The following is a 288,358-nucleotide window of genomic DNA, read 5'->3' as shown; positions in this document are numbered from 1 at the left end:
CTGGACCCTGTCAGTCCTTCCCATCCTCAAAATTTGACCAGGATCTTCAGTGGAGCATATGGACACACAGAGAAGAGACGATTGAGAGGTTATCAGATAGCCATCTTCAAATATCTGAAGGGCTGCCACATGAAAGATGGAGCAAGATTGTCTCCTGCTGTCCCAGAGCGTAGGACCCAAACCAATGGATTAGAATTACAAGAAAGAAGTCTTGCGGTTTCCTGCCGATTGGAAATGGTGGTACAGAGCTGATTGCTTTGATTGGACCAAGTTTGCAGGGGTAAGAGGGGAGAGTGTCTGGGCTAGGCACCCCCCCCCCCCAAAGTCCCACGAGGGTCTGTGGGACGTCGAGGGGTCCAGCAGAAACGCCAATCTCCCACCCCCCTGATAAACACTGCCAAAAGACAAGTGGAGAGAGTGGTCGAGGGGGCTCACAGTGGCGGCCCGACCCTGCGAGCCAAAGCCACAAGCCACCACCGAAAACAGGGAATTTCCCTAACAATTCCAACTGAACAATAGGAAGAATGTCCTGACAGTAACGGCTTATCCACACTTACATTTTCCAGGAAGAGGTCGGTGCTTTAATGTTCTGTGTCTGAATCGAAGCAAACATCAATTTGGCTTTTCCAAATTGAGCTTTAAAGAGCAGTTTCCACAGGGAAAGCTTTGAGCGGGGGGAGAAGGCACTTGGAAATAGAGTTTTAAATCATGGAGTATGCCTGGAACAAATGAAGGAAAAGTAAGTGTGGATCGGTCCAGAGATTTGTTTGACTGTGCAATGGACTTCCTTGAAAAGTGGTGGACTCTCCTTCATTTGAAGTTTTTAAACAGAGGTTGCATGGCCATGTGTCATCTGAATTTTCCTTGTAATTTGGTAGCAGATTTTTCCATATAATTTTTTAATGCTAAAGATGAGACTTTGTTTATTTGTCATTTGTGTTTTATAGACTGTGGAAATTTTCTGGGTTTTCTTCCTTTTTTCTTAAGATGTTTTAATTTATGCTGCAAACTGCCTGGCTACTTTTTAAAATGTGCTGTATAATAATATTCAGCATGTCTTCTAAGCATTTATGGCCAAGCATTCTCCAGTTCAGGGGCTGATTAGATCTAGATCTGCTTAACTTCCACAATAATGCAGAATCATTTGCCTTCAGACTCGGGATGCAAGAAGACATTATTTTTCATTGCATCCTTCATTTGTCCCATGCAGCACTGTTTCCATACCGCTACAGTTCATCTCCCACAAAAAGCTATGTTACTCATCTCTCCACCGAATGCCGCTATTTTATGCAACTTATGTAATTGACATAATTATTCATGTAAATTACATTGCCGTTATGTCATTCCGCCCCAGTGATTTCAGTGCAATAGAAACTTAATGCAGATAGGGTGAAAAACCCCACAATCAATTGTGTACTGTTTGCGGACTGAAAGCAACAACAGTGAATACCGACTGAATTATTGCGATTGGTTTCTGTTGTGCACCTGGGACAAATAAGTGAAAATTGATCATTTTTGCTTCCATTCTGTTTTCATCAGAATTTTCTGACTTCTCTACTTCATACCTGTGCCTTGAATGATAGCTTTGTGAAAGATTGCTCTGATAAGGAGACTGTTGCAAGTATTTATATTAGCTACTTTAAGAATGTAAGAAGTGTTTGCTGGATCAGGCCAATGGCCCATCCAGTCCAACATCCAATAAGTGAAAATCTGGACAAAAAAGTTGCTTTCTTTTTACCAAACAAAAAACTAAAAACCTTCCAATATGGGCAGTCATATGGATTTTCCCAGACATTTTAGGTGCTTTCTGAAAATACTGTCCAGACTAAGGTTACCATATGTCCCTGTTTCCCAGGGACAGTCCCCGGATTTGCAAATCAGTCTCCATACAAAATCCATTGAAGTTGAAAAGTGTCCCCAGATTCATTGGAAAAAATCTGGTAACCTTAGCCCAGACACCATTTTTGACGGGCAAATCCTTTCTATTTCCGGGAAATTCTGGCAGCCCTAACCTGGAGGGATAAGAGAGCGGGAAAAACTTTTCTTTTGCGACAACCATAATCGGCGAGTCACTCCTTCCTAATAATAATAATAATTTAATAATTTATTTATACCCCACCCTTCCCAGTTCAAAAACCGGGCTCAGGGTGGCTAACAACAAATTTAAAACACTTTAAAACAATTATAAAAGCAGCATAAAATACAGTATAAAAACATGAATAACAGTAAAAATAAAAAATCAATTAGATAATCCCCAGGGCTAGCTGGCTGAATTGGTCCTACTTGGGCCAACGAGGATGCCAGGGGAGAATTAGCTGTGGGGTCTCAGAGTGGGTGATCTTCATAAAAGGGGAGGGGGAGGGAAGAGAAGGGAAATAAAAGATCAGGCTGAATTCAAATTAAAGGCCAGGCAGAATAAACTCCTGACGGAAGGAGTTTAAATCCTGAAGGGCCCTAGTCTCACAAAACAGAGCATTCCACCACGGAGGCATCACTGAAAGTCCCTGGCCCTGGTGGAGGATAGTCTGACTTCCTTAGGGCCTGGTACCTCTAAACTATGGTTATTCATCGTTTTAAGAGAGCCAGTGTGGCGTAGTGGTTAAGAGCGGTAGTCTCGTAATCTGGTGAACTGGGTTCACTTCCCCGCTCCTCCACAGGCAGCTGCTGGGTGACCTTGGGCCAGTCACACTTCTTTGAAGTCTCTCAGCCCCACTCACCTCACAGAGTGTTTGCTGTGGGGGAGGAAGGGAAAGGAGAATGCTAGCCGCTTTGAGACTCCTTCGGGTAGTGATAAAGCAGGATATCAAATCCAAACTCTTCTTCTTCTTTATTCTGTCAGGTTTTTTTTATCTGTTGTGATATTTATCAGTTGTACCCCTTAGACCTTTTCCTCTTCAGGCTGTGTCTTGTGTGGTTGATCTTTGTCCCGATAAGACTCCATGCCTGCCTGTACACCAGTCAATTTATTTGCCATGTGGAGCACCGCATAAGCCCGGCTGCAGCAAAGCAAACACCATCAATTAAATTACTTTCTTTTTTTCCTGCAGACTTCATAAACATGTAAATTCAACAATCTCCATAAACACTTTGATATTATGAATCACAACAGGGCATCACAGCTGGCTGTCTGCAGAAACAGTCTCTGGAACTGGGCTCATCATTTACATGCGGGCAGGTGACGATGGGGGAAAGTGCTTCATGCGCTCACCGTGGCAACAATGGAGGTAATTAGAGGTCTTTGGAGCAGATTTCATCTGCGTCCTCTGAAAAGGAATTAGAGGAGCATCAGTGTTGCCTTCTAAGATGGGCCATCTGGTAAGCAAAGGCAAATTACGGATCAGGAAGCTGAAAGAAAGTGCCAAATTTAACTTTACACACACACACATGCACAGGAAGGGATATATATATATATATATATATATATATATATATATATATATACTATTGAAAGGACTTTCCACATGTTTCGATTTATATGCAATTTTTTGAGCAGGGCCTTCAAAACAGGTCATTTAAAGGCTTCAGTTTCAGACCCTCCAAGTGTTCCTATTTTCCAGGGACAGTCCTGGATTTACAGAAACCATCCCAGTTTCTGATTTCTTCCCAGAATGTCCCGCTTCTCCTTAGGATGTCCCGAGAGCCAGTGTGGTGTAGTGGTTAAGAGCGGTAGTCATGTAATCTGGGGAACCAGGTTCGCGTCTCCGCTCCTCCACATGCAGCTGCTGGGTGACCTTGGGCCAGTCACACTTCTTTGAAGTCTCTCAGCCCCACTCACCTCACAGAGTGTTTGTTGTGGGGGAGGAAGGGAAAGGAGATTGTTAGCCGCTTTGAGACTCCTGAAGGGAAGCGAAAGGCGGGATATCAAATCCAAACTACTACTATTCTTCTTCTTCTTCTTCTTCTTCTTCTTCTTCTTCTTCTTCTTCTTCTTCTTCTTCTATTTTCAAGAGAGAAATGTTGGAGGGTATGGAGGGTATGGAGCTATGCGACCCCCCCAGAGTCAAAGTGGTACCTTGGTTCTCGAACATAATCCATTCTGGGAGACCGTTCGACTTCTGAAATGTTCAAAAACTGAGGCGCAAAGGGCTGCAAGTTCAATTGGAAAAATTGAAAAACATGCAGCGGAATATGTTCAACTTCCAAGGCGCGTTCGAAAATGGAAGCAATTACTTCTGGGTTTTCAGCGTTCAAAAACTGAAATGTTTGGCTTCCGAGACACTTGGAAATCAAGATTCCACTATACAACCTTCAGAAGGTATCTGAAGGCAGCCCTGTATTATTATTATTTATTAAATGTGTATACCACCCTTAATCCATACATCCCAGAGCAGTTCACAACACAAAGGGTGGCTTACAACACAAAGTTGCAATGATGGTATGCAATTCTGAGGATGTCAGCATCCAAATAAGATCATCCATAGGGGAAAGGCCACAGCTCAGAGCTGGAGCTTCTCTTTTGAATATGGAAGGTCCCAGGTTCAATCCCCAGAATCCCCAGGGAGATACTGCTGTCTGTGTTGACATGCAGAGGGCCAGGAGGCCAGCTGGCAAGCCCCAGCTGGGCCATTCCCTTCCAGCCGTCCCGCTGCAAAGACCATTGGCCTGTGCTCCTACATAAATCTATGACTCGGGCTTCAGAGCCAGGGCACACTATCAGCAGAGCAAACTGCGCACACAGAATAGGCATGAGGCTTGTGGAAGCATACTACAACTACAGATTGGTTAATAATAAATCAGGACAAAGAAACATGTCGTCTCTCTCTCACCTTCTCAGAGAGAACGGGGAAAGCAAAAGCTATACACACAATGGAAGTTCCCAGCAAGCTGTGCTGGAATGTAAACAGACATGTGGCATGTAACAGTTCCACACATCTGCTCCTTAAGGTGGAATGGAAATCTCAACAGTCTGAACCCCAGGAATCATAGAATCTTAGAGTTGGAAGGGATCCCAAGGGTCATCTAGCCCAACCTCCTAAAATGCAGGAATCTCAGGTAGAGCATCTGTGACATATGGCCATCCAAGCTCTGCTTAAAAATATCCAAATAAGGAGAGTCCACCACCTCCCAAGGGAGTCCATTCCACTGTCAAAGAGCTCTTAGTCCCAGACATTTCATTCTTCTTGATGTTTATTTAGGTGGAATCTCCTTTCTTGTAATCTGAAGCTGTTAGTTCTAGTCTTACCCTCCAGAGCAGGAGAAAACAAGCTTGCTCCCTCTTCCATGTGACAGCCCTTCAGATACTTAAAGATGGCTATCCTGTCTCCTCTCATTCTTCTCTTTTTCTAGGCTAAACATACCCAGCTCCTTCAACCATTCCTCATCAGGCTTGGTTTCCAGTCCTTGTCCTCAAAGGAGAGCCAGTGCCAGTCAGTGCATGCAATGCTGAACTAGTTGGGCAATGTTGTTGACTCAGAACAAGGCAGCTCCCTGTCCTTGGATGAACCCCTTTTTTATGTGATCCACACGTTGATCTGTTATATATCAGAATCGTAGCAGGTGGAGTGTGTTTCAAGTGACTCCATGTGGGTGGACAAAGTAAGACAGTAAATCTCCCGCTCCCCCCCCCCAAAAAAAAATCAACACTAATTATATGGCCTTGTCTTGCTCCTTGTGTTGCTCTCAGGCTTTTGAACACTGCTTCAGTTTTATTACATTCCACTCTGCAGCTCTGTGATAAGACTCTTTGAATGCATTTTAATAGGGAACAATGACATGATGCTGACAAAAGCTCTCTCCGACAAGAGTAGGAGGAGAGCTGCGGAAAGGATGGGTCTAGGGAACGGGGTGTGTGGATCTCTCCCTGTGTGTTTTATTTAACTGCTCTGTATCAGTAAAAGTGTCAGACAGAACAAACATGTTTATAACTGACCTACTTTCTCCAAGCAACAGCAACCGCAGCCAGAGGGGAGATTTTTATTTTTTTAACCCACCTAGGCTGAATTTCATATAACTTGAAGCAAGAGGGAGACTGGGCCAAAAATACATTTTAAAAAATCACCTGTGCTATAATGAACACCGGCCTGATGATGTGCCACATTAAAAAAACATTACGTGCTGTGATAAATTAGCTGTGTCTGGGTGCTCTGTGAAGCAACAGGACATTCTTAAGGCTTAATATTCACTGATTTGGGTTGATGAGGTCCCAGGCCAAATGTCTACCAGCCTCAGCCTAGCTGCTAACTGACAAACTTGGCAGATACCCACAAACCACAACATTTTCCCTTTCACTCTTTTGACTCGCAGAGATTTCCCTCCCACAGAAGAAATGCTGGTTCTTCTCACTAAAGCTCAGAGCCCCGACATTAGTAATTCAGGTGTGAGCAATTCAGCCGTGGCAACAAATATTTATTTTGCACTCTCCGCCTACATGCTTCAGCGATGATCCTAGAGGCAGTGCTCTGGGGTTTTCTTTCTTCCAGAAAAGAAAGCTCTGGCGACTCAGCAAACTAATCTAGGTTTGGGGCCAGTAGAAGGTATGAGAGCAAGCTTGCAAACCCAGTGCCTTGGTCTATACCATGGTCGTGAACTGGATAATCAGCATCCCAAAACAGATAGGTAGCCGTGTTGGTCTGCCATAGTCAAAATAAAATAAAAATTCCTTCCAGTAGCACCTTAAAGACCAACTAAGTTAGTTCTTGGTATGAGCTTTCGTGTGCATGCACACTTCTTCAGATACACTGAAACAGAAGTTAAGAGTCATCAACAGGCTCATCTCAGCTATCTGCCAATCTCCCATTCCCACCACCCTTCTGAGTAATACCCCTCCCCACCTTCTCACTATATAGAAGGATCTGGCAACTTCTGTTTCAGTGTATCTGAAGAAGTGTGCATGCACACGAAAGCTCATACCAAGAACTAACTTAGTTGGTCTTTAAGGTGCTACTGGAAGGAATTTTTTTATTTTAGCATCCCAAAAGAATGAGCTGGGATGCAAGAGTCGCTTCAAGCTGCACAATATGAGGCCTACCTCACAGAGTTATTGTGATGGGATGCAGGAGGGTGGCAACCAAGCTGGCCACCTTGAGCTCCCTGGATGAAAGTGTTAGAATTCCTGCTCCCTGATTGCAGTCATGGGATTTTTGTCTATTACATGACGGTGTATGTTTTGACTCCACAGAGTGGGAAGTGACGGAGACAGGATGTTTGTGTTCCTGTGTTCTGTGAAGTGGGACTATTGTCCTTTTTCTCTTTGCTGTCTGCTGCTAGAGAGAGAGGGAGCCATGTTCCAGTGCTGCCTTTGTGTTTATATGTAAATAAAGTAGATTAGCCAAAATGCTGAGTTGCTGAGGTCTGTTACGCAAACTGCGAAGACTCTGCAGATTCCTAAGTCTATCGATGTCTGTTGGCATCGGTCACTGTGATGTTTGGGCTGAAGAAAGCTTCTGAAGCTCCTGAACGAAAGACCAGGAGGGAGAGAACATGCCAGTCGGGCATGTGTCTCTGCCAGGGTCCTACTCGAGAGTAGGACGAGCTCCTGAGAGAAAGGTGGGATATAAACCTTACAATAAATAATGATAGATTGTAATGGCCACTGCATTATTTAACAGTGATTGCAATGAGCACTTGCTCAATATCAATTGAACATATTTATGTTTGCAGACACACTCACAGACTCACACTCCTGTGTGAGAGTCTGGAGGCAGTTGGAGGATGGATGGCAGCTAACAGATTGAGGTTGCATCCTGACAAGACAGAAGTACTGTTTTGGGGGCACAAGGCGTGGGTAGGTGTGGGGGACTCCTTGGTCCTGAAAGGGGTAACTGTGCCCCTGAATGACCAGGTCACAGCCTGGAGGTCATTTTGGACTCAAAGCTGTCCATGGAGGTGCAGGTCAATTCTGTGTCTATGGCAGCTGTCTACCTGCTCCATCTAGTACGCAGGCTGAGGCCCTATCTGCCTGCAGACTGTTTCACCAGAGTGGTGGATGCTCTAGTTATCTCCTGCTTGGACTACTGCAATGCACTCTACTTGGGGCTACCTTTGAAGGTGACCCGGAAGGAATCCAGAATGTCGCAGCTAGATTGGTGACTGAGAGTGGCCACTGAGACTATATAACACTGGTCCTGAAAGACCTACATTGGCTCCCAGTATGTTTCCGAGCACAATGCAAAGTATTGGTGCTGACCTTTAAAGCCCTAAACGGCTTTGGCCTAATATACCTGAAGAGGTGTCTCCACCCCCATCGCTCAGCCTGGACACTGAGGTCCACCTTCGAGGGCCTTCTGACAGTTCCCTCACTGTGAGAAGTGAGGTTACAGGGAACCAGGCAGAGGGCCTTCTCGGTGGTGGCGCCCACCCTGTGAAACACCCTCCTATCAGATGTCAAGGAAATAAACAACTAAGACATCTGAAGGCAGCCCTGTTTAGGGAAGCTTTTAATATTTGATGTTTTATCATGGTTAATATTCTGTTGGGAGCTGCCTAGAGTGGCTGGGGAAACCCAGCCAGATGGGTGGGGTATAAATAATGAATTATTAGTTATTAGTTATTATTATTGCTAATTTGGTGCATTGGCGATGAAGAGTTTGAATTGGGAGGATAGGTACCACCGTGTTATAAAAGCATACATTATCCCTATCATTTGTGGTTTCATGCGTCTTCATGCCCAGAGGGAGGGGACGATGGCAAACACATTCCCTGCTTATATTGGGGTGGGGGAGATCATTTGCAGCTACACAAGCAAGCAAGTAAATTCTTTCCAAAGGCAGGCAGCAGTTAATCCTGCACCAGACTCGGAATGTAACAGTGCTTGCCTGTATTTTCCACTGATTCTAATGTTGTGCTATCAGTCCAGTTCCCTGGCTCTCTTTGTACAGCTAATTGCTTCTAACTGCCTTTCTATCGCACCCCAAGAGGTTGGCAACTAGGATAGCTCAGTCAACAGAGCAGGAGATTCTTAATCTCAGAGTCATGGTTCGAGCCCCACGTTGGGCAAAAGATTCCCAGACCAGATGACCCTTGAGATCCCTTCAAACTCTGTAATTCTATGATTCTATGACAGTTGTGACAATACCAAGGCCAAAGGAGAATCTCCAGGACATTAAAGATAAATCCGTTCAAAGCATGTGCTCCCTCACTCAACAATGGCTCTTTCTTGGCATCTGTCAATCTATATCTTGATGGTGTCCGGTCACTGGTGTTTCAAATGAATTCCTCACTCATTGGAGGGGAAGTTTCAGTCCATGTGTTGTTTCAAGAAGGAAAAATTGGGTACGTTTGCATTTAAATGTGATTTGCATTCAAATGACAACTGAAGCAAATTTCTACCCCGTGAATCCCCCAAAACTTCAATTGAACAAAAGAGTTTGAAGACCCCCACCAACCTTTCAATCACACTTTTTATGATTCGTTTTCATTATCAATGCAACTTTAAAATTTCAAGTTGCAGAAAAATTGTGCAGTAACACACAGACACACAAATGGACGGTGCGAAATTGTCATGGACTGGAAACAGACTGATTCTTCCCTTATATCCCATAGCCTTTTGTTCTTTCCCTTCTCCTTTTTGCAACCAAGTTTTATTGGGGCTGCTGTTCCTTTGTCTCAGGCAAGACTCACAGTGGCAGCGAACCAATGCCATTTCCCAGCTTAAATGTCTGCACCATCTGGTAGGAGTCGTGTGCATCATTCTTCCCTTTAAGCTTCAGGTTTTGAACAGCTGCACAGCAAAACTAGGATTTTAAAAGGAGGCACATTTCTCTGGCTTTCTCCTTTTTTTAATGGGATGTGCTGCTTTTTCTAACAAAGTAATCAACAACAGCGAACTTTTCAAATGAGATGGATTTCTCCTCCCAATCACGTATGGTCTGTTGACTGATCATGATCTTCAGAAGCAATTGAAATACACAACTCACTAGAGCGAAGTATTTCAGACTTTAACCTTTCACCCTTTTCCTATGGCCTTCCCTGATGCCAAATTCATGTGTATATCTCTCTAGAATCCCTGCATGTCCCTAAGGATTCTGGAGCATGCAATCTATTAGATTTATATCTCATCTTTCAGTTGAAGTCTTCAAAGTGGATTAGAAGATTAATAAACCACAATGGACATTGCAATTGTAACAAAATCAACAACAAGGCTCATCTGGGGCAGGGGCAGGTTTTTGCTACACCTGTCCCTTTCTTCATGGCATATTATACAGGCCTATTGGGTGTTCCTATTAATCTCACTTCAATAGAGAGTAAAAAGGTAAAGGGACCCCTGACCATTAGGTCCAGTCATGGCCGACTCTGGGGTTGAGGTGTTCATCTCGCTTTATTGGCCGAGGGAGCCGGCGTACAGCTTCCAGGTCATGTGGCCAGCATGACTAAGCCGCTTCTGGCGAACCAGAGCAGTGCACGGAAACGCCATTTACCTTCCCGCCTGAGCGGTACCTATTTATCTACTTGCACTTTGATGTGCTTTCGAACTGTTAGGTTGGCTGGAGCAGGGGCCGAGCAACAGGAGTTCACCCTGTCACAGGGATTCGAACTGCCGACCTTCTGATCAGCAAGTCCTAGGCTTTGTGGTTTAACCCACAGCGCCACCTGCGTCCCTTCAATAGTGGGTATCCTTTGCCAAATATCCAATCCTCCAGACAGCAGGAAAGGACCAGAAGCAGTTCTGGAAGGTCACAAACCTGTGATATCAACACTCATGATTCATAGTCTCAAAGGTTGCAGGAATGTCTGCATCCCCATTCCTGTTGTCCCAGGCCACAACATTATGCACAAATCAGCCCATTTAGTCCAATGGACATCAATAAGTAGTTGTGCTACTACGAATATGCATCTTGCTGAACTTCCAAGCAGAACAGTGCTCAGAACATCCCACAACAGGTATCCTGCTTAAGAAGACTGTCTTGTTTTCTGAAATTCCCCACCTTTAGAAAGAGCAATGACTTATTCTCCCTATTGGAAACTATCACTTACCCAGTGGAGGTTGGTCTATTAGAGTGAATGGGGAAGTTGCCCCTCTTCCATTTCAGGATTGCCCTGGTAGAACTTAGCAAGGAAGAGGATGAGGACGAAACTGGAGTTGGTTGGGTCTGCCTTTCACTAGATCTGTTTCCACTTACTTTTGGTCTCCCTGCCTTCTGCCCAATGAGCATCAGTCACCACTAAACTTTCTCACACTTTGGGCAGGAGCCTCAATCGATAACATTTTTATTGCTATCCAATGCAACAAATGGATTTTATTCCAATTTGTGCTGCATCTGGGGCATGTTCCACAGGGGGGGATGCACTGGGACAACCGATCTCAGTGATCACAGGTAGGAGGAGGAGTTACGCTAAGACCAGACCATGTCATTACAGAGGAGGCAGGTTTAGTCGTTGTCTGAGGACTATCCCTGCCTCCGGGTCTGGTCCTGACCGGATGGATACTAGAATCAGCAAGGGATACCCACATGACCTGAAGGTGCTGCTGTGCAATGCCAGGTCAATGATTCATAAGACCACTGCCATCCATGACTTGATCATGGATGGAGGACTTGACCTGGCATGTGTGACAGAGACTTGGTTGGATGAAGCAGATGGGCCTGTCCTTGCTGCTGCTTGTCCACCAGGTTTCTCTTACGCACAGCAACCCAGGTCATGTGGGCGGGGAGGGGGGTTGCAGTGATTTTTAGAAAGTCACTAGTTTGCACCAGGTGTCCTATTGGGAAGACCCAGTTTTCTGAGTGCATGTTCTGGAAGTTGGGCAATAGGGGCAGTACAGGATTCCTTTTGGTGTACCGACCTCCCCGCTGCACCAAGGATTCCCTGCCCGAGCTGCTTCAGGTTGTGGCAGATGTTCTCCTGGAGACACCTAGCTTGGTTGTCCTAGGGGATTTTAACATCCATGCCGACACGACCTTACAAGGGGCCGCTCGGGACTTCGTGGGAAGCATGGCCTCCATGGGGCTGTCCCTGAATAAGTTTGGCCCAACCCATAGCCGCAGACATGCCTTGGACCTGGTGTTTACCTCTATGGATGTTGGTGATCTGACACTAAGTAAAAGTGAAACGAAAGAAGTGCCATGGTCAGATCACTTCCTGGTGCAACTGGACTTCTCTGCGACCCATCCCCTCTGCAGGGAGGTGGGACCAATTCGGATGGTCCACCCCCGCCACTTAATGGATCCAAATGGTTTCCAGAGAGTGGTAGGGGATGCTTTATTCCATGTTGATGGCCTTTCAGCCGATTCCCTGGTGGCCCGCTGAAATGTGGAGTTAACCAGGGCTATTAACTGTTTGGCTCCGAAGCGCCCTCTCCGATTGCATGGAGCCCGGACAGCCCCGTGGTTTTCCACGGATCTGAGGGCAATGAAACAATCGTTGAGATGGCTAGAGCGCCGGTGGCAGATAACTCATTCCGAATCTGACCGGACACAGGTTAGAGCTCAACGTTGAGCCTACCAAGTGGTGATAGCGACGGCGAAGAAGACTTTCTTCGCCACCTCTATTGCATCTGCAGAAAACAGCAGCAGGAGACTTTTTCAGGTGGTTCACAATTTAGTGGAACCACCTGCGACATCTGGGCCCAGTACGGGCCACATGATCTCCTGCAACGATTTTGGAAAGTTTTTTGCAGATAAAATCGCTCAGATTCGGGAAGAAGTAGACTCCACCATGGGAGCAGGGTCAGGGCGGGAGAGTGCTAGAGTCTTGTCTAGTCAAGTTGCATGGGATCAATTCCAACCTGTTACGTCCGAGGATGTGGACAGGCTGCTTGGACGAGTGAAGCCAACCACCTGTCTCCTGGATCCTTGTCCATCCTGGCTTATAAAAGCTAACCGGGAAGGACTGGGCGATGGGCTTTGTGGGGTGGTGAATGCTTCCCTCCGTGAGGAAGCCTTCCCAGACTCGCTGAAAGAGGCGGTTATTAAACCACTTCTTAAAAAACCATCTTTAGATGCGGCCACGATGGCCAATTATCGCCCAGTCTCAAATCTTCCATTCTTGGGCGAGGTGATTGAGCGAGTGGTTGCTGAACAACTCCAGGCACGCCTGGATGAAGCGGACCATTTGGATCCCTTCCAGTCGGGATTCAGGCCTCATCATGGGACTGAAACTGCCTTGGTCGCACTGGCTGATGATCTCCAGCGGGCTAGGGACAAAGGTGAGAGCTGTTTCCTAGTTCTGCTGGATCTCTCAGCGGCGTTTGATACCATTGACCATAACATCCTTCTGGACCATCTTGAGGGGCTGGGAGCTGGGGGCACTGTCATACAGTGGTTCCGCTCCTTCCTCCTGGGCTGTGTTCAGAAAGTGGTGGGGGGGGATGAGTGTTCAGACCCCTGGGCTCTCACTTTTTGGGGTGCCTCAGGGTTCTGTCCTCTTCCCCATGCTTTTCAACATTTACATGCAGCCACTGGGAGAGATCATCAGGAGGTTTGGGCTGGGTGTTCATCAGTATGCGGATGATACCCAGCTCTACCTCTCTTTTGAATCAGAACCAGTGAAGGCGGTGAAGGTCCTGTGTGAGTGTCTGGAGGCGGTTGGAGGATGGATGGCGGCTAACAGATTGAGGTTGAATCTTGACAAGACAGAAGTACTGTTTTTGGGGGACAGGAGGCGGGCAGGTGTGGAGGATTCCCTGGTCCTGAATGGGGTAACTGTGCCCCTGAAGGACCAGGTGCGCAGCCTGGGAGTCATTTTGGACTCACAGCTGTCCATGGAGGCACAGGTCAAATTTGTATCCAGGGCAGCTGTTTACCAGCTCCATCTGGTATGTAGGCTGAGACCCTATCTGCCTGCGGACTGTCTCGCCATAGTGGTGCATGCTCTGGTTATCTCCCGCTTGGACTACTGCAATATGCTCTACGTGGGGCTACCTTTGAAGGTGACCCGGAAACTACAACTAATGCAGAATGCGGCAGCTAGACTGGTGACTGGGAGCGGCCGCCGAGACCATATAACACCGGTCTTGAAAGACCTACATTGGCTCCCAGTACGTTTCTGAGCACAATTCAAAGTGTTGGTGCTGACCTTTAAAGCCCTAAACGGTCCAGGATATCTGAAGGAGCGTCTCCACCCCCAGCGTTCTGCCCAGACACTGAGGTCCAGCTCCGAGGGCCTTCTGGTGGTTCCCTCACTGCGAGAGGCCAAGTTACAGGGAACCAGGCAGAGGGCCTTCTCGGTAGTGGCGCCCGCCCTGTGGAACGCCCTCCCATCAGATGTCAAAGCGATAAACAACTACCTGACATTCAGAAGACATCTGAAGGCAGCCCTGTTCAGGGAAGTTTTTAATATGTGATATTTTAGTGTATTTTTCATCTTTGTTGGAAGCCGCCCAGAGTGGCTGGGGAAACCCAGCCAGATGGGCGGGGTACAAATAATAAATTATTATTATTATTATTATTATTATTATTATTATTATTATTAATTATTATTATTATCTGCAATACATTGTGTGTGTTTTTATATAAAAAAGAATTATGATTGTTGCAACGTTTTTGGTTTTCATTCTTTCTTATTTCTTATTTTCTTATTACGAGGTGCCTCGATATATATTTTCAAAAAGTAAGTGGGATAGAAATTCTAAAAGCAAGCAAACAAATTCATACAAAATAATCTCAAATGCCTGCAACAGTTACAGCAGCACAGCACTACATTTTCCAGTATAGTTAAAATAAATATTGTGTGATTTGGTTGATTTCCTTCCTTTTAGATGCCTGAGTTGGAAGTGTATCTGTAAAACCAAAAGATTATTCTCCGAAAGAGGGGTCTTTCTATTTGTGCGGTTTTTGTTTGTTTTTCAGAACGCAACTTTCAAGAAAATAATATGGTTTAAAGTCCTTGACATTTCAGAGCTCTGAGGAGCACCCTTCATAAACTCTATCCAATCTAGTTTAAAACAACAATTTCACACTGGATATATCTTTCTCTGGACGTTTCGAGTGAGCTTTGTGATTACAATTGTAAATCTCTGAATGCAAAAGTTTGGAACTTGAAAGGTATACATTTATTCCAGGAGGAGAAAGTCAATTATTAATTACTTTAGACCTTTGGAGGCATGCAGGAATGAAATCAGGAGCCGCGTTTATTTATTTTTAAACTCACTAGTGAGATTCAAGCAATGATCAGCAGTGGTGAAGAGAAGCCACGCTGTGTGTAAATAATCTATGTCTTAAATGCGGCGCGTTTGGAAATGTAAATGAAAAGCTCCGCGGCTCGACGTTCAATATGCTGTGTCAATTTGCATATCATCTTGTCTCTCTTTTCAAGTCTCCAGGACCAACAGCTGGGACTTGTCAGGAGAAGGGCAGAGTGAAAACTCAGAGGGGGCATCTCAGAAGCTGTGTCAGCTTATCTTTTGCATTCTGTGAGAAATGTAATTGCAAGAGAGGCCATTAAGAGGGGGCTGAAAAGATGTGCAGCGGCTGCTTAATTTCCTGGTTAACAGTAGTGGCACAATATCTGGGAAGAGCAGAGAGACATAACGGAAAAGTGCTGAGCATGCTCCTTCCACGTCACCTCCCCCCCCCCCCCCCGAGATCTTCTCAAAGTTGATGCCTGTGCAGTTAAGGGGAACAATGGGGCTTTGTTGTGGGTATCTAGGGTTGCCCTTCATCTCTCCTGTCCTCAACTCCTGCCTTTCTTTGCAGTCCTTAGATTCCACCCCTCCTCCTGCCCTTTTAGCTTCATTGAAGTCCTTTGTTGTCCCAAGCACTTCTGAAAATGACTCTGCAGCTGCAGTCAAAGTTTCTTTTGAAAAAAGTAATTTAAAGCAAACTTCCTCAACCTGCGGCACTCCAGGTTTTTGCACTAGGAAGTATTATTCACAGTGGGGGAAGTTCCTCTCGGATGGTTCAAGGACAGAGGCTGACCCCAAGTTCCCAGTCAGACAGCCTTTATTCCCTAACACATTACAGGACAAAGTTCAAAGAATATGAGAGAACATTTCCAATAGGACACACACTATATACGACATATATGTTAAGTATAATTGTTTAACTGACATCGTAATGAAGATGCCAAAGGGTTTAACTGAGAGATTCCATTAAAGCTAAAAAACAGCAAGAAGTGGTCTCTGAGCTCCTTGATGGGTCGATAATTAACTGCTGTTGTTCTCTAGCAGCTAACATGTGAGTGTTTAACCTTAGATCAGGTATTTGGTTGCAAATCTCCATTTTGAAAGGGCCTTTGGTCTTTGTTCTTAGTCATTAATGGAAGTAATATGTAAATGATTCACTCCAGGAGCACACAGCCTCAGGGTGCAATGGAGGCTGTAATTGTATCCTGTGTAAAGTTATTTATAAGATGCTTAGCCTGTGCTGATATTTGGATATATCTTTGATGTTTCTGTTCTGTTTTTGAAGAAAGTTCTGCAGGTAAAGTTTTGAATAATATCTAATGGGTCTGGACAATGCTTTATTCCAAAAGGAGTTAGTTTTTATGCATCCAGTCACTTCAAACTGCAGAATATTGATATCTGCAATGATATATTCATCACCTTAGCTTTTCATCGTTTACTCAATCACCTTCTGCCACCCAGCACCTCACCATCTCTCATCCAACCACAGTCCTTGAAATGCAACTTACTTATTCCATTCTTCACTGTACATGCCCTTCTTGTACATTATATTGAGATACATATTTTTCTCTACTCTAACATCCAGCCATTAGCTTCTCCCTTAATTGGTTCTTACTAGCAGGTTACCCTCTTGGATACATGACACTACCTCACTGAAAATGGATTGTTGCTATAATTATTTTGTTATTGCACACACACACACACACACACACACACAAAGCGGCACTGGAATATTCAGGTCCCTGTCTGCAGGAACTTACAATCTACCATACACACCACACGTTAAAAGTGTTAGGATCGTCCTACTCTCGTGTAGGACCCTGGTAGAGACACAAGCCCGACTGGCATGTTCTCTTCCTCCTGGTCGATCGTTTGGGGGCTTCAAAAGCTTTCTTCTGCCCAAACATCACAGCAACTGATACCAAGAAGCATCAGCAGACTTAGGGATACATGGAGTATTTGCAGTTTGTGTAACAGAACTCAGTAGCACAGCATTTTGGCTAATCTACATTTATTTACATATAATACACTCGGAGCATTCTGCTTTAGCTCCTTCCTCTTTCTCATCAGACAGCAAAGAGAGAAAGAACAAAGGACAACAATCCCACTTCACAGAGCGGAGTAATACCAAAACATCCTGTCTCTGTAACTTCCCACACTGTGGAATGAAAACTTACCCCATCATGTGATAGACAAGAATCTCATGACTGCAAACACGGAGCAGGAATCCTAACAAAAAGTACGTTGCAACTGAAAGCACAATCCTGCATACATCTCCCACAGGTTTATTGCAACAAAATAAAACGTGTGGAATTTTGTGATGCTCTGGGGTGAGCTGCAGCACCGACAAGGCACAATGCTTCACCTCCCTGCCTATCACTTGAGTGCTGCCCGTAGCAGCATGGGGAGCAAAAACTCTGTCTCTCCCTTTGGCATGCAGATTGAAGTGCAGATGGAAGTACCAGGGGTAACCACATACCTTCTGCTCCCTGCTCAGAGAGCACTGAGGGGTGGGGAGGACACTGGAGGAGTGAGAGGAGAGACGGGGCAAAAGCAATGATGCTGATGTAGAATAGAATGTCCGTATTTTCATCTGAGGAATGTTGGAAGGTGAACAGAGGATAGATGGCAGAAGTTAGACTAGTTCCTAGGTTCAGGCTCAGTGATGTGAGGGTCCAAATCCAAAACCCCTGGGGCTGTGCTACCAACTCTTTTGATCCCACAGGCTCCTCTCTTTTCAGTTTGGTGCCCAAATCTCAGCTGGAAGTCCAGTTTCTATGTCAAATTGTGCATTTTCAACATGGGAAAGCCTTGATTAGCAAAACTTCAAAAATAAAATAAAAATGGTGATACAAGTGGGAGCATGAAATCACAAACCTTTTGCAGATACATAATGAAGGCTGATGAAACTGGAGTGTAGAGACACAAGGCATTCAAATAGATTCTCAGACAAATGCATCCCTTAAAGGCTGGGATAAGGAACTCTTGGCCCTCTAGTTGCTGCTAGACTCCAACTCCTTTCAGCTTTAGCCAGCATGTGCAGAGGTCTGGAATGGAGGCAGTTGGAGTCTAGCAATGTCCAGAGGGCCAAAGGTTCCCCAGTCCAGCATTAACCTGTGCTACCCATGCCCCATCTAAAACAAAAGGTATTAGTAGATTTTAGGGATAAGTGAATCTGTAAATTCTGGTTTCTCTCTGTTTCTTAACCCCCCCCCCCAAAAAAAAATCTTAATTCCATATCTTCACATTTCCACATCAGATTCTGATTTAAAAGGAGAAGTCCTTATGTAAATTCTTCAGTACATTTACCGAATGTGCACACTTTGGACTAATATGCACATTTTTGCAAAGCAATATCCCCCAACATAATGCATTTTTTTTGTTCCTGTTTTCACTAATATGTGCATTTCTAGGAACACTTTATTCTAGTGCAGGCATTCTTATTTTTATACACATTTTGTGGCTGTAGAAATGTAGGGAAGTGCAAATTTCAAAGGATGGCTTCATTTCAGTTTGTGTGTTTCAGAAAGTACAAATTATGAAAGCTTGCCTTCAAGTGCAAACTGAATCAAATTTCTCCCTATCCCTGTTAGTTCCACAAGCATTATTGTAACAAAGCACTGGGCTTCCCTACCCATACACTGCAGAAATACTGGAACCATGTAAAAATGTATTGTTTATTTGTCCCTGTGTTTTGCTGCCCTCCCTGAAGCTTTGCCTGCTGTTGCAAAGATTCCACAGATAATGGCGTGATTAGTGGATAAATATTCTGGCGCACATAAAAAAAGTCTGCCAGCCACAGGAAATTGGATGTGCCTGGGTCGGTCTGTCATTCAGGCATCCTCAGTGGAGTGTTTAATCCTATATAACAATCCTGATATTTTGTCTTGCAATATCAACTTCTCATCTCACATCGTTAATAGCTAATTCCCTACATTCCACTACAGCTCAGTTGCGCAGTAAACAATGTTCCACGGGCTGCCAAAAGGCAAACAGCAACAATGTTCTTTTAGCATGTGGCGCAGTGAATGAGAGAGATTATCTCGGGGAAAAACACAATGGAGTAGCTTTGGGAGTCCTCCCAACACTGGATTATGGAATGCGAAGCACTCTGTAGAACTGTAATTTGGGGGCATCCTTGCCACTTGGGTTCATTTACTATGGAAGCCCTCTCTTGTTTCATAATTTATGATTATGTTACAATGATAATGCAACACAAAAAGGCTATTGTAGAAACGGAAAGGATTCAGAAAAGGGCAACCAAAGTGACTCTCCTATGAAGAAGGGTTGTAGCATTTGGTCTTTTTAGAGAGAAGATAACAAGATAGCTCAGCTGGTTAGGGCATGGGGCTCATAATGCCAAGGTTGCAGGTTCGATCCCTGTATGGAGCAGCTGCACATCCCTGGATTGCAGGCAGTGGACTAGATCAGGGAGGTCAAACATGTCAATTGCGAATTGACATGCTGGTCAATTCCCAGGATGTTTTGGTAGATTGCGGGCGATCACTGGCTCTTCCATCTGGCTCAACAACTTTGCCCTGAATCCCTCCCCCAAAAGGAGTAGATCACTGCCAGTTTTTAATTGTGTGAGTAGATCACAGTCTCTTGGAAGTTGGACGCCCCTGGACTAGATGATCCAACTCTACAATTCTACGATAGAAGTTTATAAGATGGTGTTTTGCATGGAGAAAGCAGGGAATATCCCCATCTCTCCTAACACTAGAAATACTGGACAGCCAGTGTTGGAAGATTCAGGATGCATAGAAGAAAATATTTCTTCATGCAACACACAGTTAAACTGTGGCAGTCACTCCCGCGGGAGGCAGTGATGGCCATTCTAACCACTACAGAACACAGCCTGTCTGAAATCAAATACTGGATGTAAAGTGTTGAAGAGCCAATGGTGTAGACACAGCAATGGCAATCCTTTGCACTGGAATGTGCAGTAGACCAGGGGAGCAGATTTAAAGTGTGGTTCCCTCAGCCCAGTATACCTGAAGGAGCCTCTCCACTCCCATTGTTGAGCCCGGACACTGAGGTCCACCTCTGAGGGCCTTCTGATGGTTTCCTTGCTGCAAGAAGTGAGGTTGCAGGGAACCAGGCAGAGGGCCTTCTTGGTAGTGGCGCCCACCCTGTGGAACTCCCTCCCATCAGATGTCAAGGAAATAAAAAACTATCTGACTTTTAGAAGACATCTGAAGGCAGCCCTGTATTGGGAAGTTTTTAATGTTTAATGATTTATCTTGTTTTAAATATTCTGTTGGGAGCCACGCAGAGTGGCTGGGGAAACCCAGCCAGATGGGTGGGGTATAAATAATATATTATTATTATTATTATTATTATTATTATTATTATTATTATTCCCTAGGCCAGTGCATAACAGGACAACAGGCCACTGTTTAAAACAGGCATAGGCAAACTCGGCCCTCCAGATGCTTTGAGACTACAATTCCCATCATCCCAGACCATTGCTCCTGTTAGCTAGGGATTATGGGAGTTGTAGTCCCAAAGCATCTGGAGGGCCGAGTTTGCCTATGCCTGGTTTAAAATATTTACCCACTCATTTCCATCCAAGCCCTCTCGAGTGCCTTCATTTCCATCACACTACCCAGTTACAGCTGCATTTCCTGACTCCCTCTCTGCCCTCTCCTTTTCCTCCCCTCCTCCTGAAGCTTATCTCAATGAGGGCTGTCTGGCAGCCTCTGAAAAGAAGAAAGAGAAGCTGAATTGAGCTGACAGCTAGTGTTTCCATCAGATAAACTAAAGTTCAAACAAGTAGAACTCTTTTGCTTTTCAAAGGCCCAAGCTCGCCTGACGCTTTCTCATGCAATTCGTATCTTTCCATTAGCGCAGAATCACTGTCACTTCCTTTGTGCGGCGTGTTGAGAGCCATCCACTCTGCGCTGGCCAATTTTCCACAAGGATAAACACCCTGGCAGTGGTCAAGAGCTGCCCGGTGCATATCAACACGGAGCACAACCTTGTTAGATCACCCCCTGCCCCCTGCTTGACACACAGGCACACATCCATACTTCTTTTCCTCTTCCTCTCCTCCTCTTCCATAACCTGCCCCACCATCTCTCTTGGATCCCACCCTGCATTTCTAACAAGAATGTCAAGGAAAGCTCAACTTCATCTGTCAGTCCCAATTTACACCTGTTATAGGCAGGCATAGCCTCCATTCATTCACCTGTCCCACTTAGAGCTACTCTTTACCACTTTGAGGATCATTCTACCATCAAGAGAGTCCTTTGAGAATATAGGGAGGCACACCTTCTGTATCGCCCTGAGCTATGTTGTACTACAAGCACTTAGAGCTTGAAGTAGCAGGTGCTGTCTAGATTAGGAGTGGGCCAAAACTGCTCATATAAATTCCTTTTTTTTTAAAGTGCATATCTAAATCAAAAACAAAACCCACCAGACTCATTTTCTCACGTTTTTGGTAGTGCTGGGTCAGAACCTATCCTCCAATTCCTCAAAAGACTTCCTTGTTTTTATTATTCATTTCCAGTGTTTATTCATCACTTTTCACCATAAATAGTCACAAAGCTGTTTACATAACAGTCAGTAAAACAATCAATCAAATAATAAAGTGCTTAGGAATGTAAACAAACAAACAAACAAACCACAGGTAAAGACGTAGGTACCAAAAAATGGCATAATATAACGTACAGTGGACTCTCGGGTTGTGAACATGATCCGTGCGGGATGCACGTTCACAACTCGCAGCATTCGCAACCCGCATCTGTGCAGGTGTGGCTTGTGATCTGGCACTTCTGTGCATGTGCAAAGCGCGATTTAGCGCTTCTGCACATGCGCGACCACCAAAACCCAGAAGTAACCCATTCTGATACTTCCAGGTTTTGGCAGTCCGCAACCCAAAAAAACGCAACCTGAAGCGGCTGTAACCCAAGGTATGACTGTATTTCTAATGTCAGCTAAAGGAGGAAGGTCTTTGCCAAGCAGCTCAAGTTCAGCAGGTCTGTCAAATCACAGCTGGGAGGCAGTTTCAGAGGGTTGGGCACACAATATTAAATGCACAGCTTGTTGTGAATACAAGTCATACATCTGAGACATAGGGGTGGTCACTAACTCTCCTGAAATTCTCAGTGAATGGGCAGGAGTACAAGGAATCAGGTACTCTTTAAGGTCTCCTGGACCCAAACTGTTAATGTTTCTGTTTCTTCTAGTCTTTAGGATTTTGGTGAGTGCATCGTTCTGAGTTTGCCTTAGTGTTACAGTGTTGTCAAGGGCGGCATGTGTATTTTTCTCTCTCCTTCCCATAAATGTTTCTCCAGCACTCTGCAGCCTCACCAGCTGCCTGCATTTCCTGATCTAATGAATCTACTTCAATACATAATCCTCTGGCCTATGTTTGAAGTCCAGACACCTGGGAAGGCAGCAAAGTGCAGAACGCTGGTGAGTTGATTTGTGGAGTGAAAGAAAGGACACTCACAAACAGCCATTGGCCGAATCCAAAGCAGAATAAGCATGGCTCAAACCTGCACACCACCCACGAGTATTTGCAATTTTCACTCTCGTTTGATCATTTTCAAATGCATCATTCTTCTCATTGATTGATAGAGAATGGACTGGGAGTTTAAGGAATGCTCAGCCTCTCCTTTCTAGGGGAATGAATTTTCCTTGAATGGACAGCTGCTGCCACCCAGTGTGGACAATACTGAGCTAGATAAACCAGTGGTCTGACACAGTCTATAAGGCTCCTCCTCTGCTCTATGATAATCTTTATTGTCATTTTCCCATACAGAACAACGAAATTGGAAAACCCACAAGCCTGCTATCCCAGCTATCCCAACCTGGTTAGCCCCCTAAAAACTCTGATACCCCATTTTAAAAATACAATATACTCCCATAGAGACTCCTTACCCTGCGTTTAAAACCAAAATCACATTTGGATAGAAACTGTTTCTCAGGCAGCTAGTTCTAGTCTTTATAACCCTGTACCTTCTTCCAGAAGGCAGAAGCAGAAAGAGATCATTTCCAGGGTGTGCACTATCTTGTGCTATCTCTGCAGTTTTCTTATGGCACCTGGAAGCGTAGATTTGATCCAAGGTGGGAAGAGTGCACCCAATTATTCTCTCCACAGTCTTTACAACCCTGGACAGCATTGTTTTCCCCCATACTGTGCAGCTCCGAAACCACATACACAGGCCATAAGTTAATATGGTTCCCTCTTTGATTTCTGCATCATTCAGCTCACCCACCCATGGGCAGTGTGGGCTTTTCTAGACACCCTTTGGGATCTGCATAGTAATTTTTTTGGGTATTCCTCAACTGGCTTTCCAGTGAACTTTGCTTTCACCTACTCCACACTGTCCCTTCCATGGTTAGGTTGCAGTAGGTTTTGCCTTGCTTGTTTGGCTGTTTGATTTTGCTTCCACTTGACATTTAATGTGGGCAGGTAAGCAGGTTAGGATTAATGCCTGTGATAAGCACCCTGAGATGCTCTTGAGTGAAAGACGTTTCTCCATCTTCCATTGCCAAACGACTTGGGAGGCTCCTTGGTTTTGTATTATTGGTGCCTGATGTGAGCTCCCTGCAGAATGATGGGCTTTGGAGTGGAGTGCCTAGCTCAGATCCTACACAGCTTCTGTTCCCCTATACAGGGAGGTATAAAGATATGCCTCTCATCATCACCCATGTACAGTGATTGAGCTTTGCTGGGGTGGTTTTGCCCAAGCTGGTAGGCACTACTTCCTCTCTCTGCCTAGATATGTTCCATCTGCTTGCCATGGAAGAGATTGCTTTGCTTCAGATTCTCATGTGATGCTGAATAAACACAACGATAAACCAAAAGTCCTGTCTCTTGAGCCTTCATCCCAGGTGCACGGGCAAACATTGCTTCCTCTGGAACATCTCTTCAAAATAAAGTTTAGATATATGCAAGGTCACGAAGGGAAAGGGAACCCTGCCTTGAAAACAGAGCCAGAGATCACAAACAATTTCCCCAAAGCAGCATAAGCAAATTAAAATGAAAGGAATGGGCCAGTGAGCTGTAACTGCGCCGCGTCCCTTTATCAACTGCTGATGGATTATTGTGAATGCACATTGATCCATTGCTGCATTCTCCAGTTCAGTGAGCTCAAACAGATGCTTCAAGACTGAAGGTAGTCCGCAACAAATGCTGTAATTTGTGGCTGAGCCACTGCAAATGAAACACAGCGACTGGGCCAGCTGAGCTGAAACAGAACGATAAGTAACAGTGGCTCAGAGTGTTTTAGGCAACTCAGAACATAGGTGGATGGGGAGATCAGAAAATAAGGGAAATGCTGGATGCTGAAAAATGATTCTGAAAATGTTAAAAGCTCTAAAAATCAACCCACCTATCATAATTAGGATATGAGTCCAATTTGCAATTTCAACATGTCTTTCTGAAAAGTACTAGGGCAGACTTCCACAAACTGGTATCCTGCAGATGTTTTGAAATACATGATATGTCCGCTTCATGTTACGTGCCGCGGTGACCAGGAAGTACCGGAAAGGGTTACTTCTGGGTTTCGCCGCTTGCACATGCACATGCGCAGAAGCACAAAATAACATCACATGCATGCACAGAAGTGGTGAATTGCAACCGCGCAGGTGCAGGCATGCCACTGCAGGTTGCACTCGTTTCATGTTACGAACAGGCCTCTGGAACAGATCCCGTTCGCAACCAGAGGTACCACTGTACAACTCCTACCAGCCCCACCACCAACTGATTAGATAAATTTGATTGGACCGCTTAATTTCTATACCACTTGATACATAAAAAATATATCTAGGTACCTGTCAGGGAACTGCCATCAGTACTGGAGGGGGAGAGCGAAAGCCAGAGGGATTCCAGAGAGCGTCCAGGGATAGGGAGGAGCAGCCCATCTTCTGGGGAAGAGAATCAGCGTAGCACCAGTGGAGAAGGGGGGGGCAGCTGGGGGAAGTGGCGAGGCGGTCTCATGACTCCTTGCCTGGGACCAGCGGGGAGATTAGGGGTCCTCCATTGCCCACGCCCTCCCTGCGCAGAAGGCTTCTGCGCAGAGAGGGTAGGCGGAGACTAGGTGTCAAAGACCTTCTTTGCTGGAAGAAGTTTAAGAAACGTCCACTCACGGATTCTGCCAGCGATTGAGTCAGCCACGGGTGAGTGGCTGTCCGGCCAGAAAAGGTTCACCTTGGCAACCCAGCCAGGTGTTTGCACCCAGCCAGGGAGATAGGCACCTGCTTACTCACGAGCAACCCCTAGAACCATTACAGTACCATTGTAATAGAACCAGGGATTTTCTGCATGAAATGCAGATGCTCTATCTCTGATCTGCTGCGCCCTTTCTGAAGTTCCACCATGCCGCTCTGAAACCTAGGAAGAGCAACAATGTCAGTATTAGGGACCAGGCATCCTTCCCTCTTTCTGATGGGACTGAGACGGCCAGATGTTCTCACACAGAAGTGATCTGAGGTTGCCAAGAAGGGAGCAAATGGAGTATGTAATGTAGTCCCAATTATACTATACAGGCCTGTCTTCAAGTGAGTAGCCTGCATATGTGCCCTCGACTGCCAAGGGGGTGGGGGGTGGGAGGATTAAGCTGTAGCCTTGTAAGAAGCTTCTCAGCACTGCAGGATTGTAGCTGGAGAGCTTATTGAGTAGTATTTGCCCCAGCAATTTATACTGCATAGCTACACATCGTGGAAGTCTATCTTTATCTCAGTAATCTCTGTTAATCCGCTGGTGGCCTTTTTGTTTTAAACATCTGGACAGTTTTATGGCTGGTGAGAATTAAGGTGCTGAGCATAAGAAAACAAACCGCTTAGCGATCCTTTCAAATAAAGAAGGCTTTCTCTGAAACATTAACCTTTGGGGTCGGGGAAGAGAGAGAGAGAGAGAGAGAGAGAGAGAGAGAGAGAGAGAGAGAGAATGAATCATGTCTCCCCCTTCCCCACCGCCACCAGTTAGTTCTAAAAATTGGAGTGAGTTCTTTTTAAGATCTTTAATCTCCAGGTAACCTGTTTGCCATGCAAATAATCTCAAGGCATTTAATGGGCTCTTGGTTGTAACAGAGCAATCTGAGTGTGTATAAAAAAAAATAGAATGTCAAGCAATGAGATGCTTCCTAATCTGATCCCTCTGATCACTGCTTTTGTGTTGGTGAACACACACACACAGAGACATGTGCGACAGGTGGGTGCTCTTCAGCCTGTAATATAGTTGTCAGCATCCTCACAGAAATGGCTAAATGTGTTATTCAGGCTAATGCGCTTGCATGTTCATCAACAAACATTTCCATTTGTCTTGGATGCCGAAACGGGAAACAGGATTGTGAGGATGAAGGCGTTGTTTCATCAAAAGCATTTGCGTTTCCTCTGCATGCCTCCGGTTCCAAAACCGATGGGAAGGCCCAGCGCTGCAGAGTGACAGCTACACGGAAGCAGAAATAGTCACATGTTTGCAGAAATCACAGTCTGCTGCAATCGGCAGCACAATACAAAACCTTTCAAGAACCCCAGGGGCTTGTCAGCCTATAAATACAACCCAATGGCAAATGATTTTGTGATGGCTGCACAAGGAAAGTGCCGGTTGAGGTCCTCCCTGCCTCCTCACCTTCTTTAGAACGATGTTGGTGCACATTAATCCAAGGAACAGGAACTCTAATACTAAAGGACCATCACCAGGAGACGCAGTGTGGTGTAATGTTTAGAGTGCTGTAGTAGAGCTTCACTCAGCCATGACACTGGGTGACACTGTGCCAATCGCTGAATCTTAGCCTAACCTACCTTTCTGGGTTGTTGTGAGACTAAATGGGTGTGTGTGTGCACCTGTGTGATGGCCTGGGAATCGGGCTCAGACTCAGAGCTGGAGGAGTCTCAGTCCATACCAGATCTTCTGCCTCAGGCGGTGTCTGAACCGAGTCTGGGGCCTGATTCTGAAGAGCCCCAGTCTGCACAGGTTCCCCTGCAACAAGCACCAGCTGGGCCGAGTCCGGGGCCTGAGCCTGGCCTGGCTCCAGATGCGGGGATGACCTCGTTGCCCTCAGCTGGGCAATCATGTGCAGCTGCTCCACTACCAGTTGGGTCAGGAGAGGCTGAGGCAGCTTCTGGGTCTAGTAACCCACCGGCATCTCCTGAACTGCAGAGACTCAGGTCTGAGAGAAGGAGAGACCTGAGTACTCACAGGAGGAGTGCTTGCCTTTGGGCGAGACAGGGAGGTGAGTCACCGGGGGATCAGGACTGGCTGTTACCCCGACAAAGATAAAAGGCTGCCAGACCCTGCCCCAGGTTGTGGGAGCAACATTGCTGCTTGCTGGAACCTGCCTGAGACCCTGTGCCTGACCTAGCCCGGTTTTCTGCCTTGGCCCTGTAGGACTGACTCTTCATGGAATCCTTTGATTCAGGACCGGACCTGGACCATGTGGCTCGGGTTAACCCCTGGGCCCAGCACAGCCTGCTGCCTTGAGCCTCTGAAAGAAAAGGAAAGAGACCAGACAACTTCTTCTCTAGCCCTTCTCATTTAGCTGTGATTCCTGATTCCTGGGGGTTTGGACTCGATGATGCTTTGAATCCCTTCCAACTCTACACAGAAAACAACGTTCAGACACCTGAGCTGCAAGGCTGCCTACCACCTGCCTCCAGTATTATAGTTTATCTTTCTCTTGGATAATGTTTCGGATGACTCTGGAGAGCAGGACCATTTTAAGTGAAATCAGGCTTCTTGAAATTATTCCAGGAGGCAAGAGAGGACTCTTTTTAGGTGTGCTCACCCCGGAGATCAGTGGGGAGTGAGGGCTGTCAGGCGGCCTTCTCGAGGAGTCAGACGCCGGCTCCTTTGGCTGGGATGGATGACTGAGCATGCACACCAATGCCCACCCCTGTCAGCTTGAAGAACATGCTCTGATTGTGAAGCAGGGACACAACGCGTATGCCCTGTCAGACTCTGTTCCATTGTTTTGCTTCAATGTTTTCTGTTGCACATGAAAAAAAAGAAGGTGGGGGGAATGTAAAGAACATTCTGAATAAGGCTGGGTAGTTATTTGTTTTTTAAGAGCTTTACTTTAATGAGTGGTTGACTTTGGGGGGGGGCAATGGCAAGCACTGAAAGATGTGACTGTCTGTCAAAGATGTTACATCAATGTGATGGATAGAAAGAAAACCCCTCTTTCCTTCAGAGGCATCCACATTGTGTCATTAACTGAAAAAGGACCCCTTTAAAAATAAATAAAAAATAAAATAAATTCACTTGTCTATGTCCTGGCGGCAGCTTCATCTATGATGCAACAGAGTGTTCCCTTTTCTCCTGAGATGGAAGAAGCACACAAGCCTCACACATAATGATTTATCCCAATGCTTTCCTGACACATGTGAAGAAGCTCTCAGGAAGCAATAGAATGGAATAACCTTTTGAAAAATCATTGTTTTGTTTTTCAAGTTCAAAGCTGGCAATCGGCCGGGGGGGGGGGAGGGCAGGGCAAAAGCAATGTTGTGATGTTCCCTGGTCACTACGCTGAGTGGGCAAAGTTGGGTTGGAATATAATCACACCGCTTTCACCTATTTACACATTCAGTCTGAATGGAGGGAGTCTAGCATGATCATCTCAAGAGAGACTTGTCCCCCACAGCAGGGCAGCCAGCCTTCAGCCAACCTGCCCAAGATGGACCTCCGCCTTTGATCTCCCTTCTTCTTCCCAACACACCTTTCTGAAAACACTTGTTTCCTGTCACCTCACACTCAGTTACCCCGGCAACCTTCCAAAGCCCCCAATCTCTGCTGACACCTCAGAACAAGGGAGGGGAACAGCTCTCTTGCATTGCTAATGGCTCTCAATTGCCCTGTATTGTTTCTTAATGGTCTTAGCTGGCCAGGTCATTTTGCATAGGCAAGCTCAGGAACTCCTCTGCAGCTTGTATTCCTCCCTTCCCATATCAAAGAATCAAAATCCTACCATTTATTAATTTCTAAGATTTAACTGTGGTCCCCCTCCCCAATTTTTTTTTTGATAACCTTGGGCCAATCACTGCCTGATAGCCTAACCTGCCACACAAGGTTGGTGTGGGGATTAAATGAGGCAGCAGGGAACCATGTGTGCCACCTTGAGCTCCTTGTAGAAGAAGGTGAGATGTACATACAATAAAATTCCATATATAAATAAATAGTCATAGAATTGTAGAGTTGGAAGTGTTATGTACTGAGCTGAATCCTAGAACAATAGGATCCAGAATGCAGCAGTCTGATTGGTCCGCAGGAGCCACTCAATCCAGCTCCAGGTGGAAGTGAATCAGTGACCTGATTGGCCCACAGGAGCAGCCCGGAATTAGCCAATCACACAGGGCCCATTGTGTAAATAATGTATATATTAGCTAGATGTTTTGGGGAAAGATTCATTCATTGCTACTATGAGCTGAATAAAGAGCATGAAATTCACACTCGACTGAGTATATTTCAGAAGGGACCCAAAGGATCATCTAGTCCAACCCCCTGCAATGAAGGGATAAAGGAGCCTCTTGCTCTGTGCCATCAAAAGTGAGTAACTCTTCCTTTTTAAAATAAGAACACTCGGTCCAAATTGTAGCTATTTGCTCACAGCTTGGAGACTGTATTCACCAGCCCTGCATTCCCAAGGGGTCTTCTGTAGCAGAGTGGGCTTCAAGACAGACACGCCTGTAAGCTTTAAACTGGGCTTTTTGTACGCAATGATGTCAGGTATTTCTGGATTCAATGGAAGCAAGCAAGAAAGAGAAACTAAACAAGACATCTCAGGAAGGCTACTTTAGCTTTCTGTAGTGGCTGATTTTCCCTGCATAGAGGGTATTGGTTACATGCTGTTGCTTATTCCAAGAGGGCTTCAGCTGGTAGGGATGGGGCTAGGATATCCACAGCAGAGCTTGACAAAAGGCCCAATTGTCACAGGAGTGCCTGAGCTATTCTACTTTATACTGAAGGTGGGAGATCAAATGGCTGAAATGCGATGATTGTTGGGAACTGCCTTATATCAAGTCAGACAGTGGGTCCGCCTAGCTCCATAATGTCTCCATGGAGTGGTTGTTTCAGACAAGGCTTGTTCCCAGATGCCACCTGAGAATGTTGGTGATCAAATCTGTGACCTTTGGTGGGCAAAGTAGGCTATTGGGCTACAGCCAGTTCCCGAAGCTCATTTTCTTGCAGACAGAACGCTGGCATGTCATGAAGAAAATGAGATGGCACCCCTTCTCTCTGAGATAGTCTAAAGTGGTATAGCTCAGGCAGTCCTATGACAACTGGGCCTTTTGTCAAACTCTGCTGTGGATATCCTAATTTTCTCTGTGGAAGAAATTTGGAAAGTCAATAGTGGCTGTAGCTCAGTGGCAGCACATCTGCTGGGCAAGCAGAATGTCTCCAGCAACTGCAGGTAAGGTGAGGAAGGTCCCTTTCCAGAAACCTTGGAGAGATGCTATCAGTGGGGACAATCCTGAGGTAGATGGTCCAACAGACTGACTTGATATAAGGCAGGCTCCTATTTTTCTAGTCAACCCTGTGAACCCCTCATCTCTCAAACTGGAGAAGTAGGAACACACACACACGACTATGTCCTCAGTGAGGACAAGGCCAAACATCCTGAGTGTGTAGGTTTTTTGTGGGCTCTTTACTGGGGTGATGTAGAAACCCCGGAGAAATGTTGCTGGTCTAATCCAAATTCTTTAGCTGCTCTAGAGAGCCAGTGTGGTGTACTGGTTAAGAGAGGTAGACTCGTAATCTGGTGAACCAGGTTCGCTTCCCCGCTCCTCCACATGCAGCTGCTGGGTGACCTTGGGCTAGTCACACTTCCCTGAAGTCTCTCAGCCCCACTCACCTCACAGAGTGTTTGTTGTGGGGGAGGAAGGGAAAAAGGAGATTGTTAGCCGCTTTGAGACTGCTTTGGGTAGTGATAAAGCGGGATATCAAATCCAAACTCCTCTTCTTCTTCTCTTGTATGTTTCTCCTGAGCAGCAAGAACTTTCAAACTCGCCTTAAAAATTCTCTCGGTTCACCAGTGGTTGCTTCCTCCGTTACTGTTATGGTGTTTAACTGAGACCCTTTTATATACCAAAAATGCTTTGTTTTGCCTTTCACTGTAGCAAGATTTAAACACCACAAAGCCAACCTAAGAAAGCAAGTGCGATGCTAGCCTGAGATCTTTAAAAAAAAGAACTGACATTCAACATTTCTTATGTATTCTTGCTTGTATTATTCTAATTCAGCTGTTTTGTTGCTGTGTCTTATGAATTTAGTAGTCTTAGCTGTGATTACAGCATAACACTTTGATACTGGATTTCAATTTGCAATTGAAAGCATTTATAGAGCCCTGTGTGGAGGAATTAATATCTGCTGAACAATTTCCCTAAGTACTGCATTGATTTTTTTTTTAACAGTACAGGTGCCAGGAAGGTAGGGAAGGGGGAGAAAGCTCCCCACACATTAACATTACTGTTGTGGTAAACAGAAAGTTGAATGGGAACTAAAGTATCTGTTATGCCAGCAAAATGGAAAACAATGCCAGAAAACAATGCACGTTTTCATTGCAAATTGCATTGCTTCTTGATCCATTGCATTGAGATGATTTTGAGTGGCTTCCCTAATTGATATTACAGAACTTGGTTGAAATGGTGTCTCCTATGTTCTGCACTCCCTGCCTCCTTGGCAGATCTCTTCAATCTGTCTTCAAGTCGTGTTTACTGGTTTGCTTCCCAGTAAGGGCAAGTAGGATATTGCCCAGTTGGAGAAGGTTCAGAAGAGGGCAACCAAAGCCTGCAAATTTCTCTTTGAGCTTGCCCCTGCCCACCTGAACAAAAGTAGCTATTCATATTTCCATTTCTGCTTTAATTGAATACTTGGGTCCACTTCAGCTGTCATGACTGGAGTATCTTTGCCAGGCTGGAGAGACGATGCATGTTCCCAAATGCCATTTGGTTCAATTGATAACCCTTATTCACAATGGTTGTCCTTTGCTCTGGACTATCACAGCACCAAAGAGCATGATAAATGGCACTCACTATACAACATTATAGTGGAACAGTCTCCCTCAGGAGGCTGTGGACTCTCCTTCCTTGGAGGTTTTTAAGCAGCGGTTGGATGGCCATCTGTCATGGATGCTTTAGCCAAGGTTCCTGCATTGCAGGTGGTTGGACCAGATAACCCTTCCAACTCATTTACAGGCCTCTGCCTGGCTCTGCAAAGCCCTGGGAGCCTCCCCCTCCTCCTGCTCCGGATCCTGAATCTTCCCAGGAGCAGGAGGACAGTATAGATTTGGAACAGTGATTGGCAGAGGGTCATAGTTCAGAAGGCAGGAGCTGGGAAATACTGGATGGGGAACAGCTAGCAGAAGAAACACTGGCAGAGAGAGGTCTAACAGATTCACTGTCTCTGGGAAGCATTCCTCCACTCTCACCAAGGTCAAGGAGAGCCGAGAAAGTGGCAGAACAGAAAACACACAAAGCATACACGGGACAGGTTCAGATTACAAAACGTAGAAGTGATGTGGATTAATAAGGACATAAGGGGGTGGGATTCTTAATTGGGAGCACCACCATTTCTAGGAGATGGGTTCTCTATTCTCTTGCTGTGATTATTAAAGTTTCTAGCTGGTATGAATACTCCCTTTCCTTTGTTCTGCTTATCTACTGCCATAGGGGAAGCTAATTCCCTGAAGCCTGACATTCTATTCCTAGTATCTGCTCATTGGAAACACATTGGATCTGTTCATAGAGGTTCCATTAAGAGGAAGTTCAAGTATACGACCTTGTGCTTCTGGGAGGAAAACAAGGGTCTATTAAATGTAATATATAAATATGTATGCTTCAACATCAAAGTGGCAGCTTTGTGGAATTATGGACTTGCCAAATGGTACAGATTTCCTTCATTTTCTTCTAAATTGGGCAAACTTTCACACTCCAACTGTTTGAATCCACACACTGTCTTTAAGGCTGGAACATTTTCTCAACTGTTTTATTTTTCTGGTTTACCGGTTCTATTGGTGTCCCAATGTCAAAGAAAAAGCAATCGTCTTGCTACAAATAGTGTAAGGAAGGCATGAAATTTCTTATACTTTTTTCCGCTTGCATGTTTTGTCTGACTTCCAGTCCCACTGAAGTTACGCTGTGTCCAATTTCTAATTCATTGCATCAGTGCAAGTCTCTGTAGAAGATAGCGTTCAACTTATCAAAAGTGTTTAACTATTCTGATCATAGTCCTTGCAACGAGCGAGATACACTAATTGATTAATAATATGCAGATGTAACTGTCTGACTTGCTAGAGATAATTTTAAATTACAGCAAGGCTAAGGGAGATAATGAATGTAGGGTTCCATTCGGCAGGGCAGCTGAGTATTCCTTGCCCAGTCAAGGAGGAGACAAGCACAGGCTTAAAAATTCCAGACTTCACTTAGTTCCATTGACTGGAGTCCAGAGAGGTTTCCTTGCTCAGCCCTTTGTGGAAAAGTCATTAGCAACTTGCAAGGTCAACTATTTAATGGATTTCAAAACCAACTGCTTGCTGCAGCCGCCACCCCCCTCCAACCCCTGGACTCCAACTCCCATCAAGATCAGCCAGGATAACCAATAGGGATGGTGAGAGTTCTTGTCCATCATCCAGAGAATGTCAAGTTGGGAAAGACTCTATGACAGTGTTCATTGGAAGGCAACATGAACTTTAAGTTAAGATCATTTGTTAGTGAGAAGAAGATATTTCCTCTTCCAACTATATGCTGCTTAAATGGGTAGGAATGACATTTAGTGTGACATGGAAGTATATTGGTCCAAAAGCCACAGTTCCATAACAGAAGAGGGGGGGACGATGACAACTAGATGACTCTTGGTGTCCTTTCCAACTCTGGAAATCTGCATGTGATTCTACAGTACTATGATCCTATGATTCTATGCTGTGTGAAAGGAACATTAAAAACAAGATAGACCAACTAGCATTACAATCAGGAAAACTAACACAATCTTCCCTATGTCTGAATGGATTCCAAGAGTGGACATCCAGTGGCCTTCAGACTAGTCAGGGGGAAAGTGGGGAATGAATGAATGAATGAATGAATGAATGAATGAATAATGGTCTCAAAGGTCCTCTGCAAACTATCAGTTAGGACTTCTGTCTTTCCCCTGGAAGCCTGCTTGGTGCATGGCAGAAAAAGAGAGAGCAAGATTTAGGCTGGAAAAAGCTGCCCATTGATGGGCTAGACCAGGGGTCAGCAAACTTTTTCTGCAGGGGGCCGGTCCACTGTCCCTCAGACTTTGTGGGGGGTTGGACTATATTGGGGGGGGGGGATGAACGAATTCCTATGCCCCACAAATAACCCGGAGATGCATTTTAAATAAAAGGACACATTCTACTCATGTAAAAACACGCTGATTCCTGGACCGTTTGTGGGCTGGATTGAGAAGGTGATTGGGCCGGATCTGGCCCCCGGGCCTTAGTTTGCCTACCCATGGGCTTGTTGTTGTTGTTGTTTAGTCGTTTAGTCGTGGCTGACTCTTCATGACCCCATGGACCAGAGCACGCCAGACACGCTAGACAGATCCAATTATTACTGGGGGTTTTTTGTTTTTACATCCATTGCATATGGTGCTGTTGACGTTGATTTCAAATGTTTGCAGCTTAGCATTATCCTCATCCTATGTGAATTGAACACAGCAAGTTCCCCCCAAAAAAATATGTTCAGTTGATGTTGATTATGTGCAGCAATATCTCCAAATTCAATCTCTTGAAAACAACTATGAGCAATTTAACCAAGATTTGGGATTCGGTAAGTACTAGGAGCCGTTGCGCTATTCATGCAGAAGCCTTCTTTGCAGACAACAAGTGCATGGCCTATAGAGCTTGAAAGAATGAGTGCTACACAGAGTTTTTGGGGAAAGGGAAGCATGCAAAAAGATCGAAACCAAATTTGGATAAAAGTTCTTCTTAAACTTTGCATGGGCCAGGTCTCAGTGAGCTCATTTTCTACAAATGTACTACAGTGGTACCTCTGGTTGCAAACGAGATCCGTTCTGGAGGCCCATTCGCAACATGAAAAAAGCGCAACCCACAGCGGCATGTCTGTGCATGCGCGGGTTGCGATTCGCCGCTTCTGCGCATGCACGTGACATCATTTTGCACTTCTGCGCGAGCGGCGAAACCCGGAAGTAACCCTTTCCAGTACTTCCGGGTCACCACGGGACGTAACCTGAAAGAACGTAACATGAAGCAGACATAACATGAGGTATGACTGTTAAGTGGGGTGAGGGCATAAGCAGTAACTATGAAACCTTAAGCTCAGGCAGTACTAAGCTAGATGGAGCAACATCCCTAACCCTTGGGCCATGCTGCTCATGGCTGATGGGAGCTGGAGTCCAGCATTACCCATGAGGCAACAGGCTCCTCACCCCCAATTCCAGGAGAGCTTGAAAGAGTTTGCTCGTCGCTAGTGGAAACCACCTGGAACAGTAAATGTGAGCTTGTCTGACCTAATTTAATACAGTGCTTTTTTAAAAAACCAAAAAACCAAAACCTGCAACCAAAATGGGAAGACGATCCTGCGATTGTGAGAGGCGGGAGCCCATCTGTTCAGGAGAGAGGGGAGAAGGCTAAAAGCTTTTGTGGCTCTTATACAAGAAGGAGCAATGCTTTAAGCCGCAGAACCTTAAGCACTGCAAGTGAGTGGTGTTTGTGCAGACGCAGCTTCAGAGCCAGTTTTTGCTGCCTTGACCCAGTTCCCTGTAAAAATTAAGCAAGAGTGTCTGCATGCCAATAGCTGAGGCAAACAGCTCCATCTGCTGACTGCACAGCCTTACTGTGTGATTCCGACTGGTAATTAATATGTGATAAATCCTAACAAATAGCAAATATATTTTTAAAACTAACACTCAGTTCTAAAACTTGTTATGTCTTGCACAGGGGTATAAATAACATTGCAACTTATTTTTATTTTCTTGCCAGGACTTCTGTGTGTGTGGTTTTTTTTTTGGTGTTTTTTTTTGGGGGGGGGGACAGCAGGACAGGTGAAAAGATGCAGCAGGTGATGATTCTGCTATTATAGATGCGGTGGGGGCATCAGCAGTTTGATTTCTGCCTTCTCAAGGTAAAGGTAAAGGGACCTCTGACCATTAGGTCCAGTTGTGGCCGATTCTGGAGTTGCAGCGCTCATCTTGCTTTATTGGCCAAGGGAGCCAGCGTACAGCTACTGGGTCATGTGGCCAGCATGACCAAGCCACTTCTGGAGAACCAGAGCAGCGCACGGAAACACTGTTTACCTTCCTGCCAGAGCAGTACCTATTTATCTACTTGAACTTTGACGTGCGTTTGACCTGCTAGGTTGGCAGGAGCAGGGACCGAGCAACGGGAGCTCACCCCATCATGGGGATTTGAACCACTGACCTTCTGATTGGCAAGTCCTAGGCTCTGTGGTTTAACCCGCAGTGCCTCCCGTGTCCTTCCTTCTCAAGGTAAATAAACAAATTGGCAATTCTTCCCCTAAAATGGGTTATTTCCCACTTCAGATTTGCTAAAGTCCAAAGTTTTCTTGTCACCTTTATGTTGCCTTGTAACGGTAGTGGGGTTGATTCAGCCCCACTCAGGAGCAATTTGCCCCCCCCCCACCCCCACCCATCCACCAACCCAATTTTGGCCTGTATGGCATGAGCTGCAGGGCTGTGGCGGCAGTAGTAGCCCTGCAATTCCCCTTAAACCCCATTGCTCCCCAGCCAGGATTTGAATTTCAGCATTAATAAACAACACAGACCATATGTATAGTCTCTGAAATGATAGCCCCCCTAGTTTGGTAGGTGACCTTTCATGCCAGCCTACATTTAGAAGGAAATTTCCTTCTGGGAGCAGGAATTTTCCAGGTTTTGGTTTTCTTGCTACGATATATGAGGTTCTTTTTGCATTGTTCCTGGCACAAGAACAAAACCCTCCATCTCCTTGCTGAAGTCGTAATCCTTTAATCTCACATCAGATATTCTGCTGGCCGCAAAACCCTTCAGAACTCTCAACATTCCTGTGGAATACCAAGGCATCCTGTTCAGTTTGCTTCACTTGGTCTCTGAGGGAGAATTAAGGTCTTCCCAGCTTTAGAATGAACAGATTATTGTCCCGTGTCCAAACCAGGCCAAACAGATGAATAAAGAACAGAACAGCTTTGCTGAATCAAACCATGGATCCAAAATTCTGTTTGTTACATTGCCCAGCAAGATGATCCCAGGAGCTCAGCAAGAGAGGATAAAAATGATGGGTTTCCACAGCTGCTTGACCCTCACATTTGTTTTCCAGTGTCACGCCACCTCTGTATCTGAAAGTTCCATTGTATTCTCATGGCTGATAGTCCTTCTTCTCCATGAATTTGTTTAATTCCTTTCTCAAAATTAATTATATTGTTTTCCATAGGTTAACTAGGGTTGCCATATTTCAAACACAACTGTTGTTTGAGCTTTTTTTTTTTTTAAGGAAAATCTCCAAAAATGGCACTGCCGGTTTCCCCCAGACATTTTAGCGATTTCCACCCTGACACTGCTTCCGAAAGCAGTATTCAGTCTATGTCCAGGAAATTCTGGACGTATGTAACGTGTTCCGGACGAATATAATAGTGTTTGAAAGTACTGCTGCCTCTTAAAACCATTGACTTCTCGTTTCCAATTTGAATAATATGAGGAAGAGATACAATTTTTCCTTTCCCAATGTTTTGTACAGATTGATCATGTCACCCCATTAGTTATCTTCATTTCTTAATTGAAGAGTTCAAGATGTGCTCAAGAAAAGTTTGAAGTACTTATGAACAGATGAAGCAACCTCACACCTTTCGTCCATCTTGCTAGTCTGGCATGACCCTTCTTTGAATGCTAGTCACTATCAAAGAATATTGACCAAGTTTGTTCCCAGCCCTGTTTTATTGTAGATTAATGGGTGCTGATATGCCCCCCCCCATGTTGTTGCAGTTACACATGGGGAAGAAATTTGATCCATTGCATTTAAAGCCATACATCCCAAATCCATATTTCCTGAAACAATCTGAGAACCGAAATACGGCTATCCTCCTTCTCCTTTTCTTCATTCCATTTGTGAGTCTGTATACCAAAGAGTCAGATTACCTTCAAATCCCCAAGACAATAAACTCCACTCCATTGGTTTTGGACCCAGCCTTGGACTCATAGGACTTCTTCCATAATTCCTGACTTTTCTATACAGTGCCATTTTTTCTTCCTTCTCCCCGAAATGCAAAAACATTGCTAGGTGTTGTGAAAATGAACACTTGGTTTTCTCCCCCTTTCTTTTACTGATCTGCATTCAAAGTTTCATTATCGCTTTGACGTCTTCTTTTCTTCGCCATATGGCAAGTCAGCAGCTGGAAATGGACCCTCGTTTACTCTGAGGGGCTAATTGGAGCCATGGAACAGAGCTGCTTTGCACTTCCTTTCATTAGCCATAGAAACTCTTGCTGTGGGGTATCTTTTTGCTAAGTGCCAATTAAAGAGCAATGCGATGCTTTGCTTTGCGCTATGCAGAGCTACACATTTCCCCCATCTGCTGAGGGGTAAGTGGTGTTTTATGTCTGATGAAGCAGACAGTTACGAGAGTTTTGTTTTTGTTTTGGAGGATACAGCTGTGGGGGGGGGGGGAACCCCACAATGTTGTTTCTCCCGGTAGATTATAGCCATGTATTCCCACTTGGATGAATTAGTTACCTTCAGGGGAGCCATTTAGATTCTAGATAGAGCGGGAGAAAACCATCAGCCAGCAGAGGTCGTAAGAATGCCAGAAATCCTCAATATATATATCTTCCCAGCTTGCAGGTCCCAGGTGCACCTTGAGCAAGACTGGCCCAAACATTGGGCAAAGTGAGGCACCTGCCTCAGGTGGTGGATGCTGGGAGTGGCAGTGACAGAGCTCTGTGCGACAAATTATCTGCTCAATGCTCTTTCAGCTTGTCTACTGCCCTCAGTTCACATGGTTATGCTGTCCTGTGACCAGCATTGAGCAGAGACTTAAATCACTAGCCCAGTAGTTTTGTTTATCTAGAATAGGGAAGGCACCATCTTCACCACAAACCGTAATGGTGGATTGTTAAGTTGTGGGTGAACATATCAGACGACACAGCAATTCTTCAAACAGCTCTTGTTTATTCAGAGGCCAGAACAGAACTGAACTGAAGGGTTCAGCCAGCCTGCTTATATAGAGCTCCAGTACAACGCTACTGTAACAACTTTCTGTAACTATCCAATCACTGAACATCACTTTCAATCCCTTATCTGCATATGTGGACCTTAGTAAAAACTATCTATAGTATCCCCCTGCTGGCCCAGGGTGAGAATTTCAGTACATAACATGAATCCAATTGGTGGATCCAATTTGTCATGTTTTCCCCACAACAACCTTCCCTCCTTCTGGCTTCGTTTCTGTCCTTGTGTGCAAGAGTGGTGCAGCCACAGGGAGGTCAGGTGAGTGTCACAACCTCATCACATCATCTGTCGATGGCTTCAGGCAACAGAAATTTTGGACAAGCCCTGATTTTGAGGAGAACTGGAACTCAGCTCCAGCACCTCTCAGGCAGGTGAGCTGCCATGATAAGATGGAGACCAAAATCAGAGGCCTCAATAGGGCTAGCGATGAGTAAAACACAGACAGGCATGCATGCATTTAGCGAAAATAACATACAAAATGCATTGTGTTGATGGGTGGAAATGCTTGCAGATATGTGTATTAGGCAAAATTGCAAACAAATGTGTGCACATGAGGAGAATCTTGACTAAAATACAGCTAAATGCACAAATGGGTGCAGGAATTTTGAGAACTTTAGTATGGGAAACTGAGAACTTGTAACTGGCAGATTCACCCAGCCCTACAGATGTGCACAGAAAACTGCAAAGCGTAGACATCTCTTTGTGTATATAGGTTACGCTGCAGTGAGAGAACTCCTTGATGAAGTAACTTCCCTCCTGCTGCTTGAAACATGTTTAAAATCATTTATTCACAAGCAAAAGGAATATTTCACCCTCCCCAAATATCCCTTCTCGCAGTAAGATTTCAGGATTCATTAGCTGTTCATTGTTGCTGGTTTTTTCTTTTTTTCTTTTGAGAGCACAGAAGTTACTCTCTGCGAGTTCCTGCGCTATCTAGGGAGGCTGCAGGAATCCACCAGGTTTCATTTCGGATGTCTTTATTGTTGTTCTGTTGATGCAGATAATTATCCCAAACCTTCATTATGATGGATTTACTTCATTTTCCACCAGAGGAAACAGAAAACAAAATATATATTTCCCGCCTCATGTCGCCAATGTAGCGTGGTTCTGAAATCAGTTCCAGCACCTGTCATTATTCTACCTGTTGCTGTGGGGAGCAGGCAACATCAGCAGCTGCCAAGGTGTGTTTGTGGCTGTCACCAGGACAATGAAAGATACTGTGCAAAAAATGTGGGCAGGAAGTGTAAGGTGTAGTGCAGCCTTGCAAGAACCACAGGCTTGTGGCCTAAGCTTAAATGTATGGGACCAAGAGCCTTGCGGCACCAGAAGCCTAACAAATTTATAAAATAAAACCCAAATCAGCAGAGGGAAACCTGTGGCCTGCAGGCCTCATTAGCCCTATTAGGCCTCCGATTTTGGCTGACAGACCACTTTGGACAAACCATGCCCACTTGTCAGTCACCTGATATCATATGACGTCAGATGCAGAGATCTTTTATGTGTGATAGGGGAACTTTGGTCCTAGTGCTGTGGCACCACAGCTCTGACATACTCGCCCACACCTTGAAGCTCAAATCTGGGATGCAGTCTTAACATTTTTTTATTGCGAGAACATGGCGTCCACTTCGGTTGCCATGATCTTGAACGATTTCGTGCCACTCTTTCCTTCCCAAAAGCGATTTTTTTGGGCACACACAGTGCCCCCAAACACTCATGTTGGGGTGCCACATGAGATCGCGCCCTCCAGTGCTTTTGGGGGGTGGGATCACAATATCATGGCAACCAAAATGGCCGCCATTTTTGTGCAATAAAAAATGAGATGCCCCAGTTTATCTGGGACACTTGTGGGGTATGTACTTAGATGGGAGATGAGCCTCTGCCTAGGGTATAAGAAGACAGCAGGTGTGTGTGAAAGAGAAAGCGTGTTCTCCTTCATGGAGAGCACGTGTTGCGGTGGGGGCCGCCAGGACACTCCAAAGTTGGGGGGCGGGCTAATTGATCGTTGGCCACTGATACGATTGGGGCTTCCCTTGTTGTTGGGAAGAAGTTAATGTTGCCATTTTTTGATTGACAGCCAGAAATAATAAAACTCCTTGCACGAGGCTAGGGCTTCCTCTTTTCACCCGTGCCTCAGATTGCCCGTCCCTCCCTCCCTAGAATAGGGTTGTTTGCTTTGACCTTGCTATGCCTGTCATGGGGTCGTCTGCTTTGGAGCGGGGGCCTGGTAGGTATTTTGTCCATCTGGCTAATTGGCTGGGGCCATTTGGTTTTTGCCTACTGCGTAGCAAATCGTCACAACTTGTAAGGTTTGCGGTTAGGCATTGGTTTATGGTTTGGTTGGCTGAGGGGCATGGATTGGCTGTGCCTGCCCCTCTAATGTTGCTGCTGCAAGGGATTCCGTTAAAGGAATTGGGGGCTAACTATTGTTTGTCCACTCTGTCAAGGGGGCTCGGGCCATAGCAATGAGCTCCTGGTTGCATTTGGGATGAGGGCAGGTTCCCTGCTCCGCGTAACCCCCAAGTGTATTCCCCCATTCTGACTTTCGCATTGTGCAGAATGTCAGTCTGTCCCCCATGGTGGGGGCAGATAGTCGCAACCAATGCCTACGCAACCACTCACAAATTTGTATTTTGATAAAGTTGTGGCCAAAATTATGCCAAAAATCTTAAACAAAAATTTCTGTGTGATGTGTGAGTTATTGGGGTGGACCTGGGGACCTCGACACGCAAAACACAAAAAACCCTCTGCCTGTTGCCTTTTGATTGTGTCTGTTAACAGCTTCGAACATTCATGGCCAGAGACTTCTCATTGCCATTAGCGAGAGGACAAGCCATGCTGTGGAGAGGGTGATTTCCTTCTGCTTATGCGAGAGTTTTAATAGCACAAGGATGGAAGACTGAAGAAACCCCAACTAAAGAATCATGGCAAGAAAAAATGATGGACTATGCAGAACTGGCAAAACTGACATACAAGCTACGAGACAAGGATAACTGTGACTTTAAAGATGAATGGGAACCCTTTACAAAGTATTTGAAGACACAACAAAGCGAACTGGACTCTTTGGCTGGCTTTGAATAAAAATTCACAAACTTTTTTATTGATGATAATCAGCTAAATAGTTTGAGGATCTATACAACAGTGTAACATGCAGAAAACAGCATTCTTAGAGAAATCAAAGACTGGAACTGAGGGAAGCCGTGGGGTGGGGGTGGGTGGGTTTTCTGTGGGAGGTAGCGGGAGGGAGGAAAAATGGGGGGGGGGGGGAATAAGGATGATATGTTTCTGGATAATATGTTTTGTTTTAATTTTGAATAAATAAAAGTTTTTTTAAAAAAAAAAACAACAACGTATCTTTAGGCACTAAGCAAAAACATCCCTCTTAGGCCTTTGGCTAATTAAACAATTTGTGGCCTTTTAAACTGGTGAGGGGGTATTGTTTTGTTCTTGTGTTTTTATACTGTAAACCAATCCTTGGATTATGGACAGCATTGTATTATTATTATTATTATTATTATTATTATTATTATTATTATTATTGCAGAGTGATGCTACTTCAAACAGTCATGGCTTCCCCCAAAGACTTCTGGGCGCTGTAGTTGTTAGGGTGCAGAGAGACACCCCCCCCATCACCTCACAGAGCCACATTTCCCATAGTTCCCTGTGAAAGAGGGATTGATTATTAAATCCCTCTGGAAATTGTAACTCTGGGAGGGGAAAGGGGAGTCTCCTAGCAACTCTCAGCACCTTTAATAAACTACAACTCCCAGAATTCTTTGGGGGAAGTCATGAAGTGGTGTCAGAGTTTTAAATGTATGGTGTGACTGGATGGACTGACTCCGACTGTTAATAGTAGGGGCGGGGAGCGAGGAAAATGGAAAACCCAAGCACACCTTGTGCAATTTAATAGCAATTCTCCCCTGAAAATGCTGGAGAAATTTATTGTTCTTGGAAGGTTTTGTCTTACTTCCACCCTCTCAAGAAATGGTCAAAAAAGGAGAAAATGTTGAAAATTAGGATACAGTGGTGCCTCGCAAGACAAAATTAATCCATTCCGCGAGTCTCTTCGTCTTGCGGTTTTTTCGTCTTGCGAAGCACGGCTATTAGCGGCTTAGCGGCTATTAGCGGCTTAGCGGCTATTAACGGCTTAGTGGCTATTAACAGCTTAGCGGCTTAGTGGCTTTAAGAAAAAGGAAACAAACTGGAATTGATGAACCAAGAGATTGAATGGAAGATAAAGCAAATGAAGCAAAAGACCTTTGAATCAGCAAATAAATGTGGCAAACTTCTGGCATGGCAACTGAAGAAAAGGCAGAAACTAAATACAGTTACAAGCCTAGAGGTGGATGGAAAGAATATATCTAAACCTAATGAAATTAGAAACTGCTTTCTAAGTTATTTCAAAAAACTCTACACTCAAGGCCCGCAAAATGAAGAAGATATAGATAAATTCCTTGGAAAATATGGATTACAAAAAATCTCTCATCAAAGTAAGATGGATTTGAACCAGAGAATCTCAGAACAAGAGATAGAGGCTGCCATTCAGAATATGCAACTGGGCAAATCTCCGGGACCAGATGGACTGACTTCTAGATACTACAAATCGTTGAAGGAATGGTTGACTCAACCATTAAGAGAAGTGTGTAATGAGATTCTTGAGGGAAAAAGGGCGCCTGAATCGTGGAAAGAGGCATATATTTCACTCATACCAAAGTCAGAGACTGAAAAGACCCAACTCAAGAACTACCGCCCAATATCACTCCTTAATGTGGATTACAAAATTTTTGCAGACATTTTGGCAAAAAGATTTAAAAGAGTGTTGATGGAAAAGATTCATAAGGACCAAGCAGGCTTTCTCCCTAAAAGACACCTGGCAGACAATGTAAGGAATGTAATAGACATTCTGGAAAAGCTAGAGGTGAATATAAACACTAAAGCAGTATTGATCTTTGTGGATGCGGAGAAAGCCTTTGACAATATTTCTTGGAGTTTTATGAAGAAGAATCTTCATGGGATGGGGGTAGGCTGGGGTTTTGAGAATGGTATGGCTGCAATATATTCTGAACAAAAAGCTAAATTGATTGTAAACAATGTTGTGACTGAGGAACTTAAGATAGAAAAAGGAACACGACAGGGGTGCCCGATTTCCCCATTACTTTTTATTTCAGTTCTGGAGGTGTTGCTGAACATGATAAGAAATGACCAGCAGGTCAAAGGTGTGCAGGTCGGAGCTAAACATTATAAGTTAAGAGCGTTCGCAGATGACCTAGTATTGACTTTGCAAGAGCCAAACACTAGTACGAAAAAGGTATTAGAAATAATACAACAGTTTGGCCAGGTAGCTGGATTTAAGTTGAACAAGCAAAAAACCAAAGTTTTAGGGAAAAACCTAACAGATATGGAAAAGGAGAAATTTCAAGAGGAAACAGGTTTGACTGTGGTCAAGAAGGTTAAATACCTAGGGGTTTACTTAACATCTAAGAATCAGAATTTGTATAAGGACAACTATGAAAAATGTTGGTCAGAAATCAAAAAAGATTTAGAAATATGGTCAAATTTGAAACTGTCAATGTTAGGCTGAATTGCAGTAATCAAAATGAATGTATTGCCTAGAATGTTATTTCTGTTTCAGACCTTGCAGATTATTGATAAGATGGAATGTTTTAAGAGGTGGCACAAAGACATTTCGAAATTTGTCTGGCAGGGCAAAAAGCCCCGAATTAAATTTAAAATATTGACAGATGTTAAAGAAAGAGGGGGTTTTGCCCTGCCGGACCTAAAACTGTACTATGAGGCAGCAGCTTTTTGCTGGCTCAAAGAATGGATGCTCCTCGAGAACATGGACATCTTGGATCTGGAAGGTTTCAATAACGCTTTTGGTTGGCATGCATATCTTTGGTATGATAAAGTTAACAGTGCCTTTAAAAATCACATTGTCAGAAAAGCATTGTTTAATGTTTGGATAAGATATAAAGATCTATTGGAAAACAAAACCCCTAGATGGGTGTCACCAGTGGAGGCTAAAGCAGTGAAGAAACTCAATATGGAGGTCGGATGGCCGAAGTATTGGGAAATTTTAGAACAGGATGGAGATAAGTTTAAACTACAAAGTCAGGAGAAATTGAAGCATAAAGTAGAAAATTGGTTCCAATATCGCCAAATAATGGAATTCTTTAAACAGGACAGGAAAATCGGTTTCCAGGTGGAAAAATCAAAATTAGAAACCGAACTGTTAGAACCCAATACTAAGAATTTATCTAGAATGTACAACTTGTTGTTGAAATGGAACACACAGGATGAAACAGTTAAATCGGCTATGATTAAGTGGGCTCAGGATGTTGGACATAACATTATGTCAGCTGACTGGGAATGGTTATGGAACACCGGTATAAAATTTACGGCATGTAATGCCTTAAAGGAAAACATTATGAAAATGGTATACAGGTGGTACATGACCCCAGTCAAGCTAGCAAAAATCTATCATTTGCCCGATAACAAATGTTGGAAGTGTAAAGAGACTGAAGGTACCTTTTATCACCTTTGGTGGACATGCCCGAAGATTAAGGCCTTCTGGGAAATGATCTATAATGAAATGAAAAAGGTACTTAAATGTACCTTTCCCAAAAAGCCAGAGGCCTTTCTTCTGGGCATTGCCGGCCAACTGGTGACAAAGAAAGATAGAGCTTTTTTTATGTATGCCACAGCAGCAGCAAGAATACTCATCGCAAAGTATTGGAAGACACAAGATTTACCCACTTTGGAAGAATGGCAGATGAAAGTGATGGACTATATGACACTGGCCGAGATGACAGGCAGAATCCGTGATCAACGAAAAGAGACGGTGGAAGAAGAATGGAGAAAATTTAAAAGCTATCTTAAGGACTACTATAAACTTAATGAATGCTAAAATGTCGTGGTTCTCAGAAACAAAGGGGTACAGGGATATAAGGTTAGACTATAAAAGAGGACTAAGATGATAGAGATTGGAAAGTAACAATTGGGAGTTGCTAGCTGAACTATGGACATTGGGATGCAGAGAGGGGGGGTATGGGGAAGTCCAAGAAAAGAGGTTTATGAAAATATGTTTGAAACTATACGTGTATGTTTGTCATTTTTAGTGTTTGTCCGTTTTTCTTAAAAATTTTGTAAAACCAATAAAAATTTTATAAAAAAAAAAAAGAAAAAGGAAACAAACTCGCAAGAACTCGCAAGACGTTTCGTCTTGCAAAGCAAGCCCATAGGGAAATTCGTCTTGCGGAACAACTCAAAAAACGGAAAACTCTTTCATCTTGCACATTTTTCGTCTTGCAAGGCATTCGTCTTGCGAGGCACCACTGTACTTTGAAAGTACAGTTAGTAGTGGTGCCATATTTCAAAAAGTAAAAACCAGGACTCCCCAAAAACCTGAGAGTTGTTGAGCTTCCCCCCCCCCACGCAAAAAAATGAGATTTTTCGATGACTTGCCTAAAATCCAGGATGAAGCACTGCCTTTGGGAAGTTACAGCTGGGAATTGGGGAAAATCTGGACGTATGGCAGCCCTAACCATTAGGAAGAATAACTAGGAGGAATGGAGTTTGGAGGTATTCTGCTGTTTAAAAGCAGGCAGGCACAGAACACAAGCAGAGGAGAGATCGGCAGGTCAGCCCACTTGCAACAGTGATGTGATTAGGTGTGATTTTGTTTCTACTTTAGAGAAAGAAGCTTGCCGGCAGATATCCCTCTGGGCTGCAATGCATTAAGGGCAATAATGATTTAACAAGACCACTTATGCTCTGTTTATCCTTTTGCTGCTGGCACAAACGATCAGTTGGCTTTTGGACACTACTCGAGAATCAATTCATTCCACCAAGGACTCCCAAGACTGGATTAGCCATTCCTGTGAGCAACATCCAAATTAGTTGTTGTGAGTGGGTTTCTCCTCTCCCGCTCCTCTCCAGTTGATGATGCACTTTGCATTCTTTTTAACCAATCAAACATCAAGGAAAAACTAAATGTGTCAATGGTGGTTTTGGACACTGTGCTAATCAGCTCCTCTCCACTTTTCTTGCAGAAAAGTCCTGCCTACTTGCTCATGTTGGAGCAGGGCAGTGGGCGGGCAGCGGGTGCAGGAAGAATTGAGAAATTCTGTTTTTTCCTAACCTATTTGAAAAGGCATTGGGTATTTGCAATTCTTCCTGTTTGGAAGAAAGAGTGGATTTTATGAATGAACAGCTCCCACCTACTGGTCATTAAGTGATCCTGGCCATGAAAAGGTTTTCTTTCTGTTTTACTTAATTTCAATAAAATTCAGTACAATTGACTCTGCAGATGTTTCTTCCCAGAAAGCTGAAAGGGTTTGAAAGAGGGATTGTTGCTTTCACATCCACTAAGTTGCATTGTGGGGAACATAAACAGCTCGTTGGGGACTGGTAGGGTGGAAGGGAAGGAGGCCGCCAGTAGGTGGAGCCAGAGGCAACGACAGATGGGGCCAACCAATTTGTGTTTCAATGCTGTCCTCCTCTCTGCTGTGTTTTACAAGGGCAACTATGAGACTAAGGGCTTACCTAAGCCTCTCTTTGCCCCACCACTTTGCCCAGGCAAAACATGATATTTAGTGCTGAGTTGGAACAAATGGCAATTGGGTGTCATATAGCTCTGGGCTGGCTGTGGTCTAAACCACAGACGTTCAAGAGAGAAATGTGCTAAGAGGAAGGCACGCTTGGCAAATCCACACCGTGATCAACTCCTGCCTGGAAACCAATGTCCCCACTGTGGAAGGATGCGTGGATCCAGAATTGGCCTCCACAGTCATTTACGGACTCATTGTTAAAACCGTGTTATGGAAGACAATCTTACTCGGCTACGAGTGATAGCCAAAGAAGAAGAAAACCACAGAGCCTTTGTGAAGTAGGATGTCCCTGCGTTCTAATATTATGAGACAGGGAGGAAAACTTTTCTTCACCCCCTTTCTTCACACTGTGCATAATATTAGACACCTGTATCATGACACCTTGCCAACAAAGGTCCGTATAGTTAAAGCTATGGTTTTTCCCAGTAGTGATGTATGGAAGTGAGAGCTGGACCATAAAGAAGGCTGATCACCGAAGAATTGATGCTTTTGAATTCTGGTGCTGGAGGAGACTCTTGCAAGTCTCATGGACTGCAAGAAGATCAAACCTATCCATTCTGAAGGAAATCAGCCTTGAGTGCTCACTGGAAGGACAGATTGTGAAGCTGAGGCTCCAATACTTTGGCCACCTCATGAGAAGAGAAGACTCCCTGGAAAAGACCCTGATGTTGGGAAAGATGGAGGGCACAAGGAGAAGGGGACGACAGAGGATGAGATGGTTGGACAGTGTTCTCGAAGCTACCAGCATGAGTTTGACCAAACTGCGGGAGGCAGTGGAAGACAGGAGTGCCTGGCATGCTCTGGTCCATGGGGTCACGAAGAGTCGGACACGACTAAATGACTAAACAACAACATTTTTTTTTTAAAATAATCTTGCAGTCCCACCAGTTATGGTAAAATGCACCTTCTCCTTCTTTACATCTCCAACAGTTCTTTTCTTCTGTTTTATACATTTTTGCCAATTTTACTGGTGTGGTATACCACCTATGCATCATGTTCATATAATTCTCTTTTAACAATATGCAATCCATGAATTTCAAATTCAAATTTCAAATTCCTGGCAGCAATTTATTATGCTTATAATAATTTATTGCAACATAGGAGGCCAGCAGCAGCAGCCATGGATACGATAATCTTTATTTTCATTGTCCCATGCAGAACAACAAATTTTTTTTTGGGGGGGGGAATCTACATCAGACATTCAAAAACCCCAAGCCTGCTATTCCAGCTGTCCCAGCCTGGTCAGCCCCTAAAAACTCTGATACCCTATAATAGAATACAATATACCCACATAAAGACTACCTTACACTGTGTTTAAAACCAGAATTGCATTTGAATAGAAACTGTTTCTCAGTCTTTATAACCTTGTACCTTCTTCCAGAAGGCAGAAGCTGAAAGAGATCATTTCTGGGGTGCGCACCATCCTGCGCTATCTCTGCAGCTTTCTTATGGCACCTGGAAACATAGATTTGCTCTATGAGCGCACCCAATTATTCTCTCCACAGTCTTCACAACCCTGGACAGCATTGTTTTTCCCCTGACCGTGCAGCTCCCAAACCACACACGCAGGCCGTAAGTTAATACACTCTCCACAGTACAATGGTAAAATGCCATCAACAGGTCCTTTGAGAGATTGTTTTTCTGCAGGATTCTCAGAAAATATAGCCTCTCCATGGCCTCTCCACAGCAGAGGTAACAGGATGCTTCCTCGCACCTGCAGCTACAGGACAAGCACCTACTCATCTTCCTGCCTAAGCTTGGCAGCAGAAGCACTGGTGAGGGGAATAGGGACATTCCAAAATCAAATCAGAAGCTGGCATGGCTGTTGTAATTTCTGGAATGTATCTGGAAAAAATGGGGTACTTGGAGGGTCCCATTTTTGGCACTCTATAGGTCCCGTCCCCCCAAGGATATGTTCTGATGACACATGAGTAGGGTTTCCATATGTTCTTAATTTCCATTTTGATGCTAAGCAGGTCTGTATCTGCTCAGTGCCCTGATGGAAGAAATGCAAGATTTTTAAAAAGGTTACGAGAGACCAGAAGTAAAGGAAAAAAGAAACCCAATTCCGGTAAAACTCAAAAAAAAAGTTGTTTTTTGTTTGCTTCTTTGTTAGCTTTCTTCTGTTCCAACTTCTTTTTCTCTCTTTCTTGGAGATGACTTTCCCGGTTCGTATTCAGACACGGTTCCATCGTCTCAGTTTCTCTAAGCAAATTCTGCCTGGCATCTGAGCAACAAGGGAGATCAGCCAGTTGATAATTGGGTCTAATTGAAGATGGTAGCATTCTTTACCTGCAGGCAAATGATACTCAGTCAGGTGTAGAACATTTTGAAAATGTCATGGCAATTGCTTCCAGGCTGGTCCAACGAAATCACCCACTTAGCAATGAAATGGATGAACCATTTCTCATCCCTGGTCAATGGAATCAGTCAGACTGCATTGTAAATAATGCATGGGAAGCCAGGGGAAAATACGTGCCCATTTCTCTAGCCTGGAGACAATTGATGTGTGTGAAGGCAAAAATATAGGCTTACAGAAGTTTTAACCCATCCAACTAAACACAGCCTATTAATAGTAGCCCACCAGGGCCTTGACAAATAAGGGAAATCAAATTTGGTACTCTCATGACCTGTGAATCTGCTCCTGGAGAAACACAACACCAGGTTATACCACCACCCTGGGCAAAACTTATTTTAGGGGTCAGACAGACATTGGGTTGTATCAATGAAGTCAACGCATAAGTGTAAGAACATAAGGGAAGGCTGCTGAGAGCAGGACGGAAGTGTAGCTGGGTTCCCACGAGAAACTGTGATAACAGCAAGAACCTTTATTGAACTAACAGAACTAGACAACAGGGGCGAAACAACTGCTTATATACATTTCTGAAGGCCTGGGCCACTCCCACTCCCAACGTGATTGGCTGTCTAAACTTCCAAGCTGCGAATCATGACTCAGAGTTTAAGGGCCAATGGCAGAGGCCCAAATCCTGACATGTTCTGTGATTGGATATCACGTATCGAATCAGAACACAGGGGCTCAGAATCCTTAGTCCAGACTCAAGCTCAGGGAAACACAGAGCACTGAATACATAACAAGGATTCCACCACAAGATTCAGCACCCACCTCCATGAATTTGTCTAATCTTCTAATCCACAGTTGGAGGCAGCAAAGCTTCCGAAGACCAGCTGCTGGAAACCCCAGGAGGGGAGAGGGATCCTGCTTGTGGGTTTCCCATAAGCATCTAGTTGGCCACTGTGAAAACGGGACATTGGACTAGATGGGCCATTGGCTTGATCCTGCACTCTCTCTCCTCTTAGATGCTTTAAAACCAACACATTGCTTAGAAACCTCTAAGTACTTTCCAAAAGTAATAGGGGGAAAACCTGACATTTATTTATTTTAATAAATTTAGATCCCTCCTTTATTATCAGTTTCTTCTCAGTTCCCAGGTACTCACCCATCCCGGCGCTGAGCAGACCCCAAACCATCAGCAGCCTGATGTGTTTTCCAGCCGTGCCCTAGGCATTTGTCAGGGAAATGGGGCGTACATAACATTGCTTGTGGCAGAGGAGCGGGTGCTGATGAAGCCCCCGGGACACCGATTGGCCAACGTTTCTCTGCAAAAGAGAGAGAGAGAAAAAAGAGAGAGCAGGCTGCATAATGCTGCTTAAATCTAAGTCATCCCAATTTACAGGTTTGTTGAGACGGACCCTGAGGACAGTTGCTGAATTATGAGGGGAAGCAATCAGCTGTTGTTATTTTATTTTATTTTTCACTCCCTGGGATCACGGCGGCATTTCTGGGCTGGTTTCCAGGATTGTGGCAAACGGGTCTTGCTTCTCCATATGGATCCCTTAACTGGCAGCTGAAACAGCCAAACTCCCCTCTGGAGGAAGAAGGTGCAAAGGATGAAACCAGCCACTGGGGCTCAGCTATTTAGATTGCTGCTAACTGCTTTCCATTGGATTGGAGGAGGTTCCCCCCCCCTGACTCTTAATAACGCAAGGAAACCGAGCGCAGTCTGCACACATATATCCCCTTGATTCTTAACACGTCACCATTAATAATGCAGGCTGTTTTGTTTCACGGCAACATAATTTTTAAAAGGAGCATCTCTGCAAGTCTTTCAGATGGATGTTGCTTGTCTAATTAGCAATATGTTTGTCACATTTCTGCCTCATTCCAAAGACAATAGCTCCCCGAATGCGAGAGCTTTCATTGCATCTCATTAAGAATGTATGGGCCATTACAGTTATGATACCTGTGATAGTATTGACTGTTTGGAGGAGGGGAAAAAAAATCCACAACGCACAAACACAAGCTCAAATATGTGTACACACACCAGGACTACAGTCATACCTCGGGTTACAGACGCTTCAGGTTGAGTGTTTTCGGGTTACGGATGTGCCGAAACCCAGAAGTACCGGAACAGGTTATTTCTGGGTTTCGGTGCTCGCGCATGCGCAGAAGCACTAAATCGTGCTTTGTGCATGTGCAGAAGCGCCGAATCGCAACCCACGCGTGCGCAGACGCGGCACTGGGGGTTGCGAACGTGCCTCCCATACGGATCACATTCGCAACCCAAGCATCCACTATATTTCAAAGGCTTCATCTTCATTTTTTGTAAGAACTTGGAAGGCACACGAATCTCAAATTCAAGAGGAAAATAAATGCAGCCTTTTGTCTATTCCCCACATCGATAAGGCAGCTCATTTGTTCTACTAAGCCTCTCTTTGAGAGGGAAATTCACCAAACATGTAACGCCACTCAGCCTAGAAAGAGCAAGTCATTACAGCTGGAGGTAAATGCATTTGAAAAATGAAATCGTTGAATTCTAATTAGTCGATGCCGGCACCAGCATCTGCAAAGCACTTTCTACATGCAAATCTTACTGTTAATTATTATTTATCAGGGCCAGAGTCAACTAAACAGTTGTGCTACAATGATTCCCTCTAGGACAATGGGGCTTCCCCTCTCCTCTCCCTGTGCCCCCCATGCCCCCCAATTAACTCGGGGGGAGGGAGTTCAGGAAAACCTCTAGAAGAGATATAGAATCATAGAAGAGTAGAGTTGCAAGGGACCAAGAGGGTCATCTAGTCCAACCCCCTGCAATGCAGAAATCTTTTGCCCAATGTGGGGCTCGAATCCATTACCCTGGGATTAAGAGTCTCATGGTCTACCAGCTGATCTTATTCCATCTGGCAGGTTGGAATGATACAATCAGCGTGGTGTTGACTTCCAACCTCAGTTTATTCATAGACTTACGGTGGTACCTCAGGTTACATATGCTTCAGGTTACAGACTCCGCTAACCCAGAAATATTACCTCGGGTTAAGAACCTTGCTTCAGAATGAGAACAGAAATTGCAGGGTGGTGGTGCAGCAGCAGCGGGAAGCCCCATTAGCTAAAGTGGTGCTTCAGGTTAAGAACAGTTTCAGGTTAAGAACAGACCTCCGGAACGAATTAAGTACGTAACCAGAGGTACCACTGTATATGCATGTGGTTACTATGTGATTTACAAGTATCCCCAAGTACAAAAATGTGTACAATTCAACAGTTAAAAAATGCAAAAAAAACCCACCTCATTCTGGTGAACATATCACAAAAACATATTGCAATGTATAAAGACCTCCCAACTGGCATGCGTATCATGTGGTTAGTAGCTGGCCTCCTTGACATCCGATGGGAGGGCGTTCCACAGGGAGGGTGCCACTGCCGAGAAGGCCCTCTGCCCGGTTCCCTGCAACTTCACTTCTCGCAGTGAGGGAACTGCCAGACGGCCCTTGGAGCTGGACCTCAGTGTCTGGGCTGAACAACGGGGGTGGAGACGCTCCTTCAGCCTCTACAGGGCTGAAAATGTTTAAAGGGGGAATTGCTCCACCCTCTTGGTCATTTTTGGCTGCCCTTTTCTGAACAGAATGTCTTTTAAAAATGCATGTTATGAGCAAGACAAAACCCATTCAAAAGCACATTCCTAAATTGTGTCTCTTTGTCTATACTGTAGAAGGATGGTTGATTTAATGCAGGTGTTTGGTATGAAACAAGAAGGTGTCTTTTGACTGCTGTTATTTATTTACAATAAAACAAAGCCCGCTAAGGAGCTTTGGCCCAGCTGTACCACAAAAGTGGATATCAGTGTTGCAGATGCCAAGATGAAACTCTGATTTTTATTTTTATTTTTTATGTGTGGGTATTACAGTTTTTGCTATGGCAGATGTGAGGCGCACCTGTGCCTCCGCAGACTTAGAGGGAAGGTGAATGCATTCTGCAAATTAAAAGCGTTCTGTAAACACTGATGGCACCTGGCTGATATTTTTCCAGCCTGCTAGATTCGAAATGCTTGTGCTATTTATTGGCTCAGGCAGTGTGAAAAAGGTGGTCCAGGAACGTCTTCCCAACCTGCCGAATAAATCGGTAGTTGATACTATCAACAGCTGCCATCTCTAGGGGCTGTTTCATACATGCATGCCCATCCTGGGTGACTGCAGCTTCAGATGCAGGGATGTGCGTTACAGATACAACCCCACAGGCAAAGAGATCTTCCTTACCATCTGATGCAATGTGAGGGTAACATGCATTGCATGACAATCGAGCCTTTCAGAGATTCTTTTTTTTATAAGATATTTATTAAAGTTTCACAAATTATATAATCAAACACAACAATACAAACAAACACAAACAAGAAAAAACAAGCATAATTTCCAATCCTTGTTTTCTTAAAACTTACTTCACCGACCTCCTCATACCTCCCCTTTCTGCATTCCAATTTCAAATATTTAGTTCAGCAAATCCTCACCCTTAATTTTATCTAATTGTTAACCTTTCTTTTCTTTTAACTTAATCTTTACAGCTGTAATCCACTTAATTTCTAAAGCCGCATCATTTTAACACTCATTAATTTTACAATGTTTCTTAAGATAGTTCTTAAATTTCTTCCAATCTTCTTCTGCCGTCTCTTTTCCCTGGTCTCGGATTCTGCCAGTCATTTCTGCCAATCCCATATAGTCTATCACCTTCATCTGCCATTCTTCCAAGGTGGGTAGATCTTGTGTCTTCCAATACTTTGCGATGAGTATTTTTGCTGCTGTTGTAGCATACATAAAGAATGTTCTGTCTTTTTTTGGCACCAATTGGCCGACAATGCCCAGGAGAAAGGCCTCTGGTTTCTTAAGGAAGGTATATTTAAATACCTTTTTCATTTCATTATATATCATTTCCCAGAAAGCCTTAATCTTTGGGCATGTCCACCAAAGGTGAAAAAAAGTACCTTCAGTTTCTTTACATTTCCAACATTTATTATCAGACAAGTGGTAAATTTTTGCAAGCTTGACTGGAGTCATGTACCACCTATAAATCATTTTCATAATATTTTCCTTTAAGCCTTTCAGAGATTCAGCTGCCAGTCATCAAGTAAAAGGTAAATAATTCAAGTTACAGGTATGCATATGTGACTCAGCGCTAGAAATGATGCTATCCTAGCATTTGTATTATGGTGAGCAGAATAAGTGTATGGATTAGGGATGGGTGAAACTCTCAGTTTTGGTTTCTCCCGTTTTGGGGAACAGAGAGAACTGACTTATACAGAATCAGACCATCGGTCCATTCAGCTCAGTCATGTTTGCACCTGAGGTTGCTAAACTTCATGGACCAGCGGGGCCAAAATTTTGAATTTTGAGAGAGTGCCAGGGGCACAAATCCTGCCAACCTAGCAGTTCAAAAGCACGTCAAAGTGCAAGTAGATAAATAGGTACTGCTCCGGCGGGAAGGTAAACGGCTTTTTCATCCGCTGCCCAGAAAAACTGTCTGTGGACAAACGTCAACTCCCTCGGCCAGTAAAGAGAGATGAGCGCCACAACCCCAGAGTCAGCCATGACTGGACCTAATGGTCAGGGGTCCCTTTCCTTTACCTTTACAGGGGCACAAAATAGCTAGTTGGGGTGGCATAACAGAAAATGCCTGTGATGGGGAGTGTGGCATAACACTAAATGAAAGCAACAACCATTCTTGAGTCTTGTATTCATTTCTTGGAAAATCAAAGCCTGGTTTGAGAATGTGGCATAATACGCAGCCTTGGACCTCTCATGTGTGAGGCTGGGATTCAAACCAGTTTAGGCATTGGATTGCACAGCAAACACAGCCCAGTATATGTCTCTGAGCTCATTGCACCTTAAATATAGGTTAAATTTTATTCCTAAAATATAAAGTGCCGATGTGACAAAGACACATATCTCTGTGTGTATTATTAAGCTCTACTCAGCAGGAATCTGGCACTGGGTGTAGCTCATAGCTGAGCATATGCTGTGCACAGTGTGAAAAAAATCTTTGTAAATCCTAGGCTTCCAGAATTGAGTGGAAGGAAAAGGCTTTAGTTCAGAACCTGGTGGTCTTTCAGAAACAGACCTTCTCAGCCTAAGGTGTTCTGTGCATCTACTGAAGAGTGCTGAACATTTTTGTCAGCTAAGAAAGTAGACTCTCCAAGTATACCTATTTTCCAGGGACGTCCCTGATTTAGAGAAGCCGTCCCAGTTTCTGATTTGCTCCCGGAATGCCCCCCTTTTCCTTAAAGGTAAAGGTAAAGGGACCCCTGACCATTAGGTCCAGTCGCGGACGACTCTGGGGTTGTGGCGCTCATCTCACTTTACTGGCCGAGGGAGCTGGCGTACAGCTTCCAGGTCATGTGGCCAGCATGACTAAGCCGCTTCTGGCAGACCAGAGAAGCACATGGAAATGACATTTACCTTCTCACCGGAGCGGTACCTATTTATCTACTTGCACTTTGACGTGCTTTCGAACTGCTAGGTTGGCAGGAGCAGGGACCGAGCAACGGGAGCTTACCCCCTCACGGGGATTCGAACCGCTGACCTTCTGATCAGCAAGCCCTAGGCTCTGTGGTTTAGACCACAGTGCCACCCACATCCCATTTTCCTTAGGATGTCCCTATTTTCATTGGAGAAATGTGGGAGGTTATGGAGTTATCCAACCCCTGAGCCATCTTAAGGCAATCATGTATCGGGAAGGTTTTTTTAAAAAGGTTTAATTTTTATTATGAGTTTTATATATGCTGGAAGCTGCCCAAAGTGACTGGGGCAACCCAGTAAGATGTGGGGGGTATAAATAGTAAAATTATCATTATGGAATGGGACACCCTTACTTTCATCGGAGAAATGTTGGAGGCTATGAGAAAGTTAGCAAAGCTCAGCTGTGGGCACCATCTCCTTCCACTTAGTGCTGGGATCCAAGGCTGGTGGGTGATTTCTCATTGTGGTTAAGAAAGCAAATGAGATCTGCTTTGGAGCATAGCTGTCAACGTTTCCCTTTTTTAAAGGGAAATCCCCTTATTCCGAATAGGTTTCCTCGCAAGAAAAGGGAAAAGTTGACAGCTATGCTTTGGAGTAGCATTGCCCCTAAATGTCACCTAAAGCAAAATTGTGAGGTTCCTGCCCAAGGGAAATATTTGAGGATGTTCAAGAGAAATAAAAAGTGTGCATATGTGTGTTTTCTGATGCAAGCGCACTTACCCACTGCAGAATGTGGCAGTGTGGAGGGCCGGAACTGCCTCACCCTACACTATCTGACTTGGAGTTGTCTGATGTGGAGGATTATCGGCCACCAGGGAGCCTAAGCAGGCCTCCTCACTGACTGGGAAGTTTGAATTCTGCCTGCCTGCCAGACTGGCCAATGGCAAGCGGGCTTAGGGACAGGCACTTGTCAGGGGGCTGGCCCAGCTGAGTCAGTAGGCTTCATATGGGTCCACTTCTTGAGTACAGTGGTACCTCTGGTAAAGAACTTAATTCGTTCCAGATGTTCATTCTTAACCTGAAACTGTTCTTAACCTGAGGTACCACTTTAGCTAATGGGACCTCCCGCTGCCGCCACACGATTTCTGTTCTCATCCTGAAGCAAAGTTCTTAACCCGAGGTACTATTTCTGGGTTAGCGGAGTCTGTAATCTGAAGCATCTGTAACCTAAAGCATCTGTAACCTGAGGTACCACTGTATTTATTTATTTTCTATATTTTTCTTTATTTTTATTGCAAAACAGTTTACATAAAACAGCACACACAAAAAGAAATAACGGTACATCAATAACAACTACACATACACTAACAACAAATATTCTAACTTCACACACACTTTTGACTTCCAATTCACCTTATTGTGCTTTCTACACATTCTTAGCCTATATGCACTTCCTGTTATACCTATTGCATATCACGAATAAATTTTTAAGTTTCTAGCATTCTTAATATTCAAGATTAAATCTAAACCTGTCAGGAGATCTGCAATATTGTCTATGGCCATACTACCCTGGAGACGCCCAATCTTGTCTGATCTCAGAAGCTAAGCAGAGTCAGGCCTGGTTAGTACTTGGATGGGAGACCGCCTGGGAATACGGGGTGCTGTAGGCTATGTCACTTCTTGAGTATTTAAATATGCCTACCTCTACCTCCACATGCAGTTCCTCATTTGACCTCCACTGGTAATTTCACTAATTGTAAGAGGAGAGTTTCTTTTGTGTGTGAATTGTAGAATGTTTTACTGATGTTTTCACAGGAATGGGCTGTTTTATTGTGTTTTAAAATTTGAATTGAATGTGCTTTGTATTTGATATGTGCTGCTTTATACTTTACATTGCCTTGTGACAACTGGCATAGTGTGATGATGGTTAATAATAATAATAATAATATAGTAAAAAGCTGTTATTCCAAATCCAGCTATAATTGTTATCAACGTGCTAATTAGAAGGGACTCACAGACTTCCTCAAAAACCTTACTGTGACAGAAATTGTTCTTCAGAAAAAAACAAAAAACAAAAATACTCTGGTTTAGATATTATAATTCTGCCAAATGTCACATCACTCTGTCCCCACCCCCCTTTCATTTACACATCTTTTAACTATAGCAGCAGGAAAACGGTTCTTTAATTGGCATTTCTTTCACTGTCAGTCACAGAAACCAAATGACGGAGTAAAACATCAATTAGATGCCGGTTGTGACAAGTGAGCATGATGCGCCTTCTGAAATGGAATGCTTAATACTAAAAAGAACCCAGCTGTCTAGGAAAACAGCAAGTATTTCTTCAAGCTTTCTCAAAGGGAATGATAGAGAAGCTAGTGGGAAAGACAGCCTGGTGAGAAGCACAATTAAGCTTCTGAGAATTTCATAGTACTGTAGAATTATACGGTTGGAAGGGACCCCAAGGGCCATCTAGTCTAACCTCCTGCAAGCAGGAATCAATGCCAAAGAATCCCTTGATAGGTAACCATTCAAATTCTGTTTCGAAAACTCTACTGAAGGAGAGTCCGGCACATTCCAAGGGAGTCGATTCCGCTGTCGAACAGCTCTTATTTTAAGAATGTTCTTCCTAATGTGTAGTCAGAATCCCCTTTCTTGTAATTTTCTTGTTCCATCTTCCATGTGACAGCGCTTCAGATATTTGAAGCATGCCTGCAAATTTCACCCACTTCTGCCAAAAGGAAAAAAAAAGTTACAGCCATTTCCTAGTTTCCCGGGAATAGAGGCAGAGAAGCAAAGTAGACTTGGATGGTTCAATTCTAAACCCCATTCAGGAGAAGGACTGCTGTTGATTGAGCCATCTCAAGCTTGTCACAGGAAACAAGACTTTAAAACAAAGTTTCATTCATAGTACTCTTTTTGCCCATGTAAAACTGCTGGGTTTCTAGACCATGAGTGGAACAGATTTGGGGTATAGAATCATAGAATCATAGAATCATAGAGTTGGAAGAGACCACAAGGGCCATCGAGTCCAACACCCTGCCAAGCAGGAAACACCATCAGAGCACTCCTGACATATGGTTGCCAAGCCTCTGCTTAAAGACCTCCAAAGGAGGAGACTCCACCACACTCCTTGGCAGCAAATTCCACTGTCGAACAGCTCTTACTGTCAGGAAGTTCTTCCTAATGTTTAGGTGGAATCTTCTTTCTTGTAGTTTGGATCCATTGCTCCGTGCCCGCTTCTCTGGAGCAGCAGAAAACAACCTTTCTCCCTCCTCTATATGACATCCTTTTATATATTTGAACATGGCTATCATATCACCCCTTAACCTCCTCTTCTCCAGGCTAAACATGCCCAGCTCTCTTAGCCGTTCCTCATAAGGCATCGTTTCCAGGCTAAGTCCAGGGTAGGGCTAAGTCTTCCCTTGCCCTGCTCCTAAAGCACCCCTTTTTGCGGGGTTTATGTCAGTACAATTTCTGCTGGCTGAAGTCCTGCTAGCTGACCCCTGGCTAAGCCAGTGTAAGCTCAGTCAGACAGAGGGAGTTCAGCCAGTGTATCTGATCCAGGTGTTAAGGCAGCATAACCCTGACTCAGCCAGGACAGCCCATTATCCACTTATTCCAAACTGAGTCAAACTTGGGTTTGAATTGCATTATATTATCTGCTTGTTAGGATAGGAGGTGAAATTCAGCTAATTTCCTGCTGGAGTTCGCAAAGATTGAATTTTGGAGGGCAACCCTACTTGTGATGGCCTAGGAATCCGATTCAGAGGCTGAACTGGAGGAATCCCAGCCTGCACAGGAGTCCCCGCCTCCAGGGCCGGCTGAGCTGGGGCAGGGCCTTGATTCTGAAGTGCCTGCACCTATGCCGGATCCTCAGGAGCAGGCACCAGGTATATCCACTCTGGCTCTGGAGGTGATTTAGGACGCATTGCCTACAGGTGTGCCTCTCCCAGCCCTGTCAGGGGAAGGTGAGTCTCCCCCTGGGTCCAGTAACCCTCCAGCCTCTCCTGAGCTGCAGAGGCTCAGGGCAGAGAGGCGGAGGGAACTGGTTTCTCCCAGGAGGAGTGCTCGCCTTAAGGCCAGGAGAGGCGGGTCACCTGGGGGCCAGGACCGCCCCTGGCCTCAGAGAAGATAAAGGCCAGTCAGCCCGGTCCCAGGTTGTGGGAGCAACGTCATTGAAGAACTGTTTCAGCCAGCACCCAGACCTGTTCCTCAAGAGTTCCCGTCCTTGCCTAGCTCCTCGCTTTGGACCCTGCTTCGCCCGTGGAGGACAGTCTACAGACCCTCGACCTAGGTCCTTGACCTCGCCTCACGGTAACCTCCCCCCGGGACCAGCACACTACTCTATATTTCTGCAGGCTTCTAGGAACTGCCTAATCCAGACAACTCTTTCCACCAGGCCATCGACATTATTAGGTAAGGTACTTGAAGTTTTACATTGATATACCCTGGTGTATTCCAACTGTCTGGGAGTCTGTTATTGCCTGCGCTGACTCTCTAGAGTCTGTCCTGAAATTCTGTCGCGATTCAAGCTGAGGTAAGCTTGGCAGCACATGCTCTTGGGTTATCAGCTGTGAATTAATGAATTCTCCACCAAGGAACTAGGAATTAATTGGATTTCTCAAGTGACTTCAGTTCACCCTCACCATCATGCAGGCATTCACATTTCTTAGTTTTAAAACGATGCACTTAGCTCTGCAAATATTCACCATTCACCAGGTAGGCACTTGTTAGTTTGATTGACATATTTGATAAACTTTCTTCCACCCTTGAGCTTTTACTGTAGGGAAAAAAAGTTTCTCATTGAAAATGAATGAGCTGCCATCAACAAGAGACCTCTGAGAACTGTGTTGTCCTTTGTCGATTCTTCCATCTTTCTCCCCGCCCCAAGAAATCACCTCTGGATTCAACAAGCCATTGTTGTTCACTAATGTACCACACTCCAATATTTTATGGCTCTCTCCACTCTTGTGAAACCAGAGTAATCTGTATCCTGTGGTCTTATAAAATGTTTGTGGTTCTGATCTTCTGTGCTGTTTATAAAGTGCTTTATCTCTGACGCAAGTACCATACAGTAAGCACAGTTTTGCCATGCTTTCCTACAAAGAAGGATGTGCTGTCTTAATAATACACACTTTTCTCTTATGCTTTGCAGAGTGGGAACTCAGGCTGAGCTTCACTTGAAGTAACTCCATGTGGAACTTCAATGAAAGAAATTATTTGGAGAGAGAGGGATCCAGATTCTGTCAATGGGAGCGATGGATTCAAATGCTTCCTTCCACTCAGTGAAACAAAACGTGCTTGTCTTTTGATGCATTCTTGGGAATAACTTTGGAATATAACAAGGCAGCTTTGGCCAACTTAATGTCCCTCTGGTGTTCTAGAAAACAATCCTCATCAGCCCTGGCCAAAAACAAACAAACAACAACAAAAAAACACACACCACAAAAGTCTGCAAGGCATTATGTTGCCGGGGGGGGGGGGGTAAGGCTTTAGAAACTTGCAAACTCTCATTGGAATCTTCTTCTTCTTCTGTGATCACCCGTAGCTGAGTAAGCTTGTCTTCCATAAACACGGTTTTAACAATGAGTTCGTAAGTGACTGTGGAGGCCAATTCTGGATCCACACGTCCTTCCACAGTGGGGACATTGCTTTCCAGGCGGGAGTTGATCACGGTGTGGATTTGCCAAGCGTGCCTTCCTCTTAGCACATTTCTCCCTTGCGTCCTGAGTTTGAGCGTCTTGAAAGCCCATGACACCTTGGCTAAAAGCTGTTCTCCGATTGGAGCACTCACAGGACAGTGTTTCCCAATTGTCAGTGTTTATACTACTTTTTTTTTTAGATTTGCCTTGTGAGAGGCCTAAAACCTCTTTTGTTGTCCACCAGTATTTCACTTTCCATTCTTAAGTTGGGAATAGAGTAGTTGCTTTGGAAGATGATAATCAGGCATCCGAACAACATGACAAGTCCAACACAGTTGGTGTTGAAGAATCATTGCTTCAACACTGATGAGTGGAGCTCCAGAAGGAAATTGTCTGCTGACCCAGCCAGTAGCAATCTTTCTCATTCTTTAAAGTAAGAGTTACAGGCAGAAAGAGAAGGACAGAAACAATGAGTAAACTTACTGTACAGTACTGCTTTCCTTCCTTCCTTCCTTCCTTCCTTCCTTCCTTCTCTCTCTCTCTTATACACACACACACACACACATTTAGGAGTCTAGAATCATAGAATCATAGAGTTGGAATAGACCACAAGGGCCATCGAGTCCAACCCCCTGCCAAGCAGGAAACACCATCAGAGCACTCCTGACATATGGTTGTCAAGCCTCTGCTTAAAGACCTCCAAAAAAGGAGACTCCACCACACTCCTTAGCAGCAAATTCCACTGTCGAACAGCTCTTACTGTCAGGAAGTTCTTCCTAATGTTTAGGTGGAATCTTCTTTCTTGCAGTTTGGATCCATTGCTCCGTGTCCGCTTCTCTGGAGCAGCAGAAAACAACCTTTCTCCCTCCTCTATATGACATCCTTTTATATATTTGAACATGGCTATCATATCACCCCTTAACCTCCTCTTCTCCAGGCTAAACATGCCCAGCTCCCTTAGCCGTTCCTCATAAGGCATTGTTTCCAGGCCTTTGACCATTTTGGTTGCCCTCCTCTGGACACGTTCCAGTTTGTCAGTGTCCTTCTTGAACTGTGGTGCCCAGAACTGGACACAGTACTCCAGGTGAGGTCTGACCAGAGCAGAATACAGTGGCACTATTACTTCCCTTGATCTAGATGCTATACTCCTATTGATGCAGCCCAGAATTGCATTGGCTTTTTTAGCTGCCACGTCACACTGTTGGCTCATGTCAAGTTTGTGGTCAACCAAGACTCCTAGATCCTTTTCACATATACTGCTCTCAAGCCAGGTGTCACCCATCTTGTATTTGTGCCTCTCATTTTTTTTGCCCAAGTGCAATACTTTACATTTCTCCCTGTTAAAGTTCATCTTGTTTGTTTTGGCCCAGTTCTCTAATCTGTCAAGGTCGTTTTGAAGTGTGATCCTGTCCTCTGGGGGGTTAGCCACCCCTCCCAGTTTGGTGTCATCTGCAAATTTGATCAGGATGCCCTTGAGTCCATCATCGAAGTCGTTGATAAGATGTTGAATAAGACCGGGTCCAAGACAGAACCCTGTGGCACTAGTCTCAGGCTATTTTTACACCTTCCTTTAAAACAGTGAAAGGGTGAATGAATATGTCAATTTCACTTTTTCTCAGCCCCCACCCACTCTGAAATTCAATTGCCACATTTCCATCCCATTTTTAAAAAAGGTTTTCATGAAATTCCAAGCATTCTCATTGAATTTCTCCTGATTTTACAAAAAATGCAAATACCGTAATACTCTTTATCTCCTTTTGCTATCTTCAGTTCAAAATGGTGTGTCTCTTTCCCTAGATAGGGAACCTCAAGGAAGGCTCAGAACAGTGAGGAAGGGGCAACCTAGGGAGAAGAATATAGCCTGGAGAGAGTCAAAAGGCCTGAATTGAGACTTTTGTATGGCCCCATCTTCCACCCTTGCTTTAGGATGAGGGGTAAATGGGGGGCGGGTAGAGACCAATGGCAAATGGCAATGCCCTCTCCTGGTGTACTCTTCCTGATTCATGCATGCATCCATGAACCCAGACTAAGGATTAACATGATGGAGACAGTAAAGCCTTATTTTTTTTCTCCAGGAAATACTTCCTTTCCAAGCAAGTCAGCTGAGCTCCTTAAACTGGAGTGGATTTAGCTTTATCATTCAATCATAAGAGGTGAGATTAAGGAGAGTTTCCTCATATATATATATATATATATATATATATATATATATATATATGGCATCAAAGCAAGAAGAATCTTTGACATAAGCACCATCTCTAATACTGAGGATTAATTTCTTCACTTCGTTCAGTGGCAGGAGATCTTTCTTCCTTATCCAAGATATTATCCGCACTGTTTCAAGTCCATGAATGCCGCTCTCTGCCTCCACCTGACCTGATAAGGCCTTCTCAATCCACACCCCCTCCCTCTCTCAAATCCTTTCTCTCAAATAATTTATCAAGAAGGGTTGTTTGCATGCTTCCAAAGACTCTTGCTAGAGACATTGACAGAACAATCTTAATACCCTGCTGTGGCGTTTGCCCATTCTTTTGGAAATGTCTGTACAGGGGGGAGAGAGTTAATAGGTAGACCAATAGAAAAGCCAGAGGCAGAGCCTAGGTAAAGGTAAAGGGACCCCTGACCATTAGGTCCAGTCGTGGCTGACTCCAGGGTTGCGGCGCTCATCTCGCTTTATTGGCCGAGGGAGCCGGCATACAGCTTCCGGGTCATGTGGCCAGCATGATTAAGCCGCTTCTGGCAAACCAGAGCAGCGCATGGAAACGCCGTTTACCTTCCCGCCGGAGTGGTACCTATTTATCTACTTGCACTTTGACGTGCTTTCGAACTGCTAGGTTGGCAGGAGCAGGGACCGAGCAATGGGAGCTCACCCCGTTGCGGGGATTTGAACCGCTGACCTTCTGATCGGCAAGTCCTAGGCTTTGTGGTTTAACCCTACCTGTTTATAAAAAGGGCTTAGCCCGAGGTTTAGACAGTTCGTTGGTTGGTTGGGAAGAAGCAGTTGGGAAAGCAGTTGGCAGACCGATGGAAATAGAGAGACAGTGCAGTTGGTTCTTGTGTGAGGGGAGGTAGATGAGTTAGAGAAAGGATAAAATAAGACTAAGAGGGTAAAGAGTAACAGCGTTTCGAATGCCTTTAAAGTTTATGTGTGTTTGCAGTAAACTACAATCTTCACCGTTAACTTGAGAACCTGACTGAGGCTAAATGATTTACCGGGGAGAACCTGGTTGGTGGCAGTGGATTAGTGGTGTACGGGTCAATAGTCCATGAAACGACCGGGGGCTCCGTACAAACGCCACACCTTCCATCACAGACAGGGCTGTACGGAGCCGTGAGGCCACCGCTTCGCTCATGGTGGCAATGGGCAAGGCACATTGGACCTGATCCCTGTGCTGGATACAGGCTGGCACTGCCTGTGGAACCAAGTCGGAATCTAGTGAATCCTAGGCTGCCTCAACTGCACCCTTGCTATGTCCCACTGAAGGACTTTCTGACAGGTTCCATTGGCTGGTATGCCACAGGTGGGCTGTCCTCCCTCCTGCTCATTCAGTGACTTGTGATAGGTCATCTGAGTCAGTAGAAGTGTGTGGAGGGACACCTCTGCTCGATCCCACCGCACTGTCAGCCTAGCATAAGGGCTGGAAGGGGTCGATTCCAGCCAAAACCATTTACTGTATTTTTCCATGTATAAGACTACCTCTTTTATTACTCTAAAATAGTGTTCAAAATTGGGGCTCGTCTTACACATGGATAGTGGAGGGGGGGGCGATTGGTTGCAGTCGTGAGGCAGGAAGTTCTCTACGGCTATTGGGTGGGTGATAGGTGACTGAGGCAATGGCTGCTTTGGATTAGCTGTGGCGACGGTGATTGGGTTGGAGATTGTTGGATACAAAAAGGGTTACTGTTGATTGTCTCCCGCTGCACCAATTGTGTATGTGCTTGCGAGCTGCTGTTGGTGATCAGGCAGATAGTTTGTGGCAACAGGCAGCGTTTGTCAGCGTGATGAGTGATTTTCGGCATTCCCATAAACCCCCAAAAAGCTCGACAACTGTGGGCAACGCAACCTTTATACTAACAAAAATAATTATTATTTATACCCCACCTATCTGGCTGGGTTTCCCCAGCCACTCTAGGCAGTTTCCAACAAAATATTAAAATACAATAGTCTATTAAACATTAAAACCCTTCCCCAAAAAAGCTCAACAACTCTGGGCCATCTCCCCCCATTGGATTTCCCCAAAATAGTCTTATACCAGGAAGAATATGGTAGTTGTGTTCATCCAACAGAATGGAAGCTGGAGATGAAGAAGACAACAAAAACATTGCTTTATTGTTGTTTTGCTTTGTTGTTAAGTCATTTAGTCGTGTCTGACTTTTCGTGAGCTCATGGACCAGAGCACACCAGGAACTCCTGTCTTCCACTGCCTCCCGCAGTTTGGTCAAACTCATGCTGGTAGCTTCGAGAACACAGTCCAACCATCTCTTCCTCTGTCATCCTCTTCTCCTTGTACCCACAATGTTTCCCAACATCAGGGTCTTCTCCAGGGAGTTTTCTCTTCTCATGAGGTGGCCAAAGTCTTGGAGCCTCAGCTTCAGGATCTGTCCTTCTAGTGAGTACTCATCCAAAACATGGATAGGTTTGATCTTCTTGCAGTCCATGGGACACTCAAGAGTTTCCTCCAGCACCATAATTCAAAAGCATCAATTCTTCGGCGATCAACCTTCTTTATGGTGCAGCTCTCACTTCCATACATCAATACTGGGAAAACCATAGCTTTAACTATATGGACCTTTGTCAGCAAGGTGATGTCTCTGCTTTTTAAGATGCTGTCTAGGTTTGTTTATGAAGACTAAATCAAGTTAATTTGTATTTGTATTCATGAAGAACAGATTTCTCAAACACCCCCAGCCACATGTCAGTGGCTGACCATATCCTTTGAAATTCAGAAAGTCCCAGGTTGAAGTCCCAGGTTGAAGACTTCTCCAGTGAAAAGGGCCTCAGATAATGTACTGTATAAAACCACACACACCAAGAAACTGTTCACTATACAATGATTCCAATTAAGCCCAAGTAGAATGGAATGAATGTTTGGATGTAATGAACCTAATTTGCAGGAGGGAAGTTCCTTTGAACCAGAGGACAAGATGCAACAAAGTGAAATACCTTAGCAGCAGGGCAGGTGTGCTGAGAAGGAGACAGTGGAAGAGCTATTGTTTGTCCTCTTGCAAACACTGTACATCACAGGACTCCCTACCAGGCTTCCAGAAACCTGAGTGTGCTGTTTGCATCCCAGGCTTACAGAGAACGTTTGATCATAAGGACGGTAAGGTAAAAATGGAGGAGGAGAAAGGAGCAGAGGGAAATTACAAGAAACAACTCCAGGAAATTGAAAGGCTGGTGCTTCTGTGGCAATTCTTTTTTTTTTTTTAATGTTCCTTCCAAATGTGCCAAACACTGAAATATAGAAAACAGACTCCCTAGACTCCCAATGTGAACTAAATAAAAGAGAGACTTGTGGAGCTCCCAAATTACAAATGAAATGAGATATGAATATCTGCCATCTATCTATGTATCTTAGGCTCAATTCTAGGTGCTCACATTAATGTGTATTAATTAATGTGTATTAATGTGTAGTCCCTTAGTGACTTAGGGAGACAATCCTAGCCCACCAGGAGATGAGCAGCTTAGGAAAGAGGCATTTTATGCAATGAACAGGTGTTAAATGGAGGAAGAGGAAGATGGCGGCTCGGCAGGGAGTTGCACAAAGAGGCTCGGGTGTTGTTCCTCCCAAAAAGGTTTTATCTGCTGTTTTTAAAAGCCTTTTAAAAGCTGTTTAGGTTTTGGAGAGAGTGGATCTCTGGCTCAGCCAAAAATATGCTAACACAACTTGCTCATTCAGCTCAGCCAGTTAACCCAAAACCCACAAAAAGGGTTGTAGCATGAGCGGGACTTAGTTGGCATCCACGTCAACAACCACAACATTTCCTTTCTTGCCTGCTCATATCTACACCCAGCTGTGTCACATCTAGCAAGCTCTGATGTTCTCAGCTGTCCCTAGATAGAAGAAGAAGAAGAAGAAGAGGAGGAGGAGGAGGAGGAGGAACAGTACTGAGGATGATAAGAAACATTTTTTACATTGTCTTAGGTGCTGAAATGTCAGCCTATTGAGATGATTCACATTGCAATTTTGTGGCTCAAAAAACTTCCTTAAAAGGCTCCATGAGGACAGGGTTACTAGAAGATGCACTGTTTTGACTAGGAATGAATGAGGGAGAAATGCAGTTTGGTTAGCATTTTAATGCAAATCTGCCTCATCCACAGTTCCTGAAACAATACACAAACAAAGAGGCAGCCATGCTTCCAAGTTTGCACATCTCTGCAATACAGCTTTCCAACCAAAGAATGTATACTAAAGGCACACATTAATTGAACTTGTGAATAAGAATATATATTAGTGGAAATCAAAAAACTGGAGTCCAACCCCCTGCAATTAAGGATTCTCCACTAAAGCAAAAAAATGCATTGTATTAGTGAAAATTGCTTGCAAAAAAGTATTTAAAGCAAAATTGCAATCAAGGATGCATATATCAGGGAGGAGAAATATACAATAAATTGTTGGAAAATTTTAATAGTGTTTTGTTTTTTGTTTTTTTTTTACAGTTGCAAACTGATCTGGGAATGTCTAGAACTAAGCTTAAAATTGGGGGGGGGGGGAGAAGAAGAAGAAAAACTGAGAGAAATGGAAATTGACAGATTCATCCATCCCTACTGTTGACCTTCCAAACAGCAGTGAATCTCCCAGGATATAGAAAGTTAACAAGAAAATAAGTTTAAGCGTAAGTGAGCAGCAGAACGTTTCAGATATACATCATCATTCCAGTGGTTTAGCCAGAGAGCTCTCCACCGGCGTGCCAAAACCTCCCCAGACCACATTAAGGAAAGCAATTTCAGAGGCTACAGTGGTGCTTACACTTCACAAAGTGCATGAAATATAGCACAACGCCAAAACACTAAAAGCAGCGAGCCAGTGGCAAGAGCCCCCAAACACACTTATCTTTCATGTTTTTTTAAGCAGCTGATTCATCTCCATCAGGATGGCCTGTTTTTCTCATTTCTAAGTGCCTGTTCATACCGGGCACCAGTTGCCCTGTTGAAGCTGTCCAACCAATGCTGTTATCAAGAGTCTTGCCAACAGTCAGCTCCCCAACTTTGAAATACAGCCAAATTTTAAATTCATGCAAAAAAAAATTGTTTCGCCTTCAGTCGTGAGCAGACATGAATGAGCAGGCCTGTGAGGAAGGGAAGCATATGAAAGTCCCAAAATGAAGAGGGCAATACAACTCCGATTTCCTGGCAGAAGCTGACTAGGGACCCAAATTAAGGTTTCACGGTGGCAGTGGGTGATGATGATGATAATGATGATGATGATGATGATAACAACAACAACAACAACAACAACAACAACAACAACAACAACAATTTATTTATTTATACCCCACCCATCTGGTTGAGTTTCCCCAGCCACTCTGGGTGGTTTCCAACAAAATATTAAAATACAATAGTCCATCAAACATTAAAAGCTTCCCTAAACAGGGCTGCCTTCAGATGTCTTTTAAAAGTCTGGTAGTTGTTGTTCTCTTTGACATCTGGTGGGAGGGCGTTCCACAGAGCAGGTGCCACTACCGAGAAGGCCCTCTGCCTGGTTCCCTGTAACTTGGCTTCCTCAGTGAGGGAACCGCCAGAAGGCCCACAGTGCTGGACCTCAGTGTCCGGGTAGAATGATGGGGGTGGAGACACCCCTTCAGGTATACTGGACCGAGGTCAACATCAACACTTTGAATTGTGCCCGGAAACATACAATAATTCATTGTTCCTGGCAACTCTAACAGACTCTCCAAGTGTCCCTATTTTCCAGGGACAGTCCCAGATTTAGAAGAGCCATCCAAGTTTCTGATTTGATCCCGGAATGTCCCACTTTTTACATATTGTAAAATTAATGAATGTTAGAACGATGCTGGATAGAAATTAAGTGGTTTTTAGCTGTAACACTATAAGGGAATACGAAAAATGGATTACTAATAGGTAAAAATTTAATGTTACAATATTTTAAGATTAAAGATTAGCATTAATAAAGAGGGGAAGGATTTGCTGAACTAACAAACTGAACTGGAATACAAAAAAGGGAGGCGTGAGGAGGTCCGGGAAACAAGCTAATGAAAAATAAGTAATGGAAAGATTGAGTTGTTTTTAACTGTCTTTTTATTTTATTTTATTTTTATTTTTTCATTTTGTAATATTTTGAAAATTTTAATAAATATCCTTTTTTTTTAAAAAAAAAAGGAATGTCCCACTTTTTCTTAGGATGTCCCTATTTTTGATCGAGAAATGTTGGAGGGTATAGAGTTATTCAACTCCCAAGCTGTCTGAAGGCAATCCTGTACAGGGACGTTTTTTCAATGTTTAATGTTTTATAATGGTTTTATATATGTTGGAGTGGCTGGGGCAACCCAGTAAAATGTGAGAGGTATAAATGGTAAAATTATCATTATGGAATGGGGCATCCCTATTTTCAGCAGAGAAATGTTGGAGGTATGCTCTAAGATAACTGAGAGACTATATCAACAGATATTTAAACAGTTTTCATAATGCTTAAAAATAACTGGCCAGATTAACAGAGACAATAAGGGGACAACCCAGACAAGAATTTCAAAAAGAATGGGGGAAATGCACAGAATACTTTACCAAAGAGTGCCCCAAAATATATACCTGGAGTTGTTTTGATTAATTTCTATGGGAGACTTTGTGGTTTTTTAAGTCAAAACTAGGAAAAATTGTAACAATCACATATAAAAGAAACAGTATACAAGAAGCAAATAAGGAGGCTATTTACAGGATAAAGGAAGTCCTTTATTTTTATGTTATGTTTTCTTTATGTAAGGGGATATGAGTTTCATTTTGATAATTAAATTGTCAACGGTGGTGGATTTGTTTGTATGTATGAGTTGTTGTGGACTATGTTGTAAATAAATTATTAATAAAAATTAACAATAATTTAACAACAACAACAACAAAAATAATAAGTTTTATCACTGACGTGTATTGATGTGCCATCTGGGATCCTTCTGAAAGAAGGCCAAGATTTAATTTGAACAAATAAATGTCATCAAATACTAAGTACCCTAATCTCAAACTTATTCTCACTTCATGAGAATTCCTTTTTTCTATCCTCGGGGGGGGGGGGGGTGCTCTCCCTATGAGCCACACAAATGTTGAGAAATTCTGCCAAGCCAGACATTTTGGATAAACCTTCTTTTGTGTTTCAGAACAAGCCTTGTCCTGTTCATCCAGCCTTTGTTATTCTGCGCCATCAATCCGGAACTGCTGGTTTCCTGAAAGTGGCGTTTAATCTTTTCATGCCTCTGGAAGATCAATCTCACCGATGACCCCCTCTCAGCATTAGAATCAAGGTGATCATATAATGGGCAGTTATTTTAACATTCCTGGCTATTACATCCTAGAATGCATCACGGCAGATGGGGAGCTAAACATCGCTGCATCCTCACGTCTCTGCTATCTGGCAGGCTTAACAAAAAGACACACAGCGTATCAGTGATATGGTTACGAATCTTCGCAAACACCATTTTATGAGAAAGGGGAGGATGGCTGGCTCTGCAAAAGGTGTGGATTATATAGGATGCTGCCTCTGGCAGAGGAGGGATGTGATTCTTTATGGTCCATGGCTGTTCTTTTGGTTGATGGCTCTCTTTCGCCCTGTGACTTCTGCTGAAGAGACCATGATTGCATTCCTCCCCATTTACCTTCTCACCTGTTTTTTGGGGCTAGGTCCATATCACAAAAGCTCACTCCTACTGAATGCAAAAAGAGGGTGTTTCGGCAGGCTGGTCAACGATGCCATATGCTTCAGAAAAGAGCAGTTCAGGTAATCTCTGCCTTTCCCGTCACAAGTTTTCGGCACCAAGATGAATCCTTTCACAGGATGGCCTGGAACGAGAGGCAGCCTGCATTCTCCACAGATGCTTTCTGACAGTTCACAAATGAACATGGGGATACTTATAATATCCCCCAAGGGAACAACTGTAGCTCAGAGGTATAGCATCTGCTTTACATGCACAAGGTCGCAGGTTCAATTCCTGGCAATCTCCAGGGAGTGTTGAGAATTTTCCTAACCTATTGCCAATCAGGTAGGTCTCCACCTTTTTGTCCGTTCCCCATCATCCACCCCACCCCCCCGTGCTCTGTGGCTATCTCAGTCTGACTTAACTGATCCCTGATTAGGCTCAGGACTTGGCAGAATCTAGTGCACATCCCTAACAATTACAGTCATACCTTGGTTGTCAAACGCCCTGGAACACATACGTTTCGGCTCCCGGACACTGCAGACCCGGAAGTGATTGTTCCAGTTTGCGAACATTCTATGGAACCCAAACGTCTGATGGGGAAGCTCCTGGGACCAATCAGAAGCCGTGATTTGGTCTTTGAATGTTTTGGAAATTGAACTCTCCTGTCTCTCCTTCCCTGTGAGCTTGAGTCTTTTGCCTCCATCACTGAGACCCCTCTGGGCCACTCCTCCTCCCTTTGTGTGTGACCCCCTACAGTTCATCTCCTGTGGGTTAATCTTGGGGGGGGGGCGGACACTGCCGTAACAAAACATCACTGAAACATATGACCTTCGCCTCTTGCTAGTATTTTCAAGTGACTGGGTACAGGTAGAGCTTGGCAGTTCTTATTCTCTCTCTCTCTTTCTCTCTCTCTAATGAAGCACAGATTGAAAATTGCTTAAAAGCCTGTGCAGGGTGACGAGGGAGAGATTTTACCCAGCGGCACTCCGAGGAAAATTACTGCAATTGCACTTTTTAGTTATTATCAGCTTGCTCTACAGGACCTTGGGAACAAGCTATTTATGCTTTGGCTCCAGGGCTGTTCACAACCAGAATTGCAGATTCTAAGCCACATATATATGTGTAAACCTAGAGCACACTCTAGTCTGTTCGGTCGGCCTGCAATCTCACTTCATAATCAGCGAGGAGCACTTTGCACAATATCACCCTTCTCTTCTATATGTCCATGCCACTGACTGTTATAAGGGACTAGGGTCAGCGGAGGCTGGTCCATCACAGCAAATGGGGCATTGTTGTCTCAACCTCTCAAAAGCCATCTCTCCCTGCTACTCCCTCTTTTCAATTCTAAAAAGAAACAGAAGGTCCCTTTGTAAGTCATAGAAGGGACCCAAACAGTCTCTTCTCTTTGGTAATCACTCGTAGCTGAGTAAGATTGTCTTCCATAAACACGGTTTTAACAATGAGTCCATAGGTGACTGTGGAGGCCAAGTCTGGATCCACATGTCCTTCCACAGTGGGGGCATTAGTTTCCGTGCGGGAGTTGATCATGGTGTGGATTTGCCACACCATGCCTTCCTCTTAGCATGTTTTCCCTTGCATCCTGAGTTTGAGTGTCTTGAAAGCCCATGACACCTCTGGCAAAGGCTGTTCTCCAACTGGAGTGCTCGCAGGCCAGTGTTTCCCAGTTGTCAGTGTTTATACTACATTTTTAAAGATTTGCCTTGAGACGGTCTTTAAACCTCTTTTGTTAACCACCAGCATTACGCTTTCCATTTTAAAGTTCGGAATAGAGTAGTTGCTTTGGAAGACGATAATCAGGCATCTGCACAACATGACCAGTCCAACGAAGTTGATGTTGAAAAATCATTGCTTCAACACTGGGGATCTTTGCTTTTTTCCAGTACACTGATAATAGTTCACCTGTCTTCCCAAGTGATGTCAGAAATGCAGGAATACAGTTGAAGCATTCATGTCCAATGAATATTCAACCTCTGTTCAAAAAACCCCAATGAAGGAGAGTTCACGACCTTCTGAGGCGTTGCATGCCACTGTTGAACAGTTCTTACCATCAGAAAGTTCTTCCTAATGTATATTCAGAATTTCCTTGCCATTTGAATCTGTGGGGTCTGGTCCTTTCCTCTGGAGCAGCAGAAAACAACCTTGCTCTACCTTCCATGTGATAGCCAGGGCCAGATTCTGGTTTGATGAGGCCCTAAGCTACTGAAGGTAATGGGGCCCTTTATATAGCATATATTTATATATAGTATTATAGTAGCAAGTGGGGGTAATAGGGAACTGTACTAGTAAATAATAATATAGGCCTACTAAATAATAGGGACGCGGGTGGTGCTGTGCGTTAAACCACAGAGCCTAGGACTTGCCAATCAGAAGGTTGGCAGTTCAAATCCCCGTGACGGGATGAGTTCCCGTTGCTCGGTCCCTGCTCCTGCCAACCTAGCAGTTCGGAAGCACATCAAAGTGTAAGTAAATAAATAGGTACTGCTCCAGTGGGAAGGTAAACGGCGTTTCCATGCGCTGCTCTGGTTCACTAGAAGTGGCTTAGTCATGCCAGCCACATGACCCAGAAGCTGTACACAGGTTCCCTCGGCCAATAAAGGGAGGTGAGGGCCACAACCCCAGAGTGGGCCACGACTGGACCTAATGGTCAGAGGTCCCTTTACCCTTTACCTTACTAAATAATAAAGATGAAGAAAAAGTAATTTTGTAATGGGGTCAATATAAATAAATTATGTATTACATTAAATCAATCTGTAGGCATAAGACTCATACCCTATGCTGCCTGATCATCAGTCTACAAGCACTCTTTAATATTAGATAACAGGTACAACAGCTTGACCTACATTCAACTGTGCTGCACAGATTTCACGATTCTGTCTCTGTTACCATTTGCGGATCACCATGGAACTTCTTTGGGTTTGGGTTTGGGATGGGTTTTTGGAAGACGCCTGTGCGTGAATTTGTTTTATGTGTGTAGATCAGTGCACACTGACCAACACACAGTCTTCTCAGTAAGGCCCTATTCCGATGACATGAGCATCATGACGTAGATTCTTATCTGCTACAGCCTTCATCCGCCTTCACAGCTGCTGTAACATGTGACTTGTTATCTTCTGCCTGTTCTGCCATTGAGGACATCTTGGATCATTCTTTGTCTAGCTCCTCCCCTTTGACCTTACCACCTTGGGTGACCCTGCTGGGAGTATGAGACTCCCGACGGCTTAGCTCACAAGGGTCATAGGAACGTGCAAGCCCACTCACCATGACAAAGTGATGAAACCACTGACTGGGGATGGTCCAACATCTTCTGAAGGAGCAGAGATTCCAAATCACTGCCCGGTCACAAATGCTAAGAAAACCAGAGACACTTGGAGAAAAGCAAGTCTAATCTTACTGGCAGTGGCTCTCCAGGATTTAAAGCACAAGTCCACTCACTGATCCTTTGAAATGGAGGCTCCAGGGATTGAACCTTCTGCATGCAAACCATGAGTTTTGCCACTGAATTATGGTTTCTTCCCCTCACATACTGTTAGGTCCCTTTTTCCTGGAGATGATGGGGGATTGATCCTGCGTCCTTCTGCATGTGAACCATGTGTGCTACCAGTTTTCCTAATACTATGGGCTTCATGTGGTAACATTTTCAGCACTGATAACTAGGTGAACACACAGTTGTATTCTTATTTGAGGAAACAGTGACATCTCGTGGCAACTGAAAGTAGCTTTGTGTGTTCCTTTTTATTTATCTCTGATAAAAACTTAAAGCAGGCATAGGCAAACTCGGCCCTCCATATGTTTTGGGAAGAAGAAGATAAAAAAGAAGATAAAAGCTTTATTTGCGTTAGCCAATGGCCATAGCAACAATAAAACATTACAGTATACACAGAAAGGAAAATTTGATATAAGAGCACAATTTAGAGTCCGAATCAGCAGTCATTTAGTGGCTCTTATTCTGATTGCCCCTGCTATGAACCTAGCAACCTTTGCTGTTATCTGCTCATTTTGAACTGATAGAAGAAAAGACATTGTGGCAGTGGTTGAGTGCCCTAGGATGGTTAGTATGAGTGGGGTGATAATCTTGTTCCTCAGGTCTTTGTAGAGAGTGCAAGACAGAAGGATGTGTGCCACTGTTTTGGTGCTACCATCTCCACAAAGACGTTTCTCAGGCGGGATCTTTTGGAATTGACCCTCAAGTACCGCAGATGGCAAAACATCCAGTCTTGCAAGTGTAAAAGCACTTCTGTATTTTGGGATAATAAGTTTGTGCAGATATGGGGCCAGAGAATCAAAATGGAAAGGTGGAAAATGAACATACCAAGGACAGAATTTCCTTACAGTGGCCAGTACAACTCCCATCATCCTTGACCACTGGTCCTGTTAGCAAGGGGTGGTGGGAGTTGTAGCCTGAAAACATCTAGAGGGCCAAGTTTGCCTATGCATGACTTAAAGCATGTTACTTATAACTTATGACTGGAGTGACAAGTGCATCTCTCTCTCTCTCTCCCCACAAACACACACAGAGAGACAGAGACAGTGCCACCATATTATATAAGATGTGGGCTGTTTCTTGTATGGCAAATCAGCAGCCTATACAATATCCCTAGCAGTACGACTCATGCAACACATTGGTGACTAATATACACACAATAATTACCAAAATCATTATGCATTCTTTATCAATCTTCTGAGAAAAATACAAAACCTTATGCAAAGCCACAGAGAATTGTGAACTACCCAACCTAAGATGAGCTTACAATATCTGATTTCAATGGATTTTTCAAATGCTTAACTCAGTATTTGGTTTTCTTTATCTTTTTAGGTAAGTCCATGAAGGTACCAGCAAAAGGTAAGTTCAGTGTTGTTCACAATACCAAGAGATTCTAGTGAAGTTGTAGATGGATGTTAATGAAGTTGTAGACAGGGTACCGGCGTTTTGCACCTGTTTTGCCCTATGCAATATCCCTGGCAGACTAAAGCTAACATCTTGGGTTACTCATCTTGGATTAGTTCCTTAACCTAGTCAATGCATTATAAGGAGGTGTCTTCCTCCAAAGTAACCATGCAAAGACAAACGAAAGGAAGCAAACAGTTTTATTAACATTTCTTTTACACCTTACAACAAGCCACACAAATCATCACCATATAGCATATGTAGAAAAATAGTAGAATCATATTGGCACTGATGACTGTTCGTTATTAACATTACCATTCATCATTAGCATCATCCTCTCATTATACAAAGTTGATCATCACTGTAATAAATAAGGAGCATTAAAATTTCACAGTGGCATTCTAAGCTTTACATTCGCGATCTTGGTTAAATAGGAGACCGATTACTCCCACCCCTTAAATATGCTCAAAACTCAAAAGCAGACCCCTTTGAAAATTAAAAGCCCTTTCTCTCAGCCAACTCCAATTATCCCACTGTGTCCCATTGCCTTGATCTCATACAGAGCTCTGCATTTGTCAGTGAGGTTGCTTGTCAAACATGAAATTAATAAGAAAGCAGACAAAGAAAAGGGGACACGTTATTATTGTCCCAGTAAATGAGCAGACCTTTGCAAGCAATAATCCCTCCCTCTCATTGGGCTGCAGGTCAAATTTGCACAAATGAGCATATGCACTTTGCAAGTGGGGCACAGCTGCAGACAGTGAAACTTGTAGCAAATGGGTCAAAAAGAACCATCAGTTACTTATTAGCATCCACAAAAGGGGGTTCTCTGGTATGACTGTTCTCAAGTTTCACATTCATCACATCTAATCAGGCCATTTTGGAAAGCTTGAACCAGTGGTAATATTGGTTTGGAGTTGGCAATAGTTATTCACCTTACTAACTAGTAATAGAGAAAGTCTGTAAAAACAAAAACAAAAAACCCAGTTCCAGAAGAATCAGACTCTGACAAAGATGCTAGACACCCAGCAGTGTGTGTGTGTGTGTGTGTGTGTGTGTATTTGCGAATGATTTGAACAGCCAATAACAAGGTCTTTTTAAATATATCTGTATATCTATATTTATATATTCCCATAGAAAGAGACATCTTAAAAGCCTTTTCAAAGGAGGCCAAATTGAATCATACCTTAGCGATGTTCCGACATTTTAGATGTTGCTCTACACAACACAATTATCTTCTAAGGTTAGTTTGTAGTACAATAGCATAAACATTATATAATATATATGTATATTTATGTAAGACAGGATTATATAATATTCAAGGCCTTTACAAAGACAGTGTCCCAATTAAAAAAAAAAGATATATCTGATAGCTTCAGCAGATCAGATTATTATTGCCCATAATTTTGATACAATTGTGGCAGCATTTATGAAGATGGAACCTACACCAGTTTGTATAAAAAACAACAACCCTATTACGAGTTCAGCAATTGATCCACAGGAGCCTGTGTATCATGGATTTTCTTGGTTGGAGAAAAGGAACATCCACATTTGATCAACAGAAATATTTTCACAAGTACTAGATCAGGATGATGGTACTAGACCCACATCTCAGATGGTTCATCTATGAGCCACAGGATTCTGGGTGGAAGGAGGAGGATTCCAACCAATTCTGCATGGGTCTGAGACGGCCACCTGAAATCTCCAGTAAGACACATCAAAAAGTCAATGTAGAGCTAAGCAGTGCCTGTTAGCATCTGCAGAAGTTGGGTGAGGCTCACACAAGTTGGTCTCAAGCCCGTTTTGTGTCTCTAGAAGTCCCTTCATTATTATTATTTTTAAAGATTTCAGGTTGGGCCATTACCAAATATGAATGCTCACACATAAAACACACATTCTGCCATTCCACATTGGGGGAGAAAAGATTAATATTGGGATTTGGTAAACAACACTAGCAAGGAATAGGATCAAGTTATAATGGCAAAGATGCTAAATTTATGGGGCTCTGATTCACCCTTGGAGTCCTGGGTGAGCAAGGTCTCTTCCATTCTCTTCAGTGTTTCAGAAAATTCTGGGTGTGTTACATGCGCAGAATTAATTGCTGGGACATGCGCTGCCTATTAATGTCAGGCGAAAGTGCCTTCATTAGACGGGTTTTTTATGCCAGTTAAAAACTTTTTTTTGGTTTGGGCTAGCCTACCCAGTCATGTAATTTGATTATGCATGCTTGTTATCAAACACTGCTGATTTTATCTACACATTGATACCTTTAATATTTCAGCTTGTTTTTAAGGTCTGTTTATTTCGTCAGTATTCTAGTCTATTTTACATAAACCACTTGCAGAGGTTTTTAAAGAAAACATTCTACATATTTTGTCCAATTAAAAATGTATCTGAATAATTAAATATGCAAATCAATGTTTCTCCAACAGTCAAAGGGGGCTATCCTATGGCAAAAACCATTGGAATGATGAGTTTAGGAAGATCAGGATCTCTAGCTGAGATGGCTGATTCCGGGCTCAGCTGGTATTAAGTCCCCAACCTCATCTTAGCCAAGGTTATGCTGGTGTAACTTGCTGACCCTGGCTCAGCCAGGACTTTTGGGGGGCAAGGTGGGACATTCTGGGGGCATGGTAGCCTGGGACCTGACGGCGTAGATCTCAGACTGGATTCTAAGTTCAGCGCAGTTGTGCAACATGAAAACCTGGCACAGAACTCTATTTTAAAGGCTTGTTTCCCCTCTGCCAGGCTTAGGCAGAACAACATCACCAACCCTACTGCTGAATGGGTTTTGGATTTGGTCAAACTTTATGCCCTTCTAGTTTACACTGGTGTGTTTTACATCAGCTTCTAGATTGCTCCCCAAGTCAGAGATCTTTGTTTCACTGCTTCTGGTTTTGCCACATGCTTAAGATGCATTACCTGAAGCTCAGAGTACTCCAAAGACACTATGAAATGTTAAGAAAGTGATTTAGGGAGTAATCCTGTACACCAGAAGCTGGCATAGGTTAAGCTGGCATAAAGCCACACCAGATCAAAACCCCTGGTCTGGGGAAAGTCTACTGCTAGCTGGGGAAACAAGCCTTTAAAGCACAACCTTTTTTGCCTGGCCACATGACTGAGCTGAACAGAGTTTGGATCCGGATGAAGTCTGCACTACCCAGTCACAACCTCAGAGGTGCTGAGTTCTGCCTGACATTGGAAGGGCTCATTGCATGTGCGTGATGTCAGGAGGAAGTCAATAGGCCTGCTGGGGGCCCTTCCGCCACCACAGGGAGGCCCGGCGAGGCCCACTGCTGCTGTGGTCCAGCCCCCCAAGACTGGGGTGGGGGCTCAGTCCTGTCCACACACATATAGAGTTGGCACCTATGGCCACCCGCATGGCCCCAGAACACCACTTTTGGGGAATTTAAACTGGCCTTGACTCCAGACAACCTTGATTCAGCTGGCTGAGTCCTGATTGAGCCAGGATGAGCAACCTTTTCTTCTTCTTCATGAAATAACCTAAATCTTCTCTCAAAAGGAAAATATATCAAAATCTGTACTCTGATGAACTACAGATTATTTATGTGCACATTGCAAAAACTGACAAGCACAGATTCTGGAAGTTCACATTCCAGAAATTTAAAAAGAATTCCAACGTGAATCTAAAACAGGTTTCCTCAACCTCGGCCCTCCAGATGTTTTGAGACTACAATTCCCATCATCCCTGACCACTGGTCCTGCTAGCTAGGGATCATGGGAGTTGTAAGCCAAAAACATCTGGAGGGCCAAGGCTGAGGAAGCCTGATCTAAAATAACATGCAGTCATACCATTCCAAGCCACTCCATCCAGTTCAACCTTTTCCATAGAACCTTTAGTTCTATGTGCCCCCAAATCTCAGAGAAATATTTGCAAAAGCTCTTACACCGAGTGCTGCCATACCAGTTTGGGTTACTTATCCATCTAATTCAGGTATTGTATACTTTGAATCACTCTGAAGACTCTTGGGCATGAGGTACAGGCCATCATCTGAACCTGGGATCTCCTGCCTGTAAATCAAGTTCTCTACCACTGAACTACCATTGCTTATGATGTCAAATAGGCCTGTGGATTGGCCCACAGGAGGCTCCTTTCCAGCTTAGAGGTAACACACCTGGGAGACCAATTTTGACTGACTGGCTGGGCTAGAGATGTCCTGGGAGGAAGTGGCCCACAGTGTCACCATTGCACTTCAGCTGGGGGTGGAGACTGTGATAGGCACACCTCTCTTGCCTCCAGCTCAAACCAATAAATATGCACATTTCCTATAACCTTTTCTCCCAAACTCAGGGTCTCCTGTCAGTCACCTAATCCCTGTGCTTTCTTCTCTACCAATGGCTACTAACCAGCCATGATGTCCATTGCTGGAGGCAGCATGTCATTGAAAGCCAGTTTCTGGAAATGAAGCTATTGCAAAAATCCTCCCCTTAGGCATCTGATTGGCCAGGATAGACTGCTGGCCTCATCCAACAAGGCTCTTCTGTTGTTTCCAATCATCCTACTATAGGAGGCACAGGAGAAAATTCTAGTTAACTTACTTCCCCACCAAAAAAGAAGAAGTCTGGAACCCATGGTCACCCTGTTAAATAGGCACATTAACCACATTTTCTCATGCCAAGTTATAGGCAGATGGGTTTTTTCAACCACTGTCCCTGCATCTTTGACCACTGTTAGCATCTTTTAGCAACTTAGGGCAACCTGCGATGAACAAGGGAATAACTCTGTTGCTATTCATGTTGGAGAGAGTTCCTCCTCAAGTACTGGAAGGAGTTCAAGGGTCCCTTGTTTGGGTCTTGAAGTGAGTGGATGAACTGTAGCCTCTGTATGCCAGAGGAGAGGCCTGGGTCTTGATCAGTGAAAGGAGTCGTTTTGGGGCGACATCCTTCAATCCTTGCTCACTTCACAATACGTCCACCATTGCCAGCCTGTGTTCTTGTGCCTTCAAAGCTCCTCCAGAGTCCCTTAAATCAGATTGCTTGGCACAAGGAAAGCCCCTGCCCACCAAAATTTGGGACACCACAACAGATTAGTTCAAAGTCAGCGACTAGACTTTGCAGAGATAATTTTATTACACTTTGCGGCCTTCAGAACTGGAGTTTTCCACACATTTACGAGTTTTCTTCTCAACTTCCCCTGCCAAACAAATAAATAAAGTGCTGTAATCCACAGATTCCCATTCCTATTTACTGATTCACCACAAAGGAGAATTTAACCTGAGTTTACTTCTTTCTTCTTTTGTTGACCATACGAAACATGGAAAATCTACAAAACCAGACAAGTTTCTTCTTAAATAATAATTATTGACTCAGCTAAGGCAGTTTATGCCTAAGTGGATTTCTTAATGGTGGAAGGGAGAAAAAGATGTCAGTCCAGTGACCATTATAAAGGGGGCAGATCTATAATCACATCCTCAGGATTTTAAAAGCTTTTTTTTTAGGAGGTTGGTGGTTAGATGAACAAAAAGAAAAAAGACGGAATAACATGTATATGTTTACATCTTCCAAAAAGCACCAATTTTTGGCCCTTTGAATACCTTATAACCAAAGCACTTTGATTGCTCTCCCCAAGCCACTAGGGTGTGCCGTAAGCATATTCTGTTTGTTTCCAGAAACGAAGCACTCTCTTGGCCCAGAAAGTCTTTGCAATTCAATATGCAAGACTCCCTTTGCTGCCCTGAGGCTCACAGTCTTATTTGAAGTAGTTGAGTCCTGCAACCAGGAAAAATTTCTCCAGGAACAGTTCAGAATCCAGCACCGCGATGTGAGCTGCTCGCCCAATCAGAGTGTTGGCTGTGTTTGGCAAGGCGTGGAACACATCGTGGCGGATTAAAGTGCAATCCTTTGTCCCCACGACCGGCCGGAGGAGGTTGTTGATCATCTCGGCATAAACAGGACCTTGGAAAGTTGAAAAACATAACTATTATGTATGGAATGGACAGTAAGGACTGACCCGACCCAAGACCAGGAAGAAGAGACGTTGGATGAAGATTGGAAGAAAGTTTATAAAGAATTTTTTTCTCTCTGGGGGATTAGCCTAAAATTAATGAATATTAGGGAAAATGTTGGAATGAAACTATATGACTCTAGTAGAAATGATATCAGGAGTTATGTACAATCGAATATTAAGCTTTAAGCTCTAAAGTATTTTACGGTAAGATAAGGTTACATAAATTAAGGTAATTTGAATAACAGAATATGGGGGAAAGATGGAAAGGATTTGTTGAGTTAATTAATAGGTTAAATTGTTAAGATAAATTATTTAATAAAAATTGAGAAAGATGGAAAGAATTTGCTGAAATAACTAATCAAACTAGAATACAAAAAGGGAGGTGTGAGGAGGTCAATGAAACAAGCAAATGGAAGTTAAAGATATGCAATATGGGATTTGTGTCTTTTTCTTCTTTCTTTTTTATCTTTTTGCTGTATTGTTGCATTGGTGTTTTTTTCCCATCTTTTTTATGTATTGTAGTGTTGTTTTTAATTTTTTCTGTTTTTTCTGTAATTTTGAAACTATTAATAAATAATTTTTTTTTAAAAAAGAAAAACATTATTATTATTATTTCTTTATTGTCTTCAATATTCATGGTGTATGAAGAACACAAGATGAACCTGCTGGACCAGTGGCTCATCTCACACAGAATCCTATTCTCTTTTTATAATATTTTTATTAACTTTCACCACAGAAAATGATTAGAAGGGAAGGATGGTAGGGAAATGTGGATATTGCACAACAGATATAGGGAATTTTATCCATATGTGGTGCATTTGTGAAAGAGAAAGAAAGTACTGGGATAAAGCTATAAATAGTAAAAATGAAATGCACAAATTTAAATTAGCAGTAGATCTGAAATGATGTTTGTTGAAGTATGAAAAATAGGCTAATCCTTCCTAAGCTTCAAAGGCCAATTATGTATTTAATAGCTGCAGGCAAGGAAAGTTTAATAGGAGACCTGAAAAAGCATATAGAGTTGGGATATAGCATAATTAGCTAAGTTAACTGTTTCTCAAAAGGAAAACTGTAATTATGGACAATTTTGCAAATCATCACAACTGGTAATAAGAGTAGCTATCTCAATATTTCACTAATAATGATTGTGCCATATTTTAAGTCATTATACTTAAGAAGGAAGACTAATGAATACATAAATTAAAAGAAGTGGGGCTGATACTTGACGGTGGTTCAACCATCGTTTCCTAAGTCCAGCTGAGCTTTTGCTGGCATTGCAGAGGTGAAGGGCAGGTGATCCCCATTGCTATCTGTTCCTGGGCTCTGAGAGGTGTTTCCCATCAATATAGGTTTTTCTGTGTAGCTGACTGCATTTGTGTAACTCTAAGATGGAGAGCCTGTGACCCTTCAGATGCTGTTGGTGTTTCTATCTATCTATCTATCTATCTATCTATCTATCTATCTATCTATCATCTATCTATCATCTATCTGTCTATCTATACCTGAAGGAGCATCTCCACCTCCATCGTTGCCCGGACATTGAGGTCCACCTCCGAAGACCTTCTGGCGGTTCCCTCACTGTGAGAAGTGAGGCTACAGGGAACCAGGCAGAGGGTCTTCTTGGCAGTGGCGCACTCCCTCTGGAATGTCCTCCCATCAGATGTCAAGGAGATAAGCAACTATCTGACTTTTAGAAGACAACTGAAGGCAGCCCTGTACAGGGAAGTTTTTAATGTTTGATCTTTTATCGTGTTTTTAATATTCTATTGGGAGCTGCCCAGAGTGGCTGGGGAAACTCAGCCAGATGGGCGGGGTATAAATATTTATTTATTTATCCTCATCATCATCATCTACAGTTGCAATCATAATTTACAGACCTTCAGCTGTTTGAAATGAGCAAATCAAACAAAAGCAATTGAAATAGCTCAACACGACGGATGATTCAAGTGGTGAAATTAAGCACTTCAAAGTGTGACTCATGTTGCCCATCAATATGTCCTTTCTATTGTGCATTCATGATGTTTTGCACTCATTGTGGTATCTGAATGGGGCACTTCTGAGCATTGAACTCAAAATCCCATCAGCACCAGGGAATGATCAGTTATGGTAGGATTTGCAGCTCAACCACACCTTGAGGGCCTCTAGCCCTGGTCTACGCGATTGTTTGACTCAACTGGGATGAGTAGCAATCACCTTCAAGTGGTCACCTATGTGGCAGGTGGCCCTGGCTCCTCCTGAGGAACATAGGAAGTTTCCCTGTACCATGTACGACCCAGATTTCAGATAGGAGTCTTAGATCTAACTGGAGATTCATTCTTTTCTTTTGTCTCCTGATGTCCATTGATTAATGGAGATCATGGGCATCTGGAAACAGGGAAGTATCTGTTTTCACACTGTATATATCTATTATGTGTCCTGTTAGGATATGCCCATCTAGAAATAAATCCATGCACAGTTTGTTGTTGTTTTAAATGCAGCCACTCTCTTAAGTCCACAAAGAAGCTCACCTGTCTGTCGGTCTTTCAGAGCCGATTTGCACATTTCTATTCTTGCAGAATGAAATGGTACATAGCGGTCTTGGGGAGAGGCCACCAGGACAACATTTTTGAAATACTGGAGACCTGTAAAAAGATGAAAGGAAAAAGGAAACAAGTTTGTGCATTAGAACAGCCTTCCTTAGATGAAATGCATGCTGGGTGGTGGAGCAAATTCTACCCACTATGAAGAAAACATCATACCATACAAAGAAAAAAAAGTAAGTTTCATGGTAAGTTTTGGCACCCCCTCTTTTTTGTTTTTGTTTTTGTTTTCCCTTTTTTTAAAAAAAAATAATAGCACTGAGTAGCGGTGATATGGTTGAGGAGATTGTGTGGAATCTGAAGGGCCGGACAGAGAGGTCTAAAGGGTCTGCATTTGGTCTAAACCACTGAGCCTCTTAGGCTTGCCGATCAGAAGGTTGGCGGTTCGAATCTGCACAACGGGATGAGCTCCTGTTGCTCTGTCCCACCTCCTGCCAACCTAGCAGTTCGAAAGCACACCAGTGCAAGTAGATAAATAGGTACCACTGTGGTGGGGAGGTAAATGGCATTTCTGTGTGCTCTGGTTTCCATCATGGTGTCCTGTTGCACCAGAAGCGGTTCAGTCATGCTGGCCACATGACCCGGAAAGCCGTCTGTGGACAAACACCGGCTCCCTCGGCCTGAAAGCGAGATGAGCGCCACAACCCCACCTTTGACTGGACTTAACCGTCCAGGGTTCCTTTACCTTTTTTTTACAGCATAGTAGCAGCCAGGGATGCCAACTTGAATAAAACATGGAGGAGCAGGTAAGCTCCAGGCCACATAAAATTGATCACATGCCACAGTGCACACACACCATTTGAATGGCAATGCCCAGCAACTTTTGGGGTCCCCAGCTCCCTAAAATATTTTATTTGGGAGGGGGAGCAAAGGGACCTTGACCCCTAGCAGTTGGCGCCTATGGTAGCAGCCAAACAGGAAACCACTCTCTGTGAAATGGCCGTTTCCCCAAGTCAACTGGATTTCAAACAAGCAGATGAAGACACCACCACTTGCTAGAATAGAGGCTTTGATTTTAACTCACCCACCTGTTTTTTGGCTGAGCTGGTAGAGGAAACATTTCCGCAGATCTGCATTGTCCCTGAAGGTCAGCTGCAAAAGTGACCCGGATTTTTTCAGCTTCTGCATGAGCCACAAGCCTAGAAAAAGCAATGGTGATTTGTGGGTTTCCAAGAGCACTTGCGTGGGGTAAAGCCCAGCAAACCGATTGGGGGAGATCAATTCTGCATTAAACCTCAAAGCAACTATTTCAAAGGGAGTCTGAGAACTACTGGGGGAAGCTGAATGGCCAGGGTCATTCAAAACTGAAGAATTGTCCATGCACACGACAGCCTATACCCAGAACAAACTTAGTTGGTCTCTAAGGTGCTACTGGGCAATTTTTAAGTTTTAGTTTATTTATTATATGAGAGCCAGTGTGGTGTAGTGGTTAAGAGCGGTAGTCAGGTAATCTGGGAAACCGGGTTCGTGTCTCCGCTCCTCCACATGCAGCTGCTGGGTGACCTTGGGCCAGTCACACTTCTCTGAAGTCTCTCAGCCTCACTCACCTCACAGAGTGTTTGTTGTGGGGGAGGAAGGGAAAGGAGAATGTTAGCCGCTTTGAGACTCCTGAAGGGGAGTGAAAGGCGGGATATCAAATCCAAACTCTTCTTCTTCTTCTTCTATTCAAAACCAAAATGGTTATCTGAAAGTAATGTGATGGTAAGGGGCCTGGATAGTTGCTGGTTGGCTGGCAGGCAAAGGGGCTTTTCAGGGCTTGTGTACTGGGAATTGTAACATGATGGGAGAGGTTTTTAGACAACCTCTAAAAGTAGATTAGGCCTATCTCCAGGTGTCTTGGACTACAGTTTCCATCACCCTCAACCAACTGGCCATGCTGCCATGGACTAATGGGAATCCAACAACATCTGGAGGGCCACAACTTCCTAGCCTTGGTTTATTAGCAATGGACAAGCAAAGTCCACATGTTTATAAAGCATGTTCTTGGTTCATTTTGTGCATTTTGTGAGGTTGGTTGTTCTCTCTCTCTCTCTCTCTCTCTCTCTCTCTCTCTGTGTGTGTGTGTGTGTGTGAGAGAGAGAGAGAGAGAGAGAGAGAGAGAGATCTCCAATAAAACTCAGAGTATCCCCATTGAAACCAGAGCATGTCCACAGAAACCAATGATCTTCAGTGAATTGGTTTCTGTGGTTGTATTCCATTCCTGGTTGGAGACACTCCTATAACATTTCATAGCATGGGGAAGGAAACATTAGACAGGATATTAGAACCACTCTCATACTTTCAGTGTTTCCCTTCAAACAGCCGGTAGCTCTTACCTGTACTAACCAAAGTACTGTTGTTGTAAAGCGTTCCCAGGTGAGGCCCAGAGAGGGAAAGGAAAGTATGCAGCTTATTGAGGTAATAGCGAAATCTGGGCCGGGTTAACACGGATCGGATGATGACGTTGCCAAGGGAGTGGCCGATGAAACTGTGGGGACACAATTTGTATCCATTTATTTAGAGAACGCCTTCATTGCTCTGCATTCAAAGGAACCTCAAAGTGATGCACAAAAGCAGAAAGGGCCACCATTCAATATATTAACAGCCAAACAGTAGCCTATGAAAATGATGTCATCCTGCTCCACAGTTGCCACTGCTATTTACCTTATTCGTGATATCGACAAGTTGTACAGCTGAATGTGCTGAATTATTTCATCCAGCAAGCGGTCGGTCATTGTATCGAAATCTGCAAATGTGTCTGTCTGTTAAATCAAGAGAAGAACAGTTGGTAGTACCCTTCCGAGTTTTCATATGTAAACCATATATTTGAAATGATTAACAAAAGAAGTTTGAGGACATTTAAAAGAAGAGTACACCTGCCCAAGGTATGCCATGCATTTCAGAGGCTCACTTCTGTTGGCTCTGCAACTGGTGTGGGGTGTGTGGTAGAGATGATAAAGAAATTCAATCTGGCTTTCATATTAATGAGAAACTACCTAATTCGCACTGTCCCTGCTCCTGCCAACTTAGCAGTTCAAAAGCACGTCAAAGTGCAAGTAGATCAATAGGTGCCACTCCGGCGGGAAGGTAAACGGCATTTCCATATGCTGCTCTGGTTCGCCAGAAGCAGCTTAGTCATGCTGGCCACATGACCCGGAAGCTGTACACCGGCTTCCTCGGCCAGTAAAGAGAGATGAGCGCCACAACCCCAGAGTCAGCCACGACTGGACCTAATGGTCAGGGGTCCCTTTACCTTTACCTAATTCGCAGTTCCCAAACCACTATGCAAATCTAAACACAACCTCTCTGAATGTTGCAGTGTAGCTCTCCAACCCAACCACACATACATAATTGTATGCATTGGGGTACACAACTGTTAGCCTGCATTGGCATGATCTTACCTACGTCTGTTCAAATGTAAGCACCCCTGTGTTCAATGGGAGGTATTCACATGTGACTGTAATAGCAGGGATGGTGGACCTCAAGTAAGCAGATCAAATGTGACTCTCTAGGCACCTCTGTCTGTCCCCTGGAAATTTCCCCAGACCCACTCACATTCCTAAGGCCATGTCTTCCATTGGCTTGGCTTTGCATCTTCCATGAATGTTTTTGCCCAGCAGGGAATTGTACTTGCATTCTGACAATTCCTCTTACTAGTCTGGATGGAGGCTAAAGAAAGCTGTGCAAAAATTGGCCTACTGCACAAAATTAAAATTTGCATTAATTTTTCTATCCACTTTTGCCTCTCACCTAACCCACCACTTGCATGCAACCTCTGGAAGGTAGGTCAGAAGGGAATGTGGACCTCAAGGTGGAAAAGGGTTAGAGGATCACAGCCTCAGTCAATATTCCAGTCTCATCCTTAATTTCTGGCCTTCACTGGCATGGCTCAGAGCTGAAGGGTTGGTGATGAAGCCCTTCCAATGCTCTGTAAGCTTCCTACTGCTACTTTTACTACCACTTAAAGTCCAGCTGCATTTGGCACCAGCTCTATGAAACCATCAGATGGTTAATGTTGACCGCAAAGCTACCACAAAATTGCATTGTTGCTACATAGTTCTGATATTTTGTGGTTGAACAGTTATAATTAGTACCCATTGAGGGCCAGCAATGTGTAGTTATGCAAATGCTAAGCCATGCATTCTGTTGTTGCTTGTAATAAACAGAAAGGGAATGATGGAGGAACGGAATTCAGAGGGATGAGGATGGCAAATGGCCCTTTTTCTCTGGAGCTGTGCTGTTTTGTAATCCCATCAGCTCTGCATCAGATTCAAAACTAATGAGATGCCTGGGAAATAATCATCGAATGCTGGGACAAAGATTCAAGGGAAACATATCCAGTAATTAATGCTTCTTTTTGTGTGAGAGAGAAAATCCATCTTGCTAATTGCTACTCGTTCCAAAGAAAAACACGAGCACATCCAATTTGCAATATTGCCTTCCACTAAACATGCTCGTAGACTTAAATATAGACTCTGGCCTGTTTGTTTTGCCTGCACTGATAATTAATGGTTTTCTCTGAAACTTACTATCTTCCATTTTATTTAGACATGGGAGGATGTGCTCAATCACAGAGGACATATATATAAAAAAAAATAAGATAAGAAGGAGTGTCCCTTGAGCTCCAATGTATTTGTAATTATTTTCTGCGGCTTTGTGTTCCATTTTTTAAATTGTGGTATTATTAACTGTTTCGAATGAATCATTATGAGATGGAAACTTGAGGTACAAACCTTGAAGAAGTAAGAAATGAGCAAAATACCTGGTTCCTTTCTGACATCAAGAAGTCAAGCTTTCCACCGGGGAGACCCAGTTCGATGAAAGTTTTTACCAGCCGTAGATCTGCACTGTTACCTTGAGATGGAAGAAATTGCTTTTCTAAGACACAGGTTCCATGCTGAAGGACATCATCCACCCATCTCTCATCCTGCTTACTGGGGAGGGGGGTTGACAATGACAGTCTGGTATGTCTCTTTTCAGAGCAAACATGAGTGGATTCTTCTGATAATGAGTCCATGTATCTTGGCTGGCTAGTTTGCATGACTTTGCATTCCCGCTCTCACTGCAGGCATATCCTGAGGAGGTGGGAAGTGACTTGTCTTTCAGTCAAAATAAAAAAAATTCCTTCCAGTAACACCTTAAAGACCAACTAAGTTAGTTCTTGGTATGAGCTTTCGTGTGCATGCACACTTCTTCAGATACACTGAAAGAGAAGTTGCCAGACCTTCTATATAGTGAGAAGGTGGGGAGGGGTATTACTCAGAAGGGTGGTGGGAATGGGAGATTGGCAGATAGCTGAGATGGCAGATAGCTGAGATTGGCTATCTGCCAATCTCCCATTCCCACCTTCTCACTATATAGAAGGATCTGGCAACTTCTCTTTCAGTGTATCTGAAGAAGTGTGCATGCACACGAAAGCTCATACCAAGAACTAACTTAGTTGGTCTTTAAGGTGCTACTGGAAGGAATTTTTTTATTTTGTCTATGGCAGACCAACACGGCTACCTATCTGTAATTGTCTTTCAGTGATATGGCTGTGATGCCCCCAGTGTGAATGCAGTGCCTCATCTAAAATAGTGATTCATTTTCAGGGCAATTTTCATCCTATCAAACTTTGACCCAATGTGTTGAACCCAAGGTGAAATGTTCTGGAAGGCATTCAAGTGCCATATTGGTAGCCAAGGTAACTCCAAACTAACTGGAAGTTGTTGCAAGAATGAGCTCATATGTGTATATTTATTTGCTTTGATATATGCTACTTGGTTTGCTTTGATTCTGTGGACCTTGGGATACTGAGTTCTAGACCCAGAGAGGGGAGAAGCTTCAAGTAGCTGCCACCTATGGCCTCACCAGCCAGGTGTCATGGAAGGTTCTGGGTAAAGTCATGCATGCTGCTTTGTGCATAAAGGTTGTATGAATGTTTGCTTGGGTGTGGACATGTCATGATGCAAAGAGGGCTCCATTTTTTTTTAATTAAAATAATTGTTGTTATTTTTTATCTATGTCATTTTAAACCATGATATTAATGCTGTATTCTTAGTTTTAGATCTTGATTTATGTGGAAATTGTTTCCCATTTGGTTGTGTATTTTCTTTTAGATGTGGTTTATTTATTGTTTATGATTTTTGTAATTATGTAAATCTTGTCATGTTGTAAGTCACCCTGAGCATTGTTTTTAACTGTGGCAAGGCGGCATGCAGATAAAATGATGATGATGACCTCTCACGGTTGCAGGGTCCATCCTATGTCTTTAAAGGCAGTGAGGCTCTGCACACTGTGTTGTAAGCTTATAAAGCACTAGAACTGGATGTCTGGTCTTTCTGAAATCCTTCTTTGGTATCCCTGCATCAAACAACTCATACATGCCCTCCTTGGGGCCTGTGGTTCAGAACACCCATGACTTTGTGAAAGTTCTGAAGCACTGGGTTACTTCCCAGAGGAGGCTGGGATTTATAGTCCAACCCAAGTTTGAAGACCCCCTAACCATGGTCTCTATGACTAGCATAACTGCAGCTGTCTGCTTTCACATTACACACAATTATGTATTGTGTGAACACTGTATATTCACAATGCACAGTTATCCCCACATCGCCTCTTTGGCCTTACCATCCAGTCCATGGACACAGACCACTAGGTGAATCCCATCTTCAAAATTTTCTTCCTCTTCCTCTGGTGGGAAATATGGGATATCAGAAGCGAGTGCAGTTAAGTCACTGTACAGAAATCCTTCAATCTTCAGCTCTTTTTTAAATTTTTCTTTGGCCTGATGAAAACTGGAGAATACACTAATTAATCAATGATTGAGATGGGCATTCAACAACATGTGACTTTTCAACCATTGCATTCAAAGGGCTGGGGTGAGAGTTGGATTTTGGCACTGCTGCTGGTAGACCAGTTGTGGAAGGATAACCAAATTCAGATTTTCAAATCTCAACCCAAATGCCAACCATACAGTCTCCAGTGATGTAGGCCTGGGCTGGGGCACCTTTTCGGCCCACTGGGACAAATCTGTATCTCCCATACCCCAGTAGGACAATTTTGGCAGGTGATTGGAACTACCCACCAGTCAATCATATGACATCAAGTTGACATCCAGTGTGCTCCCACCACTGGTTTGGCAAGCAGTGTAAATATGGCATTAGCCACAATCCATAGTTATCCTATACGTATCTTGTGAAAGATACGTGTGCTTCCCCCAAAACCACCTTCAATCCAAATTGTAAAAAGAAAGACCTAGCTGAGCTTCTGGGCTTCCTGAACCCCAGCTGCTGGTGTAAGGAGAAGTACCAAATCAACCCACCAAATCCAATAAATTGCAGCCAATAGAACAGGTGGGGAATAAAAAGCCCTTGGACCTACTTACCTAAGCATCCTTTCATTGGTCTCCCCATCCACATCACTGGACTCACAGGAGATGACCCCAAAGGAGCCCACTGGTTGGTGAGTAATTGGAGAAGTGACCTGCTTGGAGGAGAAGCCGGCCACTGGTGGGTTCTCTTTGAGAACCGAAGAAAAAGGAAGGCAGGTGGCTGTGCAAGAAACAGATAAGTTGACCACCTCAATAGCCTTTTTGCTCTCGAGCGCCAGTGGCCCTGGAGCCACTGAATGGAAGCTTGTGCTGTTTGCCACCATTTTGAATTCTCGGTTTTCTGGTTCTGCACAGTAGGATCCACAGCTGGGTCTGTTATCCAGATCAATTTCTTGTAAGTTGGGTATTTCTCCACCACATATCACTACTTTGCCATTGGCAAGAGAACTGCCATGGGGACCCTTTGCAGAGACAGGTTCAGGTACCACCTCTGATGAGGCTGTGCTAGTATAGTCTGGTGTGTGGCCCTCATGGTGTGAAAAAACCTCAACGTTTGTGGAATACGAACCATGGACTGTGTGCAAATTTACCTCCTCCTCATACACATCAAGAGGAGTGGTGTTGGTGTCCAAATAGTCACCAACCCTTCCCAAGCAGATCTCCTCTGTTCTCTTTGGCAGCTGGCTTTCAACTGTGCCATCTAGATTTTCATTTTGCATTAGAAACACAGCTTCTCCTGTGGCTTCCAAGCCACAGTCCACCTCTGAAAAGCCCTCGGCAGCATCTGGTAAGTGAGGACTGTCAATATTTTCTTCAAAGGCAGATTTGGGGTGTTCCATGGTAGCAAATGGAAGTGGCAACCCACCATTTTCTCTGGCATTCCGGCACATGGAAACGTTTTCTGCTAGGGCCATGCTGGTGCACCCTATTTCCACGTATTGCCCCTCTGCGGTGTCCAACATAGTTTTTGCATGTTTTGATATATCCATGTCATCAACAGGCTCCTCAGGGCTACTGATCTGAGGAGCTGAGATAGATTTCGTCAGCTTATTGGGCTCCACCTCCCGCTCTTCCTCCTCATAGGGCAAAGAGCTGATTGAGGTGAGGGAGGCTTGGATGCCACTGGGCAAGCTGGTATTGCTTTCTGTGTGCCCTCCCTCCAGAGAGTTACGGTGAATCGCGTGCCTTCTGACGAGCTGGTGAAGAATCTCCCGGTCGCTGGGTAACTCCAAAGCCTTACTCCGTGCATCAGACCAAGCTACTGAACTGGGCTCGCTTTCAATCCCTGAGTCTGAGATTAGTGACGATGATCTCTTAATGACCCCTGATGTCAAGCTGAACTCCTCACACTCCTGCACTCTTTGCTCCTTAATCTCCTCAGCATCTTTTATCTCGTTCAGTGAACCCAAATCATCACTTACATCAAATGTCCTCAAGGATGGCAATGTTGACTCACAACTCTGATCCGCTGGTTTCTCTTGGGCATTTAGAAGTTTGTCTGAAGTGAGAGTAGATTCACAACCATCCCCTGAAGCTGCCTGGCTCAATTCAATCTCATTCAAAAGTTTGTGTTGTCCACATGTGCCACCATCATACTGGGCAGTCATGACTAGCATTGGTTCTCCTTGGTGGTCATTATTACACACTGGGCTTATGTCCAAATAGGCGGCCTCCGGTGAAAGTCTGTCACTCATATTTTCTGAAAGCTCCATTGGTGTCTTAAGGCTTTCTGTATTATCTTTCAGGAGTTCTGATTGCAAACCAGAAATCATATTGCTAGCCAGATCTGACTCATCCCCATGGGACTGGGCATCTCCATTCATTGTGTGTACCTGAGTTGTGGGGTGATCCTTGAGACTCTCAACCATACAGGAATCTCCTTTTGGATAGCTGCGACCATACACCGATTTTCCATTTATCCTATCTGTATGGATAATGAAAGGGGCATTGTTCCTGAAATCTCCCTTTGCTAAAGCAGTGTCATCATTTGAAGATGCAGCCTCATTTTCTCCTATTAAGTCCACTTGTGATTTGCCAGCAGCAGAAACAACATAATCCGGCAAGCTGTCCAAGCTCTGAACTGAAAGAGAGAGTGAGAAAATACCCCCTGATTATTATAGCAATACTAGAAACTAATTGTTTCAGTAAAATTACCAGCTTGATTCAAAAAACAGTTTTATTGAGTTACAATATATAGTAATTAGGACGCGGGTGGCACTGTGGTCTAAACCATGGAGCCTCTTGGGTCGGCAGTTCGAATCCTCACAACGGAGTGAGCTTTCGTTGCTCTGTCCCAGCGCCTGCCAACCTAGCAGTTTGAAAGCATGCCAGTACAAGTAGATAAATAGGTACTGCTGTGGTGGGAAGGTAAACGGCGTTTCCGTGCGCTCTGGTTTCTGTCACAGTGTTCCATTGTGCCAGAAGCGGTTTAGTAATGCTGGCCACATGACCTGGAAAGCTGTCTGTAGACAAACGCCAGCTCCCTCAGCCTGAAAGCGAGATGAGCGCTGCAACCCCATAAATGCCTTTGACTGGACTTCACCACCCAGGAGTCCTTTACCTCCTTTTATATAACAATTACAAAAAAGAATAATACAAAAAGGGGAAGAGTTGGGATTCTACAGCATTCTTGTGGCATCCCCTGCAGTGCAGTGCCCAGTGTCAATCAATCAATCAATCAATCAATCAATCAGTAGCTGAACTGGGTTCCACACGATCACAGAAACAAGTCACAAAAACGAAGTCACAAGTCACAGTCACAAAAACAAAAAACTGCACAAACAAAAATGCCAAAAATAAAATAAAAAACAAAAGCACCAAATATAGGCTCCAAATATCACTTCTGTGTTGTGTGGGTGCCCGGGACAACCTCAGAATGGAAGAGAAGTCTCTCATTAGCAACGGGGGACTCAATTTACAAACAGAACACACAGAGAAAGGAAGAGGAACAGTGTAGGACTCAAAATGGAGCACATTCAGCTTCCGAAAAAGAGTTCGAAAACCTTAACACCTACTTCTGGTTTTGCAGCGTTTGGGTTCTAAGTTGTTTGTAAAATAAGCTGTTCGGAAACCGGGGTACCACTGTACTTGTAAAACCAAATAAAAATTATTTCAAAAAGAAAAAAGGAAGCAAAGTTCCCAAGGAGGAGCTCCAAAGCTCAGTTTATTACCCACCTTTGTAGGGGAAATCGACATATCTGTCTTCAAAAATAATCGGCAGCGTGCCCCAGTCTCCATCAATGTCGAGGCACTCTACTGGCAGGGGGGGCATGCTGGTGAGGTACTCGGAGTTCCGGACTTCTGATGAGATTTGGTTGTGATGCTGGATGCTGTTTGGAAGAAATGGAAGGGTAACTTTTCCCTGGTGTAGAGTTTCCCCACTTCCAGTTTCTTTGGACTGAGTTCCCGCCCCCTGGAGAGTTTGCCACAATCACCAGCAACAACCCACTTGAACCAAACATGAAACTCCATCTAAATCAAGGGTGGGCATTTTTCAGTCTGGGGGCTGCATTCCATTCCAGGCAACCTCCTGAGGGCCACGTGGACAGGACCAGAAGCAAAAGTGGGTGGATCAACAAATGGAAACTTTACATCTGAATGGTAGGCTAGTTTCCATACCCCTGTGCTCCACCCAAGGAAAAGAGAAAAAGGAAGGAAGGAAGGAAGGAAGGAAGGAAGGAAGGAAGGAAGGAAGGAAGGAAAGAAGGACACATTACAGCAGGGTAAAACATTCTGGGTGTGAAGCAGTCAGTGAGGGGTATGGCCTAAGGGCCAGTCTAGAGGGGAACGGAGGGTTGTCTTGGCCCCTAGGCTTGAGGTTCTCTACCCCTCCTGGCTTTACTTCTGTAACAAAACAAACCAACCCCTGCGTTGCAAAGAGAACGTCAGCAATGTCTAGGCAACACTATGACCATATACATACGTAATAGACAATCTTTATAAAATTCCCTCAAACCATAAGAAGTACAAAATGAATTTTTTAGTCTCAAAGTCTCTGAAAATCTTTAAATGAAGCGAGGTACCAAACTTTGCATGATGAAAGACAAGCTGTGAAGCTTTGTGTATTCAGCAAATATGATGTCCAACACTGAACAGTGATTCCAGATATTGGCTACTGTTTCGTAGAATTCTTCGTCAGTGTGGTGGGAGGATATAGAATTGCTTCATAATCTTATTTCGAATGAATGTATGTAAATGAAAATATCAAATGCTGTGGAACAGTGCTCATGTAATAATGTAAAGGTAAAGGTAAAGGGACCCCTGACCATTAGGTCCAGTCGTGGCCGACTCTGGGGTTGCGGCGCTCATCTCGCTTTATTGGCCAAGGGAGCCGGCGTACAGCTTCCAGGTCATGTGGCCAGCATGACTAAGCTACTTCTGGCAAACCAGAGCAGCGCACGGAAATGCCGTTTACCGTCCCGCTGGAGCGGTACCTATTTATCTACTTGCACTTTGACATGCTTTCGAACTGCTAGGTTGGCAGGAGCAGGGACCGAGCAATGGGACCTCACCCCGTCGCGGGTATTTGAACTGCTGACCTTCTGATCGGCAAGTCCTAGGCTCTGTGGTTTAACCCACAATGCCACCCGCTGCTTATTCCACAGCATTTGTTCTTCTTATGGCTTTACTTCTGTGACAGATCCTCTCCTTACACCAAACACTCATTCTATGCCCTACTTGAGACACAGATGTGTGCCAGCCCATGTCTTTAGAACTGGAGGTGGAGAAGGAGAATATCTCACCTCTCAGGGTGGGATATGTTATATGATGACTTGAGACAGAGCCTTCTTCATGGTTGCCCCCCAATTATACTGGAAGGTACCCACTACACTGGAGGTGCCCACTACACCTCCAACATTTCTCCGATCAAAATAGGGATGTCCTATTCCATAATAACAATAATTTTACTATTTATACCTTGCCCATCTGACTGGGTTGTCGCAGCTGCTCTGGGCAGCTTCAGACATATATAAAAGCACTATAAAGCATTCACTATACAGGGCTGCCTTCAGATGGCTCAGGGGTCAGATAACTCCATACCCCCAACTTTTCTCCAGTGTAAATAGGGACATCCTAAGAGAAAGCGGGACATTCTGGGATCAAATTAGAAACCGGGACAGCTTCTGGAAATCTGGCACTGTTCCTGGAAAACTATGACACATGGAGGGTCTGCAAATTCTATTATCCTTGCTGTCAGCTTTCTGGGGATGACAGGAGTTCGAGTCCTACAATGTGTAGACAGCACCATGTTGGCAAACCCTGAACAAAGACATGCATTTATTATCTGATACTCAAAGGGAGGTTGCATCTGAATATGGAAGCCCCATTTAGCTTAGCTGCCAGAGCTAAGAGCGTTAGACCGATCTGTCCCCCATGTAATTGATTTGATCACAGAAGCACCCCCTGGCAAAATGACAATAAGCATCTGTTGGCCACAGAACAAAGAGAGATTGATTCTGCCAGTATCTCTCTTTGAAATCTCTGGTTTTTATTGTGCAACATTTTCTAATTCTAAACTAAAAAACTAGGCTGACCACCCTGCTGGGACGTGCTTCTGTAAATCTGGGACTCTCCCTGGAAAAGTGGGACACTGGAGGAAAGTGCATATATTGTGTTTTCTGTGGGTTGGAAGACACCATAAGAGGGCTTGACCTCCCAAAATCAGCATTACAGTATATTAGGATGTGATACTGTACCTACCTTCCAGGGAATAAGCCCAATTTAGTGCCACGGAGCCTACTACTAGGTAGCTATACCCAGAATTGCATGGTCACATAAGTGTGTCATATTTTTCTTTTAATAAGTGAGAAAATAAATGTCATTAAAATATATAACACCACAGTCAAAAGGTAGAAATGCATCAAAAATTACATACAGGCTTTCCTGGAAAGTCACAACGGCAGGCTTTTGATGCTCAGCATGAAAGAAAGCCTCAGAGAATCTTCTTACCTGGAGAAGAAAAACATGTTAGAAGGTGTATCACCTTCAAAACATAGTCTATAATCTATGTTTATTTGTATATTGTCTACGTAACAGCCCACGACATCTGACATTCCTGGAATCAGAGTCAGCAGTGCATTTAAAAAGGCCACAGAAGTTTGGGGTGCAAAGAAAATATACCTTGGCTTGTTCGGACAATTGAGTCCAGAAGTTGTGCTGACTACAAGAAAATAAATATTAGGAACTCCCCGATGTAGGGATCAATCTAGTTAAACATGCATTTTGGCAGGAGGGAGGAAGAAAATGTCTGGAAGTGTGCATTTTGAAGAATTTGTGCTTTAAAATATATATTTAAATGCACATTTTTTTTGGGGGGGGGTGGATGTAAATAAATGTGGAAATGGGACAGAGCAGTACAGATTTATGGGTGAACCTATGTGAAGGTGTTCTTGAATGTGGATATTGTTCTTGAAGCTACCAGCATGAGTTTGACCAAACTGCGGGAGGAAGTGGAAGACAGAAGTGCCTGGTGTGCTCTGGTCCATGGGGTCACAAAGAGTTGGACACGACTAAATGACTAAACAACAACAAATGTGAAGGTGACATAAACTGGGTATAACTCATTCCTGTGATGGAGCCAAACATAAACAAATTTAGTATGCCACTCTCGGGTGCTCCACAATGAGATGTCCCGGCTTTCCACACTTTCTGGAAGTATCCTTGGGGAAGATGCCAGAATGCTAAATCATCTCCTTTTTGGGAAATTTTGGGAAGTGAAATTGTAAAATGAAAGAACACAGACATCCACTGCATAATTTTACAAGATTCAAAGACACCCACATGGATATCACCAAAATTCTGCTTTCCCTTCCATAATTTTTGGGGATATTTTCTTTCTGAGACCCTCCTGACAGCAAATGACAAAATAAAATGGGGGTTTAAGGGCAGGTTTGCATCTAAACGAACAAATAAGATTGAAACCAGCATTTTATTGTAAACGTGGTAGCACTTCCGTTTATTGTCATTATTACTGGTCACATCGTCCAAAACAACTCAATGCAATCTTGGTTATGCTAAATTTTAGGAAATTCATGAAATTTGGGAACCCCTAAAGACACACAAAACAACTCTGCAATGCCCTTAAAAATGAGTGGGATTGCCTATAGCCTTCGATTGTATCAGGTTGTTCCTCCAAGTAGGGTTCAGAACCATCTTGCAAGGTTACCCTCAGAGTGTGATGTTCCTGAACAAGATAGGCTGTGACATCTGGGTGCAGGGTTACAAACTCCAGAAACTGGGTCCAGAGAGCCAAAAGGTGGGAGCAGAGCCAAGTGAGGTCTTTGCTGATCTGCTCTGCTATCTTTTCTGGATTGTTCAGCATCTGGAAGGGTAAAAAGTAGATATTGTCAAGGCAAACTAGTGTCAATGACCTTTGAATTGGTTTTTATTTTATTTTATTTTGCAAAGAGTCAAACATCTGAATAAGCCTGGAGGAGACCCAAAATGATTCAGAGCAGAACAGCACAGCCGTACCTCTTGTTACTTGAGTCTCCGGTTGCGTTTATTCAGGATACGAATGTGGCAAACCTGGGAGTGTATACTTCCAGGTTTCACCGCCTGTACATGCGTAGAAGCGCTCTATCATGCCATGCATTTGCGCAGAAGCAGCGCTCTAGTTGTGGACTTTTTGAGGTGTGAACGACACCCCGGAATGGATCAAGTCCGTAACTAGAGGTACCACTGTATAGCCTTATTGGGTTCCAACTACAGTGGGCGCTCGGGTTGTGAACGTGATCTGTGCGGGAAGCACGTTCGCAACCCGCAGCGCTGCGTCTGTGCACGTGCGGGTTGCGATTCAGCGATTCGACGCTTCTGCGCAAGCGCTGAAACCCGGTAGTAACCCATTCCGGTACTTCTGGGTTCGGTGTGGTGCGCAACCCAAAATCGTGCAACCCAAACTGTCCGTAACTCGAGGTATGACTGTATGGGAAATGAACTTAGGCAAAACAACACAAGAAGAGTTCTGCTAGATTAGGCCACAAACCCATCTAATATGGCATCCAGTTTTTCACAGTGATCAACCATTTGCCTATGCAGCAGCTGACGCAAGCAGGACATGGGTTCTAAAATATCTACATTGGCTCCCAGTGCGTTTCCAGACGCAATCAATGTCTTGGTGTTGACCCTTAAAGCCCTAGATGGCATTGGCCCTGTATACCTGAAGGAGTGTCTCCACCTTATTGTGCAGCCCAGACACTGACATTCATCTCAGAAGGCATTCTGGCGGTTCCCTCACTGCGAGAAGGCAAGTTACAGGGAACCAGGCAGAGGGCCTTCTCGGTAGTGCCACCACCCTGTGGAACGCCCTCCCGTCAGATGTCAAGGAGATAAACAACTTTCCATAGACATCTGAAGGCAGTCTTGTATCAGGAGGCTTTTTTACATTGGAAGCCACCCAGAGTGGCTGGCGCAACCCAGTCAGATGGGTGGGGTACAAGTAAATCATCATCATTATCTTAACACTGTACAATAGTACCCTGTCCTCTTGTGACTCCTAGCAACTGGTGTTAAGAGACATATGACCCCTAACACCTTTGAATTAGGGGGAAATCTTTTGCCAATATGCACCAAGATAAGGAGTTCAGGATTCCCAGCTCATGTAGGCTTAGCCAGGATTAAGTCCTCATCCCCAACTCAGCAGAAGACATTAAGGCAGTTTGAGTGCATTGTGCATATTAAGAAAGCTATGTTGAAATTTTTCAACTTTTATCAAGGCTCTTTTCTCACTCTTATAGAATCGATCATAAAATTTTAGAGTTGGATAGGGCACAAAGTGTTACCTATTCCAACCCTTTAATTTGTCTGGTAATTTCCCTGGTATTTCATGTATCTTGTAATGTAACTCAGTGTGAAACTCAGCGTTGGCAACGCGAGGTACAGAAGCCTGTACTGGAAATGTTGCTCAGCACTTTTTCCTCCCTCAGAGTTCCTCAATCATTTCCTCCTGGAAGGGGCTTCAAATTCTCCTGAAAATTTTGCTTCTTGCCGAGTTCAACTCAATCTTGCTCTGGATTTGATGGCATCTGTGTCCTGCCCCTCTCCTTCCCTATTTCCAGCTTTTTCAAATGAACATTACTCGTGAGCATCAATCTAGATTGAGCTTCTGACAAGGATAATGGGAGTAGTAAAATATTCAAAATGTTTTGCGAGTCTAGTTCTGGGGAAAGATTTAAGCTGACAACGAAAGATGGGGTGATTTATGGCAAATATATTTTACAGTGGCTGAGATCCAGAGTTTCTCCTGCTGGTGAGAGGCTATTCTCTGCAGTGTTGCCAGGATGAGATGCTCCCACTAGATGAAGGTGGTTGTGGGACAATTTACAACCATTTCCCTTTCTCCCTCCAGATCTTTATGCTCCCCCAAATTCTGCTTGGTGGGGGTTGGGAACCCCTTCAAAGCAACATGAGATGCAATACATGTGGGAATGTTCAGAATGACAGGAGAGGATATATTGTTTATTAATATCCTTCCTAACTTGCGTTAGCAAGTTCCTTTATGTAGCAGAGTTACATTCCCCCCTTTTATATGCACAGCAGATAGCTGGTTGCAGGCTCGTGTGAGCCTCTCACTATTATACAATTCAGTCTGCCTCAGGCTGAATTGTACGTTCCCTTGAATCCGTCTTAAAAGAATAAAGATGTGACAATCCTATTCAAAGTCAATAAAAGAAATTTACTCACATCAGTTCACAGTTGGATTCCTGAAGGCAGATTTAGTTACAAATATGTACATGTGGATCTACCCCATATGGGGGAATAATCCCAGTGCTTCTGCTAACTGAGATCTAGCAGAGCAGTCCTGGCCAGAAGGTGGTCAAACAAAGAAGGAAGTCAAAAAGAGAAAGGTGTGCTGCGTGACTCATCCTTTTGTTACCTGGCAGGTTAGGTCACGCCCACCTTCTATCACATGCAAAAGGAAGGATGCTCCAGCCAGGAGGAAACATTCCCTCACATGTCTTCTCTAGGATTACAAGGAATGTTGTACTTGACTGATTCTCATGGATCACATCCCACAATACAGAATGAGAGGTAACACGAGGTGCTATGGTGGAGCGTAGGAGAGGGAAATGGACAAAAAATTGCCTCTCATCTTCCACCAGCAGGTTCCCTTGCTGGAACTCAGGGTTGTACCTAATACTACCATTCTGCTGAAGCTGCCTGTGAACAACTAAGTGTTCTTTCCTATGGACTGCAAAAATAGAAACAACAGACATTTCTTGTTGTCAATTATACATTGTCCGCTAGATGGTGCTGCTCCATCTATAATGTTTTTTAAAACCCCCGCTAACATGCCAAACTTTTTCTGATGCATCTGCAATATTTCCCTTCTTTGTTCCTCCAAGCACTTCCCAGCAGGGTGGTCAGCCTAGTTTTTAGTTTAGAATTAGAAAATGCCGCACGATAAAAATCAGAGATTTCAAACAGAGATACTGGCAGAATAAATCTCTCTTTGTTCTGTGGCCAACAGTTGCTTATTATCATTTTGCTGTGGGTGGTGGGGATAATTCAGTGTGGTCTGTTCTTTGTGGGGTTCTCTTCTGCAGCCATAAACTGTGGAAGTGGCAAATTCCCCAGATCTGATCAATTACACGGAGGACAGATCGGTCAAATGCTCTTAGCTATGGCAGCGAAATGGGGCTTCCATATTCAGATGCAACATACCTAAGTATCAGATAATAAAATGCATGTCTTAGTTCAGGGTTTGCCAACATGGTGCTGCCTGAACATTGTAGGACTCCACTCCTATCATCCCCAGAAAGCTGAGAGCAAGGATGATGGTCTAAAAGAATCTGAAGGGAAACTCATTGGCTTCCTTACTAAAATCATAGAATCATAGAGTTGGAATAGACCACAAGGGCCATCAAGTCCAACCCCCTGCCAAGCAGGAAACACCATCAGAGCACTCCTGACATATGGTTGTCAAGCCTCTGCTTAAAGACCTCCAAAGTAGGAGACTCCACCACACTCCTTGGCAGCAAATTCCACTGTCAAACAGCTCTTACTGTCAGGAAGTTCTTCTTAATGTTGAGGTGGAATCTTCTTTCTTGTAGTTTGGCTCCATTGCTCCGTGTCCGCTTCTCTGGAGCAGCAGAAAACAACCTTTCTCCCTCCTCTATGTGACATCCTTTTATATATTTGAACATGGCTATCATATCACCCCTTAACCTCCTCTTCTCCAGGCTAAACATGCCCAGCTCCCTTAGCCGTTCCTCATAAGGCATCGTTTCCAGGCCTTTGACCATTTTGGTTGCCCTCCTCTGGACACGTTCCAGTTTGTCAGTGTCCTTCTTGAATTGTGGTGCCCAGAACTGGACACAGTACTCCAGGTGAGGTCTGAGCAGAGCAGAATAATAAACTCCACCTCGCTTCAAACACCAGGCATTAGCAAGAGATTTCATCCTTTTACATGCAGCGGACTTTAGCTTTGGCCTCGGAAATTAGCTAGAAGCAAGCAAAGCATAGTTTTGGTCTCCCCAGCAACCTTTTAACCCAGCTTGAATTGGGGACGAGCATAAACATTCAACCTTTCTGCTGTTTTTCAAACTTCTGGACTAACCACCTATAAACACTGTACTGCAATGGTCAGCAAAAGCTACCATGAGACTGCCAGCACCCAACTCCCATATCTTGCGACCTTGTCCTCTCCTAAAAAAATGTACTGGGCAGCAAAGTAAGCTAGTAAAACCCCAGACATGGCATCACCACCTTACCCTGGTTAGGTAAAGGTAAAGGACTCCTGGGCAGTTAAGTTCAGTCAAAGGGGCAGGGGGTGCTGTGGTCTAAACCACGGAGCCTCTTGGGCTTGCTGATCGGGAGGTTGGTGGTTCGAATCCCCATGAAAGTTGTTGCTCTGTCCCAGCTCCTACCAACCTAGCAGTTTGAAAGCATGCCAGTGCAAGTAGATAAATAGGTACTGCTGTGGTGGGAAGGTAAACAACATTTCCGTGTGCTCTGGTATCTGTCATGGTGTCCTGTTGCACCAGAAGCGGTTTAGTCATGCTGGCCACATGACCTGGAAAACTGTCTTTCCGACCTGAAAAGTAAGATGAGCACCACAACTCCATAGTCTCCTTTGACTGCATTTAACCGTCTAGGGGTCCTTTACCTTTACCTTTTACCCTGGTTACCAAGCGCTAACTCTTGGGTCTGCAAGATGAGGTAAGAAAAAGGAGGAAATAGCACATTTTCATAGGGAACAATGATAGCAAATAGGATCATGGTAAAGTCCAACCAATGTACTTGAAATGTATAAATCTCTGAATGTATAGGATCTGGAACTGGGTTCCCCTGAATCTTCTTACTTTACTCTGAATAAATCCCCCTTTTCCACCACTGGTGTGAATGCTTTCACCTGTCACCCCATCTTTGGATGTTTTGTCCATAATGTTGGCAGCCCAAGTATTCTGGAATGCTCTCGCTGCTGAAATATGGGGTATTTTGTAGATAAATAGGTACTGCTCCAGTGGGAAAGTAAACGGCGTTTCCATGCGCTGCTCTGGTTTCGCCAGAAGCGGCTTAGTCATGCTGTTGGTATTGCCATTGCACCATCTTCTGAAGGTACACCTGTTTAAGTAAGCATTAAACTCCTGAACCGAACTTCCTGTTTCAATGGCTGCTTTAGCTCTTTTAACGGTTGTGCTGTTTTATTGTATTGAATGAATATTCTAAGTGTGGGTGGTTTATTGTAATCTTTCGAGGGGGTTGTTTTCTTGTGTATTTCAATTAGGTGTCTTAATATTTTCTTTTTGTAATTGCTTTTCTACTTGTAAAATCATTTAGAAGACACCTTGGCAATTAAGTGGCACATAAATGAATAAATAATAATGCTAATACCCCTGTCTTAATCAAGTTCTTCGCTTTGGAACCGAGCATAATACTACCCAGCCATTCTTAGAACACCACAGGGCACCATAATGCCAGCCATGAGAAACATCACCAGTGATCGCCTCACAATAAGAACCCACATTTAGCAGATATTAGGCCAATTTTGTCCATCCACAGAAAATCCCATGCCTAAGAACAACTCTGCTGGATATCTCTTTTGAGTGGCTGTAGCCATCATTGTAGGGACGCAGGTGGCGCTGTGGTGTAAACCACTGAACCTTGGGCTTGCCGATCGGAGGGTTGGAGTTTTGAATCCCTCGACGGGGTGAGCTCTTGTTGTTCGGTCCCAGCTCCTGCCAACCTAGCAGTTCGAAACCACGTCAAAGTGCAAGTAGATAAATAGGTACTGCTCCAGCGGGAAAGTAAACGGCGTTTCCATGCGCTGCTCTGGTTTTGCCAGAAGCGGCTTAGTCATGCTGGCCACATGACCCGGGAAAACTGTCTGCAGGCAAATGTCGGCTCCCTCACGCAGGAAAGCAAGATGAGCGCCGCAACCCCAGAGTCGCGACTGGACTTAACTGTCAGGGGTCCTTTACCTTTCTTTACCTTTTTAGCCATCATTGTAGCTATCATGTGGCAGTAAGATTTATAAGATGAACCACTCTGTGTTGGGTGAAAGTATGTTGTGTTGTGTGCCTACTGCCAATCAACTTCATTCAGTGATTTTACATTATGGAATTTGAAGAGAAAAATAAACCCCTTTCCAAACCTTTCAGGGGTCTTTCTTTCTTTCTTTCTTTCTTTCTTTCTTTCTTTCTTTCTTCCTTCCTTCCTTCCTTCCTTCCTTCCTTCCTTCCTTCCTTCCTTCCTTCCTTCCTTTAAAAAAGCCTCAATATCTTTTGCTTTCCTTCATAAGGAAGCTTGAGAGATTTGATCTTTGCAGATTCCTATACTAAATCACTTGGTCTGCATATGGATCAGCACGGGGCATAAATAATATATTATTATTATTATTATTATTATTATTATTATTATTATTATTATTATTAGTTTCTTAGTTGTTTTTACATCCCACAATCTGCACCAAGTGATGATAAGAGCATCAGCTAGGTAAAGCAAGGCGTAGCATGATAAAAGTCAGAGTTAGAACAACTAGATCACAATCAAACCAGAAGCAGTGACAAACGATTGGACTACCCCAAGAAATAGCAATTGCCATTAAGATACAAAACCCTGGGCAAAATAAAAGATATGTATTCAGTCTTTGTTTAAATATATCCACTGTGGAAGCCAACCAGATGCAACTAGGTAGGACGTTCTGAAAATGTGGCATCACCACCAAGAAGGCCCTGCTCCATGTCACTTACAAGGCATGTTCATGTGTCACCTCTCAGCAATTTAAACATATCAAAATATTTGGATACGTTTTTGACAGAAGATAAACATTATATACAGATTTTAAACATTAGAATGTATATTTAAAAAAAAAGAAGTTTGAGAAGGTTTGTGGGTTTTCTTTTAGAAAAGAAGAATAACATGTGAATAAGGAAACTGAACAGAATTGAATTATGGGAAATAGCATGCAAAAGGGGAATGGGCTGGAATGAAATGGATTTCAAATCTCTGACAGAAAGTGCTCCAACCCCATGCAGAAGTCATTGTGCTGGAATGCAAAACTCAAGTAATTTTTGCATTCCAACACAACACTTCCTTCCCCATAGACAAATGCATGTACTTGAGAATGGGCATGCATCTTTGAAGAGGGAAAACGAAATATTGCTCTTGCAGTTGTTTGGGAAATGCACACAGAGGTGTGTGCTATTGTGCTAGCTACCTGTAGCTCTGCAGACAGCTGCAACAGGGTGTCTTCTACAGAAAGATCCTCTGGGAAAAAGAAGAAGAAAAAGGTACAATCATTATTTCAGAAGCATCTGTGCCCAGGGTTGATTTGCATGATAATAGGAACATCAGAAGACCTCAGCCAAATGTCTCAATTGAAATGATGGGATACACTTAGTTGCTCCATCTTTTCTCATATATCTTGCCAGATACAACAAGGTGCCAAAATAAAATTAAAATGAAATTCACCACCAACTCAATATAGCATAAATAAAAACCACAATCTACCCTTTGGCAAAAAGCAAATCAAAGATAAGTTGGATAATTCATACAGTCCCCCCCCCACTCTTTAATTCATTACAGGAGTTATTCTTGCCAATTGAAATAAAATTGTGACATCATTCATCCTAAATTAAAATTTCAAAGGCCTGCTAATTTTCTATGCCCCCCCCCATTTAATCATGGAATTAAATAATTGACCTGTTAAAAGATTCATATCCTATGGACAATGGGTAGAATCTTAGAGAGACGTGGGGAGCACAAATTGAACTCTATATGCTCTAAACTCCCGCTGCATATCATTTCAGCTAAACTCCAGAAAGCTTTTTAAAAGATGGAACTGAATTAGATAAGATAGCAGAATAATGGCATGCAGAATAAGTTATTTATAGATTGTATTCCCAAGTGAGAGCTGGACCATAAAGAAGGCTGATTGCCGAAGAATTGATGCTTATGGTGCTGGAGGAGACTCTTGAGAGTCCCATGGACTGCAAGAAGATCAAACCTATTCATTCTGAAGGAAATCAGCCCTGAAAGGACAGATCCTGAAGCTGAAGCTCCAATACTTTGGCCACCTCATGAAAAGAGAAGACTCCCTGGAAAAGACCCTGATGTTGGGAAAGATGGAGGGCACAAGGAGAAGGGAACAACAGAGAACGAGATGGTTGGACAGTGTTCTCAAAGCTACCAGCATGAGTTTGACCAAACTGCAGGAGGTAATGGAAGACAGGAGTGCCTGGCGTGCTCTGGTCCATGGAGTCACGAAGAGTCGGACACGACTAAATGACTAAACAACAACAACAATAATTCCCAAGGTTTATTGTTCTGTGAACTTATAAAACAACCTGTCAGGGAGGCTGGCATTATTGCCGTTATACTGCAGGTGGTGAGAGGGTTGTCGCAGCAAGATGTGTGGCCTGCTTTAAGCTGGGGATAAACTGAAAACTGGGGGTTTGGTGTCCCCTGCAAAAAGTTTCCTTCTTATGGTTGTTTGAAGGTGCTCCAAACAGCACAAAGGGAGAGGAAACTGTGAGCCCATTGCCAAGGTACCTGGACTGATGTGTGTAAGCAGTTTCCTTACGGCAGCAAAGAGGGAAGATTGGTATGGCAGAATCAGTCATCTTGTTGGGCTTCAAGTCACCTGAACACGAGAACTGGTCCTCATGCTCAGATCTCAGGCCACGGCTGTCCTCTTACCTAACTTCAGCTGCGGCAAATTGGGAATCTCCTTCGTGATGAAGGCATAGTACATGTGGAGTCCTCGATACGCCTTGAGGAGCAGGAGGCAAAGGTCTTTGTGCCACTTGTGCGCATGTTGCATGCAGTTTTCAGAGGGCACATAGAAGCTACCCTGCAAAAGAAAGGAAGAAAGAAAGGGACAAGGGGAGCAGATTATCGCAATGCTCATTTTTTTTAAAAAAAAATATTTATTAAGTTTTCCATTTTAATAATCCAATAAAAACCACATTAAAACATTCCAAATTACAATACAATAAAAAAGACAAAGCGTGTTCTCCATAACAGAGAGCACGTGTTGCGGTTGGGGAAACAGGCCACCCTGCAGTGACTAGGCAAATTTGGTGAGGAACCCAAGCCTTTAAGTGGTTAAATTTGGGTTGCTGGGGAGTTTTGAATGTTGCCAATTTGGAGGAGGGGTCAGAGTCTTTAAATACAAGGGCCAGACGTTGGACGTTCTCTTGGCCGTTTTGCATCGGATCACCCTCCCTCCCTCCCTTTTATAGGGTGGGGTTTTTTTCTGGATCGCTTGACCTTGCTATGCCTGTCATGGGGTCGTCCGCCTTGGAGCGGGGGCCTGGTAGGAATTTTGCCATCTGGCTGATTGGCTGGTGCCATTTGGTTTTTGCCTACTGCGTAGCAAATCGTCACAACTTGTAAGGTTGGCGGTTAGGCATTGGTTAAATTGGTGCTTGGAGGGGTAAGTGCCTACCCCTCCAAATGATGCGGAAAGGGAATTCCGTTAAAGGAATCCAGGGGCTTGCCATACAATTTGTCCTTGTCCCTGGAGTCGGACCTGTGGCCGTGCAAGCCCCACCGGAACATGAGGGTGAGAAATGAGGGACTGTTGCCCAGCTTCATTTCTTCACCCAATGCTTGTTTCCCACGCTGGCTTCCGTTGGTGTCCGGAAGGGCCAGCTCTGTCCTTGAGGGCAAGGACAGATAGTCAGAACCAATGCCTAAGCAACCACTCACATTTTTTGCATTTAAATAAAGTTGTGGCCAAAATTATGCCAAAAACCTTAAACAAAAAATCATGTGTGAAGTGTGAATTTTTTGGTGGGTGGCGCTGTGGGACTCAACACGCAAATATAAATGCCAAACTGTATATCTTTGGGTGACTTCCCATGCTCTGAATTTCACAGAGTGCTGATCATCTAGTATCACATTGCATTTCTTAATTAGTCAATAAACCATTCTGGTGTTGATCCTTCGCTTGATTTTCATTTATGTTTGCAACCACTAGTCTGTTCAGCTTTCGCCTTCATAGTTCTGTGTGAAATATTTCCCCCTGTTGTTATCCACATTCCAGCAATTCCATTTTCGATTTCTGCTCACAGGAGCCATAAACGCCACATCCCCCAAAAAAATACACCATTAGCACCGGGCAGCCATCCAGAATTCCCCTCTGTAGTCTCGCTCCATCTCCCAACATGCTGGTACCTCCACAAGAACAAAACTCCAGTCCAGAATTCTTTCCATCCTTGCACTGAGGGTAGCTGACAGAATCCTCACCCTGTCAGTATTATAATTGAACCACAATGGCAGCAGAGTGTTCTTTCAAGCTCGCTTGTGTATTTCAAACAGTTGCCTTTCGGGGGAGGTTTACCAGGTATAACTGCAAGTACATATACAGTCATACCTCGGGTTACAGATGCTTCAGGTTGCGTGTTTTTGGGTTATGGATGCACCAAAACCTGGTTTTGGTGGTCACGCATGCGCAGCACCACTAAATCACGCTTTGCAGAAGCACTGAATTGCAACCTGCGCATGTGCAGACCCGGCACTGCAGGTTGCGAACGTGCCTCCGCATGGATCGCGTTCGCAACCCGAGCGTCCACTTTATATCAAAAGAGAATAAAAAAGACTCACCTTCCCCTGGGGTTATAAAATTAATCCACCAATTAATTCCACCAGTATTGCAACGCTCAATTTACAATAGTTCCAGGCTGAGTTGGCTTTAAAAGACGTCCTTTGGAGAACAATACCAAGATCTAGCTAGACCAATATTTTGCATGCCAGGAGTTTCCAAGACTAAGGGTGACTGTGGTGACCTCCCTACTGTCTCCCCGACCCTGTAAGCAACAATAACCCAATAACCCTCCTGCTGGCATACTAGTACAGGGGATCTACTTCACCCAGAGAGCCACTTCTGATAGCTTCTGGAGCATTTTGTCCCTCATCCATCCTGAACCAGCTGCTAATCACAGTCATTTTGGTGATCTTACGGTGATCTACCTACAGGACTGCCTCTCCTGATATGCACCGCGAAGGACCTTAAGGTCCACAAATGACAACACCTTGGACGTCCCAAGTCGCAAGGTGGTTAAATTGGTCTCAACTAGGGCCAGGGCCTTCTCGGCTGTGGCCCCGACTTGGTGGAACGCTCTGTCACAAGAGACTAGGGCCCTGCAGGACTTGACATCTTTCCGCAAGGCCTGCAAGACAGAGCTGCTCCACCTGGTCTTTGGTTTGGACTCAGTCTGACCCTTATGTTTCCATCCCCTTATGGTCTTGATCTATTGTCTATTTTTAAATGAGGCTGCATTTTAAATTGTATTTTAACCTGTATTTTAAATTGATTTGTTTTTGTCATATTATGTTTTTATTGTAATTTTACTGGTGTTAGCCGCCCTGAGCTCAGCTCTGGCCGGGGAGGGCAGGGTATAAATTCTTATTCTTATTCTTATTCTTATTCTTATTCTTATTCTTATTCTTATTCTTATTCTTATTCTTCTTCTTCTTCTTCTTCTTCTTCTTCTTCTTCTTCTTCTTCTTCTTCTTCTTCTTCTTCTTATTATTATTATCTTGCAATAGGAGCAAAACAATCCCTCTCTTTATATCTCAATCATTTGTGATTTAATAAAACACTACTATGCTAACTTCCCTTCTAAACTAAGATGTTCCCCTACAGAGCTGTATGCACTTGTGTATATATGCATGTATCAGTGTATCTTGTGTAGCAATGCATAAAGAGAGAGAGAATTACAGCAAAGACACAATTCCCACATCTCATTTTTTTCTTCCTCTTCGCTGTATTTATCACGCTGAAAAGAGGTGGTATTCCACCCTCAGATTGTTTAGAAAAGCCACGACAGCAACCAAATGTTTCATTTTGTTTCGAAAGTCATCAATTTACAACACCACCTAATTTTCAAACTTAATGCAGTGTGGTTGCAAAACAAGGCAGCGTTTTAAAGGACATGTTTGCAGCCTGTCTCAATTCAAAATGCTGTGAAACAAGATAATAAACAACAGAGGAACGGAATGGGGGATGCGTTATTTTACATCAGTGAAAACTTGTGCTTTTCTGAAATCCATCCTACAGTTTTTTGAATGCTTTCTGCACCTGTGAAAGACATTTTCATTGTTCTGACTCATTCTCAGGACACTTTTAGAATTTTGAAAAAAAAAATTATGGGTTTGGGGCTTTGATCTTGCGTTATCACTGCTAGGTGGTCAAGCACAGTGTCTGTTTTTCTTTGCGTGGACAGGCGGAGTCCCCAGATCCCGAGCGGTCCCCCCCCCCATCATGTGGAATAACGACTCAAGACAACGTGCTATGGGATTAAATTGGCCACAACTTTATTAAATTTCAAATGTGGGTAGACCTTGGCTCAGGCATTGGGCGTTCTCCCTCCCCAGTCCCCAGCCGGGGACCTAGGGAGCTTCAGGGTTATCCAGTGTGTGTGTGGGGGGGGGATGGGCCGGCTCTGGAGAATATATGTTCAAGCAGAGATAGCTGCCCCCGTTACGCCACCGCCGCAGGGGAGAGCAATGACGACCTTTCGGCGTACGGTCAAAGCCTCCCTTCAGAAACCCCTTTAACGGGGAACCCTGGTATCGCCACCGCAAAGAGGAAGATGGACTAAAGGATTCCGCCCAAGGCCTGATACCGCCAAAGTTGTGACGTTTTGCTACGGGAAAGGCAAAACCTGCCAATGCAGGGAAATTCCTTTCCGGCCCTTTAACAGCGACCTTGACGTAGCAGTGCCCGCATACCTGTAAAGAAAAGGTAACCTGCAAAACCTATGAATAAAAGTTAACCTGCAAAGGAAGACATTAACTGAGGGTGGGTAGGGTGGGAGAAGCTCTGGAGCCAAGTGAGAATTCCCAGGTAAGATCCTCCCTCTATTGTGTGGGCAGGTAATCCCTCCCCTACCTGGCCTGGTCTCCTTGGCAACGCTTCCCCCAGGTGGGATTGGACAAATGACTGAGGTAGGCAGGGACCTCCAGGTATCCCACCTGAGGGAAGGCAAAGCCAAGCCTATGCTGATGGAGCCGCTCCAGATCCAGGGCTGCGCGCGTCCACGCAAAGGGCGCCCCCCGTTTTAAGTGGGGAGCGGTCATTCCAGTGAATGGGCTGGATTTAGATACATTCTTAGGGAAATCAGCCCTGAGTGCTCACTGGAAGGACAGATCCTGAAGCTGAGGTTCCAATACTTTGGCCACCTCACTCCCTGGAAAAGACCCTGATGCTGGGAAAGATGGAGGGTACACGGAGAAGGGGACGACAGAGGACGAGATGGTTGGACAGTGTTCTCTAAGCTACTAACATGAGTTTGACCAAACTGTGGGAGGCAGTGGAAGACAGGAGTGCCTGGTGTGCTCTGGCCCATGGGGTCACGAAGAGTCGGACACGACTAAACCATTAAACAACAACAGCAACAAGTGGTCCTGCTAGCAGACACACACATGAGGACTTCTACTAGTGCCTTAGGAACTTCCACTTCTCCCCCCCCCCATGGTGTCCCCCCTCATCTGCCAAAATGGGCTCTGGGGGTATAGGGAGTGGGAAAAGGGGGAGATGATTCCATTGGGCAAGTAGAAATTCTTGCAGTAATGGAACATTTGTAACAGTGCAACATTGAATCTCTCCCAGTATTTATCCAGCACTGGTTAGATTCCCTGACTACCCACACTTTCTGACCTGAAAAAGTATTATGAGAGGCATTGACTCCTGGCATCTCTCTCTCTCTCTCTCTCTCTCTCTCTCTCTCTCTCTCTCTCTCTCCCCCCCCCCCCCCCGGATTTCACTGAAGTGTGTGAAGCCAGGAAGGCTGCAGGGCACTGGACCAATGGTTTGTAGAATCAGTCACCTCAAAAGTAAGCCAAGTCTAGCAAAAAATAAAATAAAAGCATACATATCCCCTTTGTGAGACTTTCACTGAGATTCCTCTCTGCTTTGAGAATTTTTGAATGTGATTTCAGCATAGCACTACAGTGGTACCTCGGGTTACATACGCTTCAGGTTCCATACACTTCAGGTTACAGACTCCGCTAACCCAGAAATAGTACCTCGGGTCAAGAACTTTGCTTCAGGATGAGAACAGAAATCGTGCTCCGGCGGCGTGGCAGCAGCAGGAGGCCCCATTAGCTAAAGGGGTGCTTCAGGATAAGAACAGTTTCAGGTTAAGAACAGACCTTCGGAACGAATTAAGTACTTAACCCGAGGTACCACTGTAGTTGAAAACCTTTTATTTGTTAGCCAAGCTTTTAAATTTGAATTTTGAATTCAAGTGCCAACAAACACTCTGGTTTCAAAGGACCAGTGGCATAGTGTGGGGGGTGCAGGGGGGGCCGGCCGCACCGGGCGCAACATCTGGGGGTTAGGGTTAGGGGGCATAAATCCACGGGTTAGGGGGCGCAAATTACTTGCTTTGCCCCGGGTGCTGACAACCCACACTACGCCACTGCAAAGGACTTTTAATCTTCAGACATCTGGACACTCTGTTTCACTCTGGGCCAACAAAATTTCCCAGTGCTCGTTTTTCCTAATACACAAAATTTTGAAAGCAGCTCCCTGTAATTCAAGACACTTTTGTGTGGTATTTTCACTCATGTATGCCTTTCACTGCACATTTCCTCCTCGTCCTATATTATTATTATTATTATTATTATTATTATTATTATTATTATTATTATTATTATTATTATTTTCTAATATGCTTGGGATGGAGAGCTACATAACAAAATTCAGAAAAGTGTGAATTTTGAAGGACAGTTGCCCTTCAGTTCACCTATCATTTTGGGAAGCCTGAAACGGGCAAGCTCACATTAGAATGCGAACGGCACTGAATTTGTGTGCTGTCGCTACACTGGATACATAAACCTCCTCAAACATTAGCAAGAAAATGTCAGCGTGACATAAATTATTTCAACCTGGCATAGTGTGAGTCACAGTCCAGATTGGAATTTCAGGAATCGGTTCAACCACAAAAGGAGAGATCTGCTAGGAAAGGAGCAGTAACATTTGTATGAGTTTTCTGAAGTACATACAAAGAGCCTGCAGGATCAGGCCAATGGACCATCTAGTCTCACAGCAGCCATCCAGATGCCTGTGTGAAACCTGGAAGCAGGATTCAAGCACAAGAGCTCTCTCTCATGTCTTCCAGCAACTGATATTTAGAGCATAACTGTGGAGGCAGAGCTTAGCCATAATGGCTATTAGCCGCTGATAGCTTTCTCCTCCTTGAATTTGTCCAATCTCCTTTTCACTGAGCCATTCAGAGCAGAGTTATATCCAGACCTCTCCCCCTCCCCTACTTACAAATTAAGAAATGTACAGGCTGACTACAAGGAACACGCAGACAATTAATACCTTTCCCAATTGTTTATCATAAAACATGCACAAAGCACCTTGGAACAGCCCCATTATAGAATCACAAATGAACTTTCAAGGTGTGCATTGCATCATTTTAATTACCAACCTGTCCTGCGTTTATTGATCTACTACTTTTCTATAATGTGACAGGTCATTACCAGAACGCTGTAAAATGACTAGTAACAGAGGAACAAAGTGGCGGTGCTATGTTCAAATGAGGCAAATTACTTACTCCCAACAGAAGCAATTTTGAAAGAGCTATTAAAAGAAATAATTAGGAAGAAGTGTCTATTCACAATGCCATATTTCAGAGTGCACTCTTGCTTTCCTTAGGTGTAATTTCCTGAGGAAGGTCTCTCGTCAATGCTGTTGACCTCCTCCTCCGCAGGAACACACCCTGAGGTTCACAATGCCTCTTAAGACAGATGGTTTGGGCAGGTGGCAAAAATATGCTTTGTGTGGAAGAAAGTGGATTTTATCCCCTCTCTCCTAATTCTAGATCTCATGGGCATCCAATGAAGTTGAGTCCTGTGTATTATTGTTATTATTATTTTGTTGCTGAATGTTAAGAACAAGGCTACCAGCAATATATCACAGCTTCTATAGCCTACATATAGTAAAAAGGTAAAGGACTCCTGACAGTTAAGTCCAGTCGCAGACGACTCTGGGGTTCCAGCGCTCATCTCGCTTTACAGGCCGAGGGAGCTGACGTTTGTCCACAGACAGTTTTTCTGGGTGATGTGGCCAGCATGACTAAGCCACTTCTGGCGCAATGAACAGCGAAACCAGAGCAGCACACAGCAACACCGTTTACCTTCCCACCGGAGTGGTACCTATTTATCTACTTGCACTTTTGGGTGTGCTTTTGAACTGCTAGGTTGGCAGGAGCTGGGAAAGAGCAACAGGAGCTCACCCTGTTGCGGGGATTCGAACCGCAATCCAATCGGCAAGCCCAAGAGGCTCAGTGGTTTAGACCACAGCGCCACCCGCTTATATCACAGCTTCTATAGCCTACATATCGTAGGGATATTTAAAGTGAGAGTTGTCATATCGATCCATAGTGAAAAGTAGAAGTCGGCAAATTTTGCTCTTAAAAATATGGCAACCCTATATAACCAGCCCTTGATAATTCAATAAGAAATATGACATAGATGCTAGTGGCAGGGAGGAAATGGTCTGAATTTCCATGCTGGCTTGAACATGCAGCCCATGACTTGGCTGCTCATTTTGGGAGCTTTTTAAAAGGACCTTAATCAACATTACCTTCAAAGAAAATTTCCCACAGCTCCACATATGATCAACAACACATAGCTCTATCCATCCGCTAAAGCAAAGGTGCCTGTAAAAATAAATAAATAAATAAATAAATAAATAAATAAATAATAAATAAAAAGTGGCTTTTGCAGTAGCGGATGGGTGAGTTTTAATGTTGCACAACAACATAATCCAATGCAACTGTTGCACTAGCAGAAACAAATTTACCGGCATCCTGTTTATGCATCCCCTTGTGACCCACTTTCCACTGGTGCAAAACATTTCACCAGTGGAACAAGTTACCGTACTTTATAAGGCAAGGTTTTTGTTTTTGTTTTTTTTTAATTAAAAATTAACGTTAAAAATGGGGGGGGGGTTGTCTTATACATGGATAGTGCATAGTGGGGACATGGGATTGGTTGGTGCCGCGAGCTGGACATTGTCTGTGGCTATTGGGCGTGGGATTGGTAGCTGCGGGAAGGGCTGTTGTTGATTGGCTGTCGCTGCTGAAATTGGGCTTGTGACTGGCGGCCTCTGCCTGCGAGGGGACAAACGATGTGCGTGATTGGCAGCATAGGGCAGGCGGGTGACCAAATTTTGGCAATCCCCCCCCCAAAAAAACTCAGAAACTCTGCTCCCCCCCCCCAAAAAAAGCTCAACATCTATGGGCTATCCTCCCCCAAAAGCTCAGCAATTCTGGGCAATCTCCCCCTGCTTTCTCAATTTGGAGTCCTCAAAAATCTTATATATGGGCAGTGGCGTAGCGTGGGTTGTCAGCACCCGGGGCAAGGCAAGTAATTTGCGCCCCCTAACCCGTGGATTTGCGCCCCCTAACCCTAACCCCCAGATGTTGCGCCCGGTGCGGCCGGCCCCCCCTGCACCCCCACACTACGCCACTGTATATGGGGCATCTTATACAAGCGGGCGTGTTATACATGAAAAAATATGGTACTTTCATGTAACACTGCATCGCATACACCCCACGTAATTTTCCCACTTGTTCCCCTGGAACATTATGATTGTGGCAGGGACATCTCCAAAGCAGCGTCAGTGCTTTCCGCTTAATTAGGAGTTCGGAACACTTTCCCCAGCTAGTAAACAAAATTGGTCTCTTCTCTATGTAAGTGGGGATCATCGCATCATGGCACAGCTTCATTATTTGACAGCTTCTGAAGCAGCAGATTAAAGAGAAGGAGGGAAGCAGGACTGTAATAATTGGTTCTTGCCAGAGCTCCCAGCACTGTACTGCTTTGCAAAAGGAGGCAAAATAATGAGTTTTCAGTGGTGCTGAAGCCAAAGTTCTGGATAGGGGTGGGGAAGGAAATGTAGTTTGCATTTAAAAGTGAACCTAATTAATTTACACCTCCTAAAACTGTAGGGCAGGGGTCAGCAAGCTTTCAGCCGTGGGCCGGTCCACCGTCTCTCAGACCATGTGGGGGTCCAGACTATATTTTGAGGGGGGAAATATGAGCGAATTCCTATGCCCCACAAATAACCCAGAGATGCATTTTAAATAAAATAATAATAATAATAATAATAATAATAATAATAATAATATCTTTATTGTATTATAAAAGCACACATTCTACTCATGTAAAAACACACTGATTCCCAGACCATCAACGGGCCGGATTTAGAAGGTGATTGGGCTGGATACAGCCCCCCGGCCTTAGGTTGCCTACCCCTGCTATAGGGGAACTGAAGCACAGCCATGCTTTGGCATTCACATTTCTCTGCATTTTGTAATGCAGTTCTCCAGCCAAAATGCATATACAGTGGTACCTCGTCTAGCGTTTGCCTCGTTCAGTGCCCATTCCGTTGAACGCCCACAGCAAACCTGGAAGTACCGGAACGGGTTACTTCCGGGTTCACCGCTCGCACATGCACAGAAGCGCAAACTGCTCTGTGCGTGTGTGCAGACATGGCGCTTTCTCCAGCATCCTTTTCGGCCAGCAACCGGGGCTCCGGAATGGATACCGGTCACTAAACAAGGAACTACTGTACCAGAGTAAGGTAACAACAACAACAACAATTGTTTTATTATTTATACCCACTCTGGGCAGCTTAAAATGTACGTAGGCTAGGGAAAATAATACAATGCACCTCTGCATTCTGTTTTCACTAACATATCCATTTCTAGGCGTGCTTTACCCCAGTATACACAATTCTGTACACATTACCTGGCTGGAGAACTGCCCTGAAAAATTCAGAGAAGTGCGAGTTTTCAAAGGATGGTTGTATTTTGGTTCGGGTATCATTTCAGAGTGCACCAATTTGGTCGGTTTGCCTTTAGGTGCAAACTGGACAGGATGTCTTTCCAACTCCAAGTCCTCCCACAGTCCCGCAACCACAATGGTGCTACGTCGGAGTGTAGCATTGTTCCAAAGCTGAGTTTCCCAAACGCGGGCCTCCAGCTGTTTTTAGATTACAGCTCCCACCATCCCTGACCATGGGTCCTGCTAGCTAGGGGTGATGAGTGTTGTAGTCCAACAACAGCTGGAGACCCAAGTTTGGGAAACCTTGTCCTAGAGGCATGGCTGGTGGGAAAAGGTCATGGAGATTGTCAAGAAGAGGGACACATTCCTGAAGATAATTCTGGAACTCATAGTCTCAGGAAGAACTGCAAGAAAGGATGTGCTAATGAAAAGCTAGATCATGTGTGCCACTGCTTTTCCCATTTGCCCCAATTGAGACAATGGGGAGGCAGGGCAAGGTTTGTGGTGGCAAAGGTCACAGCAGGTTCACCGAGTACCCACAAGTATTTTGCACATGCTGTCATGGAGTGCACACACAATATTAATCGTTTGTTCACACTCAACTTAGAGTACCTGCAAAGGAAAAAGCCCTACAGTGGTACCTTGGATTAACTTGGCACCTTGGTTCTCAAAAGCCTTGGTACTCAAACAACTTGGAACCCAAACACTGCAAACCCGGAGGTATTCTGGTTTGCAAACCTTTTTCGGAAGCCGAACATGCTCCATTTTGAGTGCCACACTTCCATTTTGAGTGTCATGCTGAGGTTTGTCTGTTTTTGCTATTTGTTTTGCATTTTTGTTTTTGCGGATCTTTTTTTTTTGTTTTTGTGACTGTCTTGAATCCAGTTCAACCACTGATCGATTGTGTGACTGCAGTACATTGTTTACTGCCTTCTTTTTATGGATCAATGGTCTCGTTAGAGAGTAAAATTCATGCTAAGTTGCTGTTTTAGGGGTTGTTTTTAAAAGTCTGGAACAGATTAATCCATTTTGCATCACTTTCTATGGGAAAGCGTGCTTGGTTTTGGAACGCTTTGGTTTTAGAACAGACTTCTGGAACGGATTAAGTTTGAGAACCAAGGTACCACTGTATTAGGAATAAGAACTGGGATATTTATGCCTCCCTTAAATGCCAGCATTCAAGAAAGCAAAACAACGAACAGAAATGGAGGCAAATTTGCTCATCCCAAAGAGAGCATATTGATGTGGTTCAGTCACATAACCTGTGCTGTGAATTCACACTCTGCAGCATCCATTGTTGGGTGAGACAGTGAGGTTGAAGCTACCTCCCTAGAGCCATAGATTCAGCTCAGGTGTCAATTTTTGCAAAGAGCTGCAACACTCGGAAGACATTTTCACATATCTCCCTGCAAAAGATCCGCGAGGGACAGAGCATTCTGTCAGGCTACGAAACAACGTCCACCCACTGTATCCACTCCAGAGACCCTCTTGACATCTGGAGAAGAGCAGCGCTATGCAATCAAGCCAGCTGCACAACATTTCAAGTCACACTGTTTTTCCATGGAAAAGGAGGGGAAATGAAAACAATGGCTGCAGAAGATGAGTAAATGTGCAGGGGATGAGAAGAGTAAACTTATACAAAGTGTCAAGCAATCACCAGAGAGGAAATACCACCCTGTCACCTGATAGTGATCAATGACTCCAACCTTTCCAGCTTTATTTGCTTTACAGTCAATCTGACATTTCCTCACGGACGCCTTTATTGGTTTCTTTCAATCTAGAAGACAGCCGTGGCTTCCAGCCTCAACTCCAATGAATCACAAGCAATTGTGTGGGAAGGGATTGTCTCCGCCAATCTCCTGGTCTGCTGTCAGATGCGCCATCCCTTAAAATGCCCTGAATGGGATTACTGCACTGGTGATCAACTTCTGTTCACAACAGGGTCAAGGTTCTTGTGCAAATTCACAAAGTCTGGAACAACTTTGGCTCAAAGTACCTTAAGGACTTCCTGATTCCTTATGCCCAACCTGAGGTCTTCTGGAAGGGCACTGGTGGTGGTCCCACACATGCACTGAGACTGGCCTTTAGCAGGGGCCAAGCCTTTACTGTGGTAGCCCCTATCCTGTGAACTCCTTGACACTAGAGGTTGCCTCTGCTCATGCTCTACCACTGAGCTATGGTCATTTGCCTATGCAGCAGTCACAGTTACTTCACCCTGCTCCTTTGATACAGATATCCAAAGTGCAGCCTGGTGTCAGGGAGCTGACAAGGAAAGCAAGTCATTCGCAGATCAGAGAAAGTCAGAGAAATACCGCTTAACTTACATTTAGTTTCTTGGTTAAGGAAGCAGAACACAGAACACATGGAAACTTCAAAGGTTCTTCCTGTCTAAAAGAAGCAGTTGCCCAGACTGGCTTCTACCTCCTCCTTCACTCCCTATCCCTCCGTATTAAGACACTCCCTCTTGTGCTGGGCCCAGGGGTTAACCCGAGCCACGCGGTCCAGGTCCGGTCCCGAATCCAAGGATTCCGCAAGGAGTCAGTCCAACAGGGCCAAGGCAGGAAACCGTGCTAGGTCAGGCACAAGGTCTCAGGCAGGCTTCAGCAAGCAGCAGTGTTGCTCCCGCAACCTGGGTCCATCAGCCTTTTATCTCTGACGGGGTAATGGCCATCCCCCTCCCTGTCTCGTCCAAAGGCGAGCACTCCTCCTGCGAGTACTCAGGTCTCTCCTTCTCTCAGACTTGAGTCTCTGCAGCTCAGGAGATGTCAGTGGGTTACTAGACCCAGCCACCACCTGAACCTCTCCTGACCCAACTGGTAGTACAGCAGCTGTACGTGATTGCCCAGCAGAGGGCAACGAGGTAATCCCCACATCTGGAGCCAGGGCAGGCTCAAGCCCCTGACTCGGCTCAGCTGGTGCTTGTTGCAGGGGAACCTGTGCAGACTGGAGCTCTTCAGAATCAGCCCCAGACTCGGTTCAGATGCCGCCTGAGGCAGAGGATCCGGTGCGGACCAAGACTCCTCCGGTTCCGAGCCCCAGGCCATCACACCTCTGTCTACGGTGGGCCTCAAGGAGCCTCTCTGTTTCTGCCTAGCTCTCTGCTCAAAAATATGCAACTTACACCTTGTTCTGGGAGGTTGTCTTGCAGGCTATCAGCAGAGAAGCTGTCAGAGTGGCTCTGTGGTAGAATGGCCGTCTGATTCCTGTCTCTGCTGGGGCAGCTGCCTCCTTCCTCCTCTTCATCATCCTTCAAGCTCCCAGCCTCCAGTACTTCCCAGCTCCTTCCCTCCTCTGTGTGTGTGTGTGTGTGTGTGTGTGTGTGTGTGTGTGTGTGTGTGTAACCAGCTTCCTACCACCAGAATCCAGGATCACATCTTCTCCTTCTATGCTTTCTATGAGATGTTCTTGGTACGGCAACTTCTACTTCTTCTCCTCAGCCAGTCCCTGACATCTGGCAATCCTAGGTGGGTTGTACGCATGGTCTGGATTTGGATAGTGGTTGCAATCTACACTATGCTGCTTAGGAAACACAAGTAGATGGAAATGTTTCTTCAAGCTTTTCTCCCTCCTTCTGCCTTTTGAACCAGCAATCACAAGTATTCCAAACTTTTGTTCGGCAAGTTGCTTTAAAAAGCAAACAGCTCTCATTTGCTGCAATTCACTGCTGTGCATCAAAGAACGTCTGGATCACTGGGGGAGATTAGCATAAATATCCCATTCTCTCCCTGATTTTTGCTTCCTTGCTCCTGCAGGCACCTCCTGTATTATTCATAGTTCACCCTCCAGCCTTGAAACAATTTACAGGCAAGGACAAGGAAATTTTATGAACCGTGGAGCAGTTTGCCATTATTTGGTAGGTCATTATGCTGTGCCAGAGACACTCTGCCTCTGGATCCTGGGATTCACAAATGGGAAGAGTACAGATGCACCCAGATCCTGTTTGTGGGCTTCCTATAGGCGGGTGGTGCTGTGGGTTAAACCACAGAGCCCAGGACTTGCCGATCAGAAGGTCAGCAGTTCAAATCCCCGTGATGGGGCGACCTCCCATTGTTCGTTCCTTGCTCCTGCCAACCTAGCAGTTCAAAAGCACGAAGTGCAAGTAGATAAATAGGTACTGCTCTGGCGGGAAGGTAAACGGCGTTTCCGTGCACTGCTCTGGTTCACCAGAAGCAGCTTAGTCATGCTGGCCACATGACCCGGAAGCTGTACGCCGGCTCCCTCGGCCAATAAAGCGAGATGAGTGCCTTTACCGAGAGCCAGTGTGGTGTAGTGGTTAAGAGTGGTAGTCTCGTAATCTGGGGAACCGGGTTCGCGTCTCCACTCCTCCACATGCAGCTGCTGGGTGACCTTGGGCCAGTCACACTTCTCTGAAGTCTCTCTGCCTCACTCACCTCACAGAGTGTTTGTTGTGGGGGAGAAAGGGAAAGGAGAATGTTAGCCGCTTTGAGATTCCTTCAGGTAGTGATAAAGGGGGATATCAAATCCAAACTACTACTACTACTACTACTACTACTCTTCTTCTTCTTCTTCTTCTTCTTCTTCTTCTTCTTCTTCTTCTTCTTCTTCTTCTTCTTTATAGGCTTGGGCATAGGATGCTGAATGGGATGGACATTTGGTCTAACCCAGCAGGACACTTTTCTCCCTGTGTTTCCTCTCTCCCTAGACCATATTTCCAGGGTGGTTTGACGTTGCAGTCAACATCTGGTAGGGCATGTGGGATTGGAAGATATACTGTTTATGTAACCCCTTCAACAATTCTATTTGGAAACACCTGATTTCTTTCAGTATTTGGCTCTTATTTTTTTCCTGTTCCCCACTGACACTGTGGACCCACTCGCAGTGACCCACCTCCCCCATAGGGAGCAAGGCCCGAGTCAAGAAGGGGAACAAACTGGACAAGATGACATTCTGGGATTTTTTTAAAAAAATTGGCTACAACTTTATTGATTCCAGATGTAGGTTGGATGTGGTTTAGGCATTGGGTGTATATCCCACACAGCACTCCCCTGGTGGAGGACTGTCGCATGACAGGGTCTGGCCTAGGATTAGCGGGTCACCCACAAGCTGCAGGTCTACCCTCCCAAGTCGCTGAAGGAAGCTCTATGGCCCATCTGCCACACACCTTGGCTATGGGATAGAAACCTACTAGACCCCTCTAACAGGGTACCCTGTTATCACACAATTCTAGGGTGGGGACGATGCACCACTTCAACCACTGCATGTTGTTAGTGTTAGCAATTTCACGCCTCCGATGCTGCAGATGAGATTGTTGTAAATCACATGCCTGTCTGGGAAAGGAAGAATGTCTTATCTCTTCCGCTGCATGTACTATTACACTGTACTTTCACTTTTCTTTCTTTCTGTTTGTTCTCTTGGAGCTGGAGAGAACGGATGCCATTATGCCTTTGTCTGTACATAGTGTGTAAATACAGTGGTGCCCCGCAAGACGAATGCCTCGCAAGACAAAAAACTCGCTAGACGAAAGGGTTTTGCGTTTTTTGAGCTGCTTCGCAAGATGAATTTCCCTATGGGCTTGCTTCGCAAAACGAAAACGTCTTGCAAGTTTGTTTCCTTTTTCTTAACACCATTAATACAGTTGCGACTTGACTTCGAGGAGCAACTCATAGAACACGGTGTGGTAGCCTTTTTTGAGGTTCTTGAAGACTTTGGTGGTTTTTGAAGCTTTTCCAAAACTTTCCCGACACCGTGCTTTGCAAGACGAAAAATTCACTAGACGAAAAAACTCGCGGAACAAATTAATTTCGTGAAAATACAGTGGTACCTCAGGTTAAGAACTTAATTCATTCTGGAGGTCTGTTTTTAACTTGAAGACCACTTTAGCTAATGAGGCCTCCTGCTGCCGCTGCGCGATTTCTGTTCTCATCCTGAAGCAAAGTTCTTAACCCAAGGTACTATTTCTGGGTTAGCGGAGTCTGTAACCTGAAGCGTCTGTAACCTGAAGCACCTGTAACCCGAGGTACCACTGTAGTAGATTAGATCTACGATGTCTCACTCTTCTTGCTGTATTTTGCCAGCAGATTAGTGTGCATATACCAACTGGTATATGTCGCTAGAAGCGCACTGGAGTGCCTTTCCCAGAGCTGCACGTACTGGAGGATGCTCAGAGTTTTGGGGGCTTGCAGGCACCCCCAGGATGTTTTCCCAACAGTTAGACAAGAAGAATTACCGTATTTTTTGCACCATAACACTCACTTTTTTCCTCCTAGAAAGTAAGGGGAAATGCCTGTGTGTGTTATGGAGGGAATGCCTACGGGTGGCATGCCTACGGATTTTCCTCCTCTAAAAACTACGTGCGTGTTATGGTCGGGTGCGTGTTATAGAGCGAAAAATACGGTACACCCAATGCCTTATCTGCCAAAGTTGTGACTATCGCTATGGGGAAAGCAAAACCTCCAAACAGGGCCAATCTGTTTGGAGAAGAAATTCCTTCCTGGCTCTGAAAACAGCAACCATTACTGAACCACATTAAAGCCAACGAGCACAGAGTGCTAGAAGGTGGGGGGGGGGGGAGGTGAGCATACATAAAGCCACAGTGTCATTGAATGGGAGCTGGTGTAGGTAGGGTTGTTCTTCGGCCGACAGTGGCCCCTGGGGTCGGCTGCAGCCAGTATTTAGTACCTCCTCAAACCCCTCCCTCCTGGCCCAGCCAGATTGGCCAGGATTCAAATCAACCCAATGGTGGGAAAGCCCACCAATCTCCAGTGGCCAGCCTGAGAATTCCCCACAATAGGCAGAGCTGTACATGGAACACTTTGAAACCAATGCTTTAGACAAGTCAGAACACAAACCCAAACTTTGGCTCAGATATGTTGATGACACCTTTGTAATTTGGCCACACGGGAAAGAAAAACTAGATAGCTTCCTCACACATCTCAACAGCCTACACCCCAAAATACAATTCACTATGGAAATAGAAGCCAACAACCAACTTCCCTTCCTTGACGTCCTAATCTACAAAAAACCTGATGGCTCCCTAGGACACACTATCTACCGGAAAAAAACACACACCAACCGCTACTTATATGCACAATCACACCACCACCCTGCACAAATAAACTCCGTAGCCAAGACTCTCATCTCCAGAACCAAACGCCTGGCTGACAAAGACCACTTGACAACTGAGTTACAGAATCTCTCAAATGTGTTAATCGCCAATGGATACCAGCAAAACAGGGTTACGAAGCTAATCCAAAAAGAAACACCCCCCAAAAACCAAGACACAGAAGAAAACAATGGCATGGCCCTCCTTCCTTATATCAAGGGCACTACAGATAAAATTAGCAAAATCCTCCATAAACACAATATCAAAACAGCCTTTTGCACCAACCAAAAAATAGCCAATATCCTCAGAAACCCCAAAGATAAAATCCAGTTGGAAAACCAAGGGGTCTATGAAATACCCTGCAAAGTCTGCCCAGCCACGTACATTGGACAAACAAACAGACGAATAAATGCACGTATCGCAGAACACAAGAATGCCGTCAAAAAAGAAGAAAAAACTTCCTCTCTTTTCCAACACATGAAAGAAACAGGACACGAAATTAATTTTGCAGATTCCAAATTGCTCTTTAACATGGAACATCACCACAAGAGAATAATCATGGAAGCCATCGAGATAGAGAAACACCTCCACAACATGAACAAGCGTGACGACACGTCCCGCCTGCCAGACATCTGGAAATTAGCCCTCCCCACAAAAACCGACACCAGAACCAGAGGCACACAGAACGCCATCACCAATCAACCACACCAGACCCAAACCCAGACCCTCTCCACAGATAAATTACAGACTCCATCCAGTAGCCAAACCATAGTGGCACCTCCGGATGCTGCACCCCCCTGCAATCCCTACACAGATCTGGCTGGCACAGGGCACAAAACCACAGCTCGCCCCTATACACGAAGCCAAGCCAGAGCACAACTAAGTGCAGTACAGCCATCTTCTCAGAAAAACTCTTCACAAGCTCAAGAGGTCAAGACACGAAAGCTTTAGCAACTAATCCACACTTAATGACCCACCTAAGTGGTACTCAGAATATCACTCAAGAAATCACTCAAGATATCCCTCAAGTAATTAAGGAACAAAAGAAGAAAAGGCACACTAACCTGGGAACTTCCCCTCTGCCCAGAACGTTGGAGGCTATACACCACACCCCCTCAACAGTATTTATAGGAACTCAAACACTGAGATCCTGCTCTGTTCCAGTAACAAGAAGCCGAAAGCACCAGCCTGAAGATGACGAGTGAGACCTCGTCGAAACGTCGCCTAGACACCCCAACTCTTACACGGGAAGACACCCGAAGACACCAAAACCTGCATATATATATATATATATATAGTGGAAATAGAGATATCACAATGTCAACTGACTCTTCCTTCTCAGCCATTTGCAGTAATAATTAGGAATGAAAGCTAGGCATCAAACTAGACATTAGCCCCTTTCAGTTTTTTGGGGGGGTTTGTGCTAGTTTGATTCCTGTGTCAAACAATAACAATAGTACTTCCTTTTGCAATCATGTTAAAGTTCAGCCTTACTTCCTCCCTCCTACAGTGACAATTTCCCCGAAGTTTTCAAGTGCAGGCCCAATGTATAGGACATTTTAGAAGTCCAGATTAAGCATTATGAGATATGGGGCATTGCAGTATTCTGGTCCCTCTTTTCCTGAAAGGGGTGCAAATGATAAATCAGTATGCAGAAGACGCTGAAGTAAAGCAGGCCTCTGTACGTTAAGATGGCGTAAATTTACACCAGGGTCAAATACCGTTCAGCAGTCAGCAGCTGCTCTGCCTAAGCCTAGCAGAAGGAAAACAAGCCTTTGAAACAGTCTTCTATGTCAGGTTTCCAGGTCATTAGACTGAGCTAAATGGAATTAGAATCCAGCCTAAGTCCTCCATCTCTGATGCCCTGCCCCCAGAATGACTCTTTTTGGGGATTTACCCCAGTCTAGTCTCAGTTGGCACACGGGTAGCGCTGTGGTCTAAACCACTGAGCCTCTTGGGCTTGTGGATCAGAAGGTCAGCGGTTCGAATACCAGTGACGGGGTGAGCTCTCATTGCTCGGTCCCAGCTCCTGCCAACCTAGCAGTTTGAAAGCACACCAAAAAGTGCAAGTAGATAAATAGGTACCACTCCGGCAGGAAGGTAAACGGCAATTCTGTGCACTGCTCTGGTTTCATTGTTCCATTGTGCCAGAAGCGGCTTAGTCGTGATGGCCACATGACCCGGAAAAACTGTCTGCAGACAAACGCTGGCTCCCTCAGCCTGTAAAGTGAGATGAGTGCCGCCACCCCAGAGTCGTCTGCAACTGGAGTTAACTGTCAGGGGTCCTTTACCTTTACCTTTTTTTAGTCTCAGCTGGCAGAGCCAGAATGTGCAAATAATGTCAGCATATATTTGGCTAAATTGCGGTTGAGGGTTAAATGTCTGCTGAGTTGGGCACCAGCCATCTGAGTCAGAGATCTGTTGTTCTAAATTGTTCTTCCTTAGAAATCTTGTCATAGGCCTGTCCCCACAAATAATATGTATTTATTGGTAAATCACCGCCATCATCATCATCCACCTGTGGAAAGTGACTTGCCAATCTAACCTTTCCTTTTTTGTTAACCATTCAGAATGGTATGCAAAAGAGTCTGACTCACTTTGCCACCTTCAGAAGCTGTGGGGATAAATCAAGCTCACAAATGCAAACTCTGTGGGATTATTTGACTGAAATTACAATCCTGCTAAGATAAATGGCCAAGTCAGCTTCATCTCTCTTGAAGTGCAAATGCCTAGCCTATACTTTGTGAGGATAAAAATGTTCAAATGGCCCTCCTAAGATTCCCCTTTGTCATTTGAAAAGGGGAAGGAAGGACCACCTAAAGCCATTTCCTCATTTTTTTTAAAAGCCTCCCCGTGAATTAGAAGTATCCTGATGGGCAGTAAGCCAGAAAAGCAGAAAGCACGCACTCAAAATTAAAATAAAATAATAAAACCTGTGTCCGGCTTGTCACTTTGCAAAAGCTAGGGAAATTGGACTGGTACAACCTTCTGCGCCTGACATTTAATTATTCTGCACAGCGAGAAGTCAGGAGGGCTGAACAAAGAACCTTTGACGTCTTGTCAAAAACAGCAGCGTGCCAAGCTCCCTTGTGCAGAATCAAAGCAGGGGAAGCAAGAAGGAGGAGGATTGATTGAAACCTGTCTCCACTTGCAAATGAAGACAGCAGCGAGGACTTTCTCCTTCTCAAATATCAAGCTGGTCAAATCACTAGAGACATTTGTACCAGCATCCGGGAATCAGCTGGATGACTGGGAGAGAAAACTTCAGAGGACATTTATCAGTGGCGAAAGAGTGCCATCTGTTTTGTGCAGTGTGAAAGGGCACTTCCTCTCAAATGTGGAAGAGATTGTGCAGCAAAGACAATCAAGTTCTGTGGGGTGTGAAACACAAGAGCAGTCAAGTACAACATTCCTAGAGTGAACATGCTTACACATGGGGAGGGATGTTTGTCCAGCCAGCAGGTAAACTTCCTGTTTCCTTCTGGGCTGGGACAGACTTCCTCTGCATGTGACTAGAGGTGGGTGTGGCCTCACCTGCGCAGGTAATGACAAAAGCACAGGGCAGGGCAGCCATCTCTCTCTCTCTTTCACAACATGCATCGAAGACACAACATCTACTAAGCCAAAGATGCCCTCTTGGCTTCCAGCCAAGAGAGGACAGAGGGACTATCTTCTTAAGAGATAGATTCCAAGTGTATGTTACTTCATTAAGCTAAGTCTGCCTTCTGGGATCTGATTGTGAACAGAATGTGAGTAAACTCTTTTTATACTTTTGTAAAAGACTGTGTCGTCTCTTAGATTTTATGAGGGAATAATGGGAAAATACCAGAACAGTTCTTATAGAGGCTTTAGCGAGCCTGAGCAAACGCATCCGTTGCAAAGCTTAAAATAAAGGGGAATGTTACTCTGCTGAAATTGTGGAACTTGTTAACACAAGTTGGATAAGGATATAATCAGACAATATATCCTCTCCTGCATCCCTGAACATTCCCACAAGTTCCACTTGGGACAAGTCTTTGGGGCTACACGCTTATTCCTGCATTGCACAGAGCTGAGCTAAATGACCTTTGGGATCCTTTCCAACGCTATGCGGAAGTTGATGTTTCTATGATTTACACAGGGCATTTCCTTGATCTCTCAACCCATGTCCCGTCTTACTTTCTGTGTTGTTTGTATGGAATGTTTTTTAATGTCCCCCCCCCCTTATGTAGTTTGTTTGTTTTATTATTATTATTTTGCACACACGTGCATGTTTTTAACCATCAACATCTGTTTCTCCCGAGATCTCTGTATTTCCCTCTCTGGCAGGGATCCCAACTTGAATAAAATGTGTGTGGGGGGGGGGTTAAGCCCTGCCCTACATAATCAATCACATGACATGGTCCACACACACTATTTGAATGGTAACTTGGGCGGGGGCTCCCTCTCAAATATTTTATGGGGGGGGGAGATGGGACCTCGGACCCTAGGCTCCCATGCTGTCTGGTATCCTATCCGGGTGCCATTGCTTGGTTCTTCTTTTACATTTTTAATCCAACCTCGCATTCCCATCGGCTTCTGCAGCCCAGCTGCAGCTGAAATTCCAGCCGTGGGCCTTCCAGAAACTGGTGGCTGGTTGTTGTCAGAAGGGGCTGGTGTGGGGGTGTGGGTGTGTTGGGGCAGTTCGTGTTAAGGGTTTCAGAACTTACAGGGTTAAGTGTTCTGAATGACGTCTCACATCTTGAGGCGTGGCTGCAATACACATACGGGAGTGGCTTTCTCTGTGTGTATTCATTCTCGTACGCTCTGCGAGAGGAAAGATGTGCGAGCTTTCGCCAGGTGAGATTTACGATGTTATGCTACACGATTAAAGGCTGAAGAAGATAAGAGAACGCCTTGTGTGTGTTCTGATTTATTACCCACACACTGCAATCGCTTCTGACCGCTGTATTCGCTCTGCTAAACCGGCCAAAGAGGCAGGAGGACGTTTCCGTAATCGGCACAGGGAGCTGCGTGCGTAGCGAAAGCGTGCCGGGCTCCATTTTGGCCCTCTTGGCCGCCATAGTTCGGACCCCCACCAGCATATCTGGAGCTAGGGGTGCCAACTTAAACAAAATCCTTATGTAGTTTGTTAAGGATCTTGGGACTTGTAGGTACCCTTAAAAAAACCCAAAACTTCATTTCCCAGGATTATTTAAGGGAAGCCATGACTTTAAAAGTGGTATAAGAAGGCTTTAAATGTAGAGATGGATGAGATGAGTGTGGGGTGTGAAACACAGAGCAGTCAAATACAACATTCCTAGAGTGGACATGTTTAGACATGAAGAGGGATGTTTGTCCAGCCAGTAGATAAACTTCCTGTTTCCTCCTGTACTGAGACAAACTTCCTCAACATGTGACCAGAGGTCTGCGTGACTTTACCTGTGCAGGTAACAAAAGCACAGGACTGGCCACCACATCTCTCTCTTCTCCATTTTGCTTTGCTCGAAGAAGCATCAGCCTGAGTTGTCCTCTTGGCTTCCAGCCAAGAAAGGACAAAGGAACTATCTCCCTATGGGATAGATTCCAGGTGTATATATCTACAACATGTCTACAACAACAAAGTGCCTGCAGAATGTTCTACAGAAAAATAGAAGCTTCTTCAAGCACATTACCCTCAACTGACCCAAAACACAACAGAGGGTGTTAAAATAAACAGTTTTGTGACGCAGAATGAGTAATGCATCTCAGGCTTCCCACACACCATAGATTTAAAGCACATTTAAAGTACATCCCTCCAAAGGACCTGTAGTTTGTTAAGGGGGCTCTGTGAGGAATAAGCTACATTTCCCATTATTCTTTTTTTTTCAAAAGGATGGTAATGTACTTCAGAATTTTAGGTGGTAATAATATAAAACATGTTGCAGGCAATCGTATGGCAAGACGAGCAGTTTAGGATTATTTGTTTTATTACAGTGGTAAGTAAAGGTAAAGGGACCCCTGACCATTAGGTCCAGTCGTGACCGACTCTCGCTTTATTGGCTGAGGGAGCTGGTGTACAGCTTCCGGGTCATGTGGCCAGCATGACTAAGCCACTTCTGGCGAACAGAGCAGCACACGGAAACGCCGTTTGCCTTCCCGCCAGAGTGGTACCTATTTATCTACTTGCACTTTGATGTGCTTTCGAACTGCTAGGTTGGCAGGAGCAGGGACCGAGCAACGGGAGCTCACGCCATCACAGGGATTCGAACCGCCGACCTTCTGATCGGCAAGTCCTAGGCTCTGTGGTTTGACCCACAGCGCCACCCGCATCCCTCATTACAGTGGTACCTCGGGTTAAGTACTTAATTCGTTCCGGAGGTCCGTTCTTAACCTGAAACTGTTCTTAACCTGAAGCACCACTTTAGCTAATGGGGCCTCCTGCTGCTGCCACGCCGCCGGAGCACAATGTCTGTTCTCATCCTGAAGCAAAGTTCTTAACCTGAAGCACTATTTCTGGGTTAGCGAGTCTGTAACCTGAAGCGTATGTAACCTGAAGCATATGTAACCCGAGGTACTACTGTATTTGTTTATTAAATTTCTATACTGACCTTCATCTGAGGACCACCGGGCAATTTACAATATAAAGGTTCTCTGGCTCAACTAGCTGATTCCCAGCTCGGACATGCTCAGCTGGTGTTAAGTCCCGAACACCAATGCAGCTGAATATGCCAGGGAATATTTCTCATACCAGCTCAGTTGAGCTCAGTTGAATGTGGCTGTAACTCCCCCAAAAGGAGCATTCTGGGGAAGTGGCAGGGGAGGGAGCAGAAAGGGGGAACGTAGGCTGGATCCTGATCCCATTCAGCTTGGTTGTGTGGCTTTGCAAGCCCATGTTTGTTTGTTTGTTTGTTTGTTTGTTTGTTTGTTGTTGTTTAAAAAATACGTATAGAATTTTGTATGCATCATACAGTTCTCTGTGCAATCTGAGGGTGGTGTCCAGTGCGCGTCCTACTCAGAGTAGACCCAATGGAATTAATGAATATGATTAAATTAGGTCAATTAATTTCGCTGGGTCTATTTTGAGTAGAACTTAGTTGGCGACAACCCCATGTGTTCATTGATTTCCAACCCATATATAAGGCAGGGAACTGAGAATTTGGACAGCTTGCTTTAAATCGTGGGCTGCATGGACTTCTCTTCCACATTGACTCTCTCTTCATTGCTATCTCCAAAGTCAGCAAACTGCATTTAGAACCACTTTCTCCTAAGCTCATAAAATGGGGGAAAGAAAAGATGCAATAAACATTAACCAAGCAAGCTATCTACTGTTGATAAACAAGCTCATTATCTCAATTATCTCTGTAATCGACACTGTCTCAGCAAGCTGAAAAACAAAACAGATCATCGCTGGAGCGCTCTCAGCTGTGCGCTTGAAAGGAAATCAAACGAATAAGCAATGGAAACTGGGGGAAATCAAAATTGATCTGGCATAGCTGACCTGTTCATCAGCTATGTTTGAAGCAACAGGAAGACCAAGCAAGTTGCAGGACCTCTGCGTGAAGAAGGCAGAGAAATGCTACGACGAAGACAAGATGGAACCACGCAACACCTACTTTGCCTCTGTTTTCACACAAAAGGAAAGCAGTGCCCAATCTGGTGATAACAGACTACAGCAGGGGCCGGCAAAGTTTTTGTGGCTTGGGCCGGTTCACGGTCCCGCAGACGTCGCAGTGGGCCAGAGTGCGCGCACGCATGCGCAAACGCTATTTCCGGTGCTCCTTCCGGTGCGGAGGAGGCGTGCGAAGAAGGCCAGCGTCACGGAAGGCGGTCCCCACTCTGCTCTGCGCCAGTTTAGCACAGCACATGGGAGCCGACCGAGTGGCCGGTGGGGGTCCCTGAGCGGGCAGCGGGGGTCCATGGGCCGGTTAAACAACCTGCATGGGCCAGTTGTGGCCCATGGGCCTTAGGTTGCCAACAGCTGGATGAAAGAATGCAAGGAGGGAGCTGCAGCCAAGACAGGAAAAGGGGCAATAATGGAACACCTAACTAGGAGTTGAAACTTTGGGTCCCTTTCAATTCTACAATTCTGGGATTCCACATTCGTATTTGGAGGAAATTTTCCACCCTTGAATGCTGTCACTGTTCAAAATAGCACCACTGTTCTGATGATACGGGAAGAGTATTTTGCTCCATAAAACACTGCCTTTTCCCTTGCTAGTCAGTACTAAAGGCAAGGTAAGTAAAGTATCTGCATGCTCTGTTTCTTCTACTTTTTGGGATTTGAGAAACTGGCGTCTCAGATCTGCTCCTCTGTAGACGGTTTCAGTGTAGCCAGTGTGGTGTAGTGGTTAAGAGCGGTAGTCTCGTAATCTGGGGAACCGGGTTTGCTTCCCCACTCCTCCACATGCAGCTGCTGGGTGACCTTGGGCTAGTCACACTTCTCTGAAATCTCTCAGTCCCACTCACCTCACAGAGTGTTTGTTGTGGGGGAGGAAGGGAAAGGAGATTGTTAGCTGCTTTGAGACTCCATCGGGTAGTGATAAAGCGGGATATCAAATCCAAACTCCTCCTCTTCTTCTTCTTCTTCTTCTTCTTCTTCTTCTTCTTCTTCTTCTTCTTCTTCTTCGTTAAGGGATGAGCACTTTGTATAACAGACGGGATCGACAACACCACCCCAACAGAGTAGGAGTTTAAAGAAGCATGACTAGGAATATATTAATACCGCTGTTGTTTCCTCGAGTAACATTTGGCATTATCGGTCCTTTTTTGACAAAATGGTTACAAGGGAAGGATTTTGTAAACAGTTTTCTGCCTTAGAAGGCCAGTTTCCTCTTCCGTAACCTCAATGTTGCCCGTATAGAATTCAGCAGCGAAGAGGGAGTTGCAGGCAAGTCTAGAAGCAGTTGGCTCTGCCTCTACCTGCAGATATTCTCCTTGCTGTCTGCACTTCCATTCCCAGTGGGCAAAATTCACCACAGATTTTATCGGTGGGAGTAGGGATCATATAAACTCACCTCTCTCTTATCAGCCTGGTGATCCTGCCTAAGGAAGGCCCATCTCCATCCCTTTACACTGTGCATCTAATGTCACCACGAACAAGAACTGTCCCCTACCTCAGAAGCAACAGGTTTGCAGTAACCGGCTCCAAACACCAGGTTTTCCAGCGACATCCCCGTCAGATCTGGTCCTGTTTCCAAGCTGTTTTTACCAAGCCACGAGCCCTTCCCTGGACGGGCAAAGCTAAACAAAAAAGAAAAAAATTGAATACCTATATCTATATGGAACAACAGTATTACACATTTCAAAGTTTTCTCACCCATCCTTTCCTCTCTGCACTAAAAATACATTTTAAAAAATATCCCTGTGTTGCTATTTTAAAACGACAGTTCTTGGAGAGCTGGGAGACATAGCAAAGGTTCACCTCAGTCTGTGGTGCTCTGGGAAGCCTTCAGGCTTTTTCAAAGCTTGTTAAAAATTCTCCGCTAACAGGATCAGTAGCAGCAAACAAGTTTTCCAGGAATAGGTAAGCTTTTCTTCTCTCTTTGTCATCAACAACATATGGCAATTGTTAAAGGAGTTCAGAAAGAAGCAAAGAGATTACTGTTCTCCCTCTTTGCTCAGGGTAAGACAACAGACAGTGGTTACAAATTAGGGGGGGAAGCTAGATTTAGATCAAATATTAAAAACAACAAGTCTGTGTGTGAGCAGGCAAGAGACAATAAGGAAACATTAGATCACAGGCAGGCAGACTTGAGGCTTGCAGGATCCGCTTTAATTTTATTTCTTTCTTTACCAGCCCTACCAATAGACAGGGTGAGGCCACTGCCTCAAGCATTGTGTGCTGAGGATAGGGACCAGCAGGTAGGAGTGCGTTACATGGCCCCTAAGCTAGCCTGCTCCTCTTTGTGGAGGACGATTCTTACATGATTAGTGTGGAAGTAAGAGTTAGCCCTGTCAAGATTCTGAGCACGGAAGGGAGGGGACACCATGGTCACCTTCGCCTTAGGCTACAAAATGTCTTGAGCTGGACCACAGAAGAACCTCCCATGTGAACTGACCTGGACCCTTCAGTCATCATCTAAGGTGCTTCTTTATGGGCCTACTCCATGATAGGTCCATAGGATGGCAAAGTGCTTGGTAAAACCACATCCAACTACTGGACTTAAATAAGATGGGGTTGCTGTATGTCTGTAATTTCTGGACATGTCCAGGATATTACCAGGGAAAATAGTGTCTGGGATTTTGAGGTTGATTGCTTTTGAATTTTACTTCTAGAAACATGCCAACCCTAAAATAGAACAGATTGCTGTCCATTTCCCAGTCTGGATAGTGCCATCACCACATAGCTGATTATAAAAGGCAATTCTTGGTCAGCCACTGTGGTTAGATTACTGCAGCACATTATACATAGGGCTGCCTATACGCAGGATATACAAATTTAATAAATAATAGTAATAACTCTGCCAAGTCTCTGTATTTTTAGTTGTTCTGTTGCTGGCATTGTTTTTATTTTATGTATACATTTTTTAAAAAAGCAAATGAGATGAAATATATTCAGAGTTGAGTGTTGATTTCATGCTCTTTATTTCAGCTCATGGTAAACAGTGAGTGAGTGCTTTCCCCAAAAACATCTGGCTATATATACATTATTTACAGAATGGGTCCCGTGTGATTGGCTGATTCAACTCCCCTCCTGGAGCCTGATTGGAATGTTCCTGCAGGCCAATCAGGTTTCTGATTCACTTCCTCCTGGAGCCGGATTGGGCGGCTCCTGCAGACCAATCAGGTTGCTGCCTTCTAGGTTCCTACCTGCCTATTGTTCTAGGATCCAAGCTCAGTACATAACATGAGATATGAACAATTGACCTCTCATAGTAAAAGATCATGAAATACACATACGGAAAATGAAAACAAGAAGAACCCTGTATCTCTCACCTGATCAGGGGCTGGTGCAAAGCCACCAGAGAGGCGTGCAGAGTAACAGAGATGGCTGACAAGTGGAAGTAGTCAAACATGACGGGCACATGATGATGCAACCCTCGCCCCGGGTGGAAGTGGAGCCCCAAAGTGCGGCTGCTGATCACGGGGATTGTCGTGACATCTCTCAACCTGGAAGGAGAAGCAACAGTCATTGTTGTTAATAACAATTTCATGTATGGACGGCTTTGCATGAAGGATCTCCAATTGCCTTCTCAAGGGAAGAAAAGTGTATAAAGCACTGTTGCACATCTATCTGTCTGTCTATCTACAATAAAAGTTAAAACAATTGCATATAAAACACCTTTGAAAGAAATAAATATAGAAAAAAACAGTTAAAATAATTGCATTTGCTTATTTATTTATTTAATAACCCGCTTCCTCCCAATGGAGCCCCGGGCAGTAAATGCACAAGCAATAAAACAAAACTCTTTTTTTAAGAAATGCAGTACAAATCAACAGAGATGACAGCTTCCTGATGTGTACTGGAGAGGGTGGTTGTTCCAAAGCATAGGTGCCACCACAATAAAAGCCCTGTTCTCACATTGGGTGGAATGGACTTTCTGATGAGATGGTAGCCGCAGGAGGCTCTCTCCTACGGAGCACAGTGATTGGTTGGGACTATAAGGAATAAGAGAGACATCACCTTGCTGACAGAGATCTGTATAGTTAAAGCTATGGTTTTCCCAGTAGTGATGTATGGAAGTGAGAGCTGGACCATAAAGAAAGAAGGCTGATTGACGAATAATGGATGCTTTTGAATTCTGGTGCTGGAGGAGACTCTTGAGAATCCCATGGACTGCAAGAAGATCAAACCTATCCATTCTGAAGGAAATCAGCCCTGAGTGCTCACTGGAAGGACAGATCATGAAGCTGAGGCTCCAGTACTTTAGCCACCTCATGAGAAGACTCCCTTGAAAAGACCCTGATGTTGGGAAAGATGGAGGGCACAAGGAGAAGGGGACGACAGAGGACGAGATGGTTGGATAGTGTTCTCAAAGCTATGAACATGAGTTTGACCAAGCTGCGGGAGGCAGTGGAAGACAGGAGTGCCTGGCGTGCTCCATGGGGGTCACGAAGAGTCGGACACGACTAAACAACAACAACAATAAGGAATAAGCTGGTCTTCAAGGTATCCCAATGCAAACTGTACAGGGCTTTGTACTACCACCTTCAACTTAGCCTGGTAGCTAATTGAGAAGAGCCTTCTGCTGGCTCAATCTGCTGCATGGATGCAGCCCCAGAGACAATGGTGTGAGTGGAATTTTTATCACTTGGCAGCAATTCACTTGGCAACGAGGAGCATTTACAAGGCTGGTGCTTAGCTCTTAATTGTACTTGTAGCAGCAGTGTCAATATTATGACATTGCTGCGAAAAACCCAAAGTGACTTGCATTGCACCATTCACAGATCCTTAAAAAAAAAAAAAAAGAGCCAGTGATTGGGCTTAAATCTGCTTTTTTCATTTTAGGGGAAGCTGCTGACACAAGCCATTAAGACTTTTGAGAAGGCTGTGTAAGAGGTGAAGGAAGAGCTAGGACAAAAAAGGAAAATCAATTTTATTCCCATGTCCGTGCTGTTCAGGAGAATGTGTGTCTAAACATCTGAGTGCCCAGTGCAATAAAAAATATACCCCATTCATTTGGTACCAATGATGTCACAGAAGCTCACATTTCCTCATCTTAATAATAATAATAATAATAATGGTAAGAAGATTTATGATCCTGTTCTCACTATTGGAATCTTCCCTCTTATTCCTAACTGAATAGAAATGTTAAATTGGGGGTGTGAAGTTCAAAGTTTGAAACATGACTTTTGGAAAGCCTGCTGAATCTTCTAAAGAGGGATTTTGTGGAACATCAGCTACAGATATTTCACTGAGGGACTTTTAAAAAATCTCTGTGGTCCATTGACGAACGTTCAAATTATGGCATCATGGGAACCTTTGAGGCCAGTTGGTGTTGGGTAGCCCAGATTTGCCGTCATACGGGACTTAACATGAGTTTACTGGATCCAGCCAAGACCTGTCTAGTCCAGCATCCTTTGTTCACAGTGGCCCAAAAAATACCTGTAAGAAGCCTGAAAGCTTAACATGAGTGGAACAACTCTCTGTCCATCTGAGATTACCAGCAACTGGTATTAGGAGACAGAATGCTTCTGACAGTGAAGGTAGAACATGGGTGGAACATACGTAGAACATAATGTTAGAAGCAAGGATTATGACCGCCATGGCATGTGTGGTGCAGGGAGCCTTAGTAAATTCTATTTTCTCAAGATAGCCCGTTATAGAATAGTTGATACATTCAGTAATCCTTGGGGAAACTACATGATTGCTTAGATTAAACCATCTTCATCATTACGAGTTAGTTTCTTTATCTTAACCCAGAGCAACACAAAGTGACTTAAAAAGAGAAATAAAATAAATAAAAAAAACATCTCTGGCTTCTAAGGCAGCTTCAAGCAATATTATCTCTTTATTGTGTTTATGAGATTCTTCATGAAATAAATTATCCTGGCATCAGGCAAAAACAAAATAAAAATATGACAATAAAGCCACAAAAGGTGTTAGAAAAAGCCAGCACATAAAATCTCAAATAGGAAATCAGCACAATAAAAGACTATATAAGAACAATGTGTAAACAGAATACATTTTAAACCAGAAAACACAATAATTAAGAAATAACAGTAAGACCATCAATAACTGGGGAGTCCAGGAATAGGAGTGGGGCTGAATACCACCCACTTTCAAATCTAGCCTTCTGGGACCCACAATTTTCAGTGGGGGGAGGGGGAAGAAATCTACCTTCAATTCAGGGAAGCGGAAATGTTTTTCCTCATGTGATTCCATGTCCTACAATCTATCTGAGCAATGGACATAGCAGCACTAAAGGTGGCAGACCCTCTGTAGGGAAGTTTAACTTTTGAAAGTCTAGGAATGCAACCCTAAACACACTTACTAGGGATGAATTCTAGGGAACTTCTCAGGCTTAGGTTTGCTCTATAAAAGAGGGAGGTTTAGATGAATGGTGCGGGAAATGGCTATTGAGATCTGGAGCTCCCAAAGTTTTGGAGCTGAAGGTACATTTGCAAAACATTGAAGCTGCCACAAGCATCTCAGAAATGCCACAACACTCTTATTTATTCTATTTGCTTCTTCCAAGCAAATAGGTGCCAAGTAGGTGCCAAGGAAGACTCCATGGGTGTCATGTTGGTGACCCCCGAATACTAGATGACACTAGCAATTTCTTTGGCATTTTCACATGATTATTTTTTTTTAAAAAAATGAATAAAATCATGAAAACTCACTTTTAAATACTATTCTGAATATCTTTTATCGCAAAACATCAAAGTCTAAATGTATTTTATCTCAAAACATTTTTTAAAAACCTATCTTCCTGTTATGTATTCACCGGTCTGTGTTTGCCTGAGCTTGAGTCTGGACTAAGGATTCTGAGTTCCTGTGTTCTGATTCGATACGTGATATCCAATCACAGAACATTTCAGGATTTGGGCCTCTGTCATTGGCCCTCGAACTCTGAGTCATGATTCGCAGCTTGGAAGTTTAGACAGCCAATCACGTTGGGAATGGGAGTGGCCTAGGCCTTCAGAAATATATATATGCAGTTGTTTTGCCCTTGTTGCCCAGTTCTGTTGGTTCAATAAAGGTTCTTGCTGCTATCACTGTGTCTTGCCTCGTGGGAACCCACCTACCCTTCACTAGTGATGAACGTGGGATGCTAGGCTAGGTATGTAGCCCTGGCTAGCCTCCACAAGCTGAAATCACTGCTGGGGAACTGTCGCCACAGCTGAGCTGAAATCACTGACTGCAGCCACAAGGCAGATCACACAGAGTGGGTGTCGTGGCCACCCAGGGCCACCGTATGCATGTTTTTTGTTTATTGAATCATAGAATCATAGAGTTGGAAGAGACCACAAGGGCCATCAAGTCCAACCCCCTGCCAAGCAGGAAACACCATCAGAGCACTCCTGACATATGGTTGTCAAGCCTCTGCTTAAAGACCTCCAAAGTAGGAGACTCCACCACACTCCTTGGCAGCAAATTCCACTGTCGAACAGCTCTTACTGTCAGGAAGTTCTTCCTAATGTTTAGGTGGAATCTTCTTTCTTGTAGTTTGGATCCATTGCTCCGTGTCCACTTCTCTGGAGCAGCAGAAAACAACCTTTTTCCCTCCTCTATGTGACATCCTTTTATATATTTGAACATGGCTATCATATCACCCCTTAACCTCCTCTTCTCCAGGCTAAACATGCCCAGCTCCCTTAGCCGTTCCTCATAAGGCATCGTTTCCAGGCCTTTGACCATTTTGGTTGCCCTCCTCTGGACACGTTCCAGTTTGTCAGTGTCCTCCTTGAATTGTGGTGCCCAGAACTGGACACAGTACTCCAGGTGAGGTCTGACCAGAGCAGAATACAGTGGCACTATTACTTCCCTTGATCTAGATGCTATACTCCTATTGATGCAGCCCAGAATTGCATTGGCTTTTTTAGCTGCTGCGTCACACTGTTGGCTCATGTCAAGTTTGTGGTCAACCAAGGCTCCTAGATCCTTTTCACATGTATTGGTTTGTTTGTAGCTAATGACAGAGTGGCAACCTTCGGAGGGAATTCAAAGGACAGCTACATTTCTATCTGCGGGTTAGTCCTGATTTGGGCCAGTTTGCATCAGAATCCACAATGATTAGTTTGCCTTAGGAAAGCAAAAAGTGCTCACTGTTGCTCACTGTCCGTAAAATGCAAGTCCAGCTTGAGTTGAAAGTCTGCTTCTCTGAGTGCCTCTTCCACCTGTAGAGGTTATTGAAAAAGAGAACTGTCATTACAAGCAAGGCCTCATAACACATAGGAAATTGTGTGTGTGTGTTCTGAGAACCAGTGTGATGAAATGCAGCGTGAGTGTGACAGTTCTATCAAGGGGCTCTGCTAAATCAGCATGAATTTACCTCAGACGCGTAAGATGCTCAGCTCCCATCAGCAAGTATCTATCAGCATTCCTGCTGAAGTGCGACTCAGGAAACACAAGTACAGTCAAATCTTGGTTGTTGAAAATAATTCATTTCGGCAGTCCATTTGGCTTCCAAAATGTTTGACAACCGAGGCGCAGCTTCCAATTGGCTGCAGGAGCTTCCTGCACTCAAGGGGAAGTCATGTTGGACGTTTGGCTTCAAAAAACGTTCAAAAACAGGAACATTGACTTCTGGGTTTTCGGTGTTTGGGAGCCAAAACATTCCAAAATTGAGGCGTTTGGGAACCGAGGTTTGACTGTACCAGAGAGCCAACTGACTGGCAACTTGAAGAATGGCATAGAGCAGGGGTCAGCAACCTTTTTCAGCCATGGGCCACTCCACCGTCCCTCAGACCATGTGGTGGGCCGGACTATATTTTGGAGGAAAAAATGAACAAATTCCTATGGCCCACAAATAACCCAGAGATGCATTTTAAACAAAAGCACACATTCTACTCATGTAAAAACAGGCTGATTCCTGGACTGTCCGGGGACGGGGTTGAGAAGGCGATTGGGCCGCATCCGGCCCCTGGGCCTTAGGTTGCCTATCCCTGGCATAGAGAGACAGAGGTCTCAGAGAGGCACAGAAAAGTTGTCAAGAGACCCAGCAGTGGCCTAGTGTGGGAAAGCGGTGCAGTTGCCATTTTCATGCTTCCAGTTGCTTCAGATTCTGCAATATTAATAACTGCAATATACCTTACCAGTGGAACCAGATTCACTCTTTGTGTGTATATGCATGTGTGTAAAAGAGGCAGAAACAAGAGTCCAAACTGAGAGAAACAAACCTTTTCACCATCCACAAGGAGGTGGGCCCTGAAGTTCATGGATTCATTGATGACAATCTCTTCATTCCTGTACAAAATCTGAAACACTCTGCTGTAGACGGTGTTCTCGTGGACACAGGCTGCACAAAGAATTGAATCGCCTGCAAAACAGAATCCAAAAACAGAATAACTATGAGATAGATTTACACCCTGGGCATCCAGAGGAGGGCAACCAAAATGGTCAAAGGCCTGTAAACGATGCCTTATGAGGAACGGTTAAGGGAGCTGGGCATGTTTAGCCTGGAGAAGAGGAGGTTAAGGGGTGATATGATAGCCATGTTCAAATATATAAAAGGATGTCACATAGAGGAGGGAGAAAGGTTGTTTTCTGCTGCTCCAGACAAGCGTACACGGAGCAATGGATCCAAACTACAAGAAAGAAGATTCCACCTAAAGATTAGGAAGAACTTCCTGACAGTAAGAGCTGTTCGACAGTGGAATTTGCTGCCAAGGAGTGTGGTGGAGTCTCCTACTTTGGAGGTCTTTAAGCAGAGGCTTGACAACCATATGTCAGGAGTGCTCTGATGGTGTTTCCTGCTTGGCAGGGGGTTGGACTCGATGGCCCTTGTGGTCTCTTCCAACTCTATGATTCTATGATTCTATGATTCAGACTTAATCAGGCCCTGCACTTCTATGCATTTGGAATGCATCGAACACTTGGGGGGCAGCAATCCAAACTATGGGAGCCAGTGTAATTTACGACACCTTGAGATAAACTGGCATAAAGTTATGCCAGATTCGAAACCTCTTTGGGAGCAAGATGGCAGAGTGAAAACAAGACTTTAAAATAGATTTTGACTTAGACCTACCCCTTTTTTTGGTGTAAGTTCCATAAACTATCTATCTATCTATCTATCTATCTATCTATCTATCTATCTATCTATCTATCTATCGTACAGGAAACAGTATATGTGGGAGCATCAGAACCTCCATTTCCTGCATCTAAACACTGAAGTGGAAGATCTCAGTGAGAAACACATTGCACGGTGCTTTCTCTATCTATCTTTGGCTTCCAGTTTGTGGTGGGTCTGGAAAACTAAAACAAATTTTCCTTTGAGAACATTCCACGAGACACTGAGCCCCTGCCTCATTCAGCCCCAGCACTTCAGCCAAGCATCATAATGGAAGCATGGACAGTAGAAAAAGAAAAAGAAAACTCATTTATTTGCTCTACCGCAGTGACGACAATAAAAAGCATGAAGCAGATAAGCTCTTCGAAAGGCAAGCAATGCAGCCTGATTTATTTTCGTTGAAAACTCATCATTCTAGAGCCATTGGTAAAACTGCATTACTGGCCAAATCTATTCTTCTCTTAATCTAACAGGACAAAAAAGAAAGAAAAGCAATTTGATTGTATTATTATTATTATACATATATATATGTGTGTGTTTGTGTATATTTGATACACTAACTCCCTTCAGAGACGCAGAACCTAATGTAATTTTCTCTTCCAAATATACCTTTGCTAGGATCCCCAGTGGTGCATAATTGGTAGCATATTAGAGACATTATTTATACGGGGGCCAGCCAAGATAATGCATGTCCTCCAAGGGTCTCTATTTTCCAGAAGGCCATAGTTCAAATGTCACAGCTTCAATCTTCAACATCTCCAGGCAGAGGTGGAAAGATACCAATATTGTAGGACCAGGATGTGCTGGTTTCACCACCACTTCATTTCCGTATCTTTGGTACTATTTTGCAGGACAAAAGAGTCTTGTGGCACATTCCAAGACCAACGCATTTATAGTTGGTGGAAACGTTTATGACACTCAGAAGATAGCCACCAACTTGGATGACTTTGGAATAAGGTTAATTAAATGTATGGCAGACAAGGACATCAATGGCTACTAGTCATGAAGTCTATGTTCTTCCTCGGCTGTCTCTGAGAGGTACCTATTTATCTACTTGGACTTTTGACGTGCTTTCGAACTGCTAGGTTGGCAGGAGCAGGGACTGAGCAACGGGAGCTCACCCCGTTGCAGGGATTCGAACCGCCGACCTTCTGATTGGCAAGTCCTAGGCTCTGTGGTTTAACCCACAGCGCCACCCTTATACAGCCACAAAACCCTTTTTCTTAGTTAAAGCTTCTGGTAAACCTTTATGACAAAGGCTCTCTATGCTTTAAATCAGTGTAGGAGAGATTATTGCAAACCAGAACAGAGCTAGCATACAGCTGTCAGAGAGATGCTTCCAGCCATGTTTAATGGGAGGGATCCCTGCTATGGTGTTTTTACTTCTTTGCCGGTCCCTTTCATCAAGGCTTTTAAAGCAATATACGTCATTGAAGTAAGCCGACCTTGACCCCAGCTTGCTCGGTGAGAATACTGGCATTGTGTGGGATGCTTTCTCTGCATGCTAATTCCGATGAACCTTCCAAAAACATGGGCTGCAAGATCAAAGTGATGCTTGTTGCCAATTAATTAATTGCAGAATTAATTCTCAAGCCTGGACTTCCACAGAGGTCATACTGAATGCCTTGCAGAGCTCTCCGCATGTAAGTTAATTGCTGCATTAATTCTAGGCCTGCAACTTTGCGTTGATAAATCAACTTAATTAATTTTAAAACTTTTGATTGATTAAAACTCAACCCCAATAAATCTGGGCAGCACTCTTTGTTTAGTTAAAATAATTAGGAATAATCTCCCTGCCCTGCAAAATAATAATAATAATAATAATAATAATAATAATAATAATAATAATACCCCACCCTGTAATAAAAATAACAGACTGCTGCTGTTTTAGAACAGACATCTCATCTTCTCCATTGTACAGGAAAGACCACCTCTTCTAAGGCGGAACAGCATTGTAATAGTTCAAGATTATGTTTCTCTATTTTTTTTTAATAAAGCCTTTAAACATTTGATTTGATTGATACATTAAAAGTTCAGGTGCCTTTCATTCTTTTCATCAAATGGCAGACATAGCAAACTCCTAAATATGACTGATCATGAAGCTGAGGCTCCAATCCTTTGGCCACCTCATGAGAAGAGAAGACTCTCTGGAAAAGATCCTGATGTTGGGAAAGATGGAGGGCACAAGGAGAAGGGGACGACAGAGGACGAGATGGTTGGACAGTGTTCTCGAAGCTACCAGCATGAGTTTGACCAAACTGTGGGAGGCAGTGGAAGACAGAAGTGCCTGGCGTGCTCTGGTCCATGGGGTCATGAAGAGTCGGACAGGACTAAATGACTAAACAACAACATGTACCCATGTATTTCAATGATCTTGCAAGTCAGTGGGTGTGTACTAGTTAATTTAGACAAATTTTGCTAAACCTGAGCTGATCAGATGCAAAAACTTGCACACAAGTTTTAAGAGCCTTCCTCCTCCACCTCCTGCAACCTAAGTGAGGAAAGTCAATAAATGCACCAACAAAGGCTTAAATGCTCACTTTGGTATACTCTTGTGTGTCTCGAGGCTTGAGCACAACTTCCCCATGGAATGTTCCTTGATCTCATCAATGAGTAAGTACTGCTATGAGGTTTTTTTGCTGGGGAGTAAGGCTTCTAATTGCTAGATCCTTCTAATTTATGGATTCAACAAGTGTAAAAATCCAAGCAAGCTTTCAAATTCCTGGAATAGCCAAGCCAGCTTCCTGGTGAGGTAACGGTCTAAGTATGGTTCATTAAGCTAACACCAAAACATGTCTTTGGCTAGGCTAGGTCCTCAGGTCAATCGAAACCTGCTTTAGCTCTGCTCCTGGGCCTGCACAGACCCCCCATCCACCAGACCAGTGGTGGCAAAATTTTTAGAGACCGAGTGCCCAAACTGCAACCCAAAACCCACTTATTTATTGCAAAGTGCCAACATGGCAATTTACTGTTTCTGTCTGCATTGTTGAGCTTTTTGGGGGGGAGGATTGCACAAAGTTGTCGAGCTTTTTGGGGTCAGATTGCGCAGGGATCTGGAGCTTCTTGCAGAAAATAACTAACTCAGCTAAAAACAGTTGCACTCACTCACGTCAGCACAGCAAACATGCATCTCCAGCTCACCAACAGCAACTCCCTCCAATGCGCGCTCTATGAAACCTTTCCTGCTCACAGAGGCATGAAGGGGCACGCAACTCCCCCCCCCAAGCCGCTGCAGGTGGAGCACAATCTAGGGAGCATTTCATGCCTGCACTGGCATGGGGTGGAGAGGTCTCTGAGTGATCACTCTGGCACATGTGCCATAGGTTCGCCACCACTGCACTAGACCCTTCCAGATTCCTCCTGAACCTTCACTGATGCCACATGGTTTCAGTTCAAGAAACAGGAATCCTATCAGCAGCCCTCTGACATCTCCGTATAACCCATCTTTCCAGAAACCAAGCAGGAAGAGTGGGGTTCTCTGTCTTTGCCCTCCCCACTTGCTTTTGATGCACCCATAAGCAGCAGCAACAGCCCCCTTCCCTCCCAAGCTTCAGATGGTCTGTGAATGAAGAAAGTGGCAAGCCATTTACCACTAATGGAAAAACACAGCAACAGAAGAAAAACAGCAAGCACACACATACACACACCATCACACACTTCGGTCCCCTGGCTCTTCCTTTTTTTCACAGCAGCGATGGTAACTCAAAAACATGGGGGCCTTCCTGAACCTCCACACCCCCCAAAGATTAAAAACAACTGCAAGACAATGCCAGTCATATGCAAGCAGATTGAGATACTAGACCCTGCAGAGCTTTCCCTTAATTAAAAACCTCCTGCCTGAGAAGGCAGGAAGAAAGCAATGCTCAGATTGATAGACGTGGCTAGCATTGCAATGGGGCCCCTGTGAGCATTGCCTTCACTTTCGGCAGGTGTGTGCTTTTCTGTTTCTAATCCTGCTGTACAAAATGTTACTAGAAGAGAGAGAGAGTCTGGCAGTGGCTTTTGCTCAAATGTGACCTGGTGGGATCAGAAATGATGCAGTTAGGCGTTGCCATGGAATAGCACCCCAGAAGTTGACACACATGCCCCTAAATCGGGTCCTACCTTAAAGAGGGCACGTATTGCAGTGAGACCTGGAAAACTGACACCCTGTGTTGTGGGTGGGTACTACTGGTCAGCCACAACACCTGATTGGTAGGTCCCTCAAAGCTGGGTGCAATCTGGCCAATGGGTTGCGATCCAAACAGTTTGAGGGACCTATTTATGCCCATGCATGTGACCCAGAGCTTCCTCTTTTGGCTTGTGCATTCTGAACACCTGCCCACCTCTCCCTACTTTTAGGGCTTTGCGATTGACCTTGCTATGCCACCGTGTGTCGTCTGTTGTTGAGACAGGGGCACGGCAGGAATTTTCCCCACTTGGCTGCCTGGCTGTTGCCATTTGGGTTTCGCCTGCCACGTAGCAAATCGTCACAACTTGTAAGATTGTGGATAGGCTCTGGTTCAGGTGATAGGGATGGGAGAACGCTTTCACTATCCCTATGTGAAGGGTATTCTGATAAAGGAATCCAGGACTCGATGGTTTGGTCAACCCCTGAGAGGGGGTTATGCCCGTGCCTGAGTCCAGGGGGACATTTGGGTGGCAGAGTTAGCCCGCCCTGGGTCAGCACTAGCTGCATGGCAGGGAGCTAATCGAACCAGAGCCTATGCAACCGCTCACTTTCTGTAATCAATAAGGTTGTGGCCTAAATTCTGCCAAAAACCAAAACCAAAAATTTGAGTTGTGTGAATTTATTTAGGGGGGAGGTTTCTGGGTCTCAACACACAAAAGGCTGGGCTTTTGTGAACCTCCAGTTATTATTAAATAATATTGCTGTTGCTTTTTATTACATTGATCAGATGGTTTTAAATGATGATGGGACAAGTTCAACAGCTACTATGCTCTGCCTCCACAGTCAAGGGCAGTAATGTGTTTGTTTGTTTTTTTTAAAAAAAAAATATTAAAGTTTTTCTTTGGTTACAAAAGTACATGCATTGTCTCTTTTTCAGGTCACAGTCTTTTCTATAGTTCAGTTACATTCGATGTGAGACATGAGTGTTGCCCAGTGGGGTTTCCCCCCCTAAAAAAATGTTTAGGGGTACTCTCATTTTCCTACTCATATTGAAATACTGCCCCTCAATAACGCCAAACTTAGATTCAAAAAATGTTTAGGGGTATGCGTACCCCCAGAAAAAAAAACCACTGGTGTTGCCTGCAGTATAAGTTTGTGGAAGAAGGAGGGGAAAGGGGGTGGGGTGGTAAAACTTGCATTATTTTGCTTTAGTGTATGTGTGGGGTTTTGGTGTCAGTGTCACTTAGACAGGTTCTCTACTGCTTTCAAATATGAGTTTCTGGAAACCACAAAAGGGGATTGTGTTCCTGCGCTCAGGTTCCATTTGTGGGTTTCTCACAGGCATCTGGGTGGCATCATCATCTTCATCATCACCATCATCTTATTTATATGCCACCCATCTGGCTAGATTTTCCCAGCCAGTCTGGGTGGCTTACTGCATATATAAAAACATAATAAAACATCAGACATTAAAAACTTCGCTATACAGGCCTGTCTTCAGATGTCTTCTAAAAGTTGTGTATTTCTTTATCTCCTTACATCTGGAAGGAAGGGGTTCTACAGGGAGAGCGCCACTACCAAGAAGGCCCTGTTATCTCCTGACAGCCTTTTTTGAAGGGGGGGAATACCCAGAAGTTTTAACATTTGAATCTTAAGCTCAGCACAACAGGTAATTGAACTGTTGCTCCGTCCTCTGCTTCCAGGGTAGTGTGAGAAGGGTCAGATTTGCACATACTGACGGATGTGCAAAAAGAATGCTCAGTGTTCAACGCAGCCCTGGCTAAAAGCCCTTACCTAGTCATGCTAGGACTCTGCCACGGCCTGTTATGCATGCAAAGAAAGTGATCTCCTTATGAGCTGCAAGCTTGAGCTCCCACTGCAATGTCACCAGTAACTGCCTGCAAAGTGGTGTGTGTGTGTGTGTTGCTGAGGGAGACAGGAGGTCACAAGCAGATGGTGATGTTTACCTAGCTTCTGTACATATTTCGGGCCAATATGCTTTCCTTAAATAAAACCTAATTAAAGGCAAGTGATGAAATGACAACTTTCCCACCTAAGCTCCTCTTTATAGCAGGAACAGGTAAGAACATATGCTACTGTACACACACACACACACACACACACACACACACAGCCGTTGTTCTTTTTCAGTTACTTCTAATTACATTTCAGTATAGCCCTGGTGCCTTCCCCATGGGATTGAGAATGTAAATGCAGGCAGTCTTTAACCTTCATGAAAATACTTACTCAGAAAGCTAGCTAGTAAAATCTGCCTATGTGGCATTTAACCCATGTGATGGAGAAAGCCTTTCCACATTCGAAAATGGGGAGCTTTATCACATTGCATCCTGTGGCAACTTTAAAAGCGTGACTACACAATCACCCAATGGCAAGTGTTAACACCAAAGGTTCGCGCTAAGGCTATTAATGCTCACACGCTATCAGTGCACATAATTATTTCAGATCATAACCTAGCGAAGTACATGATTCGCTATGCACATCTGGGCTAAAGCAGGGTTTGATATCTTGCAAAGAAGGAAAACAAACATGAATGTGCATTCAGATAACTTGACAATATCATCCACAGTAGCAGAGCTTGGGGTCCTGTGTGACACCACAATTTGGTGCCTCCCGCCACTTGCCTTCCATTCTACAACATAGTTTAGGGTTGCCATACAGAATTTAACCAGCAAAAATAGCGAAAATAGCGGCCGGGAGGATTTCAGAAAATGTCCAGGATTTTGTGGCTGATTGCTTTAACAACTTTGTTTTTCCTAAAAGAAAAAGAAAAAAGCTAAACAACTGTCTGGAATTTTACTTCCAGAAATATGGCAACCATAACATAGTTGCGGCACTCCTAAGGCTCTGCAGACAGTGGAATCAAAATGGCCACTGTTGTTGTTTAGTCGTGTTCGACTCTCCGTGATTCCATGAACCAGAGCATGCCTTGAAAACTCTCACTTTCTTCTCAAAGCTTCTCCTTTTTTATGTCCATGGAGTTTGCTTGGCAAAATACTGGAGTGGTTTGCCAGTTCGTTCTCCAGGTGGATCACATTTAGTCTAAACTCTCGGCTATGATCTGTCCGTCTTGGGTGGCCCTGCATGGCATAGCTCAGAGCTTCTTATTCAAGCCCCTTTGCCACGACAAGGCGGTGATCAATGACCCATCAAACTGGTCGCACTCCCCTAAATCCAGCTCTGACTCCAGGGAGATTTGTGTTGAGGATTTCATTCATAGCTTTGGCAGACAAGGAACCTCATGCATTTTCAGTTCCCGCTGTTACTCACTGCTTGGCAGACAGCTCCTGTCCAGTGCCTCAGCCTTCCCACAGCCCCACAGCCCTCTGGGGAAGCTTGCAGTCTCACTCCTAACAACTCTCAGCACCCATAAAAAGCTATAGCTCCCAGAATTCTTTGGGGGAAGCCCTTTAGGGTTCTTTAACTGTGTGACGTGAAGGTGGCCTAAGTCACGCTGCTCTGCTTATTTGAAGCTCTGCAAGGATGTAGCAAATGGACCATATAATGAAGGATCATAGCTTGTCTTGTAATTCATGAGCCCTGTCAGTTCCTGACCTTTAACAAAGTCTAATCTGTTTGAGCTAAAAACAAACATTCCATGCTACCAGGGCCTGCATGAATTGAAACCATCCTTTCCTCCCAACGGGCATCCCCCCACAGGATGCTACTATTTTAAAGAAAGCAATTTCACAGTTACTTTGCTTAAAGACACAAACTTCAAACAACAACGATAAATCGGGTCCTCCCTTAAAGAGGGCACGTATTGCGGTGAGACCTGGAAAACCGACACCCTGTGTTTTGGGTGGGGACGATTGGTCAGCCACAACACCTGATTGGTAGCTCCCTCGAAGCTGGGTGCAACCTGGCCAATGGGACACAGTCCAAACAGTTCGAGGGACCAATTTATACCAATGCACGTGACCCAGAGCTTCCTCTTTCAGTGAATGCATTCGGAACACTCAACCACCTGTCCCTACTTTTAAGGCTTTTCGCTTGACCTTGCTATTCCGTCGTGTGTCATCTGTCATTGGGACAGGGGCATGGCAGGAATTTTCCCCACTTGGCTGACTGGCTGTTGTCATTTGGGTTTCACCTGCTGCGTAGCAATTCGTCACAACTTGTAAGGTTGCGGATAGGCTCTGGTTCAGGTTATAGGGATGGGAGAACGCTCTCGCCATCCCTATGTGAAGGGTATTCCGTTAAAGGAATCCAGGGACTCGATGCTTTGGTCAACCCCTGAGAGGGGGTTGTGCCCGTGCCTGAGTCCAGGGAAGGCATTGGGGTGGCGGAAATAGCCTGCTCCTGGCTTTCTGCCTATCCAGGTGTTCACCCTAGGCTCACCTATGCTGGTGCCCTGGGTCAGCGCTACCTGCAACAGTGCAGGGAGCTAGTCGAACCAGAGTCTATGCAACCAGTCACTTTCTGTAATCAATAAAGTTGTGGCCTAGATTCTGCCAAAAACCAAACCAAAATTTTGAGTCATGTGTGAATTTTTTTGGGGGGGAGGGGGGGGTTTCAGGGTCTGAACACACAACATGGGAGAGCTTGAAGCAAGCCGTTATTCCCCACTCTATTGTCTTCTGCAGTTACCAGGGCTGGGAAATGAAGCTTGTAAGAGCACCTTGTAAGAGCACCTGTGTGAATTGACCTATAATACAGAATGCATATCAGTAGTGTGCATTGCCAGATAGCTGCCAAGGGTTTCTGAAGTCATAAAATCCAGGAGGTTTATTCACACACACACACACACACACACACACACACACACACACACACACTGGTGAGCTACCATGTGCAGCAGGGGTGGAGAACCCCAGGCCAAATATGACCCTCCAGGCTGACTTATATGGGACTTCCCCTACACCTCATTCCCAGACCACACCCTCTTTCCTGAGGCCACACCCCACTGCCCCTGTTCTGCATCCTCCCTAAGTGCCTTGGAATACCTCTTGCTTGCTTGTGTTGGGTGGAGGACAATGTCTGCAGTGACCTCCAGTTGTTGCAGGGCTGGGACGTGGCCTACTGTACAGAGGTAAAAGTCACTTCTATTGCAACACCCCTTTTTGCCCCTGGTCATGCCAGGAAGAAGAAGAGTTTGAATTTGATATCCCGCTTTATCACTACCCAAAGGAGTCTCAAAGCGGCTAACATTCTCCTTTCCCTTCCTCCCCTACAACAAACACTCTGTGAGGTGAGTGGGGCTGAGAGACTTCAAAGAAGTGTGACTGGCCCAAGGTCACCCAGCAGCTGCATGTGGAGGAACGGAGACGCGAACCCGGTTCCCCAGATTACAAGTCTATCACTCTTAACCACTACATCACACTGGCTCTCACCACACATGCCAGGGGTGCCAACTTGAATAAAATATTGGGGGTGGGGGGTAAAGCCAGCCCTATATAATCGATCACAAGACGCAGCACACATACCATTTGAATGGCAATGCCCATCAGTTTTGGGGACCCCCGGCCCACTTCAATATTTTATTGGGGGAGGCGAAGGGACTTCCGCCCCTAGGAGTTAGCTCCTAATATTTATGCCAATGGACTTCACTCAGTTTCCTGGGCTGTATTTTACTCTAAACTTACTCTGAGCTTTAAGACTGGCATGTTAAGGCATGTCTGCTGCTTCCTGTCATTGTGATTAGAGACTCTGCTCTTCATCCCTTTCTTCTCAAAGTATAACTCTTGCCGAAAAGTTGCATGGCTCTATAATCAATCCTTCAACTCAGCCTCGCCTTTTGACATTTCCAATTAGCCCATTGGAAAGAGCGATAGCTAACTGCCTCTCTAACACTATTCCATTACGGACGATGGGAAAGTAAGATATCCCTATTAATTTCCTCACATGGAAGTCAGTAATATAAATGTAGCCACTTATCGCTGTTATTTTCATAAACCCAAGTTCATTTTTCAAGGTTACTGGAATGGGATGCAGTCAGATATAAATGGATAGGAAGCCCCATCTGCAACTCTATCCGGCACCAGAATAGTAAGCTATGGAGGCTACTCTTCTAAACTAAAGTGATCAAAATAATAATAATAATAATAATAATAATAATAATAATAATAATAATAAGGCTGTTGTGTATAATTGGAATTCTCCCTTCCTGTGAGCTAAGGGTATGTCTGTGTTCTTCAAGTTCCGGCTGTTTAGCAGTACATGTGAAAAGGATCTTGATGTCTTGGTGGACCACAAGTTTAACATGAATCAAAAGTATCATGCAGCAGCAAAAAAAGAAAAAGAAACAGAAACATTATGCTCTTCTAGGCTGCATTAACAGACGTGTACCATCCAGATCAAGGGAAGTAATAGCAACACTCTATTCCAGGGGTCGGCAACCTTTTTCAGCTGTGGGCTGGTCCACTGTCCCTCAAACCTTGTGGGGGGGCCGGACTATATTTTGAAAAAAAATATGAACAAATTCCTATGCCCCACAAATAACCCAGAGATGCATTTTAAATAAAAGCACACATTCTACTCGTGTAAAAACACGCTGATTCGTCTGTGGGCCAGATTGAGAAGGCAAATTTGTGGGGCATAGGAATTCATTCATATATTTTTTTCCAAATATAGTCCGGCCCCCCACAAGGTCTGAGGGACAGTGCACCGGCCCCCTGCTGAAAAATTTGCTGACCCCTGTTCTACACTCAAGTGGATATGCTATCATTTGCTTCCCAAAGGGATGTGCCTGTGGATACATTTCCTCATTCTTAAGCCCCTAGCTAGGTTGAATTAAAGAGTTTGTACACCCAGCAGCTAATCATTCTTTTCTTGACAGAAAGCGAATTGGAGACCCCGAATCAGATAGAAGGTCTGTTTGGGATAACTGTTGGCGCCTGCAGAACTACAGCAATCCATTTCCAAAATGGGACCTGCCAGATTCACGTAATACATTGGTATTTGTGCCTTATAAAACATTAACCTGTAAAATCCTGGATATTATTCACGCAGGTTCATTACAGCATTAAAAAATAATAATCATATGGCATTCAATGGAAAATAAAAAGGTTTGTCCTCTCTCTTGTACTCCAAAAGGCAGTAAATTTGCTTCCAGTTGATGGAGGCAGAAATTGCTTCCTCGAGCGTTATTGGAACTAATGACAGCAATTTGATACAATCCCGAGTCTTGATTCTTTCCTGCTCCACTGAGCAATGAGCAGCGCAAACTTGTTGGGACAGCATCAAAAGGGTCATCAAACACGTCTTCCGCAGAATGAAGAAAAATGGTCCTCCTTCAGTAAGTCATATTTAAAACAGCAGCGAAACTGACTCAAATGAAACTGAACTGACTCAAATGAAACTGAATTTGTCATTCCCATGGTATTTTTCTTTTGTGGGTGGGAGCAATCCAGACAAATTTCCACGACGGTATGCGTAAGACTGCCACAATAATTTCACTTTTTGGAAGTGAATGCCATTGAAATCAGCGGGACACAAAAATGGCATAACAACAAAGAAGAATGGCAGCTGAAATTGATAGAATATGTAGAAATGGCAAGTTTGGAGTGTAAAATCAGAGATCAGGGGGAGACTGGTTTTAAAGAAGACTGGAAAATATTTTCAGGATACTTAAAAAATTCAGTGTAAAAATGTTAAAACGCAAATAGGATTTGAGTAAGAACAGCAGTGGGGGTGAACTTTTTGTTTTTCTTGTGAGGTAAGCTGAAGGTGTAGAGTAACTATGATATGCAGCATAAATTGAAATTTTGAGGGAACCATGGAGGGAGGGAGGGGGAAATCATAGGTGGAATGACTGATTGCTAAATTTGAAATATTGTTGAATTGTTTATTTGTTTAAAAAAACAAAGAGTTCCCTGGGAAGTGGGGCTGTTAAGCCACTCTGGGAATTGTAGCTCTGTGAAGGGAATGGGGTCTCCTAACAGCTCTTAGCACCCTTAATAAACTGCAGTTCTCGGGATTCTTTTGGGAAAGCCATGACTATTTAAAGGAGGTATAAAGATAAAGGTAAAGGGAACCCTGACCATTAGGTCCAGTCGTGGCCGACTCTGGGGTTGCGGCACTCATCTTGCTTTATTGGCCGAGGGAGCTGGCGTACAGCTTCCGGGTCATGTGGCCAGCATGACTAAGCCGCTTCTGGTGAACCAGAACCGCTTCTTGCCTTCCTGCCGGAGCGGTACCTATTTATCTACTTGCACTTTGACGTGCTTTCGAACTGCTAGGTTGGCAGGAGCAGGGACCGAGCAACGGGAGCTCACCCCGTCGCGGGGATTTGAACCGCCGACCTTCTGATCGGCAAGTCCTCGGCTCTGTGGTTTAACCCACAGCGCCACCCGCATCCCTAAAGGAGGTATAATAGTGCTTTAAATGTATGGTGAAGATGTGATCTAATAGGTCTAGATGGTAGGTTGATAGGCACGGCCTTTGATTCTGATCTCAAGATTCAGACAAACGGTTTCTATAGGTGTGAGCTTGTCCTAAACCATTTAGCTCTTTAAAAGTCATTACCCGAATTTTTAACTGGGCACGGAAATGAATAGGTAACCACACTGCCATCCCAGCTGTGTAGACTCTATACACTTTGAGGTTTTGCAGAACTATTCTAGACTCAACTTCAGATTTGTCCATTACAGTGTGGCTCTTTCAGTTCCCCCTCCTGAGTTTCTGGCTCCATCCCTCAAGCCAGGTTGAGCTCACCTCATTCAAAGCCATTTCTTTCTCCTTTCTTATCTCACCTGTTTGTTCAACAATGGTTGCCAGCAATCGATGTGGGATCCTGGGTGGGACTTTCAGACTTGCGTGCACCAAGTAATACCTATAGAGAGAGATTTTTTTGGAGGGGAAAAAAGAAAACTATTATAGAGGGAATTGCAGCCTTTCTTCGAAAAAGCAAATATTTTGCTTGCTTATTTATGTATTTACTTACTGCTATACTGCCCAATAACCAAATTTTACAACAAAGGTGAAAACCATAAAGCAGAACAATAGCTAAAATCTATAATGCTTTATTTGTTTGTTATTGTAGATTGGACTTGTTTTAATGTAGCCCACTCATCACCAAATGGTTTCAGGGTGGGTTGCAAAAATATCACAGAATAAGTACACCGTACAATTAAAACCATAAAACAAAATCACAAGAAACCTTTCCAGAATCACAAAATAGCAACACAGGATAGCTGTGCATACATGGAATCCAGGTGGACAGATAATGTCCACTCAACCAAAGGCCAGGAGAAAGAGGTGCATCTGGACCAGTTGTCGAAAAGCATAAAGTGATGATACAAAGCACAGCTCGTAGGGAACGGACATTGGTAAAAGGTAAAGGTAAAGGACCCCCGGATGGTTAAGTCCAGTCAAAGGTGACTATGGGGTTACGGCACTCATCTTGCCGAGGGATGCCGATGTTTGTCCACAGAGAGCTTTCCAGGTCATGTGGCCAGCACTGACTAAACCGCTTCTGGCGCAACGGAACACTGTGACGGAAACCAGAGCACACATAAAAGCCGTTTACCTCCCCGCCACAGTGGTACCTATTTATCTACTTGCACTTATGTGCTTTCGAACTGCTAGGTTGGCAGGAGCTGGGACAGAGCAATGGGAGCTCAACCCGTCGTGGGGATTTGATCGGCAAGCCCAAGAGTAAGAACACTGGCCCATCTAGTGCAATGTCATCTACACTGGCTGGCAGTGGCTCTCCAAGCTGCAGACCTCCCCAGCCCTACCCAGAGATGCTGAGCTTTGAACCTGGAACTTCTGCATGCAAAGCAAGTGTTCTCCTACTGAGTTGGGACCCTTCCCTAATATCCAAGGGAAGAGTTTGGATAGGATTAGCAAAATTTCTCTGGAGTGCTTTTACAGAGCCATCATATTTCTTGGTAATACTGATGCTTCTTCTTCTTCTTCTAAGCAGCGAGGCTAAGACCGTAATAATATGAAAGAGAACATTTCTGTGAAATAGAATAGACTGCATTGCCTGCTCACATTGTCAAGTCAACTATACACGTTTTATCCAAGAATTTAAAGGTCAGAGAGGATGGCGCAACTATTCCACTCCCAATGATTTCCAATCTTCTTCTTTTTTCTCATTCCAGAAGGTCAGAAGTCTTCCCTTTATATGGTAGAAATGTACACAGAGAATATCAATACCAGTGTCACTGGGTATATTCACAGCCCTAACAGATTTCTCCAGTACAAACAAGGGATTCATGTTACTGAAAAGATGCAAACAGCAAAGTTCTCTCATGTTTTTGATGACTGTGGAGAACTGGGGTGACTTATATTGCTGGACTCCCATCAGGTCCAGCCCATAAAGCCAGTGGTGCCAATAGGGCCAGTGGTGGAGCATGATGGAAAATGTACTCCAGCATACCTGACACAGGAACCACATTGGCTACCTTTGATGCATCATTCTTTCCATTCTGTTGGGTTAGAAGCCACAGTGCCAACATTCCCTTTTATGCCCAATGTTTAAAGGTACAGATTTGCATCCAGCAGCTTATTTTAAATTTAAAAATAAGATAAATAAGAACGTAAGAGTCCAGGTGAATCAAGCCAAAGACTCATTCTAGTTCAGTATCCTGTTCTAACAGAGGCCAACTACATGCCTATATGAAGTTCACAAAGAGGACATTAGCACAACAACCTTCATTCTCCCTACTTGTCATTTCTATCAGCTGGCATTCAGAAGCAGACAGCCTCCCAATTATAGACTTATCTATAGGGTCAGGGCATCACTTTGCTGCTGTCATCCTAAGAGTCATCATTACCAACCTTGAACAAAGCAAGAGTGAACAAGATTGCATTTTGTAAGAACAGACTGTGAGACATTGAGCTCTAGTTTCACTCCCACAAGTGAGCCAATCACAAGCTCCAGTATTGCCAGCCAATCAGATTTCAGTTTCCAACACCAGTTGTGAAGATCTGTTAAACACTGTAGGCTGCGGTTTAGCTCATTGGCTGAAACCAGCTAGAACTCAAAGCTCTGCAGATGAAACTCCCAGGATGGCCAACAATTTTAATCGCAGATACATTTATGATAACCAACAAGATTTCTATTTGCAACAGTGATTGGCTAGTCCCAGAGTATGATGTAAAAGCCACCCGCCCTATTTCCTCAAGAGAAAATGTACTTAAGATGCCATTGTTGTTCATCTTGTTACGATATAGATGCAATGAGGCAGCGAGCTGCAGCTGGCTGGAAAGCAAAACATGATGGGAATGTTGGGACTGTACCGTGGGAACAAAGGGACAGTCTATTCACAGCGCTGAGCACCGGATTTAGCTCAGAGTGTAATTTGACCTGTACAGGAAGTACAGTTTGTCTCTCTGCTGATGGTGTTTGAAGAGAGCAGACGCGTTTCTCTGTAATGCTGCAAGGACAGAAATAAAGGCATGTAAATACATTTCTGTCTATCTCTTTCCCCTGCCGGGGGGGGGGGGGAAGAGTGGTGTGTTCTTCTCACGTTTGAGGAGGATCGCCGATCGTGACCTAGCCTGGATCCTGCCGGAGAATGCAGACAGGGAGGTCAACTGGGATTCAAGCCGGGTGCCTGGAGAGTGATAAGGCTTGATTTCCTAACACATCTAGCATCTCATTCTGTATCCTGTGACATCAGTCCCTAATGGCCTACCGCAGTGATGGGGATGTTCATGCCTTTCCATTGTTATTGGCCATGCTGGGAATGACAGGAGGTGGAGTTTGACTTCATGAGGACCATAGGTTTCACATCCCTTCCTTACATCAAGAAAGGATAGAACTGGACAGTCCTTTTTTTTTTTTAAAGGTTTAGGGGTACTCTCATTTTCCTACTCATATTGAAATACTGCCCCTCAACAAGGCCAAACTTAGATTCACAGAATGTTTAGAGGTATGTGTACCCCTGTGTACCCTCACAGAAAAAAAGCACTAGAACTGGGACAGCTTTGTGGGGAGGGGGTTAACTTGAGAGGGACACCAAATAAACATGGAAGAAAATCACCCGTCACAGACATACGGTATGTTGTAGCAAAGTGGTTAAAGACATATCTGAGTCACAGCAGATCTCAGGAATGATAATACAAGCCTAAGTTACAGAAGGGTTTTTTCTTTCTTTTTTGTGTTAATATTTCATTGAGAAGTTTCAATTATAAAGAAATAAAGTGGTACAAAGAAAAACAAAAGAAGAAAATAAAAATAAAAAGACACAAAAATGTGTAGAGAAAAAATATGAATCTATACGAAAAATATCCTAACATACATTATTTTGATATTATTATCCAAATGCTTATGTAAATATTAATAGCCTACTCCATTTTGCATAAACTCATTCCAAATATTGTCATATTTATCCAAAAAAGGATATGTTTGTAAGCAGTCTATTCATAGGTTGGGAGTGTTGACATATTGTCGATCCACTTATTAAAGGGGATCTTATCTTGATTCTTCCAGTTCCTCAATATGAGTCTCTTGGCTACCATTAGAGCATGTGGAATCCATTTTCATTGTCCTGCTGTTAACTTCCAGACAATAGGTATATAGTTCTAAAGAATGTTCTCATCCCATCTTACAGGATTGTTGAAATGATAAAATAAATACTATATATGCCAAGTTCCTAGAAGAAGAAGAAAAAGAAGAAGAAGAGGAGGAGGAGGAGGAGGAGGAGGAGGAGAAGATTGGATTTGATATCCCACTTTATCACTACCCTAAGGAGTCTCAAAGTGGTTAACATTCTCCTTTCCCTTCCTCCCCCACAACAAACACTCTGTGAGGTGAGTGAGGCTGAGAGACTTCAGAGAAGCGTGACTAGCCCAAGGTCACCCAGCAGCTGCATGTGGAGGAACGAACCCGGTTCCCCAGATTACGAGTCTACCACTCTTAACCACTACACTACACTGGCTCTCTAGAGCACTTCAGGAACTCAGCAACCTCATACTTCACACACCTCAGGAACCTCATACTTCACACACTTCATAAACTCAGCAACCTTTGAGGATCTCACACCCAGAGATCTGTTCCATGTTAAGATCAGACAGCCAATAGGCAAATGGAAACCAAGCAGCTGGCAGACATCTAAGCAGCTGGCTGACATAGTATTTACTGAATGAAGAGCTAGGACACTTCGCGATGCTGTCATATCTGTGGCTCCCAGTGTTAAATAGTCTGGCATTAGAAACAGAAAAGCAAAAGCAGCACTTTGCCTTGACACAGAAGAATTTATCATCCAGCGGGACGCCTTGAGAAACACAGTTGTGATCACAGTGTGTCATCACCCGGACAGATTGCTACTCTACTACTGTGACAGCAAGCGTTGCCACTTGCCAGTGACAGATTACTCCAGCGCAGATCCCTAATTCCCAAGCGTGCAGGAGAGCAGCTTGCTCAGAGAGAGGCCAAGTGTCGGGGTGATGGGGTACCACGTTTGGAGCTGAGGATACATGCATAATTTTTTTGCATTCATTTGTATCACAATGCATACCTCCTCCCTTATAATTCATAGGTCAGCCTTTCTCAACCTGTGGGTCCCCAGATGTTGCTGAACTACAACTCCCATCACCCCTAGCAAGCAAGGCCAGAGGTCAGGGATGATGGTAGTTGTAGTCCAACAACATCTGGGGACCCACAAGTTGAGAACCGCTGGCATAGGTGTTACTCAAGTCAACTAATGGCGATTAAAAGAAATGATTCCCAAAACAAAATACGATTCCCAAAACAGACAAAATACAATAAAAAAACAGACAAGTGCATATGGTGATCAGATAGTGTTAACTGAAAATAGGTGTGGGGAATGTTTTTTGGACTAAGGGCCACATTCCATTCTGGGCAACCTTTTGAGGGCCATGTGCCACTGATGGGGGCTGGCAGAGATAAATAGGGGCAGGACAACAAATGTAATTTTTAGCTTTGTACATGTCAGGAGTAAGCCATCAGTAAACTACACTGTGCAACCAGGAGGTTAACCCTTTATTAGCAAGAATATGATTTGCACAGACTTGGTGGAGTGTCAGGCCTGGTGAGCATAGCAGCTCATCCCCGATAGGTCTTGCCCAATGGCTCAGTTGCTGAGACTGTCCCTGCCTCTACATGGATTCCCTCCTGTCCAGTGTTTTTTTCCAAGAAATTGGAGACTGTGTCGGTGTGAATCTTACCTCTCCTCTGCCACGTGTTTAAATGCAATGAGGTCCCATTTAAACTTAAGACCTAGGCCAAATGACGCTCCTAAGCCCTCCCTCTGGTTTGCTCTGGTCAGTGTTGGGCTGTTGCCCATTGGGATTGGTAGGGTGGGAGGCCAACAGTAGGTGCCAGAGTCAATGACAGCCAAGCTAATTCTAGTTTTGCCCCCCTCTCCCTGCTGAGTTCTAAAAAGGCAACTTTTGGGATTGAAGAGGAGGAAGAAGCTGTCAGGCAGTGCCCTCCCCTGGACTGGTAGACGCAAGAAAGCAGGAAGGAGAGAGCTGGCCAGTGGCAGAGGCTGGTGGGGCAGAGCACAATTCATAATGTTAGTGTTGACCTTTAAAGCCCTAAACGGCCTTGGTCCAGTATATCAGAAGGAGCGTCTCCACCCTCATCGTTCTGCCCGGACACTGAGGTCCAGCACTGAGGGCCTTCTGGCGGTTCCCTCACTGTGAGAAGCCAAGTTACAGGGAACCAGGCAGAGGGCCTTTTCGGTAGTGGCGCCCTCCCTGTGGAATGCCCTCCCACCAGATGTCAAAGAGAACAACAACTACCAGATTTTTAGAAGACATCTGAAGGCAGCCCTGTTTAGGGAAGTTTTTAATGTTTGATGGATTACAGTATTTTAATATTTTTTGGGGAAGCCACCCAGAGTGGCTGGGGAAGCCCAGCCAGATGGGCAGGGTATAAATAATAAATTATTATTATTGATATTATTATTATTATGACTAGATAATGCTGCTGGCCATGGCAAATCCAAGCCAGAGTTTGGTACTCTTTGAAGAAATGAATGGAATCTTGCGACTCTCAACACACTGAATTTTATTTTCTTTGCAAGATCTTCAGTTTGGGGCACAATCTTTGGCCAAATACCCATTTTTACTACAGCAAAGATAGGTAGTGTGTACTTCAGAAGCTGCTCTAGGCCTTAGGCTCCTTGCACAGGGCTCCATCCCGCAGCATCAGCCTGAGCCTTCTGGAAAATGCTTTTGGGGAATAAAATGCACAATCCACCAGCTTAACCTCTAAGCCCCTGCCTGGTCCAAATAAGCTTTAAAATAGGAGGCTAAGCTTCTAAAAATTGGATGTGGGTAAACCACAGATTGGATCTTCTCCTACACTGTATACGGTTATTTTTAGCTTCGAGATCAAATGGTAGTTTGCTTTTAGGAGCGTGGACTCGCAGGCATCAGGGGAGAAGAAGAAGAAAAATGAAAGCCCGAACCCTTTTATACCCCGCAGTTCTCTGACAGCCACACGAACAGGCTCTCTTGAAAGTGCCTTTCATGCTCACCTCAGGAGCTGCTGCCCTTCTTGGCACAACACAGTAGCGAGACTTGCCTTTTATTTGCTCCTGCGTTGGCATTTTTACAGTAACCTGCCCTTTGCTTCCCCTTTGGGATGCTGAACAAAGAGAGGAGAGGCGGATTTGTGTGTGTGTTTTTTTAAAAAAATAAAATTAAATATAATCGGAGATTGAATGGAAACGTAATAGGAAAGGGAGCAAGCAACATTCAATTCCAGCCCAGCAGGGATGTAAAACAAAGAAGAAAGGGCATTGTCACCAGGGAACGGACAAGAGCCAGACGTGAATGCCTTGGTCGCAGGGGATGGGTTGAGCAGCAAGACAGGCTCCTTTTGTTTTCTCCAAACAAAGCTTCCTTGTGTTCCCAAATATCTTCAGGGCCAGCCCTAATAATAGGCAAACGGAGGTGGCTGCCTCAGGCGGCAGACGCAGAGGGGTGGGAAGAGGCAGCGAGGTGCCTCTGAATACCAGTCTCTGGGAAATCCCAAAAGGAGAGTGCCATAGCACTCAGGTCTCGTTGACCTCTGGGCTCCTTTGGGAAGAAGGGCTGGGTAGGAATTTAATAAATCCGGTTGGTCACTGTGAGAAAGCCTCTCCTCCTTACAGAGGGGAGGAGTTGTGAGCAGGAGCTGTTTCCTGCATTGGAAGGGGGCGTTCCAGCCCCTGCCCAGCTGGCCTGGCTGCCGGGCCACGCCCCCAGGTAGCCAACCAATCAGGTGGAAGCTTGGGGGCGGGGTTTTGCCGCTCAAACGTGGCCGCGGCAGCACTTCCCTTTCATTCCTCTGCTGGTTTTCATCGGATCACCCACCCACCCTCCCTTTAGTTCATTGCTAGGTTCTTGACATTGTGGTTGGTCACCTTGGTTGTCCAAGGGGCCTGGTAGGAATTTTTATCCAACTGGCAAATTGGCACCGGCCACTTGGTTTTTCGCCTACCTCGTAGCAAATCATCACAACTTTTAGGTATTGGCGGTTAGGCATTGGAATATGTTTGTGTATTGGAGGGCAGGGTGTGACCATCGCCTACCCCTCCACTTTATGGGTATTCCGCTAAAGGAATCCGGAGGTCATGGATCCGGTCCGACGCCCTTGCTGGTGGCTAGGGCCATGGCACAACCCCCGGTGACATCAGGGGGAGCTTTCAGTTGTATTTGCATCAACAGGCTCCTCCCACTGGTGGTTAACCCTTGTTAGACTCACCCCTCCCTGAGGGGGTGGAGTCACACTCTGTTGTTTTATCCAATACCTAAGCCAATACCTCTCAGATGCTGTAATCAATAAAGTTGTGGCCTTTTTTAGCCACTTAACCTAATATACTGTGTCCATGTGTCTTTCTTATCCCCAAGCTGGTGGCGGGTCCCTTCATTACCTACCCAGGCAAAAAACATTCTCTATAACCAGGCCTTGAACTGATTAAATAGTCTACGGCCTTTTAATGTGTTTGCAGAAGGGGGGGTTATTGGTTCGTTTCTGTTTGATTGTATATTTTGTCTTCTCAGTTTGTGTTTTTATGTTGTGGAGCACCCTGTGATCTTTGGATGAAGGGCTTTATATAAATTTAATAAATAACAATAAATAACTCTCAAACCAGTTAGAAGCTAGAAGCTCTGAGCAAAAGATTCAGTTAGTTTTGGGGAATATAGGAAATTCTGTTCTCAACATAAGAATTCAGCAATATAGGTGAGATCTAGAGCTCAGTTATGTTGTTGTTGTTGTTTAGTCATTTAGTCATGTCCAACTCTTCGTGACCCCATGGACCAGAGCACGCCAGGCACTCCTGTCTTCCACTGCCTCCCGCAGTTTGGTCAAAATCATGTTGGTAGCTTCGAGAACACTATCCAACCATCTCGTCCTCTGTCGTCCCCTTCTCCTTATGCCTTCAATCTTTCCCAGCATCAGGGTCCTTTTCCAGGGAGTCTTCTCTTCTCATGAGGTGGCCAAAGTCTTGGAGCCTCAGCTTCAGGATCTTTCCTTCCAGTTAGCACTCAGGGCTGATTTCCTTCAGAATGGATAGGTTTGATCTTCTTGCAGTCCATGGGACTCTCAAGAGTCTCCTCCAGCACCATAATTCAAAAGCATCAATTCTTCGGAAATCAGCCTTTATATTTCTTATTAAAAGCCCAATTGCTATTTGAAATCTCCTTAAGGGTATTGTTGGAATTCACCCAAGTTTACCTGTTGTTCTGACCAGAATGCTGGCAATTGTGCAAGCCAAAGCTATTTTTCTCCCTTCCACGCAAGCAGAGTAAACACTTCAAAGGTACATTTAGTGCCGACAATAAATGCCAGACTGACAGCCGAGGAGACTGACGACGTCTGTTGCACCATGTGATAGATGCCTCTCTGAGAGAGGCGTTCCAACATTCCTTTGCCAACATGACTCAATTGTGATTTACAGAAAGCCTTTCTGTGACGGATGGAGGGAGTTGGCCCTCTGTGAGGTTTGCTTCAAGAACTCTGCTCCTATTCCAAACTGCACAGCAAACTTCAACAGATGCTCCTTGCACTGGGATGCCCCAAGATGGGTTCTAAATTAGTCCTTGTGGTGCACAGAATAGGGATGGGGGGAGAATTTGATCCCTTTTTCTTTTAAAGGTGAACTTACCTAATTCACACTTCCTGAAACAACAAGCAAATTGAAAAACAAGGCATCCTTCAAAATTGGCATGTGTCTGGATTTTGCAATGCAGATCCCCAGCTAAAAATACATATACTAAGGTACAGTTTGCCTATATATGCATGTATCAGTGAAAATATGACAGAAAATGATTTTATTAGGGAAATTGTTTTGCAAAAAATGGGTACGATAGGCAAAATTGTGTCTAAGAATGTGCATGCTAGGAGAAATTTGGGGACAAAAATGCTGACAAATTCTCATGAGAACTTTCTTTCTTAATTGCAAACTAATGTGGAGAACTCAAGACTGGGGAAATGAGGAAATGAGAGAAACCAAAACTGAATCTAAACACAGCAGCTTCCTCTTGCAATGGACTCCAACACCCTTCTTTATATCAATGCTCAGATGTTGGAAATGCACTTCCAAAAATCAATTTATCTTTTTCAAAAGCAGCATAAACTGAAAACAAGACAAAGAGAGATGCTATAAAGGAGAAATCTGATTGAATAAAACAGGTGAGTATCATATAATGTAGCAAGCAGCGTTGTTGAGACTGTGTCCCCAGGGACTCCAGTTCTCCCAAGTTGCCAGATTATGGTACCACTTAGCAATTATTATATAATTGTTCCTCTGGAGGGAAGAGCAGAGGATTCCTTGCATTCACTGAGAGCTGGTAACAGTTGGATTCTGCTGCAGATTTCTCGTATCACCCCAGCACCGTAAAGCAGCAAATGGGAATCTGTGCCCCTCCAGATGTTGTTGGAATCCAACTCCCATCATCCCTAAGTGCAGATGTTAAGAAGACATCATTCTCCATTCCACCCTGTAGTCATCACATGGAGCACCGCTTCCGTTCCACTGCAATTCCACCCCCAAAGTAAGTTTTTTATCTCCCTGTCTGCTGCAGTGAAATTAATTTACGTAAATTACACTATTATTATGTTATCCCACCCCACTGATTTCATTTAAAGGCAAATGAAACACACCACAATTTTTTGGGGGGGTGGAGATTATCAATTACATATCATTTTCAGACTGAAAGTATCAACAGTGATTATTATTCATAACTGCTGCATTGACTGCCGTTCCAGACATCAATTTTTGCTCCCATTTCTATTTCTTTGGCATTCCTAGTCCCAGCCACCATGACCAATGGTGAGGGATGATGGTAGGAGTCGACCAAGAGTATCTTGAGGACCTTAGCTTCCCTACCCTTCCTCTACAGTGTAGATACTGTAAGCTTTCTTATACAATGTTGACATTATTAGTGCGAGATGCATGATCTCTGCTATCTCAAATTGTGTGTTTTTTTCTTAATCCTGCTCAGTAGCTATTCTTGGCTGGGGAGGGGGTGGCGCTATGCTTGGCTTGGTGGCTCACCATGAGGGCACCACAATTCAAGAAGGACACTGACAAACTGGAACGTGTCTAGAGGAGGGCAACCAAAATGGTCAAAGGCCTGGAAACGATGCCTTATGAGGAACGGCTAAGGGAGCTGGGCATGTTTAGCCTGGAGAAGAGGAGGTTAAGGGGTGATATGATAGCCATGTTCAAATATATAAAAGGATGTCACATAGAGGAGGGAGAAAGGTTGTTTTCTGCTGCTCCAGAGAAGCAGACACGGAGCAATGGATCCAAACTACAAGAAAGAAGATTCCACCTAAACATAAGGAAGAACTTCCTGACAGTAAGAGCTGTTTGACAGTGGAATTTGCTGCCAAGGAGTGTGGTGGAGTCTCCTTCTTTGGAGGTCTTTAAGCAGAGGCTTGACAACCATATTTCAGGAGTGCTTTGATGGTGTTTCCTGCTTGGCAGGGGGTTGGACTCGATGGCCCTTGTGGTCTCTTCCAACTCTATGATTCTATGATTCTATGATTCTATGAGTTGTACACCATTTAATAGCATCTCCTTTTGGGGTAAAGAAACCATGCATCATATCATGCAGATATTTTTTGCTGACTGGTAAAATGCTCTGAGCATGATAATCTCAAGAGTATACATTTCCTGTCCCCAACGTTATTACTATTGTTCTTGTTGCCTGACAGCAACTATCTTCCGCTATGGTTACATTTCCAATTCTATTAGAAGCCAACATCCTGCTTGTTTGTGGACATCATCATCAAATACATTATGCACAGAGAGATGATTATGCTACAGTGTAAGACATGATTCATTTTTGCGAGCTTTTGCTATCAGAGGTGGTGGGGTGGAATGCAATTGCTCTGCCAAGGAATAAAGACATACATCTTGCCCGCAGATTAATGGATATATATTGAACACCAAAATTGGATGTAGACTGATGAAAGGATTGACTTGCATTTAATCACCTAGTGCCTTAGCAGCGAGCTCTTTTAGTAATTAAAGTGCTCTGTTTTCCCCTCTAAAGTGTTACACATTTCAACTCCAGAACAAAAAGCCATTAAAAAAGACATCCCCCCCCCCCAAAAAAAACCCTTCAGTGTCAAGGATATTTTTGAATTTTTTTACTAGTGTGATCTTTTTCTCCCTTACTTCAGCATTTCTTCCATATTTGAGCCAAACAGGAACCTTCAAATCCACTTTAACTGATATACGGGGGAAAGCCATAACCATTTTGCCTTGCATTCAGAATGCCCAAGACCCAATCCTGCTTTGCTTTAAATTTACAAGATCCTCTTTAGGGTTCAGGAGATCCTGGACTAGGACACCGGAATGCCTCTGTAGACAACCAAAGTCCAAAACAACCTTCCTCGATCTGTTGCTTTCCACTTGTTTTGGACTACAATTCCAATTCTCCATGACCACTGGCCAGGCTCTCTCACTCTGGCTGATGGCAGTTGCAGTCTGAAAGATCTGGAGAGCATGGCTTGACTAGATCAAGGATGCAGAGCCTCAGGCATGTGGGCCAAATTTAAACCTCTTTACCTGGCCTGCTGGACTCTTCTCATGCCACAACCTCTCTCCCCATACAATGCCCCTCACCGGTCCTGGTTCAGAACCTCTTTGAGTATTTTTGCCTGGTTAGAATCCATCCCTGAACTCTGATAATGACTCTTACTAGCCTGAATGAAGGATAGAGAAGGTGTGAATCTGTGTAGAAACTATCCTACCATGCAAAGGTACAATTTGGATTAGTTGTTCCACCTGCCACTGAAAGGAAGGTGTTCCTCAAGCTGGAATAGTTCCCCCAGGCCTGGGCTTGACAGACCAACGATCTAACATGATATAACACAGCTTTCTTGGTTCATAAATGCAATGGCAATTCTCTCAGGTCTTTGTGTTTTTTGCATTCTATAGATAGTTTATTTGGTCACTCTCCTAAGGCTCTGGAGGACCCAATTCTGGTCCTGTTTGTGGTCTTCTAATGGGCATCTTATCAGCCACTATGAGATGGGCCATTTGCCTGATCCAGCCAGCTCATCTTATGTATATTATTATGCTCTGAATTACAATATTCAAAACAAATTTAAATCAGTTCTATGATTCTATGATTGCTGGAACCTCCCACTCTTTCTCTCAGTTGCCTCTGCTTTCCATTTTTCTCCCCTCCAAACTATGCTACCTCTTTTTATGTTTACAAATATGCACACCAAATTTGTCAATTATTTTGAGTGGCATAAGAATAAGTTGGAGGGAATGAAGACCTGGCATAAGCAGGCAAATCAATTAATTGATCTCTGCTGAATCTGGATAATTCAGTTTCCAAGTTTATTAAAGAATGTCAGAAACTTTAAACTAATTTTGGTAGAGACTCAGCTGTCTCCACTGATTAAATCATAGGTGATGGGGGTGAATTTCAATGAGGAGAAGAAACCTTCAAATGTGCATTTCTTTCAAAATTTGCATTATATATGCTTGACCTTTAGGTCTCAGTATATCTCCACACACACACACACACACACACACACAATACTTACTTACTTACTTACTTTCAAAAAGACAATATATTTTGAACACGCCACTCCAAATTTTCCAGTGTCTGCTTTAGATTGTTGTAAACACTGATTGAGTATGCAAATTATTTCATGCATTTCCCCCCCCCTGAATGTCCTCCAAACAGGACAGGGTCATAAACAAGGGGTGAATCCTATTTCAGCCTTTGAAATATTGTATTGCAGTAATTGCATAAGGCTGCAATGCTATATATACACTTGGGATGAGCTTAAATCTGTCAATTTTAGTTCTTTTCAGTTTCTCATTTTCCCCAGTCTTAAATTCAGTTCTCCACATTTCCACCTCAGTATGTGATTTTATTTCATTTAACAAATCCTCATGAACATTCAGAAGCATTTTCCTAATATGCACATATCTATTTGCATGCAATTCTTTCTAATAAGCACATTTTTGCAAAACAATTTCCTCTTATATAATGCCTTTTGTGTGTTAGTTTCACTATTATATGCATTTAAACACATGTTTTACCCCAGTATATGCATTTGTATACAGTCACTTTAGCACCACAAAATTCAGACAAGTCTCCTAGGAAGAGGATTCCACAGGTGAGGTGGTATACTGAAAAGGTCCACTCAACATCTGGTGCCTTCCAGATATTTTGGACTACAATTCCCATCATAATCTGCCAAGATGGTCAATGGTCAGAGATGATGGGAGCTGTAGTTCAAAATATCTAGAGGACACCAGGCTGTCAAACGATGATCCAATTCAACTTTTCCCATGGTCAGCCAGAAGTCCACAACTCAGGCATGAGCATGATGCCCATGGCTTGTTTCTCTGAAGCAACTGGTAAGAAGAGGGACTTTCCCTCATAACATGGGCATCTGATTCACTTCAAAGCACCTGTGCCTTTCTTATGCACGAATACGTTTACAGAAGTCTATTGACTCACCCTCTCTGGAAGAGATCCACATTATGGAATTTGTGCAGCTCCACAGAAAAGTCAACAGTTCCCTGAACCTCCGACATGATGTTTTCAGGTCATCACCTAAAGAGCAGGTGAGAAAGGGAGAAGCCAGTTGAGCAGATGGGAAAAGATGGAGATGGACAGCAGAAGTTTATCAAAAGCTAATAATAATAATAATAATAATAATAATAATAATAATAATAATAATAAAAAATAATTAAATTTTTATTTATATCCCGCCCTCCCCAGCCGAAGCCGGGCTCAGGGCGGCTAACAACAATAAAATAATACAACATTCTAAAATCATTTCATTATACAATTAATTCAAATCAAATTAATGGCAACCATTGGGCTAGAGTTCTGTGAAGATTGCCAGAGGAGGGAGTCAGGCTGTGCCCTGGCCAAAGGCTTGGTGGAACAGCTCTGTCTTTCAGGCCCTGCGGAAAGATGTCAAGTCCTGCAGGGCCCTAATCTCTTGGGGCAAAGCCTTCCACCAGATTGGAGCCACAGCCGAAAAAGCCCTGGCTCTGGTTGAGGCCAGCCTGACCTCTCTGTGGCCTGGGACCTCCAAGATGCTTTTGTTTGAAGACCGCAAGGTCCTCTGTGGGACATACCAGGAGAGGTGGTCCCGTAGGTACGAGGGTCCTAGGCCATATAGGGCTTTAAAGGTTAAAACCAGCACCTTAAAAATGGGCCTTACGGCCAGGAAAAGCCTGCTGAAGGTAGATCAAATCACCTGCACAAGCAATATTGAATGCATCCCCTTCACACATTGTGCAGCTTTGCATTTCATGTATTTAAAGGTGGGCATGGGGGAAGCAAATGGAAAACACACCAGCCTTGTGCAGAGGTTCAGCTGAGTGGTGATCTGATCCACCTAAGCTGTAATCAAACATGGCGAATCTGCTACTCACCTGGTGTGGCCTTGTGGCCCCCTGTGGGTCTGACCTATGCTTGAAGACCCATGCTTTAAAACATCAATAGAATTGTAGAGTTGGAAGGGACCCCGAGAGTATCTAGTACAACCCTCTGCCATGCAAGAACCACAGCTCAAAAATCCCTGACCTTTGTTTGAAAGCCTCTAATGATAAGTATTGGGGACGCGGGTGGCACTGTGGGTTAAACCGCAGAGCCTAGGACTTGCAGATCAGAAGGTCGGGGGTTTGAATCCCCGCAATGGGGTGAGCTCCCGTTGCTCAGTCCCAGCTCCTGCCAACCTAGCAGTTCGAAAGCACCTCAAAGTGCAAGTAGATCAATAGGTACCACTCCGGTGGGAAGGTAAAATGTGTTTCTATGCGCTGCTCTGGTTCGCCACATGACCTGGAAGCTGTATGCCAGCTCCCTCGGCCAATAAAGTGAGGTGAGTGCCGCAACCCCAGAGTCAGTCATGACGGGACCTAATGGTCAGGGGTCCCTTTACCTTTACCTAATGAGAAATATTAAACTCCTAAAAACCACATCAAAAGGGATAGATACATGGTAGATGCCCTGTGTGTGTGGTTTGTCCCAGTCACCAAGCATTAGTGAGATCAAATGATGGTATGTGCAAGCCTTGCAAATCCCACAGACACATGACAAGAACCAGAGAACGAAACGAGAAACATACAGTATCGTTTGCATTAAGGACACCACCATATACATTACAAGCAACAAAGAGCAAACCTGTTTACTGACCTGACTGCTGATCAATCTTCCCAGTGTTATTCTTCAGAAAAAAATATAACCCAGCCTCACTATTTTGATAACACTTGCCTGCTTCTGTTACCAAATCCTTTCCCAAATCATCATCATCATCATCATCATCAGGGGCAATGCCGCAGCAAAACAAAACACCCCATGGAACGAGACCATGGCTCAAAAACAGGAGAGCGAGAGAAAGAATTTGCTGTCTTGCTTAGAAAATTTGCAAGGCTTCATAATATATTAGTCAGGCACTGCGTTGCATTAGGTTTCCAGCTACGAAGCTGGGATTTGTTTGCCGGTGGAAAAATAATAATAGAACCTTTAGAAAGAAAGAAGAAAAGCCGTCCCCCTCTCTGTTATGCTTATGAAATATTGTCCCACAGAACGGAATATTTCTCACTCTTTCTCCCTCGCTCTCCCACTAGCACAAAAATCAATGAAGTCAGATTCGGAGAGGACCAAAATAATGATATGCTGCTTCAGAAATAAAGGGCAACTGTGAGTCATGAGCAAAGACATGCTCGCTTACAATAAAGTGTTTGAAAAAGTGAGCTGAGCAGAGAGATAAGGCATGTTATTTATTTATTTCGTACACACAGAGGCAGTTCTCAAGCATGAACTTCCACAGCCCAGCAGCTTGGGCTTTTCCCTTTCTGGAAGTTATTTGTGGCTCATAGGTAAAGGGACCCCTGACAATTAAGTCCAGTCGCAAATGACTCTGGGGTTGCGGCGCTCATCTCGCTTTAAAGGCTTCCACAGTTTTCCTGGGTCATGTGGCCAGCATGACTAAGCCCCTTTTGGCGAAACCAGAGCAGCGCACAGAAATGCCATTTACCTTCCCGCCAGAGCGGTACCTATTTATCTACTTGCACTGCATGCTTTCGAACTGATAGGTTTGCAGGATCTGGGACTGAACAACAGGAGCTCACCCCGTCACGGGGATTCGAACCACCAACCTTTCGATCGGCAAGCCCAAGTGGCACAGTGGTTTAACCCACAGCGCCACCCATGTCCCTTGTGGCTCATAGCTGCTGATAAATCCAAAGTAGAATATCCACGGTCAATGGCAATATACCATCAGATGTTAAATATTGGAGGGAATAGGCTGCTGTTTTTTTGACTGCTCCAGCATTTCTCCAATGAAAACAGGTATGTCATATTCAATAATAATAATAATAATACCCCGCCCATAATACCAGCCACTCTGGGCAGCTTCCAGCATATATTACAACATAATAAAACATTAAACATTAAAAAAGCTTCCCTATACAGGGCTTCCTTCAGATGTCTTCTAAAAGCTGCATAGTTACTTCCCTCCTTGGCTTAGGGGTCACATGACTCCATACCCTCCAACATTTCTTTGATGAAAATAGGGACACCCTAAGGGAGGTGGGACCTAAGGGAGTATGTGGACCGAGAACTCCCAGAAGTGCAAGCTGGATTTAGAAGAGGCAGAGGAACCACAGACCAAATTGCAAACATGCGCTGGATTATGGAGAAAGCTAGAGCGTTCCAGAAAGACATCTACTTCTGCTTCATTGACTATGCAAAAGCCTTTGACTATGTCAACCACAGCAAACTATGGCAAGTTCTTAAAGAAATGGGAGTGCCTGATCACCTCATCTGTCTCCTGAGAAATCTCTATGTGGGACAAGAAGCTACAGTTAGAACTGGATATGGAACAACTGATATTGTCTCCCTGCTTATTTAACTTCTATGCAGAATTCATCATGCGAAAGGCTGGGCTGGATGAATCCCTAGCCGGAATTAAGATCGCCGGAAGAAATATCAACAACCTCAGATATACAGATGACACAACCTTGATGGCAGAAAGTGAGGAGGAATTAAAGAACCTTTTAATGAGGGTGAAAGAGGAGAGTGCAAAATATGGACTGAAGCTCAACATAAAAAAAACAAAGATCATGGCAACTGATCCCATCACCTCCTGGCAAATAGAAGGGGAAGAAATGGAGGCAGTGAGAGATTTTACTTTCTTGGGCTCCATGAATTATGGTGCTGGAGGAGACTCTTGAGAGTCCCATGGACTGCAAGAAGATCAAACCTATCCATTCTTAAGGAAATCAGCCCTGAGTGCTCACTGGAAGGACTGATTGTGAAGCTGAGGCTCCAATACTTTGGCCACCTCATGAGAAGAGAAGACTCCCTGGGAAAGACCCTGATGTTGGGGAAGATTGAAGGCATAAGGAGAAGGGGACGACAGAGGACGAGATGGTTGGATAGTGTTCTCGAAGCTACCAGCATGAGTTTGAGCAGACTGCGGGAGGCAGTGGAAGACAGAAGTGCCTGGTGTGCTCTGGTCCATGGGGTCACGAAGAGTCGGACACGACTAAACGACGAAACAACAACAAGGGAGGTGGGTGGCACTGTTGTCTAAACCACTGAGGTCGGCAGTTCAAATCCCCGCAATGAGGTGCGCTCCCGTTGCTTGGTCCCAGCTCCTGCCAACCTAATGGTTCGGAAGCTCACCAAAAAGTGCAAGTAGATAAATAGGTACTGCTCTGGCGGGAAGGTAAACTGTGTTTCCATGTGCTGCTCTGTTGTCAGTGTTCAGTAACGCCAGAAGCGGCTTAGTCATGCTGGCCACATGACCCAGAAAAACTGTCTGCGGAGTGGACAAACACCAACTCCCTTGGCCTGTAAAGCGAGATGAGCGCCACAACCCTAGAGTCATTTCCAACTGGACTTAACTGTCAGGGGTACCTTTACCTTTACCTTTAAGGAAAAGCAAGACATTCCAGGATCAATTCAGAAAGCGGGACAACTTCTATAAATCCAGGACTGTCCCTGGGAAATGGGGACACCTGGAGGGTCTGGTATCTGCACCCAATAAAGTCACTGTATTCTGCATAATGGTCGAACTGGTCCAGACCTGCAGCTCGATGGCAGAGGAAAGGTGGAGCATGAAAGTGTACAATAAATCCAATAAACAACCTTTACATGTTGCCTTTTGCAAGCTAACTGGCCGCTGATTTGGGTCTCACCCTGCCAAGACCAGAATCCAATTTTCATTGAAAGAAATGCAAAGCCACAGCTGGATGTAAGCAATTTACCACTTTTATTGCTCATAAGATGCTGTGGAACCTGGCTGATCCCTGTGCCGGTGGCTTATTTTTAGCTCAAGCAATCACCGGGGTTAGCAAACATTTATTTCACCCTATTGTTGAGCTGCTCATTTTCTGTTCTCCATCGGAAGAAGGCAAGGCCTGCATGACATGAGTAATTTCTTTAACTCCGAACTATGATTAATGTTTCCCCAGGTTCCAGAATACTGCAAGGCTTTCCACAGCTGAGAGATCTTGAATAGGGAGATCAAAAATGCTAAGGGCTTTAGACAATTCCTCTTTCTACAGTTTGGGCAGTGTTGGCGGTGTAGATAGTGAACTGCCACCAAAGAGATCCTAGGTTCTTGTGGATAGTGGCAGAGTTCCTGACCAGCCAAAACTATACTGTGCTTCTATCATGACACCAAGCTGGGAAGGGTAGCTAATGCCACAGAAGACAGAATCAGAATTCAAAATGACCTTAACCTAACAAAATGAATTTCAACAGGGACAAATGTAAGGTTCTGTACTTAGGCAGGAAGAACCAGATGCACAAATATAGGATGGGGGGCACCTGGCTTACTAGTAGTACATGTGAAAAGGAACTAGGGATCTTGGTGGACCACAAGCTTAACATGAGTCAACAGCGTGATGCAGCAGCAAAACAAGCTAATGCTATTCTAGGCTGCATCAACTGAAGTATAGTGTTCAGATCAAGGGAAGCAATGGTGCCACTCTTTTCTGCTTTGGTGAGACTACATCTGGAATACTGTGTCCAATTCTGGGAACCTCAGTTTAAGAAGGATATTGACAAGCTGGAATGTGTGCAGAGCAGGGCAACCAAGATGATCAAGGGACTGGAAACTAAGCCTTAAGAGGTGGGCTTGAAGGAGCTGTGTATGTTTAGCCTGGAAAAGAGGAGACTGAGAGGAGCTTTGATAGCTATCTTAAGGGCTGTCACATGGAAGAGGGAACATACTTGTTTTCTCCTGCTTTGGTAGAACTGGAACTAATGGCTTCAAGATTCTATATCAACACAAGAGGGAACTCCTTGTAAGATCCTTCTCTGATATTGCTGAAGGTGATCTATTCATTTTTTTTTTTTAAAAAAGATATTTATAGGAAAAAGAATTTTTAAAATCACAAAGAAACAAAAAGAACAAAATTACAGGGGGGGGGAGACAAAAACACAGATAAAAAATAAAAAATAAAACCATCATTTTCAAATTCTCCACTTTCTTTACCTTCTTTCCACGACCTCCTCCCCCTCCCATCTCTTGTATCTTGATTGATAATTGTCACAGCAAATCCTTCCCATAATTCATAATATTATATCAATACATAACCTTACTCTATTTTCATCCTATCTTATATAAAACCTTAAAACTTAAAATTTAAATCTTATTTTTATCAGCTTCTCATAACCGTTACCTTTTTACCTAATTCTTTAAACATTCTTATAAGAGCCTAGTAATTTCATTTCAGCATTTTTGCAACTTTCATAAAAACATTTCTAACAATATAAAAACAAAAAGAGAATAAAAACAATCCAATCTTCTTCCAGCGTCCCCTCCCCCCGGTCCCGGGGTTATCAGTCCTTTTTGTCCCATTATTCTAGCCCATTTAACCTGGTGATCTTATATCCGATGAAGGTGATCTATTCAGTACAGTAACACTTCTACTAATGAGGATGCAGTCCACACTCTTGTTTAGTTATTTAGTACATTTATATGCCACCTTTTATTTTCTCAAGGAGCTCAAGGTGGTGTACATGGTTCTACCCCTCCCCATTTCATCCTCACAGCAACCCTGTGAGGTGGGCTAGGCTGACAGATGGCGATTGGTGCAAGGTCACCCAATGAACTTCAAGGCTGAGTAGGGATTCGAACCCTGGTCTCGAAGGTCATGATGGTCCAATGCCCCAACCATTATGCCATGTGTGGGTAGGGACTGTCTTGTTTTGATTATCTGCAAGTTGGTCTGGCAGCCTTTATGGCTGAAGATTGAGGTACAAATGCTCTAAATTACAAACAACCAAACAAGAACAGAGCAGGAAGAGCAAACAGTCAATTGCACATTGTAAATTTCCAGGGGGATATTTACAGAGGCCTTTTACAGGTGGCATAGGAAGCAGAGACAGACAAACTTTCACCCACTGACATTAGCTGTGGGTAGCTGTTTCTTTCTATATCCTATCCCGTTTCCCCTAATACAGTCCATTTTTAAATGTTATTTCCATTAGTATATGCATTCCTATATACACTTTATTCTAATATATGCATTTCTTGGTATGCATTATTTGTCTGCAGAACTGCATCGCAAAATTCATTTCGAAGGATGGCAGCGTTCCTGTTCTCATACCGTTTTGGAAATTGCAAACCAGGTAGGTTCGCCTTTATGGGCAAAATGAAATTGACTTCTCCCCCACCCCTGGAGCTGGTAATAATAGCTGCACTCCCAACAGCAGTCAACCTCCCTTTCCCCTTCGTTAAATTTTGCAGTTCCCCCTGCTTCACCAAGACAGGTAGCAAAACATTATTTCAGCATGTTTCATTTTATCTGCTGCGCCATCTGTTTGTGGGGGGAAGGAGTTAGGAATAGTTTCAGGTAAAAGCACACTGGGGACTTGGTTATGGAGAAAATGAAATTGTGTTAGCTGGAACAGGTCCCGGGCTCTAGAGCTGGGATGTGCTGTGGTTAAATACACCAGGGTCTCTCTTCATTTCCATAGTGCAGTGATTAGGAGGCATAGGGGAGGTGAGTTATCATGTGCTCTCTAGGGCTGTATTCACATGGCATTTATTCAATTCCACTGGCATCCCCCTAACTGTTAATTTCAACATTATATTTGAGCTCTCACACAACATAAACACCACTATAGTTCCGAAACTATAGTGGAAGATAATGCATATTAAGCACTCATTTCTGTATTATTTGCAAAGAGCTGTTTTCTGGAAGCAAATAACATGGAAATGAGCACTAAACTTGTGCTATAAAGGTAAAAGGTAAAAGACAGTTAAGGCCAATCAAAGACGACTATGGGGTTACGGCGCACATCTCGCTTCAGACCGAGAGAGCTGACGTTTGTCCGAAACAGCTTTCCACGTCATGTGGCCAGCAGGACTAGACCGCTTTTGGCACAATAGAACACCGTGATGGAAATCAGAGCGCATGGAAATGTTGTTTACCTTCCCACCACAGCGGTATCTATTTATCTACTTGCACTGGTGTGCTTTCTAATTGCTAGGTTGGCAGGAGCTGGGACAGAGCAGGAGCTGGGACAGAGCAATGGGAGCTCACCCTGTTGTGGGGATTCAAACCACCAACCTTCTGATTGCCAAGCCCAAGAGGCTCAGTGGTTTAGACCACAGCGCCACCTGTGCTACAGAGCTGGAAGGCACCTCACAGTAATCTAGTCAAACTTCCTGCAATGCAACAACCACAGCTAAAGAATCTCTGGCAGATGGATTTTAAACCTTTGTTTAAAATTCTCCAATGAAGTTCCAGAAGTTGCTTTGACATCATACGAAAGCTCAAATATAATGTGGAATTTAATAGTTGGGGGAAAGTCATGAAAGCAGACTAAACTAAAGTCAAACTTATGGAATACGCAGAAATGGCAAAATTCATGGGAATACTCAGAGACAATGACAACAAAAACTTTTTAAAAACTGGGAACCGTACATGCTGTATTTACAGAAATACTGGAAAGAAATGGACTTACTAGCAGGGTTCGAGTAAACACTTTCAACTAAGAAAACAAGTATAAAGGTTATGAGAGAATAATATGGAAATTAATGAAATGTAAGATGTGATTTGAAGAAAATCTGGTTTAAGAATGATATGAATATAAGAGTATTTAGCTAAAAGATGAAAAGTAAGATAGAATAATTAAGCAGAAGTAGCAAATTGCTAGGGATGTGGGTGGTGCTGTGGGTTAAACCACACAGCCGAGGACTGTGGTCGGCGGTTCGAATCCCTGCAATGGGGTGAGCTCCCGTTGCTCGGTCCCTGCTCCTGCCAACCTAGCAATTCAAAAGCATGTAAAAGTGCAAGTAGATAAATAGGTACCACTCCGGCAGGAAGTAAATGGCGTTTCTGTGTGCTGCTCTGGTTCGCCAGAAGCAGCTTAGTCATGCTGGCCACATGACCGGAAGCTATACGCTGGCTCCCTCGGCCAATAAAGCGAGATGAGCGCCGCAACCCCAGAGTCAGCCATGACTGGACCTAATGGTCAGGGGTCCCTTTACCTTTACCTAGCAAATTGTTAAAGAACCAGAAGGGGAAGTTGAGGGAAGTCACAGGGTGGTGGTGGGGAGTTTTGTTTTGTTTTTTAAAAATATGATAAATGTGTTGAAGATTAAATTGTAAAATCAAATAAAAAATTTATAAAGAAAGCAGACTAAACTTCTCCTTGAATGCTAAGTGTTTTGGAGCTCTATCCAGAAGTGTTGACGCACAAATAGACAGAAGCTCTCCGTGACATAACGAAAGGACAGGAAGCGAAGGAGAAGTGAACCCAAATCATTTAGCAAAGCAGGGGAGGCTCCAAACTTGAAAGTGAATTGACCGCTACAAACAGCAGCACATTCCAACCTCCCAGCTGTAAGCACAAATGAAATGTTTCCCATGTAAGCAATCAATTTGCTTCGTGCACCACATCGGTAAACTGAAACAAACACGGACACCAGCAACCCTGGGAAGGAGGGATTTCCACAAGAATATCTATTTGCAGCAAAGCACAAAACCCATCATGAGGAACAGCATCTCTCTTGTGCCAGAAGTGACTCAAGCTTCTAGAGATAACAGCATTTTCTTATACATGGGCAAGTCGGATGCCCCCTGCATTGGACTAGATGAACCTTGGGTTCCTTCTATGATTCTATGAAAATACAAAGAATGGGATTAGAATTTGCTTCTGATGCACTTTTTGAAAGAAGTGCCAGCACCAAGGGTTGGCAACATTAAGCACCTGCTGAGGACTGAATCCTCAGGGACCAGGTCTAATCTCTGTGGAGCCTCCTTACTCTCCTGCTCCTCTCCTCTGAGAGCCAGTGTGGTGTAGTGGTTTAGAGTGGTAGACTCCTAATCTGGTGAACCAGGTTCGCTTCCTCGCTCCTCCACCTGCAGCTGCTGGGTGACCTTGGGCTAGTCACACTTCTCTGAAGTCTCTCAGCCTCACTCACCTCGCAGAGTGTTTGTTGTGGAGGAGGAAGGGAAAGGAGAATGTTAGCTGCTTTGAGACTCCTTCGGGTAGTGATAAAGCGGGCTATCAAATCCAAACTCTTCTTCTTCTTCTCTTCCTTGTGACTACTACCTGTGCAACCATCCTCTCCAGGTGGGCAGCCAGGCAGAGGAGCAAGGAAAAAGAGCAGGAACATGCTCTGCACACCCTGTCTCTCTATGGACATAAGAAGAACCCTTCTGGATCTAGGAGACGTCCCAATTAGTCCAAAATACTGTTCTCAGAGTGCTCAGTCAGATGCCTCTGGGGTTCCTAGGGAATAGCATATAGTTGCATCAAAGTAGGATTCTCAGCACCTAAATATAGAAGCCTGTTGCCTCTGGCAGTAAAACAGAGGTATCATGGCTAGTAGCTGCTCATTTCGCTGAACATCTGAGCTCTGATTTCAGTGGGGCACTGCCTGCAGAACATTCGGGAACCTGAGAGAAGGGGCACATTTGGTCAGATCTCCTTCTCTGAATGTACTTTCAGAGAACAATTTCCCAGGCAATGTAGGACCGCAGCCTTAGACTTGCACTATCAGAGGTAATGCATAAATTGAAACACGACCATCTTTCAGAATTCCCACTTCTCCATATGTTGCAATGCACTTCTCCAGCCGAATATTGTATACAAAAATGCATATCCCAGGCATTAAAAATTTGTATGTTGCTGAAAATAGCATATTAGAAGAAATCACTTTGCAAAAGATTTTGGGCATATTAGGCAAATAGAATTAGAAATTAGGAGAAATCCACACTAGAATGCTGGTGAATTTTCTTTTAGAAAATCACAAAATAATAATAATCACAAATGGGTACGTAAATGTGGAGAATATAACTTTGGACTGGAGAAATGAGAGATTGAGAGAAACAGATATTGACAGGTTCACCCATCCTCACACAGGACAGAGGAAGATACACGAGTATGGAGGACACATCGAGGAAGAAAACTGCTTTCAGCCTCTCATGCCTCATGTCTGACCATCTTGTAGAATATTCACAATAAACACACGAGACGTAACTGGCTGTGTTCTTAGATAAATAAGGTATACTATTCATTGTATCCAAAGGTAAATTTCAACAGAAGTAACTCATAAAGTTCAACAAACGAACAAAGCAGAAGACCCAGGGAGTCAGATCATTCTCTAGTCAGTTCATGTATAAGGTCAATCCATGTAATGGTGTCTATTCCACCTGTCTGTTCATAAAGTCCAAACAATTCACAAGAAAAGTTGTTACAGTTCCACAAAATCCTTTCACAGAGTCTAGACAAGGATTTCATGTGGATTGTTTGGACTTACTGAGGATGCTTTATGTGACCCTAGGTTTGTTTGTTGTTGTCATCTTGTAGAATAGGCATGGGAAATCTGTGGCCCATCAGTTCCAGCCAGTATAACCAATAATCTGGAATACTGGGAGTCTGCCTGGAGGGTCTGCCAGTTGTGAACTGCCCTGTGGTCTTCAGAAGAAGGGCGGTCTACAAATTTAATAAGCAACAACAACAATGAATGCAACAGATAGATACATTTTCCCAATACACCACAGGGCGGGTCCAGATAAGCAGCAGAATGTGTGCTTGCATGCATAGAGTCAACCCACAACATCTCCGTTGTAATAGGATCTCAAGGAACAGGTCTGAGCATGGACAAAGTTGTTGCTTGCCAATAGCAGCTAGTATCCTGGGGCAGAGTCACTTTCCACATACCAGAGTTACTGCATCATACCTGAATGAAGCTGGGGGGGGGGCAGGCACAGTGGTTGTGGTGATGAAGCAGGAAACAGCAAAGTCAGGCTATATCAGCACTGGTCTTGGGCAGGTGGCTTTACCACACCACACAGTGGCCGCTGGAGCAGAGAACTCAGCATTGGGCTAGGCAGACCAGTGGGCTGATTTGGGTGGCACTGTGGTCTAAATCACTAAGTCTCTTGGGCTTGCTGATCGGAAGGTCGGCAGTTCGAATCTGTGCAACAGGGTGAGCTGCCGTAGCTCTGTCCCAGCTCCTGAAAACCTAGCAGTTCAAAAGCACGCCAGTGCAAGTAGATAAATAGGGACCACTGCGGTGGGAAGGTAAACGGTGTTTCCATGCGCCCTGGTTTCTGTCACAGTGTGTACCAGAAGCAGTTTATTCATGCTGGCTACATGACCCAGAAATCTGTCTATGGACAAACGCCGGCTACCTCAGCCCGAAGTGAGATGAGCACTGCCACCCCATAGCCGCCTTTGACTGGACTTAATTGTCCAGGGATCATTTGCCTTGACCTTACCTTCAGTTTCCAGTACCTTCTCGGAAGAAAAGTGTCAGCAATAGATTTGGATCACTGCTGTTGGCTCTGAGTCACTGGGGAAGGCTCTATGGGAAGCTCCATAGATGCTTACAGCTTAGCATTTATGAAGCAATTTGCAGTGTTCAAACATGTATGCAGCCTCGAGATGCTTGGAGGAGAGGTGGGACCCAAATAACAAATGAATATTTATAGGAGAGAGCTGCAAGCAAGCATACCCAGCAACATTTGAAGAAGATTTTACGATCTCCAACCGTGAATATCGAGGGTGGTGCAGCAACACTTCCTTGCGTGTATGCTAGCTCCCTTGCATAGCAGAAGGACGATCGCACAGCCTAAGCATTGAAAGGATCAAGTTGCACATGGCCGATGGCAATAAAACACTCATGCCAGTGTGGTGTAGTGGTTAAGAGCGGTAGTCACGTAATCTGGGTAACTGGGTTCGCGTCTCCGCTCCTCCACATGCAGCTGCTGGGTGACCTTGGGCCAGTCACACTTCTCTGAAGTCTCTCAGCCCCACTTACCTCACAGAGTGTTTGTTGTGGGGGAGGAAGGGAAAGGAGATTGTTAGCCACTTTGAGACTCCTGAAGGGGAGTGAAAGGCGGGATATCAAATCCAAACTCTTCTTCTTCATGGAAGCAGTAAAGCTCAATCAAGCATTGTTTGCTTGAAAGGCAATATCATTCTTGATGTTAGAAGACTATTTACAACTTTAAGGTAAAGGTAAAGGGACCCCTCACAGTTAAGTCCGGTCACGAACGACTCTGGGGTTGCGGCGCTCACCTCGCCTTACAGGCTGAGGGAGCCGGCGTTTGTCCGCTTCCGCAGACCGTTTTCCCAGGTCATGTGGCCATCATGACTAAGCCGCTTCTGGCAAAGCCAGAGCAGTGCACAGAAACACTGTTTACCTTCCCACCGGAGCTGTATCTATTTATCTACTTGCATTGCGTGCTTTTGAACTGCTAGGTAGGCAGGAGCTGGGACCGAACAACAGGAACTCACCCCGTCGTGGGGATTTGAACCACTGACATTCCAATCGGCAAGTCCAATCGGTTTAAACCACAGTGCCACCCGCATCCCCTTTTACAACTTTTACAACTTTACTACCACACAAATAGTAAGGCACACTTCCGTTCTATATGCTGCCTGCACTCAGCTCAGTGGTCTCTCCCCTGCAGGAATTGCGCAAATCTACAGATATGTGCTCCTCAGCTATTTATTGCTGATGTAGACTAAACAATCTTGCAGTTAGATGCTTCAAGAATCTTCTCATGGTTTCTGGAAACGAATGGATCTTTCTCACTTACCCTAACATCATTTACTATAAGAGCTTGCAGAGGAGGAAGGAATGGAAACTTGTGCATCCTTAGCTTTCTTTAAAGAAAAAAAAAGCACTTGATATTTATGAAAAGGAGGATGGGAAAAACTAGGTGCGAGGATGTAGCATGGATGAATGCAAAAAATAAATTAATAGAGGGAGCCGTTGAATAGCATAGAGTCTTAGACCCACACATTAAATTCGTATGGCTGTAATCCTGTAGGCTCTTTGAAGCTAGATAATGGGAGCCGTTTTGACAGATTCTGCCTTTCAGATCTGACAGCTGCTTTGGCATGTTTGCATATGCCTTCTTTCAATACCACACAGTGCTCAAAACAAGCACCAAGGCTATCTCTTTTGTGGCAGTTCCTCAGCCAGGATGGAGCAGACTTCCTTTTTGGAGCAGAACCTCAGATAGCTGAAATGGATTTATATGTTGGTCACATCTGCAATGTACATTTTGAGCACAATTTCAAGCACATGGTGTGTCCCCTGGGAATTGTAGTTCACCCCTCTCACAAGACTACAGTTCACAGCACCATCGTGTTGTGTGCTTTCAATGGGTGCTGCTTTAAGTGGATGGCATGGATGTGCCCACAGAAGATCTCAAGAGAGAAAGACCATCTTGAACCCTATTTCCCTTCTTGGGTTTAAAGATCTGCAGAGGAGTGCCTCTTGGTAGTTCCTACACCCTCAGAGGTGCAGAGAATGGTTGGAGGCAACCTATTCTTTCTTATGTCATGGAACCCCATGTCGTTTACATGGGATTTCTAAGCAGTCACATCTTCAGAAACTAACCAGGCCCAGATTTCTTAGCTTCAGCAAGATGGTGGCCTCAGGTGCTTCCTACAGATCATACACTGGAACTAAGTTAGCCCAGCCAGCGAGCAAGAGTTCTGCCAAAGGGAATGTATGGCTCTCCAGAAGTCTGTTAATCCTAGGAACTAAGACACTCTATGTTGAGAGTTTCTGGAGGACAGCAGGAAATGTGTTGGCCAGTGGCTGGCCAGTACCACATGTCCTTCAAGATAGCTTTTGCTGCCTTTCAATGCTGCGACATCTAAAATGTGATGTTCCCTCCCCACAGGGTTGTGCCTAACATCTTCATTGAACAATTTCCCCAGTATGCACATCTTAACTGGTATTTCATTTTGTGGGACCCCACTTCTGTAACTGACTTTATACTGTTTCATTCCACGTGGAGTGGCTTTACGAGTGCTGCAACTGCATTATTCATAAAATCATAGAAGTGTAGATTTGGAGAGGATCCTAAGGGTCATCTAGTCCAATTCCCTGGAATGCAGGAATCTCATTTGACGCATCCATGACAGACGGCGATCCAACCTCTGCTTACAACCTCCAATGAAAGAGAGCCCACAACCTCCCAAGGAAGTCCATTCCCTGTAGAACATCACTTAATGTCAGAAAGTTCTTCCTGATGTTTAGTCAGAATCTCCCTCTCTCCCTCCCCCCACCTTTTAACTTGTAGCTATTAGTTTGAGTCCTACCCTCCAGAACTGGAGAAAACAACCTTGCCCCATCTTCCAGGTGTTACCCCTTGTGATATTTGAAGATGGCTATCATATCTCCTCGCAGTCTCTTTTCCAGGCTACACATACCCAGTTCCCTCAACTGTTCCTCATAAGGCTTGGTTTTCAGACCTTTGATCACCTTGGTCCTTTGCACATGCTACAGCTTCCAATATCTTTGTGAAATTGTGGCACCCAGAACTGGACACAGGACTCCAGGTGTGACCTATTGTTGTATCTTTTTTATATAATACTATGTTCTGTTGCTGTATCCCAGCCCTTGGACCTTATGGCAAAGAGCCAGGAAAAAAGAAGAAGCCAACAACAACTTACAAGCAAACAAGTAAATACATGTTGGCCCCAATCCACTTTGAGCTTGTTGACACCAGTGCTCTGAAAGCTGCTGCCATTCTGTAGTATAATCCTAGTATAATGTCTTCCATGTGACTCAGTCCTATCACCACCCCCTCCCCCAGGACTTTATTTTATTTTATTCTGATCCTTTTATTCTTTTTGCCAGCCGGCGCTTCCAACCAAACTCCCAAGGTCAGCTTCACATTGCGAAGCATCTTAACATTTCAGGGTGCATCGCTTTCTCTCTGAACATTTCATCCTGCCTACCTCGATCTGTGCAAACGGCACGTGAGATAAAAGGGCAGATAGAATGAAGCACACATTATGCAAAACACACGTGCGCACACTTGTCTCCCGGTACCTCGGATGACCTCTAGCCCGTGGTAATTAACGGAATTAATGTCTGCTGCAGGAATATAAAACATGCGAAATGGCAAAGGGCTGGAACAAAGCCCAGCAGAAGGCTTATACAAAGAGGATGTTCTGATCCTTGCAGTCAACAATTCTCCTCTGACGTGTATGTATATATAAAAAAGGGATTGTGGGTGGGTGGGGAAAGCTGCCATAGCTTCAGTGTTTGAGCTGTTTTTGGCTTCCCTCTGGAGCCCAATTATGGGGGGGGGGGGAGTAAATATTTCATAGAATCATAGAGTTTGGAAGAGACCACAAGGGCCATCGAGTCCAACCCCCTGTCAAGCAGGAAACCCCATCAGAGCACTCCTGACATATGGTTGTCAAGCCTCTGCCACGATTTAAGCCACGAGTTGGGAACCTCAGGCCTGTGGGCCAAATTTCAACCCTCCAAGCTTTCCATCTGGCTCTCATGACTCGTACCAGGTCACACCCTTTGCGGACCCTGCTCTGCACCCTCATGGATTGTTTTGGTCTGGTTGGAATGTGTCATTGAACTCTGTCAAGGCCTCTTGCTAGCCTAGATGAAAGAAAAGGGCTGTGTGAGTGTGTAGCAACTCTGCAGAGATAACATTTGCATGCCCATTTTTGCCTCCAGCCTTGCCCACCTCTGACCCCTGGAAAGCTGCCTAGATCGGAATGTGGCCTTCAGGCTGCTAAATGTTCCTCACCCTTGATCTATGCTATGGGAATTTCCATCATATAAAGCTCATCTGAGTGCTCCTTACCTCCTGCCAAAAGACCTAGTAGCTAATTTCTCTGCAATTTGGGGCTCCTGTGCCAGTAAATTTCACCCACTTTGGCCAAAAGGGGGAAAGTTATAGCCGTTTTTAGACTCCCCGTTATAGTGAACACCAGGGGGGAGGCTGTTGAGTGAAGGAGAAGCTGGAAGTGGGCAGATGCCTGCAAACCTTCAGGCTGTAGTAACACCCACCCACACCCACACCCCTGACCTGGATTGATTATGGCAACAGTCTTAGATTGATAAAGATCAGGGCTTGCTTTTTTTTTCCAGCCAGAGCTCAGCTCTGGCACCTTTCAAGTGGGAGCCATTGCCATTCTAAGAGAACAAGTGAGAAGTTCATGGTGACCTCTGGCACCTTTTTTCTAGAAAAATAGCACTAATAAAGATCCAAGCTGTAGTAATTCCCCCGCCTGAAATGATTATGACAATGACCTCAGATTTACAAAGCTTTGAGCTGTAGTAGCCCCCCAGTCAGGATTGGTTATGGAAATGGCTTCAGAGCTATAAAGCTTGAAGCTGTAGTGACTCATAGTTGGGGGTTGGTTATTACAAAGGCCTCGGATTTGTAAAGCTTTGAGCCGTTGTAAACCACCAAGTTGGATTGGTAATCGAGATTTATAAACTTTCAGGGTGTAGTAACTCCCCAGTGCCCGAGTTGTTGGTGGTGCTGGCCTCAAATTTGGCTCACCAAGAGGGAAATTCTCAGACATTCTAACTGTTACAGAAATTCTCAGCAGTGCTAAAACACATGCCTAAAAAAAGAAGATAAACTATCTGGGGGAAGAATGAGAAACCTGTCAAATGTGTTTAAACAGCATCAACATTTACAATTTTAAATGCTTGTGTTGTAGGCAAGATGTAGAAACTGGAATATGGCTACAAATGGAAAGACTCCAAGACTGTGGCTTGAAGCTTAAAGTGCAATTATCAGAGAGGAGGCCCCAGAGAACATGGGAGGACTTGCTGGTATCACCAGGCTGTCAAGATCACTCTATGCTAAGGCTGAACTAAACCAGAGATGGGGAATCTATGGCTTCCCAGACTCCAATTTTCATCAGACACAGCCAGCAAGGCCAATAGTCAAGGATGAAGGGAACTGGAATCCAACAACTGCAGGGCCACTGGTTCCATATCCCTGAACTTAACATTGGAAGTTTTTAAGCAGAAGTTGGATGGCCACGTATCAGGGATATTGGAATTTCCTTACACTTCCAATCAGCTGATAGCTCCTCCGTATGCCCTGTTCCAAGAGACATTCAGAGCAGGGGGACAGATCCATGCATCCATCCTGGGGCTGTGCACTGGATTTGGCTGAAGCCTACATCCAAACAGAGTCATTGGGATCTGGGCTTGGGCTATGATGGTTCAAGACAGACCCAGGTTGCCTCAGGTCAGTGTGGGCTGTCCGGAGTAATCTGGAATTGGCAAGTGTCAGTGCAGCAAGGCTGCAGGGAAGACACATCTTGTTGCTGGAGACTTTTTAATTCCGTTTCCATACCAGCACAACTGATCCCCATATCTACTCCATCAAAGGGGGCAGGGAAGCACATGGAGATAAGTCCGCTCCAGATACTAATGATTATCCGTTCCAGGGTTTCAGAGCTGGTTTATCACATCCAAGTGTGTGTGTTGGACAATGAATGTACAGACAATCCGGAAAGGCACTTCTGAAGCAGCACCCAGCAGGATTGAACCCTCCTGCTCTTGGACTCAGCAGCTCCTTCCCCCACTCCACTGTATGTTTAATCAGGGTTTTAACTACCACCCCAATCGATTCAGAGAGATCCAAGTCTGATGTTCTTTGGGTCGGCGAGGGTTGGGGACAATCTGGGCCTCCAGTTGGTGGTATAGGGAAAGTGTGTACAGCCCAACACAGACAAACAAAGTTTTCTTTTTGAGTTGGAGGGAAGAAGCATGGTGGAATATTGAAGAAGGGGGGTGCAAATCTTGTAACCTTCTAAAAGAGCAGCTATGGGGGCAATCTCAAAGACAGGGGCAGCCCTTCATTCAAGCACTGGAGTGGGTTCCTTTGAAGGTGCTTAGACCTGACTTTTACACAATCTAAAGCGCACTTTGAGCAGTGTCAGAATAAAAGATGCTTCCAGTTTTAATTCAGGGTAAAGCTGGTCTGGCCATTGCTAGAATTTAGCAGGCAGGCTTCAAGATCCTACCAATCCCACTGGAAAGGGAATATAAATTTGCATCCAAAGCTTTAATTGCCTGAGATGCCGCATTTTTCCCTTCATTTAAGAATGACTCATGCAAGAACCATTTTCTCAGCATAATCAATTTTGGCACAGTATTTCATTTTATTCTGCACCGGGAGCGAATGTGTGTTTTTCTAAAAAAAAATGAAACATGCGCCAATGAGATCCTGTTATGCAGAATGATGGACTGTCACTGAAGGCTATGGGCCATTTCTGAAGAGAGCAGAAACAGAGACACGAAACAGTTATGCTGTTGGTATGAAGCCACTTTATAAGAATAAATCAGTCGGTCTAAGTCCAGATGGGCTTGCTTTTCACATCTATTTTCACCCACTGTAAAAAAAACAGCCTCCAATCAGTATTTATTGGGGGGGGGGGCTGTGCCAGAAATTGGTGAAAAGCTTCCCCAGAGACCCAGGGCTAGTTCTAGGAATACATTACAGGTGGATAGATTTTGATGGAACATTAAGAGAAATTCCCAGTTAGGGGTGATGAGCTCTCTCTCTTTGCCAGTCTTCAAGCAGTGGCTGGGCAGCTATCCGTTGGGAATACTTGAGCTATGAGTGTCCTGCATCAAGCAGCTACATGGTCTACAAGGCCTCTGCCAACATCATTACTCTATTATTATATAGAGGCAGCAACTAATGAAGTATTGGAGATGGAGCCACAACACCACCTACTCTGTTGGTGGCCACTCTCCTGCACTCCTTCCCTGCCTTAGAACTCAGCAAGCATGAGGATGGTGACAAAAGTAGAGGGTGGTGACAAAAGTTGAGTTAGTTGGCTCTGCTTGTCATGTGCTCTGGCGCCACCCACTGTTAGCCTCCCTGCACTCCACCCTATTGGTACAAATGGGCACCAGCCACCACTGCTGTACAGAGGGAGCTGCAGATACCTATTAGAAGAGAAGAAGAAGAGTTTGGATTTGATATCCCGCTTTATCACTACCTGAAGGAGTCTCAAAGCAGCTAACATTCTCCTTTCCCTTCCTCCCCCACAACAAACACTCTGTGAGGTGAGTGGGGCTGAGAGACTTCAGAGAAGTGTGACTGGCCCAAGGTCACCCAGCAGCTGCATGTGGAGGAGCGGAGACGCGAACCCGGTTCACCAGATTACGAGACTACCGCTCTTAACCACTACACCACACTGGCTCCTGTTTATGCAAGAGTCACCTTGTGGAGGTGATTTTAATTGGGGAAATGGCACCAGAGGAAAAGGTTAAATACCCCATCCTCCAGTTCAGTCAAACTGACAGGCCTTCTACCCCCACTGTGCATTCAAGTTTAAAATCAGTTCAATCACGGACCCCCTGCATACTTTGTAGTTTGGTCCTTGAATGGCTTTGGGCTTTCTATCTCTCATGACCCAGTTTTAGTCTCAGCTGGCAAATGAGATCTTAGCTCAATAGCCAGCCCATGTTGACTGCAGGGCAAAGGGATCTTGTTAAGAATTTCTCACCCGCCAGCATTCTCCAGAGGAGGAGAATTTAGCAGCCGGTGTCTCAGTTGGAGACACACGGTTATAATTTATGCACGCACTGCTAGACTCTGACACCAAGAACTTATGCATCCTAAGAGCAGCAAATGTGGTTAAGTGCAGAATCACTGCCTAAAGCAAAGTTTCAATTTTTTATTGGGTCCCAGTAGAGAGAAGCAGCCAATAAATGTGGAAAGAAGAATAAGAAAACTGGGGTGGAAGGTTAAGACTCAGAACTTTTTCAGGAGGTCTCCCCCCATGCATAATGAAAGGTGATAGCTCAGTCAGTAGAGTATGAGACTCTTAGACTCAGGGTTGTGGTTCTGAGACCCATGTTGGGTGAAAGATTCCTGCATTGCAGAGGCTGGACTAGATGACCCTCCCTTACAAATCTACGATTCTATAACTCTATGAAAATACCTTCTTTCACCTTTGGTGGACGTGCCCAAAGATTAAGGCTTTCTGGGAAATGATATATAATGAAATGAAAAAGGTATTTAAATATACCTTTCTTAAGAAACCAGAGGCCTTTCTCCTGGGCATGGCTGGCCAATTGGTGTCAAAGAAAGACAGAACATTTTTAATGTATGCTACAACAGCAGCAAGAATACTCATCGCAAAGTATTGGAAGACACAAGATCTACCCACCTTGGAAGAATGGCAGATGAAGGTGATAGACTATATGGGACTGGCAGAAATGACCGGCAGAATCCGAGACCAGGGAAAAGAGACGGCGGAAGAAGATTGGAAGAAATTTAAGAACTATCTTAAGAAACATTGCAAAATTAATTAATGTTAGAATGATGCTGGTTTAGAAATTAAGTGGATTACAGTTGTAAGGATTAAATTAAAAGAAAAGAAAGGTTAAAAATTAGATAAAATTAAGGGTGAGGATTTGCTGAATTAAAATTTGAAATTGGAATGCAGAAAGGGGAGGTATGAGGAGGTCGGAGAAGTAAGTTATAAGAAAATAAGGGTTTGAAATTATACTAGTTTTTTTTTGTTTGTTTGTGTTTGTTTGTATTGTTGTGTTTGTCTGTATAATTTGTGAAACTTTAATAAATATTTTATTTTAAAAAATAAATAAAACAATATAACTCTATCAAAATAGCTACATAAGGAGAGCCTTCAGCAGATATTGCAATCACCTCTTCTCTGTGACTTTCTTCATATGCCGCCAGGGTAAAATTTGGAAGCCAGGTGCATGTGAATGGGATCAGTTGTATGGGCTTTCCAATGCACACATACTCAACACAATACCAGGGGGTAACACTTGAACTTGGGACCATTCAATGAAGTTGAATGATGGGAATATCAAGACAGACAAAACAAAGTACTGCTTAAAGGAGCACACAGTTGAACTGTGGAATTTGCTTCCAGAAGATGTACAGTGGTAATTCGGGTTAAGAACTTAATTCGTTCTGGAGGTCCGTTCTTAACATGAATTTGTTCTTAACCTGAAGCACCACTTTAGCTAATGGGGCCTCCTGCTGCCACCGCGCCACTGAAGCACGATTTCTGTTCTCATCCTGAAGCAAAGTTCTTAACCCGAGGTACTATTTCTGGGTTAGCAGAGTCTGTAACCTGAAGCGTATGTAACCTGAGGTACCACTGTACCAGTGACTGCCGACTTGGAAGGCTTTAAAAGTGGATTAGACAATTCAGGGAGGATAAAGACCATCCATAGGACAAAACTCGCAACTTGGGAATGGACTACTTAGAGACGTAGACTTTGTTTGAATAAATATGACAACATTTGGAATGAGTTTATACAGAATGTAGAATATTAATATTTACTTATGTATTAGGATAACGACACTATATCAATTTAAATAAGAATGAAAGGCAGTATATTACGTTACATTTCATAGAATCATAGACTCTTAGAGTTGGAAGGGACCCCTTGGGTCATCTAGTCCAACCCCCTGCAATGCAGGTATCTCAGCTACAGCATCCATGACAGAGGGCCATCCAACCTCTGATTTATTTCTAACAATCTGTTTAAAAACCTCCAAGAAAGGAGAATCCACAACCTCTCAAGGGAGTCACTGCTGAACAGCTCTTACTGTCAGAACATTCTGAATGTTTAGTCGAAATCTCCTTTCTTGCAACTTGAAGCCTTCTGAGTCCTACCCTCCAGAGAAGGAGAAAGCAAGCATGCTCTCTCCTCCATGTTGCAGCCCTTAAGATATTTGAAGATGGTTATCATATCTCCTCTCAGTCTCCTCTTTTCCAGGCTAAACATACCCAACTCCCTCAACCATTCCTTGGTTTCGAGACCCTTGATCATATTGGTTGCCCTTCTCTGAACACGTTCCAGCTTGTCAATACCCTTCTTAAATTGTGGTGCCCAGATTTGGGCACAGTATTCCAAGTGTGGTCTGACTCAGGCAGAAGAGAGTGATGGTATTACTTCCCTTGATCTGGATACTATACTTCTGTTGATGAAGCCTAGAACACTATTAGCTTGTTTTGCAGCTGCATCACACTGTACTGTTCTTGGGGGACTCCCTGGTCCTGAATGGGGTAACTGTGCCCCTGGAGAACCAGGTATGCAGCTTGGGAATCATTTTGGACTCACAGCTGCCCATAGAGGCACAGGTCAATTCTGTATCCAGGGCAGCTGTCTACCAGCTCCATCTGGTACACAGGCTGAGACCCTACCTGCCCATGGACTGTCTCGCCAGAGTGGTGCATGGTCTAGTTATCTCCCTCTTGGACTACTGCAATGCACTGTACGTGGGACTACCTTTGAAGGTGACCCGGAAACTACAACTAATCCAGAATGCAGCAGCTAGACTGGTGACCGGGGGTGGCCGCCAAGACCATATAACACCGGTCCTGAAAGACCCACATTGGCTCCCAATACATTTCTGAGCACATTTGAAAGTGTTGGTGTTGACCTTTAAAGCCCTAAATGGCCTCAGCCCAGTATACCTGAAGGAGCGTCTCCACCTCCATCTTTCTGCCCAGACACTGAGGTCCAGTGCTGAGGGCCTTCTGGCTGTTCCCTCACTGTGAGAAGCAAAGCTACATGGAACCAGACAGAGGGCCTTCTCGGTAGTGGCGCCCGCCCTGTGGAATGTCCTCACATCAGACGTCAAAGAGATGAACAACTACCTGAGATTTAGAAGACCTCTGAAGGCAGCCCTGTTTAGGGAAGTTTTTAATGTGTGACAGTTTAATGTATTTTTAATCTTTGTCAGGAGCCACCCAGAGTGGCTAGGGAAACCCAGCCAGATGAGCGGGGTACAAATAAATTATTATTATTATTATTATTATTATTATTATTATCCGCCAAGATGCCAAGATCTTTTCACATGTGTTGTTAGTAAGCCAGGTGTCCCCATCCTATATTTGTGCATCTGGTTCTTCCTACCTAAGTGCAGAACCTTACATCTGTCCCTATTGAAATTCATTTTGTTAGCTTGCACCCAGTTCTCCAATTTGCTAAGGTCACTTTGAATTCTGTCTTCTGAGGCATTAGCTACCTCTCCCCCCCACCCACACTTTGTTCTTTCCTCCCCTCACTCCCCCCTTTTTCTTCTCTGTGTCATTTTCAATAAAGTATTAATATTGAGAAGAAGAAGAAGAAGAAGAAGAAGAAGAAGAAGAAGAAGAAGAAGAATCTATTGCTACTAGCAAAAATGGCTGTGATTCTCCCTCCACTATCATAAGGAATATGCCTCTGAATACCAGTTGCTGAAAATCCCAAGTGGGCAAGGGAGCAAGTGGGCAAGTGTTACTCTTATGTCTTGCATGCAGGGTTCCCATAGACATCTAGTTGACCACCATAAAAACAAAATGCTGGACTAAGAGGGCCATTGGCGCTCTTCTTATGCTCTCATGTGCTTACGGCACTGAGAGCTATATTGCTGTAGTGATATTTTAAGGGGCCCAAGGTTAGAACTGTGGGGTATAATTCACAGGGAGCAGTCAAATACAACATTCCTTGTTTTCCTAGAGTGGACATGCAAGGGGATGTTTGTCCAGCCAGTCGAAACTTCCTGTTTCCTCCTGGGCTGGAGCATCCTTCCTTGCATGGGACTAGAGGTGGACGTGACCTTACCTGTCCAGGTAACAAAAAGGACAAGTCACACAGCTCTCTCTTTTTGACTTCCTTCTTCGTTGGACCAGCTTTTTTCTTTCTTTCTTTCTTTTTTGCTAGGGACTGCTATGCTAGCTGCCAGCTATCATAAGCACCGGATTATTCCCCCATATGGGGTAGATCCACATGTACATATTTGTAACTAAGTCTACCTTCAGGGATCCAACTGTGAATTGATGTGAGTAAACTTCTTTTATTGACTTTAAATAAGATTGTTGTGTCTTCATTCTTTTAAGAGGGATTAAAGGGAACTTACCAGGAACTATACAATTCAATCTGAGACAGACTGAATTGTATAATAGTGAGAGGCTTACACAAGCCTGCAACCAGCTATCTGCTGTGCATGTGAAAAGGAGGGAATGTAAACTCTGCTAAGTAAAGGAACTTGCTGACGCATGTTAGGAAGGATATTAATAAACAATATATCCTCTCCTGCCACTCTGAACATTCCCACAAGAACGGTAAACTAAATGCCCTAAGTTGGTGTTGGGGTGTGTGTGTGTGTGTGTGTGAGAGAGAGAGAGAGAGAGAGAGAGAGAGAGAGATAATGAGAAATAAAGAACAATGCCACACAGTACTTATAAAACCACATTGTGAACACTCTCCTTTGTCTTCCTTGCTTGTCTCTCTGTCTTTCTCCTCTGAACAAAAACAAAGACACCAAACAATTATTCATGCTTTATAGGCAATGGGGTGCAATGGCTGCCAATGTTTCCAGCCAAACCTGGAGCTGCCTTCACAGCCTGCAGCAGACACCTATTTCAGCAATGCAACAAATTTCAGTCAAAATATGGCTTCCACATTGCAGATGCCCGCAGGAAAAAAATAAAAATAAATGATTTATCAAACTGATGGTGGATGCTGGCCCCTGTTGTCTTATGGCAGCAGCATTCATAGCTTGAGCTATATAGTATTGCAATTAACACATTTTTCTATTTGAAGATGTAAATTTCACACTTTGAATGCCAGACTTTAAACAGGAAAAGTGACATTTCTCCCCCTCTTTTAGGCTGGCACAAAAACAGCGGATGTGGAGTGGGGGAGGAAGCCTCATTAGAGCATAAATATAGCTTTCTTCCTCCACCTAGTCCTCCTTTTCTTCAGGGAAGGAGAATAGCTCAGTGGTAGAGCCTTCATGGCGGGATGCAGGTGGCACTGTGGGTTAAACCACAGAGCCTAGGACTTGCCGATCAGAAGGTCGGCAGTTCGAATCCCCGTGACGGGGTGAGCTCCCGTTCCTCGGTCCCTGCTCCTGCCATCCTAGCAGTTCGAAAGCACGTCAAAGTGGGAAGGTAAATGGTGTTTCTGTGTGCTGCTCTGGTTCGCCAGAAGCGGCTTAGTCATGCTGGCCACATGACCCGGTACACATGGCTCCCTCGGCCAATAAAGCATGATGAGCGCTGCAACCCCAGAGTTGGTCACGACTGGACATAATGGTCAGAGGTCCCTTTACCTTTACCTAGAGCCTTCGTGCCTTGTAACAAGAAACTCCTGGATTCAATCCCTGGTATCTCCAGGTAGAGCCCAGAGCGCCTTTTGCTTGAAACCCAAGATATCTGCTTCTAGTCGGAATAGGACAATGTGGTGCCCATCAGAGGGTCTTGAGGTAATTCTTCTTCAACACACACACACACACACACACACACACACAGACACAGCCTGCTGCCCCAGATAATTGGTTGCATTATTAAATGGGGCAAGTGCCATTTCCCACTAAAGACATAACACCACATCTGGTTGTTAATTCTCAATTAGTCTGCTCTTTGGGACAGCTAATACACAAATGTGGATGGGCGTCATTTTAAAAATGAGATTTTCCAGCTCAAAATGATATTTTCATGATGACACTGGCTTTAGAAGAAGCTAGTAACAGAGGAGAGTGTGAATCTCAGCTGAAATCAGTGAGGGAGTGGAGAGAAAATGAAGCCAATTGAAATGAAGGCAAACAAAAAATAATGTGCTTTTAAAAACAACAACGAAGAATAGAAATTAGAACAGGCTTATTAACCTTTCATTATAGACCCATTCAGACATGTGGATAAGGAGAGCAGGTTGGAATGTGTTGACCCTGGCACCCTCAACTACATGTTCTTTAATATATATAGATATATAATTTCCCTCCTTAAACAATATTTTCAACAATACTATAACAAACACAAAAGCTTTCGGCTCTGCCGAGCATATGACTTCCCTCCTTCCCTTCAGCAGGTTTTCAGCTTTCAAGTCCTGTCTTGCAATTTAGCTCTTTAACTTCTATTGTCCACATTGTAGGATTTATTTCAGTCCTGCTAGTGCCTTCAAGTTTTTGCAATTGTTATTCAAATATACAATAAATTTACTCGCAGTCCCCTTGAATTTTTTGATCGCTCTGGTCTGGAATCCTGCAGTGGTCAGTCTGGCCAATTCTGCAAAGTCCATCATCTTCACCTGCCACTCTGCAATCGTTGGAACCCACCCTCAACTACATGTTCAGCTAAAACTGTGAACATCAACAAAGTGTAGTGGGAATGTCATAATAGACTTGGGCAGACCTAGGTTCAAAGCTATATAACTTACAGAGTGAACTTGGACCCTTCCCTCTCAGCCTAACCCCAAAGGTAGACAACATAGTGGATCAAAAAATATGTACCAAAATGTGCTTTGTGATAAAATTCATGCAAAACCCCCTGCATTTTGTGTGTTTGGGGGCACATTCAAAAAATAAAGCAAATTTCAATGCATTTTTCTTTCTTAAGAGAAGTCTGCAGATTGATGCAGAATTAAACTTATGGATGAACATGTGTGAAACTGATGTGGAATGGAAATAGCTGGAATCCATTCCCCCTGTATTCATATGTGTTCATTCATGAGTTTCATTCTTACAGCAATTTGAGCCATTGTCAGATACAGTATTTCCTTGAATATGAGTTGCTGAGAATCACAAGTTGGGAGAGTGTTGCTGCGTTCAGATGGTTGATGGGTTCCCATGCATATCTGCTTGGTCACTGTGAAGTCTGGCTGCTGGACTGGGCCTTTGGCCTGATCCTGCAAAAATTTTCTTGGGTTCTTATGAGTTGAGGTCATTGTACAGTCAAACACAATTACCTCAATCAGCAGAACACCATCTCCACCAAGTGGCCTCATAGACCATGACCTGGAGAACGCAGTCCAATCACCCATCTTTGAACCAAAGAAAACATCTTTAGCTCCACACAAGGAAAGGTTATTTCCTCATTTGACTTTGGGTGTCAAGGTAAAGCAAAGAATCCATGAGGGATGGTGGGTGAAGGCTGTGCGTCTTAAGATAACATTTCATCTCTGTGTTGAGCCACTGTGATAAATCACTGATATGTCGTAAGTCACAGAAAGAGCATCATTGCAGAAGTGATTTTGCCATCCTAACAGGGAGCCAGGGAATGGCTGTGGGCCAGCAATCTAATTGAAGAGAGGCAGAGAGTACAAATGGACCACGGGAGAAGAATCAATTTTAATGTAATTCCATTTACTAATCAAAACGGGAGTAAGGGATTATGTTGGCAAGCAGACGTCTGCACATACTTGTCAGAGCTAATTGATAAAGAGGGCTTTGTATTAATTAAGATACAAAGTGCACAATCTTGGGTCTAATTTTAGCTCAAAATGATCACTCTGTTGATAGGGAATGTGTTAGAAGCTTTAATGTCCCCCATGCATTACTTTGGTTACAGCTTTATTAATCTAAGTAGGCTCGATTTCCAGTTCCACATTGGATTCCCTATAGTGATGGTCGTGAAGCTTCCTAGCAAAGGAACAGCTGGTCCATCCAGTTTGGTGCTATAGACAAAAACGCAGACATGCGCACGCATGCACACCCCTCTTCAGGAACATCATGTTAGCAGCAATTGTCTCATGATTGTATCATCCTTGGTGCGTTATAAATGCCAGTGTCATGTTCAGACCTTTAGGCAAAGGAGGCGAGGGTTCAAATCTTACCTTAGACATAAAGCTTACAGAGTGAACATGAACCAATCATTATATCTCAGCTGAGCCGACCTCACAGGGTTGTTGGCTTGTACCCCTATTCAGTCTGCTGGTTTTGCTAAACTTCTCAGCAAGATTATAAGTGGCTTTTCACCTACCATCTTGAAAATAGACTTAATAGAAGAAAACATTCCCTAGTTTACATTGTTTTAATAACTGTTTAATAACTATTATTATACAGTGGTACCTCGGGTTAAGAACTTAATTTGTTCTGAAGGTCCGTTCTTAACCTGAAACTGTTCTTAACCTGAGGTACCACTTTAGCTAATGGGGCCTCCCGCTGCTGCTGCCGTGCAATTTCTGTTCTCATCCTGAAGCAAAGTTCTTAACCTGAGGTACTATTTCTGGGCTAGCGGAGCCTGTAAACTGAAGCATCTGTAAACTGAAGCATCTGTAACCCGAGGTACCACTGTATTGCATTGTTTATTTAAATATTTTTTCCTCGTAATTAAAGCAGGAAGGAGGAATTGCCTTTCTGAACATTATTCACAGAGTCCATTCTTCATTCTTGATAAAAACCAAGGTATCTGGCTGTCTAATAAAAGAACGTTCTCCACATATAGGCTCCCCCCCCCATCAAAGCATTCATTATCATTATCCTTCCGTTACATAATACCAGAAGGGTTGTCTCATACAAGAGGGTAATAATAATAATAATAATAATAATAATAATAATAATAATAATAATAATAATAATAATAATTTATTATTTATACCCCGCCCATCTGGCTGGGCCTCCCCAGCCACTCTGGGCGGCTTCCATAAAACCAAAAATACAGTAAAATCACACGTTAAAAACTTCCCTGAAAGGGTAAAGTCTTGTTCTCTGGATTATAGTTAATGGACTTCAGTAACAGGTAGGGATGTGCAAGGAATCTGATTAAGCTGACATTTAAAGGCAAATCTACCTATGTCAAACATTCCAGAACAAAATGCGTCCATCCTGCAAAATTCACATTGCTCTGAATTTTGCACCGCAGTTTTCCAGCCATGAAAAGGGCAAAAAATGCAAATACTAAAGTTTGCATAATGATGGGTGTATTAGTGAAAATAGCATATAAAATACATTACATTAGGTGAAACTGATTTGCAATAATGTGCCAATAATACATGTATGCATCATAATGTGAATATCAGGAGAAATTTGCACTAAAAGGCAGACAAATTTTGATGAGCGCTTTAAAAAAATGCAACCCGATGTGGACATGTGGAGAACTGAATGTAAAAGGTGGGGGAAATGAGAAACTAGAAGAAATTAATTCCCATCCCCACTCACAACCACTCCAGGGCTCAAGAACTACTTGCAAGATTCCTCCTCCTCTTCAGTCTCAGTGTTGCACCTTGTAGAACTCAAGAGGGGAAATGATGGGGGCAAAACTAGAATTACTTGGCTCTGCCTATTATTGACTACTATTTGAGATCCCCGTCTTCTACCCTACCAGTCACAGTGGGGATCAGCCCCCACTAAGAACAATAGGCCAGAACTAGCCTCCTCTGTTCTGAAACAAAGGCCATGACTTTGGGAATCCGCCTAGAAACCCAACAGGGAACAAGGTTTCCTGGGATGTTCATGCTTCCATCTTATGCTAAAAGTGTGTGACTGAAGCTACACATCACAGACTCCAGAAACCTTCATCTCAAGGCAAACAAATTCAAGGCATCTGCTGGCACCCCTGAAATATCTCACCTCCGAAATCTCTTGGGTTGTGCATAACACCATCATACACACTTCCCTAAGTGTAAGGCCCAATGGGACCTACTTCTACAAAAACACATATAGGTTTGTCTCTCTACAGCCACAGTTGGTGCTGTAATTCACCAGTGGTTTGACTTCCCCCTGAAGGTTCTTTCCCTCTTCCATTGTCTCCCGAGATAGATGGATGCCAACCAACCACAGGATTGTACTCTTAAGGTGCTTAACTTTGGGTAAACTGCATCCCATGTTTCCCAGTGATTTTATGTATACCGTGTTGCAGGTTGTAATAGCTTATTGCGATTATTAGCTGCCTGGGACTTCTTTTGAGCAGGAAGTGCGACATGAAACTGTGTTCTGGTACTAGTGTTGCAGTGCTCACCCTATTACAGATCTTGCACCACTTATGTTCCCAGGCACAAAGTGCAATGCATGCACACATTGTATGAGCTGCGCAGGGGGAGCAAATAACCAGCATACAGTGTTGTAAGTGCATTATCCTTAATCTGGAGCCTCTGAGAGGGGTCAAAAGGTAGCTCAAAGTCACTTAAAGTGCATCCTGTGCTCTTAACACCCCGATGTTCTCTCTCTCTCTCAATGGCGTCATCTAGAAATATTAATCTGGTAAATCCTTTTGGCTGCTTTTATCTGCACATGCCTAAACCTTTGAAGCGAATAAACAATGGGGGAAAAGAGATAGGGATATTTTAAGGGGAATGCCTCATATCAGACAAAGGGGAAGGAAGGAAGGAAGGAAGGAAGGAAGGAAGGAAGGAAGGCTAGCAGATTGTAACTATCCTCTAGATTCTCAAATAAGTTATTCCTATGTGGCTGCTACTCTCCCAGAAATCAGTCATCATTACTGATATTTTACTGATATTACAGGAAACTCAGGACAGCATACATGGTTCCCCTCCCTCCACAACAACCCTGCAAAGAAAGTTAGGCAGCAGAAGACTCCACAGACGTCCATCAGATGCCTCCATGAAGCCCACAAGCAGGGCTTGCAAACAATAGCCCTTTCCTGGTATTGTTCTCCAGCAGCCATTAGTATACAGTGGTACCTCGGGTTAAGAACTTAATTCGTTCTGGAAGTCCGTTCTTAACCTGAAGCTGTTCTTAACCTAAGATACCACTTTAGCTAATGGGGCCTCCTGCTGCTGCACCGCCGGAGCATGATTTCTGTTCTCATCCTGAAGCAAAGTTCTTAACCCGAGGTACTATTACTGGGTTAGCGGAGTCTGTAACCTGAAGCATCTGTAACCTGAAGCATCTGTAACCCAAGGTACCACTGTACATGACCTCTGAGCATGGAGACACCATTTATCTGTCATGTCTAAAAACCTCCCTGAATTTGTCCAATTCAAACCATCCAATCTAGTGATATTTGTATAATTCTTGCAGTGTGCTAGGCGATTGTATGGAGCTTATCATAGCATCGTTCTCATGGGAATGGAGGAACCTGCTTTTTACTGAGTCAAACCGCTGGTTCTTCTAGCTCAGTACTGTCTACAGTGATACTCAGTACTGTCTCAGCCCAGCCTCGAGTTTCTGTCAGGATTGAACATGGAACCTTCTTCATACAAAGTTACCATTGAGTTACAGTCCTCCCCTCCCCTTGATGGCTTCCATTCAAAGAAGCACATTTAAGTCCCGTATTTTTTATACGGATGACTTCAGAACATGTTAAATGCTTTCCTACTGAAATCAATAGAGAGGGTTTAACGCTTTGGATAGATCATGCCTTACAAATGGCTTTACGCATTATACTCAAGCATCATCAGCTGCCTACACAGCCTCTCCTACAGTTGCCTGAAAGCTACTTCTTTCATTCTTCTGATCTAATTCTAGTCCTCCTCAGGCATCATACTTAAAGGAGAGCGTGTGAGTGGGGCTGCAGCAAGAAACCTCTCCTCCTGTCTTCTGCGTGTGCACGACAGATGTCTGAAGTAGGGGGGTCTTCACATGCACATGTTCTAGGTGTCAGTATCTCAGCTCGCAGTCAGAGGTAACTGGCCTCCCCCGGGCAAACCGAGTGAGATACTTGTTGACCTTCCCATCTGCGTCTCCCGGCAGGCAAGGTCGTAAATCGGTGATTCTCCTCGTCAGACGTGAGAAGAACACACCCTCTGCTTCTCCCTCCCTGCATTCCCCCCAGGGAGGGGAAAAGAGTCAGACAGGAGTCTTATTTACATGTCTTTTATTCCTGTCATTCAGCAGTACATAGAAACGTGACTGCATTCTTCAGACTCCAGCAGAAGAGTCACAGCTCCACCCCTGCACTTCTAGTACAGGTCAGATGACACTCTGAGCTAACATCCGGTGCTCAGAACAGAGAAAGGACTCCCCCTTTTTCCCAACAGTACAGTTCCACACATCAACATCCTGTTTTGCTTTCCAGCCACCTGCAGCTGGCTTTTGCATTGCTGCTTTTATCCAACACTAGGTTCACAGCCACAGTTTCCAGGTTCCAGATCACACTTCCTAGATTCCAGATTGCATGGAAATCCTTACATGAGAAGGCCATCCTCCAGTCATTTTTTCAGTGTCAGCTGATGGCAGAGTGAGAGTACTAACTTTGCATGCTCCCACTCCCTCTACTTAACGCAAAGTGTAATGCCTGGAGAGAGTTTTCTTAGTTGTTCTGTGGTGCATCCCCGGTGTTACTCCATTATGGAAGAGCACTCTTGCTCTACAGCACAACAAAAGTGGCACAAAAAAACCAACACCTCTGGAACATTTGTGGTACAAAAAAGTTACATCAAGGACAGACAATGTGGTACCCTCCAGATATTGTTGAACTACAGTGGTACCTCAGGTTAAGAACTTACTTTGTTCCAGAGGTCCATTATTAACCTGAAATAGTACCCGAGGTACTATTTCTTGGTTAGCGGAGTCTGTAACCTGAAGCATCTGTAACCTGAAGCGTATGTAACCCGAGGTACCACTGTACAACTTCTGTCAGTCCTAGCCAGCAAGGACAATGTTCAGGGATGATGGGAGGTGTAGTCCAACATAATATGGAGGGCACCATGTTGGCTACCTCTGAGCTACAGGATTTCAGCAGGAAGTTACGGGACATGTGCTGGTCGGAAACGAGGTAGTATGACTGCCCTGAAACTCATGCAAGCACAAATAGTATTAAAAGTGGGGTTGTGTCTAACTGCCCCAATAGCACCATGAACACAATTCACCATAATTGAACAATAAAAAGGACAAGGAGGGGGCAGACGGTAGGCTGGGACTTTTTCAGTCCATCTGCTGTAAAGCCCTGCTTGCAAATTTCAGAAAACAAAGTACTTTTCAGCTCTGCTACTTTCTATGCAGAGAACACCTGCTGGGAATGGCCGGAGTTAATCAGCGGAAGATCTCTCCCTCTTAAGGGACGTACATCGTTCCTGCTAGCGCTACTGGTGATTATTCTGAAAATTATGCCTAAAAGAAGTGCTTTGAAATCTGTTCTACAGTTTTTACTTTCACAGCTGCACTTGGAGTGAGCTTTCAGACAGCTTGCCCCTCACTTAAAGAGACTTGTGGGGCCAAATCAGACTCAACACAGGAATGCTGAGATTTTTAGAAGCTACCTGCAGTCACAGGGAAGGCCCAGTTGGGATTGAGGCTTTGTGCCACCAAAGGAGGAGGTTTTTACCCTTTTCCCGTGTACCACTTTCTCCAGATTAAACTTAATTTATATACCACCACCAGCCAGCACAAAAAGACCCCCAACTACATACAGTGCAAATAGCTGCTGGGGTGAAAGATTTTAATTCTGGAAACATTCTTCCACTGCTACAGCCTCAGTCAGAAATGGTTGGTGCATTGGTTGAGGTCCATGGTGCTGCAAATGATCACCTCCAATTTCCTTTGAAGAAGCTTTCTAATTCTCTGGTTCAGACAGTGAGAAACTCCCCCCCCCCCCCAAGCTCGAACAACACATTACTTTCTTTGCAAACTTCTGTAGGCCACATGGCAATGGTGGGCCGAGTCCAAGATGAAAATGGGCAGGACAAGGAATGTGAAATTTACCTTTGTCCAATAAACCGGTTTACATACGCAGACACACAGCACTGTGTCCTGCATCCAGGGAAGCAAAAGTCATTACCGTGGTACCTCGGGTTACAGACGCTTCAGGTTACAGACGCCTCTAACCCAGAAATAGTACCTTGGGTTAAGAACTTTACCTCAGGATGAGAACAGAAACCGCGCGGCAGTGGCGTGGTGGCAGCGGGAGGCCCCATTAGCTAAAGTAGTACCTCATGTTAAGAACAGTTTCAGGTTAAGAACGGACCTCCAGAACGAATTAAGTTCTTAACCTGAGGTACCACTGTATCAGAGTTGAAAGACACATTCCAGCCATGAAAGAACCCTCAAGGAAGATGCAAAACAAGCCCAATGGGGTGTGTGACCTGGGGAGAAATGGTATGTCTAGGGAGGAGAAACGCCCTGAGGAGACTTCTGAGACAGAGAGGTCCTTGGCCCTGAGGTCCTCCACCCTTGTTGTCAAGGGCAGTCTCCAGCCAAGGAATGCGCACAGGAGATAGTTAACTCTTTATTGGCAAAGCTAACACAGTTATTCTACAGCTCCAAATAACCACACACACCAGTCTAGCATCTAGGAAGCTGTTCCCAGGAACTGGGCTCTATGCAGCAGTTGCTGCAAATGGGGGCCACTCCCCCTCCACCATATTATGTACCTTCCCCGATGGGCTGCATGCATGCAGACAGAGACTACACCTGCATGGAAACTTCCCCTGCTCATTCCTCTTCAGTCCCCTCCTGGTACTGGGAGACAGTGCTGCAGTGGTGCAGAGAACAGGGAAGTACTTGGCCATTCAGTTGCCTGACCTACCTCCCCCCCCTATTTTTCCTGTGCTCCACCCTCCAGCTCTGAAGCTTCTCCTGCCTGTGACTCTTGCCTCCTGACTGATGCCAGTCCCCACAAATCACTGCCCCCCAGTCCTGAGCCAGACCCCAGACCCCCTTCCCTAGGTGCACACTCACTCATCAGTGACCTTTCAGACCCTGACAGTCCCTGACACCTGACTTAGTTCATCATGTCTCATGAACTTAATTTCGTTCATCTCTAATGCCGTATTACATAGGAAGAAATGACCCTGAAATATTGTGCAGGGCCTGGGGGTAACCCGTGAAACGTGGTCCAGGACCGGTTCAGAATCTGAAGGTTCTGCTAGGAGTCAGTCCAACAGGGCCAAGGCAGGATACCAGGCAAGGACAGGTACAGGATCTCAGGCAGGATCTAGCATACACAATGTTGCTCCCGCAACCTTTTATCTTTGTCGGGGTAGTAGCCAGTCCTGATCCCCCAGCGACTCACCTCCCTGTTTCGCCTGAAGGCAAGCACTCCTCCTGCGAGTACTCAGGTCTCTCCTTCTCTCAGACCTTAGTCTCTGCAGCTCAGGAGACGTTGGTGGGTTACTAGACCCAGGGGCTGCCTCCGCCTCCCCTGACCAAACTGGTAGTGGAGCATCTGTAAGTGATGGCCCAGCTAAAGGCAACAAGGTAATCCCCGTATCTGGAGCCAGGGCAGGCTCAGGCCCCTGACTCGGCTCAGCTGGTGCTTGTTGCAGGGGAACCTGTGCAGACTGGGACTCTTTAGGATCAGGCCCCAGACTTGGTTCAGATGATGCCTGAGGCAAAGGATCCAGTGCAGATTGAGAGTCCTCTGGTTCCGTGTCGGAGCCCGAGTCTCAGGCCATCACAAATATTCTGCATTTGGCATAGCTGTTCCTTGAGCAAACATTGTTCTTTCTCAACAGCTACATAAATGAATGCAACATTTAATTACTCCCTTGGAAATACCACTTGGAAAATTGAAGAAGATGGTTCCTCTAGATTTTCTGTAAAGCTTACAAAGCTAATAATTAATTATTAAATGGCAATGTTGTATTTATGAAAAATCTCTCCCTCCGTATCTCCAAATGGTTTACATATGCAGCAGCCAGTCTTTAATCACTTCAAAAGGAAGCTAGCAGGCTCATTTAACCAATTTCTTTCTAAATTCTCTCTAGTGGTTACCGGGTTTTGAAAACCATGCCCTCATAGACTTGGTTGGCGCCAACAAGTTCACCCATGAAATCTGGATCCCACCACTCCACAAACAGATTGCAATTGCATACAGTCTCACATAGAGGCAGAAGCTGGTGGAAGAGTTAGACGAAAGGTGGTGAGCCCATGGCCCATGAAGCCACTTGATTTGGCCCATGAATTCACTTCTAGCAGCCTGCCAAAGTCAGGCACCTGTTCTTACCTTGGAAAAGTGGCTCTTTCTCTCTGGTGCAACACCGTTGTGAGAAGGTCTTAGGTGTTCAGGAAACATCCACATGTGAAACAGATGCACTACCTCTGCACTTTGCTGAAACAATTTTGGAGCCCACCTAAATGATAGCACGGAGGAAGCTGATCATATCTCCACACCATGGGACCTCTACCAGAAAGACCCTGTTCACACCCACCAGACTAACCTTTCTCCTTAGGGGGCGTACGAAGGCAGCAGGAGTTGCTAGTGTGGAGCTGTCCAGATACTGTTGAGACTACAATTCCCATATTCCCAAACCATTGGCCATGCTCCTTCGGGCTGATGGGAGTTGGTGTTCAACTATGCCTGGAAACAGCCATGCTGGCTCTCCCTGGAGTGCAGCCTCTGTCGCTGATTTTAAATCTGTGGCAGGTTTGCATGGGCGCAGATGTATTCCGTGCTTCACGAAACCTATTTCCAAGCCTTTAATGGCTTTAAAGGTCATGACTCACACCTTAAATTGTTTAGCTTATTTGACTAAATTGTGCTACATAACCTACAAGACATCCCACTTGTATACCCATTGCTATAAATGCCAACCCCTTCCTGTCTTGCACATTATTTGTTGTAGCAAGTGCTAAATAATGCAGCTTCTAGTTTAAGGGAAAATGGAGTGCTGTTGGTTGCTCACATTAATAACATAGCTACCAAATCGAACACTGAAATTTATTTAAGCTGATATTACAAAAAAAGCCCTGCTTTTCCTTCTCTCTCAATCTACGCTGTTAAATTTCCAGAAGCAAAGCTGGCTCCAGGATGTTTTTACTTAAGTTTTCTAGGTTTTCATAGATTGATGTTATTGCATTTTATTTGTGGAAAGCCTATGTGTTATATTTTATGAAAGAGCAGATTGTAAATGTTGAAAGATAAATGATAAATAAATAAAAGAGGCTTCCATTCATCGGCCTGTCTCAAGGATTTGAGAATACCTTTTGGTTATGAGGCAGCCCAGGATAGCATCTGTACCTCTCCCCATCTCCCCCAGCATTCTGCAGCCTCCCCAGCTGCCCAGACTTCTGAAAGGGCCCCAAGGCCTTTTACATTCCCATCATTATGGGAAACTGCATATTACTTCACACATTGTGGCCATTACTACTGAATATATTACATATGAGCAGTAGTGTAGCAGGGGTTACCAGTGCCTGGAGCCATGGCGAGGGAAACGAATGGAGCACGCATGCACATTCAACTGTCTAATGGCATCCACGTCACCCAGAAGATTGCAGCCACAGAGATAAGAAAAGAAGATACGTTCTATTTTGAGTAGAGGTCGCTTCCTGGTTCACATGGAGAAGCCATTTTAAACAGAGTCCAGCAACAGAAATTTTGCACCCCTAATAATTTTGCACTTACGGCAACCACCCCTCTGCCCCTCCATGCTACACTACTGCATATGAAGCGCAAATGGCAGAACCCACGCTCTGAAGCATCATGGTATTAATACTGGACAGACCCCTTCACTGCACTGTCCCTGCAAAAACACATTTTAGTTTTAGGTAAGCCAACCCAGGCATGCAATTGTCGTATGCATATTTGTTTTTGCATTGTTGATTTTACTATATTTTGACCATTTTATTGAACTGACCATTTTAAAAGAAGTTTGCTAATGTTATCAGCATTTCAATATTTTATACTATTTGATTTAAGCTGCTTATAGGTAAAGGTAAAGGGACCCCTGACCATTAGGTCCAGTCATGACCGACTCTGGGGTTGCGGCGCTCATCTCGCTTTATTGGCCGAGGGAGCTGGCGTACAGCTTCTGGTCATGTGGCCAGCATGACTAAGCCACTTCTGGCGAACCAGAGCAGTGCACGGAAATGCTGTTTACCTTGCTGCTAGAGACCTATTTATCTACTTGAACTTTGATGTGCTTTCGAACTGCTAGGTTGGCAGGAGCTGGGACCGAGCAATGGGAGCTCACCCTGTCTTGGGGATTCGAACTGCCGACCTTCTGATCAGCAAGCCCTAGGCTCTGTGGTTTAACCCACAGCGCCACCCACTTTATACCTGCTTATACATGTTGTTAAATAATAAATATGTTATCGCCATGATTTTTAGATTTGTTCTGAGAATTGTAATAGAGATATAAAGACATTAAGAGAAAACGGAGCCCTCTTACTTATCAGTTGTATCAACAGAGGAATAAGGCCCCCGAGTTTGTCTGCATTTCACATGAAAACAAAAACACAAACAGTCCTTGGAGCAGATCTCCCCCCCTTTCCTAAATCTCACAGTATTGCCCTGCTTTATGAAGAGTAAAGTATTCCAACCCTCCCTAAGTCAAAAATCAATAGAGAACTCACCAATGTAACACTCTTTAAAAGTGCAATTATCACCACAATTGCCACCACATTGCAAGACTCACACATCTCGTAACACAATTACACTCCACTTCAGGTTAAGTTGATCTACTCTGTTTGGGATATACTATACAGAAAAAAACACACACATTCAAACATCTAGAGAGCCCTAAGGATTAGACCTGGATGTAATGGATGCGAATTCTAAACAAGTCAATGCTTTGAAAACAACACAAAATGAGATGGATACAGAAACACATTTCTTCTCACCACCCATGGCCTAAAACCCACTTGGGAAGGGTCATAGCTCAGTGGTAGAACATTTGCTTCATATGCAGAATAATAATAATAATTTATTGTTTATACCCAGCCACTCTGGGTGGCTCCCAACAGAATTAATGAAATAATAATAATAAAGTGATAAAACATCAGATGGGAGGGCGTTCCACAGGGCGGGTGCCACTACCAAGAAGGCCCTCTGCCTGGTTCTCTGTAGCCTCACTTCTCACAGGGAGGGAACCGCCAGAAGGTCCTTGGAGCTGGACCTCAGTGTCTGGGCTGAACAATGGGGGTGGAGACACTCCTTCAGGTTCCAGGTTCCAGCTTCAATCACCAGCATCTTAGGTAGAGCAGGAAGAGACCCCAGCCTGAAATTCTGGAGAGTGACTCCCTTTGAGTGCAAATAATACTGAACTGGATGGGCAAACAGTCTGACTTATATAAGGCATCTCTCTCTCTCTCTCTCTCTGTGTGTGTGTGTGTGTGTGTGTTTGTGTGTGTAATCATCTGCACCTAAAAAACCCCAACCATTTCCATTCAGGCCTTTAATGTAATTGCAGGTGGTCCTTATTTATATACCAATGAATGACTGCTGGTTAATAGTTATGCTACACACTGTTCAAGCTCTGCCTGTTTTTCTGCTGCTTGGATCGGGAGACAGCTCAGCGTTTCAGATGGGTCCTCCCTGGTAACTTATTGCCAATTGTCTGCTCTTGAGCATTGCAGACGGCAATAAAAAAATAAACAACGCACGGCCTGTGCCCATCAGAAAAGCCATCGCCTTTTGATCAGCCATGGATGAAATAAGATGGGATAGGCGCCCAGGGCAAAGTAACTACCAAGTGGCTAATCATGTAGTAATTGGTTCATAAGAATGCAAGAGGAGCTCTGCTGAGTCAAACTAAACAGCCCACCCAGCCAGGCAGCTTGCCTAGTGCAGTGAAGAAACTTATGCCTCCCCAGAAACCCATAAGCAATAGCTTTGTCCCTCCTGGTCCACCCACATAATGATACTATGTGATATTGTACCTCTGATCCTGGAAGGAGCTTATTTTAGGGCTGTGAGGGGCAATTTACCCTATGCCACCCTGGGTGGGAGGAACACAACCACCTCTTTCTGGATGTGTCTCTGAAACAATTCAGAGGGAGGGCCTAATTTTTATTATTATTAAGGGTTGAGAGTCCCATGGACTGCAAGAAGATCAAACCTATCCATTCTAACAGAAATCAGCCCTGGGTGCTCACTAGAAGGACAGATCCTGAAGCTGAGGCTCCAATACTTTGGCCACCTCAGGAGAAGGAAAGACTCCCCGGAAAAGACTCTGATGTTGGGAAAGATGGAGGGCACAAAGAGAAGGGGACGACAGAGGACGAGATGTTTGGATAGTGTTTCCGAAGCTAGCAGCATGAGTTTGACCAAACTGCGGGAGGCAGTGGAAGACAGGAGTGCCTGGCATGCTCTGGTTCATGGGATCACGAAGAGTGTAAAGGTAAAGGTAAAGGTAAAGGTAAAGGTACCCCTGCCCGTACGGGCCAGTCTTGACAGACTCTAGGGTTGTGCGCTCATCTCACTCTAGAAGCCGGGAGCCAGCGCTGTCCGCAGACACTTCCAGGTCACGTGGCCAGCGTGACAAGCTGCATCTGGCGAGCCAGCGCAGCACACGGAACGCCGTTTACCTTCCCGCTAGTAAGCGGTCCCTATTTATCTACTTGCACCCGAGGGTGCTTTCGAACTGCTAGGTTGGCAGGCGCTGGGACCGAGCGACGGGAGCGCACCCCGCCGCGGGGATTCGAACCGCCGACCTTTCGATCGGCAAGTCCTAGGTGCTGAGGCTTTAACCCATAGCGCCACCCGCGTCATGACTAAATGACTAAACAACAACAAAACCATTTAAAAACCTGTTGAGAAGATCAGGAGGTAAATGACACCTCACAGTATTCTCCTGCTTTGCAGTGCCACTGCTAGTCCTTCCTAGCAACTTACTTTGTATGCAGCGATTAGCCTCAAGCACCGTGCAGGGTAAGATAAGTAGTGGCCATCCCCATGCAGGATCGGACAGCTGTTTTAGTAGGAGGATTCAATCCTGTGTATTGTTGCTTCAGAAGCAGGAAAGCTGCTTGAGAAGTAGCACCTGCAACCCACAGGACTGATGCTTCCACTCAACAGTTGTTGGTCCTATAGACATCAGGCAGGAAGAAGACACTGGGCCTACCTGGTTCCAGGTAGACGAAGTCACCAGTCAGGTAGATTTTGGCCTTCTTTGCATCCTGCCTGCCTCTCCTTCCAACATGATGTCCTGCCTCCTGACAGCTAATGACCACTCTGGGCCAACCCAACCCAACTCGCAGTGATCCATGGCTGCGTGTTCCCAACTCATTCAAGGCCCTCTGAATATGCCAGAAATGTCTTGGACCTTGGATTTACCCACCATGACTGTACACAACCCCTCTTTAGAGCCCATACGGTGACAACAAATTCCACAAATTTTGCTGGGGGGGGGGACAGATTTTATTTCCTCAGTCCTAAATTCACTTCCATTCAAATTCATTGGATGAATCAAATTTCTAGTGCTACTAGAGGGGGGGCACTCTTTCACTGAACTTTCCCCAATGTTGCATTATAAACAAATGAAACAAATAAATAATTTTATAAACCTGGATCAGATTATTTTTTTAGGGGGTAAACCAATACTACTTACCTAGAAATAACTCCAGTTACAGATAGGTAGCCGTGTTGGTCTGCCATAGTCAAAATAAAAAATATTCCTTCCAGTAGCACCTTAAATACCAACTAAGTTAGTTCTTGGTATGAGCTTTCGTGTGCATGCACACTTCTTCAGATACCATGCTTGAAGAAGTGTGCATGCACACGAAAGCTCATACCAAGAACTAACTTAGTTGGTCTTTAAGGTGCTACTGGAAGGAATATTTTTTATTTTGACTAGAAATAACTGCCACTGTCTTGAAACTGAACTGAACTACTGGTTCATGCAAGCAATGTGCGTTGCAATGATTAAGCTAGAGGTTCACTGGTGGCTAAATGAGCTTCAGTATGATGCACCATCAATCTCAACCAGGGGCAGCCATAATGGCTCCCTCCAATTATGGCAGTCTCTAATTAGGAATGGGCAAATCTGTCTATTTTGGTTTCTCTCAGTTTCATAAGTCTTAAGGTCAGTCTGCCACATTTCTGCATTACTTTGAAAATCCTCACGGAAATTTGCCATTTTAGTGTGCATTTATTCTCACGCAAACATTTCTGCAAGCATTTTATCATGCATTTTATTCCCACAAAATGTGCATTTCTAATTTACTTTCCCTCTAATAAATGCATTTCTATGCACAGGGGTTGGGGGCAGCCTGGAGAACTGCATTGCAAAATTCAGAGAAGTGTGGATTTGGAAGGCTAGCTGTGCATTGTTTCAGGAAGCGCAAGTGATGGAGGCAAACCAAATTTCTCCCCCATCCCATACCCCAGTTCCCATCAGCCCCAGCCAGCTGTGATGATGGGGGTTGTAGCCCATAACATCTGGTAGGAACCACAGTGGCTACCCCTGCCCTTATAAACCAAACCACACAGAGCTAAGAAAATGAGTCTTGGCTAAGCAGCTCATACAAATTCTCCCAGGTTGAAGTGAGATTCGGCTGAATGCCTGACCCACTTCTGTGCATGACATGAGGAAAGCATCCTCTTGTCCTTTGCTTCATCCATGGTGTGGAGAAGTGGAGAGGGAGCTTTCATCCCTCTCTCATTATCCTAGAGCTTAAGGGTCATCCAGTTAAGCTTAATAGTGGGAAATTCAGGAGAGATAAAAGGAGATACCGTATTTTTTGCTCCATTGGACGCACCGGACCATTGGACGCACCGGACCATAGGAGGGGGAGAACGGGGGGGGGAATTCTTGTTCTCCCCCTCTAAAACAAGGTGTGTTCAAGGTACATTCACCAGAGCTTGTGGGGCTGGCGGTGGGGGGAAGTGCTGCTTTCCCCCACCGCCAGCCTCAAAGATCCCTGAAGCCTTTGGAGCGCAGTGCCCTGCTGCCCTGCAGAGGTTTGCGCGCAGCCATCCCCAAGCTAGAACAGCGAGACGGAGCCCTCCGTTTCACTGTTCTGGCTTGGGAACAGCCTTGCTAGCTTCTGCAGGACAGCGGGGTGAAGGCACGAGCAGGAGACAAGGGAAAATACAGTTACAAATATGAAGAAGAGCTGTGGAAAGGACATGGAAGAGACTTAAGGGCCTTGGATATTAGGATACCAGGTTAATGCGCCAGATTGATGGGATAATGAGGACTGACAAAACCCGGGACCAGGAGGAAGGGACGCTGGATGAAGATTGGATTTGTTTTTATTTCCTTTTTTCACAATCAGGACTGTTTTACAAAATTGATGAATGTTAGAAAAATGTTGGAATGAAATTACTTGGCTTTAGTAAAAATGTTTAAAGAATTATGCAAGAATATTATGGTTATGAGAAGTTGGTAAAAATAAGATTTAAGTTTTAAGCTTCAAGGTTTTTTATAGTCAGATAAGATTAAAATAGTTTAAGGTAAAGTAACGACAGAATATTATGAAATATGGAAAGGATTTGCTGTGACAATTAACAACCAGGATACAAGGAAGGGGAGGAGGAGGAGGTCAAGGAAAGAGGGTAATGATAGTTGAGGAGTTGAGAATAAAGGATTTGTTTTTAAATGTTTTTAAATGTTTGTGGTGTATTTTTGTTTTTTCCCCCCTCTTATTTTGAATTTGTATATGTATGGTTGAAAGTGGCTTGTTTTTTTCTTTTTCTACTTTGTTTTTCTTTTGTAACTTAATTTTTTCCCCCAATAAATATCATTAAAAAAAAAGAAAACGACACAACCCAATAACGGATACATCATTTGGGGCTAAGGATTATTCATTTCTGCTGTTTGCCAACACAGCGTAAATAGGGCTGTGGCATCAGCTCCTCAAAAAAGCTGCTAATTAAATGGAGATTCCAACTATAAAATTACTTTGTTCCCTTATAGTGGCATAGGAGGGCAACTTCAGTGACATCAGAAACACAGCTATAGTAGCGACTGTCAAGCATGAAATGAGACTAATATATTAAATACATAAAATTACAATATTTGCTCAGACAACAAGCTGTCTGATAAGTGGCAGATGGAGAAAAGGTGGTAAAACTAATGGAGGAATCAGCCATAGTCTAATAACGAAGAACCCCAGCTAGCTGGTTTTGTTCCTTGAATGCAGCATAGCCTTGCCAGTTCTATTTATACAGAGATGCAAAAGCACAACATCAACAACCCGCTTTAAAATGGCATATTTCACTGATGGCATGAACCTGGTCTGGCTATAAATATATAAGCACACAAACATTCTAGACATAAAGATTTATATATCCCTGGGGGTTTGACATCATTTTAAAGGGAGTTTTCTCAGCCCCATCGTAATCAAGAGACTCTATCTCTGCGGTGCTGCTGTATGCTTTTAGTCAACAGCAAAGTGATGATTTGGAATAATATTTAGGGAGCCCAAAGTAATCTGTAGGCCGCTGGTGGCCTTTCATTGTTAGTTTAGGCTGATGAAATGCTCGCAGGCATCCATCCATCATCGCACAGCCACGTGCACCCTCTTTATTATGTGGTACGGCTCTCTTGGCAATGTGCAGAAAGTGGATTAAAAAAAATACTGCCTTTGATTTATCGTGGTCAGGAATGAGCCGTTCTCATGGCATTTCTCCATCGCCCAGAGTGGCTGGGGAATCTCAGCCAGATGGGCGGGGTATAAATAATAAATTATTATTATTATTATTATTATTATTATTATTATTATTATTATTATTATTATTATCATCATCATCATCATCATCATCATCATCACTTTGGATATATTTCATAGGGGAAAGAGGAGGCAGGCTTACCAAAACAATAATAAAAATAAATATCTTTCAGTCTTCAGGTTGGGGGGTGGAGAGTAACCCACCACAGGCTGAAAGTGGATCGCACAAGCTCATTGCAGCCAGTGCAAGATTTTTTGCAAAGGGGCAATAATGCAGTATTTCCTGTGACCCTAATACAGGAGGGAATGAGGGAAACTACCTTGATGTTTTGGGGGATAGGATAGCCATGCTGCTGTTCCATTGTTGTTGTTGTTGATGATTACCCTACTTTACCCCAAGGTCCCTGGGCGGGTTAAGGTAAAGGTAAAGGGACCCCTGACCATTAGGTCCAGTCGTGACCGACGCTGGGGTTGCAGCGCTCATCTCGCTTTACTGGCCGAGGGAGCCAGCGTACAGCTTCTGGGTCATGTGGCCAACATGACTAAGCCGCTTCTGGTGAACCAGAGCAGTACACTGTTTACCTTCCCGCCGGAGCGGTACCTATTTATCTACATGCACTTTGATGTGCTTTCAAACTGCTAGGTTGGCAGGAGCAGGGACCGAGCAACGGGAGCTCACCCCGTCGCGGGGATTCAAACCGCCGACCTTCTGATCGGCAAGTCCTAGGCTCTGTGGTTTAACCCACAGCGCCACCCAGGTTACAGCAGTATTAAACACAGTTTCAAACAACTTGCAATCCTAAAAATAAGGTGGGTCCTAAAACTATACACCTCAAGTGTCAGAAGCAAGGGTGTCTTCAGCATTCTCCATAAGTTGTATAATGAAGGTGACAGACACACCTCTGTGGGGTCGGAGTTCCACAGCTTAGGAGCTGGCACAGAGAATGCCCTCTTCCGGGCTGCCACCCCCGAGGGCAGGGGAACAACCAAGAGGGTCACCCTCTGCTACACCCTCTAAGCAGAAATGAGGCACTGTCCCATCAACTTCTGTCTTCTGTCAGGTAGTCTACTACCTGCACACCTGTCCCAGGGTTGGCCCTGCTTGGAAAAATAGTAATTTATTATTTAAACCCCACCCATCTGGCTGGGTTTCGCCAGCCACTCTGGGCGGCTTCCAAGAAAATATTAAAATACAATAGTCCATCAAACATTAAAATCTTCCCTAAACAGGGCTGCCTTCAGATGTCTTCTAAAAGTCTGGTAGTTGTTTTTCTCTTTGACATCTGGTGGGAGGGCGTTCCACCGGGTGGGTGCCACTTCCGAGAAGGCCCTCTGTCTGGTTCCCTGTAGCTTTGCTTCTTGCAGCGAGGGAACCGCCAGAAGGCCCTCAGAGCTGGACCTCAGTATCCGGGCAAAACGATGGGGGTGGAGACACTCCTTCAGGTACACTGGACAGAAGCACTTTAGGGCTTTCAAGGTCAGCACCAACACTTTGAATTGTGCTCAGAAACGTACTGGGAGCCAGTGTAGGTCTTTCAAGACCAGTGTTATGTGGTCTTGGCAGCCGCTCCCAGTCACCAGTCTAGCTGCCACATTCTTGCTCCACCTTAGTTTCAGCGTCACCATTGTAGAACTCAGCATGGAAGTCCATAAACTTTCTCTCCAGGCCACGCCTTCCATTAACCCTGATTTGCACCCACCTGGAGTGTTGTTGTTTTTTACTTGACTGGAATGTGTCTGTGAAGTCTCATATTTTTTGCATGCTTGGATGGAGGATAGAGACATTTGTGTGTAGAATTCATCCAATTGTGCAAACGCAAAATTTACCTTTGTTCTTCCACCCACCTTTGCCTTTAGACACACTCACTGCCAGCAAACGGTCCAAGGAAGGGGTCCTTGAGCTGAAAAAGGCTCCCCACTCATGCCCTAAGTTATTAAGGAATGCCATATTCACACAACATAAAATTCACCATACCTAATCTGTACTCTGACTGATAGGCAGTATCAAAGGCCAGGGATGGTCTTCTTAATCTGAGGTTTCCTATGCATGGTGGACTCATCATCATCATCCCATTATCACATGCAAGTGCACTGCATATCCAAGGACTAAAGGACTGGGTGGGAACTTGGGGTAACTGAGAGCCTCTAAGCATGCTCAGAGTGCCTTTTCTTCAAGACAGATTGCTGCATGCAGTGCGTCATCTACTGCTGAGAGGCAGCATGCCTCTGTGTCTCAGATGCTGGCCATGAAACACAGGGGTGAGGACCTTCAGACCTGCTTGAAAGCTTCCCAGGGCCCTCTCTAAATGCTTCCTGCCAACAAACAGGCTGTCTGGAACCTTATCGCCTTAAAGCCCTGCTTGTGGATTTCTCATAAGCATCTGGTTGGTGAACTAGATGAAGCAGGGATTTTCTTAAGTTCATTGTAATGTAATATGTAATGTGTCATAGTGAAGACAGCCTTGATGGACAAATATGCTCATACAACCATTTTGCTAGACTGGACTAAGATACATCTAACTCAGCTAGTAGCCAGAAGACAATTTAAAAGCTTCAGCATCCGGAAGATATGATAGTAATAAAATAATTAAATTAATTTAAATTAAAAAGCCAAATACTGGTAATTAACTCTATCACCCGCTGTAAGTCTTGATGAAATTTGCACTGATGTTCCACTACAAACACACAGACGCATAGAAAGAGAGAGAGAGAGAGAGAGAGAGAGAGAGAGAGAGAGAGAGAGAGAGAGAGAAGGGCAGGCAGGGAGAAGCCATGAATTCTTCTCCAGCTTAGATTTTCCTCTGAGACAGAGAATTTGGAGGGGCCTTTGAGAAACTTGCTTCTCCTCTAGGCCTGGCTTTTATAAACCCTCTAAGTTCATATCCATGCCTGGCTCAGAAGGACTTCATGAGCATCTCTGCTACTCGACAACTGGCATTCAGCAGTATCAATAATGTTAAAATGAAGATTAAGCGGGAAGCTTAACATTTACATGTGAAACTTTAAAGTTATTCTTAAAGGACACCGTCTGCTGTGACTGTTCACAATCTGCTGTTCTCCTGAACAACCCCAGTTATAATGAATGGTGACTTGAACATGGGCACTGTTGCAGCCTTGTACATATGTCATTCCTTCGTTTCATTTCAGCAGGCCATGTGCAAGAAAACATATTTATAGGAACATAATAAGCTGCCTTGTACCAAGTCAAACCATTGGTCCTCAGTACTGTCAATATTGTCAGCCAGTGGATTTCCAAGATTTCAGGCTCTCCTGGCCTTCCCCAGAGACACATGGGATCAAACCTGGGAGCTTTTACAAAAAAGTGTGTGGTCTAACCACTAAGCCACAATGCTGCCCCTGAGGGGCAATTTCCAAATAAATAAGTCCAACAAATTCAGGTTGACTCGTGAGTCCCACTCCATTGCTTTTAATGAGAAATACTCAAAACTGCCTTTTACTGAATTGTGCTCTTACTGTTGGACTTCAGGCACACATGTAGCTATGTACAGTATATAAAGGGCCAACATACCAAAATATTGAAAAATCCCAAAATTAAAAAAAGATAAAGACTGCAGTAGTAACTCAGGTATTGCATTTGTTGTTTCTATAAGCCAGAGAAAACAAATACATTATTTTCCCAAATCATAGTTAAAGCAGCTCACAAGAACATTAAACAAATCATAAATATATGCTTACACCAGAAACAATCCTAAATTTACTGCACACACAATATAGCAGTTTTCAGGTATTAGCATGCTAACAGACATTGCAATATTATAATGTATGAAAAGCTTTCCTCTCATAAATGACCACACACAAAAATATCTACATTTAGTTAATGAACCTTTCACAAACTAAGTCAAATTACTAAGATTAGCAGCAACAGCAGCAGAAAATATATCAGTATCGAAATGTTACTATTTAAAGTGACTTGAGGTTTTTTTAACAATAAATTTTAAAATAAATTCAAAGACGATCTGCAATGGCCAGATGTAAGTGAGGACTGGACCTCTGCACCTCTAATAATTGTAAAGAGGGAATTTCAGCAGGTATCTCTGGTCGTAAAGGTAAAGGGACCCCTGACCATTAGGTCCAGTCGTGGCTGACTCTGGGGTTGCGGCGCTCATCTCGCTTTATTGGCCAAGGGAGCCGGTGTACAGCTTCTGGGTGATGTGGCCAGCATGACTAAGCCGCTTCTGGTTAACCAGAGCAGTGCACGGAAACGCCGTTTACCTTCCCGCCGGAGCAGTGCCTATTTATCTACTTGCACTTTGATGTGCTTTCGAACTGCTAGGTTGGCAGGAGCAGGGACCGAGCAACGGGAGCTCACCCCGTCGCAGGGATTCAAACCGCCGACCTTCTGATCGGCAAGACCTTCCAAAGCATTGGAGAAGAGCCATAGCTCAGTGCTGGAGCATTTGCTTTGCATGCAGAAGGTCCCAGGATCAATCCCAGCATCTCTAGATAAGGCTGGGATAGATCCTGGGCTGAAATCCTTGAAAGCTCATGCCAGTCAGTGTAGATAATACTGGGGTAGATGGACCAATAGTCTCACTCAGTGCAAGACAGCTTCCTGTGCTCCTATATCTCCCTGCAACAAGGGAGCAGAAAATGCAGGTGCATTTATTTCTAACATAAGAGGAACAGATGCCATGTTCACATTTTCAGTGCACTCAAGGGAAAAAATGGTAAAGGACTTCCCCTGGACGGTTAAGTCCAGTCAAAGGTGACTATGTGGTTGCGGCACTCATCTTGCTTTCAGGCCAAGGGAGCTGGCACTTGTCCACAGACAGCTTTCCGGGTCATGTGGCCAGCATGCTTCTGGCACAACAGAACACCGCGAAGGAAACCAGAGCGCACGGAAATGCCGTTTACCTTCCCACCACAGCGGTACCTATTTATCTACTTGCACTGGTGTGCTTTCGAACTGCTAGGTAGGCAGGAGCTGGGACAGAGCAACAGGAGCTCACCCCGTTGTGTGGATTCGAACTGCCAACCTTTTGATTGGCAAGCCCAAGAGGCTCAGTGGTTTAGATCACAGTGCCACCCGCATTCATTGCAAAACCTTCGCTAGAGATGTTCACCAGTGCTAAGGAACAACAACCAGGCAACCCCATCTTTCACCTGTGACGCTCTATAGAACATTGCAGTGTTTTGCTCAAAAATACACACATCTCTCTGTTCTCTAGCTCTTCTCCGGATTCCAAGTTATTTGGCCTGAGCAGACCCATTAGAATTCATTTCAAATTCAGGTTTCTGGAGAGGAGAGGAAGAAATCAAGAAATGTACAAAACTTCATTGTTTGAGTGTTTTCCTTTTTCTTAATCTTGCTAGAATTCTTTTTGCCTTCAGATGGTTGAGTGATGGTTTGCTCTATCAATTTTGCCTCAGAACTTGATTTTGGTTAAATATTATTATCGATTTTATTTCATACAGATTACTGTATATATTGCCTGATTATAAAAAGCACTGCAGCAACCTTCAAGCAGTTTACAAAATGAATAAAGCAATAGAATTACTGGTGAAATTAACAACAACTGTTAAAAGCAACTGATGTTGAGTTGAAGGGGCAAATAAAAATCAAATAAAAAAATCTGCATTGTGTTCTTTAGTATGCGTCTCTGGATATAGGAACCCAATCCAAATTTCTTCAATGGCCTTGAGTAAATCACAGTTACTTAGCCTTGCTTCCCCATGTGCAAATGAGGATTCATGGTGACTTAACTCAGAGGTTTGTTCAAGACAGGCGAAACACAAATGATCAAGCACACTGTCAAATGAAAACTGCTGTTGGAATGATTGCTGTAACTGAATAACATTCTCAGTCATGCAACGAAACTGAATTCAACCCAGGAAGCAAATCAAAGGAAACACAGGAACTGTAGCTCAACTGGTTGGTGAGTCATAGCAACAGAGGCACAAAACAGTTTCAAGGTGGGAAAAGATGCACAGAGTAAATTTATTGATATGACATAATCTCGTATGGATGGCTTAAGGACATTCACAGCATTGAGACAATCTAATGTTTGCTTACAGGGGAGTTACTGCCATTTGCACCAGATAACAACATCACCATGAGTCTACATAGCAAGACACGGTATATCTGGAACACGATCCTATGCACGTCTACTCAGAAATAAGTCCCACAGTGTTGAATGGGACTCACTTCCAGGTCAATGCGTACAGGACTACAACCTTAGAATTATAGGGTTCAAAGAAGGAGTCAAAAGGTCCCTAAGAAGTATCTAAGAAGAAGATTCAGTGCCTTAGCCAAAAACATTGCTCAGTGCAGGACTCTCCGCCCATCACATCAGACTCGGTGTGCCCAGTGCTCAGTGGCAGAGTGCATGATTTGCATGCAGAACATCGGAAGTTCAGTCCGTATTATCTCTTGTCAAAGAACCCCAGGTAAGAAGGCTGGAAAATACCTGGACACCAGACATTGGGGAAATGCTCTTAATCTGTCTGTTGTGCCAAGAGTATCCAATATTCCAACCCAGTGTACAGAATGTGTTTCATATCAAACAGTACAAACCCAAGCTGTAAATAACAGGGAGCTTATGAACTCATCATCCCTAATTACTCTCTCTCTCTCTCTCTCTCTCTCTCACACACACACACACACACACTACTTTTTCCACTATATAAATCAAGCTTTTGAGAAAGACTTTACTAATCACACACACACACACACACCTCGCTGTCTTAAAAAATCTCAGCAGAATATTTTTCAGAGCAATTTAATAAACAGATTGGACACAGACCTGTATGGGTTTTCTTTTTTTTCTGAAAAAGAATGAACAATTGCTATGCCAGCCCCTTCTCCAAGCTGCTGCCCACTTTTTATTCTGAAGCACTCAGCAAGAACCTTTTTTTCCCTTTGGATCCAACACATTGCGTCTCTTGATTATGTTCCCCCATCAACAAAAATCAAATCCAGTCTCTCTCTCCCCCTCCCTCCCTCCCCTCCTCTCTCTGAATATATTTGTTGTTTTTAAGATTAAAGTGATGATGGTAAGAATAGGAGGAGGGGAATCTCTTTTTTAAAGCAGGCATTGGTTTGTGGGGGGTGGGGAGAGGGATAATTTGGATACGTTCAAAATGGTTAGTAAATCAGAAATACGTGTAAATGCAATTGAGATAATCAAGGGCAGAGAGTTGGCAGAAACAGGGAGTTGGGGGAAAAATGTCCCTTACCTAGGTCTTCTCCGGCTCCTCTGCAGTGTACTGTCCTCAACTCTCTTTCCCTCCCTTTTTTTCTATCTGTCCATCTTCCAGAAAATGACAGAGTAGCGGTTGCTGCAGCTCATCACTGGTCCTGGTGCCGGAGCGGGTCTCCCAAGCCAGCTGGTTGAAATTGCAGTCAGTGTGCTACCAGGCACTGGCTTCTGCCCAGGCTGCTGCTGCTGTTCCTGGTACTGATGATGTTACGGAGGAGGAGGAGTATGAGTGGAGAGGGGGAGGAGGATGCCGCAGATGGTACTGATGCTGTTGCTATGGCGATGGAACTCAGCAGCACTACACAGTGCAACAGCTGCTAGAACTCCTGGTTCTTTCACAGGCAGGACCCAAGACTGGCTTGTAGCACAAGCTGCAAGGTAATGAGAAAGCATATTCTTCATTTTGACAAACACTCATCCACAACTTGATGACATGTAGCTGTTATTGGCCAGTGTCTGAGCTGCTGTTAGGTTCTTATATCTCAGCAAGATGCTGGAAATGAAACAAAAGGGGTAAAAAAATGTGGCAGCAGCAAGAACATTACAGTCTGGAACAGAAAGAGCCTCAGGGGGAAAGGTCTTGAAGGAACAAACCCAAGTTATAGCTCACTCTTGTCCTAGAGAAGAACGCCCAGGACAAGAGCAGAGATCATTCTCCAGACTATTTTATATGGGTCATGGTCAGCTGAGGCAAAAAACTACAGAAAGCCATGGTGAAGAGAAGAGCCAGTATGGTGGTAAGGTGTTGGGCTAGGACCTGGGAAACCCTGGTTCAGATCCGTCCTCGGCCATGAAGCTCTTGGCTCTCACCCTAACCCACCTCACAGGGTTGTTGTAAGGAAAAAGCGGGAGGAGAACTTTGAGCTTCTTGGAGGAAAAGGGATGTATGAAATAATTAGAAAGAGGAGGAGCGAACACATGAGAAGAGAACATCAATAACCTATATAGTGCTTGTTTCTTCCCCCATCACCTTCAGTCCTAGCTAACAGCAGTTGGATGATGCAGAAGATCTAAGCCTAAGCATAGCACAGTGAAGAGCTCAGAATGTTTCTCATGCTACCATGGGACCTAAACACCACCTCGTGGCTGCTTTTAACTGAAGAAAAGTTTGTCTTCAAATGTTATCAATCAGGGATGGAGAACCTGTGGACCTCCAGATGATCTTCGGAGTCCAACTCCCATCATAGAATCATAGCATTGTAGAGTTGGAAGGGGCCTTAAGGTCTTCTGGTCCAGGCCCCTGCAATGAACAACCACAACTAAAGCAGCTCTGGCAGATGACCATCCAACCTCTGCTTAAAAGCATCCAATGAAGGAGCACCTACCACCTTTGGAATGAGTCTGTTCCATTCTCAGACACCTCTTACTGTCATGCAGGTCTTCCTAGTGTTTTGTTAGAATCTCCTTTCTTGTTGAATCCACTGGTTCAAGTCCTGTCCTCTGGAACAGCAGAAAACAAGTTTGTTCCATCTTCCCTGTGGCAGCCCATTACATATTTGAAGATTTCTGTCATAACACCTCTCAGTCTTCTCTTCTCCACACTAAACATACCTAAATCCTTCAACCATTCCTCATAAGGCTTGGTTTCCAGGCCTTACATCATCTTGGTTGCCCTCCTCTGCAACACACTCCAGCTTGTCAATATGATGCCCAAAGCTGGCCACAGTATTCTAGGTGTGGCCTGACCAAGGTATTGTCAACCAGCATGGCCAATGCTCAGGGATGATGGGAGTTGTGGCAACATCTGGAGGGACAGTTGTTCCACACCCCTGCTATAAATTGTGCAGGGAGGATGAGTACAGCAGGCTTTCTGTTGCAGACATTCAGACCCAGACAGGAGGGCTATGGTAGTGGCAATAGAGACGTGGTGAAGTAGGTGGAGACATGGAGCTGGTAATCATAAGCTGTGAAGAACTAGTAACTCAACCTTATTGTTTAACTAAAAGCACTTAAAGAGCTATGGGGCCCAGGTGAGTGGGTGGTGTCAGATGCTGTTGCGGTTGCTCGAGAGTAACCAGGCACGATTCCCACCTATCTTTTACAGGCTTTATTTTGGTGCAAACTATTTACAGTGAAGGTCCATATAGTAAAAGCTATGGTGTTCCCAGTAGTGATGTATGGAATGAAAGCTGGACCATAAAGAAGGCTGATCGCCGAAGAATTGATGCTTTTGAATTCTGGTGCTGGAGGAGACTCTTGAGAGTCCCATGGACTGCAAGAAGATCAAACCTATCCATTCTGAAGGAAATCAGCCCTGAGTGCTCACTGGAAGAACAGATAGTGAAGCTGAGACTCCAATACTTTGGCCACCTCATGAGAAGAGAAGACTTCCTGGAAAAGACCCTGATGTTGGGAAAGATGGAGGGCACAAGGAGAAGGGGACGACAGAGGACGAGATGGCTGGACGGTGTTCTCGAAGCTACCAGCATGAGTTTGACTAAACTGCGGGAGGAAGTGGAAGACAGAAGTGCCTGGCATGCTCTGGTCCATGGGGTCACGAAGAGTCGGACACGACTAAACGACTAAACAACAACAACAACATTTACAGTGAAGAGCGTCACATGTTCATGTCTGGCTCAATCGCTAGCAGAATAGGGGAGTGGTCTGTTTTTGTACCTCCCCCAACATAAAAGTTTCATCAGCCCCAGCCTTTTCCACCCCTCCCTGCACCTCAAACTACTGCGCAAGATGGGTGATGGCAAGGGCGTGTTTCCCTCCTGTCCAGCTTGCCCAGGAGTGGTGTTAAGGCTCTTACTAGCATCCTCTGGTCCTTGCACCTCTTCCTCACTGAAGGTGGGGCTTCCCCTCTATCTCGCCTCTGAGCCGATGGCAGTTCCCTGACATCTGGTATTTGAGTGCTGGGGGGGGGGGTCATAGCTCAGCACCAGAGCATATGCACACATTGTTAATCAAGTAGGACCCTACATCTAAATCTCATCTGGCACCACGGTCAAAATAAATCCTTCCCCGGTGGTTACCTTAAAAGAAAAGAAAAGCGGTCAGGACAGCTTGCTGCAGATTTCCCACTGCTTCAGCCTCACACTTTCAATCAGGCCAGCAAACCTTGAGCTTACCCCTTTGTCATTAGACATGACCTCCCCACTGTTTTCTCCCCATGACTTTTCTGCTTCTGCCAGCATGGGCCGCCTTAATAAGCCATGCAAAAATACCGACGCACAGGAATGACTCCAAGGCAGCTTCCAATACACTGAATTGGTCCATCTATCTCAGCATTGTCTACATTCAGTGGCTGCAGCTCTCCAGGGTTTCAGACAAGGGTCTCTCTCAGCCCTGCCTGGAGATTCTGGGGACTGAATCTGAGACCTTCTGTATTCAACTGAATATAGAAAAAGGTTCCTGATATACTGAATCAGACCAGCTAACCAGCTCAGTATTGTTTGCACTGACTGGGAGTGACTCTCTAGGGTTTCAGACAAAGGACTGTCCCTGGCTTACCTGTAGATACTTGGTATTGAATCTGAGATCTTCTCCACACAAAGCAGATACTCTACCACTGAGCTATGGCCTTCAAGACTTTAAAAAAAGCACATCCACTTTTTTGTCTTATGGAAATACCTCTATTTTGTTATGAGTAAAACACATCACTTAAATCTAAGGTCATGCAAAATCGGAGGGCCATTTTAACATCTATCTTTGCAACTAACCATGCAGTGTCATAGGCAAGACTACTGCTATGCTGTTTTCACCTTTGTGGTGTCAGAAGTGGTATCAGTAATAGCAGCCCTTGAGTCTTCACACTCGCACTGGTGTTGTACTTCCAGATTTTAGAGGATGCAGACAGGGCCATTTAACGCGTGCATGCACGTTACTCAGTTTATCTACACTTTATTATTGTACCCTTGATTGGCAGCTGAATGTGTGAACCAACTCCACTCAAACACATTGCAGTCCAATACAAATGTTCCAGATATGTTGTCTAGGGATGGATAGATCTCCTTTCTCCAATCTTAAGATCCACTCTCTACATTTCTGAATCAGTCCCCACCTTCCCACAGCTGCCTAAGCCTCCTCCTGTCCTGCGTCCTTCCCAAGCAATCTGAGACTCTGCCGGCAAGCCTGTCTCCGTTCCTTCCTCTTATTTTCTGGTTCTGGGAGACTGGAGGAGTGGGGAAGGGAGCTGACTCATCTGTGCCTCTTGGCCTCCATCCTCTCCTGCTTCAGCTTCCCCTTCTGGTTCTGGACTTCTCTCTGTCACAGACTCCCCCTGCTCACTAAAACCTGTTACCTCTTCAGCTTCCAACATCTCCTCCTCCCAATCTTCTCCCACTTCTCTCTCTAACCACTGATTGTCACCCTACCACCAATCTCTGGGTTCTGGGCCTTCATTCCTTGGGGGGTTTCCCAGTTGGTGCCATCCACCACTCCTCTGCCTCTAGCCAGTCCATGACAGTTATCACGTGCAATTCATTGCTGTAGACAGTCTTCCAGTAATGACAATGCAAATGCATGTGAAAACTGTTAGACAGTATATGTTTTGACTCCACAGAGTGGAAAGTGATGGAAACAGGATGTTTGTGTTACTGTGTTCCGTGAAGTGGGACTATTGTCCTTTGTCCTTTTTTCTCTTTGCTGTCTGATGCTAGAGAGAGAGAGAGCGCCATGTTGCAATGCTCCATGTGTGTTTATATGTAAATAAAATAGATAGCCAAAATGCTGAGTTGCTGAGGTCTGTTACGCAAGTTGTGCGAACTCTGCGGATCCCTAAGTGTGCCAGTGTCTGTTGGCATCGGTCGCTGTGATGTTTGGGCAAAAGAAAGCTTTGGAAGCTCCTGAATGAACGACCAGGAAGGAGAGAACATGCCGGTCAGGCATGTGTCTCTGCCAGGGTCCTTCTCAAGTGTAGGATGAGCTCCTGACAATGTTCTGGGCCTCCAACATCTGGGCTTCCAACATCTCCTCCTCCCAACCTCCTCCCACTTCTCCCACTAACCACTGATTGTCACCCTACCACCAATCTCCAGGTTCTGGGCCTTCATTCCTTGGGGGTTTCCCAGTTGGTGCCATCCATCACTCCTCTGCCTCTAGCCAGTCCATGACAGTTATCACATGCAATTCATTGCTGTAGACAGTCTTCCATTAATGACAATGCAAATGCATGTGAAAACTGGTCCGCCACCTAAGAAAACTCTGTAACGTATCTCTGGAATTGTTTGTTTTCCCTCCTAGTTTCAAACAGTCATGGCTCAGTGGACAACCAGTGTTTTGTCTGTATGAAGCGTCTGGGTTTGGCACCTGAGCCTTTTAATTAAAAATAATGAAATAAGCTGGGAAATGTTTCTGCGTGAGACTGATTAGCTGCTGCCAGTTACAGTAGGCACAAGCTGTTTGGACAAAACAAAAACCCTCTTAATTTGATTTGGTGTCATGGCAGACAGTTTCTTATATTCTCCTATGATGGAGTGTCCACAGGTTCTCCTGATAATTCGTTCTGGAAACTAATTAAGGGGATAAGAGTGGAAGAACTGTAGGTCTCAACATGCCAAATATGAACCTGAAGATCTGCCAAAAAGCCCATAATTGTGGGATATTATTATTCACAAAGTGCAAAAGCTTTACTCCTTTATTACTTTTCTAACCATTTATCTCAGCAGGAAAGTACTTTGGCTGGATTTCATAGAACATTGTGATGACCACAGTGGAAAAAAAGAAGTTTGGTATAGACAGTTGTTGCTGAGCTGGTCCCAGAAAATAAGAACTTGATAGCTTTCCCAAGGATTCAGCTGGGTAAATTCTGTCCCATTCCGCAAATCTTTGCCTATAGAAATGTACTTTTAAAAAATGTGCCATTCAAAAAGCACATTGGAGTCTAATACCTACACAGGAAAAATAAGTGGAATGATTAGGCTACAATGAAACCATTTTTTTTTTTCAACACAGGCTTTCTGCTGAAATTTTGAAAATGAGGAAGATTTTGGATTAGCATGGAATATCACAGTGCTGCTTGTAGATGAAGCTACAAATGGTTTAAGCAGAAAAGCAAGGGTTCAGTGGAATCAGATTTAATTTTGCAGAGCTAAATCCAAAAAGGGATTGGTGGAATAACTGCTACTTATGATGGCTGCATTCTTCTTGCAGAGACAGAGTTAGGTAAAGGGACCCCTGACCATTAGGTCCAGTCACAGACGACTCTGGGGTTGCGGCACTCATCTCGCTTTATTGGCCGAGGGAGTCAGCATACAGCTTCCAGGTCATGTGACCAGCATGACTAAGCCGCTTCTGGCAAACCAGAGCAGCGCACGGATATGCCATTTACCTTCCCGCTTGAGCGGTACCTATTTATCTACTTGCACTTTGACGTGCTTTCGAACTGCTAGGTTGGCAGGAGCAGGGACTGAGCAACAGGGGCTCACCCCGTTGTGGGGATTCAAACCACCAACCTTCTGATCAGCAAGCCCTAGGCTCTGTGGTTTAACCCACAGCACCACCCGCATCCCAGAAACAGAGTTAGTGTCCTCCTAAAAATTGGTCACTTGGAAATATGGATGCGAAAGAAAGTTTGCATTTAAAAGTGAGCTTTCCTAAACTGCACTCTCTAAAACACGAACCTAAGCATGTCCATCCTTTGAAGATGGATTTCTTGATGCCTTCACCTTGGTATGGCTCCCCTTTATCACATACACAGCCCAACAAAACAACGACAAGAATCCACCAGCAACATACAAATCAATATGGCTATCCTGATTCACAAACACCCACCCCACTCACACATGAAAACAAAGTTCACCACAGCCAATCACAAACAATCATCCACACCCTAGGCCAACCCCAACTTCTCTCACCACCAAAGGAACACAAGCGAATAGCAACAAGAACCCGCACAAGCAACGCTGACACAAAACCCCACACATACACTAAGTAAAATAGAAACTTCGCCCCCACCCACCCCCACTCACCATCCCTCTCCCCCTCTTCCTAATGTAACACTAATGTCTCAACAAATGAAACTGACTTGCATAAAGCGTAACTTGAAAAAAAGAGACATTGTGCACACTTTTGTAAACCGAGGAATCTTTAATTAAAAAATACATTTAAGAAAGAAGTTTGCACTCCTCCTAATTTTGCAGTGCAGTTCGCCAGCCATGTACAAAAAAAATACACGTTACTAAAAATAACGTATAAAAATGCATTATATTAGGGAAAAATTATTTCAAAACTTATGCATATTTGTGAGCATCTTTTTTAAAGATGAGCTTAAGCCTGGGGGCAGGGGGTGGAGTGGAAATGAGAAAATGAGACAAGCTGAAACTGATGGAATCACCCATCAGAGTGGTGCAGAGCTAACAACTTGCTCATAAATACAAGGAAGACAAAGGAGCTTGTGGTGGACTTCAGGAGACAGAAGAGCAACGTCCAGCCACTTTTGATTGATGGGGTCTGTGTGGAGAGGGTAACAATGTTCAGATTTTTGGGCATTGAATTACAAGAGGATCTGTCCTGGAGTGTCAACACAAGGGGGCTTGTGAAGAAGGCGCAGCAGAGACTGTACTTTTTGAGAATACTAAGGAAAAACCATCTTCCGCAGAAACTGCTGCTTGCCTTCTATCACTGTTCCATTGAGAGTGTGCTCACTTATGGCTTATGTGTGTGGTACGGAAGCTGTACTACCCAGGACAGGATGGGGTTGTGCAGGGTTGTTAAGGCAGCAGAGAGCATTGTTGGCTGCCCACTCTCCACCTTAGAGCAGATTTATGCCACAAGGTGCCATAGGAAGGCACTGGACATAGTAAAAGATCCATCACATCCTGGTCACTGTCTCTTCGAGCTCTTGCCGTCGGGACGGAGATACAGGACGATGAAGCTGTCTTAAGAACAGCTTCTTCTCCAGAGCGATCTCGGCCCTGAATGGGAAGCCCAGACTTTGAAAGTCATCTAATCTCCCTTGCTGTATTATACTGTATTGTTTAATTAGTGTTTTTATGGAGCAGTCAAGTAATTTCGTTGTCCCCGAAGGGGGCAATGACAATAGAGATATTATTATTATTATTATTATTATTATTATTATTATTATTATTATTATCTTCTGAGCTTTATAGAATAAATTGCTTGGCTGCTGTGGGTTGGATCATAGGCTGCACAAGACAGGCCTTTGGTCTGAACCAGCAGCCTAGTTGGGGGAGGTGTGTGCTTGTTACGTATTGCTGATTCTTTTATGTAACTACAGTGGGCACTTAAAAGCATTCTTTAGCCTTCTGACTTATAGTCCTGCAGGGAAACATGCTCTGATGCCTTTCCTAAATTATTATTTATTTGCCAAGCAGTAGGAAATATACATATAAATTGGCTAAGCAGACAGATGGGGCTGTTTGTTTAAGGGTTTGTTTTCCCTGGTGGTTTTTAACTGCTTTTAGAGTTGACAATGCAAAAGTACCAGTTGGCGCTGTATAATTATATTGTTCTTCCCACCCATGGAAGTTTGCAGTCAAAGCAAAGCAATTTGCATCCCTAATTTCCCACCACCCTGGTTCTACATGCCCATCACATAGTAAGGAACAATGACTGAAGTTCAACAGGTTGGGGGCTGTTATGTACTGAGTTGAATAGGATCCAAAAGGCAGCAGTCTGATTGGTCCGAGAACAATAGGATTCAGAATGCAGCAGTTTGATTGGTCCGAGAACAATAGGATTCAGAATGCAGCAGTCTGATTGGTCCTAGAACAATAGGGTCAGGAATGCAGCAGTCTGATTGGTCCACAGGAGCCACACAATCCAGCTCCAGGTGGAAGTGAATCCGCAACCTGATTGGCCTACAGGCGAATCCCAGAATTAGCCAGTCACGTGGGGCCCATTGTGTAAATAATGTATATAAAGCAGACATTCTGGGGGAACTTTGATTCCTCCTCACCACTATGAGCTGAATAAAGAGCATGAAATCCACTCTCGGCTCCGAGTATATTTGAGGGTCCTATCAGGTCACTATTGAGAAATGATGGTGGCATGGGGGGTATTGATAAAATGCAAAGGACCCTGAGGTTTGCAGAAGTACAAAAATGAGCACTCACACTTTACATTGTGGGTGCCGTTTGCGGGATCGCGTGTGGTTCTACAGTTTCCAGGGAGCTTACTGGCAAACGGGCTGGCTTGCCTCTCAGTGTAAATTTTGGGAGGTTCACGCCCAGCCTCCATAATCAAGTTTCTTGCTGGGCGGTGGGGCCAGCCCCATTTATATATAGGGAGTGGATCTGACAATAGCCAGGCAGTCGGCTCTGGAGATTCACCCTCCCTGCCCTCCCTTCGTTTAATGTTTCTTGTTTGCAGGTTAACTTTTTCTTTCCTGTTTAGCGGGTGGGTGCTGCTGCGGTCTTTCACTGGTTGCTATTGAAGGACTGGGGAAAAAATTTCCTGCATTGACAGGTTTTGTCTTCCCCGAAGCAATTTGTCACTACTTTGATGGTTATGGCCTTGGATGGAATCCTTTAGTCTTTTCTTTCCTCCCTCTCTCTCTCTCTCTCTCTCTCTCTGTGTGTGTGTGTGTGTGTGTGTGAGAGAGAGAGAGAGAGAGAGAGAGAGAGAGAGAGAGAGAATGAATCATAGAATCATAGAATTATAGAGTTGGAAGAGACCACAAGGGCCATCGAGTCCAACCCCCTGCCAAGCAGGAAACACCATCAGAGCACTCCTGACATATGGTTGTCAAGCCTCTGCTTAAAGACCTCCAAAGGAGGAGACTCCACCACACTCCTTGGCAGCAAATTCCACTGTCGAACAGCTCTTCCTGTCAGGAAGTTCTTCCTAATGTTTAGGTGGAATCTTCTTTCTTGTAGTTTGGAACCATTGCTCCGTGTCCGCTTCTCTGGAGCAGCAGAAAACAACCTTTCTCCCTCCTCTATGTGACATCCTTTTATATATTTGAACATGGCTATCATATCACCCCTTAACCTCCTCTTCTCCAGGCTAAACATGCCCAGCTCCCTTAGCCGTTCCTCATAAGAGAGAGAGAGAGAGAGAGAGAGAGAGAGAGAGAGGTGGTGATTCACTCCTCTGCGACGGCAATTCCAGGGTCCCCCTCTTAAAGTGGTTATATATATGGGTGTCATATATACACTGAAAGGTCGTCTGTGAACTACCCAGCTTGCAGGGATATGGGGTGGGCTGCCTGCTACACTTACATCTTGCAGAGCACCCCCATATCCCATTTACCCTGATCATCCCAGTTCCCCCTGGCTGGGGGGCTGGGAGGGATACATGCCCAAGGCCTAAGCCAAGGTCTTCCTACATTCAGAAGTTTAATAAAGTTGTGGCCTAATTTTAATTCCATACAGTGGTACCTTGGATTACAGATGCTTCAGGTTACAGACGCTTCAGGTTACAGATTCTGCTAACCCAGAAATAGTACCTCAGGTTAAGAACTTTGCTTCAGGATAAGAACAGAAATCCTGCAGCAGCAGGAGGAGGCGCCTTTAGCTAAAGTGGTACCTCAGGTTAATACGAGTTTCAGGTTAAGAACGGACCACCAGAACTAATTAAGTTCTTAACTCGAGGTATCACTGTATAATGTTGTCAGAGTCTTTATTCCTTCCTTATGATCCCTGGGGGCTAGGGCTGTCACCACCTGGTCACGCAAAATCATTTTTGCAATGTGTGAGAGTGCAAAGAAACAACTCTTAATTTTTTTGAAAAAAAGCAGCCCAGTGCAGATTGAATATGCTCAGGACCCAAAATCACATGTTGAGCTTCATGGCTGAGTGGGGCATTGAACCCTCGTCTCCAAGGTTCTAGTCAAGCACTCTAACCACTACAGTGGTACCTCGGGTTAGATACACTTCAGGTTACATACGCTTCAGGTTACAGACTCCGCTAACCCAGAAATTGTACCTTAGGTTAAGAACTTTGCTTCAGGATGAGAACAGAAATTGTGCTCTGGCAGCAGCAGGAGGCCCCATTAGCTAAAGTGGTGCTTCAGGTTAAGAATAGTTTCAGGTTAAGAACAGACCTCCGGAATGAATTAAGTTCTTAACCCAAGGTACCAATGTACACCACAGGGGTTCTGTATGCTAGCATACTGCTTCCAATTACTTTCTGGGTTAATGGAGTAGCGAATGGATTTTTTTCTCGAAGCAAAAAAACACAGAAATGAGCACTAAGCTTCCACTAGATTCTGCTGGGTTTCTAGAAGTGGCCTTTACATCATACAAAATGTACATAAAATGCAAAATTTAGCCAATAAGCAAACATCAGGAAAGTGGAAAACTGTTCGAGTGCAGCTAACGTCTCTGAATATGGAGGTTATCTTTCATTTTCACACATATGATAGTCATCTATCTACCTAGCCTCATAGCACACCCTTTAAACATAATCTTTAAAAGATGTGCAGGTGTCAAACACCAACTGGCAAAGGGGGGCGGGGACATAGTAGCATAAACTGAAAACAAGACAGAGAGATAGAGATACTGGAAAGGAGAAAGCTGTTTGAATGAAACATGTGATCTGGATGTAATGCCAACAGGAAACGTTGTTGGAACGGTGTCTCCAGAGACCACAGTTCTCCCCAGCTGCTAAATTATGGTACCATTTAGCAATTATATAATAATTGCTCCTCTGGAAGGATGAGTAGAGGTTTCCTTTGATTCTCCAAGAGCTGGGAATAGTTAATTTCTGCTGCAGATTCTCTTCTCACCCCAGCGCTGTAAAAAGAGGTTGGAAATTTGCATATTACACAAATTTATGCAAAGGTATATCCTCATTTGTGAGTAGGGCAGAGGGAACAGTAAACATACAATGAACTGGGCTCTGAAAAGCCTATTGGAAATCTTGCTCATTAGCCTTTAATCAGGAGTTAGCAAACTTTTTCAGCAGGGGGCTGGTCCACTGTCCCTCAGGCCTTGTGGGGGGCCGGACTATATTTTGAAGGAAAAAAAATGAACGAATTCCTGTGCCCCACAAATAACCCAGAGATGCATTTTAAATAAAAAGACACATTCTACTCATGTAAAAACACACTGGTTTCCGGACCATTCGCGGTCCGGATTTAGAAGGCGATTGGGCCGGATCCAGCCCCCGGCCCTTAGTTTGCCTACCCATGCTTTAAGTTATGTACTGGATTCTAGCTTGTATAGACTCTCTGAGTTAAAAAGGTGTAATCATGAGGTATCATCAACATTTGTTGTGGTTATTATTATTTCATTTATATTCCACCTTTCTTCCAAGGAGTTCTAGGTGGTGGGCATGGTTCCCTCCCCCAATACCTTTTACTCACAATGACCCTGTGAGGTAGGTTGGGTTGAGAGGTTGGCCCCAGGTCACCCTTCATGAAGATTTGAACCCTGGTCTCCCAGGTCCTAGTCCAACACTCTTAACCAGCGCATCACTGTTTCCTTGACAGATGAGGAAAATAGCAACAACCGCAAGCTTCTTTAACACAGAGGCACTGCAAAGTAATTACAATGGTAACTCGGGTTAAGTACATAATTCGTTCCGGAGGTCCGTTCTAAACCTGAAACTGTTCTTAACCTGAAGCACCACTTTAGCTAATGGGGCCTCCTGCTGCTGCCGTGCCGCCAGAGCATGATTTCTGTTCTCATCCTGAAGCAAAGTTTTTAACCCGAGGTACTATTTCTGGGTTAGAAGAAGAAGAAGAAGAAGAAGAGTTTGGATTTGATATCCCGCCTTTCACTCCCCTTCAGGAGTCTCAAAGCGGCTAACATTCTCCTTTCCCTTCCTCCCCCACAACAAACACTCTGTGAGGTGAGTGGGGCTGAGAGACTTCAGAGAAGTGTGACTGGCCCAAGGTCACCCAGCAGCTGCATGTGGAGGAGCGGGGAATCGAACCCGGTTTCCCAGATTTCGAGTCTACCGCTCTTAACCACTACACCACACACAGCAGAGTCTGTAACCTGAAGCGTATGTAACCTGAGGTACCACTGTATTCTGATCATTCTCAAAAAAATTGCTGCAACTTTTTCAAGGGAGGAGAGTCAAGGGGGATAAAATTTTCTTTTGCCTTACCTTTTCTGAGGTCCCTGCTGTGTTTTTCTCTGTCCTGATGCAAAAGCCTTTTCCTACATAAGGGGAGAGATGTTCCATTATGTGAGGGCGGGGGTGGGATCTAGCTGGGGACAGCAGGCCGAGGAGAGAGGAGCAATGGACAAGGACAAGGAAAAGGCATGGAGGCAAGTAGCTAAGCAGAAAGGTGAGTGGATGCAATGGAGAAGCAGAGTCGAGTGTGGAGAGGGAGGGAGGCAAAGGCGGAGAGAATGATACCCTTCCACTGGGGAAGACTGAACGTCAGCAACAGAAGCCAGCAACCGCAGACATAGGAGCTATGGAAGCAAGTGTAACTGGTCTAGCAACAGTAACTAACTGTGCCAAGCAATTAACAGCTTGTGATATTTGTGTTTGCTCGTTGACGTTATTACTTGCTGAAAAACTAAACAATAGATAGCTTTATATCCATCCATCCATTTATCCATCCATCCACCGTAATTGCCAGTCTGTAATCCTCAACCTTTTCATACATATATAATTGAACAATTAATAGTTTTTAACAGGCGCATAATTAACTGTGGCTTGGAGTTATCTGTGTTTGATTCTCTTCATCCTAGCTGAAATTGAATTGATAGTGTTGCCTGGTTAAATTCTAAACAATGCATAATTTCATATCTGTCTATTTGTATCAGTTCAACAGAATGCAGAATGCTTTACGTTAGGTTTAAATTTATTAAATTGGTAAAACAAAGTCCCAAAGTGATTTACAAGTACAGTGGTACCTCGGGTTACATACGCTTCAGGTTACAGACTCCTCTAACCCAGAAATAGTACCTCAGGTTAAGAACTTTGCTTCAGGATGAGAACAGAAATCATGATCTGGCCGTGCGGCGGCAGCAAGAGGCCCCATTAGCTAAAGTGGTGCTTCATATTAAGAACAGTTTCAGGTTAAGAACGGACCTCTGGTACTTAACCCGAGGTACCACTGTACAGTGGATGCTTGGGTTGCGAACGTGATCCGTGCGGGAAGCACGTTCAGAACCCGCAGCATTTGCAACCCACAGCGCCGTGTCTGCACACGCGGGGGTCATGATTTGGTCTTCTGCACATGCACAAAGCACGATTTAGCACTTCTGTGCATGTGCAAGCGCCAAAACCTGGAAGTCACCCATTCCGGTACTTTCGGGTTCAGCGCTGTGCGCAACCCGAAGTTGCATAACCCAAAGCATCTGTAACCCGGGGGATGACTGTAAAGAACACAATAATAAAGATACTTTTAAGACAGAGCCAACAATATAATACAATATCTTTGGGCTGCCTAAATCCCCGGGAAAACCAAAAATGCTTTCACTGTCTGTCTTGGGCAGAGTAGACCTGTTCTATTGCAGCCACCCTGTGGACCTGCCTCCGAGGTGGCATGCAGAGAAACATCTCAAGATGACAATCAGAGGTTTGAGTCAAACTAATAACATAAGAAGAGCTTGCTGGATTTGGCCAATGGCTCATCTAGTCCAGCGTCCTGCCCTCACAGTGGCCAAACCAGATGCCAGCTTATACGTAGGGCTGCCTCGGAAGACAGTTCAGAAACTTCAGCTGGTCAGGTTGCTCACCGGCACAAGGCGGTTGAGCATATTACACTGATCCTGGTCTGACTGCACTGGCTACCAATTAGTTTCCGGGGCCAATTCAAAGTGCTGGTTTTGACCTATAAAGCCTTAAACGGCTCAGGACCTCTATACCTCAAGGACTCCCTCTCTCCATATGAACCTACCCAGACCTTGAGATCATCTTCTGAGGACCTCATTTGTGTACCCCGTCCTCTAGAGGTCCGGAGGGTGGCAACACAAGAACGGGGCCTTCTCTGTGGTGGCTCCCCATCTGTGGAATGCTCTTCCCAGGGAAGTTCACCTGGCACCTTCATTATACACCTTTAGGCACCAGGCAAAAACGCTCCTTTTTAACCAGGCCTTTGGTTGCCCTGATTGACATCCTATACCTTTTATAAATGTCGCTCTTTTTGGGGTGGGGAGGGGGTTGTTATTGGGTTGTTTTTATTTTATATATTGGATATCGGGCGGTATATAAATTCAATAAATAAATAAATAATCTCAGAACCAGGATCCAAGCACAAAAACCCTCTTCCCTCCTGTGGTCTCCAGGAATTGGTATCCAGAAGCATTCAGAAGCATTACTGCGCAGCCATTATGGCTAGTAGCCGATGGTAACCTTTGCCATTTTGAATATGAGGTTGATACAAGGAATTAAAAAGCAGAGACATCAATCACCTTGCCAACAAAGGTCCGTATAGTTAAAGCTATAATTTTCCCAGTAGTGATGTATGGAAGTGAGAGCTGGACCATAAAGAAGGCTGATCGTCAAAGAATTGATGCTTTTGAATTATGGTGCTGGAGGAGACTCTTGAGAGTCCCGTGGACTGCAAGAAGATCAAACCTATCCATTCTGAAGGAAATCAGCCCTGAGTGCTCACTGGAAGGACAGATCCTGAAGCTGAGGCTCCAAAACTTTGGCCACCTTATGAGAAGTGAAGACTCCCTGGAAAAGATCCTGATGTTGGGAAAGATGGAGGGCACAAGGAGAAGGGGACGACAGAGGATGAGATGGTTGGATAGTGTTCTCGAAGCTACCAGCATGAGTTTGATCAAACTGCGAGAGGCACAGTGGAAGACAGGGGTGCCTGGCGTGCTCTGGTCCATGGGGTCACGAAGAGTCGGACACAACTAAACGACTAAACAACAACAACACAAGGAACTGGAAGGTCAAGACCAGAACTTCCTAATGCTAATGGAGGGTGTCAAATTTGGCAGAGATTGCACCTGTGGATGGAAGGTTTAAACCTTTGCATCCTATGTGCTATAATCCTGATAACCAATAAGCACCCTCCCATGTCTGTTAGATAATATTGTTATAGATTTTGGGGTGGCCGGCTAAACCTTATAAATTAATAAATGGTAGAATTTTGATTATTTAGGATGTGAAGGAAGGTGCAGAGATTGGGGATCTAGAAGGTTAGCAGGGTAACTGGGCGTGAGATGATAAGAAAAGAGAGTTTTTAGCAGGGTGTTTTGGGAAGAAGAAGGGAGAAGGAAGACTGGGATCCACCTTGAGCAGGTTGGCTGAAGGTTGACTGCACTGCTGTGGGAGACAAGCCAAACTTCAGATGACCATGCTGTAAACGTAATCTGGATGCCCTCCATGTAGACTGAAGGTGTAAAAGCTATGGCAGTCTCAATTCTCCAAAGGAATTGCTTTGAAATGCTTAATTTGCCTGTCTACTACCCACCCAAAAGCCCCGCACAAAGAACCCTGTGTGTATTTGCAATGTTTCACATTTTGAAAGGCCTGTGATTGTTGACCCAACAGCTTTCGGCGTAAGATAGGCTAAACAGCTTGGAAGAAAACATAAGTAGACCTCTTTCTCTCTCCTTGTCCCCCTTACACCCTGTTGGTGCTATCTCTCTAATAAATGAAGTGAAGACAGCGGCAACCTTATCTAGCTCATCAGCACAGCATGTGTAGGTCGAGCTGATGAAGGGGATAACTTAGCCCTGCAAACAGAATTTAATTTAGCCACCAATCACTTAAACAAATACACCCACCCACAAAGACAAGCCACTGTGCAAGGCCTGAAATGGAATGGACAGTACAAGGGACACGTTCATCTGGATGAACTGCTCTCTTTCACTTTGTTGGCCTGTGGGGGATACAAAGGAAATTAAGTGGTAACTTTGGGAGACGCGGGTGGCGGAATCCCTGCAACGGGGTGAGCTCCCATTGCTCGGTCCCTGCTCCTGCCAACCTAGCAGTTCGAAAGCACATCAAACTGCAAGTAGATAAATAGGTACCGCTCCGGCGGGAAGGTAAATGGCGTTTCCATGCGCTGCTCTGGTTCGCCAGAAGCAGCTTAGTCATTCTGGCCACATGACCCAGAAGCTGTACACTGGCTCCCTCGACCAGTAAAGCGAGATGAGCGCTGCAACCCCAGAGTGGGTCAGGGGTCCCTTTACCTTAATAATAATAATAATAATAATAATAATAATAATAATAATATTTTTTTATTTATACCCTGCCCTCCCCAGCCAAGGCCGGGCTCAGAGCGGCTTACAAGCAATAATAAAAACAAGATGAATGATTACAAATTAAAAACAAAAATAAAATACAACATTAAAATAATGGAACATTAAAATATTAAAATGTAGCCTCATCGCAGGAGGAGAAGGAAAAGAAAAAAGAAAGAGAGGGAGGGAGGGAATCAAATTGGCTCCAAGCCAAAGGCCAGGTGGAACAACTCTGTCTTACAGGCCCTGCGGAAAGAAATCAGATCCTGCAGGGCCCTGGTCTCATGAGGCAGAGCGTTCCACCAGGCCGGAGCCAGAGTTGAAAAGGCCCTGGCTCTGGTTGAAGCCAATCTAACTTCCTTAGGGCCTGGGACCACTAGGGTGTTGCTATTTATGGACCTTGAGGCTCTCCATGGGGCATATCAGGAGAGGCGGTCCTGTAGGTACGAGGGTCCTAGGCTGTGAAGGGCTTTAAAGGTCAAAAGCAGCACCTTAAATCTGACCCTGTACTCCACTGGGAGCCAGTGCAGCTTGAAAAGCACTGGGTGAATATGCTCCCATGGCAGAGACCCTGTGAGGAGCCTCACTGCAGCATTCTGTACCCGCTGGAGTTTCTGGGACAGCTTCAAGGGCAGCCCCGCGTAGAACAAATTACAGTAGTCAAGCCTGGAGATGACCGTCACATGGATCACTGTGGCCAGGTCAGGGCGGGAAAGGTAAGGGACCAACTGCTTGATGCGGCAAAGGTGGAAAAATGTCGCCTTGGCTGTTGCTGTAACTTGCACCTCCATGGAAAGGGAGGCATCAAGGATTACACCCAAACTCTTAACGGAAGGCAATGGCACTAATTGGGCCCCCGCAAGAGAAGGGAGTTGGTCCCTCATTCCCATGCCATCCCGACCTAGTCATAGGACCTCTGTCTTCGAAGGATTTAGTTTCAATCGGCTCCCACGAAACCATCCAGCCACAGCTTCCAAGCATCTGGTAAGTGTGTTAAGATCCGAGTCGGTGTGGCCATCCATCAGCAGATAGAGCTGAGTGTCATCAGCATATTGGTGACAGCCCAGCCCAAAGCTCCAGATAATCTGGGCAAGGGGGCTCATAAAGATGTTAAAAAGCATCAGGGAGAGAATTGCGCCCTGCGGCACTCCACACACCAAGGAGTGGCGCGACGACATTTCCCTCCCTAGTGCCACCCTCTGTCCCCGACCAGAGATAAAAGAGCACAACCAGTTACGGGCTATGCCCTGTATCCCCACATCTGCGAGGCGGTGGTCCAGAAGATCATGATCGACCATGTCAAAGGCTGCTGACAAATCTAAAAGGATCAGCAGTCCTGACCCGCCTCGATCCTGTTGTCTACGGAGATCGTCTGTTAGGGCAACCAGAGCAGTCTCCATCCCAAAACCAGGACGGAAACCGGACTGAAATGGATCTAATGCTGATGTTTCCTCCAGAAACCTACCAAGCTGTTCAGCAACCGCTCTCTCAGTTACCTTACCCAGGTATGGAAGATTTGAAACTGGGCGGTAATTGGATAGGTCTAAGGGATCTAATGAAGTTTTCTTTAAGAGTGGACACACCACTGCTTCCTTCAGTTCCCCTGGGAATGTCCCTGTGTCAAGGGACAAATTGATAATTTCAACCAGGGGGGTCCGCACAACATCTGGACACTCCCTAATCAGCCAAGACGGGCACGGATCAAGGAGGCAGGTGGTGGGCCTACCAACTTGGAGGAATCTATCCACATCAGTAGGGAGTATCCGATCGAAATGGTCCAACACTGGACATGAGTCAGTCGAGGGGCCTCCAGGGCCTTTACCTTTAACTGTTTTGATAACTGTGCCCATCACAATCTGCTGACCACATTTATTTATTTATTTATTTATTTATTTATTTATTTATTTATTTGTGGAATTCTGTTCTTTTAGGGATGGGTGGTTAGTTCGTTAGTTGGTTGGTTAGTTAGTGGTATGGAATGGTCAGCTTCCTCTGTGGTCTATGATATGAATAGGGGATCAATTTGATTCAGGTCATATTACCATAATGATTGGTCACTGTGAGAATGGGATGCTGGACTAGAGCAATGTTTCCCAAGCTTGGGTCTCCAGCTGTTTTTTGGACTACAATTCCCATCAACCCTAGCTAGCAGGGCCAGTGGTCAGGGGTGATGTGAACTGTAGTCCAAAAACAGCTGGAGACCCAAGTTTGGAAAACACTGCAATAGACTCTTCTTAGATTATTTTGAAAGGCAGACCTTCCTAATTTGCACTTTCAGAAAGAATGTGCAAACTGAAACACACCCATGTTTTGAAGTTTGAAATGGGGATGGTTACATCCCTTGATGCAAGGGGTGGCAGGCCTATAGCAACTGAAGGTGAGTACATAGAACGCTGCCTTATACTTAATGAAACCCATTGGTTCATCTAGCTCAGTATTATTTATGTGGACTGAGAATGACTCTCTTCAGACATGGGATGTTCTCAGTCCTTCTTGGAGATTCTGGGTATTGAACTTGGGATCTTCTGCATGTGAAGCTGTTGTTCTGTTGTTGTTGTTGTTGTTTAGTTGTTTAGTCATGTCCGACTCTTCGTGACCCCGTGGACCAGAGCACGCCAGGCACTCCTGTCTTCCACTGCCTCCCACAGTTTAGTCAAACTCATGCTGGTAGCTTCGAGTACACTGTCCAACCATCTCGTCCTCTGTCGTCCCCTTCTCCTTGTGCCCTCCAACTTTCCCAACATCAGGGTCTTTTCCAGGGAGTCTTCTCTTCTCATGAGGTGGCCAAAATATTGGAGCCTTAGCTTCAGGATCTGTCCTTCCAGTGAGCACTCAGGGCTGATTTCCTTAAGAATGGATAGGTTTGATCTTCTAAAGAAGATCATGGCCACTGGTCCCATCACCTCCTGGCAAATAGAAAGGGAAGAAATGGAGGCAGTGAGAGATTTTACTTTCTTGGGCTCCATGGTCACTGCAGATGGTGACAGCAGCCACAAAATTAAAAGACGCCTGCTTCTTGGGAGAAAAACAATGACAAACCTAGACAGCATCTTAAAAAGCAGAGACATCACCTTGCCAACAAAGGTGCGTATAGTTAAAGCTATGGTTTTCCCTGTAGTGATGTATGGAAGTGAGAGCTGGACCATAAAGATCGCCAAAGAATTGATGCTTTTGAATTATGGTCTGGAGGAGACTCTTGAGTGTCTCCATGGACTGCAAGAAGATCAAACCTATCCATCCTACCATTAAGCTAATTCTCAGTTCCAGGGGTGCCAACTCTAGGGGGCTTTGGGTGCCTGAGAACCCACAAAAAAAATTGTGGGTGCCCAGCACCCACACCACAGGGCCCCCCAACGCAACTTCTGGTGCCTCGAGAAGCACTGGAAATCATGTCCAAGGCCTCGTGAGACCTCCGAGGTGCCACTGGAAGTCAGGTTCTGAGACCCGGGGGGCACATGTGACATTATGACATCATATACACTGGGCACCCATAACCTGGGGCCCAGGTTAGCTCCCCTGCTCAGTTCTCCAAGGGTGCAGGAGCTCTGATCACTTTGCATTTGGCCATTTCCAGGTCATGTGACTTCAGCTGCTATTAAGAGCCAGAAGGCCCAGCTTTATTGATATTTATTAGGAGCCAGGTAAAATGTGTCGTCGTTGCTTTGCCTAGACATTTAATGGTATTTGATTTTAACTGAGTTATGTACTTCTTATGCTGGCTCCACTGTTTTTATTTATGCTGGCTTTTGCCTTTTTCTTTTGCTTAATGCTTTTTAATGCAAATACTTAGGAGCCGGCATTTCCACCGCTCTGTAGATATTATTTTAAATTGTGGGGACCTTGGGGTCAGGATTAATTCAGGCTGTGTCGGAACAAGAAGGTCTGGGTATACCAAGAGTTGGGAACCTTTCTCAGTCCAATGGATGCATTTCCTTGTGGGCAACCTTCTGGGAGCCACATGCCAATTGGTGAACATTGCCAGAGACTAAGATGGGTGAAAACATAGATGTGACTCAGACCTCTGTACATTGGGCTACATTCCAGTCATTCAAAAGTCATATCCCGTGAAGTTCAGTGGGACTTCCTTCCAGGTGAGCGTATATACGATTTCAGCCTGAGTTAGTTGCACCTGAATTCCCATGGAATTAAATGCAAACAGTTGGGTAACCCCCTGACTTGCACCCCCATTGATTGCAATGCTGTCTAAGTGACAATGCACCCTACCTGGGCCTATTTTTGAAAGTGACTAAGAGACTACTGTATTCTGTATTTTTGAAAGTGACTCAGAGTGCCACTGTATTCTGCTCTGGTCAGACTTCACCTGGAGTACTGTGTCCAGTTCTGGGCACCACAGTTCAAGAAGGACACTGACAAACTGGAACGTGTCCAGAGGAGGGCAACCAAAATGGTCAAAGGCCTGGAAACGATGCCTTCTGAGGAACGGCTAAGGGAGCTGGGCATGTTTAGCCTGGAGAAGAGGAGGTTAAGGGGTGATATGATAGCCATGTTCAAATATATAAAAGGATGTCACATAGAGGAGGGAGAAAGGTTGTTTTCTGCTGCTCCAGAGAAGCGGACACGGAGCAATGGATCCAAACTACAAGAAAGAAGATTCCACCTAAACATTAGGAAGAACTTCCTGACAGTAAGAGCTGTTTGACAGTGGAATTTGCTGCCAAGGAGTGTGGTGGAGTCTCCTACTTTGGAGGTCTTTAAGCAGAGGCTTGACAACCATATGTCAGGAGTGCTCTGGTGGTGTTTCCTGCTTGGCAGGGGGTTGGACTCGATGGCCCTTGTGGTCTATTCCAACTCTATGATTCTATGATTCTATGATTCTATGATTCTATGATTCTATGATTCTATGATTCTATGATTCTATGATTCTATGATTCTATGAATCTATGACTACAACTAATCCAAAATGCTGCAGCTAGACTAGTGACTGGGAGTGGCTGCTGGGACCATATAACACTGGTCTTGAAAGACCTGCTTTGGCTCCCGGTATGTTTCCAAGCACAATTCAGTGGTGTTGACCTTTAAAGCCCAAATGGCCTTGGCCCTATGTACCTGAAGGAGAGTCTCCACCTGCATCAATCAGTGCAGACCCTGAGATCCAGCTCTGAGGGTCTGCTGGTAGTTGTCTCAATGCAAGACGTGAAGCTACAGGAAACCAGGCAGAGAGTTTTCTCAGTGAAGGTAAGAAACAACTACAGTGGTACCTCGGGTTAAGAACTTAATTCGTTCTGGAGGTCCGTTCTTAACCTGAAACTGTTCTTAACCTGAGGTACCACTTTAGCTAATGGGGCCTCCCACTGCCACTGTGCCGCCCCACACAATTTCTGTTCTCATCCTGCAGCAAAGTTCTTAACCTGAGGTATTATTTCTGGAGTCTGTAACCTGAAGCATCTGTAACCTGAAGGGTCTGTAACCCGAGGTACCACTGTATCTGACTTTTAGAAGACACCTGAAAGGAGTCCTGTATAGGGGAGTTCTTAATGTTTGATGTTTTACTGTGTTTAATTTGTTGGAAGCCACCCAGAGTGGCCGGGGCAGCCCAATCAGATGCATGGCATATATTATTATTATTATTATTATTATTATTATTATTATTATTACTCATACATTATGATCATCTGTGGATGTCCAAGGGCATTAGAAGTGCAATAGTTACTCTCACTTTCAGTAGAGTTAATCTCAACCCCCCCCCCCATTGTGCACAGGTAAAAATTAAGGGAGGGAGAGCATTGTTTGACCCATTCCCATTTGCAATATGATAATACTCAGAAGGAATATGTGATCTCATTGTTAAAGATCTCAATGCATCACAGGTACAAAATGTGGTCTTGTGAAAGCCAAATTTGTGCCAGACAGAGAGGAGACTCTTTCAGTCATTGTGTGGTATGTGTGTTGTTTTTTTTGGGGGGGATAAATCATTAGTCAGCATCGGCCCTTGTGGACGGCCCCAGTGAACTGACTTGTGCATTGCCTTGGCAGACACTCAAGGTCGATTTCAATTGAGTTACTCCCTTGGCTAGCAATATGGGGCTATGTTTACATCAGGAGCAATATTTTCAATCTCAATGAGGATTTTGTCCTGCCAGCATTGGCAGCTGTGTTTTAGAGCTGTCTTTGTGGGGTCATTGCAGATACATGGCCTCATCTGAATAAGAATTCATGATAGGAAAGGAAGGCTTCTCCTACTGTCTTGGTCAAGTATTTTGTTTCCAGCTGTGGCAAACCAGATGCTTCTGAGAATCACATGAGCAGGGCATGAGGGTGACATCCCTCTCATTGGTCCCCAGCACCTGTTGTTTATTGTGCTCTAGGGGGCTTCGTTTGGTCAGAATTGAGGCTTAACTTTGGTCAGAATTGCAGGTTTACGCTTGACACATTACTTCTTGTAAATGAGCCACTATAGCTGCTAGAGGGCTGTGAAAATTTATGCCCTGGGCTTTTTAGCTTTGTCTACCCATGTACTGGGACATGGGTGGCACTGTGGTCTAAACCACTGAGCCTCTTGGACTTGCTGATCAGAAGGTTGACGGTTCAAATCTCCGCGATGGGATGAGCTCCCATTGCTCCATCCCAGCTCCTTCCAAACTAGCAGTTCGAAAGCGCGCCAAAAAAAGTGCAAGTAGATAAATAGGTACCACTCCACTGGGAAGGTAAAGGGCATTTCAGTGTGCTGCTCTGGTTTCAGTTCAGTGTTCCATTTCACCAGAAGCACCTTAGTCATGCTGGCCACATGACCCGGAAAAACTGTCTGTGGACAAACGCTGGCTCCCTTGGCCTGTAAAGTGAGATGAGTGCTGCAACCCCAGAGTCGTCCACAGCTGGACTTAACTGTCAGGGGTCCTTTACCTTTTTTATTTTACCCATGTACTATCTAAAAGAGGCACATTGGTTGCCGGATGTAAAAATAAATAAATATCCAGCTCTCCTACCCCACTAATAGGATGTCCTGAAAAATGTTGTGAATTACAGTTCTCATCAGCATCAGCCAGGATGGCCATTCCTCAAGAATGATGGGAGCTGTGGTCCAAAAATATCTGGAGGTCACCGTGTTGGCTACTCCTTCTTTAAATGAATAATGAAAGCATGAAGGATATATGACAATGCACATGCTCTGAAATGCAAGTTTATTTAATGTAGTGGCTGTAAAATAATAAAGAAGACAATGGAAACTGGCAGTCTACCATGGGCATTCATGTTTGGTATTAAAAATTAAGTGAACAGCATAGAACACAAGTGAAGGGCTTGCAGGAATACAGGGACAGCAATCTTCAGTGTGCTGTGAACTGGCCTTAAAATGAGTGAAATGGGAGAGAAACCTCTAAGGAAAACTCAAGTGTTGTGGAGAGCGTTAGAAACATGTCTGCACATGATAACTTTGCAGAATGTGCAGTACAGGGCTTTGTAATTCAGAAGAGACATGATTAAGAAGAGACATGATAAGAGGCTTGTTAAAATACAAAGAATATGGAGAATGTGGACGACAATGACTTTTTCTTCTGCTTGCCTAATACTAGGATAGAGTCACTCAATGGAATTAATTAGTGGTAGATTCAACAGAGACAAGAGGAAGTACTTCAAAGAACACATGATTAACTGAAAGAATTCAACTGCTTCACAAATTATTCACATCAAGAACATAAGAATAGTGTTGTGACGTGGGCTGGCAGCTGGTTCAGGCCATGTAACACTAACCTGAGATTTTGAATTAGAGCCCAAAAGGCTGACATTTTAAAGTTAAACCAAGGTTTTGTTGAAACTACAGACGGAGGAAAAAGTCATCCCCAAGGGTCATCCAACCCACTGCAATGCAGGAATCTCAACTAAGGCATCCATGACAAATGGGCAGCCAACCTCTGTGTGGAGTTTGCCCTCCTAGGTGTGTGACATCATACTGGGTTCATAAGGAAAGGGTTAACTAATTGTAAAATGACTAGCCAATGGGAACCCAAGGGGAGGAGTTAGGAGTTAGAGTTGTTGAAAAGACAGTCTGGAGTTAGAAGAGAGAGAGAGAGGATAAGTCTGTGGGTTGGGCTAGTCTGATGTGAGAGAGTGAGAGAATTTGTTAAGAGGAGTCAGTCAAACAGTTGAGATAACCAGTCAGAAGGTATTAGGAAGGTATAGGCCAGTAAAGAAACTAAAGTTAAGATACTGACAGGAATATTACCTGAGAAACAATAAACTTGTTAATGTTTATAAAATAAATTTGTTTATTTGGTTCACTTTTAACAACTGGACTCAGAGTTTTACCTGAGAGTAACGGGTTGGTGGCAGCGGGGAAGCGAGCACAGTGGTGGCACAGGGATCAATAGACCGTCAAACATCTGGGGACCCTGTGTGATCACCACACTCTGCTTAAAAACGTCTAAGGAAGGAGAGTCCACAACCTTCCAAGGGAATCTGTTCTACTGTCAGAAAGTCCTGCTTGCAAGTTTCCCTCACGTATCAGTTTGGCCACTGTGAGAACAGAATGCTGGACTAGGTGAACCATTGACCTGAACCAGCAGGTTCTTCTTACGTTCTTAACACCTGGAGGGCATCAGGTTGAGAAAGAGCCAGTGTGGTGTAGTGGTTAAGAGCGGTAGTCTCATAATCTGGGGAACCGGGTTCGTGTCTCCACTCCTCCACATGCAGCTGCTGGGTGACCTTGGGCCAGTCACACTTCTTTGAAGTCTCTCAGCCCCACTCACCTCACAGAGTGTTTGTTGTGGGGGAGGAAGGGAAAGGAGAATGTTAGCCGCTTTGAGACTCCTGAAGGGGAGTGAAAGGCGGGATATCAAATCCAAACTCTTCTTCATCTTCTTCTTCTATATCTTTTACTAAGCCTCCATCACCATGAGCATCACCTGTGTATAATGCATTAGGTGCTATACAAAAGCAGAAAATGCAAATTGCTGGCCACAGGATCACCATCTAAAGGAGGGGGAGCCAGAGGTAAAAGACCTTTAATTATAGAACAGTGGGTGGCATTCTGCCTTTCAGTTCTAAGCAGAAAGGATGCATATGCTTCCTGCTGAAAGTTCACCCCCAATTGCCAATAGGGCTTGTTAAGTGAACTGTGTTTTCTATGTTGATTTGAACTTTCATCCAGAAGCATTATGTACAGGCAGTCAATACTGAGCAGGATCAATGAGAATGCACTTAACTTCCAGGCAAAACCAACAAAAGGTAAGGATGACTTTAACAAGCCTTGAAGACCATGTCTTATCCCTGGCCATACGTCTGCATGGAACTCAATTAAAAGCCACGCTTTGATGCAGCCATATGCCTGGAGGTCAGTCAAGCTCTGCTTTGCTTCACAATTATAAACTTGATGTTGCACTTAATGAGAACTATAACTGATGGAAATATTAATTATAGATGCAAGCAGTCATAATGAGAGCTGGTCAATTCATACATGCAGAGACATGCAATTTAGAGGAATGTAAAACCTTGACTGAGTTGGCGATTAAAAGATATACGTGCAGATATCTATTATGCCTGCCCATGATTGCAGCACAAAAGTGTTGAACAGGAGATCTTGCAAAGAATTTGGCATCCTGAGTGTTTCATATTTCATTTGTTTTTAAGTCAGACAGGCCTTTAGCCTCACGAATGCACAAGGAAATTTGACTGCATGCAGGGAGTGTCTGGGGAGACGTCAGACTCTGCAGGGAAGGAGGTTTCAACAGAATTTCAGGGATTAGTGTGAAATTTAGTGCTTTGAATATCTTCTTAATACTCCTCATGGACAACAAAAGAAAATACATGATCCCAAACCAGTAGAAGTTATGGAGATTTCCTTTACTTTAATGTTACAGAATTATTTTTTGCATTTCACTTTTAGTTAGAGTAGGGTTACTTTCATTTTGTAATTCAGAGTGTGCAAACATTAATCCTAAATGTCTAGCATGAAGTGAGTGAATTTTCTACTCAAAATAGCAACTATAAATCCTGGACTCTTCTGAAAGAAAGATGTGCCACTGGGTAATATATTAGGCCATCCTGAGACAAAAATCATGGTTCTGAAGACCAGCAGGAAACAGAAATGAAGCCTATTATCAAAGACCTTCAAATGTAGCACATTTTGATCGTGGAAAGTGTCTGGTTTAATATTGTAAGTTATTCCTGCATTGCAAGGGCATTAGACTGATTGACCCTTTGGGTCCCTTCCCACTTTTGTAATTTTGTAATTTGCACTTGGAATCAAACTTCGCATGTCTAGGAATTTTCAGATCTTGAATAATCTTGAATTTCAGATCAATGTTTTATTCACTGGGTAGGTGGGTGTGTAGGTGTTTTGCCATTATGAATTGAGATGATTGACAAGTCGGCTGCTCCACCCACCTGTCACATTTGGCCTATCAGAGGTAAGGGAGATAAATATATGGCCTGCTGACTAGATCCAGTTCTCCACACCTGTTGTTGTTCAACAACGTATGGGGACATATGTTCAACTCTGCTAATGGCTCTGTATAGTTAGCCAGGACAACCATCACTCAGATTTTGTGTATGTGGTTAAAAGTGTGAGGAGCAGGAGGGGAAAAGTGAATTTGAAATTGCCTTTGGAATGAACCAAAAAAAGAGGAAATATATTTTCATCATGCGGCAAGGCAAAAGCCCAACGGGGAAAGGTAATTAATGGAAACAAATGTCTCTGCTTGAGGCTTTGACACCAGCATATATATATATATATATATATATATATATATATATATATATATGAAAGGTGAGAATTGGAACATCAAAATAGAAATTACGCCACAGGGGACTTTTGCAAAGTGACAGAAGCCTTAATGAACACAAATAAGTTTTGAAGTGGAAAAGGGAGCGGGAGAAAGAGACTAAATAAAAATTAAAAAATGAAACTTTAATCACTGCTGTTTGAAATTGATAATAATAGAGTAAGTCTGCACATTTCTTTCTTAACCACCAAACCATACATATACCTGTAGTCACATGCAAGCCATCAAACCAGGAACAGGGAGACCAAGCTTCAAATTCCAACTCACAACCATGAAGCTCACCTGGTAATCCAGGGCCAATCTTCCTCTTTGCTTGCATTCATAGAATCATAGAATCATAGAGTTGGAAGAGACCACAAGGGCCATCGAGTCCAACCCCCTGCCAAGCAGGAAACACCATCAGAGCACTCCTGACATATGGTTGTCAAGCCTCTGCTTAGAGACCTCCAAAGGAGGAGACTCCACCACACTCCTTGGCAGCAAATTCCACTGTCAAACAGCTCTTACTGTCAGGAAGTTCTTCCTAATGTTTAGGTGGAATCTTCTTTCTTGTAGTTTGGATCCATTGCTCCGTGTCCGCTTCTCTGGAGCAGCAGAAAACAACCTTTCTCCCTCCTCTATGTGACATCCTTTTATATATTAGAACATGGCTATCATATCACCCCTTAACCTCCTCTTCTCCTGGCTAAACATGCCCAGCTCCCTTGGCCGTTCCTCATAAGGCATCGTTTCCAGGCCTTTGACCATTTTGGTTGCCCTCCTCTGGACACGTTCCAGTTTGTCAGTGTCCTTCATGAATTGTGGTGCCCAGAACTGGACACAGTACTCCAGGTGAGGTCTGACCAGAGCAGAATACAGTGGCACTATTACTTCCCTTGATCTAGATGCTATACTCCTATTGAGAGACTGGGACATTCAGACTGGGACATTATGTCACAAATGGGTTGTTCAGATCTGATTTGTTTGTGTGTGTGAGTCTGCACACTCCCATTTTTTCCAGCCACCATATTTATTTCTGTTCCACAGCTTGCCATCTGCACCAGTAGGCAGAATTGGACAGGAAAAAAACTTCTGTGTGTTTGCTGATATTTTTTGCCCCCTCCCTCTACCACTCCACAGTAGTTAGCTCAGAATTAAACTGCAGTTTGTTGAGACCTGGCATCTACAACAGGACTCTGAATGAGGGCTGCCCAGTGCAGAATCTTGTGCAGTTATTACTTCTGGTGATTTGGAATCTATCTGCATTTCCATACAACCTGTTTGTTGAGGATTCATCCTGATTTGTTTTCAGGGAGAGTAGACAACGTTGGCTATTTAATTAGCATTTGTTTTGATTTGTTGGCATGCAAGTTGGATGATGTAGCAGCCAAGCAAGTGTCACCCTGCATTTCTCCATTATTTACCTGATCACAAAAAGCCTGAATTAGAGGAAGAGGGCTTGTTGCTCAATCAACTATAAATGTGCAACATGGATTTGCCAGTATGTGATTGAATTCCACCTGCAAAATTGGAGTTTTGGAGGGAGTGCTGGGAGAGGGTTTTGGAGTGGATTGGGATTGAGGTTGGGAGGATAGGTAGGAAGATAGGGAGTGAGAGCTGGTTCTAAGTAGAAACATCCACTGTGGAAAATATCACAAGCTTGAGAAAGGAGTCTCTGAGCTTAGGGTGAAGGACAGTGTGTGGTGTCCTGTAAGAGTAATTAGGCCAGGAATTAACTGGGAGGCTGAGGTTGAGACAGGAGAAGTAGAAGCTGTAAAGAGACAGTCTACTTAGGTCTCATTCCAGTCAGGAGGGGAGAGATGTATGATGTGAAACACAAGAGCAGTCAAGTACAACATTCCTAGAGTGAACATGTTTGCACATGGGGAGGAATGTTTGTCCAGCCAGCAGGTAAACTTCCTGTTCCCTTCTGGGCTGGGACAGACTTCCTCTGCATGTGACTAGAGGTGGGTGTGGCCTCACCTGTGCAGGTAATGACAAAAGCACAGGGCAGGGCAGCCATCTCTCTTTCACCACATGCACTGAAGAACATCTACTAAGCCAAAGATGCCCTCTTGGCTTCCAACCAAGAGAGGACAAAGGGACTGTCTTCTTATGAGATAGATTCCAAGTGTATGTTACTTCATTAAGCTAAGTCTGCCTTCTGGGATCTGATTGTGAACAGAATGTGAGTAAACTCTTTTTATACTTTTGTAAAAGACTGTGTCGTCTCTTATATTTTATGAGGGAATAAGGGGAAAATACCAGAACAGTTATTATAGAGGCTTTAGCGAGCCTGAGCAAACGCATCCGTTGCAAAGTTTAAAATAAGGGGAATGTTACTCTGCTGAAATTGTGGAACTTGTTAACACAAGTTGGATAAGGATATAATCAGACAATATATCCTCTCCTGCATCCCTGAACATTCCCACAAGGGATTCTTCTAATAAGAGAAGCAGTGAAACCTTGGGTCCATTACTTGGAGTACCGCAGGAGTAGGATTGTCTAAGGGGTGTGTCACTGACAGAAAGTACCACCTTGTTAAGAACCAAAGCATTAAGTTAAGAACCAAAATATTAAGTGTGAAACAACTGAGAAAACCTTGAAGTGAAATAAGTATCCTAAGTTTTATCCACTCGTGTCTCAAACCTCCTTGTTAAATAAAATTGTTATTGTTAATTTAAACAACAAAAAAAGAATTCCACCTGCAAATAGCAACAATCTGAAGATGCCCTGAGGTTCTATTACCACAGCCTAAAGTTTTCTGAGCCTCACTTGCCCCCAATTGTTTCAAGGACTGACTTTAAAAAAAAAAAAAAAAAAAAACAGCCTTCCCTCTCGCAAAGCCAGGAGCGTTGTTGTTCTGCTTCATCAGCAGAATCAAACATTTCCATTTCCTTTTTAAAAGCTCCAAAGACTTGAGCATTTTGCTAGCTGTCAACAGATGAGCACTGCAGTCGGAGCGAGCTGCAGAACTGGTGCACTTGACCCAGTCAAATGTTACGGCGTCAGGGGTCGAGAAATAACCACAGCAACTGACTCGGTGCCAAAGCAGGGGGGTGAGGATAACAGCTGGACTAATAAAGCGAAAGATCTCTACAGTGTAACAAGGGTCCAAGCGTTGTCGCTTTGCATGGTGTGTAACTCAGATGGCATTTCGGAGGCACCCACCATGAGCTGTTGCTTCAGGGCACTGGGTTAACATGCATCAGTGCTGGTGGAAACATCTTGGGGACCCGTGCGAATTGCTCTTTGCCTTAGGGCTGGAAAAAGACACTGTATTTGAGTGGAAATCAGGAACTGTGGCTGTAACTTGAATTTAGTGAAGCTTTCGACAAAGTCCCCCATGATATTCTGGCAGAGAAGCTGGCAAAATGTAGGCTAGAGAATGCTACCGTTATGTGGATTTGTAGCCCTTTTACTAACAGAACCCAGAATGCTCGCCAATGGTTCCTTTGCCCTCCTGGGGAAAAAGTGGAAAATGGGATGCTGTAGGGTTACATCCTGGGCCTAGTGTTGTTTAGCATCTTTTCTATGCCAGTGTGGTGTAGTGGTTAAGAGCAGTAGTCTCGTAATCTGGGGAACCGGGTTCGCATCTCCACTCCTCCACACGCAGCTGCTGAGTGACCTTGGGCAAGTCCCACTTCTCTGAAGTCTCTCAGCCCCACTCACCTCAGTGTGTTTGTTGTGGGGGAGGAAGGGAAAGGAGAATGTTAGCCACTTTGAAACTCCTTAGGGTAGTGATAAAGTGGGATATCAAATCCAAACTACTACTACTACTACTACTACTACTACTACTACTACTACTACTCTTCTTCTTCTTCTTCTTCTTCTTCTTCTTCTTCTTCTTCTTCTTCTTCTTCTGATAATATATTATTCTCTCAGAACCTCCAAGTGTCCCTGATTTAGAGAATCCATCCCATTTTCTGATTTGCTCCCAGAATGTCTGACTTTTCCTCAGGATGTCCCTATTTTCAATGGAAAAATGTTGGAGGGTATGGAGTTATCTGACCCCTGAGCTGTCTGAAAGCAGCCCTGTACACGGAATTTTTTAAAAAAATGTTTAATGTTTTATTGTGTTTTTATATATGTTGGAAGCTGCTCAGAGTGGCTGGGGCAACCCCATAAGATATGCGGGGTATAAATTATCAATATGGAATGGGGTGTCCTTATTTTCATCAGAGAAATGTTGGAGGGTATGTTCTCTTGCTAATTACGCCATTTTATATTTGACTTCCTTTAGTAATGCTTTATTTTGAAATATTTTAGTTAATATTTTAGTTTCCTGTTAACTATGTTGCTTTAAATGTATACATTATATATCACATTATATTATATATACATTCTTCAGTAATGTTTTATTCTGGATTCTTTTATTTTATGTTTTAAGGTAGGTTGTAAACCGTTTTGAGGTGTGTGTCCCTCTGAAAAATGTAAAGAAGTATAGAAATGAAATAAATAATAATAATAATTTTTAGATGACACCAAACTGGGAGGGGTAGGTAATATCTCAGAATATAGAATCAGGATTCAAAATGACTGTAACAGAATGGAGAAGTGGGCCATGCCAGTAAGATGAATGTGGGTACGTTCAAATATAAGGTTTTCTACACATAGGCAGGAATAATCAGATGCACAAATATGGGACACTTGACTTGACTTTTGGAGTGATGCTTCATTTGAGGAATGCCAGCTCCCGGAAGTCTCTTAGGACTGTGAGTCTGGTTATAAATTAGACAAAAAGGTGAGAACATCATGTTATATGTGGGCTGTTGTCTGAAATGGCATTGACTCCTGAGGCTTTCAAACGTCTTCATTTCCTGCTTCTGTGATTTACGGAAGCATCTGCTTTTCAAGACAGGCCAAAATGAGCCCTGGGTATGATGTTTACATACTTAGCTGAGATAATAAAGGCAAAGAAGGCAAAGAATGAATGGAAGGTATTTGTTCCACAAATTGCAACCAATGGGGCTTTTTTCAGGATGTGTGCATGGGTTGTTTTTATTTATTTATTTATTTATTTATTTATTTATTTATTATTTGAGATGCAGGTGGCACTGTGGTCTAGACCACTGAGCCTTTGGGGCCTGCCAATCAGAAGGTCGGGGGTTCAAATCCACATGAGGGGCTGAGCTCCCGTTATTCTGTCCCAGCTCCTGCCAACCTAGCTGTTCAAAAGCATGCGAGTGCAAGTAGATAAATAGGTACCACTGTGGCAGCAAGGTAAATGGTGTTTCCGTGCACTCTGGCTTTTGTCATCATGTTGCGCCAGAAGCGGTTTATTCCTGCTGGCCACATGACCCAGAAAGCTGTCTGTGGACAAACACCAGCTCCCTCGGCCTGAAAGTGAGATGAGTACCACAACCCCATAGTCACCTTTGACTGGACTTAGCCATCCAGGGGTCCTTTACCTTTACCTTTTACCTATTATTATTATTATCATTATTATTAGTCACAGAGTAAGCCAGTCAATCACACAGTTCAAAGCTGGAGTCAACATTTTATTAGCTAAATGTGATCTTCACAAGCTTGGCTGAGTTCCAGGCCTAGTAAGCACAGCTGCTCAAGCCCTATAGGTCTTACTCTATGAACCAGGTTGCCGAGACTAAAATCCCCACCTCCCCAAAGCTGCCTATATCTCCTCTTCTCCTGATCTTCTTTCAAGCAATCAGAGACTGTTTCTGCATGCCACCTGCCTTTGCTCCTCCTGTTTCATGCCTCTCTTGGTTCTGGGGGACAAGGAGTTGCAGAAGGGGGAGACACCCGTAACTCTTCACCAGCCTGACTCATCTCTGCCTCTTGGCTTTCCTCATCCCACTCATCTGCTTCAGATTCTGCCTCTGATTTTGGACTTCTCTTTGCCACAGACTCTCCCAACTCACTAAGCCTTATTACCCCTTCAGCTTCCAACACCTCCTCTTCCCAGGCTTCTCCCTTTTCTCCCTGTGATCACGCATTGTTGTCCCACCATTGCTCCCTGGGCTCTGAGACTTCTTCCCTTGGTGGTGGTTCCCCAGCAGGTTCCTCCAACCATGCCTTTGTGTCCAGCCAGTATGTGACATTTAAGAAATTTCTTCATCTGTAGAGCTCAGGGTGGTTCACAGCATAAAAAAACAATGAACCCCCCCCCCCACAAAATGCATAATAAAGACAAGAACAATGGGTTAAGAGAGGGAGAGGTGAACACAAGGGTGAACACCATAGTTTCCTCCAGCTGCTTATGGAGAACAATTTCCATCAGCCCCCGCTAGAATGGTGAAAGACCAGTTATGGTGGGAATTGCTGTCCAATGACACCTGAAAGGAACACAATGGCCACCCCTGGGTTAATAATAATAATAATAATAATAATAATAATTTATTATTTATACCCCACCCATCTGGCTGAGTTTCCCCAGCCACTCTGGGCGGCTCCCAATCAAGTGTTAAAAACAGTACAGCGTTAAATATTAAAAACTTCAGATGTCTTTTAAAGATAGGATAGCTGCTTATTTCCTTCACATCTGAAGGGAGGGTGTTCCACAGGGTGGGTGCCACTACTGAGAAGGCCCTCTGTCTGGTTCCCTGTAACCTCACTTCTCGCAATGAGGGAACCACCAGAAGGCCCTCAGTGCCGGATCTCAGTGTCCAGGCTGAACAATGGGGGTGAAGACGCTCCTTCAGGTATACAGGACCGAGGCTGTTTAGGGCTTTAAAGGTCAGCACCAACACTTTGAATTGTGCTCGGAAACGTACGGGAGCAAATGCAGATCTCTCAGAACCGGTGTTATGTGGTCCCAGCGGCCACTCCCAGTCACCAGTCTAGCTGCCGCATTCTGGATTAATTGCAATTTCCGGTCACCTTCAAAGGTAGCCCCAAGTAGAGCGCGTTGCAGTAGTCCAAGCGGCACGTAGGGTCTCAGCCTTCATACCAGGTGGAGCTGGTAGACAGCTGCCCTGGACACAGAATTGACCTGTGCCTCCATGGACAGCTGTGAGTCCAAAATGACTCCCAGGCTGCGCACCTGGTCCTTCAGGGGCACAGTTACCCCATTCAGGACCAGGGAATCCCCCACACCCACAAGCCCCCCTGTCCCCCCAAAACAGTACTTCTGTCTTGTCAGGATTCAGCCTCAATCTGTTAGCCGCCATCCATCCTCCAACCGCCCCAGTCACTCACACAGGACCTTCACCGCCTTCACTAGTTCTGATTTAAAAGAGAGGTAGAGCTGGGTGTCATCTGCATACTGATGAACACCCAGCTCAAGTACCACACTAGCTATTTTCTATATATAACTCTGGTCTCCTTCATGGATCACTGCCTTGTCGTGGTGAAGGGGCTTGAATAGCTCAGAGAAGTTATGAGCTATGCTGTGCCGGGCCACCCAAGATGGACAGGTCATAGTGGAGAGTTTTGACTAAACGTGATCCACCTGCAGCAGGAACTCCAGTATCCCTGCCAAGAAAACTTCATAGACAAAGACAACAGGCATATAAAAGTTATGACGCTGGACGAGATGGTTGGACAGTGCTCTTGAAGCTGCCAACATGAGTCTGACCAAACTGTGGGAGGCAGTGGAAGACAGGAATGCCTGGCGTGCTCAGGTCCATGGGGTCATGAAGAGTCAGACACAACTAAATGACTAAACAAACAAAAAAATAACTCTGGTAATTTTGGTTACTGTAACTGGTCCATTTACGGTATATGAATCCTTCCTTTTGCTGGTTATTTTGTTGCTGTTCCATTCCAAGGTCAAGGAGAGGGGATGAGAAATCTGTGTTAGTAGAGACAGCTATGCATGGCTGCTGCTGTGATTAAGAGTCCAGAAGGCAGCACAAGCGTAGCCCACAGGCTGTATTGTTCTCGGGGCTCATAAATCACAGCTCTCGCTGCAGCCATCGTCATGCTGAGACCAAGTTCTCAAGTTGTGCCTCTGGCCTGTTCTAATTTGTGTCTGTGGCATCACTGATGGTAGAATCCATCAGTTTCATACCCAAACAGACTAGGTAAGTAAAATATGGTTGTGTTTGTTTTCAGTACGATTGAAAACCATCCAAGCAAGGAGGGAAAGGAGAATGGTGATTCTCCGCTCTAAAAAGTTTTCACTAAAAAATCTGATAAACTAAACTTGGGAGCCAGACGTGGCCTCCAGCCACTGCTTGGCCTGAGGCTAAAATCCTGTGCAGACATTACGTGGGTGTAAGCCCCACTGAAGAATGTGGAACTTACTTCTGAGTAAGCGTGTACTGGGTTTTATTTAATTTATTTTATTTTTAAATCCTACTATTCCGTTTTTATCCCAGTTTTCTTCCAAGGATCTCAAATCGGCATGCATTGCTCCCCCTTTTCTCAAGCTTTGTCCTCAAAACAACCCTGTGAGGAGGTAGGTTGGGTTGAGAGGCGGTGACTGGCCCAAAGTCACCCAATGCACTTTATGACCAAGTGAGAATTTGAACCCAGCTCTCATGGGCCCAGCAGTCTAAGCACTATATCACAGTGCCTCTCTGTGCTACATTAGGCCTGTAAAACTCTACCCCTGAGACCTGTGAGTATAGAGCAGTATATTATTATTATTATTATTATTATTATTATTATTATTATTATTATTATTACCCCTGTGCACCTTCTAGGTTTGTCAGGTGCTTTGAAGAACCTACTGTTCCTCTTTGATATATTAAAATTGAGCATGCTGTCATTATTTTATTATGCTTCATTTCTTGAATGGTTGTTCATCAGATACAGAAAGCTGACAATGATTAACAGATAATAGTTTACGAATACACACAATCTTTCTGCATTGGTAGCTTTGTGAGCATTTGTTTTGAACTGCTGCATGGAAAGTGCTTTGCCTGTCTGTACATCCGCTCCTTGTTCTCTAAAGGTTTGGCTGCCTCTTGAGATATTGGTCGCCAGACTCGGTGGGAGGGTTCCTGAGATGGGGAGTGGCATTTCGATGCCAGTTGCCATTTTGAATCAAGATGGTGGACTAAAAGGTAATATCACAATGTTTTCCGGTTTCTGAAAATTCCTGGGCACTCCCCACTCGTACTTAAGAAACCTAAATTGTATCACTTGTCCCTTTTGTGGCCTGGATATCCACTCTTGCTCACACAGTCTGTAGTAGCCCACTAAGCTATCACACAGACCACATTCACACATTCATATAAATCACTATGATACCCCATTAAACAGTCATGGCTTCCACCAAAGAATTCTGGGAGCTGTAGTTTGCTAAGAGTTGTTAAAAAGGTAAAGGTAAAGGACCCCTGATAGTTAAGTCCAGTAGTGAATGACTTTGGGGTTGTGGTGCTCATCTCGCTTTACTGGCCGAGGGAGCCAACATTTGTCTGCAGATAGTTTTTCTGGGTCATGTGACCAGCATGACTAAGCCACTTCTTGCAAAACCAGAGTAGTGCATGGAAACACCGTTTACCTTCCTGCTGGAGTGGTACTTACTTATCTACTTGCATTTTTGGCGTGCTGATCAGAGGGTCGGCGGTTCGAATCCCCGCGACGGGGTGAGCTCCTGTCGCTCGGTCCCTGCTCCTGCCAACCTAGCAGTTCGAAAGCATGTCAAAGTGCCAGTAGAAAAATAGGTACCGCTCTGGTGGCAAGGTAAGCACCATTTCCATGCGCTGCTCTGGTTTGCCAGAAGCGACTTAGTCATGCTGGCCACATGACCCAGAAGCTGTATGCCGGCTCCCTTGGCCAGTAAAGCGAGATGAGCTCCGCAACTCCAGAGTCAGTCACGACTGGACCTAACGGTCAGGGGTCCCTTTACCTTTACCTTTTACCTTTTGAACTGGTAGGTTGGCAGGAGCTGGGAGCGAGCAATGGGAGCTCACCCTGTCATGGGGATTCGAACCACCAACCTTCTGATCAGCAAGCCCAAGGCTCAGTGGTTTACACCACAGCGCCACCCACATCCTGAGTGTTGTTAGAAGACCCCTATTCCCTTCACTGAGCTACATTTCCCAGAGTTCCATGGGAAGATGATTTTTACTGTTAAACCACACTGGGAGCTGATGATTGAGAACAATGCAAAGAACACCACCTTTTCCTGCTTTCTAGGTTAGTGATTTTGCCCATGCATGTAAGAAAAGGACACAAAGATGATACTGTGCTGTATGCAGCAAAGAGAGATTTGGGAGGTAACCGGGGCTAAAAATGGCACAAGGCAATGGGATGTTACGTCATGGGTGCCCAGTTATTGGGCCCACTGCCTCCAGCCTTGCAGTGTTAGGCCACCTCCTGGCATTCTGGACATTGCACTCCAGAAGTGGTCCTAAAGGGGTCCGTGGGGGGAGATATTGCCCCAGGGATTCTTGTCATCCTTAAACAGACACTGAACATGCCCTACAGGGAAAGCTAACTAGGAAAGCGCTTTGCAATAAAGTGCCGAGATTGAAAATGCAATTAAGTTGAATCTAAATGGACAGAGCTTCTAATCGACACATTAAGGATTCCCAAATGAGTTCATTATGAATGCCTCGACCGATAATGCAATAATGGGGGAGAAGGGGCAATTACATTTTGGAAAGGGCAATGGTGGAGGAGGTAAAGATGAACTCAGTGCAGAAATGCTGAAACTCAAGCGGAGCGTCTGCTAATGTCCCTTCCCCCTACTTTCTCTCTTGGCTTTGTTGTGCTTTTGTTCCCGCATCTCCAATATGCAGGATGGCAAAGGAACTGCTGACACTGGCAGCTTTGATGCCCATCTTCAACTCAGCAGGCTGCACCGCATTATACAAGGAGTCATACTGTGCCAGCCCCAAGTTTCCCAGCCAACAACCCAGAGGCAGATGGCAACAAGGAGCAAATCTGCTCACAAAACTGCCACTCCCCCCGCCCCTACTGTGCTTGTCTGCAGGTAGAATTGCAGCTCTGCTTTAAATAATGAAAAAGGAAGGAAGGAAAGCAGGCTATTTTGGAGATGATAGAACATCAAGAGAAAGGGATGTTGCGTCAAGAACAGGCCTTGCACCAAGCCAGGACCTTGGGCTTTAAGGAGCATGTAGATGGTCCATCTGGACTGGGCACAGCTGGGCTGTAAATGCCATTTATTTATTCCATGTATTTAAATAATTTGTATTCCACTCATCAGCCCACCTGAAAAAGGCTGCAGGAGCAGCTTGCAAATAGAATTGACAGGATAGTCCCAGCCTATAGGCATATATGTATTAAAAGACATGACACAAAATGACTGTTATCTCACCAGCCCTAAATTAGGAGGCCATTATTGTACCAAGCACTGATTGACAGCACAATCCATTGTATGTTTGCTCAGGAGTAAATGCTGCTGAGGAGGGCTGTGGACCAGATCCAACTGAATCATAAGTGAAATCAGCCCGATTCAGGGTGGATCCAGAGTTTGCCCAAGTCGACATCTCAGGATCTTGGGCTTATGGAGTAACCGCAGGCTGTCAAGGGTGTCTAGTGGAGAAGAGAGGTAGGCAGCCCCTTGTGAAGCAGTACCAGCAGGATTGAACCCCCCCCCCTGCTCACAGTGCAGTCAGAAGGAGGCGAGAGACACAACAACTCATGCCTCCACTCCCTCTCAACCATTGTGGCTGAGCCACATGTTTTAAAAACCCTTATTAGACACTAGTCTCACCCATCCTCAAATTGATTCAGGGTTAGATCCTATCCAGGTGTCTCCTGGGCCAGTCTGAGTGAATATAAGACTGAACAGGCGCCCAGCCTAGGTAGCAGAAACCATGCACAGTCCTGCTGTGGATTTCAACGGAATGAAGTCTCAACTATGGGCAGATCTACACTCATGGTTTATAACGTTAAAGAAGGCTTATGGATTGGTTCTGCTTTCAATGTTCTTAATGCATTATTAAAATATGACATCAGAGGGTGCTGCAGATGAACCAGCAACCAGAAGCAGGGAGACAGAAAGAAATCAAGGTAAAAGCACACACACACACACACACAAAGGTTAATTTGCAACTATGCCCTGTGACGTTTTAGAACAATATATCTAATATCATCCTAATAACCTTAAACAGGTCAGTAGATCCAGTCTACATCATATAAAAATGGCAGCCTAGCTTAAGTTGCCAGTGGTGGTGGTGGTAAGATGAACCACCTTCTACATCAGCCCCAAGTTTTAAGCCATCTCTGTCTACCCACAAACCTGCCACTCTCCAGATTTTGCTGCACTACAGTTCCCATCACCCTTGACCACTGGCCATCCTGGGTGGGGCTGATGGGAATTGGAACTCAGAACAAGTCACTAGGTTGGGGAAGGCTGGAATCCATAATTGAGAGCAAGTGTCGTGTGCAGTAAACAGCTTTAGCAGGGGATGAGATTGAGTCATCCTTACATCAGCTAGAATTTAGGGCAAATTTTGAGGGACTGAATGGAGAAGGATCGTTTCCAGACAACAACAGAAACTTATCAGACTCCTTTGTGTTCTCGTCTAAGGCAGTGAAGGGGAAGAGGAGGGAGGAGGAGGATAAAAGGCTTATTTTTTCATGGTAGGAGGGGAGAAGTGGGAAGGGATTAAGTCGTGGCAGCAGGAGGGAGGTAACTAAGAGAAGACACTCTGGTTGCTGTGATTTGGGGGAGTTGACTTTACTTTGGCAACTTAGTGTTGCCATTAAAATCTATTGGACATTTTATAACAAATAAAACTATTCAGTATCACTCAGCTTATTTAAAGGGTCAGACTCTAGTATTTCTAGTATCTGGTATTTTGTGAGAGGGCGAAAAAGCTCCTTTCCATCCAATTCCTCTATCCAGTTTCCCCACATCACATATTCCATGGGATGCAATTATCAGCAAAAAGGAATTTGTGGCCGCACAAAGGAGCTTCGAAGGTGCTTGTGCAGAGATGATCAAAGAGCTTTCAGCACCTTGGAGAGCAATTGGGAGAAGATGCTCTTATGCAGAGTGGGACTGGGTAGCGGTAGAAAGAAGGGCTTCAATTTGAACACTGAAGGATATTGTAGAAAGTAAGCAATACTAAAACATGTTCAGAAATGGGTCACATAAACACGGAAATGGACATTGGGATGACTGGTTGGAAACTAGTTTTTATTCTAGAACAAGGATGAGGCATTTTCCTCACCCCAGTCTTTTCTAGAGATTTATGCTATATTTCCACCACCCCTTCCCTTATTCAAGACAGTTCTCTCCCCTAGGGACAAATGGCTGTACCTTTGTTAATGTGGGGGTGGGCAGAAAAGCCCTTCCACCACCAATGACGTCTGAGGTAACGGACAAATGGCATCTTCCTGCTCCACACTGCACCTAGCCCCTATTATTTCTGCGAACACCTTTGACTGGCCGGCTGAACTAGATGGGTCTCAAGCCCTCAGTGAGTTGGGACTTCCTTTGCAAGTGAAGACAGGCTCTGGTGGATTGAGCAGAAGAGACCAGTAGTGGCTCCAACAGCCAAGAAGGTGATTTCTGCACATGCTATAGAAGGAAGTGAGGGGTAGCTTCCTATGTTCCTAATCACCCAACCACTTTTTTTAAAAAAAAAATAAAACAACTCGGGGCTAAATATGCACATGCATACCAGGTCCCTTGCCCTTCCTGCCCTCTTGTCAAGGAGTCCCCTGAGAAGAAGTCAACTGAGGTGCTGGTGGGGGAAGTGGCTCATTGTATCATTGCATGGGTTGGATTAAAGGTGTCATTTACGAGTCTCTCCAACACATTTATCCCATGGACCAAATCTCAAACGTCATACAAATTCCTTTCCCCTTGGGAAAGGGAGAAGTTGCAACCATGTAATTAAAAGTAGAACATGACCATCCTCTGCCTTAGGAAGGACTAGAATACTTTAGCACCCCCTAATGTCTCAGTGTGGTGTTGAACACTTCTTGACTATTGTTTCTCTTGCTGCTGTTGAATAATTGAGGACCAAACTAGACATGGCATTATTTGTGTCTTTGCTCTATCTTAACATGCATTTTTTTTTAACAAAGCAAATTTGATTTGATCCTGGAATTTCCCGCTTTTCCGTAGAATGTCCCTATTTTCATTGGAGAAATGTTGGAGGGTATGGGATAGGACACCCCTATTTTCATCAGAGAAATGTTGGGAGGGATGCAAGGGAGCAAGCCCAGAGGGGGGCAGAAAAACAGTGCCTCTCCACTCTGGCTTGAAGTGGTTAAGAGACCGTATGCCTGTCCACATGTCCCCTGGGCTGCTCCTCCTCTCCCCTTGCAGGGTCACTGATGCAAGTGAACCTATGTAAGTCTCTGCTCAATGGTCATCTAGTCCAACCCCCTGCAATGCAAGAATCTCCGCTAAAGCACCCTTGACAGATGATCACCCAACCTCTGCTTTAAAAGCCCCAAGGAAGGAGAGTCCACCACCTCCCATGGGAGTCTGTTCCACTTTCAAACAGCTCTTACCCTCAGAAAGTTCCTCCTGAGATTGAATCGGAATCTCACTTCTTGTAACTTGAATCCATTGGTTTGGGTCCTACCCTCCAGAGCAGGAAAGAAAACAAGCTTGCTCCAACAACCATGTGAGATATGGCCCCCATCTTATATTAGTGGAGCTGGTCATCCCTGCCTACTGTAAGTGCAAAACATTACATTTAACCTTACTGAAATTCATTTTCTTAGTTTTGCCCCAGTTCTCCAATCTATTAAGGCCATCTTCAATTCTGATTCTGGTTTCTGCAGAATTGGCCACCCCTCCCAGTTTGGTGCCATCTGCAAATTGGATGAACATCCCCTCCCTCTTTTTTGCAAGTCACCCTTTCTGGGGGCTGATTAGGAATTTTGGGGGAAGCCCTTGATTGGCTCTTGGGACCTCCTCCTCCTCCTCCTCCTCCTCCTCCTCCTCCTTCTTCCGTCTTCCTCTTCCCCTTCCCCTTCCCCTTCCCCTTCCCCTTCCTCTTTTTTCACTACTCCACACTGAAAGGTTATTTGATTTTCTCTTGATATATATATTTGTTTGGCACTCAGTTCAGAAAGGTAATAACTTAATTGACCGGAACCCTGAGACATTGTGAGGGTTTAAGGGCATTCTTGAGTCAGCTTAGATAGTCTTTTGGCTTGGGTGGGTACTTGGGGGGTGCCCTGTAGGCCTGACATGTGTTGCTTAGTGAATGCTAGACAGCCATGTATGTCAGTGCAAGCTCACCTTCCTGTCTTTACATAATTTGATGATTGCTTGGGAGGTCTCTAATATTATAGTTGAATAAATAAAGCCTTTCCACCATGACTCTGCTTTCTGAGTCTTCTTCCCTGGTGTGCTGGCAAAGTGATGTTGAAAAACAGCTCACGTGAGGACTTTTGTAGCAGTGCAGTCCCAACGCAAATGCCACTATTATCGGAGAAAAACATTGCAGGCTACCCCTGACACAATGGGGGCTGCGCTGAGATGCAAACCAATGTTGATTTCATTTACTTTAACTGAGGATGAGAACAACAACCAAGTGGAGCAGAGAGGAACCGCAGACAATGTAAAGCTGCAGAGAATTGATTAAGGAAGCATGGCAGAGGGAATTAACCTCCAGAGTAAACAAGCCGTGCTGGGATTAAACAAGCCTTATTAATAATGTGAACTTTTATGAAAGCTGAAAAGTTCTTAATTAAGGAAACAGTGGAGCATCCTCCTTCAGCAAATAAGTATCCACTGGAGATACAAGGATGATAGAAAAATAAGGAAAGCTGAACTCTGAACAGGGCACAAATGAAATGCTGAAATGTGTTCCCAAATCTCTCCATCATTAAAGGTGTAGGGATGTGCATAGATGCTAGGAGAGGATATATTTATTAGAGATTACTCTACCGTCCTCACGTTTGTGAGTTCAGCAGAGTTCATCCCTAGATGCATTGGCTTTTTTTGCTACTGCATCACACTGTTGACTCATGTTAAGCTTATGGTCTCCTAAGAGGACAAGCCTATGAAGATCTGTTCATCACAATGACTATATGACTCTCCTGTTACAAAAGACAGCATTCCTCTGAATACCAGCTTCTTGGAGCTCAATGCCCTGCATATTGAAGTCCCAGACTGAACTCTCATTGGCCACTGTGGGGAACATGATGCTCATTTGATAGGTCCATGACCCATAGCAGCAGTTGGCTGTGTGATACCCTGACTTTGTACTAGGTGAGCTATGTAAATTTAATATCTGGGGCAGTGTTAATAAGCAATCCAATCTGCACACGGAACTGCAGAGGGAAGACAGGAGTGAAAGTATCTTTTTATCCCTTTGCCTCCTATCTTTCCTCTGCAATGAGTCAATTATTGGAGGAGGTGATTGGCTGGATATCTCTCCTTTCATGTGGGATGGTGCCATTTTGGTCCATACTTGGAAAATGAGTGTGCTATTGGTCTATGACAGTGGTTCTCAACCTGTGGGTCCCCAGATGTTGTTGGACTACAACTCCGATCATCCATGAGCTCTGGCCTTGCTAGCTAGGGGTGGTGGGAGTTGAGGTCTAACAACATCTGGGGACCCACAGGTTGAGAAAGGCTGGTCTATGGGATGAGATCCTAATGAACATTTCTCTTCCTTTGGCCTGCAAATGATGGTAATATAGCATGCATCTCCATGAATGTGACGCTATTAGGTTATTCATCTTTCCTGATGGTATTCAAAGTATCCCCCCATTGTGGAACAGGATGAGCTGAAGAGCTCCTACTCTTAAGTGTTCTTTGTGCAGAAGGCACTCTCGTTTCATCACGCTGATAGTTTCTGAGCATCTCATCGTTTTGCTCCTGGCTCACTTCAAGGGGAGGAAAGGGAGCCATTGACGTTTTAAAATAGCAAGGGAGGAAGAAAAGGGTGTCAAAGAGATGATGGAAGGAGCTGAGTGGCAGTGGGGGGGGGGGACTTCTGGAATGCAATGTATGTTGAACCTGAAAAGGAAAGGAAAAGAATGAAATGCTGATGAGATTTTTTATATCTATAATTCTTGTGTGAAAAGGAACAGCGGAAATGGCATGATGGCTCTTTGAGGCTAAGTTTGGAAGGGAACTGAGAGAAAAGAGAGTAAATCTGGGACACTGGGGTGGGGTAGGGGGAATAACTCAACAAAAACCAGGTCAGTTCCAGTCCTATCAAGTAGAGGCCAGTCAAGAAGTTTGGCCAGTGGTGAGAGGTGTAAGGAATCCAAGCATTACAACTGAGGTCATTTCCAGATAGGGTTGCAAGGTCAGTAACATGCCAGACATGAGATGTTGGGGCCCAAACCTAAGACCTAGGGTCAGTCCCTGGTGATGTCATGGGCCCCAAAGAGGTTGTGTAATAATTTGCACAGACAAAGGTTAATTGGGAGGAGAAAGAGGAAGGGGATGTGGTCATATGCATCCCAGAGAGTCAATGCAATAATAATTTGCAGCTGGCTCCTGCTGGGCTGAAGCTTGCAAGCTTGTTTTTTTTGTGTGCTCTCACTCACCTGGAGATTCAAGTCCCTCCTCCCTCCCCTCCCCTCCCCCCCGCCACCTGGAGTGGGTCAAACAAAGCTGGAGACTTCAGGTCAGCCCTGTTGGGTCTGGCAACCCTATTTCCAGATGTCCTGCTAATTGAGCATTCACCAATATAAATTTGCAGGGACATTTTATGAGGTTGCATCAAGTGAGTGCTGTTGCACACGTTCCAGTGTGTTTTCTCACCAGCTTCGTTACTGCAATTCATATGATCCTTGGGGAAAGTGGACTTGCTGTGCAAGACCTTCTGATCCACTATAGCTGTGCGACCTTATTTGTCAGCATGCAATTGAACCCCACCCTCCAAAATAGCAACAGTCTGAAAGCCTTGCAGCTATGAAAGCACCTTTAGCGAAACACTAAGTCTGACGTTTCTTTCCTTCCTTACTCCTATAGCTATTTGGTTTGATATCTTAGATCAAAATACATTGGTCTACCATCACAACATGAATGATGAAGCCACCTAGACACAGGAAGCAGCTTTTGTGGGTTTCTAAGCCAATCAGCACACCTGGACTCAGAAACAATCACTGCCAGTGAAATTCAGGACATCGGAGGGCAAAGAAAAAAGGGTTTTTCCTGGCCATCTTCCCATATGTTGGCTGAGGCATCAAAGCAAACCTCACTGGATGTGAGATGAATGCCAAATAATCAATGTAATCAAAACTTCTTGTTTTGGATACACAAACATATTGTCCAAAGCTTTATCAAGAAGAATCTTTTCAGCAGGTGCCCCCATTCCTCTTCATGTCCCCATGCCTTTAAGAGTCCAGTAACAGAGATGGATTTAGGAGAGCACAACCGGTTCGGGAGCACAACTCGGTTTGCCAAGCCACAGGAGGTGGTGGTGCCAAATTTTGGCATTGTATAGGACGCCACTGAAATTTTAAAGCCCAAAGTCCGCCACTTCCTGAAATAGGCAGTGGCTCAATAACGGAAGGTCTGTGTGTTCCTTGATATTTTGCTGTCATATAACCATTAAAAGGCCCATTAGCCCTGCCAGAAAGAACGAGTGAATAAATAAACAAACGAGTGAGCTAAAACCCCTGCTCTGTGATTTGGGAGCCTGACACTTTAAGTGGCAACCTGCAGCATAAATTGCTCCAGAGTAGTTAAAGGAAGCTCTGTGCAACTCACTCAAATTGTCAGCGGCTGCAGGTTGAGACATTTCACCAGCATGGACCAAAAGTTGAAATAAACAAGAGGGAACAAACACCACAGTTCAAGCACAAGACAACCGAGAGAAGATTAGATTTTAATGTTGTGGCAGCACCTCAAGTTAATGTTCGCTCTGCGTAATGGTGCCACTAAGATATATAAGGCATGGTTATGTTCTCATCTTTCAACATCCAGGTTTTGTAGGCCTGAGGCAAAAGGACTCTGCAAACATTCAGGATGGAAGGAGGGAGGGAGAACAGTGGAAAGAAGCATGCTTAATGGGCAGCTTGGGAAGGACAGCCAAATATTTCATTGGTGCTAGGCCTGTACCTCATGCTTCCTTCTGGCAGCGGTGGTGTGGGGATGAGTGTGAAGTGGGGGGAGGAGACTTCATTCACCTCCCCATCACCACTGGCAGCAGCAACAGGCAGCTCTTAGGATTAGGGTGAGCTGTGCGGGGAGGAGGGAGTTGGGGATGAACTGTGGAGAAGAGGGGGGTGAACAGTGAGAAGGGTGGATTGGCCACAAGGTGCAGAGTTTGGCTGGTAGTCTGGGATGGGGGAGTTGAAGGAGCTATGAGGGGAGCAATGCAAGCAGGGATGGCAGCCCCTATTCCCTACCTGTCCATCTGTGTATCTATGTCAGTGGCTCCCAATTAACTCAATACTGTGGACCCCCTTGTTTCTCAAATTCCAAGCCACTGACCCCCTACTTTTGTAAATGTTGGTATCTCTGTGGTAGTCTTTATTATGTGAATGATGCCACCATACCCTGCAAAGGTACGGGCCCCCCAAGTGGAGTGTCGCAGACAGCTGGCAGGTACGTGTCATGGAACCCTTGGGTGGGGTCCACAGAGCCCCCAATTGGGAAGCACTGATCTAGATATTGGGCACATTTGGGTTTCTGCCTGAACACTCAAATTCTGTTTCTGTGGAGAGGGGCAGGATTGTGCAAGCAATTCCCATCCCGGACATTTGTCACACGCTCCATCCTGTGCCCCCTACCCGCTACTCTTCCCAATGTTCTACAGGGAAGGCCTACAGGGGGCTTCTACTGACAATTTCCTTGAGTGCAAGTAGGACACTTTAGGCGACCTGGAAGCCTACTTTATCAGTGTCCTTGATTGCCTAGAGAGTTCTACTTCAGTACAAAACAACGCTAGCTCCTGAATGTAGACAAAAAGGTCTCATTCCACCCTCTCCCCCATTCTCCACTGGTGGTCCCCTCTAAGCTTACATGGCAGCAGGCAACACCAGCGGTGCAAAGGGAATGGAATGGCTGTGCCCAGCCAACATTTTAACTGCTTACAATTTGTCCCCTATAGCATCCGTCTCGATCATGGTGGGGAATTAAAATAGCAGGCAGACCTAACTGCCAGGGCATTGCTCAGCATGCTGGATCAAAACTTGGTTTTAAAATTCATGAGCCGTAACCTGCTAGGACAGAGGACAGTTGCTGACATTGCCTACGTGGGTGACCTAAATAGAGATGCTGCAACCTCGTTTTGCCCCACAGGTCCAGACACAGGCTACTTGCTTCCTTGCTTCCTAATAGTAAGGGTTAAGCATGTTGCAGTTAGAAAGTCTCCATCACCCTCTGCAGAGCTTCTTCCCCCAAACATGGCAGTATTGCACAGTTGTTGTTGTTATTTAATATTATATATATTTACCGCTGAATGGCAAAATTCAATTTCTATGTGATTTACAAGAATGAAAATCAATTAAACAAGCATTAAAAATATAAACATTTATACTTACAATGTGCAATAAACAAATACATCTTCTTCTTCATCATCATCATCAACATTTTAACTTAAATGCCACTTAATGCCGATCAGAATTCTAAGTGTAAAACCAATTACAAGAAGCATTAGGATATAGGTATCCAGAATTATAATCTACATAAAAATAAAAATGCATGGCTTACTGCTAAGAGAGCAATCCTTTTCACAAGAAGCCAGAGTAAATCAATCTGGTGTAAAGTTGCACCAGAGTAGAGGCACTACTGCTGACGGAGGCAAAGAGAAGCCTGGCAAAAGGAAAACAACCCTTTAAAATAGTACTAGAGTTACACCATCCATTTTGTTGGGTTAGTTTACACTGGGGTGCCAGGTCACATGCTCAGCCTAAGTCCTGCCCCCCCAAGTCCTATGTCCCCAGAATTGTGTTGCCATATTTTGAAGAGCAAAAAAGAAGACGCTATGACGACTCTCATTTTAAATACTCCTACTATATGTAGTAGTGGCACTGTGGGTTAAACCACTGAGCCTAGGACTTGCTGATCAGAAGGTCGGGGGTTCGAATCCCCACAACAGGGTGAGCTCCCATTGCTCAGTCCCTGCTGCTGCCAACTTAGCAGTTCGAAAGCATGTCAAAGTGCAAGTAGATAAATAGGTACCGCTCCGGTGGGAAGGTAAACGGCGTTTCCATGCACTGCTCTGGTTCACCAGAAGTGGCTTAGTCATGCAGGCCACATGACCCGGAAGCTGTATGCTGGCTCCCTCGGCCAATAAAGCGAGATGAGTGCCGCAACCACAGTGTCGGCCACGACTGGACCAATTGGTCAGGGATCCCTTTACCTTTACCTTTACTATATGTAGGCTGTAGAGGCTGTGATATGTTGCTGAGGGGGGTAGGAGAAGATAAGATAAGAGGAAAGCAAGTCTTCAGCCAGCAGTTATGTCTATGTCTTCACACAGAAAGTATAGCCAGAGGCATTTTGTCAAATTTTAAAAATCCACCCGAACAGAAATTTTACCCCTGAAAAAGAGGGTGTGTCCTGGAAAAAGAGAGCACATGGCAACCGTACCAGAATACCCTCTTCTCAGGGCTTACACCAGTTTCAGATCAGCCAGGTTTGGCTCAGCCAGCTGCATGCTGTATGGGTGCAAGGATGCAGGATTTAAGCCAGCATAGCCCAGCTGCACCATGGACCTCTCAGCTCAGCAAGAGATCATCTGGATCCTAACCAGCTCCTCCTGGTGGATCTTGCTAAGGGCTTGCTCCTTAGGTTGTTTGCAACAATAAAAACCAATTATACAAGCCTCAAGATATAAACATCTATGATTAAAGCACACAATAAAACAATCTAATTAAAATATTAAAAAATACATCCATAATTAGAACATATGCAATGCAAATTCAGAGCCAATGCATAGGACACATTGCAATGAACCACATGAAAATGAGAAACATCTATCCAGCGGAGATAGGATCCTGGTGGCATCAGAGCCTGATTGCCTAGCATAGATCCTACCCTCCACAATCTGGATGATATGAGAGAGTGTCAAAAGGTGGATTTAGGAACTTCAATTCAACATGAAAACACATCAGCATTTTAATATTAATTTCTTCTAAAGTACACATTTGTATGCAATTTCCCCCAATATGCACATTTTTTTGCAAAGCAATTTCACCCAGTATAATGCATTTCCTCATATAATGCATTTTTGGATGTCATTTTCATGAATGCGTGCATTTCTATGCATACTCAAATCCATAATAGATAGATAGTTATAGATAGATAGATAGATGATAGATGATAGATGATAGATGATAGATGATAGATGATAGATGATAGATGATAGATGATAGATGATAGATGAATAGATAGATAGATAGATAGATAGATAGATAGATAGATAGATAGATGATAGTAGATAGATAGATGATAGATAGATAGATAGATAGATAGATAGATAGATAGATAGATAGATGATAGATAGATAGATGATAGATAGATTGCATATGCATTATTTGAAGAAGTGTGAATTCCGAATGATGGCTGCCAAGTGTTGTTAGAGGAAATGCAAATCAGATATGCTTCCCTGTAAGTGTTAACTTCTCTCTCAGCTCTACTTACCCTACACATAGATATCTATCCCCTAAAAGAGGCAAAATACTCCCTGATCACAACAGGCCCTCCACTGCACACTTCAGGAGGTGGTTGCACCAATGGATTCCCTTCAAAGCTGCAGGAACAGTAATTTGAACCCCAGTCCAAGTTTACCAGCTGACCAAAGTTTGATGGGAGAGCCTTGAGGTTGTTCTGTCCTAGCCAGAGAGTCTTCAAGGCCTTTAAGGAACAGACTCCCCGTGGCAGATGCCTGAGAGAATTGAAAAGCAGCAGCAATGTTTCCAGTTTCTGCAGCTGCTGAATGGCGTCAGGGATAGTGCTGATGTGGTTATCGGTAGCATCTAAGAAGACCAGGTTCCTCAGCTGACAAACAGGTGCAGGGAGCTCTGCCAGGCTGTTGTTTGCCAAATGGAGACTATGAAGTTTCTGGAGGCCTCCTATTTCCTCAGGCAGAGAGGTTATGCTGTTGTTGCTGAGGGTGAGTCTCTCCAGCTTGCCTAAGGAGCCTATCTCAGCAGGGACCTCTTTCAAGTTGTTGGAGTCCAGGTAGAGGAAGGCCAGGTTTTGCAAGTGGCCAATCTCACGAGGGACAAGATCCATCCTGTACCTCAGGCAGCTCTCTCGTTCCGGAGTCATCTCCAGAACTCTCAATCCTTGCAGTGCAAAGATCTGGCGAGGCACTGACATCAACTCTTTTCCTTCCAGTTTGAGCTTTTTCCCACCTTTGTACTGGGGATCGTGTTCTGTTGGAATTTCCATTGCTGGTCAGCATAGAGTAGGGGCAGAGGGAAGTTGCCGGCTAGTTTCATCCTCCTTCTTGGTGAAACAGGAGAAAAGGGGTCATGGTCCACTGTCAGCTGCTTTTGAGACTTCCCTCAGCTTGGCTCTCAGTCCACCTGAATTCTTCCTTGTTGTAAATACAGAGAGCTTTCAGGTTGCTCAGCTACATCTGGTAGGTAAACACTTGTGTCTCTGGAGAGCAAAAACTTCCTCATCTTTTGTGCGGCTCCTGACAGAAAGTACACAGCCCAGCCCACACTGTTTTCTTTACTTAAGCAAAGCCAACTTCCATTTCAATGTAAACTGAAACTACAGTTCTGTGCTATTGATTACCTTCACCATCTGTCAGTCCTCACCTGTTTCAACCTGTTTTTCTTTTCTTTTGCAGTCTGACGTATTGCAGTCACTTTCGCCCAATTCAAAAGGCATTGATATCACTGGGAATGCTGGTGATGCAAGATGGCTGTCTTTTTCCTCCAGTGGTCTCTACACCACAGACCCACCAAGTATTCCTATTTTCCAGGGATGGTTCTGGATTTGCAGAAGCCGTCCCAGTTTTTTATTTGATTCGGGATTGCCCCGCTTTTCCTTAGGACGTCCCTATTTTCATCAGAGAAATGTTGGAGGATATGACATCATCCTTTTTTGTTGCTGCTGTTGTTATTTAACCCCATGTTCCTTTAACCCTAAGTTCCTATGGTGGATTGTGATAATCAAAACGTTAAAAACAGTTTGGAATGACTTTGAATCACAGAAGCACATATTTTAAAGGTGGGACTTAAAAGTATACATCTCAGCTGCAAATGCCAGAGAAGAAGAAGATGAAGAGTTTGGATTTGATATCCCGCTTTATCACTACCCCAAGGAGTCTCAAAGTGGCTAACATTCTCCTTTCCCTTCTGTTATGTACTGAGTTGAATAGGATTCAGAATGCAGCAGTCTGATTGGTCCTAGAACAATGCAGCAGTATGATTGGTTGGCAGGAACCACCCAATCATGCTCCAGATAGAAGTGAATCCACAACCTGATTAGCTTACAGTAGAATTCCGGAATTAGCCAATCATGTGCAGCCCATTGTGTAAATAATGTATATAAAGCAGATACTTTGAGGGGACTTTCATTCATTCCTCCTCACCACTATGAGCTGAATAAAGAGCATGAAATCACTTGGCGACTCTGAGTATATTTCACCTTCCTTCCCCACAACAAACACTCTGTGAGGTAAATGAGGTTGAGAGACTTCAGAGAAGCGTGACTAGCCCAAGGTCACCCAGCAGCTGCATGTGGAGGAGCGGGGAAGTGAACCCGATCCACCAGATTACGAGTCTACTTCTCTTAACCACTACACCACACTGGAAAAGAGGTGTGTTTTCAGCATGAAAGATGTCCTTTCCTAGGTTGCCACCTCCAGAGCTTCTGAGGGTGGTGGAACAACTAAGAGGACTTGCCTCTGCCTATTTTAACACCAAAGCGGGGGGGGGGGGGGTCCTGTAGTGAAGGAGGTGTGAGCTTCTTGAAATGAGCCCAGAAATGAACTGGTAACCAATACAGCTGTTTTGAAACAGGGTTTATGTGAGAGTGGAACATAATCTGGCCACTGCATTTTGAAACAATTGAGGTTTTCGAGTCATCTTCAAGGGAAGCCCCATGCTGAGCGCATTGCAATAATATGCTTACCATATAATGCTAAATGTCAAAATAGGCTTCTAAGAAGTTTGCAAGGACAAAGGACAGTTACACAACCATTAGAATATAAACCTCAACAGTGGTATCTCTGGTTACGGACTTAATTCGTTCCGGAGGTCCGTTCTTAACCTGAAATTGTTCTTAACCTGAAGCACCACTTTAGCTAATGGGGCCTCTGGCTGCTGCCGCACCGCCACTGCATGATTTCTGTTCTCATCCTGCAGCAAAGTTCTTAACCTGAGGTACTATTTCTGGGTTAGTGGAGTCTGTAACCTGAAGCATATGTAACCTGAAGCATATGTAACCCGAGGTACCACTGTACAATATAATCCTCTCAATACATTAAAATAGAAACATTCGTAATAATAATAAAAATGCAATAAAAGGCATTCCTTGAAAACATAGCAATTAAAACTTGGGACTTAGGTGGAGAGATAATGTCTGTGTCACCAAATGTGTATTTAACAATATATGAAATATTTCATTTAGCAAGTTACAAAGGCTGGTATTTTATTAGCAAGGATGGACAAATACATCCATATCGGCTTCTGCTTTTTCAAACCTTAAGTTCCATTGGGCCCAGTGACATATCCATTTGTGATTTTTTTTTTCTTTAAAAAAAGTGTGCATGAAAATAAATAAGCATTTTTGTATGCATGCCTCTGGTAGCCTACCCATAAAGATAAATGGTGCTTTTTGAATATTTAATTTTATTAAATAATGCAAAATAACATGTATATACATTATAGCCTGAAATTATTCTGAGAGGGAAGGGTTTCAGGTGCCTGCAATCTTTTGTGCCAGAAATTCAGCACAGCACACAAAAGCAGTGGGCACGTGGGTGGGGAAGGGTTTAATAATTCCACTGAAAACAGCAGCCACCGCCTTAGTCAAATAGGACCATGAGGCAGTGTTGCAAAAGGGACCACTTACAAAGGACAGGAAACAAAAACTCATCACCAGCAAAATGCCCCCCTCCCCAATATTTAGTCCAACAAGAAAGAGACAAAGCTGCAAATCAAACTCCCTTAGAACATTTTGGCTAAGATATTTATTTGCCAGCAAAATACTTCTGAGATTTCTCCTTCAGAGACAACACAGGCATCATAATTATCTGGAATAGAGCCTGCTTGCTACAATCACAATAATTTAGACACTCCACAGATTATACTGTTGCATTTCTTCAAAAAAAGGAAAGCACTGATGCCATAAAACCCACATAAAAATAGCACCTTTGAAAATATATAAATAACATTTGTCTTTAACACTAAATCAACAGCACAGTCTAAGAGCTTCTTCCGTTGAAATGATGAACTTATTGCATGGACTTGTTGCCGGCTCCTCCACCACTACTATTGTCTCTATTGTACTTGGCTGCTTCAGAATCCGCAGGTTTAAAAAGCCAGCTCACTTAACAAAGGGGAAAACAAAAGCCCAACCATATGGCTGCCCCTTGGCTAATCTTGGCAAAGAAAACATTTGTAAACAAGAAGGCAATGGGTGCCAAACGGTATTTGTAAGATTTGTGCCATGGCATAGCCATGTGAGTTCAAAGCTCCATTATAGAACAATGGCTTTGCATGCATGAGGTTTCAGATTCAGTATTTCCAGTTTATATATTTTTCCAAAAAGATCTTAGGTACCCAAACTGGGAATGATTATCTGCCTGCAGTGGGGCTCTGGTGAGCTGACAGTCAGAATTTAATGGATCAAGAATCAAGTAGCATTGCATCATCCTAGAGCTGTGGAATTGACCTGGCAGATTTCCCATTGACTATATCTTCTCTCAGCATCCCGGATGCAATCCTGATTGCAGTGCCCCAGCGCAGGGATGCTCTGATCCCACCCAGGCAGTTCTGAGGTTGATTCCAGCATTGGAATTCAACTTCGGCTGGAATGGTTTCCTCTACCAACCACACCACCCAGCCAGCAAAATTAATGCCAGCTATTTCTCTGCTTTACATGCTCTACAACAGGCATTAGTAAACTTGGCCCTCCAGATGTTTTTGAGACTACAATTCCCATCATCCTTGGCCACTGGTCCTGTTAGCTAGGGATGATGGGAGTTGTAGTCCCAAAACATCAGGAGGGCCATGTTTGCCTATGCCTGCGCTACAAGGACCTGGATTCAGATACCAGGCCCTTTGGCAGACCAACTCTGCATTACAAAGATGCCTGCAAACATAACATGAAGGCTGGCAACTTCAACCCCACCATGTGGGAATCCCTCACAGAAGACCACAGTGCCTGGAGACAGACAGGTTGTTCATCCATAGCAGTGACCAGAGGAGGAATGACCACTGGGAGGGGTGCAGAGAGAAGAAGCCATTGTGTATCTACAGCAGCACAACCCAACACCGTCATCTTCCCCAGCTGCAACAAAACATGTCTCTCCTGTATCAGTCTCAACAGCCACAGCAAGCTCTGCAACATTCCAACAGCTTGACTCCTCCATTGCCTCCCAAGACAGATGGGTACCAACTATCTCACTGCTTCAGGAAAATCTTCCAATATGCTGTGGTATGTGATATTAAAGACGCAGTCCTAATATCCCAGGTTCATTCTTCAAGGATCACAGGTAGGACTGCAGTGGGACTGACTTCTGAGCAAACAAGTCAAGGATTGCACTATTAAAATGTGTGTGTGTGTTTTTTCATCTCACAAAATAACCAATTTACAGTGTTACCCACTCACCCTGAGCCTTGGGGAATTGAGCCAAATCAAGGCAAAAAATTAGGTTTGGACTGATACATTTTGCTGAAGAAGCAAATACTTGTTACATATATCCCCTCACTTTTATGTATTATTTATTTTGTTATTCATTGAATTTATATACCCGGAGGTCTCAGGGCGGTTAAAAAAAAAAGGCTTTTCCTCTGTCATTTTGTTTAATAATGACTGGATGCAGGTGTGCTGGGGAGACTCGGATGAAAATAAAGCAATAAATATTTAGGAGATGATGAGGGCAAAGACAGATTTTCAGTTACAGACCTGACTCTTTGATTCATGGGCCATTGCTTAATCACTGGAAAACGGAAGAGGTACAGAAGAAACGCACAGGGAAAAGTGGTACTTTACTCCCCCTTCTCCTGCCAGCCACTTTCCCTTCACCCTAGACATCCCCCCGCAGCTGAAACCTTCAGATGTGGGTGAGAAAAGCAGGTGGCCAGGGAGAAATGTATAGGAAGGTGAATGGGCAGTTGACAAGGCCTGTAAGGGGAGAGCTGTAGATCAGATGGTAGAACATTTGCACTGCATGTAGAAGGTCTGAGGTGATGACATCTCCTGGGACAGGCTCCCTGTCTGAAACGGTGACCTGCTACCAGCCACCGTAGACAATTCTAAGCAAGATGGACCAATGGCGAGACTTGACAGAAGGCAGATTCCTATGTCTACATTTAATTAGATCCCATATTCAAATCCATGAAGACTAGAGTCTTATTTTATTTTTAGGGGAAGGGCTCAGTGACAGAGCTACTGTTTTGCATGCAGGAAGCAGGGTCAGTCCCAGATTGTGCTGGGACAGACGCTTGATGGAAAAGCTTGGCAGCTGCTCCCTGACAGAGCAAGAAATGCTGTCTAGATGGACCAAGGAGAATCTGAGGCTCCTAATGACAAACCTATATGCAAATTGTAAGATCGCAATATAATCTATCACACTGCCTCCATGCTTTGTAAAGTGGGTATATTCCCTCTCTCTATCATACCGTTTAATATTAGCAGGTCCCTCTGCCTTACAACTTGGGCTAAACAAAGCCCTGAATAATTACATCTATGATCTTTAGACAGATAGGAGGTACCTCCAGCTAAGTAAATATCCTGTTCCAGAAACTGATTGTAATGGGTGTACAAATTTATATTGTTGCTCCTAATCTCCCGCTGCCACTTATGACTTATCCAGCCAGTATGCGACCTCTTTCTGTCACATTGTTCACTTCCAGGTCTCTATTGTGCCCCTAGCTTAGCCTTCAGAGATGATAATAATAAGAATTTTAAAAAATCAACAGCCAAAATGTCTTCTTTTTCAGCTCTAACAGGGATTCTTTCTATACTTCATTGACAATATTTATATATATATTTAAAAAACCTTCTTTTAAAAACTTTGAATTTGCCCTGATATTAGAGAAAACAAAAGCAAAACAAAGAGCACTTTTCACCTCATAAAAGAATAGCAATTTATAACTTCTTATTTATGATAAACTTGACCGACCGGCAGCATTGGATGGTTTTAATAGTCTACAAGGCCTCTCGAAAAGAAACAGAAGCAGGGAAAACAGGCGAGACCTCGCAACTTCCTTGCTGGCTTCAAGTTTCAGACGTAGGTCCATAGGAGGTCCATGAGCTTTGGGGCCTTGCCTTCTAAGGCCCCTTGACGTTGCTGGGCCTGGCAGCCAGGCTTGCATAGTAAGCACACTGAGAGGGGTCACATTGTCCATTGGCTCCTGGTGGCCCCTGGGGACCCATCAGTCCAGGAACGCCCGCTTCGCCCTGGGGGCCTGGTGATCCTGGCATCCCATCTTTGCCATAGCCAGGTTCACCTGGGACACCTAGGGAACAAAGCATTGTGGGTAAGCATCACTGCCACGTTGCTGCCAGTCTGACCAAACAGCGCCCGTGTTTGGATGGTCAGGCTAAGAAAAAAGGCAGCTTCACCTGCAAAATGAGCTGTTGTCTAAAGGTGGTTGAAAACAAAGCTGGACCAAAGCCAGCCATGGCAGCATCTTCATAATGAAAAGTCTGATGGGTACCAGATTGGCATGTGCATCTCATGGTCCATTCCAGATAAGGAAGGCACATGTGTGATAGTAAACTTTTTCACCAACAAGAGAAACACCCACTGCAGCTTCTGTCAGGAGCTTTTCCTACACTCGAGTAGGACCCTGGCAGAGACACATACCCAACTGGCATGTTCTTTCCCTCCTGGTCGATCATTCGGGAGCTTCAAAAGCTTTCTTCAGCCCAAATATCACAGCAACTGATGCCAACAGACATCAGCACACTTAGGGATCCGCAGAGTTTGTGCAGCTTGCGTAACAGACCTCAGCAACTCAGCATTTTGGCTAATCTACTTTATTTACATATAAACACACAGAGAGCACTGCGATATGGCTCCCTCTCTCTCTAGCATCAGACAGCAAAGAGAAAGAACAAAGGATAACATCCTGTCTCTGTCACTTCCTACTTTGTGGAGTCAAAACATACACCGTCATGTGATAGACAAAAATCCCATGACTGCAATCACGGAGCAGGAATTCTAACAGCTTCTACAGTGCTCTGGACACACACAGAGGCACACGTCTAGCTTCTAGGCAGCTGTCCACAAGTCTTGGCTTTGCAGAGCAACTGCAGCAACAGGGACAACCCCACCCTTCTGCTGGCTTATATACCCTCCCTTGACAGGTTGTGCTCCTGCAACCTGAGACTTCTCCTGCTTGGCAGTCACTGCTGCTCTTCCCACTTCAAGTCCCTCCTGGTTCTAGGAGACAGCAGGGACAGGGGAAGATGTGGAGTCTACTGACCCATCTGTTGACTGTGCTTTCCTCTGTCTCAGACTGCCCTAACTCTGTTCCCTTGCCCTGGCTCTTGCGTTGCGGGCAGCATCAAGCTTAATAATAATAATAATAATAATAATAATAATAATAATAATAATAATAATAATTTATTATTTATACCCTGCCCATCTGGCTGGGTTTCCCCAGCCTCTCTGGGTGGTTTCCAACAGAATATTAAAATACAATAATCTATTAAACATTGAAACCTTCCCTAAACAGGGCTGCCTTCAGCTGTCTTCTAAAGGTCTGGTAGTTGTGGTTCTCTTTGACATCTGGTGGGAGGGCGTTCCACAGGGCGGGTGCCACTACTGAGAAGGCCCTCTGCCTGGTTCCCTGTAACTTGGCTTCTCGCAGTGAGGGAACCACCAGAATGCCCTCAGCACTGGAACTCAGTGTCTGGGCAGAACGATGGAGGTGGAGATGCTCCTTCAGGTATAAATTACTAGTCCCCTATCCTGGTCGCCTGCCTCTGCCCCACACTCCTTGGAGCCCTGCCAGTCCCTGACAATGCTGCATTCTATCATGCCAAGTCAAAGCTGCTCATCCCTTCACTCACCTGGAATTCCTGGGGGACCAATTTCTCCCCTCTGGCCAACACCAGCATCTCCTTTCTCTCCTTTGTCTCCTCTCTCACCTGGGGGGAGAACGAAACAAAATTTGAGCAGCAGAGTTCAGAAGATAAAAAGGAAGAGGAACCTGACTAGGACCCATTCTACTCTCCAGTATGTTAACATTCATCACTCTGTTATAATGAGCTAAAAGCTTTTGGACTTAAAAAGAAACAAATACTTGTCTTTATGAGGTTTATTCTTTCCTGTTGTTAAAAATGGACAGTAAGAGAGTAATCCTATACAGTAAGCCCCATTGAGCTTGATTGCACTTATGTCCATTTACTGCATACATTTTTGGGTGTGAAAATGCCATGGAAATAATGCCCTGCTGGACATCTTCTGGAGAAGAAAAGGCTAGGGAGTAAACTCTACACAAATCTAGACTGAGGTCCCTAAGACAGTTGGATGACATCCTCCATGCCTCCTTCTGGAAATCTGACGTGCTGGGAACCAGAGGGCCCCATTCCTGCCTCTCTACTTGGTCATTTTATTGCCCTTTTTACCCATTGTTGTCTTTTTAATTGTATATAATGCTTGTTTTATGTTGCTATGGCCGTTGGCTAATGTGAATAGAGTTTATCTATCTATCCTGCCTCTCTCCACCTGGCCCAGGGCGTTATAAGAACTGCTGCTGCCCAGCAAGGACTGGGGTATTTTGGGGAAAGTTTTGTCAGGAGTTTTTGCTGTTGTTGATAGACAGCGTGGTGTACTGGTTAAGAGTGGTGGACTCGTAATCTGGTGAACCGGGTTTGCGTCTCCGCTCCTCCACATGCAGCTGCTGGGTGACCTTGAGCTAGTCACACTTCTTTGAAGTCTCTCAGCCCCACTCACCTCACAGAGTGTTTGTTGTGGGGGAGGAACAGTGGCGTAGCGTGGGGGGTGCAGGGGGGCCGGCCGCACCGGGCGCAACATCTGGGGGTTAGGGTTAGGGGGCGCAAATCCATGGGTTAGGGGGCGCAAATTACTTGCCTTGCCCCGGGTGCTGACAACCCATGCTACGCCACTGGGAAGGAAGGGAAAGGAGAATGTTAGCAGCTTTGAGACTCCTTAGGGTAGTGATAAAGCGGGATATCAAATCCAAACTCTAAAACTCTCATTTTTGTATCTTTGTTTTTATGTGGAAATGGTTCAGTTTGGTTACGTAGTTTTTGATGTGTTTTATTTATTTTTATGAATACTTTGCTATGTTTGTAACTATAAATCTTTTCATATTGTAAGCTGCCTTTAGCTCTGTTCTAACTGTGGAAAGGCAGTATACAAATAAAATGATGATGATGATGACAACACCTGCAACCAAGCTGGTGCCCAACATATTGTTCTGCTTTCCTCTTGACCACATCAGCAAGGCTGAGAGGGGGTTTTGGAATGTGGGCAGCCCAGAACCTCCATACACACTGCCTAGGCTTGTGCCCTAGGGAGGTCACTTTGGTGTTACTGGTCTCTGCAGTCACAGCAGGCGCTGTGATTCTCCAGTGGTTTGACCTCACTCCTGGAGTCTCTCAAGACAGACAGGTGCCAACAACACCTTGTTTTTCCAAGACTGACCTAGCTTTAGAATGTCATTATGCATCATTTCCTGTTGCAGAAACTCTCTTCTCGTTCCAGCTGTTTGCAAATATTAATTCTGAGTTCTCCATCTCAGCTCAGTCTCTGCTCACCGTACTTAAGGCTCACTCACCTTTGGGGCCCATCGGTCCTGCTGGTCCTTCTGAACCAGGCTGTCCAGGCCTGCCAGGTTCTCCTGGAGGACCTCCTCTGCCTGGAGGGCCTTCTTTACCAGGTTCTCCTGGAGGCCCTGGTCTACCCTGAGGTGCTTTGACGTGGGCTGGCTGCATCTGGCTTATGAGGTAGGGCAGTCTGGCTGCAGGAAAACATAGAGAAGGTTATTATGCATGGGGGCTGGAAAAAGAAGGGGAAATGTTGGAGTCAATGACCAGAGAATAACTTCCCGCAAGCCTTCCTTACCCCTATCAGCTGTTCCCTGAATGCTTAGCTAAGAAATCCTTGGGGCTCCTGGACAAAACCTTGTTCTACATTCTTTTCCTTAGTCCTTTTCAGATGCATTATAAGTTGGGCTCTTGATACTCAGCTTAATACTGTGTTTCATTTTCAAAATTGTACACCAGGAAAGCGTAATTCAGTGACCTGTACATATTTGCAATAGTTCCCTTGCTTTTCATTATTCAGATTTTGATGGTCATGTCAAGAGGTTAGTAATATGAAAGGTACTAAAGCCTCACCTAAAACTACTGGAAAACCTGTCCAAACTTAGTACTAGAAACTTTATTCTTTTAACAACAACAAAAATTATAATTCTCAGGATGTTGAACTTTGCATTGAATCAGAGTGAACATGCAGCTTCAGGGAACAGGAATTAGACTTTCTCTCTTCCTGCCCTATGCCTTCCCTGGAGGCTGCCCCAATTCCCTTGAGAAGATTTTGAGGGTGAATGGGGTATGGTGGAGGACAGCGAAGGAAAGGGAAGTCTTGGAGCACAAGTGGTAGTGAGATGAATCCTTTTTTTTTAAGCAAGACATTTTTGGTCCATTTCATAAACCCATATGCTGAAAATCATCCTCAATCTTGGCTGAACCATCTCAGTCCAGGTCTAGTTGCGCGCTCTCTCTCTCTATATATATATACTATTTTAGTTTCTCCTTAACTGTCTGGATTCCCATGTACACATCTAGGTCTCTTGCAACCATATTATACATGTAGGGGGTATCTCAGTCACTTTGTAATCATTCTCACCATCAAGTTGTTTTCCTAGCTCTTCCTGGATGAGCCTTCGCAGAGTTTCCACTGATGGAGTGTCCCCCTAAGGAAGGAAGGAAGGAAGGAAGGAAGGAAGGAAGGAAGGAAGGAAGGGAGAGTTCAATGTTCCAACAATATTTGTGGCTTATGTGATAGGGAGACTTGAGGATTTTTATTTTTATTTTTGCAAATTCCAGTGTGAAGCTGACCTGAAACACACCTCCATTTTCCTCTTGAAATTGCAGCTCAAGTAATAACATGCTAATTGCCTGTAATCTTTTCTGTGCAGATTTGGATAGATGAGTTTTTCATTCTTCTACTCCCCTTACTAGCTGAACAGTGCTTAATGCAAGTCCTGTTATATTAGGACTAGGACTGAACAAGTGTGGAAATTATCTCCATATATTGCATTTTCAACTTGAAGAAAGCCTCAGGAACCTTTCAAGGTAATAGATGTCCTTATTTTCCAATTAGCAGAAAAATGGCAATTGCACGAATCTCCAAAAATACTCTGTTATATTTTTAAATAAAAAACAACCTCATAATCATTGGTGCAAATTAATATTTTTCCCCAGTGTATGCTCATGAAAAATTAATTCTAGAAGGTTTTTTTGTTTTTGTTTGTAGGGGAGCTTGAGGCCAATAATCATGAGTCAATGTCAACAGAAAATGTTCTTTTCTTATTGTTAAGGTCACCATCACTGTTACCAGCAATCTGTTAAGGGTAGAGGGACTCTTGACAGTACATGGATGCAAGTCCCTTTTAGGATGCTCATGTGTCCTTCTTTATAGAGCACATTCATTTAGCTTAAGGGCTGCCCAGTTTCAATCCAGTTGCAAGAGAGCAATAGGGATCTCAAAGTTGCCAGTGAACAATTAGAAACACCATGGGAATAGGCTAGGCAAGCACATGGGTCCCCTGGCCCCAGTTTTCCCCACTATGTTGAGATGCACTGTACTTATAATAACAACAACAATTTTATTATTTGTACCCCACCCATCTGACTGGGTTGCCCTAGCCACCATGGGTGGCTTCCTACAAATATAAAAGCATAATAAAACATCAAACAGTGAAAACTTCCATATACAGGGCTGTCTTCAGATTTCTCTGAAAGGTTGCATAGTTACTTATCTCCTTGACATATAGTGGGAGGGGATTCCATGGGAGGGGTGCCACTGCCAAGAAGGCCCTCTGCCTGGTTTCCTGTAACCACACTTCCTGCAGTGAGGGAACTGCCAGAAGGCCCTTGGAGCTGGACTTCAGAGCAATGGCTGAGCAATGGAGGTGGAGACGCTCCTTTGGGTATATCAGGCCAATGCCATTTAGGGCTTTAAAGGTCAGCACCAACACTTTGAATTGTGCTTGGAAGCGTACTGGGATCCAATGCAGGTCTTTCAGGACTGGTGTTATATGGTCCCAGCAGCCTCTTCCAGTCACCAGTCTAGCTGACACATTCTGGATTAGTTGTAGCCCCCGATTCACCTTCAAAGGTAGTCCCCCCACTGTTGCAGTATACTTCCTATTTAAATTATAGTATGCATTTCTAAAGTTGTATCAATATGCATTAACATATGCGAAGCTGTGGCCCCTCTTCTTCTTCTTTGAATGTGTGTGTAAATGCCTCTTTTTTCTTTTTAAAAAACACGATTGACATAACTGACAGAAAACTAAAATGTTGTCTTATACCTTCTCCCAAAATCCAGTTTTAACATGACTCACCCTAGGCCCAGGAAATCCAGGTTGTCCTGGAGGACCGGGGGGTCCAGACTGCCCTGTGTCCCCTGGTGGTCCCGGTTGACCCATTAATCCAGTGTGTCCCTTGCGCCCGGGAATCCCAGGATCACCAGGTGGACCTTTCTCTCCAGCTGTGCCTTTTTCACCTTTAGTGCCAGGATCCCCCTGTTGGATAAAAACAGCATAGAATCAAAGAATGGTAGAGTTGGAAGTGATCGACAGGATCGCCCAACCCCTGGAAATGCAGGAATCTCGACTAGAATAGAATCAGAGAACTGCAGAGTTGGAAGAAAAGAACAGAGCCTTCAGCAAAGAGCTTTGCAAAGTGTGCCAGATAGATGGGCTGTGGACAAGGTTGTGATATTGCTCCATTAGACTGAAAGGGGGAGATTGAAACAGGCTATGCCTGAAAAAAGAAATGCTCATGGGAGGGAAGACTACCCTTCAGAGGACCATCTTGTCCCAGTAGGCTTTTCTCCATAAGTATGTTTTTTGTCCAGGCAGCTAGCATATCTCAAAAGCTTCCCAGGACCAAGAAAGAAACAGACATTTGGGTGGCCACGGACCTGAGATATTTGCAATCTGTCAAGCTGGTTGAATCTGGGTAGGCTCGGAGATATGCCAAATCTTAACCTTCAGTTATAGGGGATATCACTCCACTTATTTATGAGCAAGCCTGATGTAAGCCACAAGTGTCTTGCCCATCTCTCATGCATTAAGGAAATGATTTCTGGCAGCATCACCCAGACTGCCCTGGGCACTTCCCCAATGTTGCTCAACATCGACATTCGTGAAGCTCTCCAGCTTACCCTGTCACCTTTGTCTCCAACACCACCTGGCTTCCCTGGAGTGCCCTGCAAGGAAATAAAGAGGTCTGAAATAGGAAGAGCCAATTAAAAAAAAATGAAGAAGAAAATATAATGTTGCTACTTTTGGTGCTGCCAGAAGGGGCTTAATTTGCAAGTGGATCATTGAGATACTGCAAACAGATCACTAGGAACTTTTTTAAAACTTATCAATTTCTTCTCACCCTCCAAAAACAAATTCAGATTAAATTAGAGAGTGTGCATGTCATATGGACTAGCATTTTTATGGGGAAAAGCAGGGTTTGTAAGGGTGTGGTTGAGGAAGGGGAGAGTGACAAGGCCACATGGAGAGGCCCGCAGGGCCAAATTTGAACCCCAAGACCCTTCCCCTGTTGTAATAGAACCTCCCACCCATCCAAAACCAAGAGGAAAAGCAATTTGGAGAGATTTAAAGAAGTTTTGCACCTGGGGAAAGTGCATGCAGAGAATTAAGGAAGAACAACAAAAGGGAGTTGTGCTCTTGTTTCATGTCATCTTACAAAGACGTCAAAACACACACCTCTTTCCCTGGGATGCCCTTTTCACCTGGTTCTCCCTGTGAAATAGAAAGCACAAAAAGGATAAGAGCCACACAGTCAGAAGCTACTTCTGATAACCCAGCGCCACTTGGTGAAATTCCCTTTGGGCTTTGGGCTCCTGAAGCCTCCTTCACAGAGTTCTAGCGGGTGACACTGAGCAATTACAGACAAATGAGATCCTATTATTAGTTCTGTCTGCTGTGTGACCAAAATTGGTTTGCTGCTTACAGGAGGTCCTCGCGGCCCGATGAATCCAGGGAGTCCTGCACTGCCGGTTTCCCCTTTGCTTCCTTTGGGACCCTGGGAATATGAAGAAGAAGAAAAAAGAATAAAGTAAGAAACAGATGCTGGTTGATATTCTGATCAGTGTCATTAAAGATGTGGGAGGACCTACAGACAAATCGCAGATTGCATGATGGCTAGATAGTCACAAACAAAGGATGACTATTCCACTCTATCACTTGGAAAGACAGGCGAACTAATACTAGTGTGATGGAAGAAGCAAAGATCCCCAATGTTGAAGCAATGATTCTTCAACATCAACTTCGTCGGACTGGTCATGTTGTGCGGATGCCTGATTATCGTCTTCCAAAGCACCTACTCTATTCCCAACTTAAAAATGGAAAGTGTAATATTGCTGGTCAACAAAAGAGGTTTATAGGCTGTCTCAAGGCAAATCTAAAAAAAAAAAAAAAGTAGTATAAACACCAACACTTGCCTGTGAGCGCTCCAATTGGAGAACAGCCTTTACCAAAGGTGTCATGGGCTTTGAAGATATTCAAACTCAGGACGCAAGGGAGAATCGTTCTAAGAGGAAGACACGCTTGGCAAATCCACACCGTGATCTACTCCCGCCCAGAAACCAATGTCCCCACTGTGGAAGGATGTGTGGATCTAGAATTGGCCTCCACAGTCACTTACAGACTCATTGTTAAAACTGTGTTTATGGAAGACAATCTTACTCGGCTATGAGTGATCGCCAAAGAAGAAGATCCTGTTTATTGGTTATTCAGATGCAGCCCCTTTTGTTGATAAGAAACTGATGGGTCTGCAGATATGGCTCAAATAAAGTGATGAGAGAATGACAAAC

The 288,358-nt window shown here is 44.4% G+C and overlaps 2 protein-coding genes and 1 long non-coding RNA gene across 6 annotated transcripts in view; 1 reads left to right on the top strand and 2 right to left on the bottom strand.

Moving 5' to 3' along the window:
* Positions 1-81,964: 81,964 nt before the first annotated feature.
* On the bottom strand, positions 81,965-222,651 carry FAM135B (family with sequence similarity 135 member B). The gene is made up of 20 exons (XM_083516510.1): positions 222,609-222,651; positions 170,644-170,739; positions 156,483-156,562; positions 142,771-142,910; positions 141,698-141,768; positions 136,924-137,097; positions 135,102-135,228; positions 108,873-109,026; positions 107,392-107,441; positions 99,898-100,053; positions 98,608-98,681; positions 95,907-96,061; positions 92,787-94,812; positions 92,030-92,196; positions 90,186-90,277; positions 88,088-88,185; positions 87,760-87,911; positions 86,473-86,583; positions 85,373-85,486; positions 81,965-82,813 (listed from the first exon to the last, which is right to left on the bottom strand). The coding sequence occupies exons 2-20, from the start codon at positions 170,718-170,720 to the stop codon at positions 82,608-82,610; spliced, it is 4,224 nt and encodes a 1,407-aa protein (XP_083372636.1). The 5' UTR covers positions 170,721-170,739; positions 222,609-222,651; the 3' UTR covers positions 81,965-82,607.
* LOC310713229 lies at positions 165,232-180,311 on the top strand. 4 transcript variants are annotated; one of them, XR_014529118.1, is made up of 6 exons: positions 165,232-165,919; positions 166,272-166,333; positions 166,515-166,695; positions 166,953-167,053; positions 170,628-170,750; positions 177,713-177,793. It is a non-coding gene; the product is annotated as an uncharacterized lncRNA (long non-coding RNA). The 4 variants fall into 4 exon arrangements; XR_014529119.1 differs by having other exon boundaries at positions 165,239-165,919; positions 166,269-166,333; positions 166,572-166,695; XR_014529120.1 differs by having other exon boundaries at positions 165,433-165,919; positions 166,572-166,695.
* Positions 222,652-275,927: 53,276 nt separating the features above from the next.
* Positions 275,928-288,358, bottom strand: part of COL22A1 (collagen type XXII alpha 1 chain) — a 185,145-nt gene continuing 172,714 nt past the window's right edge. The window contains exons 58-65 of the mRNA XM_083516504.1: positions 287,497-287,568; positions 287,250-287,285; positions 286,694-286,738; positions 285,870-286,049; positions 284,147-284,213; positions 283,074-283,256; positions 281,341-281,418; positions 275,928-279,779 (exon numbers count right to left, since the gene is read on the bottom strand). Coding sequence (XP_083372630.1) covers positions 279,592-279,779; positions 281,341-281,418; positions 283,074-283,256; positions 284,147-284,213; positions 285,870-286,049; positions 286,694-286,738; positions 287,250-287,285; positions 287,497-287,568 — 849 coding nt within the window. The 3' untranslated portion in view covers positions 275,928-279,591. The remainder of the gene's footprint in view (positions 279,780-281,340; positions 281,419-283,073; positions 283,257-284,146; positions 284,214-285,869; positions 286,050-286,693; positions 286,739-287,249; positions 287,286-287,496; positions 287,569-288,358) is intronic.

The sequence above is a fragment of the Podarcis liolepis genome (assembly GCF_965112155.1).
Source record: "Podarcis liolepis genome assembly, chromosome: 8".
Classification (NCBI taxonomy): domain Eukaryota; kingdom Metazoa; phylum Chordata; class Lepidosauria; order Squamata; family Lacertidae; genus Podarcis; species Podarcis liolepis.
The sequence above is the reverse complement of the archived record's forward strand: the minus strand, read 5'-3'. Positions and strand labels throughout refer to the sequence as shown.

Bases quoted from the DNA above. Each gene is read 5' to 3' on its own strand.
- FAM135B (XM_083516510.1), bottom strand. From the start codon at position 170,720: ATGTCGGAGGTTCAGGGAACTGTTGACTTTTCTGTGGAGCTGCACAAA. The intron at 107,442-108,872 runs GTAAGAGGACAG...TCTTTTTCCCAG, and splicing joins TTTGCCGCAGCTGAAGTTAG to AGGATCTTTCTGTAGAAGAC. The intron at 82,814-85,372 runs GTGAGCTTCTTT...CAACTTTCCAAG, and splicing joins TCTGAAAGACCGACAGACAG to GTCCTGTTTATGCCGAGATG.